Here is a 255,179-nt window from a genome sequence, read left to right as displayed (position 1 = left end):
TTCGCTGTATACTAATACGGGTGACAATAATAAATCAAATCAAATTTAATCCTCTTACCAGCGAATGTAAGAAAACGGTGCCCAACTCCCTCTCACTCAACCCCAACAATGAAGCTTCGGACCCAATACTGGAAGATCACCCTCTGCTGTCTCCTCTCCTCCCCACCCCCTCCACCCCTTCTCGCTTATCTCCAAGAATGGGTGCAATATGGGGCACCGTTTTGTGCTTTGGGCGACCTCAAAGTTACTTAAGGTCGGTTAGCTTCTGCAACAAACTACGCCCCGACACTTTAAAGCAAGGGCAATATACTGCAGGTGCTGGAAATCCGAAATGGAGACCAAAAATGCTGACAAATCTCAGCAGGTCTGGCAGCATCGGAGGAGAGAGAGGCTGAGTTAATGTGCCAGGTCCACGTGACTCTTTCTCAGCGTTAGGGAGACAGAAGAGGGGATGGAGCAGTCAAAGTTCATGGATCGGTAGGTGGGGACCCGGGAGAGATAGCAACAAAGGGCACAAGACAGGGTGCGGTAATGTTTAAGATTATTGCTAATAGTGGTTTCACGATAAAATATCAAAATGTGCCCATCCATTCCAAATTTCCCTCTCTTCACCTTTGAACATGAGTCGCTGCCACTGACCAAGCTTCCAGCTTGGCACATTCCGTTTTAAGGCACTTAAATGTTGGCATTCAGTCAGAAAAAATACCTTCCCCAGTTCCTTCATGGAGACAAAGCCGAAGTGATAAGTCACCCTGCCTTGGAGATGGCGATATTTGGGAGGAGGGATCAAGGCCAGGATTCTCCCAAAAAAATTCTCAGTGCCAAATTCATGTAAAAACGGGACTAAACCCTTCTGGTTTCTCAGCGGAATTTTCAAAGTGAATCTCCCACACTCTGTGAACTGCAGAGCGCCCTCGCGTAAATCTCGTGAGAAATCAGCGAGTGGGGTCTACTCCCGCTGGAGAAGCCGGCAGCGTTGTGTGGAGGGAGCCACTGCGCATGTGCCGATCTGTCAGCGCCGAGATGGGCTGGTCAGTGCAGCAACCCTGCATCATCGCTCCTCCGAAGCTCCCCACCCCCTGATACCTGGCCTTCTGGATGTCTCCAGCCCACCTCGATCACCCCGATCTCTCACCCCGCCCCTGGCAGTCCCGATAACTCTCCCACCCACTTATCACTTTGGCTTTGTCTCCATGAAGGAACTGGGGAAGGTATTTTTTCTGACTGAATACCAACATTTAAGTGCCTTAAAACAGAATGTGCCAAGCTGGAAGCTTGGTCAGTGGCAGTGACTCATGTTCAAAGGTGAAGAGAGGGAAATTGGCAGTGACTCATGTTCAAAGGTGAAGAGAGGGAAATTTGGAATGGATGAGCACATTTTGATATTTTATCGTGAAACCACTATTAGCAATAATCTTAAACACTACTGCACCCTGTCTTGTGCCCTTTGTTGCTATCTCTCCCGGGTCCCCACCTACCGATCCATGAACTTTGACTGCTCCATCCCCTCTTCTGTCTCCCTAACGCTGAGAAAGAGTCACGTGGACCTGGCACATTAACTCAGCCTCTCTCTCCTCCGACGCTGCCAGACCTGCTGAGATTTGCCAGCATTTTTGGCCATCCCTAATCAGCCTCTTCTCGCCCTCCCCCACTCATCCCAACAGCAGGGTGGCAGTACCCCCCACCACCACCACCCCCCGCCTACAGATCTCCCCTTCCCTATGGGCCCTGCCCTAGTATGCCCTGATGCCCAATGGGTAGTGTCACTTTGCCTCTTAGGCAGTACCAAGGTGCAAGGGGCACCCTCCCCCACTTACCCCCCCATCTCCTCGATGACCCCCTTTCACTCCAGAGGGTCGCTCCTGAGAGGTTTACAAGCAAAATTTTCTTTTACTTCACAGGTGATTGGGTCCGCCTTGTTGTCCAACAAGGGGGCATACACGCGGTGGGTCGTGCAAGGGCTGCTCTTGGATGTTGCTTCCAGATTTGCCTAATGCTTCATGTCGTTAGTGCACGCTTAAACTGGACCAACTGACGGGCAACACGACAGCCCAGTGACTATCACTGTTTGCTGTGCAGATACATGGATTTGGGCCGGTGTCTGTGGGAGTTTGCACATTCTCCCCGTGATTGCGTGGGTTTTCTCCGGGTGCTCCGGTTTCCTCCCACACCCCAAAAAACGTGCTCTTAGGCTGATTGGTGTAACAAATTGTCCCTAAATTAGTCTCCCCTCAATCTTCCCCAATAGGCGTAGACAAAGGTCATGGGTAGAGGAGGGCGCTCATAATGTTAAAATGGTGGCGCGGGCTCGTTGGGCCGAAGGGCCTGTTTCCCGGGCTGTGTTGTTCTTTGAGTCTCACCGGGAAGGGTGTTGAAACTGCCAGGCCCAAAGACATCAGTCCCGGACCTGCTAATAAGATTTTAATTGCGATTGCAATATTTAAATCAGCTCTATGCCAAGTTCCGGCACAGAGCTGGCAATGCCGAAAATCCGGACCTTGGAGAACACCGGAGGCCCCGGTGCTCAGTGAGAAACCTGCTAAACACCCTCCGCCAAGTCTCCAATTTTGCTGCGCTGGGAGAACCTAATGTTTGGAACCAAGGAAGACTGGCATTTGTACAGTACATTTCACAACACTGGGTGACTCAATAGACTTTAACTCCAATAAAGTCCTTTTTCAAGTGTAGTTACTGCAGGAACTGCTGCAGACTTCCACAAACAGCAATGTGCCAACAACCAGATGATCTGCTAATTAATGATACTGATTGAGGGAAACGCACCGGCTAGGGCACTCGGAATAACTCCTTTGCTCTCCGTCAAAATCATGTCAACCCAAGCAGGCGGATGGGCCTCAGTTTGAGACAACACCTCTGACAATGCAGTTGTCCCTCAGTACTGCACTAGAGAGTCAGCCCAGAGTTTTGTGCCCAAGCCCTGGACTGGGACCTGAACCCAGATATTCAGGGGCATGAATGCCACTGAACGAGCCTAGCTGACACAGCAGTAGAGGTAGGTGGGAAAGTGAAGGGGATTCAGGAGAGGATCGCAGGACACAAGGTCCGGTAGAGCATAGAGCATAGAAAAACTACAGCACAAACAGGCCCTTCGACCCACAAGTTGCGCTGATCAACGGCAGCCAATTCTACTCACCCACCACCCTCTGAGTGAAAAACCTACCCCTGACATCTCCTCTGTACCTGCTCCCCAGCACCTTAAACCTGTGTCCTCTCGTAGTGACCATTTCAGCCCTGGGAAATAGCCTCCAAGAATCCACCCTATCTATACCTCAATAGCCTCTGAGAATCCACCCGATATATACCACTCAACATCTTACAAACCTCTATCACCTCTCATCCTTCGTCTCTCCAGGGAGAAAAGATCGAGTTCCCTCAACCTATCCTCATAAGGCATGCCTCCCAATCCAGGCAACATCCTTGTAAATCTCCTCTGCACCCTCACAATAGCTTCCATATCTTTCTTGTAATGAGCTGACCAGAACTGAGCACAGTACTCCAAGTGGGGTCTGACTAGGGTCTTATAAAGCTGCAGCATTACCTCCCAACTCCTAAACTCAATCCCTCAATTGATGAAGGCCAGTACACCATACGCCTTCTTGACCACATCCTCTACCTGTGAGGACAATTTAAGAGTCCTATGGACCCAGACCCCAAGGTCCCCTTATCTAAGGAAAGATATCTTGGCATTGGAGGCAGTCCAGAGAAGGTTCACTAGGTTGATCCTGGGTATGGAGGGATTTTCTTATGACAAAATGTCAGTCTTGTACCCCTTGGAGTTTGGAAGAAATAGAGACGTACAGGATTCTCAGGGAGTTGACAGAATAAATGCTGAGAGATTGTTTCCTTGTGTGGGAGAGTCTTGAACCAGAGGGCATAATTTCAGAGTAAGGCATTACCCAGTTAAGGCGGAAATGTAAGAAATAGGAGCAGGAGTAGGCCATCTAGCCCTTCGAGCCTGCCCCGCCATTCAATAAGATCATGGCTGATCTGTCGTGGCTCAGTTCCACTTTCCCGCTTTCTCCCCATAACCCTTAATCCCCTTGTCTATCAGAAATCTATCTACCCGTGACTTAAATAGATTCAACGAGGCAGCCTCCACCACTTCAACGGGCAGACAATTCCAAAGATTCACCACCCTTTGAGTGAAGACGTTCCTCCTCAACTCCGATCTAAACTGCCCCCCCCTTATCTTGAGGCTGTGCCCTCTAGTCCTGCTATCCTTTCTAAGCGGGAAGAATCTCTCTACCTCTACCCTATCCATCCCTTTCATTATCTTATACGTCTCTATAAGATCCCCCCTCATCCTTCTAAACTCCAACGAGTACAGACTCAGTCTATTTAGTCTCTCTTCATAGTCCAACCCCCTCAACTCTGGTATCAGCCTAGTGAACCTCCTCTGCACTCCCTCCAAGGCCAAAATATCCTTGCGCAGGTGCGGCGACCAAAACTGCACACAGTACTCCAGCTGCGGCCTCACCAGTGCCCTGTACAGTTGCAGCAAGACCTCCCTGCTTTTATATTCTATCCCCCTCACTATAAAGACCAAATGTTAGTCTTTTGTTTAATTCATTCATTTGTGGGACATGGGCGTCACTAGCTGGCCAGCATTTTTTGGCCATCCCTAGTTGCCCGAGGACAGTTGAGAATGAACCACATTGTTGTGGTTCGGGAGTCACGTGAAGGCCAGACCAGGTAAGGACGGCAGATTTCTTTTCCTAAAGGACATTAGTGAACCAGATGGCTTTTTTCCAACAATTGACAGTGGTTTCATTGCCATCAGCAGATTCTTAATTCCAGGTTTATTTTTATTGAATTCAAATTCCACCCTCTGCCGTGCTGGAATTCGAGCCCTGGTCCCCAGAACATTATCTGAGTTTCTGGATTAATAGCCTAGCGATAATATCATCACCTCCCCAGTCAGCAAATAACGTAATTCTGAAGTTAGTGTGTGCCCAGTTAAAAGCCTAATTCCATCTCATTTAACAAGAAGTTGAATAAGGGCTTCATTCTGGGGATGTACGATAGCAAAGAGAAGTGTTAGAGTGGAAGACCGTCAGCTCATGATTGCAAAGATAGGTAGCGCTGTGAGTGAACCCCTTACAGTGCACACTGTAGAGGATCAGTCTATCTTCTGCTCATAGTGAACCCCTGACTCCTCATTTCAGTGAAGTAAGGAGGACAAACGCGGACAATTTTGCCGTCAATGTTCAAAAAGGTACATAAGCTTTCAGGAATGATATTCTGGGATAAAATTAATAGTCACTTTGGCTTGGGTGGATAATTAAGGAAAGCCAGTACAGATTTTTAAGGGCAATTTTTTGATGAGGTACTAGAGAGGATTGATGAGGGCAACGCAGTTGATGTGGTGCACGTAGACTCACAAGAAACGTTTGACAAAGGCTTGTCACTAAAGCTGAAGCCCATGGAATGAGGAGTAGTGGTAGCCTGGGTACGAAGTTAGCTGAGTGGGTGACTGGATATAGCTTTAGGAGCTAAAGGGATCAAGAAATTTGATTTATGGGCGGCATGCTGGCGCAGTGGTTAGCGCTGCTGCTTCACAGCTCCGGTAGACCCAGGTTCAATTCCCGGCTCGGGTCACTGTCTGTGCGGAGTTTGCATCTTCTCACCGTTTCTGCATGGGTTTCCTCCGGGTGCTCCGGTTTCCTCCTAGATGTGCGGGTTAAGTGGATTGGATATGCTAAAATGCCCCTTAGCATCAGTGAGACTAGCGAAGGCAAATGTATGGGGTGGAATTGTGGTCGGTGTAGAATCGATGAGCTGAATGGCCTCCTTCTGCACTGTACAATTCAAAGAGATGGGGAGGGAGGGATCAGGATATTGAATTTGATGATCAGTCATGATCAAAATGAATGGCAGAGCAGGGCCAAATGGCCTCTTGCTTCTAGTTTCAATGTTTGAAGTACAGAGTAGTTACAAATGATTGTTTTTCTGTTGGGAGGAAGGTGCGAGGTAGGGCTCCTCGAGGGTCAAAAACCACTTTGTATATATTAATGATTTAGATTTGGACATGCAGGTCGCAATGTCGAAATGTGCAGATGGCACAAAACTTGGAAGTATTGTCAAGTGTGAAAAGGATAGTGATCGACTTCAAGAGGGCATCAGCTGGTGGAATGGGTGAATGCATGGCAAACGAAATTTGATGCAGTGAAATGCTAAGTGATTCAATGTGTAAGTAAGAAGGAGGAAAGGCAATAACAAAATACAGGCTACAACTGAACGGAGAGACCCGGGGGGGGAGGTATATGTGCACAAATTATTAATGGTGATAGGAATTGTGGAGAAAGTGGTTAAAATGGCCATGATTCTGGATCTTACAGGTGGAGGCACAGTGAAGGAAGTTACGATTAAACTTTATAAGACACTAGTTCTGGTTTTTGTGTTCAACGGGATTTCATAATATATTAGGAAGGACGTGAAGGCTATGGGGATCGTGCAGTTAAGGTTTAGATGAATGGTTCCAGGGATAAGGGAGTTCCAGGGGTAAGGGACTACAAAGATAGACTGGAGTTGATCTCCTGAGTTAGAAGGAGGTTGATAGAAGTGTTGCCAGATAAGTTCACCATCACGAAGGGACAGAGTAGATGGGAAGATACTGTTCCCATTGACAAGGGGATGGAGAATCAGGGGATGCAGATTTGAGATGATTGGCAGAAAAGAACCTAAAGGGATCATAAGAATGCAGCAAGTGATCAGGATGTGGAACACACTGCCTGAATAGACGGTAAAGGAAGTTTTAATGATGATTTTCAAAGGAAATTGCGTAAGCTGATGAAGGTAAACATTAGTAGGGTTATGGAGAAAGGGAAGTGGGACCAGCAGGATTGCTCTTGCAGGGGGTCTCAATGGGCAGGGTGCCCACCCTCCTCCTGCACTGTAACCATGTACAATCCAGCCATTACTACAGCAATATCGGAGCCGTTAAAATGACAGAGAACCTTGGTTAGGCCATACACGGAACTGTGGGTTCTGTGGGACATAAGGAAACTAAAGATTGTTTTAAGCGTGTTAACCAGAACTGAGAAGATGCAAATATCAGAGGCTCTTTTCTATAGAAAGCAGAGATTGAGGTCTATAAAATGATGATGAGTTTTGGTATGGATGGATATGGAGAAACTGCCCCCTCTTGTTAATGACTGAGGGGGAAAATATAAACATTCAGCAGGTCAGGGGGTATTTATAGAGAGAAGAACATGGCTCATGGTTCAACCATTCTTCATGTGTAATGATAAAATAACCTGTGTAAAGGATTTAGGAAGAAGTTCTTTAAACAGAGTGCTGTGAATGTGTAAGCTGCTGGGAAAGGGTAAAGTAGATAGCACTACTATCTACTGTAGATAGTGGGTGCTGTAAAAACTCTTCAGAGGCTGAAGTCCCTTCACTAAAATCCCTTTATTTACAAGTCTGACACCAGCATACAGAGTGCTTTCCGTTCGCTGTCCGCACCAGGAGTTCCAGAGGAACTGACAGTCCCGGTTAAATACAGGGCAGGCGGGTCCCTGATCGGCCCATCAATGTGGCCCTCAATCAGGGAATCATCTTGTAACAGGTCCACTTCATTAAAATCATTACAGGTGCATTGAGGGTTGCGGCATAGGTGGGGAGGGAGGGCATAGAGAGATATGGGAGAAGAGCTGGAAGAGATAATTAGAGAAGGAGATTTTTACGGAGCATGCACAATAGACCAATTGGCCGGAAAGCCAGTTTGTACAGATGCTGCTGCAGTATAGCACACAGACCCTACCTGCAGCAGGCTTAGCTTGTTGGAGGTCCTTTGATGGCGGTGTACCTCAGAGATCAGTGTTGGGACCACAGTTGTTTACGATTTACATAGATGATTTGGGGACCAAATGTAGTGTGTCAAAATTCGCAGATAACACTAAGGTGAGCGGCAGAGCAAAGTGTGCAGAGGATGCTGGAAGTCTGCAAAGGAATATAGATAATCTAAGAGAGTGTGCGAGGATCTGGCAGATGGAGTACAGTGTTGGTAAATGTAAGGTCATCCGTTTTGGTAGGAATAACAGCAAATTGGACTATGATTTAAATGGTAAAAAATTGCAGTATGCTGCTGTGCAGAGGGACCTGGGTGTCCTTGTGCAGGAATCTCAAAGAGTTGGTTTGCAGTTGCAGCAGGTAATTAAGAAGGCAAATGGAATTTTGTCCTTCGTTGCTAGAGGGATAGAGTTTAAAAACAGCAAGGTTATGTTGCAGCTGCATAAGGTGCTGGTGAGGCCACTCCTGGAGTACTGTGTACAGTTTTGGTCTCCTTACTTGAGAAAGGATATACTGACACTGGAGGGGGAGCAGAGGAGATTCACTAGGTTGATTCCGGAGTTGAGAGGGTTGGCTTATGAGGAGAGACTGAGTAGACTGGAGCTATACTCATTGGAATTCAGAAGAATGAGGGGAGATCTTATAGGAAGATACAAGATTATGAAGGGAATAGGTAAAATAGAAGCAGGGAAGCTGTTTCCACTGGCGGGTGAAACTAGAACTCGGGGGCATGACCTCAAAATAAGGGGAAGCAGATTTAGGACTGAGTTGAGGAGGAAGTTCTTCACACAAAGAGTTGTGAATCTGTGGAATTCTCTGCCCAGTGAAGCAGTTGAGGCTACCTCATTGAATGTTTTTAAGGCAAGGATAGATAAATTTTTGAACAGTAAAGGAATGAAGGGTTATGGTGAGTGGGCGGGTGAGTGGAGCTGAGTCCACAAAAAGATCAGCCATGATCTTATGGCGGAGCAGGCTCGAGGGGCCAGATGGCCTACTCCTGTTCCTAGTTCTTATGTTCTTATTTGATACAATGCCTTACTTTTGAACTCTGAGCAACTGAGCAAGGCTTCTTTGACAGGGCTTTCCAAACTGCGACCTCTATCATCTAGAAGGACAAAGGCAGCAGATGCATGGAAACACCAACACATGCAAGCTCTCTCTCTCCCCTCTCCACCCCAAGGAACCACACCATGCTGATTTGGAACTATGGGCAGGATTTTCCGGCCTTGTTTGACCCAAAACCTGAAAATCCCACCCAAGGTCAATGGACCTTTCCATGGTCCGCCCCTCGCCCACTTCCCATGGCGGTCCGGAGGGTAAAATTCGCCCCACGTCACTGTTCCTTCATTGCCACTTGATCAAAATATTGGAACTCCCTCCTTAACAGCACTGTGTACCCGCACCACACGGACTGCAGCAGCTCACCCTTACCTTCTCAACGGCAATTAGGGATGGGCAGTAAAAATTCTGGCTTAACCAGGGATGTTCAAGTCCCATTAAATAATTTTTTTTAGAAAGAGTTCTACGTTTGAGTCCCAATCCAGGACCTGATGGCCATGGAAGGTACGTTCTGGACACAGCCAAACATCGCCAACCTGCAAATCCGCCCACCACACCTATGGTGGGCAATAAGAGTGGGAGGCACTCGTGGTCAGCCATGCGTACTGCTGAGTGGTGCCCCTACAAAACATAACCTCTGGATTCAGGCTAACACCTGCCGCAGGGAAAACAAGTTACAGAAAATAGACACAAGCCTGTGCTTTGTCTGCTTCACCTGTCTCTAGAAGAACTCTTGGAAACATCTGGGATCTTCCATAAAAATAATGGCTATTACAGTTCAAGGCACTCACAAAACTGAATCTTTCCAAGTTACCCTGGGGAACAACTGACTGGAGAACAAGACCTCTTCACCGCACAGGACATTCAACCGATGCTATACACTAGATACATCGATGGCATTTTCTTCCTTTGGCCTCATGGTGAACAATCACTGAAACAACTATATGATGACATCAACAAGTTCCACCCCACCATCAGAGTCACCATAGACTATTCCCCAGAATCAGTTGCATTCTTGGACACACGCATCTCCATCAAGGACGGTCACCTCAACACCTCACTGTACCGCAAGCCCACAGATAACCTCACGATGCTCCACTTCTCCAGTTTCCACCCTAAACAGGTTAAAGAAGCCATCCCCTACGGACAAGCCCTCCATATACACAGGATCTGCTCAGATCAGGAGGATCGCAACAGACACCTCCAGATGCTGAAAAACGCCCTCATAAGAACAGGATATGGCGCTCAACTCATCGATCGACAGTTCCGACGCACCACAGTGAAAAACCGCACTGACCTCCTCAGAAGACAAACACGGGACACGGTGGACAGAGTACCCTTCGTCGTCTAGTACTTCCCCGCAGCAGAGAAGCTACGACATCTTCTCCGGAGTCTTCAACATATCATTGAGGAAGACGAACATCTCGCCAAGTCCATCCCCACACCCCCACTTCTTGCCTTCAAACAACCGCACAACCTCAAACAGACCATTGTCCACAGCAAACTACCCAGCCTTCAGGAGAACAGAGACCACACAACCCTGCCACAGCAACCTCTGCAAGGCATGCTGGATCATCAACACGCATGCCATCATCTCGCACGAAAACACCATCCACCAGGTACTCAGTACATACTCTTGCAACTCGGCCAACATTGTCTACCTGATACGCTGCAGGAAAGGATGTCCCAAGATATGGTATATTGGGGAGACCATGCAGACGCTACGACAACGGATGAATGAACACCGCTTGGCAATCACCAGGCAAGACAGTTCTCTTCCTGTTGGGGAGCACTTCAGTGGTCACGGGCATTCGGCCTCTGATCTTCAGGTAAGCGTTCTCCAAGGCAGCCTTCATGACACACGACAGCACAGAGTCATTGAGCGGAGACTGATAACCAAGTTCCGCACACATGAAGATGACCTCAATCCTCAATCAGGACTTGGGTTCATGTTACACTATCTGTAACCCCCATGACTTGCCTGGACTTGCGAAATCTCACTAACTGTCCTTTCTGGAGACAATACACATCTCTTTAACCTGTTCTTAACGTTCTCTCCACTCACGTTGCCTGTACCTTTGAGATTTGATTACCTGTAAAGTCTCGCAATCCAACCATCATTTTATAAAGTGAGTTTGTGTCTTTACGTGTCCGGTTTGTGAACGGAACTCCCACTCACCTGATGAAGGAGTAGCGCTCTGAAAGCTAGAGGCATTTGCTACCAAATAAACCTGTTGGACTTTAACCCGGTGTTGTGAGACTCCTTACTGTGACAGACTAGAGAACGTGGCTGGATATGAATTTGCCTAAAGTAGGACAGGGGAGGGTGGTGAAATGAGTTTGCTGGGGTGTAGAAATGGAAAGATTGAAAAACTTAACGCAGTCTGCCTCTCAGCAGGTGCTGGCATCGTGGCAGGCACACTCTTCGTAGGATCAGGCCTGAGATGTGAAGACAATCATAAGGAACACTAAGTGCCAAATCATTTTCCCTACAAGCTGTGCAAGTGAGCAGCTGAGCAGCAACCCCAGAAGATGCTGCGACAAACAGGTTGACAGCAAGCGAGGGCATGTTAGGATCAAAGTCCTCCCTAACGGCTTGTTGGCACATTGATTACTGGTCAAAGTGGAACCGTCACACAAACGTACAGCTCCGACTTTGTTAATCTTGTACCTAAGCATCCTACGATGGGAAATCCTGGCACAATCACAATGGGCTCCACCTAAAATAACTTGGTGGCTGAAGATGGCCTGTAACAGATCTGTCACTGTATGACCCCCAGCACATGAGATAAGAAACAAACACTGAAAATAACAACAGTCATTGGAGGCGGCACAGTAGCACAGTGGGTTAGCACTGCTGCTTCACAGCTCTAGGGTCCTGGGTTCGATTCCCGGCTTGGGTCACTGTCTGTGTTGAGTTTGCACATTCTCCTCGTGTCTGCGCGGGTTTCCTCCGGGTACTCCGGTTTCCTCCCACTGTCCAAAGATGTGCGGGTTAGGTTGATTGGCCATGCTAAGAAATCGCCCCTTAGTGTCCAGGGATGCATAGGTTAGAGGGATTAGTGGATATGATATGGGGGTAGGGCCTGGGTGGGATTGTGTTCGGTGCAGACTCGATGGGCCGAAGGGCCTCTTCCTACACTGTGGGGTTCTATGATTCTATAAAGTTTCGTTTAATTATTAGTGTTACAAGTTGATTAACACTGCATTGAAGTCACTGTGAAAATCCTCCAGTCACCACACTCAGGTGCCTGTTTGGGTACACTGAGGGAGAATTTAGTGTAGCCAATGCCCCTAACCAGCATGTCTTTCAGACTGTGGGAGGAAACCGGAGTCCCTGGAGGAAACACATGCAGGCTTTGCACAGACAGTGACCCAAGCCAGGAATCGAACCCAGGTCCCTGGCGCTGTGAGGCTGCAATGCTAACCACTGCACTACCCAAAAGATGAGATTCTGGAATGGTGTTATCCATCTCACTCTCACCGAGGAAAAGGAAAATAACAAGGTCATACGGTGATAACACAAGGCCTGGCTTGTGATTTACTGATACCAATGGGAGTTCACATTGAGAAATCATGGGACTGTAACATGAGATTCTGTCCATTAAAGTGAAACAATTGAGCATTGCGATCTGTGGGCCTCTGACCTCGTAACCTCTGCTGCCCACAGGGAGCAGCAAGTTGGATAATCACCCCATCCGCTGGAAATATTTCTACAATTTTTTTTCAACTCCATCTTTCTCCGCAGAGTTCTCTTCCGAAGGTGCAGGAGCACACCAAGGAAAGTGGAGCGGTTGTACTTGGGGTTAGTGCAGTGCACAGTGGTGGTACATTCTGCAAGTGGACAAAACTAGTCATTGTGCAAGGCTTTCTATTCCCAAGAAAACATAAATCAGCCACGTGCAGGACTAGAGTCACTTGGAAGCCAAACCTGGCAGTGGAGGGTGGCAGATTCCTTTCCCTGAAGGATATTACTGAACCAGGCTGATGTTAACGACAATCCAACAGTTCATATTGTCTTGTTCGCACGTCACAAAATTATCAGATTTACTAAACTCATTTTCATGATTTTTCACATTCAAGCTTACAATCTGTGAATTTGCTCACTCAATATTGTACTTACCTAACTAATATACCCGTTACGGAGCATGTTCATTCCATCGTGACACAAACAATATCATTAACCAGAAAATTAACACTCAGATTTACTCAAATGTCTGAATTTTCTAAATACGTGCTGGTTTCCTCCGGCTTCCTCCCACTGCCCGAAAGACGTGCTGGTTGGATGCATTGGCCGCGCTGAATTTTCCCTCAGTGTCCCCAAACTATGGGCGTAGCACGGTGGCTAGCACTGCTGCCTGGGTTCGATTCCCGGCTTGGGTTACTGTCTGCGTGGGTTTCCTCCGGGTGCTCCGGTTTCTTCCCACAGTCTGAAAGACCTGCTGGTTAGGTGCTTTGACCCGAACAGGCGCCGGGGTGTAGCGACTAGGGGAATTTCACAGTTACTTCATTGCAATGTTAATGTAAGTCTTACTGGTGACAATAAATAAATGGGTGCACCGGAAATGTCCTAATACAGTGAAGTTTCCTTGATGTTCACCATTGTTAAATATCAATGTTATAATTGTAACTTCTCTTTTCCATATCACACAAAGAGCTCTGTTAGTCCATTTATTTCAACTTGACTCAACTCATCATGAATTATTTCAGAGTCATGTGAACACGTTCTTTGTGCTTCAAGAATTTTAGCTCCCTTTTAAACAGTATCTGAGTCTGTCCCTCACTCTCCAGAGAATGCTGGCCGCTATTTATTGTAACTCACAATTGTGGGAAGGATCCTGAACGCAGAACTTATAAGTCCTGCAGTACACAAATGGCAGTGATGTACACAATACTAATATTAACCCTTTCTGTACTATGCTGTATCAGTGGGAGTATAATTACTGTAGAGTTTGCGCATTCTCCCCGTGCTTGCGTGGGTTTTCTCCGGGTGCTCCGGTTTCCTCCCACACCCCAAAGATGTGCCGTTAGGCTGATTGGTGTCACAAATTGTCCCTAAATTAGTCTTCCCTCAATGTGGATGGCCATAAGCAATAGATAAGGGTCATGGGTGGAGGGGGGGACTGGTAATGTTAAAATGGCGGTGTGGGCTTGTTGGGCTGAAGGGCCTGTTTCCTGGGCTGTGAACCGTGTGCAGATGGGCGTAGGGTTGATAGGATTAAGGAAGTGAATGGGTGGCTCAGGGATTGGTGTGGGAGGAATGGGTTTGAATTTATGGGGCATTGGCACCAGTACTGGGGTAGGTGGGACCTGTTCAGGTGGGATGGGGTTGGTCTGAACCGTGCTGGGATCAGAGTGCTGGCTAATCGTGTAAAGAGGACTGTAGACAGGGCTTTAAACTAATTGGGGGGGGGGGGAGGGTGTGAGGGTAGGTGACATTACGGGGTCTAAAGTTAAGGAGACGGTACAGGTAAGGATAGAAGCCGAGGATGTCCCAATAATAGAGGGAGTAGGGGGCGTGAGTATAGTTGGTGGCGTTCCAGCAAATAAGGTCCAGGTGAAGGCTGGGATGAAGGTGCTTTATCTGAATGCGCGAAGCATTCGGAATAAAGTGGATGAGCTGGTGGCGCAGATCAACACAAATGGATATGATCTGGTGGCCATTACAGAGACGTGGCTGCAGGGTGACAGGGACTGGGAGCTGAATGTCCAGGGGTATCAAGTGTTTAGGAAGGATAGGCAGGAGGAAAGAGGGGGTGGCGTAGCTCTGCTGATTAAGGATAGCATCAAGGTGGTAGCAAGGGATGATATTGGAGCCAAGGAGCAGAGGGTGGAATCGTTGTGGGTGGAGATTAGGAACAGCAAAGGGAGGAAGACGCTGGTGGGTGTCGTCTATAGGCCCCCCAATAATGATCTGGAGGTGGGGTGGGCTGTTAACGCGCAAATAAGTGCGGCGTGCAGGAATGGGACGGCCGTAGTTATGGGGGATTTCAATCTGCATATTGATTGGTCGACCCATGTTGGACGCGGGGGGCTCGAGGAGGAGTTCTTGGAATGCTGCCGGGATAGTTTCCTGGAACAGTGTGTGTTGGAGCCGACAAGGGAGCGAGCTATCTTGGATCTGGTGCTATGTAATGAGGCGGGTAGAATTAGGGAACTTGCGGTGAAGGATCCTCTTGGGGAGAGTGATCATTGTATGGTGGAGTTTCTGGTGCAGATGGAGGAGGAGAAAGTGGGTTCCCGGACGCGCGTCCTTTGTTTGAACAGAGGGGAGTACGGTAGGATGAGAGAAAAATTGGCGAGTGTGGACTGGGGGAGTGCGTTGGAAGGTAGGTCTGCTGAGGAGCAGTGGAGGATCTTTAAGGAGATCTTTCTTGGTGCTCAGCAGAAATTTATTCCGATGGTCAAAAAGGACAGTAAGAGGAGAGGTAATCAGCCGTGGATAACGAAGGAGGTGAAGGAAAGTGTTAAATTAAAAGCGGAGGAATTTAGAGTAGCTAAGAGTAGTGGGCGAGAAGAGGACTGGGAGAGGTTTAAATGTCAACAAAGATTGACAAAGAAGTTGATAAAGAAGGGTAGGAGAAACTATGAAGCTGGGCTAGCGCTTAATATAAAAAAGGATAGCAAGAGTTTTTATAAATATATAAAAAGGAAGAGGCTGGCTAGGGTGAACGTTGGTCCCTTAGAGGATGAGAAGGGGGACTTAGTGGTAGGGGATGGGGATATGGCGGAGGTCTTGAATAACTTTTTTGTTTCGGTCTTCATGGAGGAGGACGTGAATAATTTGCCAGATGTTAGAGATGGAAAGGTGGTAGGACTGGAGGGTCTCGATGACATTACTGTTACTAGAGAGGCGGTGCTCGACAGACTGGAGGGGGCTGATTGTGGACAAGTCCCCAGGACCGGATGGAATGCATCCGAGGGTTCTGAAAGAAATGGTGGAGGTGATAGTGGATGCCTTGGTGGTTATTTTCCAGACGTCGCTGGATTCCGGGGAAGTGCCGGAAGATTGGAAAACGGCTAATGTTACGCCGTTGTTTAAGAAGGGTGCCAGGCAAAAGGCGGAGAATTATAGGCCTGTTAGTTTAACGCCTGTTGTAGGTAAAATGTTAGAATCCGTCATCAAGGAGGAAATAGCGAGGCATCTTGAAGGGAACTGCCTGATAGAGCAGACGCAGCACGGTTTCATTAAAGGGAAGTCGTGTCTGACAAATTTACTGGAGTTCTATGAGGATGTGTCTAGGGCGGTGGATAGAGGACAGCCGGTGGATGTGGTCTTTCTTGATTTTCAGAAGGCGTTTGACAAGGTACCTCACAAGAGGTTATTACAGAAGGTCGAGGGACATGGAGTTGGGGGTAGGGTGTTAGCGTGGATAGAGGATTGGTTGTCAAATAGGAGGCAGAGAGTGGGGGTCAATGGGTGCTATTTGGATTGGCGGATGGTGACTAGTGGAGTGCCCCAGGGGTTGGTGCTGGGGCCTCAGCTATTTACCATTTATATAGATGATCTGGAGGAGGGAACCGAGTGTAGGGTGTCGAAATTTGCTGATGACACCAAAATTGGCGGAAAGGCAAATTGTGCGGAGGGTGGTGAGAGTCTACAGAAGGATCTAGATAGGCTGGGCGAATGGGCCAGGAAATGGCAAATGGAATTTAATGTTGGCAAGTGCGAGGTGGTCCACTTTGGTAGGAAGAATGGTAGGAAGGACTATTACTTACGTGGAGAAAAACTGCAGCAGGAGACGGTGCAGAGGGACCTCGGGGCCCTTGTGCATGAGTCGCAAAAACCCAGCTTGCAGGTGCAGCAGGTGGTCAGGAAGGCGAATGGGATGCTGGCCTTCATAGCGAGGGGGATTGAATATAAAAGTAGGGAGGTCTTGCTGCGGCTGTATAGGGCATTGGTGAGGCCGCAGCTGGAGTACTGTGTGCAGTTTTGGGCGCCGTACTTACGCAAGGATATTTTAGCCTTGGAGGGAGTGCAGAGGAGGTTTACTAGGCTGATGCCAGAGTTGAGGGGGTTGAGCTATGAGGAGAGGCTGAATAGTTTAGGCTTGTACTCGTTAGAGTTTAGAAGAATGAGGGGAGATCTCATTGAGACGTATAAGATGATGAATGGGATGGATAGGATAGAGGTGGAGAGACTCTTCCCGCTCAGAAAGGACAGTAGGACTAGGGGGCACAGCCTCAAGATAAAGGGGGGGCGGTTTAGAACGGAGTTGAGGAGGAACTTCTTCACTCAAAGGGTGGTGAATCTCTGGAATTCTCTGCCCGTTGAAGTGGTGGAGGCTGCCTCGCTAAATATTTTTAAGACGCGGGTTGATGGGTTTTTGATAAGCGAGGGGATTAAGGGTTATGGGGAGAGGGCGGGAATGTGGAACTGAGCCACGACAGATCAGCCATGATCTTATTGAATGGCGGGGCAGGCTCGAAGGGCTAGATGGCCTACTCCTGCTCCTATTTCTTATGTTCTTATGTTCTTTGAAGCTTCCATTTGAACAGCTTCCAACTAAAGATATAAAATGGACGAGGTGGGGATTAAAAATCATTAATTCTTTTCCACCTTCTAAATATGTAGATTCTCTTACTCAGGCCTCCCAACACAGAAAGCATCGTTAAACAAGAAACATGTTACAGCTACTTCTCAACCCCTGGACTCAGATGACCTTGTTCCCAAGACAACCAGTACACTCATGCAAAACAGTACATTGAAAAAAAAATTGATCTCAGGTGGCTTTTAAATTGAGTGCACTTTTATCAAGGTTGAGGAGGGCTCAGTGATCTTCTGCGTGTAAATGTTTTAGGAATAATGCATTTGCTTCAAGGGTGTGTTTTTATACTTTAGCAAGTAAGCTGCTTTTTTCAAATAGACAGCTTAACACCACATCTCATTAAAATGCACCATCTGAAATTCTTTGAACTCAGGCAGAACGCAGGGCAGGTGCGTTGGCTGAGATTTAAAATCTCCGCATTTGGAGTACTGCGTCCAGTTCTGGTCGCCTTACTACCGGAAAGATGCGGAGGAGACCCTGGAGAGAGTGCAGAGGAGGTTTTACCAGGATGCTGCCTGGTATGGAAGGACTGGGTTATGAGGAAAGATTGGGCAAATTGGGGCTCTTTTCCTTAGAAAGACGGAGAATGAGGGAGGATCTAATAGAGGTGTATAAAATAATGAAGGGTTTAGATAGAGTAAACAGTGGCAGGCTTTTTCCTAGATTGGAGACAACTATCACAAGGGGCCATGGGCTTAAGGTGAGGGGGGAGAGGTATAATTTGGATGCTAGAGGGAGGTTTTTCCACACAGAGGGTCGTGGGGGTATGGAATGCACTGCCAAGCAAGATGGTGGAGGCAGGCATGCTGGACTTGTTTAAGGTTTACTTAGATAGGCACCTGAGCGAAATAGGGATGGAGGGTTATAGGAGACTGTTTTAAATAAGGATCAGAGCCTTGGGACGTCCCTGGAAATCAACTTACACGTGTTGATGTTTTTCTCTTTTACTCCACAGGTGCGTCGGTCCACCTTGTTGTCTAACGAGGGGCGTACACGCAGTGGGTCGTGCGTGGGCTGCTCTTGGATGTTTCTAGAGTAGCCTAGTACTTCGCATCGTTTGTGTACGCTTAAAACTGGATCAGCAGATGGGCACCACGACAGCTCAGTGACTATCACTGTGTGCTGTGCAGACACATGGATTTGGGCCGGTGTCTGTGGGAGTTTGTGCATTCTCCCCGTGCTTGCGTGGGTTTCCTCCGGGTGCTCCGGTTTCCTCCCACACCCCAAAGATGTGCTGTTAGGCTGATTGGTGTAACAAATTGTCCCTAAATTAGTCTCCCCTTAATCTGGTTTCCAATGGAGGTACCATAAGCATAGACATGGGTCAAGGGTGGAGAAGGGAAAGCACAATGTTAAGATGGTGGCGTGGGCTCGTTGGGCCAAAGGGCCTGTTTCCCGTGCTGTGTTGCTCTTTGTTCCTGTGCTTTTCAGTGGCCTGATTACAGTCACATCATTCGATGTAGAGGGGGAGGATTACCCGAGAAGAAGTCTATTCAGTTAACAAGCGTCATTCAGAAAATCCACAAAGGCATTTCCAACATTGATTGCTACACTTCCTTGTCCACCGGGAGGGAACAATAATCACGCTGCAGTTTTGATTTTCAATTCTATTGTGACCATATAAAACTATCATGCAGAGATGCCAGTGTTGGACTGGGGTGGGCACAGTAAGAAGTCTCAGAGCACCAGGTTAAAGTCCGACAGGTTTATTTGGTAGCACGAGCTTTCTGAGCACTGCTCCTTCTTCAGGTGAAGGAGCAGCTGATGAAGGAGCAGTGCTCCGAAAGCTCGTGATTCCAAATAAATCTGTTGGACGTGGGTGATGTGAGACTTCTTGTACATAAGCCATCAAACATGCCGAATTGTGCTGCCCTGCAAAAGAAACCAAAACAAAATCTTGGGAAATGTTGAGCAGGTTGATCACCAGCGCGGAGTGCTAACCACTGAAAAACTTGCTCAAAACTGGTTGTAACAACTCGTCCAACTGTTTGGCCAATTAATGCTGTGCAGCTCCACGTGCTATAAGATTGGCCTTAACAGCAACTTTGGAAGTAGGGCTGGAACCGTTTGCCCAGCAGGGGATTAGCGAAGTAAACGTCTGCGTGGGTTTCCTCCGGGTGCTCCGGTTTTCTCCCACAGTCTGAAAGACGTGCTGGTTAGGAGCATTGACCTGAACAGGCGCCGGAATGTGGTGGCGGGGGGAATTTCACAGTAACTTCATTGCAGTGTGAATGTAAACCTTACCTGTGACTAATAAATAAACTTTCAACTTTACATCAAGCCCAGGGCATCATTGAGGTTCTGTTGGCTGAATGAGAGGTGTGAAGAAGGTGTCAACTCAGTGAAGCTACAGGACTCAGTGCATACCAAATTGTTTCATCTGGTGAAATGTGGCCCACATACCAAACATCACACCTGGACTAAAATCCATATACCACATTATTCACTTGTCTGATAGGCAGAACAGCCTGATGGTTTGAAGGCAGTGCCCTGTTAGTGGGGAATACCACTCATGCCCAGTATATGACTGTTGGAAATGACCCGAGTCTATTTAGCAAAGTGGAATTGCCATACACCATGATAGATAGTATCCTTAAAGTGAAGATGGGACTTCATAGGATTGTGCGACGGTCACTTCTATCAATAATGTCACGGACAAATGCATTTGGCAGCAGATACCTTGGTGATAGCTTTTGCTTCCTCAAGAAACTGTTTTTCTCCATGCCAGAGAACAGAGTGTTCTAAGAAACAACTTATCTTTGTCATTCCGGTGCATAAGGTTAGATAGTCTGTCAGGGTTCTTTGTTGACTCTGCTGGAGCATTTAGTACAACTAAATGACTTGAATCATTGAATCCCTGCAGTGCAGAAGGAGGCCATTCGGTCCATCAAGTCTGCACCGACTACAATTCTACCCAATCCTATTCCTGTCACCCCATACATTTACTATGCTAATCCCCTGGTACTAGGGTCAATTTAGCACGGCCAATCAACCTAACCCACACATCTTTGGGCTGTGAGAGAAAACCAGAGCACCCAGAGAAACCCACGCAGACACTGGGAGAACGTGCAAACTCCACACAGACAGTGACCCGAGACCAGAATTGAACCAGGGTGCCTCGCACTGTGAGGCAGCAGTGCTAACCATTGTGCCACCATGCCTCCCACTTGTTAGTGCGTTATGATGGTTCAGCAGTCAGATGCAGGCCAGACCTAGTAGGAAGGGCAAATTTCCTTCCCAAAAGGATATTATTGAACCTGATGTGTTCATACAGTAATCCCATGGTTCCATGGACACTTCCACAAGACAAGCTTTTTATTGCAGATTTATTTCTGAATGATGAATCTTGGATTGCTAGTCCAGTTGCATTAACACAATGCTAGTTTCTGCAGTTCTATGTATGTACTGTACATGCATGCCATTAATTGTCTACAGTTGGTGCGACAACAGTAATTTCTCCCTCAATGTCAGTATAACGGAGTTATCAACTTCAGGAAGCCCCTGTCTACATCAATGGGATGAAATGGAAATGGTTACGACCTTCAAGTTTCTAGATCTCCAGATCATAAACTATTCTGGTCTCTCTACACCAACACTATAGTTAAGAAAGCCCACCAATGCCTCTACTTTCTCAGGAGGCTAAGGAAGTTTAGCATGTCCACTACGAGTCTCACCAATTTTTATCTGTGCACCATAGAAAGCATTCTTTCTGGTTTTATCACAGCTTGGTATGGCTCCAGCTCTGCCCAAGACCGTAAGGAACTACAAAGAGTCGTGAATGTAGCCCAATCCATCACACAAACCAGCCTCCCATCCACTGACTCTGTCTACACTTCCTGCTGCATTGGAAAAGCAGCATAATCAAGGACCTCATGCACTCCGGACATTCTCTCTTCCACCTTCTTCTGTCGAGAAAAGCATACAAAAGTCTGACTCAAGAACAGCTTCTTCCCTGCTGCCATCAGGGTCTATCATGTATAAACTGATCTTTCTCGACACTCTAGCTAGGACTGTAATATTAAATTCTTCGCCCTCTCCTCCCCTATACAGACTATCTTTTGTCTGTATAGCTCACAAGAAACAATACTTTTAATTGTATACTAATGCCGGTGACAATAATAAATCAAATTAATCATGCAAGGAGAAAGTGCCTTACTGAGAGGTTACATCTCTTTAGGCCTCAGGACAAAACTGAGGAGAAAATGTTTCACAAGAACCAAGTGTTAAATAACGCAGAGCAACTCCTTAAGAGTCTTCCACTTGCAAGCTGCAGAAAGTAATGTTGCAAGCCTGTTTCTCGTCCCGATGGCACGGTGATGTCAGTTAGATGCTTATTCATTACTCTTACACTTTTCATGTGGCTCAGAGATCTTTGCATCAACCTGCTACTCACGTCTGGCAGGTGACACCATCTTGATCGCCATCCAGATCTGGCTTGCCTCGTTGCACTTGGCAGACAAAAGGGTGAGAGGAAAAGGCTGTTACGTTCTCGTGTCCCATCTCATTGATTTGTGGATCTTACTAACAAGAACCTCGAGCACCTTTTCTCTAAGACATTGCTTCACAAAAATTTGCATCCGCAACATCTCAGTTCAGGCAGCTCGCTCGCTTTGTTAATAAATGGTTGTGCTGACTCATTTCATGATGTGGAGATGCCGGCGTTGGACTGGGGTAAACACAGTTAGATTAGGTGCAGGTTAGGTGGATTAGCTATGCAAAATTGCTCTGTCTGAGGCCAGAACTCTTCATTCACCTGACGAAGAGGGAAGCCTCGAAAGCTTGTGGGTTTACTATCAAATAAATCGGTTGGACTTAAACCTGGTGTTGTCAGACTTCTTACTGACTGATTTCACACAGTGGATCATTCACTTACCAGTTGCGTATTCCTTATACTGCATTCTAACTCGCTTGGATTCCATTCACCAAAACCACAGAGAAATAAACTTTGCAGCAACTTACGCAATAGCAACATTCTAAAAGAGACTTGCAGCCAATGAAGTATTTTTGAGACGGTCACTGCAATACAGGGAATGTGGCAGCTGATGTGCAGCCGAGAAATAGCAATGAAATAAATGACCAAATGACTTGTTTTAACGATGCTGACTGAGGTAGAAAAATATGAGTCAGGTCCCCCGGTGAACTCGGGTTTTGCTTTACAAATGAACCAGATAGGACAGACAGAACTTCAATTGGAAGGCCCAAACAAGACATCCCTGTGTTAGCCAGGCTTATAGCTCACTGAAGCTCACCTTGAGTCCACTGTCTTCTCACACGGGGGCAAGGGTGCTACCGCTCATCTAAGTTTGACACCTGCTATATTAACAACTAACAGAAGTCAAAACTGAGCCAGAGTAAGTATTTTCAGCTGACCCTCTATCTGGGGCGCTAAGGCTACCTTTGCAACACGCCTGGCTCATTATAAATGCTGATGCAAGATAACCACAGTCTCTAGCTGTCAGCAGTCGTGCTGCTAAATTAAGCATGTCTAGAAGCTGAACTGTGGAATAAAACACAAAATTGTTAAATAATCAAGACAGACCCTATTCTCTCCACACAAAGTTTCCAACAGCAATCCGGGAACAGTGAGCAGGAGCGCAGACTGCTTTTTCTCTCTCATGTTGCCGCTCAATGTAAATGCAACAGACGATTTGATTTATTATTGTCACATGTACTAAAATACAGTGAAAAGTATTGTTTCTTGCAGAGACAAAGCATACAGTAAATGGAAAAGGAAATGAGAGGTTGCAGAATGTAGTGTTACAATCATAGCTAGGATGTAGATCAACTTAATGCAAGGTAGGTCCATTCAAAAGTCTGATAACAGCATGGAAGTTGTTCTTGAGTCGGTTGGTACTTTTATATATTTTTCCCGACAGAAGAAGGTGGAAGAGAGAATGTCCGGGGTGTGTGGGATCCTTAATTGTGCTGGCTGCTTTTCCAAGGCAGTGAGAGTATAGACAGAGTCAATGGATGGGAGGCTGGTTTTGGGCTACATTCATAACCTTTTGTAGTTCCTTGTGGTCTTGGGCAGAGCAGGAGCCCACACCAAGCTGTGATCCAACCAGAAAGAATGCTTTCTATGGTGCATCTGTAAAAGTTGGTGAGAGTTGTAGACATGCCAAATTTCCTCAGTTTTCTGAGAAAATAGAGGGTGTTGGTGGGCTTTCTAACGATAGCGGCAATGGGGGATGGGGGGGTGGTTGTGGGGGGGAGGGGGGGTGCGGGGCGGTGTGGGGGGGGGCGGTGAGGAACCAGGACAAGTTGATGATCTGGACACCTAAAAAGCTCTTGACCATTTCCATGAGACTGACGTTAGCATTCCTGAATCAGTAACCTTGTGAAAAGTCTGACAACACCAGGTTTTAGTCCAACCTATTTATTTGATAATATACTCACAAGCTTGTGAGTATATTATCAACTAAATAGGTTGGACTAAAACCTGGTGTTGTCAGACTTTTCACTGCGTTTACGCCAGTCCAACGCCGGCATACCCACATCAGTAACCTTGGCCAGGAATTCCAGCTCTGTCCACTGCGGGAATCATTGTGGGCAATTCGAAAAAATGGTGGACCAGCAACAGGTTCTTCGACTTTGGGCGAGAATTTCCAGTCCCCGAGCTGGAATCGGAAAAGCCTGCTCTCCGTTTTTCTGCCCAGATTCTGTCGTATCTGCTCTATTTTTGGTTCTTATTTCGCACTTCCAGCATCTCCTGCTTATGGTAGACCCAAGTGGCTTTGGCCAGAGGTTGCCCTAGTGAATGACCCTATTGGATTCCTGCACAAGATCCTCTACCCTCACTGGAGCCAATGTTCAGCCAATTCGGTACAAAGTAAATTTTACTAAGCAGCAAAGTGAATTAAATGCTGAAAAGGCTAGGAGACCTGGCTGTGCACCAACCCACCTCATCAAGTTGTTGTGGTACTGAAATGCCAGCAGTAAACCATCAAGTTAGTTAATTTATTAGTCACAAGTAGGCTTACATTAACACTGCAATGAAGTTACTGTGAAAATCCTCTTGTTGCCACACTCTGGTGCCTCTGGGTACGAGGGAGAATTTAGCATGGCCAATGAACCTAACCAGCACGTCTTTCAGACAATGGAAGGGGGGCAGGGCACCCGGAGGAAACCCACGCAGACACAGGAGAATGTGCAAACTCCACACGGACAGTGACCCAAACTGGGAATTGAACTCTGGCACTGAGAAGCAGCAGTCCTAACCCCTGTGCCACCATGCTGCCCAATGCATACAGTTGCCCAGATGAGGGTGACACAGTGGTTATCTCTCAGCACCAGGGACCTGGGTTCAGTTCCGGCCTTGGCTGACTGTTTGAGTGGAGTATGTATGTTTTCCCCCTGTCTGCGTGGGTTTCATCCCACACCCTAAAGTTGTGCAGGTTAGGTGGATTGGCTATGCAAAAATTGCCCCTTAGTGTCAGGGGGATTAGCAGGGTAAATACGGCAGGTAATGGGGATAGGGCTGGATGGGATGGTTGTTGGTGGTGCAGTATCGATGGGTATCTCCTTCCACTCTTGTCAGGATTCTATATATCCAATTCGCAAAACAAAATGAACCTTAATTAGTCACTTACTGCTATATTGGCTTCCTGATGTGGAGATGCTGGTGTTGGACTGGGGTAAACACAGTAAGAAGTCTGACAACACCAGGTTTAAGTCCAACTGATTTATTTGATAGTAAACTCACAAGCTTTTGAGGTTTCCCTCTTCGTCAGATGAACGGAGAGTAGATCCATCTAACGAAGAGGGAAACCTCGAAAGCTAGTGAGTTTACTATCAAATAAATCGGTTGGGCTTAAACCTGGTGTTGTCAGACTTCTTACTATATTGGCTTCCTTACAGCAAAGGAATAAAATTGAGTCAGAATTCCTTATTTTGAGACTACTACTCAAAGTTGAGACACGGATGCAACAGCAGAATGCCAGAGGAGACAAAGTCAGTTGCCTTCAATATCGAAGCTGTATTTAAGAGTATGGCATAAAGAATGTGACCAAAACCAGTGGCTCCAGGGGCCAAGAGGCAAACCCTCCAATGGCTGGAGTTAACCTGGGAAAAGGACGATTGTTGTGGCTGGCAAAGTTCAAATCTAGCCTTTGTAGCCACATTACGTTAGGGGTTGGTCAGGGAGCTGAACTCAGCCGAACATCTTGAACGGTTTCCTCCATAACCTTCACTCGATCAAGCTAGCAGGAGGGTGGCTGTTCGCTGACAGCTCCATAGTACTCGCTCGGCAACATTCACAACACAATGAAACCTGTGCCTGCCTGAGAACACGGGGATAGGTGAAACTTTAACTCTGCTGTGTAAATATGAGTTGCGTTGAATCAACACTGCATGCTGTCCAAGGTCAAAATTGCTCTTCGGAAAATTAATTAAGGACCCCAACACCATATCCCGGACATACTCTCTTCCACCTTCTTCTGTTGGGAAAAAGATACAAAAGTCTGAAAACATTTACCAACTGATTCAGAACAGCTTCTTTCCTGCTGCCATCAGACTTTTGAATGGATCTACCTCACACTACGTAGATTTTTCTCTACACCCTAGCTATAACACTACATTCTGCACTCAATCGTAGGTACTGACCCCAAGAACAGGAATTTGTGGAATGTCGAAGAGATGGTTTTCTGGACCAGCTTGTGACAGAGTCTACAAGGGAACAGGCAATTCTGGATTTGGTGATGTGTAATGAGGCAGACTTGAACCATAGAACCTACAGTGCAGAAAGAGGCCCTTCGGCCCATCAAGTCTGCACCGAACACAATCCCACCTAGGCCCTATCCCCATATCCCTACATATTGGGGAACTTAAGGTGAAGGAACCGTTAGGGAACAGTGACCACAACATGATAGAATTTACCCTGTAGTTTGAGAAGCTGGAATCAGATGTAACAGTATTACAATTAAATAAAGGTAACTAGAAAGCCATGAGGGAGGAATTGGCCAGAGTTGATTGGAAAGGGAGCCTAGCAGGGGAGACAGTGGAACAGCAATGGTAGGAGTTTTTGAAAGTTATTCAACAGACACAACAGAAATTCATCCCAAGGAGGAGGAAACATACGAAGGGGAGGGCGAGGCATCCATGGTTGATAAGGGAAATCAAGGACAGCATAAAAACAAAAGAAAAAGCATACAAAGTGGCAAGGATTAGTAGGAAGCCAGAGGATTGGGAGGCCTTTAAAAACAAGCAGAGGACAACTGAAAAAGCAATATGCGGGGAGGGGGGGGGGGGGGGGGGTGGGTGGGGAGAAGATGAAATATGAGTGTAAGTAATATAAAAGATAGGAAGTTCTTTTTTTCAATATATAAAAGGTGAGAGGCATTGGACCACTGGAAAATGAGGTTAGAGAAGTAATAATAGGAAACAAAGCAATGGCAGAGGAACTGAATAGTTACTTTGTATCAGTCTTCATGATGGAAGACACCAATGGGATGTCAGAGTTCCAGGAGAGTCAGGGGGCAGGGGTTGAGCGTAGTGGCCATCACTAAGGAGAAGGTCGTGGGGAAACTGAAAGGTCTGAAGATGGATAAATCAGCTGGACTAGATGGACTACACCCCAGGGTTCTAAAAGAGACAGCTGAGGAAATTGTAGAGTCATTGGGAGGCAGGGAGGGTACCATAGGACTGGAAAATAACTAACGTAACGCTGCTATTTAAGAAGGGAGGGAGGCAGCAGACGGGAAATTATAGGCCAGTTAGCCTGACTTCGGTCATTGGCAAGATTTGAGAGTTCATTATTAAAGATGAGATTGCAGAGTACTTGGAAGTGTATGATAAAGTAGGACTGAGTCAGTACGGCTTTGTCAAGGGGAGGTCACGTCTGACAAATCCATTACAGTTCTGAGGTAACAAGGAAGTTATATAAAGGAGAACCAGTAGATGTGATTTATTTAGATTCCCAGAAGCCATTGACAAGGTGCTGTATAGGAGACTGTTAAGTGAGTGCCAATGGTGTTCAGGGCTGGTAAGGATAGAGGCACATTGTAGGTAAAAAAATACCTCCAAGACTGTTAGTGAGTCAAAGTACAGTAGCTTTTATTTCAAAACTCTGGTGTTTATTCCAGAGTTTTGGGAGAACTGGGAGAACTACCAGACTTCTCATAGAACACAAACGCAAGTGGACATTTATACATTATGAGCTCCAGCAGTAATCACAATTCAAAGTTCCAATTCCGCCCAGACCTCCTGGTCTTCGTTCCTTGGTCGTGATTCAGCCCCAGATTTAATCAGTAATCACAGTCCTGCAGTCACGACACAGGCTTCAATCTGCTCACGATTCAAAACCCCTCTGTAGCAGGACCGGCATCCCTGTCTTTGAAGTTACTTGTGCGATTGCGATGTCCCAGCAGGACTCTGACTGTTAAAAGCCGGTATTGCGATCTGCCATCAGTAGCTGTCAAAAGCCGGTATCGTAAACTACCATCTGTGTAATGATGTCCAACTAACACAAATAGGTAAGATTTGCAAAGTCTACAAAATAACAGCCGTATCAAACTGTCTTTATAAAAATGAGAGCTAAAGCATGTAAGACATGAACAAATAACCTTATATTAATGCCAGGAGCAGTATAAGCTAAAGGAGATCAGTCATGATGAAGGGTTATGTTTGTGACATATCCTAGGTACAAAATCCATTAACCCTTTCGATACTTCAAGGCAGAAGGCAGAGAGTGGGGATAATGGGGTGTCTTTCAGAATGGAAGCCGGTGACTAGTGGTGTGCCTCAGGGATCAGTGCTGGGATCACAACTTTTCACAATATACATCAACGATTTGGAAGAAGGAACTGAAGGCACTGTTGCTAAGTTTGCAGATGATACAAAGGTATGTAGAGGGACAGGTAGTATTGAGAAAGTGGGGGGCTGCAGGAGGATTTGGACAGGTTAGAAGAGTGGGCAAAGAAGTGGCAGATGGAATACAATGTAGAAAAATGTGGGGGTATGCACTTTAGGGGGAGGAATGGAACCATAGACTATTTTCTAAATGGGAAAATGTTTATGAAATCAGAAACAAAAAGGGACTTGGGAGTCATCGATCAAGATTCTCTGAAGGTTAATGTGCAGGTTCAGTTGACAGTTAGGAAGGCAAATGCAATACAAGCATTCTCGTTGAGATGGCTAGAATTCAAGAGCAGGGATGTACTTCTGAGGCTGGTATAAGGCTCTGGTCAGACCCAGTTTGGAGTATGTGAGCAGTTTTAGGCCCCATATCTAAGGAACAATGTGCTGGCCTCGGAAAGGGTCCAGAGGAGGTCACAAGAATGATCCCTGGAATGAAGAGCTTGTCGTATGAAGAATGGTTGAGGACTCTGGTCTGTAATCATTGGAGTTTAGAAGGATGAAGGGGGAATCGCCTGTCACTCCCAATATTCTTTGCACCTTGGTTCCCCAATTACCTCCTGTTTCTGACATCCCTGCAAAGTTGGTTTAAACCCTCCACAATAGCACTAGCAAATCACTCCACAAAGAACCCAGTCCCCACTCTGTTTAATTGCAACCCATCAGGTCTGATCTCCACCAGAATTGGCACCAGTGTCCAAAGCATCTAAAGCCCTCCCTTCTGTTTTATCTTCCAAGCCAACCATTCACCTGATCTGCCTATCTCATCACGTGCATATGGCATCAGGAATAATCTGCAATTTGACCTCTTGCTTGCTATTTTCCTACCAAGCACCTTAGAATGCAGGACCACATCCCTCTTTCTACCCATCTTGTTGATCACTACCGCCAGCTGTTCATCCTCGCTCCTTATGGTGCTCTCCAGTGAAATACTTGATCCTGGAACCAGTGAGCCAACGTATCATCCTGGATTCACGTAAGCAGACACAGGAACGTCTGTTTGTTCCCCTAACAATGGAATCTCCTTTAATATTGCTCTTCCAGGCTTCTGTGCCCCCCTGGACATGGACGTGGCTCTTGCTACACTGCTCAGCGCAATCGCTTTCATCAGTGTTCAGGACTTAATATTGGTTGGAGAGTGAGATGCACTTAAGGGACTTGCAAAATACCTGCCTATTTCTTCTTTACTGCTTGGTAGTCACCCATTCCCTCACTCCCCACGTATTTTAAGTTGCAGGCACATCTATAAATGTGTTGTTCACAAAATTCTCCATCTTGTGGGTGCACTACAGTGATGCCAGATGCTATTTGAGCTCCCCAAAATCACATGCTCAATCTGCTGAGGCGACAACACTTCCTGCACATATGGTTAGCCAGAACACAGGAAATGCCCTGGAGTTCCCACATGGAACAGATAATGCTCTCTAGAGTCAGAACCGCTCTGTCAATCCTCTAACTATTAGACAGTAAAATGCATTTCTCAAAAAATACTTACTAGCTATGCACTTCTTCTGTTATCACAAACATACGGAAGTTAATTGAAATGCTTTACTTCAGTAATATAAATAATAAAAAGTATTAGAGGAATTTGGAGAGTTCCAAGCCAATTTATTGCAAGATAATATGGTTTTTTCACTCTAATTCAAGAGTTGCAACATTCTCTGGCTGTCAGTCAATTCCACTTAAAGAGAAAACAAGACACTTAATCAAAAAGCACTTTTCATTCACAACTCTGTTTCCTAAAAGATAACAGATAGCTGTGCTGTAACAATTTATTTAGAAGTTGAATGCGAGTGTTTCTGGTTTATATTGTGCTGCTCACATGCCAGGTATGTTTTGGTACATTACTTTGATTTAACAACATACATGCAGGGAATGACTCCATTTCAGGTTCAGCTCACTGCAGCAAAGCAAAGCGAATTCCAAAGTTCTCTACATTTGACATTCTTTCATGGTGATGTGATGAATGTATCTACCGGCACAGTACCCGTTAATTTATCAAATTGGTCTGCTTGCATTGATTAAAAAAAAGAAACAATTTATAAATATTCATAAAATATTTATTTCCCAAGGGAGCTAAGGGAACAATTTTCTTTCATGCTATTACTTGTTTGTTACAAGCTGCAAAACTACTGCAACAATGAATTTTATTTTCATGCACTTAAGTGTGCAAAGCAAGAATTGAAACCCTTACAAATCAAGCGTTCTGTACATTCAAGTCTTCAATTACGCACTAAATTTGAACGACCAAAATCAAACGCCCTCCAGTCTGCACTCTGCTTCTGTAGTTTAACAAGCTGCAGATTAAGAACATTTTAAACGCTATCATCTCCTTACAGTTCCACCTTGAGAATTATAAAAAATACCATCTATTTTTGATCTGCAGAATTATACAGTACCATTTGCTGGGTGTGGCAGCTACAAATGTGAGTAGGAACTTTATTCCAAGATTTTCCAACAATTTCTAATTTTAATAATCTTTGTGAAACTGACTAGCCTATAAGTTTCCTTAATTAAAAAAAACTTGTGGCCTATTACATAACATCAACGAAGGATGTACACACAGATAAAAGCTAAAATTCACACAGACTGGCACTGAAACTCCATGTTGATGTAGCATTTTTCTAGTGGCACTTCTAGCTTTCACTGAAGGCTGATTTTTAATCTTACAAAGAAAAGGACTTACAGATGAACACCCAGTTTTATAGATACAGCATTGGCTTAAAATATACTTTAGTACCATTTTGAATTTTAATACCCTTCTTTCTGTTTGGTCTTGGTGCTTCGTATTAAACAATAAATTTCTCAAAGACAATTACAATAGAAATAAACTGAATGGTTTTCATGTGTGCCATTCTTATGGAATATCTTCTAAATAATTTCTACACATAGAGCAAAAGCTCATCGTTCATCTAAAGCTCCAGATGGTAAAGGGACAGGCAAAAATAAAGTCCTGGGTAGTTGAATATTTGACAAGATCACCACTATTCATCCAGGACCATCACAAGTCTACGGATTGAGGACAACAGCGGCCATTTACACATCGTGTGACGCAGTGCAGCGGTTACGTACACATATCCATACAGAGGACAACGGCCAACGAGGATGGAAATGCAGATAAGCTGTCTTCCATCATTCCCAGAAGTACACGCACCTACAGCAGTAATCAATCAGTACCAGTTTCATGTGACTAAGTCTCCACTACCATTTCCTGTCTGAGAGCCACTCGTTTGTGGCTGAGAAGGTGCAGACTCCACATCGGCATCTCTGAAAAAGTTCACGGCATCACCACTTACATTGATAAGGCACTGCGCCTGGAGGAAAGAAACAATGAGTAAAACATGGAATGCTGATATGGTATAGCCAAATAATCAGTCTACCAAATGACAGAACTTCAGAATTAGAACAAAGTACGGTACAGCAGAAGAACAGGACATCAGCCCCCAAACCTGTGCCGATTACGATGCCCCAATTTAACTAATGCCTTCTGCCCTTACTCTGCCAATATCCCTCTATTCCCGCTCTCGTGTACCTATTCAAATGCCTCTTAAATGTTGCTAATGTGCCTACTTCCACTTCTGGCAGTGTGTTCCAGGCATCCACTACTCTGAAAAACTTCCTCCGCACATCTCCCTTAAACTTTCCCCCTCTCACCTGGAACCTGTGCCCCCTTGTTATTGATACTTCCACCTTGGAAAAAGTCTCTGACTATCCACCCTATCTATGCCTCTCAATTTTGTAGCCCTCTATCAGATCTCCCCTCAGCCTCTGTGAAAATAATCCTAGTTTATTCAACCTCTCCTCATAGTCAACACCTTCAAGACCAGACAACATCCAGGTTAACTTTCTTTGCACTCTGTCCACAGCTTCCGCATCTTCCAGGTAGTATGGCAATCAAAACCAAAATCATTTTTTATAAATGATCTGGATGAGGATATAGCTGGGTGGATTAGTAAATTTGCTGATGACACCAAAGTCGGAGGTGTGGTAGATAGTGAGGAAGGGTGTCTTAGTCTACAGGGAGACTTGGTCAAGTTGCAGAGCTGGGCCGAGAGGTGGAGGATGGAGTTTAATGCGGAAAAGTGTGAGGTGATTCACTTTGGCAGGAATAATGGATGTGTAGAGTACAGGGCTAATGGTAGGACTCTGAATAGTGTGGATGAACAGAGGGATCTAGGTGTATGTGTACATAGATCCCTGAAAGTTGGGAATCAAGTAGATAGGGTTGTTAGGAAGGCATACGGTGTCTTGGCGTTTATTGGTAGGGGGATTGAATTTAAGAGCCGCAGCGTCATGTTTAAACTGTACAAAACTCTGGCGCGTCCGCACTTGGAGTATTGTGTGCAGTTCTGGTCCCCACATTATAGGAAGGATGTGGAGGCTTTGGAGAGGGTGCAGAGGAGGTTTACCAGGATGTTGCCTGGTATGGAGGGGAGGTCCTATGAGGAGAGACTGAGGGATTTGAGGTTGTTTTCATTAGAAAGAAGGCAGCTGCGAGGGGACCTTATTGAAACATATAAGATGATCAGAGGTTTGGATAGGGTGGACAGTGATAGCCTTTTTCCTCGGATGGAGAAAGCTAGCACGAGGGGGCATAGCTTTAAATTAAGGGGTGGTAGTTATAGGACGGATGTCAGGGGTAGGTTCTTTACCCAGAGGGTGGTGAGGGATTGGAATGCCCTGCCTGCTGCAGTTGTGGATGCGCCTAGTTTGGGGGTGTTTAAGAGATCCGTGGATAGGTTTATGGATGGAAAGGGTTTGGTTTAGGTTAGAGGGTCATTGTTTTTTAACTGGTCGGCGCAACATCATGGGCCGAAGGGCCTGTTCTGCGCTGTAATGTTCTATGTTCTAAAACTGCACATAACTGATGCTTTATTTTTAAAACTTAATGACAAATATTGCTTTGTTACAAAAAGGATCAGTCTTGACTTTTGCTGTCTTTGGAACTGCCACCTTAAACCTTGAGCTTTTGCTCTTCCTTTGATTATGCTCCATAAAACCAATTTATTTGATCACAGGAATCGGGGGAACCATTCAACCTCGAGTCATTATCGGATCATGACTAATCTGCACCTTAACCCCATCTACTTGCCATGGTTCTGGAAGAGTTCCAAATGTCCTCTCCCTTTTGTGGGCACGGCCTAGTCCTAATTTTAAGGCCCTCTTGTTCGGGGCTCTTGCTCTAGATGACACAGGGAGGAAGCACCAATCTTTTAATCGTCTTCAACACTTCAATCAGATCACCCTTTAATCTTCTATATTCTACGGAATGCAATCCTGGTCCAGACAACCTACTCATAATTTAACCCCTTTAGCCCTGATACAATTCTGCAATGGACTCTTTCCAAGGTCATTCCTTCCTGACATGCAGTGACCTGAACTGAATGCAGTATTTCAGATGGTGTCCCTAGCCAGAGCTTTGTACAGCTTTAACATAATTTGCATCCCTTTTGAGGTGAAGGCCATTAGTCTTTCATTAGCCTTTGAAATTATGTTCTGTGCCTACCCACTCAATGATGTCTAAACTTGGGACTCCAAAGACCTCCGCCTTCCCACAGTTTTTAGCTTTTAGCCATTCAGAAAATACTCTGCTTTATCTTTCAATTTAATGGGATGAATTTGAGTGGTCAGTCCCCTGTCTTATATCTCCAGTTAATCGGTGACCATTTTTGTCCACCAAGCTTTTGTGAAGCACCCGGGGTGTTTTAATATACTCGAGCTGTGGCAGGCAACCTGCACTGGGCACGTGGCCCATCACGGTTGTGACTGCAGCCTGCGAGACATTTGGTTGAGAGAATAAGAGTGGAGTTTGCGAGAGCGAAGCGGGAGATAAAAGGGTCCGAGAAAGAGCAAGAATGAGAGCGGAGCCAGGAGGACAAAAGAATGTGAATGAGAGGCTGAGGCCTGGAGATAAAAGAGTGCAGGAACGAGCAAAACTGAGAGCAGAGCAACAGGTAGTGAGTATTTTATTTGTTTTCCTCCTTTGTCAAATATTTTCAGAATTTATTGAAAACTGAAAAGTTTCCTTAGTTTTTGTTACAGCAGTAATAAAGGTTATTGGGAGCAATTGGGTTTATCAATACAAGTTTAAAGTTTATTGATTAGTGTCACAAGTAGACTTATATTAACACTGCAATGAAGTTATGTGAAAATCCCTTAGTCGGCACACTCCGATGCCCGTTCAGGTACACTGAGGGAGAATTTAGCACGTCCAATGCAACTAACCAGCACGTCATTCAGACTGTGGGAGGAAACCCCTGCAAACACAGGGAGAACATGCAGAGTCTGCACAGAAAGTGACCCAAGCTGGAAATCGAACCTGGATTCTTGGTGTTGTGAGCCAGCAGTGCTAACCACGAGGCCAGTGTGCCACAAAGGTATTGAAAATGGTAAATAAATATGAATAAAATAAATACTGCAGCATGTGTAATTAAGAGATGTTTAATGTTTAGTTGTGGCCAGTATGAGCTTTGATAAATAGAATGAATTGTAATAATAAATGTAAGGTGAGCTTACACGTAAATGTGAGGTGGCACAGTGATTAGCACTGCTGCCTCACAGCTCCAGGGACCCAGGTTCAATTCCAGTGTCGGGTCACTGTCTGTGTGGAGTTCGCACATCCCCTCTGAGTCTGCGCAGGTTTTCTCCGGGTGCTCTGGTTTCCTCCCACAATCCAAAGGCATGTGGATTAGGTTGATTGGCCATGCTAAATTGCCCTTGGTGTCAGGGGGATTAGCAAGGTAAATATGTGAGGTCACGGGAATGGGACCCAAGTGGGATTGTGGTCGGTGCAGACGTGATGGTTCGAATTGCCTCCTTCTTCACTGTAGGGATTCTATGAAATCAATGAGTTACAAAAAATGCTGCTTCTCAAATCCATTCCCATTTTCCTCAGAACTCCATGTTTGCATCTCGACAATCAGGGATTCTGCCCTTGTCACAGCATTGAAACAACTTTTAGTCAAGTTTCAAATTACATCCTATGCAGTTATAACAAAAACAGACTCTCCCTCCTTGACCTCCCTGTAGCCTGAGACATAGTTGACCGCACCTCTTCAATCTCTTTTCATAGCTGGCTGGGGTTGCTCTCACCTGGTTCCATTCTCACCTGTTTAACTGTCGTCACAAAATTGCTTGCAAATGGTTTCTCTTCCAGTTCCTCAACCATTACAAGTGGTGCCCTCTGTGGATCAATTCTTGACGCCATCCCTCGACAACATTATCCAAAAACACATGTATGCTGATGACCAGCCCTACCTCACCATCACCTCTCTCCATTCTTCAACAGTTGCTACACTAGTAGACTGTTTATCTGACATCTAGATGAATAGAAATTTTCTCCAATCAAATATTGGGAAACCTGTAGGCATGTTTCTTTGGGACCTGCTCCAAACTTAGCCCTATCCCTCTCCTTGCCAACTATGAGATTAAGCCAGTATGTTAATTTTTAGTGCCACATCTGATCCAGGGTTGAGTTTCTGACCTGTTAATGTTGACGTCACCAACACTGCTTATTACTACCTCTGTAACGTCACTAGACCTCACTCCTGAAACCTTCATACATGCCTGACCATTCTAACGCACTCCTGGCTGATCTTCCGTCCTCTACCCTCCATGTAACTGAGGTTATCCAAATCCCTGCCGCCTGTGTCTTAATTCACAGCAAAGCCCATCTCCCTTTACCCCTGTGCCCACTGACCTCCACTGACTCCTAGACAAGCAACATCTTGTCTTGATTTTAAAAGTCTTATCCTTGTTTCCAAGTCCCTCTATGGCCTTGTCCTTTCCTATTTTTGTAATCTCCTCCAGCCTTGTAACCTTCTAATTCTGACCTCATTCATTCTCAATTTTAATTGTTCCACCATCAATGGCCATCCTTTCAGCTGCCTAGACACAGGCTTTGGAATTCCCTCTCTCTATCTCTCTGTCTCTCAATCTCACTTTCATCCTTTAAGACGCCACTTAAAATCTACCTCAATGACAAAGCTTTTGGTTATCTGATATTGTCTTATATGGTTCAGTGTTATACTTTATTATGTAGAGTGCCTTGGCATGTTTCATTATGTTAAGAGGCATTGCACTAACAAGTTGTTGCTTTTGTTACATACCAAATAGGCCATTAAATTGGCTTAATTTACAGGACTCTTAATTCACGTCACATCAATTTTTTTTTGATTCAGTCATTACTGCTATTCTGGTATTAGGAATGGACTATGGAATGGTGTCTACTAATCCTTATTCCAAAACTGCTCACTATAAATTTAAAAAATGGAATTAAGTTAAAATCCTTTTAAGACAAACTGGTATCAAAGACAGTAATTTTTAAGCTTCTGTGGAGCAAAAGGTTCATTAAACATGTGGGCATAGTTTACAAAGGGCACTCCCCTGATCCCTGTGCAGCCTCGGCAGAAATCCTTTACAGGAGAGGGTGAACAGCTGTTCTCCAGGGGGGAAATGAACAACATTTCCTTACCCTGAATAGCATTCACTTCAGTCATGATTTACTTTTATGCATTTCACAATTCATCAGAAGAAAAGTTGAACATTGCTACAAAACAGGTGAATAACTTTTTTGAACTGGAGTACAGACCTGATTTTTGTTGGGGTTTTCCATAAACACGCACTGTTTCATGATGTAAGACACGACTGCATTCCCCCCCAAGGCAGCCACATGGGCCCGCACCATAGCAAACACTTCAGCGATGAATGCATGAAGGAATCCGCTAACGCCTCCCTCCTGCACAAAGCAAAACAATTCCACAATGTTTCTGTTCAGATCCTCAGTTTTGTTTCACATGTAGTACATTAGTCCCTCACTCAGTGAGACTGCTCACTGCCCAATTATCTGGTTCATTTTATTACCAATGGGTTTTTGTAAAACATGATTGAGATTTTAAGTGAAATTTCTGGATTTTAAAAGGAGTTCAGACTGATGGGCCGAATGGCCTTCTTCTGCACTGTAGGGATTTTTACGATTCTATGAAAGCACACTGGGACATCCTGAGGCTCAGAGCGTTCATCAAATCTCCCCACGGATGCAGAATAACATACTGCTTGTTCTTTTTGAACAATTCGCACTCATCCCCAACCTCTATGGAATAGCCAATATCACCACTGGATGAACATTTTGTGAATTTTTTTCAACCACCACAATTAGGAGCTGGATTTAATTCCCAAACTCATTTCACGCGAGTCAACATAGTCTGAGCCAAAATTAAGTGCACATCCCAAAGTAAAAGGCTAGGGTCATTCAGGCCCTCTCCAAAAGGCTCCTTCATTGTAATCTCGTATACTTTCCACTTTAACCAGTAAGAATTCGTTTGGATGACATAGTACAAATAGATCCATCACTCGACACAACTGTCCACAATTCATTTCACACTGAGTTTTGTTTTGGTATCTACATAGAGTCAGAGGTTTACAGCATGGAAACAGGCCCTTCCTTTCAACTTGTCCATGCCGCCCTTTATTTTTTAAAACCCCTAAGCTAATCCCAATTGCCCGCATTTGGCCCACATCCCTCTATACCCATCATAGCCATGTAACTATCTAAATGCTTTTTAAAAGACAAAATTGTACCTACCTCCACTACTACCTCCGGCAGCTTGTTCCAGGCACTCACCACCCTCTGTGAAAAAATTGCTGCTCTGGACAATTTTGTACATCTCCCCTCTCACCTTAAACCTACGCCCTCTAGTTTTAGACTCCTTTATATTTGGGAAAAGATATTGACTATCTAGCTGATCAGTGCCCCTCATTATTTTGTAGACCTCTATAAGATCACGTCTCAGCCTCCAATGCTCCAGAGAAAAAATCCAGCCTCTCCTTATAACTCAATCCATCAAGTCCCAGTAGCATCTTAGTAAATCTTTTCTTCACTCTTTCTGGTTTAATAATATCCTTTCTATAATAGGGTGACCAGAATTGCACACAGCATTTCAAGTGTGGCCTTACCAATGTCTCGTACAACTTCAACAAGACGTCCCAACTCCTGTATTCAATGTTCTGACTGATGAAACCAAGCATGCCAAATGCCTTCTTCACCACTCCGTCCACCTTTGACTCCACTTTCAAGGAGCTATGAACGTGGACCGCTAGATTTCTTTGTTCTGTAACTCTCCCCAGTGCTCCACCATTAACTGGGTAAGTCCTGCCCTGGTTCAGTCTACCAAAATGCATCACCTCGCATTTGTCTAAAACTCCATCTGCCATTCGTCAGCCCACTGGTCCAACTGATCAAGATCCCATTGTAATTAGCGATAGTTTTCTTCACTGTCCACTACGCCACCAAATTTGGTGTCACCTGCAAACTTACTAACAATGCCTCCTATATTCTTCAAAATATATTCATAAATTAATCAAAAAGAATAATAGTGCACATAGCAGCTCTCAAGAACGGAAGATTTTTTAAACTTCTAGACCTTGGGCACACGATCGTGTAGGATGTAGGTTTGTGGTTTCAGCCTTTCCCTGATTCCTAACCTCAAACATGCCTCCCAAGGAAGGAGGCAAAGAAAACTAAGAATTATTATTAATGGGCAGCACAATGGCACAGTAGTTAGCACTGTTGCCTCACAGCGCCAGGGACCCAGGTTCAATTACTGGCTTGGGTCATTGTCCGTCTGGAGTTTGTACATTCTCCCCTTGTTTGTGTGGGTTCCTCCAGGTGTTCCAGTTTCCTCCCAATCTGAAAGACATGCTGGTTGGGTGCACTAGCCTGAACTGGCGTTAGAGTGTGATGACGGGGGAACTTCATACCAACTTCACTGCAGTGTTAATGTAATATTTACTTGTCACTAATAAATAAACTTTACCTTTTTTACTTTATCTTAAACTAAAACCAGAAAATTCTGGATAAACTCAGCAGGTCTGGCAGCATCTGCGAAGAGAGGAACACAGACCTGTAGAAGGGTTAACGGACTCAAAATGTTACCTGTCTCTTTCCACGGACGCTGGCCGAGTTTTTCCAGCACTTTGGTTTTATTTCAGATTTCCAGCATCCAAAGTATTTTGTTTTTATTACGCTAAACTAATTGCATATATATTTTACATAGCATGTAGTATATATTAAAGACCTCAGCGTATCCTAAAGCACTTCACCTGCCATTGAGTTGCTTTGAAGTATAGTTGCTGCTATGGAGCATGTTGCAAATGAGTCAATTTGCACATAATAAAGTCCCTCAACAGCAGTGACACAAATGACCAGGTAATCTATTTTTTGCACAGGTTGAAGGATATATTCTTACTAGTCCACTGAAAGAGCAGACAGAATGCTTAATGGCTCACCTGAGAATCAGTACCTCTGATAATGCAGTACTTCCACAGTACTGCACAGGGGTGTCAGCACAGATTACATAATAAACCTCTAACCTGCACTTTTCACTTAGAGAGTTACCACACACTTTCAAGATAGAAATGCATCTTTAGAGCAGGAATGTTACCCACAGTTTGAATAAATTACTCAAAGGTCAAATGGGAATGAGTTTGAGGAAGGTATTATGATCAGTTTAGCTTAGTTGGTGGCATTCACAAGACACACGTTAGGGGTGAGTTAATATAGGCCATAACTAGCCATTTCAGCCTCTGCAGCATAATAGAACCAGAGACCACAACCTGCATTTGAAGAGTAAAATCAAACCAAATCAGTGGAAATAATGTTTCAGTGTGTGAGTGGTCAAACTATGAAATGAACATCTTAGGAAGAGAGTGGAAACAGCAGTGTCACATTCATATACAAAAAAGGTAAAGTTTATTTTGGATGTATTTTGGGATATAGTATTTAAGATTATGGGCGAATTTGGACCCATGGCTCCCAGAGCTTTACACCACAGAGGTTTATCATGATATGTCAGAGCTGAATGTGTCTGATGTGGGATATTGGTTGCTACGATTAATCATTAAATCTGTTCTTACATTATTTGCCTATCTGGATGGTAGAAAATAAATCACAGTACTTTTTCACCTAGTAACTTATTTCCTATCCAGGCCAACATTCAGGTGTGGTACTGACTGCCTACTGCATTAAGCAGCTCCGTACTGCAGGAGTGCTACACTGTCAGGTATAGCGTCCATTAAGTAAGACAGTTAAGTGAAGTTTTGTCTGCCCATTCAGGTGAAAAGGATCTCTCTGAAGTAAGCAACTTCTTTGGTACATTGGTTCAGTCTCTGAGGAATTGTGAATGGTACTAAACATTGTGCAATCCACAGCAAACATCCCTATTTCTGACCTTATGATACAACGAATAACAATGATGAAGAATTGACACTGGTTGGATTGAGGATACTATCTTGCACTCCTGCTGTGATGTCCTGGAGCTGAGATATTTGCTCTCCAACAAGCACAATCATCTTCCTTGGTGTTAGGAATGACTCCACATTCCCATTGACTAATGTTTTGTTAGGCATCCTAAGTGACACACAAGGTCACATGCCAACATTGACGACAAGGGTTTTCACTCTCATCTCACCTCTCGAATTCAGCTTGTGTGTCCATGTTGGGATTGAAGCTGTGATGAGATCAGGAGCCAAGTTCCTTTGGCATTATCCAAAATGAGCTGTGAGCAGGTTTTTGCTGAGTAAGCGCCACTTGATAACACTATCAACAACAGCTTCCAATGATACTGCCGATGATTGAGAGGAGACTCATGGGGTGATAGTTGGCCAGACTGGAAATTAGCAAATGTAACTCTATCATTCAAGAAAGGAAGAGGCAAACAGGGAACTACAGGCGAGTTAACCTGATATCAGCTGTCAGGAAAATGCTGCAGATTCTTACAATGAAAGTTTTAACAACTCAGTTAGAAAGTCAATACTATATTGAGATAAATTCGACACAGGGTTTTATGAAATGAGGGGAAGTTGTGTTTGGCAAATTTTTTGTAGACGTAACTATAGATTCAATCAAGCTTGTCCAACTGGCAGCCTTAGGGCTGTAGAAGCCCCTCTACATGGCACATGGGAGTCACCACTCAAAAACTGCTAATGCAGGCCAGTTGAGTTAACAATCAGTGAAGTATTTGCAAAGACGTGCTTCTACAGTCACATGCTGCTTCTTTCTCGCATTTGCTACTGATAAGCTCAGGAGCGAACCTGGGGAGCCAAGATGAAGCTTGGGGCCTGGGAAGTGGGCATGTGCGTGGGGGCAAGGCCAGGAATGTGGCTAGTGGAGTGTTGCAAAGGTCGGTGATGGGGCAGCAACTATTTATATTTAATGATTCAAACAATAAGAGCATGAGTAATTTATTGACGTTTGCATAAGATATAAAGGGAATGTAAGCTGTGATTGGGAAACAGCAAGGCTGTAAAGAGATAAAGAACAGGTTCAGTGAGTGGGTAATATGTGGCAGATGGAGTACAATGTAAAGGAATGTGAGCTGTGTTTATTAGAAAAGAACATTTTTAAAAAAGGGTACGAAACTTATAAATATTGGTGTTCAATGAGTTGGATGCATTCCTACAAGGAAACAATAAGTGAGCATGCAGGTACAGCAAGCAATTAGGAAGGTAAATGAGGTTGATGCTTATTGCAAGGTGATCAGAACAATAAGGAAATTCTGCTACAGTTACGTCAGTGAGAGAAATTAAACGGTGTGTTTGGAAATTGGGCCAAGAGAGATTGAGGTGAGGGTGTGATTGAGTAGATCAGTAATTATTGAAGCATTGTGGTGAACAAAAGGGCCAAAGTTGGGATTTGGGGATGCAACTGGAAGTGAATTGGGACAGTTTTTCCCCAGGGATTGATAGAAAAGGACATATGATTTGGAAGGGCAAGCAGGATATGGGTGGAGAGCGATACAACAAGATAATCAGAGATGGTCTTTTCTGTGATTGATATTATGGGAGTTAAGGGGTCAAATGGCTGGCAGGTTTGTGGTCATGATTCTGTTCCTTTTATCCTCTATTTTGAATCTATGCCCTCTAGTTCTTGATGTACTCTTTATCCTGTTCATACCACTGAGAATCTTGAATACCTTGATCAAGTGATCTCTTGGTCTTGCTTTCTTCAAGGAGAACAGCACCAATCTCAATGATCTATCCTCATAGTTACCGTTTCTTATCCCTGAAATCATTCTTCTCAAATTCCCATACACTGTCTCCAACACCTTCACATCTTTCCTCAAGAATGGCACCCAGAACTGGGCAAGGCAAGTGGTGGAAGGGATAGTCAGGCTAACAGGCTTCACTTTAGGGGAAGATGCCAGCATCCATCAGTCAGGTTTCCGTCAAGGCCATGATGTCAGTTAAAGTTTATTTATGAGCCACAAGTAGGTTTACATTAACACTACAATGAAGTTACTGTGAAATTCCCCTAGTCACTGCACTCTGACACCTGCTCGGGCCAATGTACCCGTCTTTCAGATTGGGAGGAAACCGAAGCACCCGGAGGAAGCCCACAGACACGGGGAGAATGCCTGTTCAGGTACACAGGGAGAATCTAGCAAGGCCAATCAACCTGACCAGCACAATTTTTGGATCGTTGGGGGGAAACCGGAACACCCAGAGGAAATCCACGCAAACGCGGGGAGAACATGCAAACTCCACACGTACAGTGACCCAAGCAGGGAATCGAACCTGGGTCCCTGGCGCTGTGAGGCAGAAGTGCTAACCACCGTGCCACCGCATCTCCCAATACAATCATTCAAAATAAGCTCATTGGTTGCAAGGGCTTGATTTGCAGGTGAACAAACATTCTGGAGGGGATGCGGAGAAGGTTGGTACGTGCTGGCAGAGTCCACAGGAACAGTCCCCAGCTGGCAGACTGGGTAAGAAAATCAGTGAAGGGAGCAGAACATGGCAAAATAGGACTGCTGCTCACAATGAACCAGTACCTAGTGCCTCAAATGATCTTCAGAGATGCTTAGTGAGGCTAGCAGAGAAGCCATAGGCTTATCTAAAAGTGAGCCAAGCCTGGTGACAGGCAGGTAAAGAGATTGAGAAATGCTAAAAAAAAAAACTGGGGTAGCAGTTTGGAAAGGCAGAGTGCTTGAGAGGTGAGGAGCGAGATACAAGCAATAGAACAGCAGATCCAAGACACAGCAGTAAATAGACTGATATCTAAAATGATTTGTGAAAAACCATACAAGGACCTTTCACATTGAAGCAGCAGGAAATGTTTTCACAAATTCAATAACATTTTGAAGGAACCATCTCTCTATCAGCCTAAAAATAGGAGATGCAAAATATTTTCTAGTGCAATTCTTCCTGTGTCTGCGTGGGTTTCTTCTGGGTGCTCCAGTTTCCCCCCACACCCCAAAGATGTGCAGGTTAGGATGACTGGCCATGCTAAATTGCTCCTCAGTGTCAGGGAGACCAGCAGCATAAATACATGGGATTAAGGGGATAGGGTCTGGGTGGGACTGTCGTCGGTGCAGACTCAATGGACCAAATTACCACCTCCTGCACTGTAGGGATTCTATGAATAGATGATGAATGCATAGCAATTCTACTTTTTCTTTCCAAGTGAGATAGCTGTTACTAACAAAAGAGAAAGAAATAAAAGCTCTATCCAACAATAGAGCAAATACAACAGAGCAGGGGAAGATGTCACATCCTGGGTGTGTATTTGGTAAATTACTGTGCATTTTTACAGAGGATGACAGCAATACCATTGTTGCAACTGATGAGGAAAACTACAGTTTTGTGTGTCTTTCAAGTACAAGTGCACATCTTCAGTGGTTTGTGTCACCTTGTATAATAAAAGCAGGTCAAAGAGTGGAAGAGTAAATTACCTGGGTTCAAGTCCAAACCAGATAATAAAAGCAGTTTCTATTGTCTGTAGACTGGATGATAAAAACAAAGCTCAGTTATTTTCCAAGATGAATCCTTCTAACATTTATTTATTAGAGTCACAAGAAGGTTTACATTAACACTGCTATGAAGTTACTGTGAATATCTCCTAATCGCCACACTCTGGTGCCTGCTCGGGTACACTGAGGGAGAATTTAGCGTGGCCAATGCACCCTAGCCGGCTTTTGGACTGTAGGCGGAAACTGGCGCACCAGAGGGAATCCACACAGACACAGGGAGAACATGCAGATTCTGCAAACAGTGACCCAAGACAGGAATCGAACCTTGGCCCCTGGTGCTGTGAAGCAGCAGTGTTAACCATTGTGCCACCATGATGTTCTGTTTTATGTCATTTTAGAAAGGATGACGCAAACTTAAAGTCAACAGTTTTTCTTAAATTGGTGTCAGGTAGGAAAGTAATAAACATAGCTATATGGAAATATTTTTTCTGATGGAGGAGTTGGGTAAGGTGAGCTGGGCATGCACTTTCTAGGAAGCTTTTAACTCCCATGCTTGGATATTGGTTTTTAGATTTGATTTTTCGACAGATGAATCAATTGGTAAGCTTCACATCCAATCTACTTTTCCAAAACTTAATATTTCAATCCTTGGGATACGAGTTCAATGGAATTGATGCAGTAGGCAATGCACACTGACATATGTCAGTCACTTCACAAAAAGCTATTCTCTAAATAATGTTCTGATATCACTGCAACACTTGAAAATATAATTGATTGGACAGCATCACAAAGGGTTCCTTTTTGTGAATTAATTAAACAAATCAGTGGTTAATATACTATCTATAAAGATGCAAACACTACCCACCTCATATCCTAAAGTCCACCTATATATCCACCTCATACGACACCTTACCTATGACTATAACACTATTTTGTACCCTTTCCTTTTCTTCTCCCTGGCGCACTCTATGAATAGTACGTTCATCTGTATAGTGCAACAAACAATACTTTTCATTGTATCCCAATACATGTGGCAATAAAAAAAAAATCAAAATCCATCAAATAAGAGTGAAGGGAAAAAGAAAGTCACCAGTAATTTTATGGAAAACTCCACAGTATGAATGTAAAACACAGTCCAAAGTCCAACCTTCTCACTATAATGCAATACAACATAAGAGACTTGAATTAATCTCTCCATACATCTCCCGCTCATTGATTTGCTGCTCACCTCGCGCAGCGACGTGGTTTCCCGAATGAAGAACATGTTGATGATTCCGAGATATTTGGCTATTTTGGCACCAGGAATGAAGGAGAGAGGGGTCATTTCCACAACAGTGACTGTGGAGGTTGTGCATGATATTGGTGAGCGATGGCGTGTATGGGCTTCAGCCAGTGGGCTCGCCTTATCAAGTGAAGCAACTACAATGGGTGGAAGAGAGACAGAAAAAAGGAGAATGCAATTAGTAGTGAAAGACCAATTTGTTTAGATGTTTATGTGCTTTTTTTGTCATTCTTTTTCAGAGCATATATTCAGCGTCTGAAGCTCAGTGATGGAGCAGGCATGAGCTACATTAAAGAGTAGGTGATCATGCAGAACATGCAAATAAAAGAGGCTTAAACAGCTGGAATGGGATTCTTTTTTGTAAAGAAAGTGGCATTCCGTTGAAAGGCTAATTTCTTCCCCCACAAGGGAATATTTTAATAGCGATGGCTGCATTGGCGGTACCTTAATACAAAAAGAAATTAAGGTAAACACTTCTTTGCTGAAGGGAAGTTTTGATCAAGAGTGTGAAAGATGTTACTTTAGCAGAATGCAGTATTTTCACAAGTTCGTCTCAAGGTTAAAGCTGTCCAAATGAAAGTTAACTAATTCCCGTTAAACATTCTCCGGACAAAGGTGCAGCTTTCACACTCAAATTGCGTGTGCCATTGATTTGCAATGCCATTACAGGGTAGGACAGTCCATCCTTCACCACTGGGGGATCATAGGCATGTCTCAGATTATTATCACCATGATAAACTGTAACTGGCGCCTACTTGTTTTAATTGATCCACGTCTTATGGTCTGAGCTTTCTGTTTAATGAACTCTATCCAGCTGCTGCATCTGTCTGCAAAGGAACTGTAATCAACTGAGGTGGCTAAAAACACACACAGAAAAGAAAAAGAAAAAAAAATGGATGATGTCTATTGCCTAGTGCAATGCTCCTCTGATGAACCAATCATCACTGCATTAAGGTTCTGAAAAAGAGAACAAAGACCCTTTTTTTTGGCTGAGTTAACAGACTGGTTTACTTACCTCTTTGTGCTGCAGGAGTAACTTGCTGCAAGCTGCCACTTTCTGTAATCCCTGAGAAAAATGTTTAATCAATGAATATTGAATAATCTTTATGCTACAGCATATCAAAGGATTAAGACATCTTATACAGCATGATGGCAAAGTGTGAGACCTTTATCGCTACCTCTGCAAGCCATCGGAAAATACAATCCTGAACTCTTGATACCAAAGAGTTCAAAATGAATTCAAAGGAAGTAATTCAATTGATTAGCTACAAGCGGTCAAGGAGAAAAATTGTGCACCATGTGGTTCAAATTAACATGCACTTCAAAACACGTTTCAAGCGATAAGACAGTGGGACCTTGTTTATTCACTAAATGCAGAGACTGAGTGAATAGTATTCCCTTTTCAGGGGTCATTTTAAGATTTACAGGTACATAACTTACACCACTGTTCAAAATGTTTGATCAACTCTATTGAAAGCACCTCTCAATGCATAAGTCACTTTTATTCAGTTACTCGTGATAAGGAAATGGACACCCTGAAGAGATCAGTGATAAATGGCACATATACTAATGTGCACTCGTGCTACCATTAATGCTAAATTTTTTTCATAATACATTCTCTCTCATGTAAATTTTCAAACCATATTACCAGAGTGCCATCTATAGGTAATCTCTGTTCTTTGTTTTGCACGGCAATAGCACAGTATCTTGTAAGGGGCATTACTCTAAATGAATGGGGGAAAAGGTGGCAGAGTGGTAATGTCACTGGACCAGTAATTCAGAGGCCCAGGGTAATGCTTTGGAACACTAATTGAAATCTCACCATGGCAGCTGGCAGAATTTGAATTCAATCAATGAATCTGGAATTAAAAAGCTGCTTCAATAGTGACCATGAAGCCATTGTTGATCGTCATAAATTGATTGCTCTTTGGGGAAGAGAATCTGCCATCCTTACCTGATCCAGTTGTGACTCCAGACTCACCAACAACGTGAATGACTTTTAAATGGCCTGGGAGGCCTTTCATCTGTATCAAACCACTATAAAGTCTGAAAAATGGAATGAAAGCGGACGGGCCACCTGGCACTGATCGAGGCACCAGAAATGACAACGGCCCAGCCCTATCAACACTATAAAATCCTCCACGAACATCTGGGGGTTTGTGCCAAAATTGGGATTGCTGCCCCCCCAGACTAGTTTAGCCAGAGCCTGACACTGTCATACTCACAGAACCATGCCTTACAGCTAATGTCCCAGACACCACCTTCACCATCTTTACGTACATCCTGACGCATCAATAGGATAAACCCACCAGAGGTTACGGCACAGTGGTACACAATCCAGAGGGCATTGCCTTGGGGGGTGCTCAACATAGACTCTGAAGCACATGAAATATCATGGCATCAGACAAAATATGGGCAAGGAAACCTCCTGCTAAATACAACCAACTGCCCTCCCTCAGCTGATAAATCAGCACTCCTCCGCATTGAACACTGCTTTGAGGAAGCACTGGAGGATAGCAAGGGCACAGAATATATCCTAGGTGGGGACTTCAATTTCCATCATTAGGAGTGGCTCAGTCATACCACTACTGACTGGGCTGGCTGTGTCCTAAAGAGCACAGCTGCTAGACTAGGCCTTAGGCAGCTGGTGAGAGCATCAACAAGACAGAAAAATCTACTTTGCCTTGTCCTCACCAATCTACCTGTCACAGATGTATCTGCCCATGATAGTATTGGTGATCGCACTGAGTCCTGTAGGGACACAGTCCTGCCTTCAGCTTGAGGATACCTTCAATCATGTTGTGTGTTGCAATCAGTGTGTTAAATGGGTCAGATTTCAAACAGATCCAGCATCAGGTACTGCGGCCATCATCGGCAGAACTGTATACAACCACAAACGGTAACCTCAACGCTGCTATCAAGCAGCACTCATTTGGCAACAAACTGAGTGTTCTCTGGCAGTCAGATTGACACAGACTGCATTCCACCACTCCCACCAAGCCAGGGGATGAATGCTGGTTCAATGGAGAATGCAGGAGGGCATGCCAAGAGCAGCACCAAGCAGATCTAAAATGAGGTGTCAGTTTGCTGAAGCTACAACACAGGACCATTTGAATGCCAAACAACATAAGCAGCAAGCAACAGACAGAGCTAAGCAATCCCACAACCAATGGATCAGATTTAAGATCTGCAGTTCTGTCACATCCAGCCGTGAATGGTGGTAGATAACTCACTGGAGGAGGAAGTTCCACAAATATCTCCATTCTCAAAGATGGAGGAGCCCAGCATACCATCGCAACAATCTTCAGCTAGGAGTGCAAAGTTGATGATCCATCTCAGCCTCCTTTGGAGGAACCCAGCATCACAGGTGTCAGGCTTCAGCCAATTCATTCATAATGAAATCAAGAAATGGCTATAGGCCCCTGACGAATTCCACAAATAGTACTGAAGATTTGTGTTCCTAGCCAAGTTGTTCCAGTACAGCTAAAACACTGGCATCTATTGGCAATGTAGATCCTGCCCAGAAGAAGCAGGACTATTCCAACCAGGCCGACTACCACCCAGTCTTCTCTCAAACATCAGCAAAGCGATGAAAGGGGTTACCAACAACGCTGTCAAGCAGCACCCATTTGGCAACAAACTGTTCACTGGCACTCAGATTGGGTTCTGCCAGCATCACTCAGCTCCTGTCCTCATTAGACGTTTGGTCCAAACTTAGATAAAAGAGTTGAACTCATGAGGTGAGAGTGCCTGCCCTTGAACTCAAGGCAGCATTTGACCAAGTTTGGTATCAAGGAGCCCTAGCAAAACTGGAGTCAATGGAAATCAGGGGGAAACTTGCTACCAGTTGGAGTCATACCTAGTACAAAGAAAGATGCCTGTGGTTGTTGGAGATCAATCTTCTGAGTCCCAGGACATCACTGTAGGAATTCCTTGGGGTAGGGCCCTAAGCCCAACCATTGTTATCTGTTTCATCAATGACTTTCTTTCCATCATAAGGCCAAAAGTGAGGATGTTTGCTGATGACTGCACAATACTCATGACTCCTGAGCTACCGAAGCAATTCTTGCTCATATTTATTAAGATCTAGGCAATATTCAGACTTGGGTGGTAAGTGGCAAGTAACATTCATAGAGTTGTGGAGCCATACAGCACAGAAACAGGCCCTTTGGGCCATCATGTCTATGCTGACCATTAAATACCAATCTATATTAATCCCATTTACCAGCACTTGGATCATAGCCTCATGCCACACAAGTGCCTTCTCCAACAAGAGAGAATCTAACCATCTAACATCAATGTCATTACCATTTCTGAATCCCCCACTATCACCATTCTGCGAGTTACCATTGACCAGAAGCTTAACTAGACTAACCATATAAATTACATAGCTTTAACAGTAGGTTAGAACTCGTGAATTCTGTGGAAAGTAACACACTTCCTGACTGCGTAAAGTCTGTCCTCCATCTACAAGGCACAAATCAACAGTGTGATGGAAAACTTCCAACTTGCTTGGATGAGTGCAATTCTAACAACATTCTAAAAGCTTAACACCATCCAGGACATAGAAACATAGAAAACAAAAGCAGTAATAGGCTATTTGGTCCTTTGAGCCTGCTCCACCATTCACTATGATCATAGATAATCATCCAATTCAATAGTCTGCTCCCACCTTTCCCCCATTTCTTTTCATCCATTTTGGCCCAGGAGCTATATGTAACTCGTTCCTGAAAATATAGCAAATGTTTTTGCTCGTGGCAGCAAATTCCACAGGCTCATCATTTTCTAGGTGAAGAAATTTCCCCTCATCTCAGTCCTAAATGGTTTACCCCTCATCCTTAAGCTGTGATTTCTGGTTTTGGACTCTCTTGCCATTGGGAACATCCTTCCTGCATCTACCCTGTCTAGTCCTGTTAAAATTTTATAGGTTCCTATGAAATTACCCTCACTTTTCGAAACTCCAGTGAAAATAATCCTAACTGACTCAATCCCGCCTCATTTGTCAGTCCTGCCATTCCAGGCATCAGTCTGATAAACCTTTTCTGGAGGAGGGAACCGAGTGTATGGTGTCAAAATTTGCTGATGACACCAAGATTGGTGGAACGGAGGGTGTGGAGAGTCTGCAGAAGGATCTAGATAGGCTGGGCGAATGGGCCAGGAAATGGCAAATGGAATTTAATGTTGGCAAGTGCGAGGTGGTCCACTTTGGTAGGAATAATGGTAGGAAGGATTATTACTTACATGGCGAAAAACTGCAGCAGGCGACGGTGCAGAGGGACCTCGGGGTCCTTGTGCATGAGTCGCAAAAACCCAGCCTGCAGGTGCAGCAGGTGGTCAGGAAGGCGAATGGGATGCTGGCCTTCATCGCGAGGGGGATTGAATATAAAAGTAGGGAGGTCTTGCTGCGGCTGTATAGGGCATTGGTGAGGCCGCAGCTGGAGTACTGTGTGCAGTTTTGGGCGCTGTACTTACGCAAGGATATTTTGGCCTTGGAGGGAGTGCAGAGGAGGTTTACTAGGCTGATGCCGGAGTTGAGGGGGTTGAGCTATGAGGAGAGGCTGAATAAACTAGGCTTGTACTTGTTAGAGTTTAGAAGAATAAGGAGAGATCTCATTGAGACGTATAAGATGATGAATGGGACAGATAGGATAGAGGTGGAGAGGCTCTTCCCGCTTAGAAAGGACAGTAGGACTAGGGGGCACAGCCTCAAGATAAAGGGGGGGCGGTTTAGAACGGAGTTGAGGAAGAGCTTCTTCACTCAAAGGGTGGTGAATCTCTGGAATTCTCTGCCCGTTGAAGTGGTGGAGGCTACCTCGCTAAACATTTTTAAGACGCAGGTTGATGGGTTTTTGATAAGAGAGGGGATTAAGGGTTATGGGGAGAAAGCGGAAATGTGGAACTGAGCCACGACAGATCAGCCATGATCTTATTGAATGGCGGGGCAGGCTCGAAGGGCTAGATGGCCTACTCCTGCTCCTATTTCTTATGTTCGCTACCCTCCCTTACCCAAAACATCCTTCCTTACATAAAGGGATCAAAACTGCACACAATATTCCAGGTGTGATCTCATCAAGGCCCTAATTGCAGCAAGATATCACTGCCCCTGTACTCAAATCTTCTTGCTAAGTCCAACATATCATTTGCCTTCTTCACAGCCTGCTGTACCCACAAGCTTACTTTCAGGTAACAAGGACACCTAGGTCTTGTTGAACTCTCGATTTATGATTACCTGCCTTCCTGTTTCTACTACTAAAGTGAATACCATCACATTTATCCACATTATGCTACATTTGCCATGCATTTGCCCACTCACTCAATTTGTTAAATTGCAATGAAGCATGTCTGCATCTTCCTCACAGCTCTCTGTCCATACCTAGATTTGTCTCATCTGTAAATTTGAAGATATTACATTTAGTTGCCTCATTTTAATCATTTATATTGTGAATAGCTGGGGTTCTAGCATCAATCTCTTCAGTACCCCACTAGTCACTACCTGCCATTTTTTTTACTGTCTGTGAACTAGTTTTCTGTCCATCTTATTATCTCAATCCCATGCGCTTTAATTTTACACACTAATCTTTTATGTGGGACTTTGTCGAAAGCCTTCCCAAAGTCCAAATAAACCACATCACTGGCTGCCCCTCATGAAGCCCAGTAGTTACATCTTTGAATTCCAGTAGATTTGTCAAGCATGATTTCTCTTTCTAAAATCCAAAGAATCCCTACAGTGCGGAAGGAGGCCATTCGGCACATCGAGTCTGCACCGACCACAATCTCATCCAGGCCCTATCCCTGTAACCCAACATATTCACCCTGCTAATCTCCTGACACTAGGGTCAATTTATCACGGCCAATCAATCTAACCCATGCATCTTTCGGACCCTGGGAGGAAACCGGAGTAGCCGGAGGAAACCCACGCAGACACGGAGAAAACATGCAAACTCCACGTAGACACTGACCCGAAGCCGGAATTGAACCTGAGTCCCTGCCGCTGTGAGGCAGCAGCTGTGCCACCATGCTGACTCTGTCCGATGTTACCACGGTTTTTCAAGTACTCTACTTCAAACTATTTGATAATGGATGTTAGCATTTTCCCCACTACTGATGTCAGGCTGACTGGTCTGTAATTCTGTTTTCTCTCTATCTCCCTAATTAAATACTGGAATTAGCTATCCTCCAATCCACAGGAACTGCTCCAAAGTGTACAGCATTTTGTTAGATGACCACAATGTATCCTCTACTTCTAGGGCCACTTACACTTTCCTTCACTATCACTGGGTCAAAACACTGGAACTGGCTTTCTAATAGCACTATGTGTATTGCTACAACACATGAACTGCACTGCTCAAGGCAGCTCACCACCATCTGCTCAAGTATTTAAGTACTCTGTATATTATCAAGCCCTGGGGATCTATTGGTCTTCAATCCCACCAATTTCCCCAACACCATTTCTCTAATAATACTGATCTGTTTCAGTTCCTTCCTCTCAATGAACTCTGTGTTCTCCATCCTTTCTGGTATCCTTCTTTGTGAAGACAGAACGAAAGTATATATTTAGTTAGTTAGCAGTTTCTTTGCTCCCCATTATAAATTCCCCAGTTTTCTGTTGGGACCTACATTTTTCTTCATCAGTCTTTTTCTCTCACATACCTACAGAAATTTTTACAGTCAGCTTTTAGGTTTCCTACAAACTCACTCTCGTACTCTATTTTCCCTTTTTAATCAATTCTTTGGTTCTCCTGTGCTAAATTCTAAACTGCTCATAATTCTCAGATCTGCTATTTTTCCCGGCTAATTTGTCTGACTCTTCCTTGGGTCTAATACAATCTCTATTTTCTCTTGTAAGCCATGGTCTAGCCATCTTTCTTTCCAGTTTTACTTTTGCGCCAGGCAGGATAAAGATTTATTGCAGTTCACCCATTGCTCTTTGAATGTTTGCCATTGCCTACCCACTGTCATTCCTTTAAATAGGATTCCCAGCCCATCGTATTTATCATAGGACAAATCAGTCTGCTTGCTTGGCACCCCATTCACCACCTTCAACATTCACTCCCTCCATTAGTGACACACAGTGACAACAGTGTGACAGCAGTGTGTACCATTCACAAGATGCACTGCAAGAGCACACCAAGGCTCCTTTGATGGCACCTTCCAAACACATCACCTCTACCACCTAGAAGGGATAAGGACAGCAGATGCAAGGCAGCACCACCACCACCTACAAATTCCGCTTCAAGTCACCCACCATCCTGACTTGGAACTACAGCTTCGTTCCTTCATTGTCACTGGGTCAAAATACTGGTGATGATGTGGAGATGCCGGCGTTGGACTGGGATAAAACAGAAAGAAATCCCACAACACCAGCTTAAAGTCCAAACAGGTTTATTTGTAGCAAAAGCCGCAAGCTTTCGGGACAGGCTGTCCCTTCGTCAGGTGGCTGGGAGTTCCTTCAGAATAAATAAACCTGTTTGGACTTTAAGCTGGTGTTGTGGGATTTCTTTCAAAATATTGGAACTAACTTTCTAATAGCACTATGGGTGCTCCTACAACACATGGACTACAGCACTCAAGGCAGCTCACCACCACCTACTCAAGGGCAGTTAGATGAGCAATAATGCTGGCCGAGCTAGTGACACCCACATCCTATGAAAGAAGAATACAAATAGGAAAACATATTCCACTATAAGTAATAATATGCTGCAGGTATTTTCACGGTTTATCAAAGTTTTCCCAATGATGCACATGGAGAACACAGCCATGAAGATTGGGTTTCTTAACTCATTTTGGATGGCTAGATAATTTCTGCAGTATGTGCAATTATGGAGTCAACCATTCCCAACAAGCAAAATGGTTCCATGGTTCAAACAGAACTATTTGATGTACATAAATTTAGAAAATGTCCAAGGATTGTGATTTGTGGAAAAATCTTCACATGGACTGGCTCGAAAAGAAATAAACGTTCCAAATTGGCATCATGTTAGAATCAAAATTTAGAACTGAAGGTTGCACACCCATTTACCTTAGAACATCGTATAAAGCTTCTTCTGTACAATTAAATGCATTTTAAATAAGGTAAGGTTTTCCTTCTTGGCTCCAAAACATACACCTTCTCACGAAGACTGGAATGGTAATAATCTATAGGTATCCTACGGGTAGTTTCAATTGCATTATCATTCACCAGATTAATCTATATTTAACTGTTGAGAGAGAAAACGTCTTTCTTTGCCTTCCCGCACTTGCAAAACTGATCTGCCGGGGCAAAACTCGAAAATAAACATTTACAGAGACTGGGGCTTGAACCGATGGCTTTTAACTGGTTTTCACCATTGTAGAAAGTAGCTACATTAAACAACAGTTTCTAATCGCGCTTTGAAGGGAAATGCAGTACTATAATGATGTATAAGCCTTTAACGTGCATTTCGGCAACAAAAATACGCCATTTAAATTTGCATTAAATCTCCTATGTGCAGTACACTGCCTTACCTGCGGTCTTGCTAGGCGAAAAGTGTAGAGCAGACTGATTAGATTGCGATTCCATGCAAAGTTCCAAAGTAAACTGGAGTTGGTCTTCATTCTCTAGAGAAGCTTGAGGCCAATGATCAAACCGAGACAATTAATTGAATTCAGCAAGATCTTTAAAGAACACAAAACTGTAATACTTACTGCTTAGTGTCTAGTTGAAAAAAAATCATAGAATGATATTGCACAGAAGGAACCCATTCTTGGTGCTCTCATTTCTGAAAGACCTAGCCAATTAGCCCCACTTCTATACCCTTTGCATGTTGCCCAGCAAGTTATTCTCCTTTCAAAAGGAATTGTGTAAAGACTTGGAAGTTACTACTAAATCTGCCCCAAACAACCTTTTAGGTAGTGTGTTCCAGATTATTACAATTCAGTGTGTTAAGACACTGCTCCTTGTCTTGCCTCTGGTTTTATAACCAATAACTTTAACCCATGTTGTCTGGGTTACCAACCCTTCTGCCACTGGAAACAATTTCTCCTTGTTCACTCCATCAAAATCCTTCATGGTTTTGAATAGCTCCATTAAATTTCTCCTTAACCTTCTCTGCTATAGAAAGGCAAACCCCTGCTTCCTTAGTCACTCCAGCTAACTGAAGTTCTGCATTCTTGGTATCATTCTTGCAAATCTCCTCCACATACCAAGGCCTTGAGGAACTTCTTGAAGAGTGGTGACTCAAATTTGGTACAAAACTCCAAAGTGGAGGCCTAGCCGCTTTTGTATTTTATTCATAAGGCCAAGGATTCCATATGCTTTTCCAATAGCTTTCTGAAGCTACATTTAAGGATTTGTGTATGCACAACCCCAGATCTTGTTGATACCTATTAAAATTGTACCACGTGATTTTTATTGCCTCTCTTTCCAAAATGCATCATTTCATAGTTTTGTGTTAAATTGCATCTGCCTGCTCATTTCACTAGTGTATCTTTGCCCTCCTGATACCTATCATTATCGTCTTTATTTTTGCTACATTTTCAAATTTCGTGTCACCTGCAGACTTTGAAATAATGCCTTGTATACCCAAATCCAGGTCAATAAGAGCAGTGGTCTTAACAAGGACCCTGGGAAGCACCACTGCACACTTTGGGAATAAATTAGACATTTCTTTGATGTCTTCCATTATATAAATACATAAATCCAAGCTGTGGACAATAAATTTTATATTGCACTCAGAATACAACATTCACCACAGAATGACTGAAATGCTCCATACACAATGTAAATGAAAACGTTACAATACCTCAAATACATTCCAGAAATTTTTCACATAGGAAGAACAAATTATGAGTCTATGTGCACCAGCAAACATACAGCAGAAAATCTGGGTCTCTGAACTACAGTTTGCTATAATAGTAGAAATAAATATAGGATAAATAAAGCAAGTTATCAGAATTCATAAACACTAACCTGCAAAGCTACCTGGAAAACTTGGAAATGGCAACTGATGTTAGCAGTTGTACAAAAGTCAGACTAGATTTTTCTTAATCAGGTTCCTCAATACTAAAATTAAAGGGGTACACTCCAAATTTAGCCATAAAATCAAAAATTAATAAACCTCGCTATTAGGAGGAGGAGATAGTAGAACTATGGGATTTGTACAGTGCAGGAGGTAGCTAATCAGCACATTGAGTCTGTACCAACTCAACAAAGGAGCATCTGAACGGGCCCAAAACCCTGCCTTATTCCTGAACACCCACCTTGGTTAATCTTCTTACCCTACACAGCTTTGGACATTAAGGGACAACTAACACAGCCAATCCACCTAACCTGCACATCTTTAGATTGTGGGAGGAAACCTAGTAGACATGGGGAGAATGTGCAAACTCCACAGTCAGTATCCAAGACTGGAATCAAATCAGAGTCCCTGGCATTGTGAGACAGCAGTGCTAACCTTGACTTCACAGGTCAGCATTTGCATGTAAATTGCTATTTTTCAACTTCCATCTGATGTGAGGACACTAAATTAAAGAATAAGCTATCCAAGCAACTTTTATGGCCCATTGGGCGCCAATATTCAGCTGTCAAGAGTTTTTGGATCGTGTTGAGAAATCGTTAGCTTGGAATCTGATTTTTTTTTTCTGTGACTTAGTAACTAATATTATTTCTTGACCATGAAATACCTCACCTTTCAGGATGGTCTTGTCTGTGGAAGCCTTAGAGATGTATTGCACTTGGTCTTTGTCATATGTTATTGCAACAGCAGTAACTGCCACCTACAAAAATAAATTAAATGTAAGTCACAGCTACAATCTAATTATGGAGGTTGGATCATTAAACACTGGTGTCAAGCGTACCTGGATTAATTCATCTTCCGGTAATGCAACGTTGAAATTCACATGACAAAGACAGCAAGGTATCATGGATCGTAATTTAAAATATAGGGTCTGAAAAATTAGAGAGAATACTTAATTGATCAGATAGTCAGAGGACACAAACCATGACATCATTTGCACACAGAACATACTGGAAACTGTAAAGCATCACCATATTGTTATAATGCCATAATTTCATAGAATCATAGAAACCCTACAGCGCAGAAAGAGGCCATTCAGCCCATCGAGACTGCACTGACCACAAACCCACCCATGTCCTACTCCCATATACCTACATGTTTTCCCCACTATTCTCTCTAACAGGACACTAAGGGGCAATTTTAGCATGGCCAATCAACCTAACCCGTACATCTTTGGACTGTGGGAGGAAACCGGATCACCCGGAGGAAACCCACGCAGACACAAAGAGAATGTGCAAACTCCACACAGACAGTGACCCAAACCGGGAATTGAACCCAGGTCCCTGGAGCTGTGAAGCAGCAGAGCTAACCACTGTGCTACCGTGCCACCCAATAGCACCACTATTTCACCCTGTCATGGCATAGCAATGAATCATGTTGCACCACACTGGGGAAGCCAATGAGTCTCCCAGCAAATCAAAATCAACAAGTCCGAATCCAGGTACAGTCTGGAGATTCCAACTCTGCTAGGTAGAAAATATGTGAATCTTCTGATATGTGGTGGGTCAGCTCAGTGCACAATAATCCACAATAATCCACTTTATGCATGATGCCAAGTTTTGCCCAATTTTCCACACAGTCAGCACCAATCAACTCTGATCCACATTGGACTTGACTTAACCAATTGTCACTAACTTAAAGGGGAAGTGGTAGAACCTGAGGAAGGACAATTGGGAGGAATATAGTGAGATACTGGAACAAAGTATTATAATGAAAATATCACAAAATATCACCATAGACTAGAATATAGTCATTTCAGAACAGCTACCTATAAAGCAGCAACCAAACCATTCTAAGGGGATACTGTCCTGTGTATATACCTTGCCTGGAAGGGAAGACTGTTTCCCTAAGCTTTCCAGTGATCCAGACATGGCAAACCATCTAAAGATGATAATCTCTCCACAGATGATGTCAGATCTGTTGGGTTCCGACAAATCCTCACCTAAAGGCAGCACCTCAATAAGCTCCTCAGTAAACTGGCCGGTGCCTCATAGGGATCACAGGCCAGGATCCTATGCAACTTTTAACTGCCCTTTGAAATGGTCTAGCAAGTCACTCAGTGCAAGGGTAATTAGGGCTGCATAACAAATGCTGCTTTTGCCAGCAATGTCCTTGTCCCATGAAAGAATTAACAGCCCCCCCCCCCCCCCCCCCCCCATTTAGGGATCCATAATGTTAATGATTTAGTTACAAAAGATTTCAGAGTTGAATGCTATTTATCCATCCTTTGCTACATTAGGGATTTAGAATCATAGAATCCGACAGTGCAGAAGGAGGCCATTTGGACCATCGAGTCTGTGCTGACCACAAACCCACCAAGGGCCTACACCTGTAACCCCATTCATTTACCCTAGCTAGTCCCCTTGACACCAAGGGGCAATTTAGCATGGCCAGTCCACCTAACTCACACATCTTTGGAAACTGGAGCACCCGGAGGAAACCCATGCAGGCACACGGAGAATGTGCAAACTCCTGACAGAGTGTGAGCCGAGGCCCTAATCGAACCTGCGCTGTGAGGCAGCAGTGCCAACCACTGTGCTGGTGCTGATTCCAAATGAACACCAAAAAGACGCAGTGTTACGACAACTTGGAGAATAAGTCTACAATGACTTCTGTATTCAACCCAATTAATGTGCATGTTAGTGCAAGAGCTTGCATTTATACAGCACCTTTAGCGGAGATAAACATGCTAAAGAGGTTCACTGAGGGCACAGGCTGACAAATAAGGACCTGAAGCCAAAGGAAGGGATTTTAGGAGAGGTGATTAAAAGCACGAACAAAAAGGTAGATTTCAAGGAGGGTCTTGTAAGAATGTGAAAGAGATGTAGAAACTGGGGAAAGAGCATTTCCGAACTTGTGCTGAGGACACAGCTGCCAATCGTGGGGAGAAGGGAAGGCGAAACACATGAGAGGCCAGAATTGAAAGGGGAAAGTTCAGGCAGAATTATTAAGCTCAACAGAGAAAATGAGGGGTATCTACTCATCTAAATAGTAAAAAAAATTTGTTTTGTCCTCACATCTTGAGAAAAATGCCCCAAAACGTCCAATGTCAAAGAAACTACACAGATACAAGTTGCAGCTGATGTTGTTTTTCCCCACATTATTTCAGTCTCTTACCTTCAGTAGATTTTCACAATGATCACTAAAAGCTTTATTAAGCCCATGTGATGTGAGACTAGTGACATTGTTTAAACGGAACACTCTCACTGACGTAAACATCTAAAACATAAAGGGAGAGGGGAAACCACAAGTTAGTCACAGTAGTAGGCACATTCCATTTCTAAATAACTCAAATCTAAATGATTGGTGCGTTCATAGATACTGTGTGCTCAAATCTCACTGCTTGAAATGCCCTCCTGAAACCGGCTACTCTCTTTCCTTTCGAACATTTGGAAGAGTCCATTATGAAAAAAACATAAATACTGAATGGCTATTTTCAAACACAAGAATTTAACAATTTCTGCTGGAATTGCAAAACAAGCACTGCAGCTACAAACTGACCTGAGCATTCCTGCCACCTTTTCAAAAACAAAAAAAAGACCTGAAACAAAACGCAAGGGGTGGAATTTTTCGGCAGTTCAACGCTGGTGGTATTCTCTGGTCCTGCTGCAGTGAACAGAGATTTGACAAATTCTTCATCCTTGCTTGCAGCAGTGGCGGAACGTGAACAGCTGGAAAATTCTGACCAAAATCTCAGAACTGCGTGTGTGGGTAGTGGGGGCTATAAAAAATTCTGCCTTATTTCAACAGTTCCAGTACTGTACCAAATGCAGATAAATGGCCTTTCTTTTCATAACATAAATGCGTAACATTGTTTACTTCAAACAAACAATACTCTAATTATTAAAAGAAAGTGACTTCAAATGGCATAATACAAGAGAGAACCATTTCAGGATTCGCTATACTTCTGTTTACACACGGCACTGTACTTCCAGTAAGTTTACTGCAACTTCAAAATATCTTAAAGCAATGTTCCGCAATTTCATATTAATTGCTTTAAAAAGCAGATATTTTTCTTTTTCAGGAATGCACAGACGGACAAGATCTAAAGAACTAAAGTGAGTCCAAGCAGCAGGTGGAGTTAGAGAAACCTATACAGTTTGCTTAACTGGGATGAGGGCATTCGAATTGTAAAGAGTTGAGAATCTTAACTAGGAAAGGGGGGGGGAAAAAAAGAGACGTGGCAGCATATTATGATGGGGTGGGCAGATGGCTAACCCTCTGGGAAGCATGGTCAACGTGGAGCTGACTCCCTCCACATCAACCCGCCCTGCAGCAATACACATTGCAGGTGGGCTAAATAGGCTGCCGTGCAACCTCTACCTCTCACTGAGGGGGAAGACCTCGCCCCGCAACCCCTCCCCTCCACCATCCCCCTTCCCCACTGGAGCTGGCAGCTAATCAGATCATTAACAAACTCAATTGATCCTCGATTAATCAAGTATGTCATATTATGGTTGGGGGGGGGGGGGGGGTTTTGGTGGTGGTGGTGGTGGTGAGCTCATGAGGTGGGCAGCAAGGTGAGGGGGTTGGCACCCACCTTGTTTTAACATCCCTTCCCGTTGAAAATATGCTCACAGGGCACGTAAGATCCAGCCCATGATGACAGATTTACCTCAGTCAGTCAAAGAGTAAAATGCCACTGAAGTACTGTCAAAGCAAAAAAATCCTGGTGCAATATTAACTTCTAATAAAAAAAATCCATATACCAAGTAATTTATGTGGACCACTTAGCTGAATTTAGCTGGTTAGCTGCCACTCAAATGCATAAAAGCTCACAAACTTTATTTCCCAGTTGTATATTACTGTATGTTGGCTTTTATTGACTTAATACCTCCACCAGCAGGAATGCAAGTTGGCTGACCAAACATTCTTCCAATGCAATGGGCATTTTCCTTCAAGGGTCGATAACTGACTACTCGCTTCATAATATCTGTACTTACATCTGTGTCGGCACAGACTTGATGGGCCGAAGAGTCTGCTCCTGCACTTTGTTCCTTTGCTGAATTATCAATACTTAAAAGAAAAAAGGCCATTTGGTGTCCCAAAGCCTCATTCTTCAGATTTTTATACAGACTGTATACCTGTAATCTTAGCATTCAAAAATATTTCTCCTACTCAGTGCAACGGAATTTTAAAAAGATGGATCATTTAATGTAACCGACCAAGGATGAGAAAGCTTCAGCATTGCCAGGTTTTGGTTAGATAATTTGCAGTCTGAACAAAGCTGCCACGTACAAATAAAGATGCAATCAACGAAATGGAGAATTTGGCACAAGGAGGAAACTGCAAAAACAGCTTTTGGTCAAATTAAGAATCATGGCGCAAATAAGTGTGGAAGTTGAGCATTACTTGAAAAGCAGTCTTCTCTGTGGGAAGTAATCTAGCCTTGTATTTTGTTCAACAATTCAGTTTCCGCATGCAACTGAATCAAGTCAAAGCCTTGCAGCAAACCAGGATGAGATCGCTCAAGAATAAATGCTAATTGCCAGTCCGAAGCTCATCATCAGCCATCATATCAAGACGACAGTTGTTCGTCAAAACATGCACATCAGTGCATTTTGCAAACAGGTCCAGAAGGAAAACGCTGGCACCCATATCGTGAGTGCATTGCACTGGAGCAGTAAAAATCTATTTTGTTTTCAAAACTCTACCCAGACTTACCTGCAAATCAGACGTCCAGTTGTTGATGCCTGGCATAATCTCCGTATTACAACTGTAAAAGCCTATAAACATGAAATGAATTATATAAGCCATGAGTCAGGAACATCAAGCACAAATCTAATTAACAGAGAGCTCCGCTCAGCAGAGACAGATACTTTTTATGCATACATCTGGGACAGTCAACTGCCCTTCAATTTCTGTCCATGTTGAATCAAAATATTAGGGAATGACACAGCACAGAAATCAGAAGATGATAAAGGGAAGTTTCTGTTTTTTAAATAACAACGTTAACTAATCCATTACATTGAAATCTTCCAAGGTTTTGGGCTTACCAGCTGGTGTGGGAGCATCTGTCAACAATGAGTGAATATCCTCAACAGCATCAGCATCATCAATCTGAAATACAGAGCAACACTATGATGGCCCTGACCTTGCTCAGTGGAATATAGCATAATGTTATTCAAAGCTTCATCTGGGCCAGTGGAACACCAACACCACTTCTCTCAATCCCTTCTAACTATCTCTAAACTAAGACTGTTTGCCCAACATCTTACATTGGATGAGCTGAAATTTTCACCAGTTAAATACTGAATTCTGAAAACATTGTTTTTGGACCTGCCACAAACTTCACTTCTGATTACCGACTCCCCCTCTCTTCCTGGCAAGAATCTGAGGCTGAACCAGATTGTTCACACTCTTCATACCTGGGCAGCGGCACGGTGACACAGTGGTTAGTACTGCTGCCTCACAGCAGCCAGGGGCCCAGGTTCAATTCCTGGCTTGGCTCACTGTCCGTGTGGAGTCTGCACGTTCTCCTTGTGTCTGTTTGGGTTTCCTTCGGGTGGTCTGGTTTCCTCCCACAGTCTAAAGATTTGCAGGTTCAGTTGACTGGCCATGATAAATTGACCTAGTGTCAGAGGATTAGCAGGGTAAATATGTGAGGTTACGGGAGTAGGGCTTGGGTGAGATTGTCATCAGTGCAAACTCAATGGGCCAAATGGCCTCCTCCTCACCGTAGGAATTTTATTCTCTTCTTGATGACACTTCAACCACACCACGACTAAGAATGCCCATTTTCACCACTGCAACATTGTGAAATTCCTCAGCTCATCTGCTGCTGAAACCCTCCTGTGTGCTTTTTTATCCTCTAAACTTAATGATTCAACATACTTCTGATCGTTGTCTCCCACATTCTATCCTTCATAGTTTGAAGGTGCCTAAATCACTGCGAACTGCATTCTAACTTGCACCAAGTTCTGATCAGCTACCATCCTGTGTTCACTATATCTCCAACAAGAGATGACCTAACCATCACGACTTGACATTCAATGACATTACTATGACTGAATCCCTCACTATCTGCATCCTGGGGATTACCAGTGATCAGAAACTGAACTGACTAGCCATGTAAATATTCTGGTGACAAGACAGGTCAAAGGCTGGAAATCCTGCAGCGAGTAACTCATCTCCTCAATCCGCAAAGTCTGTCCATCATCTACAGAGCACATTTCAACAGTGTGATGGAACACTCTCCACTTTCCTGGAGGAGTGCAGCACAAACAACACCCAAGCAGCTAAATACCACTCAGGACAAAGCAGGCCATTCCTTTGCAATGCATTCCATAAACACTCAATCCCTCCACCACTGACAAACGGCAGCAGTCTTTTTTCAAATTCTTTCTTGGGATGTGGGTGTTGCTGGCTGCAGCATAACTTATTGACTATCCTTAGTTACCCCTAAGGGGCATTTAAGAGTCAACCACATTGCTAAAGATCTGCAATCACATGTAGGCCAGATCAGGTAACGACAGCAGATTTCCTTCCGTGAAGGACATTAGTGAACCAGGTGGGTTTTTATTACAAATCAAAAATTGTTTCATGGTCATCATCAGGCTTTTAATTCCAGATTTTTATTCAATTCAAATGTCACCAAACGCTTTGGTGGGATTTGAACCCAGGTCCCCAGAGCATTATTCTGGGTCTCTGAAACACTGATCCAGTGGCAATACCACCCATATGCCATTGCAGTGTGTACCATGTACAAGATGCACTACATGAACTCTTCAGGGCTCCTTGGACAGCATCTCCCAATCTCACGATCGCTATCATTGAGAAGGTCAAGGGCAGCAGACACTTGGGAGTATCGCCACCTGCGGGTTCTCCACCAAGTCACTCACTGTCTTCTCTTGGACATATAGATCGCTGTTACTGGGTCAAAATCTGGGAACTTTCTTCTTAACAGCAATGTGGGTGTGGTTTCTTCTTAACAGCACCTAAGGGACTGCAGCTGTTGAAGAAGATGGCTCACCAGCATCTTCTCAAAAGCAACCAAGAATGGACAATACACAGTGGCCTAGCCAATGACCCCCAGTATATTTTAAAATGAACAAACAAAAACCTCCAACCCCACAATCCTTTGAGATACCCATGTGCCTTTAATCCCAGTGTCTTGAACAACCCTGATTTTAATAACTTCACCAGTGGTCCAAGCCTTCAGCTGCCATGGTGCTAAGCTCTAGAATTCCCTCCCTAGACCTCTTGGTCTCCCGACCATTTGTCCTTCTTCAGAGTACTTCGTAAACAGCCTGCCAAAGTTGAGAACATGATATAGAGGAGAAAGGCAGTGCTGATCTTTGCTCTTTTTGATCTATCTTCTTTAGCTAATGGGTGTTTTTATTTTGTCTCTAAAGTAGGAGACTGTAATTTCTCGTCACTTGGCAACGCAGAATTTGATTACTTCTGAAAAGAGACATATGTTGCCAAAGCTTTTGAGTACAAGACAAAGCTTCAGCAATATGCCTCGCTTTTAGCAATGGACTGCAGCTTGCTATTACATTACTGAATAACTAATTAACTAATCAAATAAATAAGTTTAGACAGACATGATGGGGCAGGTGGCACAACTTAACATGCAGGGGTTTGTGGAGAACATAACGATGCCATACAACCATAGCTTATGTAAGCATCCGCAGCTCAAGCAATTTTGCCTCAGAGTTGTTGAACTGGAATCTGAGGTGCAGACACAGGGATGCATTAGAGAGGAAGGGACTTATGGGGTACTTGTCATACATGTGGATAACAGCAAGAATTCAGGGTGGATGAGAAAACCGATCAAACTGCCATTGGATAGGTAGCCATTTAAGTAAGGGGACTGTAAAGGAATGTTGGAGTTATAGCAGACAGTATGGTCAAAGGAATAGATTCTTTTCGTCCGTTGCAATCATGACCAGGAGAACTAGGAGCAGGAGTAGGCCATCTAGCCCCTTGAGCCTGTTCCACCATTCAATAAAATCATGGCTGATCTTTTCATGGGCTCAGCTCCACTTACCTGCCTGCTCACCATAACCCTTAATTCCATTACTGTTCAAAAATCTATCTATCCCTGCATTAAAAACATTTAATGAGATAGCCTTAACTGCTTCACTGGGCAAGGAATTCCACAGATTCACAATCCTTTGGGTGAAGAAGTGCCCTGCCCCAGTAGCCTACCAGAGTAAAGACATGGCAGGGGAAGGATCCATTTATTTTGGTCATGGGGCAACTAGGAATCATGGACTGATGTGAGAGTATTCAGTGTTTGGGTCCAAATTGGAACAGGCTTCTGGATTGTTACCTCAGCCATTTGCCAATTGACATAGGGTCAAGCAGATTAGATATTTAAATGCATGATTGATCGAGTCATGTAGGAAGAAGGTGTTTTGAACACATGCGGCATGGGTGTTAGTGCTGGGGAAAAGGGAGCTGGTGGTTAGTATACGTTCCACTTAAACAAGGCAGGGAATCAGTGCCATCGTGAATCATGTAACTGGGGCTATGGAATCGGCTTTAAACTAAAAGTGAGGGGTAGTGGTTCAGATGAAGGGTGATTTAAAAATCTAACGAGAATGGTTGAGACAATGAAGAAAAGTTGAGACAATGAAGAAACGAGAGTAGAGAGACAGTAGCTTAGTGACCGTAACCATGATTGTTGTAAAAACCCATCTGGTTCACTAATGCCCTTTAGGGAAGGAAATCTACTGTCCTTACCTGGTCTGGCCTACTTATCACTCATAAACCCATAACGTGGTTGACTTATAACTGCTGTCAAGAGCAATTAGGGATAGGCACCAAATGCTGGCCTTGCTAGTGACTCCCACATCCCACGAACAAATGGAATGAATAGATTAAAGACAAGCAGAGAGGCCCAAGCTCAGAGACTTGTGGTGGCACAGTGGTCAGCACTGTTGCCTCATAGTGCCAGGGATCCAGGTTCGATTCCCGGTTTGGGTCACTATCTGTGTGAAGTTTGCACATTTTCCCCATGTCTGCATGGGTTTCCACCGGGTGCTCCAGTTTCCTCCCACAGTTCAAAAGACATGCTGGTTAGGTGCATTGGTCATGCTAAATTCTCCCTGTGTACCTGAACAGGCGCTGCAATGTGGCAACTAGGGGATTTTCACAGTAACTTCATTGCAGTGTTAATGCAAGCCTACTTGTGACTAACAAATAAACTTTAACTTTTAAGAAGCTGCAAAATGTTCAAAGGTGGACAATGGCAGAAATATTAATGCTGTTGGTAGACAGTAAGTTTCCAAGTCTTTTAGGAAGGGGTTAGCAATATCAGGTTTTGTAAATGCAAATTCTTTAATCTGACTATTTAATTCAAAGATAAAATGGGGTGGGGTGGGAGGTCCAGAAGATGGGTAATCAGCCTTCCTATCTGAATACAACACCCATGTGATTCATGTTTGACCTTTGGGAAGGGAAGGGAAAAGTTCGCACTATGCCATCATACTATTAGGTTATGTGGTTTTAGGATATCACTGAACCTGCCAGAAACAAGTCAGTCTGCAAGAATCTGAGAGCAAGAGATAGGGGCAAATGCTGACTCTATGGTTTACCATGTGAAACAGGGGTCGGAGATCATACTCACAGTGAACTGATCAGGTTTGTGTGAAGTTGCAGAGGATGCTGGAAAATTCACTTAGCTTGAGCTAAAAGGAAGGAATCTCGAATGTAACCTTCACAGTAAAAGTCATTTCTGGGATTAGAGGTTACCCAGTTGGGAAGGTGAAAAGGAAGCAGACCATGCGGAGCAGGGAATAACTGTGGACCGGTTCTGGGAGAACAAAGTGTCCATTCGCTTAAGGGACAGCATAATGCATAACTGTGGAAGGGAATTTTCCATTATTTTAAAGTTAACTGTGGAAAACATTTGGTATTTTAAAGTATAAGTTGCTTGTTTATGTGTAAGTGGTTAGTCAATGTTGTTTTTAATTTATTTGTTAGACTAAAGGTTTTAAAACATGAAAACTTGTCATATGATCCTTCCAGAGTGTTGCTGGAAATTCAAGTATCTTTTAGTTATTGGTCTCTATGGGGTTCGTAACAAATTTGATCAAGTGCTACACAAAAGATTAATATGCAAGAAAAGGGCTGGTAGAGTTGTGGGTAATATAGTAACATTGATACAGGATTGGTTAATGGACAGGAACAGAGAATTGAGATAAACAGGCATCTTCACTATATCAATCTACAACTTGTGTGGTGCTGCAAGGATCATTGCTGCAACCTCAACTGCTTACAATCTATATCAATGATTTAGATCAATAAACGAAGAGTGATGTACCTCCATTTGCTAATGATACAAAGCTAGGTGGGAATATAAGCTGTGAGAATAACATAAAGATGCTAAGTGAGTGGGCAAAGTGGCAGTTGGAGTATAATGCTTCATGGGGAATTGAGAAACTATCCGTTTTAATTGCAAAAAATAGAAAAGCAGAATATTTCTTAAGAGGCATGACACCTGTAAATGTTGATATTCAGAGAGATACTGGTACACTCGCAAAATAATAGTTAGCATGCAGTTACAGCAAGCAAGGGGTTTGGAGTGCAAGAAAGTCTGCTCCAATTGTAGAGGGCCTTGGTGACACCACACCTGGAGTACGGTGAACTCTTCTGCATAACAAAGGAAGAATATACTTGCCTGACAGACAGCAAAGGTATTGGTTCCTGAGATGAAGGGATTTGTCTTGTGCTGGACGGGTGAGTAAATTTGGGCCTATACTCTCTGGGCTTGGGAAGAGGTAATCGCATTAAAACACAAGATTCGCAATGGACTTGACAAAATAGACATTGAGAAGTTGTATCTCTTGCCTTGGAAATTATCACGACACAATCTAGGTTAAGGGGTTGCTCGTTTAGGACTGAGATAGAGAGAAATGTTTTCATTCAAAGGAATGCGAATCCTTGAAATTATCTACTCCACAGAGCTATGAACACTTTACTGTTGAGACTAGTTAAGACTGATATAGACAGATTTTTGGACTCTCAGGGAATAAAAGAAGATGGGAAGCAGAACTGAGGTGAAATATCAGCCATGATCGTACAGAATGGTAAAGCAGATTTGATGGGGACTACTCCTATCTGGTGTTCAATGGAATGTAGTGCAGTGGTATTAAGGTCTGGGCCTGGTGGAATATACAGCCGTGTTAATACAATCTTGATCTGGTGGAATATAGGCCAATGATATTAAAGTCTTGGCTTGGGAAAATATAGTGCAGTCCTGTTAAGATGCTGATCTGGTTCAGTGGAATATAATTCAATTTAAAACAAATCTTCAGATGTGTCTCTTCACACTCTGAACAAGAGGCACAGGGTGGCTAATTAATAAATATTTCCTTACCTCTAACACAAAGGCATCCTTTTTTCCATGTGAAAGATCCAGTTCTGAAACATCATCTGAACTTTCTGACTGGGACCTAAATAGCCTGGAACGCTGCCTTGTTTCTGGGATCGGGGATCCAAGCAGCTCCTCTAGGACCTCCTATTGTCAAAGGTGTATTGGACAGGAAATAAATATTGCTTATGAAAATATTTCACTATGCATTTCCTCTCCCATTCCATTAAAGCAGTGTTGTATTGCAGGCGTACAGTTTCAGGGGCTCTGGACACCCTCAAGTACCTCACATAAATAAATATGTAAGACTAGTCAGTGAATGGTATACCTGTTGCTGGAAGAATGGAAGGATCACCACCCAACTGGACCCTGGCTTGCTTGACACCCAAACCCATGGATTTCCATCAAGGTCACTGTTTAGTGTTCTCAAATGGGAACTTCAGTTGCTTTCCCATCTCTAGGCAGCTGTACTGATACCATCTGCACTTCCCCAGCCATAGAGCTTAGATGACTTCACATGAACTTTCGACCTTCCTGGTTTATATGGCTGTCCCGTTCAGTGTTAACCAAGCTTTATTGGGGCCGTATTACATGCAATTTTGAAATATGTTTAGGTTTATTGAATCTTAGCTGGTCACTTCAGAATTCTGCAGGATCATATTCATTTTTGCTCATTTCTAAATTGAGACAGAATTCTGCAAACTTTTCAAGATGCCTGGGAAAGCGCTGTGGACTGACTATTCCCCAATTAAAAACATTCTTCAATGGGTTTTGCCAACCTGTGGTTCTTGGGGTACTGAGCTAGATAGTGACAGGTGCAGTGAGCTGACATCCACTGAGACCTTTGCTAGTCAAGGTGTAATTATGTGCATAAATTGGAAAATGCTTACATCAGCTGTGTGATGTGTAACGTTACAGATAAAGAAAAGAAAAGCTACTTGAAAGTGGGTCTTGCACTATTTCCAATAACTAGTAGGACACAAATGTAGTCATTCCCATAGGCTGTGCTGGCACAAAAGGAAAATTGTACAGAATAAAGCAAAATCTATTGTATAACTGGTTCAATAATTAGGTCTCCAAAACGTCAAAGATTGTGTCATAAGAACATAAGAAATAGGAGCAGGAGTAGGCCATCTAGCCCTTTGAGCCTGCCCCGCCATTCAACAAGATCATGGCTGATCTGAAATGGATCAGTTCCACTTTCCTGCTTTCTCCCCATAACCTTAATTCCCTTGTCTAATCAGAAACCTATCTACCCGTGACTTAAATATATTCAGCGGGGTAGCCTCCACCACTTCAATGGGCAGAGAATTCCAGAGACTCACCACCCTTTGAGTGAAGAAGTTCCTGGAATAAACTTTTAAAACAAAAAGGCAAAACAATACTAACGTGATAAACTATTTCCGGACACAATCAGAAACCTCCTGTCACTAGTGTTCAATACTCTCGGAGACAAGATCTCCCAAGTGACATCAGATTCTGATAGGAAAACCCCAATTGCACTAGTACAGTCTCAAATTATTTCAAATGGGCGATGATCAATTTTAGCCAAGGGGGTATAACGTGAATCTTCTTTTTAAAAAATGATGTGCCAAGTGTGACCAGAAACTTGTCAGATCACAGAGCTGCATCTCCTTGGAGGAACATTTCTGGCTATATTTTCTACATAACTAGAAACACGTACACACAGAGTATAAGTTTTCTTTTTAACTACATGTCAGTCAGATTTGCATTCTACTGTTTACCAATCAACTTATTCTACTATGATAATATATCAAATGAAATATATTATTTCTGTACTTTCAACATGGCATTATTAAAACACACAGAAGGGATTATCCATGATCACCATCAAGACGTCAATATGTGTACATTTGTTTACTCTTCTTCCAAGCTCTTCCCGTTACTGTTAAGAATGTAGAGTGCCCATGTGTGGCATGCTCAAAATATTGCTCAGTGATCCTTAGAAACAGGAGTGGGCCACACTAAAAACCTACTCTGTCATTCAATTACATGATGCTGAGCTTTACCTTGTCTTCATTGATCAACCTTTGCACAATATATGCCATAATACCCATAAAAAACAAAAATCTATCACCCTCAGTCTAAAACACTTCAACTTACTTCCAGCATCATTGAGAGAGATCCAGTTTCTACAACTCCTTATAAGAAGAGGTCTTCTTCATTTAAGTGGTCCAGCGCTAACTGCATAACACTCAGTACTGTGGTCATGACTAACCAGACTGCAACAATCCATTCCAGAGCACACACTGCAGTCATCTTAGACATTTTTGGTCCTACTTTTTACTTCGCATATGATTTAAACTGAACTAAAATGTAATATTTTGACTGAAGTTTTAAATTTCTATCACTTCACTTCTCCCCTCTTTACTCCCTACATGGCAATCACTCTGCAAGGGTTCTCTCCTATTGTGTTGGGAGTGCAGGTCCACGTGCAGCAGTTTATGATCAAGGTTCATTCATTCTTCCATTACCACTGCCCATGTTGCTCCAGAACCAGCAAAATGATTCTAAGCAAGTGCTGTGATATACCAAGACACTTTCATTTTTGGTTCGCTGGAGGTCACATTGTCAATTATCTAAGATGCAGAACTTGAACTTGTAATCTTCGGGCCAGGAAGCTGTGGCCTTTAATGCTGCTTCATTATCCAGTCATTCCCATATTTCTGATTTTGAAGATTTCAAAGGTGCCCAATTTCAAGTTACAATGATGTATGAAAGTATAGACCTCAACCTTTGATTCGAAGTGAATTCATTTCACCATTACAGTTAAAGATTCTAGTGACAAAAGTTTCCAGTAACAAGATTACCCTTTCACAAATGGCTATGTAATTGTGTCTGGCACCAAGCCACCTTGCTAAAAATGAACAAGCCACCACAACCACTCCATCTTCTTCCACAAAGTCTATGCGTGTTTTCCTTTGGTTTTTACACCCTCTCACACAGACAGATGCTTGTACTTACGGGAGGGTTTATCTCGTAGATCTCCCTGTTCTTTATGATCATGTCATTAATCTTTTTCTGTATGTTTGATATATGTTGTTCATAAGAGGAGTCATTTGGAGTCTTTCCTGCAATCTGAATGCCACCTGGAGAGGGCAGTGCAGTCAGATATACCCCAGTTGCAGACTAGAACGAAAAGGGGGAGGGAAAAAAAACAAGAAAAATATTAAAATCAGAAAATATAACAACAGTTATAAAACAATTATAAATATGGAAGCAAGCACTTATAACGGAAAAGTTGATGGGCAGTGTGCACAGATTTTAAACTTAGTTATGCTAATATAAATTGAGAGTGCTTTTACATTGAAACTTCAGCAGTGAAATTGAAGAGTTCAGTCCTTTTATTCATGTTTGGACAAAGGCTGCAATGAGGTCAACAGCCAATTGGTCCTAGTAGAAAACAAGCTATCATTGTGGTCCACTCCAACCTTATGCACCATGTATCTTCCTTTTGTCTGCCTATGGCTGATAAAGCCTTTGGTGAATCTCTGGAATTCTCTGCCCGCTGAAGTGGTGGAGGCTGCCTCGCTAAATATTTTTAAGACGCGGGTTGATGGGTTTTTGATAAGTGGGGGTTATGGGGAGAGGGCGGGAATGTGGAACTGAGACACGACAGATCAGCCATGATCTTATTGAATGGTGGGGCAGGCTCGAAGGGCTATATGGCCTACTCCTGCTCCTATTTCTTATGTTCTTATCTTGCCCTACCCTTCTAGAACAGCAGACTCCCTGTCGTCACCTTTATCCCATCAGGCACCGCGTGAAGGCACCATCCTCTGCCACCTCCAGCCATCACATCTTACACTCCTCTTTCATCACTCCAAAGGCAAGTTCCCTCTCCAACATCCTAGTTCACACTTCTATCACTTGCAAAACTAACTTGACTTCCATGCAGGTGCAGGAGATGCTTAAGATGTGGTCTCTTCTCTATTAGGCAGATCAAATGAAGATTGGGTTGCCTTGCTGAATATGTCTTTTCATTCTGCAAACACGTCCATGAGCTACTGGTTACTTCCCATATTGATTCATTGTTCCACTCAGGCCTGGGTTACCTACTGGAATACTATTCAAATGACCAATTAACATATGCTCAAGGAATAGCATCTGGTAAAAGCCTCTGGACTCAACAATGAGGGGAACAATTTCTGGTCAAAATCACTGCTCCCATTTTTCCAGACAGTGGTTGCTGGTAATAATGCTGCTGTTGCCATTTATAGCTTCCACCTCATTTTGCCGTGCACCACCACTCTGTTTGTAATTTAGTCACTTCTGCCTTATACCCTATCACAGACTTTTCCTTTTTCTCTCCCTCCCTTTTCAAATTTCCCTGCCTTTGTTCTTGCTTAAAAATACAAACGTTTTCCATCAGGCAAAAGGTCCTTGGCTGGATGCTGATTTGCCTGCTGAATTTCCCTTATTATCGCTGTGTTCACAGGCTTTCATTAGCTCCTGGTCAGGAGGTCACCTTGACATTAAAGTTCTCTTCCCTGTCCTCAAAACTCTCCATGGTCTTGCCCCTCCTATCTCTTTAATCCCTTTCCAATCCAACAACTCTCAGATATCTGCCACCCTCCACTAATTCTGCATTCCCAGTTGCATCGCTGCACTGTTGGTGGCAGTGCCTTTGGGTGATTATAATGACTTTAATCATGTAATTGAGGTTGGCATGTCAGTATATGAACTCCAAATTGATGGGCCAATCAGGGAGCCTCTTGCTTTGTACTTGACCAGGCATGTCAGTTCCTCTGGGTCTCCTAGTGTAGACTGCGAACTGGAAGCCCTCTGTATGCTGGTGTCAGAAAGGGATTTTGGTGAAGGGACTTCTGCTTCCGTGGACTTATTACAGCCGTAAGCTCTGGAATTCCCCTTCCAAACATGTTCCGTCACCTCTCACAACCCCAAGCCTCTGCCCTCCCCCAGCTACCTTGCTTCCTCCTTTAAGATACTTCTTAAAATCTCTTTGATCAAACTTTTGCACATCTGACCTAATGTCTGAGGCTCAGTGTCATCCTCTTTATATAATGTCCCAGTGAAGTGCCGTGAGATGTTTCATTCTGCTGCATAAGTTATTTTCTATGTTTAAAATCTGCAACAACATTTAGCCTTTATATTTACCTCTCCTTTTTGAGCTCTTAATAAATAGAGATTATCTAGTCCTGTTTGCTTTGAACTTTCCCATAATAATAACTACTTTTTACCATCTGACAATGTGTCACAGAAATAGCTAACTGATTTTTACTTTAGTTTCTCAATTCCCTACAAGCATGGCCAAACTTAGGCATAAACACAATACATAAATGACTTGTAGGCATTCCTGGAATTAATATGTGTTAATGGAATATACCATATAGGGTGGCAGTGATTTGATTTCTTATTGTCACATGTATTAGCATCCAGTGAAAAGTATTGTTTCTTGTACACTATACAAACAAAGCATGCCGTACACAGAGAAGGAAACGAGAGAGTGCAGAATGTAGTGTTACAGGCATAGCTAGGGTCTAGAGAAAGATCAACTTAATGCAAGCTAGGTCAATTCAAAAGTGGCACAGTGGTTAGCATTGTTGCCTCGCAGTGCCAGAGACCCGGGTTTGATTCCTGTCTTGGGTCATGGTCTGCGTGGAGTTTGCACATTCTCCCTGTATCTGTGTGCGTTTTCTCTGGGTGCTCTGGTTTCCTCCCACAGTCCAAAGGACATGCTGATTAGGTGCACTGGCCATGCTAAATTCTCCCTCAATGTAGCCAAACAGACGTCAGAGTTTGGCGACTAGAGGATTTTCGCAGTAACTTTATTGCAGTATTAATGTAAGCCTACTTGTGACACTGATAAACTAAAAAAAAGCTATATTTGGATGTTTATCTGTGCTGGGGGTTTAACAAATGTAATTCAGCGAAATATTTACTCACCGCAAGGCCCATCAACATGTTTTCACCAACTGTAATCTGAATCCTTAGGCCAAAGAGTGCATTCATTCCTTTCAGTTTCAGTTTGTTCATCAGCTGGGTGTGAAGTTCATACTCCATAAATGGCAGCAGATTGCTTATTGCTGTGGCATTGGCTTCACCCTGAGTTTTCTTCTTTTGGCGACATAGCCTAGGTCACCAGGATAAGCAGATGTCAGTACAGCACTCAATGGCAAAACGTGGTCTCGCTGAAATGAATTAAACTCGAGGGCATTACCTAGCCTGAATTAAGCAGCCTTTTCCAGTTACTGCCGCTTCCAAGGGAGGTTCAATGGTGGTGAAGAGAACATCCGGAACCTTCTGCTTCCGACAAACATAACAATAGGTGAGGTGTGCAGGGAAAGGCATATTTAACTCATCATACGGAATGTGACAGAAACTGCAGCCCAGGGATGACGCATCATCCAACCTGGAAAAAAGAGATACAATCTAATGAAATCTTCAGCCAGAAAGTAAATGAACATTATTAATTTTTTATTTTTGCAAGTGTTTGGAAAACAGTACACAAGAGGCCTTTGAAAAGTTGAAACACTTGGCAATACGACTGTGCTTTTGCCCCTTTTAAAAAAAAACACCCTAATTTTGCTGCTAACTTCCTGCATTTTAAAAGAAAAGATTAACTGTTAACCTTATTCACCCATGTAAGAGGCATATCCATCTACAACAATCCATAAGAGTTAAACATATTTTTGTGCAAAACATTGTGTATACATCCAAAACAATTCTGTCATGGCAGTGTCAATGGAATTATATTCTGAAAGAAATTAGAACCCCAGATTGCTTTTTACAAATTATACAGTGTTCTAAACAGGTGAATATACTTGTTACTGTGGGATATTCAGAAACACAGGGGCTTAACCAAGCATTTATATTGGCTGCTTACATCAAAATCACGATTCTTTGCTGAGGTATTATTGAAATCACACTTGACTTTCCTGAGTCTTCAATCAAAATCACAAAAAACACAAGACATTTTCTCCAGTTACAAAGTGGAAAAATCAGCGAGCAGTATTAAGTATGGTTAGTATTTTAGAGTTACCTTGATGCAAGCTGTTAGGTAACAACAACAGCATTTCAATTTCTTGCCAAATCGATGCCAAATTTCAAACTTTGTTAGTAGAACGAAATGAATTGTTTGGACCTGCCCCCTTCACTGTAATAGTTTAACCTACCCTAATATAGAAGCACTATCCTGGCACTGAAGAAAAAAATCAAACTCTCCCTTCTCTGACCCTGTGGAAAAGAAGCTAGGCTGCCTTGACAACCTGTGTTCACTGCAGCCTTCCATACTGCAGTCTTGAAGCATCTTTGGATTCAGTACAGCCGCTGTGCCTGAAGCAGACAAGATACACACTTCCTCACTGTGGAAAATAAATTGACAGAAAATTATTAGGATGTTGAATCAAATAAAGCAAAGCAAAAAACGTACTCATTTTCTGATACAAAATAGTTGCAACATAGTTACACGTGCTTTATCCGAGAAGGGTACATATAAACATTTCTGGTAAAAAGTTGCGCAAAAATACCATTGAAGGCTATAAAGAGAAAGCTATCCATACTTAAGCTTGTACTGCAATCATCTACTACCCAATGGGCAATGTAATCTGACAGTGCCACCCTGCCTAAACATTGCCTGGGTGGCCCCTTTGCTGCAGCCTCTATCACTGCTCGCTCAAGTTCAAAGACTTAGAATGAACATAGCTAGCTGGTTTATCAGTCCATTGAATCCCATGCGAATATGACCGTGGTAAACTTACCCTCCTAATTTTTCCCCAGCCTGTCAGCCTTTGACTCAGCTGGCCATGCCATCCTTCCCCAGCATCTCTTCATCATCATCTGTACTTGACTGGTTCCATTCATAACTACCCAGTCAACAGCTAAAGAATCACCTGCAATGACTTCTCTTCACAGTCCTGCACCATTACTTTGAAGGGCTCACCCAAGGATCTATCACCTTCGGCCCTCTCCTACTTTTCACTGGCACGCAGCCACATCAGCCAAAAACAAAATCAGGTTTCATATGCACACTGATGACATCCAGCTCCATCTCGTCTACAACTCTCTTTTTCCCTGCACCCCTCCCCCGCCGCCACAGCACTTCCTCTGCCTTATCAGACTGCCCCACATCCAATGCAGAATGAGGAATTTTCCTGAACTCAACACTTTCTTATTTATCCACGAGATGTTGGTATTCCTGACAAAGCCAGTATATAATGCCCATCCTTCACCGCTCCAGAACCAATGTATTGTATGCAGTGCAGATATAAAGAACAAAGAAAATTACAGAATAGGAACAGGTCCTTTGGCCCGCTAAGCCTGCACCGACCATGCTGCCTGACTGAATTAAAGCCCCCGACTCTTCTGGGAATTGTATTCTTTGATCCCCATCCTGTTATGTATTTGTCATGATGCCTCTTAAAAGTCACTATCGTATCTGCTTCCACTACCTCCCCTGCCAGCAAGTTCCAGGCTCTGACCAAACTTACAGTGCTGTCAGGGAAGCAGATTCAAGATTTTGACCCAGCAACGGTGAAAGAACTGATATTTTTCCAACCATGCATCTGCTGCCCTACTGTTTCTGGGTGACAGAGGTCACAGATTTGGAAGGTGCTGCTGAAGGAGCATTGATGAGTTGCTTCTGTGATATATAGTGCTAGACAGTGCAGTGTTGAAGGGAGTGTCAAACTTTTGGAGTATTGTTAGAGCTGTACTCATCTAGAAAAGTGAACAGTATTCTTGTGCTTGGGAGTCAGAAGGTGAGTACTCACTTCAGAACATCTAGTTTTTGACCTAGCCTTTTGGCCAATGCATTTATATAGCTGGTCCAGCTAGGTTTGTGGCCAATGGTAAGTTCCAAAATTTTGACAGTGGGGAGGGATTCAGTGATGGTAATACCATTGAATGTCAAGGGGAGAGAAGTAATTCGTTCCTGCTGGAGATCTTTAGCACCTGGCATTTTTTTGGCATGAATGTTACTTGGCAATTCTCAGTTCACGCCTGAATGTTGTCCTGGTTCTGTTGCATCTGGAGACACACTATTTCATCTGAGTTGGAAATAGAACTGAATGGCTGTTCAATCATCAGCAAACATCCCCACCTCTGACCTTATATAGTCAATGCAGTGATGAAGACGATTGGGCCTGTAACAGCATTGGGAAGATCAAAGCTCTTGTCTTTGGTCCTTGTCACAACTACATTTCTTAGCCTTGTTTCCATCCCCTTTTCTGGTTGAATCTTGGATTGATATTTCATTCCCGCCTTGAGATGCTCTGCTGTGTTAAAGGAGCTACATAAATGCAAATTGATGTTAAGTAGTGCTTGGCACTATATGTCCTAACTTTTTGTGCCCCGTGGAGGTCTGCAGTCAGTACCATTTCCTCCGGGGTTAGCAAATAGTGTATTAGTTTCAGCTCCTTGCAAATGAATGACTGTTTGAAGTCCTATGTAGAATTATACCAAACTAGGTGATCAACGGACAGCACGCTCAAAATAACCCTCCCTAGAGGGTAACAGTAGCATAAAGGTTATTTACTACGCAATATCATACAGATTTTCTTTGTTAGGGAATCAAATGGAGGGGTAAAGAGTATTTTCTGCCTTCCCTTACCAAACTTCTCTCCTCCTTTAGCAGGCAACTATATTTGGAGCACCATGATAACATAGAGGTTAGCACTGCTGCCTCACAGCACCAGGGACTCGGGTACGATTGCTAGCTTGAGTCACTGTCTGTGCAGAGTCTGCATGTTCCCTCCGTGTCTGTGTGGGCTTCCTCCCACAGTTCAAAAGACTTGCTGGTCAGGTGTATTGGGCGTGCTAAATGTCCCTCTGTAACCCAAAGAGGCGCCAGTTTGGTGACTAGGGAATTTTTACAGTAACTTCATTGCAGTGTTAAGTAAGCCTACTTGTGACACTAATAAATAAACTTTATTATACGAAGCTATAATTGTAACAAGCCTGTCTTTTATTGCATATCAATGACATACATACTTGCATATACAACAACACAAACAGTTTCTATATTCAAATCTGACTCCAAACTTTAAATTGCAAAAATATTGGTTGTTGAGACAGTATTCACGATGGGTAGCAAAGTGCAAAAACTATACTGCAACATATTGCAAGGACCTGCACTATTAAACACTCACCAGATGCTGGTTGATTCACTGTATCCAATCACTGCATGGCATCCCAAAGCTTTTCCATGCGACTTGATTTCTTGTCGGATTTCTGCCCACCAAGCATCACGGGTTTCAGGCTCATCTAAGCAGGAGAAGCAAAAAAATTGTGGAGACGGAAAAATCAATACACCAGGAAAGTTCATTGAGGCACAAGGTATATCCACACAGATCCCTGAAGAAACCCATTTTTTCATGCTCTGATATTTTTGACAAGATTTTCAGATCTTTAAAATTTGAAAAGGTGGTGACCAGAACCAAGAACAAGATATTCTCCAAGAAGATATAGTTTGCTGATGATGGAACACAAAAAAATAAGATGGCATCACCAAAATATGGTCATAAAGATGCTGAATTGTCATTATACTCCAACTGATGTACTGGGAAAGGAAACCACTCAGTCTCGTATACATGGGCCTAAAGCCCCATAACACTATGGTTAATTCTCAACTGCTCTCTGACCAAGCAAACCATTCAGTTGTATCAAATAGCGCAGTTCAAGAAACTTCATCAACACATATTCAAGAAAACTTGGCGGTGGGAAATAAATGTCAGTGATGCCCACATCCGAAGTATGGTCTTTAAAAAAAATCTTGAAGCTTTTATTTAGACTATATTTCATTGTCACTGAGTTAAAATCCTGAAACACACTACCCAACAGCACTAAGAGACCACCTTCAACACACAGACCACAATGGTTCAAGAAGATGGCTCACCACCACCTTCTCAAAGACTATTAGGAACAGGCAATGTGTGCCGCCTTTGCCAGTGAATCCACACCCCATGAATGAATGAATAAAAAACTGTACTTCGTTAAATATCAGTAATCAAAAAGATACTTTGATGACAATGGAGTTAAGGCCATTCTGGCTACTGAAAATTACGAGCACAAATTTAGAATTAGATACCAGAAAGGCATACTGGGCAACATCTAAGGAACCAAAATCTTAACTGGTGTGAGATAGCATAATGGGCAGAATGGAGCAGAGAACTTTGGTGCTTTCAAAGTGAGTTAAATTTGGCAGCTGTGCTTCTTGCTGCCATGCTCAGCCATGATACAGAACATCTGGTTCCAAGAGGTCCTCCTTGTAGAGGTAAGGAGCACAAGATGCTTTCTTGCAGCTACAGAATGTCAGAAGACTCAGATGTTTCAAACTACTCTCTATAAAGAAAAGGTTCAGTACAAATTCCAGCATCAAACCAATAAAAAGAAAATGAAGTTGCAGCTACTTGGCGTCATGATAAATGACACCCAAAAATTGAAAATCATAATGGCCAGGTGAGTATTGCAAAGCAGGTATCACTGTTTGGTTCCACTTCATCTATAGTTAGCGAAAGAGCAGTGAACTTTGACAACATTTATATTAGCTCCTTGTTGATTTACAATGTATTTAGACAATTCAAAGTATGAAGAAACATTTAAACACATTTTTAAATCAATAAATATAAAGACCATCAGTGTTCAACCATACATAAGATTCCATTCCAAGGCACTGCATAGGATCAAAGCACTGGAAGCCATTTAGTTCACATGGTTCTTCAGTGGATTATCTCTGCCCTTTCATCTTCAACATTCCTGCGAGTGGAACCAATTTGTCCTTATCGACTCATTACCAAAGCAACGTAGAAAAAAATAAGAGTACTCCATTCGGACCTTCGAGCCTGCTTCGCCATTCAACACTATCATGGCTGATCCTCCATCTCGATGCCATCCTCTAATGCTCTCCCCATATCCCCTGACACATCAAGTTTAGAAATCCATTTCCTTCTTAAAAATATTCAGCGATTTGGCCTCCACTCCTTCTGAGAGAGAATGCCACAGGCAAATCTCCTTCTGAGTGAAGAAAGTTTTCCTCAACTCAATCCTAAATGGCCTACCTGTATCCTGAGACTGTGATCCCTTCATAGTATGAAAGTGCTTGATTTAAATTCCTCTTAACCGTTTTAACCCTAAGGAGTACGATTCCAACTTCTTTGGTCTCTTCACATCACCAATGTTGATTCTGCAAAAACCCTTCTGTACTCTATCCAAAGTTGAGACATCATTCTTAAAAATGGCACCCAGTCTTAGACACAAAATTTCAGCTAAGATTAACAAGTGATTAGTAACTGTTCAGCGTGATGTCCTTGCTTTGGCAATCCACCGGCTGAATTTTTCCAGTCCTGATAAGCTGGAAATGGAGGCAGGACATAGAGCAAAATGACTGCCAAGGTACAGGTCAGGACTCCCACCTCCATTTCCGCTCAATGCAGTTTTCTTAAGGGCTGGGAAGGGAGTGGGCTTGGCAACAGGCCGTGCTTATTAATGAGGTAAATCATTAAGCCAATCTTCAGCAAATTTTCAAATTTTTAGCAAGAAAGCCAGATTTTAGCAGCTGTCAGGAATTAAGCCAGCTCAGTGGAAGCAGCAACAGGGTTGGCTGTAAGCCCTATGTGACAAGTTGAGGTGACATTGAAGAAGCTGCCCATGACAAAGGGGTCCATTACATTAAAAAAAAATCACCTATTTAAAAGAAAGTTTGATAAGCAGACCTTGTCGTGGGCTCAGACCTTCCACTGCCCTTCAAAATGCTGGAAATTTTAACTCTTCCAATTTTTGTCCTGAAACACTACTGTGCAAACAGCAGACAAAATAACTGGTGTTGAAGCAGGTTACAATGTGGCTGCGTTTTGACTGACTCAGCTCCGTTCCCACGTTCTTGCCAGATCACTGGACATTAAACTTGCCACGTTTGACAATTAACACTCCAATTCAGTCAAAAGTGGAGCCACTCCCCATGTTGGCATAGGGGCTGATTTATAACCCAGAATTGAACTCAGTTCCCAACTCTCACCTCTAACGGAAAGATCTGGCCTGGCACATCTGTTTAGAAAGCTCATAATCCCATTTCATTTTTATAAAAAGGTTCTCAACTTACCTTGCCAGTTTTAAAGATTTGTGCATTGAATCCACAATCTATTCCTGCATTTCCTTTAAAACTGCACTATTTCATTCATATTGTTCTCCGTACTCTTCCTTTTAAGACGCATAAAGATTTTATACATTTGTATTAAACTGTATCTGCCGTCTCTGATATTTTGATGCCTGCTACTGCCCTTGTCATGGCTTATTATCCTTCAGATTTTTATGTCATCTGCAAACTTTGAAATCATATCCTGTATATCCAAGTTCAGGTTACTATAAATCAGTGGGTTCAATACTGACTCCTGCAAGACATCACCCGATGCAAAATATTAAACTCCATTTCAATTTGGATTTCATTTAGATTATGTTAAGATATCCGCAACAAGGCTCGAGTCTGTAACCTTTACTAGATACATAGAATTGGCAGCATGGACACCAACCATTTAGTCCCAACAGACCGCATGGTTGTTTATCTGCCACTCCCACTTACCTGACGAGGGAGCAGCACTCTGAAAGCTAGTGGCTTTTGCTACCAAATAAACCTGTTGGACTTTAAACTGGTGTTGTGAGACTTCTTACTGTGTTTACCCCAGTCCAATGGTGGCATTCCACATCATACCTGCCATATTAGCAGTCGTCCTAATCCCCAAGTACATGCCATCCTCGAATCAGGGAGGGCCGACATGTTCTAATCCCGTGTTCCTGCTCTATTTCTTTATTCCTTTACATTCTTTTCCTATAATTACCTATCTAACTTATTCTTAAACGTTACCATGTTTTCTGTTTTATTCGCTCATTGGTACCTCACCACCTTATGCAAAAGATATTGTATCTTTTGCATTTAATTTTATGTTTATATCTCTTTATTTTCAACTTCTCGACCAGTGTTTTGATTAATTCTGTCCCAAGCTGTCTTCACTTCGAGCTGCCAAATCTTGAACAAAATAGACCCAACAACCTTTTGTTTTACACAAAATACATTATCTACATGAGTTTAAATGTATTGCTTCCGAATTAGCATCAAATTTAACATTTGAACAGCCTGCAACTCCTACCAACACATGCTTCCGATAGCAGTGTTCCTGTTTTTTCCCTTTATAATCTTAGGATTTAACAAATTTGAAGAACATGAAATAAAACTACAGCAAATCAATCTTCTTAAACCTCAGCTTTAAGATACTTTATTTTATATGCAGATGATTTTGAAACTTGCAACTTGACATTTTATCAAGTACGTAAAAAGGTTATGGTTTCCAACAATCATAGCTTCAAAAGGATGTTGAATTATTGTACCAAAATATATTTTTACCTCCTTGTCCATCATCAGGTTAAAAGAAAGTTTCATACACAATTTTCACACAAAGCAGAACATTTAATATTAAATATTGGGTCATAAGGAACTTGCAATTAGCACGCTTTGCAACCTTAAAGCCTTCCAAAACACTTGAAGCTAGTTGAACATTTATCGAGAGACACCTCTTCAACTGTACACCACTACTCAGTATAGAATTCTGGTATCAACGCAGACTACGGGCTCAAGTTTCTACAGTGGGACTTGGGATGTTAGACAAGGTTCGTTGTTGTTATAACATTAAATACATCTCTAACTTATTTAAATAAATTGAAAATATATACAAACATGGCCGTGCAATTAATTTTATTCCACTCTGACATTTGTATTGGAATTATCCAAAATATAATTCATACATTTTTTGCTGTATGTAATTTAATCTTTTTCCCCCAAAAGGTCCTCTCATGATTTTAATTAAGAACTATTGATGATTTATTTTTAAAATCGCCAACTATTTAACTTGACAACCTTCAAATGGCGTTTTGAATTTGCCAACTGAAATGAACTGGAACTTGGAGATAAAGTAGTATGTTAAATAAAATTTAGTTATCAATTTTTAAAGGTTTTTTTCAAACATTATAATTTCTCCCAAATGTGCTTTACATGTGACTTGGTTAAAAAAACGAAATCGGCCTTCCTGCTCTCTGAGTTAAGTGCAATCATATGAAACGAAACTGTGGCATGTATTTGAATAGCTCTGGAAAGTTTTCTTATGCCCACATTCAAAATGAAGCCATGGCAGATAATCAATAAAGATAGGGCTACAGTAGAATTCAAAGAATGTTCGGCAACGTGAAAACTAAAGTTAATGCAAACAGCTAGAAGGGCAAGGAAGGCCAGTATGTTACTGCTAAATGGATTTTTCAGTATGTAGTGCAGTGAATGAAGTCATTGTAAAGAGAATGGTTGAGCATAAGATGATCCAAAAAAAACATAGAAAAGTAAAAAGATTGACGGCAATCCTCCTTGTATCAACAAGTCTGTTTTAACTAACGTATTAATACATGTTTATCCTTTTCCTGTGCAAACATTTGAAAATATTGAAAACATCAAGACTGGATGTTCAAAATTCTTGTACTTCAAAAAAACTACATGCAAATATATATATTAACTTTCTTCACAGAAATATTAGTATGCTTTGGTATTTATTAATGGATTCCTGAGTGCAGTTTATAATTTTAATAAGAAAGCCAGTGGTTTTGCAGGCTGGTGATTGCGAGCTCTCAATTGCAATGTGTAATGTTGCTAACAGAAAAATATCTAATCATATTTTGCAACTGATCAGTTTTATTCAAATTTAAGACATCTGTCAACTCATTATCTATGTGCAAATGCAGCCTTCCTAAGGCATTAGATTCCCATAAGAGCAAATGCAAGTTAAATTATGCAACTGTTTCAAAGATGTCCTCACACTTTTTTTTCCTTAGATAGCAGGCTGCAAAATTATCTAATAGTGAAGAGCAAAGAACATAGTGTATAAGAACACGAGAGAAAAGTCTTTGTTGCTGCGATGTAAACTACAGTTTTCAACAAATGCACAATTGTAAGATACTGAAAAGCAATTAAAAAGGTGCGCACTGCCACAAAAAAATGAAAAAGTGCAGATTTTAAGAAGTCTTCAGAAGCAGCAGCCTTTCCATAGTTCTAGCCATAAAGTTTTAAATGGGCATGCAATTAAAAATCCACACAAAGTAAGCTTGAAGCTGAAGAGATACTACTTTGGGTGCACAATGCTAAGCACCAAGCAAAGTTCAACAATACATAAGTCTTGATTACTATCAGCTGAAGCAAAAAAAAATGTAAAAATAAGAAAATAGCAATACAATAGAAACTCTCTTGGTGAACAATAGTCAAAAAATACTATGCATGTTGAAGCATGCTTCACTGAACGGGACAAAACAGACAGAAAACCATGGCAGCTCACTGAAATGGTTAAAGTAATGAACTTGACATTCTTGTAAAAGCATGGCGAATGTACGCAACATCAAAAAATTATTTTTTTTATATACACAATGTTAGCACAGTACTTGAAATACCCAAACCAGAATATCAGAAAATCACCTTTCATTTTTATTTCTTAAATATCATTTATAAGTTAATAATGAAATAATAAAAACATAAAAAAGAGGAATTATTTCAATGATGATTGGAGCATGAGAATCTACCCACATCTTCGCTCAAGGCTCACTCAAATCAAGTCCCACTTTGAACAAGCTTGAAGGAAATCATCTCAGTCAACAGTTCTCAAATTATTCTCATTCAGACAAAAACAGCCTAAGTAGGTCTAGCAAAAAACAACTCTTGCTCCTCGTTACTTGCCCATCTCTCCTCCTCCACTTTTATTTGTTTCTTCCATTCTGCTTTTTTCCCTCCACTATCTTTTAGTTCTCATTTGCCTCAATCTCATTGCGGATGGTGCTCTCTGTATTGTGACGGTGTGCACACTAAACAATCTGCCCACCATTTATTTCCTTTCAGCTGCTCTGTTCTACTGTTCGTCACAATCTCGGTTTCACCCTCTTACTTGCATTTGGGTATTCTGAAATATTGCTTAATATGCCCCAGTTCCTCCTCAGTCCCAATAGCAAATATAGACAACTTCACTGAGATGACTTTTAGTAGGAAGAATAAGGAGCCTATAGATTCCTTCAACAATTAAGAGCTTAAATGAAGAGCAAAAGGATCTCGGGGTACAGGTAACATAAATCACAAACTCATAGTACAGAAGCCATAAAAAACCAAACAGACTTTGGATTAATCCTCAGATGTACAGAATTGACAAGCAGAGAATTAGTGTTGAGCTTGTAAGGAACTCGGGTGAAATCACTCATTCAAGTACTGTGCACAGTTCAGATCTCCTAATAATTAAAAAGGAAACAGAGGCACCAGAGAAGGTGAAAATATTGAACAAGCTAGAGTCTGTTTATTTCAGAAAGAGATAGCTAGGTGGTAGAAGTCTCCTACCCTATCAAATCTTTACAAAATTTTATGATTTTTTTTACACTTATGGAAGAGTCTAAATTATGGGACATAAGTAAAAATACACAAATCCAATAGACGGTTCTTTACGTAGAGTGTGATGAGATTATAGAACTTGCTACCAAACAGAGAGTTAAGGGGAATAACAGATGGCATTTAAGGGGGAACCGGACAATATGAAGGAGTAAGGAAAGGAGGCTATGCTGATATGGTTAAATGAAGGTGTAAACGGAGCTCATGTGGAGCATAATGGCCTGTTTCTATGCTGCAGACCTCTTCCATGCTCTGCTTTCTTCCTCCTCCCCAGCTCTAATTTTCTACAATCAGCTCAATTCTACTCTCCAATTTCTATCATTCTACTTTTCCTTCTCCCCATGTAATCTTGGCTGCCATTCCTACTAGTGTGACTTTTAGTTTGGTGGGAGAGTACAAAATAGCGAACATAAACTTAAAATGACACTCAGATCAATGCGAGACAATGTGAAGAAATACTTCAAACAAAGGCCAGCAGAAATCTGGAACTTCCTCCAAAAAAACCCTTAGGCAAGGGGATTAAGGGTTATGGGGAGAAAGCGGGAAAGTGGAACTGAGCCACTTCAGATCAGCCATGATCTTATTGAATGGCGGGGCAGGCTTGAGGGGCTAGATGGCCTACTCCTGCTCCTATTTCTTATGTTCTTAAAATATGCTGAGATCAATTGAGAAAAGGAAAACTGAGATGAATATACTTTTTGCAAGGTAAGAGATATGGGCAAAGCCAGGTAAACAGAACAGAGGCACAGATTACCCATGGCCTAACTGAATGGTTGAACAAACTCAAGGGGCTGAGTGGCCTACTTGAGTTTCTATGGGAGTAGGTCACCTTTGAGCCTGTTTGCCATTCAACTAGGTTATAACTGATCTGCATCTTAACTCCACCTCCTGGCCTTTAAGCTTCCTACTCTTTATACAGACAAACCACGTCATCAGCTTTCCTATCTGATGCCCATACTCCTTTAGTCCAATTTCTATGTGAGGCATTTTTGCCTGAACAAAGATACATACAGGTACTACTGCACAAAGTTAGTGTGAAAATACAAGGACCCAAAAGTGTAGCGGGTCTTTCCGGCTCACTCAGACACAATGCCAAATAGTTGGCCGCAGAAATTGGGTGTATTACTGTGTTTCAGCCAAAGTGCTTTGAATTACAAAGCTATGGCAGCAATGGCAGGCAATTAGGTTTTTAAAAAAAACTAACTAAACCTGATCATTTCAAGCTGTGTGATTTGGTCAGAAGGAAAAACTGACGAAAGCAGATGCCCTAAGAAAAGAGAACTTTGCCACACAGTCGGTTAAGACCCTGGTCTTTCGCCTTTGGACCCTTAACTTAATCCTGCTCAGATCGTGGGGATGCATGTCTACTTACTATTTCTACGGGATCTGATACAACCAACAGTACATAATGCTCCTAATTCCCAAGAGCAATTGGTTTGGGACGAGGGATTAATATACTTGTTCCAAAGGTTCTGAGGTTGGGGGAAATCTTCTTTGCGGTGTAGTAGAGGGAGCATTGTCTCAACCTAGTTGCATTATAACTCACCCAAAAATGCTTGATACTGAAATGAGGAGTGACATTTTCCTTCATCTTAAAAAAAGCCCTCATCTTGATAAACATGTCCCAATTTTAAAAAGAGCCTAATGTGATCAGGATAGAAAGTTTGGAATTATTACAACTGCTCCATCTTAATATTAAACCTTCACAATGACAAATAAAGATGAAGACAAGATCCATCTAAATGGCTTATTGCAACACAGAATAAATGGGTCCTTTTGTTTTACTTTAATATATAGGAAGATAAATTAAATTATTAAACTGTTAGAGCAAATTGTTTTACTAATAATAAATATCATCCTGAACGATATTGGCGAGCTATGCCTCTATTTTATACAGGGAAGCTGACAGGCCAAATATACAACTGCAATTCAATAACAGAACTCCCTAAAGATTAGCAACAACGCTTAAGTAATAAATTTTAAACGTCACCTAACAGTGCTACTGCTCATAAACCATCAACAGTGGGTTCTGCTCATTAACTGATGCCAGCAGTCAATGCAGCACCTGCTTTAATACAGGGATAGCACTTCATTGAAGAAGAAAGTTTTCAATATTTTATAGACTGCTTTCATTATGGAGTCAAGCAGTTTCAGAATAGTTAAATATATTAGGTCGGATAATATTTGGGGATGCAGTTTGAAATGTCTGTTTGTAAGCACAAAATAACTTGCGTAAATTGCACCTTTTAGCAGTGTATAAGGCAACTAAAATGGTTAAAAGTGTAAAGCTAAGTTAAAAGCTAAGTATAATACAACTTTAGTTAGACAGTGGCTGGACTTTAGTGATTTAAAGTAATTAAATAAATTCTGCACATTAAAAAAATTATTTATTCCCTCAGAATAATTCTGACCTGTCCACTACAGAACATTTGGTTTGGTTATCGTTACTTTCACAAATGTTCAGTGCTTCAAAGCTCTGCAAATTATTTATTTTAGTTGATGATAAAGTTATAAAGCCATGGAAGGTTACTTCACTGAGCTGCCATAATTTCAGTCAGCAAGTGTAACGTTGAAGAAGTCATAAAATACCTGCATTGAAACTATTCCAGTCTAGCAGTTTGTATGATCTTGTGTTACCCATAATTCCGACAAAGGCTGAGTTCAAAACAGCAAGTTAGTAGATCAGTAATAGGAGCAGATCGAAGTAAGCAAGAGAGAGAGAGCACAACAAGGACAACACTACTCCACAGCAACTGGAAAGACACAGACAATAGAGTTAATAGAGGTTCATTCATCCAGAGAGTAAGGACCATGCGACTGCTATCTAGTACCAGCGTTAGCCATTATATCCGAATAAACTAGAAAAAGACAGGCTAAAAACTAGTTGCAAATATTATTAGCTGTTCATTGGGAGTGTACATTCACAGCTCTATTCATGTTCAATTTAAATTTATTGTCCGAAGACGTTAGTCCAGTAATTTGTCAGCCAAACACAAAATTAGTTAAATCACTTCTATCAAAGAGGGAGAAACTGGGACGGTCTATCCCTTAGGCTTTAATTATTTATACATTAAGGATGGATTTGAATAAACAAAATTCATAAAATGATAAGGACTTAAGACTATGTATAAACAAATCAACTTTATCTTTTCTACACAATGCGGCTGCTGTAAGGTTTTGTTCTCAATGCATTAAACCAGAAATATCAAAGTTTTATATCGCTCCCAATAAAAGCATTATTGCACTCAAGAGATAAGGTTTTCTCAAAAAAACATTCCAATAAAAAAGTATTGGTAGAAAAAGTTGTGGAAATCATTTAAAACATCATTTAAAATGCTATCAAATGTACACCTCAGCATGCAAATGTAAAGGCTCAGCTTGGTTTTCCACTGCTAAAATATAATTGAAGAAAGTTTTAACATGTTCAGGGAATAGCCTCCTAATACATGTGCAGGTATATCACCAGCTGAAGGCAGTTGAGTTTGCAGTGTAAATATATGCTGGCACTTCCCAAATCTGGAAATGCTCTTAGTTTTATTAAGATGTGAATTCAGAAATATTTTCCACAGACTTCCCTAGCCTAAAAGAAAATCAAGATTAATATTCCACAGGTAAACATTACCGTGAAAACAGCTGCATTGGTAGCCATTCGTAATGAAGTCAGGAATATGTCCCCTTTGGATACATATGAAGCTGAGTGATTCATCCCCCTAAATGAGGGTGGACTAAATCAATAAAAATTTTAATCCTGTGCATTGGCTCTTTCCAGTGCTTATTAACTAATTTAAATGTACCGGCAGATCAGTAGTAAATTTTATTTTGCACACATGCAAGCCCCCTCACAAAGTTTGCACCAAGCTCTTGTTTTCAGCAAATGAAGCCAAGCGTTCAATGGAAAAGAAATTACTTACAAATTTGATCAAACTTAAATCTTTATACGAAGTTTACAAGTACAGTTATGTTAATTGACACATAATCTGGAGATTTTGACGAATAATCAGTTTGTGAAATTGAATTCACTTGAAAAACTGAACTGGAAATAAAAAGCCACTACCAGTAAAAGTAACCAGGAAACTGTCAGATTGTTACAAAAATCCACCTGGTTCACTAATCTCCTTGGGGAAGGAACTTTGCTGTCCTTACCCGTTCTGAACGAGAAGTAAATCCAGTCGCACACCAATGTGACTGACTTTTAACTGCTATCTGAAGCTGTAACAAACCTCCACAAATGGAAATCCCTTATTATTCGCATGGTGGGAGCTTCTTTATTCATGGACTTTCAACAGTTCAAAATAAAAAGTCTCCCTATGGCCTTCTCATGAACAACTAACAATGGGCAAGACATGCCAGACTTGTCAATGAAACCCACATCCCAAGAATGAAGCTTTAAAAAAACTGATCACAGCAGTGGTCTGCTATTTATAGTTTTGAAACTTGACAATCTTCATGGTCAACCCAACCGTGGAAGAAACTAACTTTTTAATTTTTGTTCCTTATGAAGAAAAGTGATTGTTTATAAAGTGACGGTCATTGTTCCTGGTACACGACATTACAATATATGATCAAATGCCGTAGTTCCAAGATTCCTAATTTTGAAAGAGACTCAAAGATGGAAAAAAAAACTGTCAAATAATGTGAAAATTCAGAGAATTAAGTTAATGAGATGATACACTGCCTCTTAAACACATGACGAGCCCAGTGTACGCACGCAGGGATGGTCACCTTCAACATACCGAAGTATGTGATGAGAAAGACAAGATTTGTGTAGCTTAGTTGAAATGTGATTCAACATTTTTAGGTTGCTAAGACATCAAATTGGTATTACAATCCTCTAGTAGAAACGATCTTTAATCCAGTAAACCAACAACACCACATGGTGAAATCAGCAAGTCTGGCAGCATCAGTAAAGAGACAAACAGAGTTAACTTTCGTTGATAAGAAGTTCTGTAACCTGGAAAGTTAGTTGTTATTCTCTCTTCAGAGGCTGTCATACCAGCTGAATATTTCCAGTAGTTTAAGTTTATTATTTCACATTTCCAGGACCTACAATATTTTGCTTTTAAAGCATTAAAGTTACCTTTGGTACCAGTTATGAGCAATATTTCAATAAAAATATTTTAAAAGAAAAACCAGCCTGCAAATAAAATCACCATGTTAAATATTTCGGCATGAATTTTGCCAATATAAAACTGCTAACACTTACAGTCTGCCTGTAGGCCTCATTTGCATCCTCTTGTTTTTTGTGAATAATTTATATGGGAAGTCAACACTTTGAACATTTCATGCAATAACCCTTGAAGGGGTTGTGGCCTCTTCACTTCTCCCCAACAAAGTTACACAATCTGACAGATCCCACTTACCAGGGTTGTGGATTCGGTCCAACAACTTCACAGATCTCGCACTGACTACACCACCAACATGAACAAGAAACCCAGGTGGGAAAGTTGTAAGGGTGAAGAAGGGGAATTCCTATGCAGAGAGAAAAAGTTGAAATAGTAAACCTACTTGCAAAATGAAATATAATCGTCACACTTCCATGCAAAACCTGGTACATACAAACAAGTCAAAGCAATTAACAACTCTAACCAACTTCTAGGATTTGTTTCTAGCAGTGTAGAATTAAAAAGTAGTGAAGTTCTGTTAAAATCACAGAAGACCCTGGTCAGGTCACACTTAAAAAGCATTATGCGCAATTCTGTCTCCCGTCTACAAAAATGATTTAGAAATGCTGGAAAAGAACTGGAAAAAAATTATTCAGATGGTACCAAAAGTGAAAGATTAGAGTAATCAGGAAAGATTGAACAGTTTTTTTTAAAAGAATCATTCTTTGCAAAAGAGAAGACTTGGACATGATCTTAGAGGGTTTTAAAATTATGAACAGGTTGGACAGAGTAGATGTGAAGGGAATGCTTCTACTCGTGGGAAAATCCAAAAATTGGGGCCATAAGTTAAAGGTAATTACTTACACACCCAATAGAGAAATAAAGAGGAATATTCTTGCTCAGAGACTGGTCATTATGTGGAACTTGCTCCAATAGAAAATGGTTGATGGGAATAGCTTGGATGCTTTCATAACAAAAAAAAAAATAGGTGGGTAGGTGAGGTAGAAACAATAGATAGGGATGCTGAAAAGATGAGATAGAATGGAACACATGGAGTCCCTTCTTTGGTAGTATAACCATTAGCATGGACTAATTGGGCAGCATGACTGTTCCTATACCGTGTAATTCAATGTCCATCTCCAAATCAAAAATTAGCAGGGCTAAACAAATTTGAGAATTGGACTGCAGGTAATGCTTCAGCTGAACTGAGCACCTGTGAGACCACATCTGGAGTACAGTGTACAATATTGGTCACCTTGTTTGAGGAAAGATGTAAATGTGAAGACAGTATAGAGAAGCTTAACCAGATTAATGTCTAGAATGGGTGGGTCATCTTATGAGGAAAGGTTGGACAGGCTAAGCTTGCATCCACTGGAGTTTATCAGAGTAAGAGCCAACTCGATTGAAGCATACAAGATCCTGAAGGATCTTGACAGGATGGATGTGGAGAGGATGTTCTCCTGTGGTAGAATCGACAACTGGAAGTCTTGTTAAGAATAAGAGATCACCCATTTAAAATGGAGATGAGGCCTGTTTTTTTCATTCAGAGGTTCAGGAGTCTTTGGAACTCTCTTCCTGAAAAAACAATAGAAGCAGAGTCTCTGAATATTTTTTAAGCCAAGATAGATAGATGCTTGATGAGCACAGGGTGATAAGTTATCGGGGCTAGACAGGATTGAGGTTACTATCAGATCATCCATCAACATATTAAATGGCAGAGCCAGCTGGAGGAGTTGAGTGGCCTACTCCTTGTCTGTATGTTCAAATGAAACCGGAACGACATTTGATGGTTAAAAAGTGGTTACATTCAGTTCGATACTCATACAATAATTTTAAATTTGAGCCACATGGTTACATGAAGTAACCATTACAAAATACCTAATGCGCTGAGGAAATAAGCTTTGCAATACCAATTCCAAATATTTCAATTGTACAAAGCAAATTAGAAACTGGACAAAGAACCCTTTGGCAATCAACCACTGAATAGGGATATTAGAACATGTACACCTAAAATATTAATTGAGTCCTTTCCAAGCAGAATCCAATCGGAAATAAAATTACATCATGTTTATTTAAAACATATCTGATCAAGCAATTCAAATTACCTGGGATGAAAAAAAATTGGCATTAGCAAATAGACTACAGCAGAACATACTCTACATCAGCTGAAAAGGGAAAAAGTGGTGCACCAGTGTATTTATGTAACACACTGGGTTTTCACCAGCTGTTCCCAAGAATGGTGGGGCATGTTATTCATCACTATCTCCCACACACACAATGCATATGTTTTGATGGTCGAGCAACTGCTCGATACGTTTTCGTTCTAGAATATGGGGATTTATTATCAGTCAGCGGCAAAGTAACATGAGGTGAGGGATAAAAAAATTAGAGAGAGGTCTAAATTGGAGGAGTTACAAGATAATTCACATCTCTCTGAGAAAGAACAGTCTATGATTGTCAGTCCCCTCCTTTCAAAACAGATGTGTTGGAATTAGTACGCAAAGGCAAACTATTAGCAAAGCAAAAGAACAATTGCCAGGTCACATATGAAACCGGTTTGGTCCAAGATCACAGGCTCATTATCTGGCTCAGTAATTTGGAAGTAAATTAATGGTCTCTTGGGCAAATGCAGATTAATTAAGGAACACCAACAAAAAAATGTTACGGATAAATCGTAGTTTTTTGATGAAGCAATAGAGAGAGATGATGAGAGCAATGCTGTTGAACAATGCTGGTCCACATGAACTCCAAAAAGCATTTGACAAAGAGTCATACAACAGACTTGTAAGCAAAATTAGAGCTCCTGAAATTAAAAACGACAATAGAAACCTGAATACAAAATTGACTGAGTGACAGGAGATAGTAGTAAATGATCATTTTTTAGCAGGAGCTTCACAAGAATGATCCCAGGAATGAAGGGTTTGTCATTTGAGAAGTGGTCAAGGGGTTTGGGTCTGTACTCGATGGAATTTAGAAGGATCAAGGGGATCTAATTGAATATTGAGAGGTCTAGATACAGTGGACATGGAGAGGATGTTTCCATTAGTTGGAGAGATTAGAACTTGAGGCACAACCTCAGAGCGAAGGGGTGCTCCTTTAAAACTGAGATGAGGAGTTTCTTCAGCCAGAGGGTGGTGATTATGTTCTTATAGTGAGTCGGTATTAGGACTCTGGCTCTTCCTGGTATATATTAACGTCCTAGACTTTCGTGTGTTGGGCCCAATTTCAAAATCTGCAGATGACATGAAACTTGGAAGTATTGTGAACTGTGAGGATAGTGTAAAACTTCAAAAGGACAGAGATTGGTGGAATGGGTGGATAAGTGGCAGATGAAGTTTGATGCAGAGAAGTGGCATTCCATTTCTATTTAAAAAGACAGAAAAGTTATACATGAAGTCTCCAAATCTTGAGAAAAGTGTATGAAAAATGCCATGATTCTTCAAAAATGAAATCTGCACAGTAACCAAGTATAGACAGTCCCAAGTAAAAGCCACTCTGAATGCTTACCCTGTGCTCAAAAGCTGATTGTGTTTGCTGCCGATAGAGTGTTTTCAGTGGACCTCCATCTTTCCCACCGCTCCCACTTCCCATACCTAAAAGATTATCAGGCAGGTGCATTACGAGTGGAACACAATACGCAAACAGTAAATCAAGAAAATGAATCATCACAGAGCCATACTTTTCAACACCAAAGAGTCAAAGTGATTATCAAGAAAATTGACCAGTTTATTTTGCTTGAACAGGGGCTGGCTCTCAAAATGACAATACATCTATCTTTTCTGTATTCTACCTGTCTGTACCTTTTGATTCTTTTTTAATATTTCAGGTTACCAATCATTTTTTCAGGGATTTTTTCACCATCTTACTACTTCTTCATCTGCTCAGTATGTCCTGCCTTCTCTTTTTAACTGTTAAGTTTTATTTAATCTGAAACATCAAAATACACCTTCAACTGCATATCAATTACACTGTAACCTCTCCAGTTCAGAACGCCAAAATCCAGAAATGACAGAAGTCCCAGCCCCCACACCTCTCAAGACTCACTACTCACGACTGCAACAAACTGGTAGTGAGTGTCCAGAAAATGGGAAAAACAGTCGTAAGGCTGAATTATGAAAGGAGTGGCAAATTCAAACTTTTGTTATGTTTCTGCTTCTATCTCCCTGTCACACAGGAGAGGTGACAAGTATATTTAAAGAGTTCCAAACTTAAAATATTAGCTATTAGCCTGTTATGTTTGGATTTTTACTCAATACTGAGTTAAGAGCCACACTCACAAAAGTGCTTACTTAGAATCACTTCAAACAACTCGTATTATAATAAATTTACAACCCAATGCATTACCTACATTCTGCTTCTGTGTGTGAGGTTGTCTACCTGAATATTAAAATACACACGCAAAATCATCCTGAATCCCTACACACATTTATAGTGGAAGCTGTTCATGTAAATTTGGCACACTGCAACTACATTCAATCCCAGTGTATGGCATTACTGGTAGGAAGATGTAATTATGGTGTAAGAAATTCATAAATCTAGTTTCCACTGCAACTATGGCCATGGGAATTTAAATGAAAATATAAAAACATGGACACTTTAAAATGAGAACTGTGGATTCTGGTCCAACAGTCCCTCTAACCCTGTTTCACCCAAAATTAGACTTTGTCCTGACAAACTTTATGCAAAATCTGTATTTTTGTGTGCTGTTATTTTTGAAATGATTTTTTTCTACTGAAATCATTTTCTTTAATATCCACTTTCATAAATTAATTTTTAAATTGTAGCGATAAATAGAATTTAAAAGAAAAGCCTAGTTCTAAATGTTCTAGCTATGCCTTTGATAAGGAAACAGTGCAGACTTACCAATACTTCTGTATAGGCCTTTGATTCACATAAGCTAATTTTCTTTAGAGGAATAAACAGTACAAAGCAACAGTGCACACAATTTTATAACTCCTTTTCACAAGAGAAAAATGAGCTCATGCGAGGTTGTACTGAAGAAAGGACAATACAGAATTAAAACACACTACTTAAAAGTCATGAAAGGAAACATAGTTTTCAGGCGATCAGGCACAACTGGATCAACAGAAAGTGCATAATCAAATTAACAATTCACAAATGAATAAAGCACTAGACCGCACACAGCAACCCAGAACACTCAACAACACAGATATTTTATGAACTATGTAAATGTGATGAATGAATGAGGCGGTTCCCAGTAACCATGATTCTCTTCTTCATAACTTACCCCCCCACCCCATTTCAGCCCCATTGGAAATTTCTATGATACAAAACATTTAACTCGGGCAATACTGTAGGTAAGTTGTGAATTTATGGATCACTAGCAACTGTTAAGAGCAGAGCAAAAAAAAAGTTTAAATTTGTCATTTACAGAAATGTACATTAGTTTGATTTGTTTTTCTTGAAATAACGTCGCACTCATTTGCCAATTAAAGTCAGAACAATTTCCATTTTTGCATTTTTTTTCCTTAGTTCAGGCACAGCGTAGTCTCACTGTTTGCTTTAATGCAATGCAAGCACAAAAGTTTTAAGTACTGAGCAAACAGGTTTTGTAAAAATTAGTACTTTTGTTTACATTAATCAATCCTACCAGAGGCAGTTAGAAGCAACTCTTCATTGAAAGACACAGATTTCCTCAGACAGACTGGGCTCACATGGCCAGAGTGAGGAGGGGTAAGGCTGTGCAGAGCCGCCGAGCGAAGGAGCTGTGTACTTTTATGATGGGGGGAACTGGAGGAGAAAGGAGGGGAACTGGGGAAGAGGAAAATCCTAGGCCCCTCGGGGGAAGGTGCTGCTGTAGAAAGGTAGCAGAAAAATAGATGAAAAAGAAGTTGGAGATTCAGAAGATCACGTACAGAAGGTGAAGAGGATGCTGCATGGAAAGTCATATGAAAGCAAAACAAATTAGATATACATTTGGCAAAATGAACACATACACAAAATACACAAATAATCAATGAAAACTTTCAGAGGCTGATGCAATCAATTAAAAAACATCTTTCTGCATATTGACTTAAAATAAGGCACTGAGCATTTCCTATTTAATTTAAAAAAACTTAGACTTTTGGGTGTTTCAGCTAATTGTGAGCAAGAAACTGCCTATCAAAGGAAATATTAGCAGAAAGGTAGTGGGTACTGAGCATTTTCTATTTATCAAAAATGGTTACTACTTTGGGTGTTTTAGCTTATTTCAAGCAACATACCGTTGATCAGAGGTAACATTGGCAGAAAGGCTTCCTAGCAGTACTGAAAAAGCAAACTGATGTGAACTGGACACCCCCTCTCAATTAGATGCTTGCATAGTACACCTACCCATATGCAGATGATGACATTGCCCCCTAGTGGGTACACAAAATGAACCATCTTTCTCATGCACATTTCCCTCAGCTTTGCTCTGAGAAATACTTGTCAACTTGGTTTTCAGAAGTTGGGCTGTACTTGAGTATTTAGCATTCTCATTAAGTTATATGTTTAAAATTAAAAGCCTACTTTCTTATTCACAGCCTAATTATGGCATTTATTTAACTAGACATTTTTTTAAAAAATATGTGGCCATAAACAGGCTTGCAACTTAGTTAAAAGGACATGACTATCTAATTCACAATCAATGACAGCCTCTTCATACTCTAACAAATGCGTAGATACTTCAAACAAAACTGTTTCAAAATACAGTACAAAAACAAGGAAAGGCAGAAATTAAATTTGGTTCACAAATCTTCCTTCGAGAAAAAGGGTCTATTCTCACTGGGGGAAGAAAGGCTCCTGTTAAAGCAGAAATAGACAGGCCCAGATTTTGCAACTGCAGTAACAGCGAAATTGTCAGTGTTTGTCCTCGTTACAACCGTAAAACTTACACCAACTCTTGGCAGCCACACATGCACAGTTAAACACGGAAACCCAGAAGTTGCTGTCAGGGATTCTCTGTTCCTCACCATCGTGTGATGAAGTTTTCGCAAACAGACATCTTTACAATATCAGTCGAATTGGCACAAACCTCAGCTTCTACACTATTTGCCTCAGTGCAAAAATCCTTGAAAAATTACCTTGATGAATGAGATATAACTGAGTTAACAGCTTACTAAGTTTATGACTACTGCTGAACTGAGAATTACTTTTATGCTTGCGGAATATCAATGTCTCCATTGCAACAAAAACACAATTTTAAAAATGCTAAAAAAAATTAAAAATTTGCTTATGATAATTCAGCTTCTATGTTAATCCTACATTCGAGGGAGAAAAACATCAGCTCCATGTACTTGGACCAGAGCAGACACCAACAGCGCAAGCCTTAATCCTTAGAAGATAAAACCTGACAGCTGCAACCCTGGTATGGAATCAGGACCCAAAAGGAGATGATATGTGCACAGTCTAGTCTGCAAAGTCCACCTTTGTTTTTATTTTGTCACAGCATGTGGGCATCACTGGCTAGGCCAGCGTTCATTGTCCATCTCTAATTGCCCTCAACAAGGTGGTGATGAGATACCTTCTTGAATCTCTAGACCATGGGGTCTGGGTTCACTCACGTACATGATTTTGATTTATTGTCACATGTATTAGCATACAGTGAAAAGTATTGTTTCTTGCGCGCTATACAAAGCATACCGTTCATAGAGAAGGAAAGGAGAGGGTGCAAAATGTATTGTTCGTCCATCGTCATCAACGAGGACCTCGACACCATTAGTCATTTTGAGGCTGGTTGCGGTGTGTCCGAAGATGACTGATCAGGCCAATTCGGGCACGGAACGTCCTGGCACATACTGGACAGACTTGTGTAGACACTGTAGTTGTTGCGCTGGTGGCTCTGGACTTGCGCAGCTTGTGCTTAAGTTGTGCTTCAGCAATACACCTTGCTTCGTGAGCTTGACAGCCTTTGTGGATGAGGCAGCGCCAAGTAGGGCGGTTTTGTGCCAGCATTTCCCAGGTGGTCGTGTCAACGTCAAGCAACTTCAGGGAGGTCTTGAGTGCGTCTTTGAAACATTGCTTCTGCCCTTTATGTGAGTGTCTTCCAGCAAAGAGTTCCCCAAAAAGGAGCTGCTTGGGTATGCGCTCGTCTGACATACGGAAGACACGACCTGCCCAACAGGTCTGCACTCTCAGTGTGTGGACTGACGGTAGATTTGCTCTAGAGAGAAGCAGTGTCAGTGTCTGGTACTTTATCTTGCCAACGGATGCATAATATTCTGTGAAGACAAGTCATGTGGAAATGACTGAGCTGTTTTGCATGCCTTCGATACACAATCCAAGTTTCACAGGCATACAGGAGGGTAGTGAGTACCTCTGCGCTGTAGACCTTCAGTTTTGTTGGTGGGCTGATTCCTCGACATTCCCATACAGTGGAACGCAGTTTACCGAAAGCAGAAATTGCCTTTGCTATTCTGCAGTTAACTTCTGTATCAATAGTCACTGTTTGGGAGATGGTGCTGCCAAGATAAGTGAACTGGTCCTGTAGTTTCTGCCCTTTGATTATGATTATGGGTTCTGTGTACGATGCATGAGGAGCAGGCTGGTGCATGACTTCGATCTTTTTAACGTTGATGGTGCGTCCAAAGTTATCACAAGCTGTGGAAAATTTGTCCATACTGACTTGCATCTCTGGCTCTGAGCCAGAACTCTCCACTCACCTGATGAAGGGGAAAACCCCGAAAGCTTGTGGGTTTACTATCAAATAAACTGGTTGGACTTTAACCTGGTGTTGTGAGACTTCTTACTGTGTTTACCCCAGTCCAACGCCAGCATCTCCACGCCTGAGCCAGCATAAAGGACGCAGTCATCGGCAAAGAGGAAATCTCTCAGAACAGTCCCTTTCACTTTGGTGATAGCTTGAAGTCTCCTCAGGTTGAAGAGCTTCTCATCCACTCTGTACTGGAGGCTGATAGCAGCAACACTGCCCTGGAAGGCATCATTCAGCATGGCAGTAAACATCATGCTGAACAGTATGGATGCGAGCACACAGCCCTGTTTGATGCCACTGGTGACTGGGAATGCCTCAGAGGATTCTCCGCCATCCAGTAGTCTGGCCATCATGCCATCACGGAACTAGCGTACCATCTGAATGAATTTGGGAGGGCAGCCGAACTTTGACACGATCCTCCACAGACCTTGTCGGCTTACAATGTCGAAGGCTTTCACGAGGTCAACAAAGGTTGTGGAGAGCTCACGATTCTGCTCCTGACGTTTTTGCTGAAGTTGGCGTGCAGCAAAAATCATGTCAGTAGTCGCACGACCTTTGCGGAAGCCACACTGTAACTCTGGAAGCAGACCCAGCTCCAGATGAGTAACCAGACGATTTAGCAGGACTCTTTCAAGGATTTTTCCTGTGGCGGAGAGTAGCGAGATTCCTTGGTGGTTGTCGCATACTTGCTGATTGCCCTTCCTCTTGTAGAGGTGTACGACGGAAGCATCTTTAAGTTCTTGAGGAATGGATCCTTGCTGGAACAACTCGATGAGCTTCTCGATAAGTGCAGGACCAGCAGCTTTATTGATCTCTGTTCATATGGCATCTACCCGTGGGGCTTTGCCACTGGATAGCTGGCTGACAGCTTTCGTGACTTCGGCTACTACCGGTGGGTCATCCATGGCACTGTTGATATCAACCTGGGGAATCCTGTCTATTGCCTCATCATTAACAGATGACGGTCGGTTAAGGACGGCTTCAAAGTGTTCAGCCCATCGCTGCAGGATCTGAGCCCTCTCTGTAATGAGAGTTGTACCATCTGTACTCAGGAGGGGGGAACTCCCGAGAGATTGAGGTCCGTAGAGAGTGTTGAGGGCTTCATAGAACCGTTTCAAGTCATTTCTGTCAGCATATCTCTGTATTTCATCTGCCTTGGCGCTCAGCCAGGCATCCTGCATTTTACGCAGTTTATTCTGGACTGTGCTGTGAGCACTGGTAAAAACATTTTTCTTGACAGCTGAAGATGGGTCATTCTGACAGGCCCGATGAAGACGGTGCTTTTCAACAAGTAGAGCCTGTATCTCCTCATCATTCTCATTGAACCAATCATGCTGCTTGCGGGTAGAGGGCCCGAGCATCTTCAGTGCAGATGTATGGATAGCATCCCTGAAGCGTTCCCAGTCGTCCCCAGCGCTGCCTGCAAGGTGTAGGTCAGCAAGCTCCATTTCTTAGTCTTCAGCCAGTGCTGAAGCTATGCTGGGGTTCTTTAGCTTGGCTGCATTGATTCTTTTCATAACCTTGCCTCCTTGTGGTCGCCTCTCGGGTCTGATGCGGAGCCTCATTTTGGAGACAATGAGCCTGTGATCTATCCAGCAGTCAGCACCACACATGGCCTTGGTAACTCTGACATCCTGCCTGTCTTTTCTCCTGCCAATGACATAGTCGATAAGATGCCCATGCTTAGAGCGGGGGTGCATCCAGGAGGTCTTGTTACGAGTAGACAGATGAAAGGTTGTGTTGGTGATAAGGAGGTCGTGTGCTGCACAGGTCTTCAGTAAGAGTCGGCCATTAGTGTTACACTTGCCCACTCCATGCCTCCCAATGACTCCCTGCCAGATTGCAGAGTCACACCCAACTCTTGCATTGAAATCGCCAAGCAATTACAGTATACAAAGCATACCGTTCATACAGAAGGAAAGGAGAGGGTGCAAAATGTAGTGTTACGGTCAGAGCTAGGGTGCAGAGAAAAATCAACTTAATGCGAGTTATGTCCATTCAAAAGTCTGACAGCAGCAGGGAAGAAGCTGTTTTTGAGTTGGTTGGTACGTGACCTCAGATTTTTGTGTCTTTTTCTGGTGGAAGGTAGTGGAAGAGAGTATGTCCAGGGTGTGTGGGGTCCTTAATAATGCTGACTTTTTTGCTAAGGCAGTGACAAGTGTAGACAGAGTCAATGGGTGAGAGGTTGGTTTGCATGATGGATTGGCTATATTCACAACATCTTGTAGTTTCTTGCGGTCTTGGGCAGAGCAGGAGCTATACTAAGCTGTGACAGAAAAGAATGCTTTCTATTGCACATCTGTAAAAGTTAGTGAGACTCGTAGCCAACATACTAAATTTCCTTAGTCTTCTGAGAAAATAGGGGCGTTGATGGACTTTCTTACCTATAGTGTTAGAATGGGGCGGGGGCAGGGGCAGGAGGGAACCAGGACAGGTTGTTGATGATGTGCACACCTAAAAACTTGAAGTGCTCGACCCTTTCTACTTTGTCCCCATTGATGTAGACAGGACCATGTTCTCCTTTACACTTCCTGAAGTCGATGACAATCTCCTTCGTTTTGTTGACACTGAGGGAGGGATTATTGTCACTGCACCAGTTCACCAGATTCTCTATCTCATTCCTGCACTCTGTTCCATCATTGTTTGAGCTCCGAGCCACTATAGTGGTGTCGTCAGCAAACCTGAAAATCAAATTGGAGGGGAATTTGGCCACACAGTCATAGGCGTATAAGGAGTATAGTAGGGGGCTGAGAACACAGACTTGTGAAGCACTGGTGTTGAGGATGATCGTGGAGGAGGTGTTGTTGCCCATCCTTACTGATTGTGGAATCAGAACCCAAATGGATGATATGCCCACAATATGAAGGGAGACTCAGAATTTTGGTCATTACAGGGATGAAAAGCAATGGCTTCGGTCTTCCCAAAAGTCAGCTGGAAGACATTTCTGCTCATCCAATGCAGACAAGCAACTTCAGAACTGAGAAACAGTGGAGGGAACAAGGTGTAGTTTCTCCAAAAATGCAGTAGGGTGAGACACAAATGATTGTTAAAGTGTGCATGATATTGTGGAACCTAGTGGTTGATTTAGATAACATGGAAGGTGGTCAAATAATAGCCAGTGCTGAAAGTGGGAGATTGGTTTATCCAGTGTATGTTTCCAATTTTCAGCTTGGATTTGTATCAAAAGACTTCTGTATTGTTTCTTCAAGTTCCAGCCCTTTTTTTCACTGGAACTAACTGTCTCAGCTATCCACATATTTCTTTCAAATACAGGTCTCTCATCATTTAACAATTTCCTGGATTGAAACATTTTTTTGGCAAATTTTATTTTGTGCTTTGCCTCAACCCCTTTCTTTAACCTTAGAATTTTTAGTTCTAACCTAAACATTCGCCTGCCGTTACTCGTTGCATTTTATGGGTTCCCAGCATTTCTTTTGCTGGCCACAAGAAATTGAGGAAACAATCTAGAATAAGAGCTTTTAGATACAAAAGTTGATTAAACTGCTGCCTGAATTTCTCTGGTTGGATCATGAAGCATTAGCATCCACACAAAATATATCTGCATCATTACTAGCTATCTGCTGTATAAAGAAAATTCTAACATTCTAAATAAATGTTGTCAAATTTCATATTTGTGTACTTTAGTCTAAAGTATAAAACATCAGACCCAAAACACCAAATGTTAGAAGGATGATGTTCGTACATATGTCCACAGTCTTACGTAATGGATTTTATTTTAGTCCTACAATCCATGTTAAGACTGTGTAGCACCTCTCGAGCTCCAATTACATTAAGTAGTCTCGATGCCAGGCACTCACCTGCTGAAGGAGCAGTGCTCCGAAAGCTTATGCTATCAAATAAACCTATTGGACTTTAACCTGGTGTTGTGAGACTACATACTGTAGTCTGGGCCTACCCCAGTCCAACGCCGGCATCAGAGCTCCAATTAGTTAGCACCATCTCAAATATACCAACTGGCTCCCAAAGTGCATCAATTAGAAACAGTACTTCATAAAAAACAGGCTCCTATCAGCATAGTTTTTAAACTGCAACTTGAACATTACATGATCCGAATTAAAACAATTTTTAAAAATAAACATGCACCTGGAATGAACAGGGTGGACACAAAATACAACAGATCTAATACTTAAGTGCTCAGACCTTGGTATACCAAGTTACTGTCGACTTACTAAGAGGGCTGAAAAGCTTTTTAAAAACCCAAAGAGTATCAAATTCAATTTTTATTTTCTTGAAGGCAGACAATAGCTCAGCTTTTGTATTTTAAATGTGCACGTTTATAATAAAGAAATTTCCACAGCATCTGAATTCATTCATTGTAATTCAAAGACTTAAAAAAAACCTCGCCCTATTCAATTTTCTGCTCCTCATAGCTCAAAGAGAGGAATTAGGTTTTGACAAACAGAATGAAGTGTTTCAAGTGCAAAAAAAAACACAAATTTACAACAAAAAAAGAAGCGGGGTGGAGGTGCCTTACCAGTTTTAGGTGTCAAACTCAAGTCTGTGTCAGAAGAGGAGGACTGTCGACTGTAGGACTTGGAAGGTGAAAAGGAATAGGTTTGATTTTTCAGTGGGGTAGAGGGTCCAGATGAATGAGTAACAGGGTTGGGATCTTCACTGAAGGGAACCCTGCCAGAAGAAGCGGGAAACACATTCAGTAACCCTGTGCTAAGGATCTAAGCAATGATGGAATGATCCATATACAGGGGAGACAGCAGTTGCTTCTATGTGCAGGCTGGGGACGAGGCCAAAAGGCAAGGAACTGCTGTCCATACACTGAAGATTCTGGCGAGATATTCGCCCACATTTGTACATTACACACAGGAAACAGGTTAAAAATTCTGTAGCACAAATCAAACCATGTACTATAAACCGGAGCGAGATGATTGTGTAAATAAAACAACATGAAATATGACTTTTAAAATACAGAACGCATTTTAATTAGGTAACAAAAGAAAGCTCGAGGATGCGGAACTGAAACTCATGTTTCCTTATTCCGGAACACCAAATTAGTGCATCACAGCTAAAAATGAAAACAAAAAGATTTGGTAAGTAAAGCTTCTGCATGTTTTACTCAAGCCAACTAGAAATCAGAACTCCCACCAATTTCCTTTAGAAACCTTATGTTCAAATCGACTAAAATTTGACCAATATGTCTTGGTTCTGGAATTGGGCTATTGATTAAGCTAAGAAGGGGTTGATGATTTATGGTACCTTCCTACACTGCCTGCCTGGCTTTACTCACTGAACCCCTTTGCCTGTGGCCCGTCTCTCCCCAGCTCTCCAGCCTGTGCAGTCTCATACCAGTGTAGATGAGTGTAGGAACAGATACAGAGAAGTTCTGAGTTAGTCTCGAGCCTGTAGCAGTGTGAATTGGGCTGTTGTGAGTCGAGCGGCATCCATGGCTTGGCTGATGCACCAAAGGAGACCTGACAGAGAGAAGCAGGAGCCAGGAAAAAAAATACAGACGGTAGAACTGTAAATGTTAAAAAAAACAAATGCAAGGGAGTCAAGGTATTCAGCAAGTTTTGTCACTTATTGGCATATATACAACTAGGATTACCAGAAACCACAGAAAATATTTGCAGATATAACCAGCATGCACGTAGCAAAGTAGTTCAAAGGTGACATGAAAAGCCAGGGAGATTGACAGCAACATTCATGTTAACATACATTTAAATGAGCTTTAAGATCACAATATTGATTTTTAGATTATGCTCAAAGGTTGATAGAGCTTGCACAATTAAGTTAATTTTTAAAGCTTTGTTCCATACAATTTTCAAGCTTCTTACAATCAGCCATGCAAACATTACTGTTATGTTATTGTAAGTAACAGCAAAAGTTCTTCAGAGTTTTAGAATGATCGTATATTCAGAATTGCATTCTGTGGGGCAAAATTTAAAACATTTATTCTTGTTTCCGATGATATTTTGCTCATATACCGCTCCTCGGGTCCCACACATCATGGACAAGCTATGGGGACAGGCAACCTGCTTGGCTTTTTCTTCTAATATTGATGGGCTATCTGCTCAGACAGCTCAAGAACAACTGCCGTTGACACATTCGCCAAATTATTGAACATCAATCAATGAAAATACCTGCACTTTGGTGACAAAACTCAAAAGAGGTGAATTGATCTACGATTGTAAAGGAAATTGTGTAAAATAAGACAACTAATGATAACAGGTCTCCACTTCTCTTACAAATTGCGGGTTACATCAAATAACGTCATAATTATAAAATTTATTTTCTGCTTTCCAATTTATTTTAATTCACATTTTGCTGAATTACTTTAATTGACTTAACTGACACAAGGTTCAAAAGTTGCGCTTTCTCAACATATCCACAAGGTATTCTCTGGCAGATTTTGCACTGCTTTTCCAGACAGATGCACCAGAACGTCTAAAGTTGACTCATGCTCAGAGTCTTCTATCTACCATTAAGCAAACATTGCCACTTCAACTGATGCCTCCTTCTGACCACTTTTGCTACACAGACTGGATAATGCAGCCTGCCACACGCGCACCAACATAGAAACAGGAGTAAGCAATTTAGATCCTCTGAACAGAACCCGTTCCATTGAATGAGATTAGGATCGCTCTGCATCTCAGCTCCATATACTACATTTGCCTTATATCCATTTATTCCCAAGAACAAGAATTCATAAATCTCAGATTTAAAATTACACATCCAATTATATTGCTTTACAATGCCACCTATCTTTACGTCTTCAGTAAACTTGGATAGGTGGCTTTCTGTCTGTTTACTTAAATCATTAATAAATACAATAAATAGTTGAGGCCCATCACACATCTTTACATGATGTTACCAGTCACATTGTGCCAAACAGAATTCCTACCAATTATCCCCACCCTGTCTACTAACATGTAGTTAATTTCTTAATCAGGTCAATTCCATGAGCTTTGATGATTAGATACCAGTCCCCTTTGAGAAATGCCTTGTGGAAGTCCATATAAATATCAATAGACATCCCACCATCACCTCTTCAAAAAATTTGGTCAAGTTCATTGGGCATTGCCTGCTTTTTACTAATCCATGTTAGTTCTCTCTGACGCACTGAAAACTTTCAAGTTGTTGTCATCCCATCCTTAATTATAAACGCTAATAATTTCCTCACAACAGGTATCAAGCTAACCAGTCGATAACTACAATAGCTGTCTCATGTTTCTTAAGTACTGCAGTGGCATGCACAATTTCCCAAACTAAAGGAACGGTTCCCAAAGCGAGAGCTTCACAAGATTGTAGTACAGGCACCTTCAATGTTCTCACTTTCTTCAAAATTCTGGGGTAGAAATCATCTATTCCTAGGGATTTGTCAGTCTTTAGTGCCATTATTTTCTTCATTTTGTTTTGCTAACATTAATTTTGGCACGTCTCTGTCCATTGGATAGCTTCCTTGGGATGTCCAGTAACTCAAACAAATACTAACACATAATACTTATGTAACAGGCCCACCATTTCCAATGGCAAGTTTAAGTTTATTTATGAGTGTCACAAATAGGCTTGCATTAACTACAATTAAATTACTGTGAAAATCTCGAAATATCATCAATATCAGTTTCAAAGGGCTCACATTGCTGATCACCTTTCTTTCTTGGTCAGGAAATCGAGATATGAAAAATCAAGGAAATCCAATAATTGGGAATATGTTCTGCTAGTTGTATTTTTTAAAAAACATTTAAAAATGGAAAGTGGAAGAGACAATTTGGCTATGTTAGTGGAACTACTGTTTTTGATATGCTGATGAGCCTAGCTGGTAACAATGGAGAATAGAATGACATGGGTTCAAGGTTTAAAGGAGGTGAGATGTGAATTTCACAATTACATTCTGAAAGATGGGCTCACAAAATGAAGGTAAAGTGTGACTTCTGAAGAGGTTAGTTCAAATAAGGGACGATGAAAAGGTAAAACAGCCTATCAGGAGCCATTTCAACCTATGCAAGTGAGCTATTGTGAGAACTCAGCCCTCAGCAGGAAATGCTGTGAGAGTTCCCAGCAAGCTGTGTTTGTAGAAAAATGCCAAGTGTACTAACTATTACTGGATTTTACCTATAGCTCTTAAATCCCTATAGGGATGATTGGCTCAAGAAAGGGGACTAAAAGGGCTTTGGAATTGGAAAAATTTATGGATACAGAGTACAGCCATTGAGTTAGTTCAGTGCATTTCTTGTTAACTTTCTTTTTCAGTGCATTTCACAGTTTAATAAACATTTATTTTGTTTAAAATTGCCAAAATGACATCTGGAACTTATTTCTCTAGTTTTTTTTTACATCTTTCCTCATATTATATCAGTTTGTAAAAAATACAGTTCAGAGCAGGTATTTCAAGTTTCCCTTCTGTGATTTGGAATACTCTGGTGTTTAACATCAGTTGTACTCTTAACATCTCGAACAAAATTGCAAACAAAAAAGTGCTCATTTTGATATCCCTTTCATGGTCTCTTGTGCCTCTGTATCTCTTTGTCTTTCATTGCTGTTATCTGTTTCTCTCCCATTTGCCAGAATCTGTTTTTATTTACAATATTGTACTTTCTTTTAATTTTAGGCTGCCTCATCGTTAGTCACCAATGGCTGTTTTTTTAAAATTTTTTGTCAGAAGAGCTCGTGCCTTGTTGGGTTATAAACTCTGTACCACAAATACATTTTCAAACACCTCCCATTCATCTCCTAATTGTTCCATTTGCAGATTTGCTCAGTGTATTATGAATGGTCTGTGTCTCTTCACATCTTCTTTGGCCACTGAAGTATCCACTGAAGTAGCCAATGCTGTCCTGTTATTTAAGAAAGGTAGCAAGGATAACCTGGGTAATTATAAGCCAGTGAACAGGAAACTGTTGGAGAAGATTCTCAGGGAGAGGATCTATACACATTTGGAACTGAATGGTCATGTTAGCGACAGGCAGCATGGTTTTGTACGAGGAAGGTCACGTCTCACTAATTTAATTGAGTTTTTTGAGGAGGTGACAGAAATGATTGACAAGGGAAATGTTGTGGATGTTGTGTACATGGACTTTAGCAAAGCATTTAACAAGGTTCCTCATGGCAGACTGGTGCAAAGGATTAAACCTCATGGGATCAGATGTGAACCAGCTAGATGGATGAGAACTGGCTTGGCCATAGAAGACAGAAGGTAGTAGTGGAAGGGTGTTTTTCTGAACAGGGGTCTGTAACCATGGTGTTCCACAGGGATCAGTGCTGGGATTGCTGCTGTCTATAATATATGGGAGAAAACTTAGCTGGTCTGGTTAGCAAGTTTGCAGATAATACTAAGATTGGCAGAGTTGCAGATAGTGATGAAGATTGTCAGAGAATACAGAAGGATATAGATAGACTGGAAAATTGGGCAGAGAAAAAACAGATGAATTTAATCTGGATAAATACAAGGTGACGCATTTTGGTAGATTCAATTCAGGTGGGAGCTAGAAAATAAATGACAGAACAATCAGGAGCTTAGACACACAGAGATCTGGAAGTACAGGACTACAGATCCTTAAAAGTGGCAGCACAGATGGAAAAGGTCGTGAAGAAGGTACATGGCATGCTTGCCTTCATTGGATGCAGCATCGAGTATAAAAATTGGCAAATTACGTTATAGTTGTATAAAACGTTGGTTAGACCCCAATTGGAATAGTATCCAATTCTAATCACTACAGTACCAGAAGGACCTGGAAGTTTTGAAGTGAATGCAGAAAAGGTTTACCAGAATGTTGCCTGGTATGGAGGATATTAGCTATGAGGAGAGATTGAATAAACTGGGATTGTTCTCCCTGGAAAGACAGAGGCTGAGGGGCGACCTGATAGAAGTTTATAAAATGATGAGAGGTTTAGATAGGGTGAACAGTTGGAAGCTTTTTTCCAGCGCAGAAATGACAATTACAAGGAAGCTCAAATTCAAGATATGGGGGGAAAGTTCAGTGATGTACGGAGGAATTTTTCTTACTCAGAGGTGGTGGGGGCCTGGAATTCATTGCCAAGTGAGGTGGTTGAGTCATTTATGTTCACTACATTTAAGACTTTTCTTGATAGACATACAACAAACAAGGAATACAGGGAAATAAGTGGTTGGTTAGATAGGTAAACGTGTTTGGTGCCGGCTTGGAGAGCCAAAGGGCCTGTTCCTGTGTTGTACTGTTCTTTGTTCGTTAAAGTCAGCCTTATCAAACCTACAATCTTAGTAGCTGTTTCGCATTTATCCCTGTCAAACACTACATTGAAAGCAACCATATTATGTTAGATAAATCTTTATACATAATATAATGATTCACTGTTAGCTTTCAGGCAAGTGCTAGTCTGCTTATCCAAATTTATATACAAGTTAAAATCCACCAAAAAACAACACCACCCTTTCTACATTTGTTTGATCTTTGCATTCATACATTCTACCACTTAACAATTACTACCACGGAGCTAACCACAATTCCTGCAACTCTTAATTTTCTACTTCTTAGTTCTATCCATGAAGTTTCCAATGTCTACTTCTGCTTTGTCATTTACATTTTCTGTACAGCACATTCTAACCAGGAACATTCAATTTCTACCCCCGATGGCTTGGCAGCTATTGCTCAGCAATGGCTACAATGTCAAAACCTTCATTGTAAAATTGAAGCTGCAATTGAGTGAGTTCTTTAATACTCTGTGCATTTATATAAAGGATGCTTATCTGGGCCACACACATGACCTATCCTTCTGCTCTAATATTTTACTCATTCTCATTTTGCGTTCTCGGTTTAATTACTTTACTACTTCTCCCTTTACTTCCTTCTCTTGTGCTTTTTCCAAACTAATATTTATGCCATCTTTTCCATTTGAGCCCTTCTCCACTTACGAGTTCAACAATTACTGTAGTCAAGTATGGAAATGTAATCGGCAATATTTCAAAAGATACGGATGCTTCAATCTGGTGTATTTTAAGTTGTCAACCAAGCAACATACACTGGGGCATTCTAACGTCACGAACCATTATGAAATCGATAAAGGTGCTGCATAAACGTGCATCATTCTTTCCCTTTAATGATTTATAAAGTGGATTGTCCGTATGGGACTTTACTTCAGGAAGATTTATAAACAATGCATCTTATCAAAGGGTTCAAGTGTGGATAACTAATGCATGGTGTTACAATACATCTCTGGGAGCTTGGATTAAAACTGCACAAGATAAACTTTGTTCTCTACCAGCAGTAAGCTAATTTCAAATGTTTCATTCCTCACCTTTAGAATTGCAAATTTAATCAGATGGTAGAAATTAGATTCAAATGTTGGCACAGAGATCTGTTTATAATGTGTCTCCTGATACAAACACCATTGCTAATAGAGCTCATTTCATGACAGTAGCTTTTCAGGTCCCCTTTAGACTCTTCTACAACAAACTAAAATGCCGCTTAAGGAAAACGCAGTGCATAAATCTCCAGCAAGCATTAATCTCTTGAGAACAATTAGATCTGAATTCTTCAATAAAAAGCATGATAGAGTTGGTTGCTTTTCCAGTTTGAAGAAAACCATTATTCATACCGACCAAGTCTCATGATTTTTAAAAGCTGGAAGCAGAGAAGGATTATGCACAAATTCAAATCTAAGAAATGCACCAAAATCATGAAACCGTCTGCATTAATGGAAGAATTTGATTCCTGAAGTTTAGCTGTTGGCACAGTTATGCTTTTTAAATTTAACAAAAGGCAGGGTATCATAAAACTTAAGTGTGCAAGTCATACCTTTATGCACATTTTATACACAAATACAATTTGTGTACACAAGATTTATGCATGTAATTTAATGCACCCATGCATAGCTAGCACTACTCAAATGCAGGTCCATTATTGCTTCAAATTAAACAATGTTCAACAGTTTAAAGATTAGAGTTTAGAATGCGATTCATCTACAATGCTTGCAAAAACTAGATAACACCTTTTCATATTTTTGAATGCTGCTTGAACACTACATAAAATAGGAATGGCCACCACCCCATAGCAAGGGGAATTATCAAAGGCACTGGTAATATCTCTTGAAAAGAGAAAGATCAATAGGAAAAACGTTATATTGAATTAACAACACAGAAACAGATCATTCGGGCCTACTTTTCCATGCCTGTGTCCCCATCCAATTTCTTCTCACCCTTTCAACATATTTTTCTTCCTCACGTACTTGGCTTTCACACATACATTCAAAATACCTGTTGCCTACTGCGTTGCCTTAATGATACCCTGACACCAGAGTCATCCTGGCTACACAACTGACAGGTAAGGTCATCTGCATTCTAGCAATTTTTTTAAATCAGCAAGGGGATTAGAGCTTTCTGTTTGGCAGAGGCCAAATTGGAACTGCCCTAATCAAGGGAAATCACAACAATTGTGCCTGCCGTTTCAAATGAGCTATCAAGTCTGTCGGAAGTTGTATGCTGCATTAAAACAAACAGCCAACCTATGTTCAGGTAACTCCTTCCTTCAGGTTACTGGCAACACTAGAACAGCTCTAGAGAGCAGACACCCTAGATCCCTATCAGAATGGCAAGTTGAAGGTATTTTTTAACATAATAAAAGAAACATTTTCTTCCTCAGAAATTAAGAGAATATTTAGAAGTTACAATATTGCTTTTCCTTCTCCTGAAAGAGAATCTTGAGCTCAGGAACAACATTCTGACCAAGATAATGCCAAGAATTATTGAATTACAGCATTGCCATGGGCAATGAGGTAAATGCTCCAAAAGGCCTCACTTCAGGTAACAACAATGTGCCTGGCAATGACCTAGCCTGGCACCAGAACTGCAGTTCTACTGGAATTAACAGAATGACTATAGCCATTTCCACCAGGCTGACCACAATTGGAGACAACATTAGAGTGGCTGAAGACAGTTTGAATTAAGTAGTGAGGAAGAACATTACGAGAATGCCCTCACCAAATGCTTTACTTTTGTGAAGTTCAGATGCCAATTCAGGTCGTTTGGTGCTTCAACTTGGTCCTACGTTTATTGACATTTTTATCTATATCACGTCTGCCTTCCAATAGAATTTTCAAACTTCCTTGTCCACTACAAGTGACTCAAAACTTATTTTAAACTTCCAGGCCACCTTTTATTTTCTTAAGTACTCCCAGTTCTTTATAAGGTCAAAATTGAGCACAGTCTTAATTTGTGGCAGGTTTTTCCAGCATCTTTCCCTCATATTTGGACAGGACAAAAGAAGCAAGTCATCTCTTGATGGCTAAATATACACTAAACCCTAATGTACGCCTCTCTTATTCATGTTTTTTTGTTCTCCTTTCTCTCATTCACAAGGCTAAATTGTTCTTCTGAACTTCCACCAGCTCTATGCACTCAAATTGCTGGTGAGCTTGTCAAAGAAAGATTTGAGAACTGCACAAAAGTAAATGGGATATTCTAATAACCAGACCTTCCAAACACTGATTTGGTCATGTCCACTTGCCAAATTAACTGGCTTCAAAACAACAAATGTTGTGGATCTGTCACCAGGGCGTATTTGTGATACTTGTCATACATTTCCAAAACAAATTCCAGCATCATGTGATAGGCATGGGGCTGAGGCATCCTGCTTTAGATCAGATTGGGATAGTGAAGTAGGGCACATCGCAAAATATCAGCAATTCAACATTGAAAATTCAGAAAAACATGCCTTTCCCAACACCTGAAAATGAAAGACTTCAAATAACAACAAAGATTCAAAACAGAACAGTTGAACTTGCTCAAATGCCAACACAGCTAGCTTTGTTGCAAATTGTAAGGGGTAATGAACAGGTCAATCTGCTCCCTTACAGGCTGCTGTACAACAGCATCCAAAACCATGTAAACATTTAAGGGCAGTCATTTCTTAAAGATATTAAAGTGTCACCCTCATGAGGGAATGGCAATTCCTGTTTGGAAATGGATATTCAATATTTGAAATTTATTCCTTCCACCATCCACAAATCACCCAAGCTTCATCCAACATCGCTTCAAAACTAGTTTTCTAAATTTTCTACATTCAGCACAGCCAGATTTAATGCTTCAGGCTTTTTGCAACAAGTCATACCTTGGAAAGAGAAAATCTCAACATCAATGCTCCAATATAGTCGTAGAATTTCAAAAAATAGCACACATGTACAAAAGCTTAAATAGGGACAAAATATAGTGTGCACTGCAGCAACTAGAGAGTAACATGCAAAGTGAAACAAATAAAAATCCATTTAATATATGTTCAAATACCAAAACAAGTAGCATCCCATAGTGTGGTACTGCCAAAACATTGAACGTATTCGACGGCGATTAGATATAGCACTTGGGACGAAAGAGATCAAAGGTTATGGGGAGAAAGCAGGATTAAGCTACTGAGTTGGACAAACAGCCGTGATCATGATGAATGGCGGAGCAGGCTCGAAGGACCAAATGGCTCCTCCTCCTATCTTCTATGTCTACGTTTACCAGGTTCATGCAAGGTGCAGAATGTAATGATACATGATCTGAACTAAATTCCATTAAGAGTGAGGTTCATATTCATCCAGATGATTCTGGTTCTTTCTTATGGGAGACATAATGATCAAAATCACTGGCAGGAATTTGGAATTTAGGGAGACTTCAATGCTAGTTTACAGCTTTTTATTAAGACCAGAAAGATCCTAATTCGTCTACAGATCTATGCTAACTTGGATAATCCCCGCCAGTTGTAACAGACTGACCACAAGGGCCCTGGACAGAGAAGGGAAGGGAAAGTCAAAATGTCAATCTCTATCAAATCAAATAATTAACGTTCTTAATGGTTACCTCCCAAGTGTGAGTATCGATGTCTGGCAAGGGTAGGGCGAGGTGTAACTAACTGGTTTCTGCTCCATTGACTAGAAAATGTGATTCCTGCTGAGAACATGCATGCCCATGAGTATGCTGACATTAAGCAAGACCCAATGACATATGGACTACAATGCTTCCACCATGAATAGGCTGCCAGCAATTTATTACCTTTGCTCACAGATGAGCAAGGGAGTGAAGAGCAACCAGTGCACAGAATATTATACCCTAGCACAGATCAATATCGACCAGCAAAATTGAGAGAACATCTACCAGAAATTTGAGAGAGGATAAAAAGAATTGCAAAGGTACTTAACACTCGTACAGTTCTGATCTGATTATTCTGCTGAACAAGAGTGATTCTACAATTAATCTAAAATTTAACCATTTCATCATAATTCAAGGTCAAAATTAAAACCAGGAATGCCGGAGTACTAGGGCCTCTGCTACAAAGATTTGCTATGACAGCTTCACTAGTTGATCATCTCCAAGATTACACCCAATTGTCATCAAGGTCCGAATTTCATAGAATCCCTACAGTACAGAAAATTCGGCCCATCGAGTCTGCACCGACCACAATCCCACCCAGGCCCTAGCCCCACATCCCTACATATTTACCCAATAATTCCTCTAACCTATGCATCTCAGGACACCAAGGGCAATTTTAGCATGGCCAATAACCTAACCCGCACATCTTTGGACTGTGCACAGGAGGAAATCCATGCAGACACGAGGAGAACGTGCAAACTTCACACAGACAGTGACCCAAGCCGGGAAGTGAACCCAGGTCTCTGGAGCTGTGAAGCATCGGTGCTAACCACTGTGCTGCTGTGCCGCCCATTTCTATCACTAGCACGAAACACTTGTTTAAATGTAACATACTATATGCATAGAAAGATAGATATAGGATTTAATAAAGGTTCATGGATTTCTGGTTACACAGCTAAAATAATACATTCTAAGTTGTCATATATACCACAGAATCTCTACAGTGCAGGAGGAGGCCACTCGGCCCTTCCAGTCTGCACGAACTACCTGACAGAGCATCTCACCCAGAATCCCCCTGCACTTCCCACCGCCCCATCTCCAGAACCCCACACATTCATCCCACCAATCCCTCTAACCTACACATCCTGGGAGACCAAGGGGTAATTTAACATGGCCAATCAACCTAACCCACACATCTTTGGACTGTGGCAGGAAACTGGAGCGCCCAGAGGAAACTCACACAGACAAGCTGAGAATGTGCAGACTACACACAGACAAGCTGAGAATGTGCAGACTACACACAGACAAGCTGAGAATGTGCAGACTACACACAGACAAGCTGAGAATGTGCAGACTACACACAGACAAGCTGAGAATGTGCAGACTACACACAGACAAGCTGAGAATGTGCAGACTACACACAGACAAGCTGAGAATGTGCAGACTACACACAGACAAGCTGAGAATGTGCAGACTACACACAGACAAGCTGAGAATGTGCAGACTACACACAGACAGTCACCTAAAGCCAGAATCAAAACCAGGTTCCTGGTGCTGAGGGGCAGCAGAGCTAACCACTCTGCCACCCGTATCCAACTATTAAGTTACAAAACTAAGGACACATGGGAAAGTCAATGAACTAAAATGTATACATTCAGTTTTCATAACTATAATCATAGATTAAAAATACTGCACATAACAAGTTTCAAGGTCTGGGTGAGATGGCAGCATTGTTACATAATGATTTCAGGATTATTTATATTTTTGTGCTGTCAATTTATGCTTTAATGGACCTCCTGTGTTTCTCTGCATAAATTTGTTTTCTACATCATGCATTTGAAAGCCTGTCTTGACTGTATTAACAATAAATCTTTGGACTTAATAACGTTCAGATATCCTCAAAGCACATGTAGAACGGGTGTACGAATCGTGCATGCAACATAATACAAAGTAATAAAGAGACAGAGACATCATTGCAACCTTGTACTTACTCTTTCAGGTCTTTGGATGGGGAGCCACATGGAGGTAGAAGTGACGTTGCTGGGTTACTCAATTTATCGAGTGTACATGCAGTCCCAATAGCACGTACCACCAGCCCCGATTCACCTTCTAAGTCAAAACATTGTAGATAACCCACCACAGCATTGCCTCCCATCTCAAGTACCTTCAAGCCAATTTTTCGCTGCAGCTCCCCTGTTAAAAACAAATATTCATTGTCACTTAACATGATTTATATCAAGTGCACAAACTTTACTGTGTGGCCAAGGACCACAGCACATTGACCAAAATGAGATTACACTTCAGGCAGAGTAACTTTGAGAAACAGACTAAAAATAAGCAATTTTTTAAAGTTCAATTTGTGCAGGGATGTGCTAAATTAGATCATGATTTTTGTTCAGAATTTCTCCAATTAGTGAATACATGCAGTTTTGACGAAATTACAGAGCCAACTTTCCCAAATCCAAGCATGCTTTCTCAACAACATTAGCCACCCTGTTCCAAACATTTAAGACAAACCTCTTACGTTAAAATCATTTTTCATCCAAGCGCATTAGATTGTCTGATGAACTATAGGGCACACTTGGGGCCGGCACAGTGGCAAGCACTGCTGCCTCACAGCACCAGGGATCTGGGTTCAATTCCAGCCTTGCGCGACTGTGTGGAGTTACAGACGCTACCCGTGAGTGCATGTGTTTCCTCCCACAGTCCAAATATGTACGGATTAAGGTAATTGGCCATTCTCAATTGCTCTTTAGTATCAGGGATTAACAGGGTAAATACGTGGGATTACAGGGCTAGGGCCCTGGGTGGGGTCGGGGCAGGCTCAATGGCCGTTTCTGCACTGGATGGATTCAATTATTACAGTTACTGTGATCCAATATTTATTATGGCCAATCCACTGTTTTGAGGCAAGTTGCATTGTGGGTTATAAAACCAGAGTCATAGAGGTTCACAGCATGGAAACAGGCCCTTCAACCCAAACTGTCCATGCCGCCCCTTCTTTTTTAAACCCCTAAGCTAGTCCTAATTGCCAGCATTTGGCCCATATCCCTCTATACCCATCTTAGCCATGTAACTGTTTAAACGCTTTTTAAAAGACAAAGTTGTACCCACCTCTACTACTACCTCTGGCAGCTTGTTCCAGACACTCGCCACCCTCCATGTGAAAAAATTGTCCCACTGGAGTTTTTATCTCTCCCTTCTCACCTTAAACCTATGCCTTCTAGTTATAGACTTCTCTACTTTTGGGAAAAGCTATTGACGATTTAGCTGATCTGTGCCCCTCATTATTTTGTAGACCTCTACAAGATCACCCTTAAGCCCCTATGTTGCAGAGAAAAAAGTCCCAGTCTATCCAGCCTCTCCTTATAACTCAAACCATCAAGTCCTGATAGCATCCCAGTAAATCTTTCCTGCATTCTTTCTAGTTTAATAATATCCTTTCTATAATAGGGTGACCAGAGCTATACACAGTATTCCAAACGGGGCCTTACCAATGTCTTATACAACTTCAACAAGATGCCCCAACTCCTGTATTCAATATTCTGACCAACGAAACGAAGTATGCCGAATGCCTTCTTCACCACTCTGTCTAACTGTGATTCTACTTTCAAGGAGCTATGAAACCCGTGCCCATAGGTTGCTTTGTTCCACAACTCTCCCCAACACCTTACCACTGACTGAGTAAGTCCTGCCCTGGTTCGATTGACCAAAATGCATCACCTCACATTTATCTAAGTTAAACTCCATTTGCCATTCGTCAGCCCACTGGTCCAATTGACATGATAACAGCTGAAGGTTTATTTTAACATGAACACATATTGTGAATCAACATTTTGCCACAAGAAATACCAGCCATTGGAATTAAAATTTATTTATTTATGTGTCACAAGTGGGCTTACATTAATACTGTAATGAAGTTACTGTGAAAATTCCCTAGTCACCATACACTGGCACCTATCTGGGTACACTGAGGGAGAATTTAGCATTGCCAATGAACCTAACCAGCACATTTTGCGAATTGTGGGAAGAGACCAGAGCACCCGGAGTAAACTCTCAGACACGGGGAGAACGTGCAGACTCCACAAAGACAGTGATCCAAGCCAGGATTTGAACCCGGGTGCCTGGCACTGAGAGGCAGCAGTGCTGATAAAAAGCACTGTATCACCGTGCCACACATTTGATGAAACAAATACAACACATTTGATTTACTGGTGGAGGCAGGGCACAGTGACCAACATAACAGCAATTGTAATTTTAGCATTTGAAACGTTTGAAATGCTCATACTCTTGATGCTCAGTGAACAGAAGGTACTTTGCTGCAGGGTAACAATGGTTAAGTGAACATGTAAACGAGTCAGCCAATTAAAAATAAATTTCAAATTCTAGAAAAAAAATCAAATTAAAATAAAACACACAATGCTGAAATTACACAGCAGTTGTGATGAGAAACGATGAGTTCAATTCAAATATTTATTTATTAGTAGGCTTACATTAACACTGCAACAAAGTTACTATGAAAATCTCCTAGTCGCCACACTCCGGCGCCTGTTCAGATACACCGAGGATGAATTTAACATGGCCAATGCACCTAATCAGCACGTCTTTCAGACTGGGAGGAAACCGGAGCACCTGGAGGAAACCCATGCAGACACGGGGAGAATGTGCAGACTCCACACAGACAGAAACCCAAGCTGGGAATCAAACCCGTGTGCCTGGCGCTGTGAAGCACTAGTGCTAACCACTGTGCCACCATACCACCCCATTATCATTAAAAAGCTCTTCTTTCAGGGTTCTCAAAGGACACTATTAAATCTGTATGAAAATTTACAAACCTCTCAATTAAAAATTAGCCAATTGGATATTCCACCTAATAGATAGACAGATAGATAGATGCCCCAAGCTCCAATCACAGGATTTGATGAAATATAAACTCTCAACATAGTTCTGCATTGGAATATACTGCAAAACCAGCTCAGATTTGTGACATTTCAAACCACTGATTACTTCAATCTATATCTATTCTGGATCATAGCTTCTGTACCCGATACAAAACATCTCCCATCCCAAAAATCTCTGAACATGATGCATGCAGCATAGTGCAATCTAATTTCTGAACAACTGACACCCACATCATCAAACACAGTCAAAAGCAATCTAACTTTTTTTTTTACCTGACATCAGTGATATTAGTCTCTGTCTGGCTTCATTTGATGCCCTTGGTGTGCGTATCCTATCGATCCACTGGTACTCTGGGTCCTCATTTACTACCAATTCTTCAACAAAGCCGTGGATTGTCACTGCTTTATAGCACTTGGGAATGGAAGTAGCTGTGGAGAAAAAAATATACATCAGCTTACCCTGCAAAAAAAAGCAACAAAACGATTAGAAAGCAAGTTTAAAAATTCAGACCATAGTGATACTGTGATCTGAAAACTTAATTTTCCTGTCTGAGGTTTAAATCCAGGCTGTGCTGTAACCATTGTGATTTTATGAGTTTCTTTTCTCTGCTGATTGTGTGTGGGTCCTATGGAAAATATATTCTGGTCATCTTAAACTCAACCTTATTGGCTATTTGTCTATTGAGAAAAGGTTAATGGTTTGACAGCTTGACAGTGAACACCTTCAACAACAACATTGTGTGAGAAATGACAATATGAAAAATGCAGAATAAACTCAAGTTGTACAATATTGAGCGAGAGAAATGGGGGGGAGGGTACCCGACCTGAAAACACACAATGCTAAAATGAGAGCAGAAAGCAGAGATGTGTTTTATTCACCAGCAGAGACATCTATCACCTTTGTACAATCAAATGCTCAACAAAACTCTTAAAATGAAACATCAAGGTATCCCAAGACCATGTAAGCTTTACTAAGCTGACAATTTGAGAACCGCTAATGCATAATATGTACTCAAAATTTTAAAAACACTCACGGCTTAGGACAAAACTTACTACAGAAGAACTTGACTCCACATGAAGATTGTCTGAAGCGGTTTAAATCATTGAAGAGATCTACTTTCACCATGACATTAATTTCCCCTCTGATACCTGTTCGAAGAAATACTATTTGAATATGATAAAATTATAGAACCAGGCATGGAATCAAATAAAAGCTTACCTTTATAAATGGCTTTCCGGTTAACATGTACATGAGTGAGTGAAATGAACCACAACAACAAAGCTCAAACTTTCTCTAAACCTCAGCCTTGACCTTAAAATCTTATTTTACTATGGTGTACATATTCATTTTATTCAGCTTTCAGGTCATTTATTTTTCACCAGCTGAACTGCACAAAAAAGAACGCCACTTTACTTCATGGAGCTGATGCAAGGCAATGCCCTCCAAAAGATAAACTGTGCACATTATCATTCATTGATCAAACAATAAGCAGCACACATTATTGCAATATGCCCCTCAACTGTATATTGGTGATGTCAGAAATCTTGTTCTGTTACATATGGCACATCACACAGCAATTGTGATGCTATGTTGCCTTTAAGAAATGTATTTTTAAAATCATATTATCTGCTGTTTGTAAGCAGCTTTTGTTTCATTGTTGCCTACCTGTCTGTTTAGATGTCCTTTCACTGCTGCTTAAATGGGGTTTTATTTATTCTTAACCTGGGCCTAATGCCCTGGAGTTTTATGAGTTCATGACACTTTTTAAATGTTAAGGGGAAGAATGATTGACAGGTCAGGTGACAAGAGTTCTTTTACTTTGGTTTTGGCTTTTTTTTTAAGTTAGAAAGTATCTGAACTCCTGGCTAAGGCAGTGTGTGTCCCTCTCTCTCCCTGTTATTATAAATTCTGCTATACTGGGAGCAGTTTTGCTGGCCTTCCTGGAGTGAAACTTCTGCTACAACTGGTTTACTGGTTAAAAGCTTGAGGCCAGCAGTGGCCATATCTCTACCTCAAGATCTGCTGAAAGTTACAAGGCTGGGGAGTTAGCGCTTCAATTCTATTCAAAGGACTAATTCACAGCAGATACTGCTAAGCTGCAAAACCATGTGATCATTCTTATTTTCTGTGCGAACCCTGGGGCAGGTGTATGTTTGTAAGGAGGTTTGTAGTATTGGAACAATACATTTAGTTGTTAAGATTCAGACAATATCATTTTTTTCTTGTTTGTGATTGGTAATAAGTTATTGCATTCTTAAATAAACTTTGTTTGATAAAAGTTCGCTAGTAGGTCATTTGAATCATATTTGAAGTAAAACATCTCATGCTTACCCTAACCAAATTCAAATTGCAAAACTTATGGTCTAGGCCAACTTCACAAAACACCTTGGAGCTTTTGATTATAACACAATAGATCTTCATTCCTATAATGCAGGGGCTGAAAGAGTTAAATAATAAGACAAGAAGCATAGGCCAAGTTTGTACTCAATATTGTGGGATAATTGAGATGCACAAGATCATTAAAAGCCTTAACGGGATCGTTAGAAAACATGTATTGGCTCTGGTGGTGCAGTCCAAATCAACTGAATTTCACCCCTGAACAGCCAGCTCTAATTTTAAGGTTACATCAACCAAGCACATCTTCAACAGGAAGTCAGGAACTCCATCCCCTAAGAAGCTGCAAAAACTGGAGATCAACTGAATATTTCAAAACTGAGACTGGTAGGATTTTTGCTGAGGAAGGTTACTAAGGATTATTAGGGTCGTCTCCTTTTGTGGCAGAGGGGCCCCCAGGAGTTGGGAAATGCCAGTAAAGACAGGAAGAAGCTTTTAATTGGCTGCATAAGTGACTCAATTTGGTTCCAGGCAGCCACCTGTTTTCTACCCCGCTGTCACTGGCAAAACACCAAGTTGACAGGAAAGCTATCCACCCATTTTGCCAGTTTTCCTGCATCCCAGTCTATCCCTATAAAATTCCAGTCCAGAAATAGAGAGCTGCACAGATAGACTACTCATTTCACCGTTGATCAAGGTACATTTTTTTTGCAGCCTTCCTTCGCTCCCCCCCCCTATCCTTCAAATCTGATCTGGCCTTATTGATCTAAATTCTTTTTCAGTAACCACTTCCAGCAAAAAAATATAACAACAGTTCCTGGGTCAAAAAATAGGTTTGAAGCTCAGTTCTGGGACCGGCTTTATTTGTTGTGCGGGTTGGGGAGTTCAGAATGTGATTTTATAGTTATAACATAAATGATGTATTCACTGGGCTGAGATACAGATCACACTTAAATTCTTGCTGTGCCTAACGCAGTGATTAACACCGGTATCACTGACTATTGATTTTAGGTCCAGTTACCAAACAAAAAAATTTGATGACTTTCCGACATGATTGAAATTAGATAAATGTTTCTTTGGTCTTGTGCATTTCATGTGCAAGATTTCAGGAATCAATCTGAACTACATTTGTTTGGCACAGAAACCGTCATGATGCTGCACTCGTAAGTGGTAAAGCAGCTTAATATAAATCAGTGCCTGTAGCATTTTTCCATTCTTCTACCAGAATTTTTGCTGATTTATGGATTCAAGGACAGTAAGGTCAGCTTCGTTGCTGTACTAATACCAGTTATGTTATGCCAAATGGATGAATGTACTTTATATGACACATTCCAAGCTTTACAACATTAAAATAGCAACAACTTAAATGGTCAAAGCTTAAACTGAAATGATACTCATGGATGCTTACTGATGTGTTTTTATTCAGGTCTTCAGTAATTCCCCTTAATCACTTCCTTTTCCATTCCTTTCCAGTAAATATGAAATACTGAACATTTATCTTATGTCAGAGTGCAATATAAATGCAAATTATCACTGTGAGGGGGAATCTCAACTCATTGAAACATCATGGCCTCTACGTTTACAGGGAGGCGGGGAGGGTGCAGGGGAACTTGGGGAAACTTGTTAACACCGGGGCACAAAGGTCTTGCTGAATCTCACTGGGAAACTTCATGCTTTTTTTTTTCTTTTGCTGGATGTTCGGAAACCAGTCAAATTTGCCGGGTGAGAAAACAAGCAGCTACAGCTGGAGGAATCCTTGGGGATAAACCCTGGGCAGGAAATAAGCAAAGAGAATAAAAATCAAACTACAGGTTGGGGAGGTTGTTGACTGCAGCATTGGCTTGCGAGGCCACGTCAGGCAGAAGGAAGGTGAAGCCTCGCTTGAGAAGTGGTGGATGAGTTGGATATCACTCCTGCTTCTTCATGATCAAAGGAGTGCTGTAAAAGGTATTTATCTATCTGTTGGAACTGGCATCTCCTGCTGCATTTTGCTCTGGGTTTCCCCAAATCCTCAGAACCCACACAGCTGCTGTTAATTTTAAATCTCGTTCCAACTGCACCATGAAAGCTGGATTTGAATGTTAATAATGCCCTGCATCGCCAAGGCACCCTCATGACTCAAAACTGATTCCCATAAAAGACAGTTTTGGGGACAGATTCATCATATTTAGGGTTTGACCACATTTTCTGGCTACCTCTCATCCATCAGGTGGTTATTCTTAGCCAGGGAACAAAACATTACAGAAATTCCTCCACCAGTGAGCTTTTACATTTAGGTCTCAACTAATTATGGAAAAAAATGAGTTTATTGTAAATATTACAAAGGTACGTGGACCTTGTCCTGCTGCGTTCCTTTAAAGTTCTGTTTCAACATTGCAGAAGAAAGATAGCCAGCTGGTTCATTTCCCCTTTTATCTGCATTGTAATTTTGAAATTACTATGATGCTGAATAAATTTGCATGCAAATATGATTTAAAACAGAACACAGTGACTACGCCAGGTAACAAGTACCATCCACGGAGGCCAGATTTTCAACTCATGAGATTATATTCAGAACTTAGTGTATTTAAGTAGTACTGCACTATGTACCATATGTGTAGCAGCTTCTGATGAAAAAAGGTTAGCCTGTGATAGACAGGGTTAAAGTGGCCCTTACCAGAACAGCAGACGATCAATAGAAATAAGGTCATCACTTGTCAAAAACCATACTCACCATGAATAGTGTCATAGATTGGAAACCAGCCCGATAGAATGGCTGCAGCTTCATTGGATAACAAAGGATCAATATCAATGTATACTTTTCCAATAGCATCATTAGCACTGTACGTGTCATGATCCAGTACTGTGATCTGTAGTGGCTCATCTTGCAAGTCTTCATCATCAACCTGCAAGCACATTTGCAGTTAATTGAATTGACCAGGGAACAGGCATTTTACTGTTTCCTGTAATTAAACTCAGTTTTTACAGGCTGTAAATTTTGTTCTTTGCAATATTCATGAGGAATTGAGGTTTCAGTTAAATTTATAAGACGATAATGACACTAATTGTTTTCGTTCTCATAAGTGTACGCTTAGTAGTGCTTCTGTGACATTGCTCACCAGAAGTCTAGATCATGTAAAGAAAGGAGCATTACACCATGCAATGTTTTGTTTTGTTTGATTGCTACGATGAAGCTACACATCTTCAAAGCCACAAGGTAACTAGATGGATACGAGGGAGTTGGGGAGAGGGATGGCTCAACCCTAAAAAACCTGCAATCTTCCCCAACCCAACATATAAACATCTAGTAAGGTGTGCAGAGTCTTGGAGAAGCACAGCATCTCATTATTATATGTAAACAGTGCACAATTGGACCATTTTACTATGTCCAGTCTGTGGAATACTTAATACTACTTCTAAAAGTGAAGCATGACCAGGAAATGTAGTAACTTGCTTTTGTGATAAATTCAGCAACTGGGGATTGGAATTGAAAAGAGGGCTCAAGCAGCAGTAGGCAGGGACAACAGGGACAAGAATAAAACGGTGGTTGCAGGAGAAGGAGGCGTGCAAAAGGCAACCAGAGGAAATATCAGATTTCCTGTCCAATATTAATGGTGATGCCATGAAACATACATATAACCGGCTCATGAACATCATCATCAGGAATCCAGTTTTAGCATCAAGGTTTGCCAGGTCAAATAGCACAGCACAGATAAGCGAAAATGCTCGGCCAAAATGCCCCAAAACTTGGGCAAAGGTATGTATTTGATTAAGATATTCGAATCAGTTTAATTGCTGTGAAACTTCACAAGTAACACAATAAAAGGAAGAACTTGAACTTGAAGAATAAAGCAAAAAGTGGGGGGCAATTTGGCAGATGGAGTACAATGTGGTGAAACGCTAACTTGTCCACTTTGGCAGGAAGAATAGAAAAGCAATATACTCTTGAAATGCAGAGAGATTGCAAAACTCAGTAGGAGAGGAATTGGGAAGTCCTGCTACATGAAGGCAAATCGAATTGACATTTATTGCAAGGGGAATGGAATAAAAAAGTAGGGACCATTTTCTGCAGTTATACAGGTCCTCGGGGGAGAGCACATATGGAATCATATACAGCTTTGGTTCCTTATTTGAAAAAGGATACAATTCCATTAGAAACAGTTCAGAGAAGGTTTAATCAATTAATTCCTGGGGTGAGGGACTTATCTTATGAGGAAAGGCTGAACAGGTTCGGCCTGTATCCACTGGAGTTTAGAAGAATGAGAGGTGATCTTTCTGAAACATGAAGATTTTGAGAGGACCTGATGGGGTAGATACCTGGAAGATGTTGGGGAGATTAGAACTAGGAGACACCGCTTAAGAACTAGAGATCTCACTTTATGACAGAAATTAGATTTTTTTTTTCTCTGAGAGGCCCTTTGTCTGCGAAACTCTCTTCCCCAGAACGCAGGGGAGGCTGGGTCTTCTGAGTTTATTCCAAGGTAAAATGAGAGAGATTTTTGATGGAAAAAGGTGTTAATGTTTATTGGGGGCAGATAAGAAAGCAAAGTTGAGACCACAACCAGATTAGCCGAAACCTTATCAAATGGCAGAGCAAGCTCAAAGGGCTGAATGGCCTCCTCCTCCTAAATCCTACATTCGTAGTTATGTGACCAAAGTTAGTTGCTGACTTTGCCATGTTTGAAATGGTAGATCAAATTCCAAGCTCTCAGTATTTGTCACAGAGTCATAGTAGATAAAATGACACTTTGCTTCCAGGAATATAAAATACATTTCCCTCCATTCCCCCAGTGCCTATGTTCCCTCAACTCGGAATCAATCAATAATGGTAACAAAATGCAATTCATTTCTTTGGTCCCACAGCCATTGCACACAAAGTTTGACACAATGCATATTCATCCTTCCCAGTCAAACGTTACCTTGCTTTACCTTATGGTATGGTTTAAGCTGTTATGAATCTTACCTCAAATTTAAACCATTCTGAATTCCACTGGGGGTTGAGAGATTTAGGGAACACATCAGTCTTAAATGTTGTAGTACCAAATTTTACCTGCAAGAAACAAAGGTTGCAGAGAGCTTTATACATTTCTTTTTAATCCCGGCTCTCTTACATTTCCTCCTCCTTTAATCAGAGCAAAGGAAGATTTGGAGAACAGTCTTTTCCCTCAGCGTTAATTTTGCATTTGTTTGCAGGCGGAAACAACTTACAAATGACCTATTTGTGCATTTATATACAATTTTACACGACTTCAAAATGGCCTGAAGAGTTTCCTGGTCAGTAAACACTTCAGAAGTGCAGCAACTGTTGGAAAGCAGGAAATGCAGTCCTCAATCTGCTCACAGCAAGATTGTACAAACAAAAGGAAACCAAAAAATTTGCCTTTCCTCTGCTCTCAGCACTTCCCCCATTGTGTGTGCCAGGAGCCCAAGGTGACATTTGCATTAATCTCGTGCTTTATTGCACTCGAAACATCCCACGTGCTTCACAAAAACCATGATCAAACAAAATGTGAAGCTGAGCCACACACACAGATATTAAGGCCAAATGTTTAGTCAAAGATGATGGTTTCAAGGACGCCTATATATATTGTCCTTGGAGGGAGTGCAGAGGAGGTTCACTAGGCTGATAGTGGAGATGAGAGGGTTGACCTATGAAGAGAGACTAAATAGACTGGGTCTGTACTCGTTGGAGTTTAGAAGGATGAGGGGGTATCTTATAGAGACGTATAAGATAATGAAGGGGGTGGATAGGGTAGAGGTAGAGAGATTCTTCCCGCTTAGAAAGGATAGCAGGACAAGAGGACACAACCTCAAGATAAAGAGGGGGCAGTTGAGATCAGAGTTGAGGAGGAACTTCTTCACTCAAAGGGTGGTGAATCTCTGGAATTCTCTGCCCGTTGAAGTGGTGAAGGCTACCTCGCTAAATATATTTAAGTCACGGGTAGATAGGTTTCTGATAGACAGGGGAATTAAGGGTTATGGGGAGAAAGCGGAACTGATCCACTTCAGATCAGCCTTGATCTTATTGAATGGCGGGGCAGGGTCGAAGGGCTAGATGGCCTACTCTTGCTCCTATTTCTTATGTTCTTACGACAGCTAACCACTGTGTCAACTTGATTCGTGCTCTTAAGTGGCCTCTTGATAACTTTGCTTTTCTTCTTGTCCTCAACTTTGCTCCCTACACTTCTTGCAACTGATGCTTATCTATTGGCATCTCATGTATCTGAAGACAACGAAGACAGCAAATGCACCACATCAAGGATCACATCTGCACTGTTTGGTGCATTGATATACACCAATCACAATAAGAAACTTTATGTAATTTGTACAAACCTCTACAAATGCATCAGTTAGGTCACTGGCCCTGTCCATAACCGGCAGATGCCGGCCAGCCACAATCCTGACTTTCAGCTTCCCTGGCATCGTTAGTCTTTGCTAGAAAATAAAAGCAGATTAGTTAGCTGTATCTGAACAATATCCCATCAAGTACATGTCTAACTTCAAAACCTCCAAGAGGTGCTATGTAATCAGGGCACTAAAGCATAGATTTAGAAAACCTGAATCTTGCACTCAGTATTAAACCAACAGACAGTTCACAAACACACACACAACCACTGCACAGAATGAGGTCAATTACTCTAACTCCCAACAATGAAGAGACATCAGATTATCTAGTATTTCCTGTTTCAGTTTAAGTGAGCAGCTGAAGAGAGAAGTGGAACTAATGGCCAAAGTCAAAATTTCAGGTAGCAACCAAACAAAATGGCTTTTATTTTCTCAAAGAGCTACAGTGATGTTTATCCAGGGCTTTGTATCAGGCTGTGAGATGACATGCTAGGATCGAGAATGATAGCAAGGGTTCACCTGGATGCCTCAAAAACATACTGCAGCTGATCCCATGTTTTCTCTTGTTGCTTAAGGACAGCACATTAAGAAAAAGATGCAAGTATATTATATATGTGAAATGTATAGATTTGTAACTTTTTTAACAGTACCCATCATGAGATATTATGCCTACAACAAAATAATTATTAATAGAGAACAGATTTGTTTTACATTATCTTTATAATGACTAAATCTTTTTAAATAGCTTGAACATTTAGTGGGACACTAAATATGTCACTGCATTCATGTAAGTTCAGATACGTACAAATAAGCCAGGCTTTACATTCACTGGCTTGCCAAGAGAGGCAGTAGGGGAAGATCCTTGAAATTGCTGATATTATAAAAATAGTGTAGAACAGATTTGTTTTCTATTCATTACTAGTCAATCTGTTGGAAGCCTAAGTTTTTTTATGACAGGTAGTGTTAAAATCGTTATAAATGAGCATTTTGCATTATAATATACTTGCATCTTTTTCTGAGAGATGAATAAGAACTTGGAGAAATAACGCAGAGAGGTGTCTGAGAGGTGCTGCAGAATTTGACAGTTCCTAGATTGATTTTGAGCCAGGTAGATAAAAGTTTCTACAGAGCTGCAGGCTAAAGATTTATAAGCAAGCTATCATGCAATCATTATTAAATGGGCGACATGCGGTTAGCAGCTTTGAAGTTGGGAGTTAAGCAAATGTACTTGGTTTTCTGCTCTGAATAAAAGTCAACACATTAATACGTAAAATTATTTTGAAATATTTGATCCATCACTGTAGCTTTTGAACACTGCTTATATGGGATGAGCAAATGAACATGGATAAAAATGGATAACGAACATGAAAAACTGGATAAACCTGGAAAAAAAATCGTATAAACCTTGAAAAAAATTGTCTCATGCATTACTAATTTTTTTTAAAAATGCAACATGATAGCATAATTGGATAATTCAATTCATTTCACAGAAGCAACCTCAGAAGGGGCATGTCAACATAGCAATTTATAATAGTAAACATGAACAAAGGACGACCAAATGTGAGTTTTCTGAACAGACTAGAATTCTGATGTGCATGCCAAGTATTTAGCAAACAAAGCAGACACACAAGTTACAGGTGCACTGAGTTATTTCAGCTGGAAAGGTAGCTTACTTTCTGCACCTGTCCAAATTGTTATGTATTTATAAAATAGCTCAAGAAAATTCTAAGTATATATATTATTGCTGCTTGATCCTGCTTTGATTCAATATGGGGGGGGTCACATAAATGACTTACTGTTCTGACAGATATGGGAATTGGATGCGCTATATTAATAGCTCACAGAAACTTTAGTGGTTGCAGTTTGTAAGCTGTAAATCTCAAGGTTACACACATTACAAAAATCAAAAATGTTCACACTTCAGTTATTTAAAGGTACTAAATAACTACCACTCTGAATATGCGGCCTTTCCATTGCTGGCTTAATGCCAGTTTAGCTGTGAAGTCTCTAAGTGGCCTATATTAAGGACACTACATAACTGCAAATTGACAGTTGATATACAATACTGCTAGACTTTTAATAAAAGTGGCCATGGCTAAGTACAAACAAATGTGAAGTTTCAACAATCCTCTATTTTCAACTCCTTTACTAAATCATAAAATTCCTACAGAGTCCCTATAGCGCGGACAGGGGTTATTCGGCCTATTGAGTCTACATCAATGATGAACCATCATCATGGGCGGCACGGTAGCACAGTGGTTAGCACTGCTGCTTCACAGCTCCAGGGACTTAGGTTTGATTCCCAGCTTGGGTCACTGTCTGTGTGGAGTTTGCACATTCTCCTCGTGCCTGCATGGGTTTCTTCCCAAAGTCCAAAAATGTGCAGGTTAGGTTGATTTGCCATGTTAAAATTGCCCTTCGTATTCCGAAATGCGTAGGTTAGAGGGATTAGGGATAAATATGTAAGGGTATGGGGCCTAGGTGGGATTGTGGTCGGTGCAGACTCGATGGGCCGAATGGCCTCTTTCTGTGCTGTAGGGATTCTATCATTCTTTCGAGCTACAGCAACTTGGAACAAAAGGAACTCTTGTATTGCGCATGAATCACTATCCACACTTTCAATCTTACAGACTTTCAATCAACCTCTTCCACTCCAGCCTCTTATTTGATTGAAGTTGCAAAGCAGATATACATAAATACTTTAATTTCGTTCACCAAAAACTTTCATATGAATATTCTGCCCTGTATCAGTATAGCTAGTATTGCAAATGCGGAGTCTGCTTAATCTACTTTGAAATTAAGTTCAATCTACTTCAATCCACTCTGACATATTTCAGCACCAATCATTATTATTGCATAAACATGAATGAGAACTTGAAAGCAAGAACAAAGACAAAGACGGATCCTTTAAACCAAACCTACAGAATGAAGCCAAACACTTCAACAAGTTCCTGCATTTGATTCTAGTTCTAAAGAAAACAGCAGAGGACCAACTAAGATCTCATGGTTGTGTTGAAATTGGCAGCAGTAGTCTCAGGCTACTGAGAAAAAAAAGTTGAAGGACCTCATCATTAATCAATATCAAAAAAGTTCTAAAAAGCTAATGTACAGAGCGAAGGTGAGTCCCATGTTGGATGCTCTTCACACCCCGCTCCCCCCCCACCCCCCCAACGACATAGCACAGGCTAAACATTTAAAACCTTTAAATTCTGCTGAGCTACGATATCTGAGGGCAACCAGCCCCCACAAGACCATGAACCCTCTCAATTATACTCCAACAATGTTACTAGAATGAGCATTGCTTAATGACTATCGGCCGGTGGCTCTGGCATCCATCATTATGAGGTGCTTCGAAAGGTCAGTCATGGCAGGAATCAATTCCAGCTTCCTGGAGTACCTGCATCCACTACTGTTTGCCTACTGCCGCAACAGATCCACAGCAGATGCCACCTCCCTGGCCCTGTACTCAACCCTGGAACACAGAGATAACAAAGATACCTATGTCAGACTCCTATTTATTGACTACAGCTCAGCCTTCAACATCATTACTCTCATGAAACACATCTCCGAACTCTGGGGCCTAGGACTCAGCTCCTCCCTCTGTGACTGGATCATGAACTTCCTAACTCTCAGACCACAATCAGTAAGGATAGACAACAACACCTCCTCAGTGATCATCCTCAACACTGGTGCCCCACAAGGCTGTGTTCTCAGTCCCCTATATACTCCTCCCCAATGACTGTGTGGCCAAATTCCCTCCAATTCAATTTTCAAGTCAGCTGATGACACCATCGTAGTGGGTTGGACCTCAAACAATGACGAGACAAGAGTATAGGAATGAGATAGAGATTCTGGGGAACTGCTGAACCCCCACCCCCCATGCCGACACAATAGTTAAGAAAGCCCACCAACGCCTCTACTTTCTCAGAAGACGAAGGAAATTTAGCATGTCAGCTATGACTTTCACCAACTTTTACAGATGCATCATAGAAAGCAATCTTTCTGGTTGTATCACAGCTTGGTATGGCTCCTACTCTGCCCAGGATCACAAAAAAACTACAGAAGATCATGAATGCAGCCCAATCCATCACGCAAATCAGAGTCCCCCATTGACTGTCTACGCTTCTCACTGCCTCGGCAAAGCAGCCATCATAATTAAAAACCCACACACCCCAGACATTCTCTCTTCCACCCTTCTTCCGTTGGGAAAAATATGTAAAAGTCTGAGGTCATGCACCAACCAACTCAAGAACAGCTTCTCCCCTGCTGCCAGACTTTTGAATGGTCCCTTCTTGTATTAATTTGATCTTTATCCACACCCTAATAATGATTATAGCACTACATTCTGCATTCTCCTTTCCTTCTCTACGAATGGTATGCTTCGTCTGTATAGTGTACAAGAAACAATACTTTTCACTCTACGCTCATACGTGTAACAATAATAAATCAAATCAAAATCAAATCAACAATGGCAGGAAACTAGTTAGTTTTTCTTATATATATATTTTTATGTACCAATGGTTGTTTCTGCACAGTTTTGCAAAACACCAAACTAGTCAATCACCTCTAACAAAACATGCAACATGGCTTTGCTTGGGAATCTCTAAGGGGGCAGAATCTTAAAATTAGATCCAATTCATTCAGGAATGAAATCAGGAAGTATTCTTCCACAGAACGAGTAACTGAAATTTAGAATCTGCGTCCACTAAAAAATTAATGAATTATTATAAAAGTTTTGGTTAGGTTGTTAAGAGGGATCAAGCAGCATCCATGACTCAACTGAATGGTGCAGTAGGCTCAAGGAAATATGAATGGCTTTCTCCTGCTCCAAAGACCTATTATTGTCCAGATTGTATGAGCTGAGTGACAAACAATCTATAGAAATAATATTTCTTCATATAAATGTCTTTCACAACCACTGCATGTTCCAAAAACATGTTACAGTTTATTTATTAATCACAAGTAAGGCTTACATTAACACTGCAATGAAGTTACTGTGAAATTTACTGTGGTAATTCAGCCAATGAAGTACCTTTCAAGTCAGGTCACTATTGTAATGTTGTAATTGCAGCAACAAATTTGTACATAACATGCTGCCACAAAGAGCAATGTGATAAATGACCAGACAACTTATTTTAGTGGCTGACAGAGGAATAAATATTGGCTCGGACACTGCAAAGGTGCTGGGATTCTCAAGGTAGTACCACAGAACTAAAGCGCAAACAGGGTGCGCCTGAGACCTAAAAGAGGAATGGGAAAGAAAAGATGAAGGGAAAGTAATCCGAACAATGTAGGAAAAGTCAAGACTTTGCAACGTAGGGAAGGAACAGTACAGTGTTTAGCGATTAAAAATACAACCAAGCAGCAACAATGTGAATAAATTGGACCTCCTCTTTTCCCAACAGTATGGAGCCCATCACATTTCTAAGGAAGTGTGGAGTTTGCACCAGTTTCCTCCCACAGTCCAAAGATGTGCAGGGTAGGTTGACTGGCTATACTAAATTGCCCCTGTGTGTCAGGGGGAGATTGGCAGGGTAAATATGAGGGGGGGGGGGGGTGTTACAGGAATAGAGCTTGGGTGGGATTGTTCAGTGCAGAAACGATGGGCCAAATGGCCTCCTTCTGCACTGTAGGGATTCTAAATCATGTGGGATTTGGGCCATTAATTCTTGCTTCTCTCAGCCAGACCTGCTGAGTTTTGCCAGCATTTTCTGCTTTGAGTAGATGATCCAGAGGGTTTCCACAGTAACTTCACAGCCTACTTGTGACGCTAATAAATAAAATAAACGTTGTCACGTTAAGGGCAGGCAGGCAGGCAGGTTCCTGCCCACAGACTGGAGGGACAAGAAGGAAAGCCCTGCCTTTGTCTAGCTGAACCGCCTTCTCCATTAACCCCCCCTCCCCCGCAATGGCAGCAGAAGAATGAGTACGAACCAGGCCTCGGGATCCGGGCCGCGGCCCCCGGCACAGCTCAGAGGCCCGCCGTCCACCTCTTCACCCATAACCGGGGCCGGGGCCTCGACAGGCGCTAGGCCCCGCGCCTCATGGACAACCACTACCAGCGGCCCGGGCCCCTCACAGTCACCCCCCCCCCACTCCTTCCTCTCCCTCAGATTGAAATCCTTCCCCCCTCTCCCTCCCGCCCGCTCCAAAATAAACAGAAATTAATTTCGCGGAGCTCCGACGTCTCCAGCGCTCAGTGCTGGCGGGTTTACTTCCGGTGCCAGCTGCATTTTCACTTCCGGGTCAGACCCAGCCAGTGACCCCCTCGTCTGACCTCCCCCTCTCCCCAAGCATGGACGTAGACAATGAGAGTGTGCTGGGCAAACATAGCCTTCCCATTTGACCTCTCCCCAGAGGACTCTAAGTGGTGCTGTTGTGCTGATGCTTGGGTTTATTGATGTGACTTCACCTGGCACAGTGGTTAGCACTGCTGCCTCGCAACACCGGGGACTCGGGTTCGATTCCCGGCTTGGGGGTCACTGTCCGTGCGGAGTTTGCATGTTCTCCCTGTGTCTGCGTGGGTTTCCTCCCACAGTCCAAAGATGTACGGGTTTGGTTGATTAGCCATGCTAAATTGCCCCTTAATGTCCCAGGAGGTGTAAATTAGAGGGATTAGTAGAGCAAATATGGGGGGTTAAGGGGATAGGGCCTTGGTTGAATTGTTGTCATTGCAGACTCAATGGGCTGAATGGCCTCCTTTCTTCCCTGTAAGGTTTCAATGACTGGTTGACATGGGCTGGGACTGTTATCTTTCGATTTGATTTATTATTGTCACATGTATTAGCATACAAAGTGTTGTTTCTTGCGTGCTATACAGACAGAGCATACCGTTCATAGGGAAGGAAAGCAGAGAGTGCAGAATGTAGTGTTACAGTCATTGCTATGGCATAGAGAAAGATCAACTTAATGCGATGTAGGTCCATTCAAATGTCTGATGGCAGCAGGGAAGAAGCTGTTCTTGAGTTGGTTGGTACGTGACCTCAGACTTTTGTATCTTTTTCCCAATGGAAGAAGACAGAAGAGAGAATGCCCGGGTGCGTGGGGTCCTTGATTATGCTGGCTGCCTTGCCGAGGCAGTGGGAAGTGTAGACAGAGTCAATGGATGGGAGGCTGGTTTGCGTGATGGATTGGGCTACATTCATGAACTTATGTAGTTGGATGCATATCATTCTCCAAGCCAGCAATAGAGCAGATAAGCCCTGCCAAGACCAGAGTATTGAGGAACTGCTTTGTGAATTTCTCAATTTTTGATTTTCAGATGTTTTCACTAATGCCAGTCCAATGAATGGACAAAATGAGTCAATGCAGGTTCTGATAGATATCTTTCAGTGACTTACAAAATAAAACTGCATCATCATGACAAAAATGACAACCTCAGTCAGCGAGAAAAGGGATTCTGAATCATTAACATTGTGTTGTCACTTAGAAGAGAAGATTTAACCAGGTATAGTCGACAAAGCTGAAAAAGACTGGATCAGTATTTCTTAAACAAAGGCTTAAAGTTTAGATTTATGCTTATGTAGTTTTTAAAAACTTTGCTATTGTTTTATAACAACACAAGCAGTGTGTTTCAGAATTTCTAAAAGTGTCATGACATGTTGGTGTCACTCGCATTGGTGAGTTCTGCAGTTCATCCTGTCGCTGCTGCACATTGCACCCACACTCTGCCAATACTGGAATGGGTAAATGTTTTTGTGCTGAATGGGTTGCCAATTGAGCAATTTGTTTCTTTCTGGATAGTATTGAATTTCTTGAATTTTGTTGGAGCTGCACTCATCCAGGCAAATGGAAAGTATTCCATTGCATTCTTGATGTGTGCTTTGTAGATGATGGGCAGATTTTTAGGCAGTCAAGAGGTGAATCGCTTGCCACAGTCGCTGCTCTGCTCTTGTAGCCACAGCATTTATTTGGCTGACCCTGTTCAGTTTCTGGTCAATGGGGAGCATCCAGTATGTTAATAGTGAAAGATTTGATGTTGGTAATGCTGTTGAATGTCAAGAGGAGGCGGTTTCACCGTTTCTTGTTGAAGATGGCCATTGCTTGGTGCTTGTGTGATGCAAATGTGACTTGCAACTTATTAGCCCAAACCTGAATGTTAAACAAGTGCATACGGGCACAGACCTCTTCATAATCTGAAGAGTCAGAATGAAAATGATCAGTGCAAAAAGCAAACGTTACAATTTCAAACTGCCTGATAGAGCGAAAGTCGTTGATGAAGCATGGTTTGGCCTGGGACATATCCCTAAGGCACTCCTACAATGAACTCCTGAGGCTGAGATGATTGGAATCCAACTGTCACAACTGCCTTCTTTTGTGCTAGGCACGACTCCAGCCGGTAGAGAGCTTTCCTCTGATTCACATTGACTTCAATTTTGCTTGGGCTCTTTGATGCTACATTCAATCAATTGCTGCCTTGATTTGAAGGTTAGTTACTTTTACCACACCACCGGAATTCAGCTCATCATTCATATTTGGATAAAGACGATAATAAAATCAGAGTTCAATGGTCCTGTCCAAGGTGAGCAAGTTATTGTTGAATAAAGGCTGCTTGATAGTCACACTTTTTAATGAGCATTGAAATCTCCCAATGTACATTCTGTGTCCTTGTTACATCTGGTACTTTGTCCAAATGGTTAGGGAAGGTGGTAGGTTGTCATCAGCAAGAGTTTTCCTTATCTATCATTGAACCCCTAGAGTGCAGAAGGAGGCAATTTGGCCCATTGAGTCTGCACTGACTCTTACCTAGGCTTACTCTGTAGTCTATTTAGCTTGCTAATCCCCTCACCTATCTATCTTGTAACATTAAGGGCAATTTAGCATGGCCAATCCACCTAATGTGCACATCTTTGGTCTATGTCTGACCTGATGCCATGAAACTTCATGGGGTCTAGTGTTGACGTTGAGGACTTGCAGGACCACTCCCTTCTCATTGTGCGTGAATGTACTGCCACTTCTGAGTCTGTGCTGCCAATGGGACATGACATACTTGTTGGAAGGTGTGTCGTCTCATGAAGAAGTTTAGAGGCTTCCATGGGTGAAATATAACACATAATATATACATATGTATATAGGATACAGTGCTGACTAGGTGGTACCTTCATGCTGACTCCTATCAAACTTAACTCACTCTACTTCTCCCATGTGACTCTCTACATCAGGCTGGTCTAATCTTTTTGTAATTTTTTTCTATTCAAGAGGTCGATAAGCGAATTTGAGAAAAATGAAGTTTGGCACAATAAATAAATGAACAAGCAACTACAAAAGATCGCGCATGTAGCCCAATCTATCCACAAACCAATCTCCCATCCATAATTAAGTCTGTACTTCCTGCTGCCTCGACAAAGCAGCCAGCATAATTAAGGACCCACGCACCCCCGGCATTTTCTCTTCCACCTTCTTCTGTCAGATAAAAGTCTGAAGTCACGTACCAACTGACTCAAGAACAGCTTCTTCCCTGCTGCTGTCAGACTTTTGAATGAACCTACTTTGTATGAAGTTGATATTTCTCTACACCCGAGCGATGACTGTAGCACGACATTCTGCATTCTCTCATTTCCTGCTCTATGAATGGTATGTTTCCTCTGTACTATGCGCAAGAAACAATACTTTTCACTGTATACTAATACATGTGATAATAAATCAAATCAAATCGAAATGAATTTCAAAAAAAGTGAGAAAGATTGCAGAACAAAAGTACAGCAATGCCATAGCAATAAATTGTTTAGTTAGAAAACCACAAGTAATAAAAATCACCAGGGTGTTTAGCGGGTCACTATAGGTGGGTGGGTGTGTAGCAGAAATACAGTAAGGGAAATAGAAAAGAGGGAGTTTTTACAACAAAGGATAACGCCAGCGCAATAAATGAAAATTAGTTCACATTTCAGGGTCCAGAAAGGCAAAGTAGCGATGGTGCTTCCTTCAGGCAGAGACAGCAGCAAGCAAGTTCTTCAAACAAATGATGATGTAGCATGATGAAATTTCTGTGTTGGGCATGTGGTGATTAGAGACTTCTAAAAATTAAACAGGCTTCAAGGATTTGAGCAATGGTAGCTAGCTGCTTTGTTGAGTGAGGTGATCTGATGAGTTCTTTCTGGTTGGTGTTAAATTAGCAAGAGTGAGGATTTCTCAGTTTGCAGAGGAATAAAAAAATTTCAAAATGATCATCTGAGTCATGTCCCCTTGAGGACATGAAGGACCTTCTTTTTCCACTGTGCTTTCAAAAGCCTGGTGTCAGGGACTTGCTCTGATTTCAGGATTGATACTGTCCTGGCCATTTGCTTTCGAAAAGAGTTACCATCCATGTTGAGCATCTCATGTCAGGAAGTTATTTTCGGGAGCAGGCCATGGAGGATTTTGCAGGTTTTAAACGTGAATGATTGGTTGTGAAGGTGCTTTGGAACATCCTAATTTAAATGCAATAAAATTAGGAAATGATGGAAATACTTAGCAAGTCAGGCAGTCTCTTGTCAGGCAGCATTCTGATGTAAGTTTTATTCACATATATCTTACGCATTCCCAGTCATAATTGATCCACCATTGGAGTTGTGCCTTCCAGTCCCCAACTTCTGGAATTCCCTCCCTATGCATCTGTATTGTATTTTCCTCCCTTAAATCCTACCTCTAATATCTCCTCTGTGGCTTGGTGTCACGCTTTATTTTATGTTTTAATTCCTTAATGAGATATGGGTGTCACTGGCTGGTCCAGCATTTATTGCCCATCCCTAACTGCCCTTGAGAAGGTGGTGATGAGCTGCCTTCTTGGACTGCTACTGTGGTCCATGTGTTGTAGGAACACACATGGTGCTGTTACAAAGGGGTTTTAAGTTTTTTTATTATTGATTAATGTCACAAGTAGGCTTACATTAACAATACAATGAAGTTACTGTGAAAAGCCATTAGTTGCCATACGCTGGTGCCGGTTCAGGTACACTGAGGGAGAATTTAGCATGGCCAATGCACCTAACCAGCATGTCATTCAGACTGTGAGAGGAAACCAGAGCTTCTGGAGGAAACCCATGCAGATATGGAGAGAACATGCAGACTCCATATAGACAGTATCCCAAGCCAGGAATTGAAACCGGGTGTCTGGCGCTGTGAGGCAGCAGTGCTAACCATTGTGCCATCATACTCTCCTTGGGCGATTCAGGTTCTGATGAAGTCATCCAGACTTGAAACGTTAGCTTTGGTTTCTCTCCACAAATGCAGTCAGACCTGCTGAGATTTTCCAGCATTTTCTATTTTTCTTTCAGATTCCAGCAACTGCAGTAATTTATGTTTAGCAGGATTTGGGCTCCTGTGAGGTGTATAATTGAAGTGACTACATGAATACATGTTGTTGTTGTATGGATCTTTCTTCTGTCATAGAATCCTGGAATCCCTACAGTGCAGAAGGAGGCCATTAGACTCATCAAGTCTGCACCAGCTCTCTGACTATATCTCACCCAGACCTTCTCCCCCATCCGAATGCACACCAATTTACCACGGTTAATTGATCTAACTATACATCTTTGAAAATTGAGGGGCAAATTGGCATGGCCAGTCTGTTGTGGGAGGAAAACTTGTGTGTCCGGAGGAAACCCAGGCAGACACGAGGAGAATTTGCAAACTTCATACAGACAGTGACCTCAGTTTGGAATTGAACTCTGGTGCTGTGAGGCAGCAATGCCAACTACTGTGCCACCATGCAAGCTCTGATGAAGAGTCAGGCAGACTTCTATTCTTGCTGCACAGATGCTGTCAGACCTGCTGAGATTTTCCAACATTTTTCTGTTTCAGATTCCAGCATCTGCAGTAATTGGCTTTAAACAGGATTTTGGCTCCTATGAAGTGTTAATTTAAGTGGCTACATGAATACACGTTGTTGTTGTACATATCTCTCCCAATTAATTCAGCTGCATTGCATACCAAGGCCAGCTCCCTGAAGTTGCAACACGTCCCAAGGCCACGTGGCTCCTCTGACACTTTTCGGCGTCACGTGGGCAGGACGCCTCGCGTGACGTCAGGACGCGGACGACGACGACGCCGGGCCTGCTGGAAACGCGCATGCGCGGCGCCTGGAAGCTTCCAGCAGCCCGTCATCGAGTGGCACCGGCGGGGGAGTCGCGATGGCCAGTTACATCCACCTCCCCGCCCCAGTGCCCGCTGTCCCCAAGCTGCCCATCACTGTCCAGCAGCAGGACATGGAAGCGGGCTCCCGGCGCCTGATGAGAGAATTGAGGCCTCACTGGGACCCGGCTCAGGTTAAGCTGAAGGTAAGGCGGGGTGGGGGGGCGTGTCTGCGCCGATAGTGGCTCCAGTATGTGGCCCATTCCCCACTGTCCTGGGGCAGGACTGGGCTGGGCTCGGGAGGATGGGCCCAGAAGCTTCGTTTCTGCTTCTTACTCTCCAATACTCAGTACATAACTGCGTCATCTGCGGGCTGGGGGCTGGGAGTATGGAAACTGGGGCTGGCGGGGGGGGTATGGAAACTGGGGCTGGCGGGGGGGCGGGGGTATGGAAACTGGGGCTGGCGGGGGGGCGGGGGTATGGAAACTGGGGCTGGCGGGGGGGCGGGGGTATGGAAACTGGGGCTGGCGGGGGGGCGGGGGTATGGAAACTGGGGCTGGCGGGGGGGCGGGGGTATGGAAACTGGGGCTGGCGGGGGGGCGGGGGTATGGAAACTGGGGCTGGCGGGGGGGCGGGGGTATGGAAACTGGGGCTGGCGGGGGGGCGGGGGTATGGAAACTGGGGCTGGCGGGGGGGCGGGGGTATGGAAACTGGGGCTGGCGGGGGGGCGGGGGTATGGAAACTGGGGCTGGCGGGGGGGCGGGGGTATGGAAACTGGGGCTGGCGGGGGGGCGGGGGTATGGAAACTGGGGCTGGCGGGGGGGCGGGGGTATGGAAACTGGGGCTGGCGGGGGGGCGGGGGTATGGAAACTGGGGCTGGCGGGGGGGCGGGGGTATGGAAACTGGGGCTGGCGGGGGGGCGGGGGTATGGAAACTGGGGCTGGCGGGGGGGCGGGGGTATGGAAATTGGGGCTGGCGGGGGGGCGGGGGTATGGAAATTGGGGCTGGCGGGGGGGCGGGGGTATGGAAACTCGGGGGGGGGGCGGGGGTATGGAAACTCGGGGGGGGGGGCGGGGGTATGGAAAGTGGGGGGGGGGGGTATGGAAAGTGGGGGGGGGGGGTATGGAAAGTGGGGGGGGGGGGGTATGGAAAGTGGGGGGGGGGGCGGGGGTATGGAAAGTGGGGGGGGGGGGCGGGGGTATGGAAAGTGGGGGGGGGGGGCGGGGGTATGGAAAGTGGGGGGGGGGGGGCGGGGGTATGGAAAGTGGGGGGGGGGGGGGCGGGGGTATGGAAAGTGGGGGGGGGGGGGGCGGGGGTATGGAAAGTGGGGGGGGGGGGGGCGGGGGTATGGAAAGTGGGGGGGGGGGGGGCGGGGGTATGGAAAGTGGGGGGGGGGGGGGCGGGGGTATGGAAAGTGGGGGGGGGGGGGCGGGGGTATGGAAAGTGGGGGGGGGGGGGCGGGGGTATGGAAAGTGGGGGGGGGGGGGCGGGGGTATGGAAAGTGGGGGGGGGGGGGGCGGGGGTATGGAAAGTGGGGGGGGGGGGGGCGGGGGTATGGAAAGTGGGGGGGGGGGGGGCGGGGGTATGGAAAGTGGGGGGGGGGGGGCGGGGGTATGGAAAGTGGGGGGGGGGGGCGGGGGTATGGAAAGTGGGGGGGGGGGGGCGGGGGTATGGAAAGTGGGGGGGGGGGGGCGGGGGTATGGAAAGTGGGGGGGGGGGGGCGGGGGTATGGAAAGTGGGGGGGGGGGGGCGGGGGTATGGAAAGTGGGGGGGGGGGGCGGGGGTATGGAAAGTGGGGGGGGGGGGCGGGGGTATGGAAAGTGGGGGGGGGCGGGGGTATGGAAAGTGGGGGGGGGCGGGGGTATGGAAAGTGGGGGGGGGCGGGGGTATGGAAAGTGGGGGGGGGCGGGGGTATGGAAAGTGGGGGGGGGCGGGGGTATGGAAAGTGGGGGGGGGCGGGGGCGGGGGTATGGAAAGTGGGGGGGGCGGGGGTATGGAAAGTGGGGGGGGCGGGGGTATGGAAAGTGGGGGGGGCGGGGGTATGGAAAGTGGGGGGGGCGGGGGTATGGAAAGTGGGGGGGGCGGGGGTATGGAAAGTGGGGGGGGCGGGGGTATGGAAAGTGGGGGGGCGGGGGCGGTGATATGGAAACTGGGGGGGGCGGGGGTATGGAAAGTGGGGGGGCGGGGGCGGTGATATGGAAACTGGGGGGGGCGGGGGCGGGGGTATGGAAACTGGGGGGGCGGGGGCGGGGGTATGGAAACTGGGGCTGGGGGCTGGCCGGGGGTAAGCATCTGTCTCTGGTCTGCACTGCAAACTCTGATCCCTTGTCATTGATTCCCTCTCCCTGGCATGTCTCTGAGGTTGAATTAGACTGTTAACAACCTTAAAAGTTTTATCTGCAGTATCACTAACGTTATCTATTTCTAGCTCTTTGCCATTACGCATTTTTGTTCATTTTGATAAAACCCTCGTCCATCCCTCTGTTACCATAGACTTGTCTGTCCCATATCTGGCCAGTCTCCCATGTTTTACCCCCTCGAAGCTTGAGGTCAATGAGATTCTGCTGCTCATGTTCTGACTTTTTTCTTTCATGGATGGTCTGCATTGCTGACAAAGCGTGCATTTGTTACCTGTCCCTAATTGCCCCCGAACTGAGTGAATTGCTAGACCATTTCAGGGGCACTTACAAGTCAATGCATGTTGTATCAAGGCTCGGTCAGACATCAGTTCTGTACTTGCTGACCTGCATTGGCTCTTGATTTAGCAACACTTCAATCTTCTTTGTTTTAAAATACCTCAGTGGCCTTGCACCTCCTTACCTCTGACTCCCTCAACCCGTAGAACCTTTCTGTACTTCTCCAGTTCTAGCCTTGAATATCCAGGTTCTCCTGCTCTCTATCTCGCTTTTTGACCAAGCTTCTGGCCATTTAATATATCTTTAACCCTACATAGTCACATTCCTTTTAACCTTTTGAGAAGTGCCTCGGAATTTTTTTAACATCTGAAAGGTGCTACATGCAAATTATGATAGCTGAGTATGGAGGAGCCAATAGAACTAAGACACATTATTGTACGGTATCTTGGTTGCAGAATTATTGATTGTCTATCTTGGTTGCAGAATTATTGATTGTCTTCTCAGTCCTGGTCCAGCAGAGGATACCCATCATAGATCTTTAACAAAACAGAGCTGGAAAAAGCCAGTAAGTCTGGCTGTATCTGTCAGGAGAGAAAACATCAAGTCCGTTTGACTCTTTGGATCTTTCGCATCAAGGCAGATTTTCTAAACAAATGGATCATGGTTGACAAATCTGTCTGAATGGATCTAGTTGAGTTCTGGTGTCTGGCTATGAACCTGCTGGGTTGGATTTCTTTAGGCAAATTTGTATAAGAACAAAATATTTCTGAGTTATTGTTTTATTAAATTTAGGATTTTACTACGAACTATCCAGTAATTTGTAATAACAGAGTGGGTACTAGTTGCTAAAGCAGAGTAGACTTTGGAAGTCATCTACAGGAGGAGCTCCACTTTGTTTCCTTAATAGCCATTCTCGTGCTGTTTTGTTAAAAGTACTGAATGTAATCAGTTGCAGTCCAAATGCAGTTTGTTTTAGGATTTCTTGGCTTGGATTTCTTGGCCTGTTTTTTATCAAAGGATTTCAGACTTAAACTTTAGAAATTGTGTGCTCACAGGTTGGAACTAGACTGAAGCATTTAACTTTTGTCAGCCATTGAATATGAACTGGAAGAGTTTCTGAAGGCCTGATAACTCAGCTGAATGCTGCATGTTTGATTTAACTTATTATTGTCACATGTATTAGCATACAGTGAAAAGTATTGTTTCTTGAACGCTACACAAACAAAACATACCATGCATAGAAGGAAAGGAGTAAGTGCAGAATGTAGTATTACAGTCATAGCTGGAGTGCAGCAAAAGATTAATGTAAGAGATTGAATTAGAGCATCATTAGAGTTTAAAAGAGTTAGAATGAAGTTTTAGAAGCATAAAATGTAAGTTGGGCACAAATTGCAAAAAGTCATCACACTGCGCCATCTTGGAATTAATTGTATTTGTCTCCACTTTTAACAGTGGAGCTACTAGAATATGATCCAAATGGAGAATATCAACAGAGCAATGGCTTTTGAGTTATCTACCGAGTTAATAAAATTTTTTCTTGTTATAAGTCTTTATTTTGATCGCACAGGTATTCACCGATGGTATTACAAACAAGCTTGTTGCTTGTTATGTTGATGATTCGTTAGACGATGTTGTCTTGGTGAGGGTCTATGGTAACAAGACAGAGTTGTTTGTTGATCGTGAAAATGAGCTGAAGAGCTTTCACGTGCTGCATGCTCATGGCTGTGCACCACAACTTTATTGCACCTTTCAGAATGGGTTCTGCTATAAATTTATGCAAGGCTGTGCCTTGGATCCGGAACACGTCAGGAATCCATCTATTTTCAGGTACTTGCATTTCTTTTTTATCTTCCTTACTCAAAATAAAGAAAATAAATGTACAATTTTGTGTTTTTGCTGCGTTTATGGTTTAATTTGACAGACAGTTGGTGTACTTGGAACATTTCAGAGTTCAGTTTTAGGGCAGTTTTTTATTGGTTGAAGCTGTAGTTAAAGTAAGTTTGTGCGCATGTTGTAGTGTGTTCTTGCCTAGTGGCAGACATGTTTTGTGATTTTTGTCATTGTTATGAGATGCTTGAATACTGCAAGATCCAATTTAATTTTTTGGAGTGCATTTGAAGCACTGAATATCAGTTATGTCTTGATCTGGAAGTGAGTCATTATTTAAACTGTGCAAATTTAGTTAAATTTTTCCCATTTACAGTTAGAAAACTAATAATTATGTAGACAAATGCAACTGCTTCTTAAGATGGCAAGGAATGTTCAGTGGCATGCCCCCCTTCACTTCTTAACCGAAGAAAATAATCTTACAGGATATTTTTCTTTAAAAGGTCAGAGATCTTCACTTGCGGATTTATTTAGTTATACGTTTAGGGGGAAAAAAAGTAACTAATAAATGCTGAGAGGCACATTGAAGTTTTAGCTGTGAAGAGCTATTACTGTCTCCCTGTAATTTGAGTAGAAGAAACCTATACCTCAATGTTTCTACTTACTCTAAGGCCCCCTTAAGTGTAAAAACTGAGTTTTTAAATTCTTAAATATGGCTACTATGAATGGGTTACTCCACTCTTCTAAATATTTCTGTAAACAATTAAAAAGTGAATACAATCTACTGACTACTCTGCAATTTGGTTTAGAATTTTGTGTTGACCTCTTTTAAAAGTCACATTTCACAGAAGTTAGTTTGACAACAAGACATCTATTGCAAAGGTATCTAGATACATTGTAGTACTCTGGTTCTATAATGACACGGAAATTTAACTCTTCAAATGAAACAGTTCATTCTGATCTCCAAAATTGCTTTTTATGTCTTCGCCAAGTTAAACTGGAAGAGATTGAAGGGCTTTTTATTTTGTTGAAAACAGCACTGACTTTGCCATTTACCTTTAGAAATCACTTCAATGTTAACAATAGTGAGTGAATGCATTTTTAGGCTGCAAAATTGTGCAATGTTATTTATTAGTTTAATTTGATTCCACTTAAAATGTTATTGTATTCTGTGTCTCAGGCTTATAAGTAGACAGTTGGCAAAGATTCATTCAATTCATGCTCATAATGGCTGGATTCCCAAGCCAAATCTATGGTTGAAGCTGGAAAAATATTTCACTCTTCTTCCCACGGAGTTTGAAGATGAAGTCTTGCATGCAAGGTACAATTTATTCACTAACGTTCTGTTTTGTAATCTGTACAACACTATGCAAATAACCCAAGTTTTGCAACTTGAAGACGGCTTCCATGGATGTCTTCAGTGAGCAGAATGTGACTTTTTATGTGGCAATTGAGAAACAGCGTGTATCAGTGCTATCTCTGATCTTCCTGGAAATGGCTCTCTGATATTTGTGCTTCCCCAAATCTGCTGCCTTGTGTATCCCTGAATTCCATCATGTTATTGCAGCTACTTGGGCCCAAACCTCTGGAATTTCCTCCATAAACCTTAGTATCTCTCCTCAAAAGTTTTTGGTTACCTGTTCTAAACTCTTTGTGCCTTAATGTCAAAATTTGGCTGATAATGCTCCTATGAAGTGCTTTGGGGCATTTTACTATGTTAAAGATACTATATAAATACAAGTTGTTGCGCATGGGTTGCTACAATAGGTGAAAAGCACCAAATGATCTCATTACAGGCTAAAACAAGAAGTAAAGTTTTGTCTGTGTGTGACAGACGAAATTACAAAATACAAAAAATATAAAATCCTCGTTCTGATCCTTCATTGCTGTACAACAATATTTGGAATATTGTGTCCTGTATTAAACTTTTTAATGGAAGCATGCACTCGTGATCAGATTACACCTGGTTACCAGACCAAACAATTTAATCTGCATTCTTGCTGACAGCAATTCTCTGTTCTCATGAAGAAATATTGGTTCCACTTGATTTTTTACTTTTTGATGGGATGTGGGTGTCTTTGGCCTGGCCAGGCCAGCATTTGTTGTTGCTTCCAAATTGTCCCTGAACTGAGTGACTTCTAGGACATTTGAGGGCAGCTAAGAGTAAACCACATTACTGCTCTGAAGAAGACTCATGTGGACTTGTTTCTCTCTCCACAGATGTTGTCAGACCTGCTGAACTTTTCCAGCACTTTGTTTTTATTTCACATTACTGTGGATCTGGATTCACATGTAGGTCAGACAAGGTAATGACAGCAGATTTCCTTCTTGAAAGGACATGAGTGAACCAGATTTTTTTGACAATTCTTGATGGTTTCATGGTCTCATTGTTGAGATGACCTTTTCGATTTCAGTTTTATTAGTCAAACTTAAAGCCCACCAGCTGCTGTGGTGAGATTTGAATTGATATCCCTAACATGCTAGTTTGGGCCTCTGAATTACTAGCTCAGTGACATTACAGCAATGTCATCGTATACCCTAGTTAGCTCAAGTTAGTTCATGCTTATTCGCATCTCTAAGCAGAATTTGGAGGATGAAACTACAATCTTTGATCAGCATTTGAGCTGTAGAGAATTATGAAGCAGTTTCATTGTGTTGTTGGAAAGTATTTTAATATAAAAATTTGCTGTGGTCTATTAAAAATGTTTTTAAGTATTGACATATTAAAATGTTTATTAAACTGAGCATAACAATGAAACTAGTAAAAGTTCAAAGGTGTGTGATTTTTAGTGACTTCAAATCAGGTTACTCAGGCAGAGGATGTGACACTGAAACATTTTGTGATTACACCTATTTTCAACTGTATATACAATACTGCAGCAAATTATTACTCGACATCAATAAATATATTTAATTCAATCAATGAACATTTTTTAATTCTAGGGGAATAACTGTTATTTCTGATTGCATTGATCTTGGAAGATTCTGGGCCAAATTTGTAAACTAATGCAAAGCAGACAGGGCCACAATCTACTACTGGCAGGTAGCCAATTAATCTTTGTGATTTATTATTGTCACATGTATTAACATACAGTGAAAAGTATTGTTTCTTGTGCGCTACACAGACAAAATGTACTGTTCATAGAGAAGGAAAGGAGAGAGTGCAGAACGTAGTGTTACAGTTATAGCTAGGGTGTAGACAAAGGTCAGCTTAATGCAAGGTAAGTCCATTCAAGTGTCTGAAAGCAGCAGAGAAGAAGCTGTTCTTGAGTCAGTTGGTACACCACCTCAGACTTTTGAATCTTTTTTCCAAAGGAAGAAGGTGAAAGACAGCATGACCAGGATGCATTGTGTTCTTAGTTATGCTGGCTGCTTTGCCAGCGCAATCTGCTTAACTTGCCCTTGGCTGGAATTTTCCATTTGACCTCCCCCCTATTGAGACCATGTCCTAGCTGAGGAATAGAAGGGGCAGCAGGCTGGGAAAGTGGGTTGATGCAGTGCTTCATCTATCAATCACCCCTGTCAGTAGGCTGCTCCCTTCCCCTCCTCTCTGATGACTTTGTGGGTATGACCCCTACTTGTTTTATAACGTTTTTAAAACATCATCAGAAGGTACCCTCTCTTTCACATAACTATGTCAGTAGCTCTTACCTCTGATGCTGGGGAATGAAGGCCTCTGTGATTATATAAATTTTAGTGGAAGCATGAACATCCACTAAACTGTACCTGAAGCAGAAAATTAGTCCGAAATAATTGATGACTGGTAGTGAAATAACTTGGGGAAGAAACTAGAAGAAACCCATGAGCTTGGTCTTCAGCAACAACTTAAATTTATATAATACCTTTTAATACAATAAAATATCTCTGTCTTCACAGAAGCAATATAAAAACAGTATAAGAATGGGATTTAGTGCAAGTCAGGCCTGGCACCAGAATTTTCAATGACCTCAAGTTTACAGAGGGGAAAATGTGAGAGGCTAGCCTGTAGAAAATAGTCAAGTCAAGAAGGTTTCAGCGGTAGAATAGGTGAAGCAGGGCAGAATCTTTTATGAAAGGAGATCTAGGTCATCTTGCTTTGATTGCATATATGCAGTTAAAAGTTCATCTCAAGGTTAGTCATAATGTCAGGTTGCAAACAGTTTGATTCAACCTCAGACAAGGAGGGGGATAAAGTCTGTAGTACAGGAACACTGGAGATTGTGGTGGGACCAAAGACAATGGCTTCAATCTTTCCATTTTCAGTTGGAGGAAATTTTTGCTCATTAGTACCAGGTGACAGATAAGTGGTCTCCTGGTTAGATGTTGTCAGCGTATGTGGAAACTTTTTTTGATGTTACTGAGGGGTGACATGCAGATGATAAATGGGTGAGGCCAAGGAAAGCACCGTAGTAACTGCAGAAATGGAAAAAGGAACCACTGGTAATGCTCGAGCTACCATTTGATAAGAATGGAATCAATCAAGTTCCATACTGTCCAGCTGGCAACAGTGGAAAGACGTTGGAGGAGATGATGACCAACTACATCAAAGGTTGCAGATTGGTTGAAAAGGACAAAGGGAATAGTTTGCCTTTGTCACTGTCAATATGGTGACATTTGTGTCTTTGATAACTACTTTGATACTGGAGCAGAAATCTGATGTAAGGATTGAAAAATGGGCCTGAATTTAGGAATTTTGACACTAAAGATGTCCAGAACAGTAATAGAATAAAGTACAAAGCTCAAACACAGTTTGAATGAGAAATTTGTGATCAGGCTGTATGATTCTCTGATGAGATTGTACCTTGAATGATTCATCCGTGTCTGGTGATTAAGACAGAAGGAGACGTACAAGTACTAGAAGTAACATAAACAGGATATAACAAAACTTGGATTTTCAGCCTCATGGCCAATCTGCTGGAGCTAAACAAAATATAGTTTAAAGAATTGGAAATGGGTAGAAGCTAACTATTACCTAAAATTATGAAAATAGGATAAGGATACCTTTTTATTATTTCTTTGAGTATTTAGCAGGTGGATGAGGGCTGTAAAATGAAATGGCTTGTTGAGGCCTATTAAATACTCTGGCTGATATTTCCATCCAGTAACTTTATAATGGTGGTCGACCCACAACCAGTTGTTTAACACGCCACTGAAATTTTATGTTCCCTCCTGGAATAGAACTCCAAATAGCGTTGGAGATAAAGATACTATAGATGCTTAAGTTGCAGAAATGTTGAGACTGCAAAATCTATCTGGATGGCTAAATATAGATGGACTACTATGCTGTCTTTGCAGTCTTGCACAAGCTTTACTGAATTTCAGAACTCTCAATTTGTCAGGAAATCTGAGGTAATCTTTCATACACTTAAAAGAAAAAAAAATCAAGTGAAATCCATTGTAATGGTGTCTGTTTAAAAGTCTATGACATTGTTAAAGCAAATAATCTTTCATAATTCAAGATGGTATTCATAATTTTTAGCAATTTCTTCATAACTTTTAACATTGGCTGGTTTTGCAAAACAACTTTTTCTTTCCTGAGATTTGTTTTCAACTGAAGATTATGCTGGAAGTGATACTATTAGCTCTTCAAATATCTCATTGAAAATGAAAAACTACAAGTACTAGAAGGCTGGAAATATTCAGCAGCTCCTTGAGTATCTATAAATGGATCTATAAAGCAATTTACCTTTGCACATCCAATCATCCCTCTTTCTCATTTTATCTAGAATTGTACTTCATAAGTTCTGAGATGTGTACTGTCATGATTTCTTCCTTCCTGCCTCCAGCAGTTCCCCTACTCCTTTAATGTGGAGCTTTGAGCAACTTCTTAAAAGCATTGTCTGGATTAAAATTAGATTTTGAAGTTGGTTTTCCAGATAATAAAAACTTCCTTTACAACAGTAGAATTGCATTGTAGGTACATGCAACTGGGTTAATCTTTGACATCAATATCAGATTCACTCACCAAACTAAATGCTGCTGACAAGCAAATTGAGCAGCATACCAAGCAGCTAAAGTTAATCCAGATGAGTAATATTGCTGCAATGTACAAGTTAAACGATTGCATTGCAGGATACTTGTTTTGGAAGTTGGCAATCACTCACACTCAACATTATGAAGCTTATCTCGAGAAATAATCTTACTGGAGTAATAAAAGTTGACTGCTTAATGTCCTCTATCTGAGGAAAGCATCTTCTATTTATTGCTTCAATTTACTTAGGTGGTGGTTGACTTTTATGCAGAACTTGAACTGCATTTAAGAATGGTGGTAGCATATGAACATCTGTGATAAAGAGCCTGGTATTCTTAGAAGCCATATGATGTTTAGGGTCGAACTAAAGTAATAGAGGAGCACATTTTAAGTTTGTGGAAGCAATTTGAAAGCTGAGATCATAGAATTGTTACGGCATAGAAGAAGGCCATTTGGTTCATTGTGTCTACACCAGAGATGTAAAGCAAATTTCACTCTTAAGTAGTGAACATATTTCTAACTAAGACTGCATTTAAAATTACATCAGTGTAATTAATATTTTAAAACTGTAGAATGTGAAAAATTTTAGGAGCTGAAATCCATTGATCCTGGCTAAAGGAATTTTTTTGCATAATAAACTAAAACCCTGTTGATCACCTTTTGTGCTATAGATATCTGAATCAAAGTGAACGTGAGTACAGATGCATTGCTTAATTAGATATACAAAATGTGTGAAGTCTGGGGATGGGATTTTTTGGCTGCGCTCGCCCCAAAACTGGAGAATCCCGCCTGAGAACGGCCCTTGCGTGGTTCTTCTCCACTACAATTACTGTAGTAGGCAGAACAAGAGAATTTCCCAAAATGAATACAAAAATAGAATAAACTAGGGGTGTTCTGGTTGCTTTATATAAAATCTTGTTTAGACATCAGTTGGATTTGCTGTGTACAATCTGGTTTCCAGACTACAGGAAGAATAGTGTAAAACATCTAAGAGTGTAAAAGGCAATTATAAGGCTATTCACTAGAATTAAGAGGATGGTGAAATTGCAAAACTTGGTACCACATAGAGTGGTAAAGGCAAATAGCATAAATGCATTTAATGGGGAAGCTAGATAAATACAAGGGAGAAAGGAACAGCAGTACATGCTGATCAAGTGACATGAAATAGGATGGCATTAACTTTTGGGTCATATGGCCTCTTTCTGTTATGTTTGTGCCAATTTATATTAGATGCAACTAACAAAGATTGAGCAGCCTGGAGCTCTCATCTTCAAATTGTGAAAGGCTTCAAGCAGAGTAATATGCAGAACTTTTTCTACTTGTGGGCAATTGTGGAAAAGGGACTAATAAATCTCATGTCTAATAACAGACTACAAGGTTTTAGGAGAAATTGACAATGTGAAACTCTGCCACTTTTAAAAAAATTCCTTCACTGGGGGATTCAGTGATGGGAATGCTATTGAAAGTCGACTGGTGATGGTTAGATTCTCTTGGAGATGGTCATTTCCTGACATTTGTGCAACATAAATGTTACTTGCCATTTGTCAGCCTATGCCTGGATATTATCCAGGTTTTGCTGCATTTTAACATGGATTGCTTCAATATCTGAGGAGTCACAAATGGTGCTGAACGTTTTGCAATCATCAGTGACAATCCCCACTTTTGACCTCATGACAGAAGAAAGCAACTGAGGTGTTGGTCTTGGGACACTACCCTGAGAAGCCCCTACAGTGATATCCTGGAGCTGAGATGATTGACCTCAAACAACCATAGCCATCTCCATTTGTGCCAAGTATGACTCAGAACTGCAGGGAGTATTGTCTAATTCTTGTTGACTCCAGTTCTGTCCTTGATGTCACGTTTGGTCACATATGGCCTTGATGTCAAGGCCAATTACTCTTTTCTCATCTCTGAAATTGAGCTTTTTTGTTTGTCCGTTTTAATCAAGGTAATAAGGTCAGGAATTGAGTTGACCCTGGTGGTACCTAAACTGAGCATCAGTGAGCAGGTTATTGCTAAGCAAATGCTTTTTGACTCTTTCCATCACTTTACTGATGATGGGGTGGTAATTGCCTGGATTGGATTTGTCCTTGTGTACCTGAGTAGATGCCAGTATTGTAGCTGTACAGTTTGGCTAGGTATGTGTAAGCTCTGGGTGCCACATGGAATGAATCAAATTGGCTGAAGACTAACATCTGTGATGTTGAGAATGTGTAAGAGGCTGAGATAGATCATCCATTCAGCACTTCTGGCTAAAGATTGTAATAAATGCTTTTTCCTGTGCGTTTATGTGCTGGGCTCCCCCAAATATTGTGCAGCAAATCAGGACTGGGCAATGAATTGCACTACCTTTTAGATTTTCTGCAATTATTTTGTACTTGTGAAAAGAAAACACTGTCCATGGTCTATATTCCTATACCAAGTGGGAATTAAATGCATTATAAGATGCCATAATCTGGAACCTAGTTAGTTGATGTCTGCAATGTGAACTATAACATATCTAAATGTAAAAATACTGTTAACTGCTGGTCTTCTAATTTGATGTCAATTCTTGCAGATTCTTAACGGAGGTTCCTGCTCATCAGGAGCTTGAACAGGAATTGGCCTGGATGAAGAAACACCTTTCTAGTCTTGGCTCCCCAATAGTGCTCTGTCACAATGATTTGTTATGTAAAAATATTATCTACGATGAAAAAAAAGGTAAAGTTACAAAAGCAAAATGTGGTTTTAATCGGTCTATAAATTAAACAAATAGGAATGAGTTCAGTTGAAGTTTCTTATTTAAATGGCCCACCAGCAATTAAGTTGCCCCAATTTTATCTAAATTTTGTTGTTTTTGTTCTTTAAACTTCCAAAAGCAGAAAAATGGGTTTTATTAAAATTGTGATGAATCATTCTAACAGCATGATATGAACTATACTTTTTAATTCACCTGTTAAAATTGTAAATATATAATGTAATTGTAATTGGAACCTACTATTAATAGCTCATTATTGGTCCTCGAAGAAAATGTAAATATTGAAGCAAGTAATTATGCAAAGGATATTTTGCATGTTGAAATTAATGATGAAATAGAGGCAATATTATTTGTTCGAAGTACCTCTTCCTTTCTCAATTGTTAGAGCAGGGGAGTGATTAGATAGGTACAGTACCTGATTTTTTTTTTGTTTACTGCATTCCAGAGTGCACTATTTTGACTCTGTTCTTTTTAATTAATTTGGTGACATTAGGATATTTCCTAGAATAGCACCATACATATTTGTAGGAAGGCTGGTTTGGAGCTGTAGAAATATTTTCTACTAGCTGAGTATGTCCCAGCTGGCAAGTTTGGTTTTCTAGACTTGATATTTCCATGTAGGCTAGAATGTACAAGAACACGTCCTTGACCATGGAAACAAATGGAACTTCAAGAGAGATGCCATGCTATTCCTCAAGCAGCAGATTGGACTGGAGTGAAATTTCAGATGATGCTTGACAGTTAACTGTCAATCACCATAAACTGGTGCCTTCCCAGTCAGAACCCAAATGCCAACCAACATTCTCTTCTTGCACAGGGTACATTTGTTGATTGCCTTTGTAGAATGTTCTTGCAAATGTCCTGATGTGTGAAAGATGAAAAGCTTCAGCAAAGATTTTTTTCAGCAATACATCAGTAATTTTATTATACAGTGTGAAAGAAGGGACATAAGATATATGCATTGTCTCTGAATCTTCCCAATCTCAGAACTTTCCAAAAAGCCTCCAAAGAGGCAGAGACACTGTCTGCTTCCAACAGCAACAAAATCAAAACTAAAACTTGAAATTTTCTGTTGGACAAAAAAACTGTCTCCAGGCATCATGTGACCTGAAACTCACCCCAAAATCAAGCTCCACTCTGCAATGCCCAAAGAACCATAAAACCTCAGAACACTGCATTAGTCCAGATTAAAAATAAACATGATGTCCATTATATTGCTTCAATAACAATTAGAGGACACAAGTTAGAGGATGCTAACAACTTTCAGGATCTGCTAGAAACATCATGTAAAGGATGTGATTAAAATACATTTTGTAAAGGCAAAGTATCGTCAAATACCTCACTGTTAAATTTGGTATAGAAATAGGGTGTCTTCTGTTTTGAAGAACAGAAGGAATTCATTGCATTAATAACCATGGATATAAGAGGTTAGCTGTTACAGTGGCAAACTACTGGTCTCATTGCTGTGTATTTGGGTTTGTCAACCTAACGTCTGCAAATATTGAAACTTCATCTTTTAAAGTTTATTAGTCACAAGTAAGGCTTACGTTTAACACTGCAATGAAGTTACTGTGAAATTCCCCAAGTTGCCACACTCTGGTGCCTGTTCGGGTGCACTGGGGAAGAATATAGCATAGCTGATGCACCTAATCAACACATCTTTGCACATCTTTCAGAATGTGGAAGGAAATCCACACAGATAGTGACCCAAGCTAGGAACCGCACCCGGATCTGTTTATAGTGCTAACCACTGTCATCGTGCTGCTCAAAAGGTGAGATCCTTGTAGTGTTATCCATCTCAGCCTCATCAAGGGAAAGCATTGTGGTACAAAACAAGAAGGTCATATGGTGATAATGTAAGGACTGGCTTGTGATTCACTGATACCTATGGAAGTTCACATTGTGAAATCATGGGACTGTAACATGAGATTCTGTTTAAAGTGAAACAATTGAATACTGCAATACGTCTGGAGGAAACCCACACTGACATGACGAGGATGTGCAAATTCCACACAAACTGACCAGAGCTGGGAATCAAACCCAGTTATCTGGCGCAGTGAAGCAGCAGTGCTAACCACTGTGCTATCGTGTCATCTGCCTGACGTTAATGGGGAGCACGTCATGTTTTCTGCCAGCATCCTGGGTGAAATGCTTTGCAGAATTGTTGCTGGGATACGTTGCCTAAAGTGAATGCCACCTGTTGGCCAGTATGGTGCCTATTTGAAAGCTTGACATTCAGTCGCAGAACAGAATGGATTTAATTAAGTAACCACTGAGTGACATCCTTTTTTATATATGCTGGCTATGCCAGCATTCGTTGCCCATCTTTGATTTCCCTTGAGATGGTGTGCTGCTGCCTTGAACCACTACATTCCCTGTGGTGTACGTATATCCACAGGGCTGTTTGGGAAGGAGGTCCGGGATATTGGCTGTGATAGTGATGGAATGGCTATATTTCCAAGTCAGAATGGTGAGTGGCTTGGAGAGGAACTTCCAGGTGGTGGTGCTCCCAAGTTATTTGCTTCCCTTGTTCTCCTTGGTAGTGAGTTTGGAAGATGCTGATGAAGGAGCATTGGTGAGTTGTTGCATTGTATCTTGTACAGATGATACACTCTGCTGATACTGTTTTGGTAGTGGAAGCAGTGAATGTTTACGGATTGTTCTAATCAAGTGGGTTGCTTTGTCCTGGATGATGTCAAGCTTCAGTGTTGTCATCCAGGCAAAGGGGTAGATATTCCATCACACCCCTGACTTGCACCTTTTGTAGGCAGTGACCAGGCTTTCTGGAAGCAGGAGGTGAGTTACTCTCTGCAGAATTCCCAGCCTCTGACCTACTCTTCTAGCTACAGTATTTGTGGCTCATCCAGTTCAGTGGTAACCTCAGGTTGGTGCTAGTGGGGAATTCAGTGATGATACTGCCATTGAATGTCAAGGGGCAATGGTGAGATTCTCACTTGTTGGCCATTGCTTGGTACTTGTGTGGTTCCAGTGTCACTTGCCACTTGTCAGCCCAAGCCTCAACATTGTCCAGACCATGCTGCATTTGAACATGATTCAGTATCTCAGCAGTTGCCAGTGGTGATGAACATTGTGCAATCTTCAGTCAGCATCCCCACTTATGACCTTATGATGGAAGGAAGGTAATTGAAGCAGCTGAAGATGGTTGGGCCTAATACAGTATCTTTTGAAGTCCTGTAGTGATGATCTGAAACTGGGATGATTGACCTCCAACAACCACAACCATCTTCATTTGTGCTAGGTATGACTCAACCACTGGAAAGCTTGGGCTTTTCTTGTGCTGTTACATTGCTGATTTCAAGTAGGGCTTTTTTTGGGAGCTGTTGAGAGGAGATTCAACATATTTTCCATAAAGGAATAGGAAACTGAATTGACCTCCTCCTAGAGTTGGCTCAGAATAATATTGGCAGGCCATCATTGATGTGTGGTCAGGCAGACTGGGACGAGAAAAGATCGAAGTGTAATTATAAATTGTGCAGACTCCATATTTCAGTCGTCTTCTCAATTGGGCGGGGTGGTGGAGAACCCTGTTCTCTATTTGAGCCCTCCTTCAAAAATAATTCTACGCCCATCTGATTAGAGAAGTACTTCATAGCTTCCACTGCCCCTTCTCTGTGGTGAAATGAATGAGAAATTTTAGACAATGGCACTTCAATACCATCCTTTTTAATCCAAGCAGGCTTGAGGTGCTGCCTCCAGCACATCCTCCTTTGAATTGGCAGCAAGTGTGTTTGTTTTAATAAATAAATGAATCAGATTGACTTGAGTGCACTTACCATGTTACAAATGCTCTGAAACTGTGGCTCAAGTCCTATCCCTCACTCTCCTAGTTTAAGGGCTATATCTTTATTGTATTTCATCTACCTGTAAAATATAAATATGCAGGTGGATGACTGAAAGAGGATGAATCTCAGGGAAACTAAAAATGCAGAAAAACCTACTCAATTTCAAGTTTTCTTTTGTTTGAGAGATTTGTTGGGTTGTTATCATATTCCCTTTCTTGATCAAGGAACCAGATTTACACAGGAAACTTTATTTCAAGTACACATTTTCATAGTTCCTTGCAAGAAGCACTTTAATTTACAAGATGTATTCAGATTATTGTGATAAAGTAGGGAACCTGGAACCTCAAACATCTCCAGAAAGATTCTTGTCTTTGTATTTCCAGTGCCATCAAACTCCAGGCATTGAAACCCAGCTCTACATTTAATGTGAATTTGGTAGTAAAATGGCTGATTTTAAATTGTTGCATTTGAAACATTATTGTACAGAGGGAAATTTATTTTGTTGACTTTTCCTCTGAACAGCTGTTCATTGTTCAAATGCTTAAGGAAAACATTTCAATGGTTCAAATCAAATTTTGCCTTCTGAAAATTGCCAAATCTTCCTCATTTGCAGTATATTAGGTGTGCTGCCCAAGCTGTTGGGTTTATACTGTACTGATTTAGTGCATTGGCTGGAGCTTAATCACGCACTTGTTCACTCACACCCCCCCATGGGAGAGCAGTCAACTTGGTAAAAGTTCATCAATGCTTCATTGTGTTGTATGATCTAAGATTTTATGTCTATATTTCAGATACCTATTTACTGCTTATCAGTCCAGAGTAAACATCAGACTCTTCTAATTTTTTTCTAAAATGCATAATTTTTGTCTGTAGTTTTTTCAACTTGGACAGTTTACTTTTACATCTAAAACATTTTACTCCCTGTGCAAACAAACTATTTGTCAGTTGTAACATTTGGTTGTACAGCTGTAAATTTATAAAGTTTGCAAAAAGGTTTTATTTCTGTAGGTCAGCTCACTGAATTAAATGCCAGTACCAGGTAATGTTTAAACTTTTCTATTTTTTAAATAAGTTATATGCAATAAGATGCGTACTTGTGATGCAGTATCATAGCTAAGACCAGTAACAAGACTATTAATTATTTTTTGGATTGATGGTTGATGTTTACATGACAAGATAAAGGCCCCCATTTTGAATGAGGTCTATGGCTAGAATTCTCCAGCCTACCCACGCCTAGGATTCTCTGGTCCCACTGTAGTGAATGGTCTTTGGCTAAGTGCCAAATTTTCTGTTCTTGCTGGCAGCTGTGATGCCCATTCGACTTCAGAATCCTGACCTATACCAGATAAAGCCACACATTTGGTTTTAACAGCTACTGTTTTAGATCTAATGCTTTTTGTCATGAGATCTGCTTTAATTCTTAGCCCACCTATAAAATTTTAACAGGAATAGATGAGGTAGATGTGGAAAGGGTGGTGGGTGTTGGCTAGAACCCAGGATCATAGTCTAACAATATGGAGTAAACCTTTTAGGACTGAGATGAGAAGAAAATTCTTCAACCAGAGGGTGGTACGCCTCTGCAATTCGCTACCACAGAAAGGAGTTGAGGCCAAAACATTCTTCAAGGAGTTAGAGATATCCCTTGGTGAAGGGGATCAAAGGATATAGGGGAAAGGCATGGTCAGGCTTTTGGGTTGGATGATTGTAATGAATGGTGGAGCAGGCTTGAGGGTGGAATGGCCTACTCCCTATTTTCTGTTTCTAAGGCAAGCTTCAGTCTTTAGAAAGTAAGATGTTTTCACCATCAAATCTCTGACAATCCTTGTGTAACTTGAAGATCAGTCTGCTTTATGTTGACATGCAGAGGAAGGAGAAAAATCAGAAAAAATAGTGCATGTTAACGAACAAAAATAAGCTTTTCTGTTCTGCATTCTTCCAAATGGGAATACTAGTTTCTAATCTGTTCAGTTTTTTCACTTGGAATTTGGATCAAATCCAAGAAATTACAAAGAATGACAAGTTCAATTGTCTAGTTTCAGCTTTGCTTATATCTCAAGCTGATTTAAGCATTCAGTTTAAGGTTTTTCTAGTAGAGGAAATAATTTCCAAAAAATGATGTATTAGTTGATTTGAATTTGGGGAGATCATTTAAAAAGTTAATTGAACCCTGTCAGTTTATGTATTTCATGAGTGCCAAAATACCTTTAACTTTTCAACATGGCCATTCTGCAATTCATGAGTTTGACACTTCGTAGGCATGTGGATGTATAGTTGGCTCATCCTTTTACAGTTCTCCTTAAAAGCATAGGAAACTTGGCGAGAAACATCTTATTTAAGAAACTGCAGCTTTTCAGCCTGTTTGCAAAGTTCCTTTTAGAAACTTGGAAATAAGAATCACCTGGTGGGAAGAATATAAATTGTGTTGATTAAAAATGCATGGTTATGAACACTTATCAAGAGATTTGGTGAGCAGGTTACTGCAGTTCACCACTTTGTTAAGAGAGGTTGGGAATTTTTGTTATTCAACCCTCCAATGCTAATGAAGATGAGCTATCTCCAAACCTTTTATGCACTGGGTGATAATTATTTAATTTGTAAGTCTCTTGACATTTTAACAAACAAGTATATATTTGGAAACAACACACAACAGGAACCTGTGAAACACAGGTACAGTTATAATGTCAAACACATCAGGAATTTTATTGTGAATTTTTGAATGTTGAAGTAGTCAAGTTATCAGAGCACTTAGTATGCTGCAGTCTTTAATACAAGACACTGGTTATGGCTTCCTTTATATACAGCATGAAAAACCATTACATTTTACACAGTTGTGCAGTATTTTTAAGTGTGTGTGTGTGTAATTCAAACTCTTAAAACATTATATTTTAATCTAAAACATTATATTGCTATTGAAAATGGAATCTGCACAAAGTTTCTATTTGCCTAACAAGTTGAAGATTAAATATGCTTCCCACAGTGAAAATCTATTGATGATCTGTGGTTGCAGTACATTAGTGTTATGTTGTTCCCAGACTGCACTGAAGGATATGGAAGCTTTGTTTTTTTTTAATTCTCTGCTGGCTGTAAGATTCTGGGTTGTAAAAGTTGTAATTGAGTTGCCTAGTGGCTGTGGGTTTACAGATTGCCTCCAAATTGACAATCCCAACTATGAAACTTGACACTTCTGTAAAGGCTAGATGTTTTCTGAATTGAGGTAAGGGACAGTATTAGTCAAACCTGAGTTTTTTCTGCATCATTGTGTACCACCCTTGAACTGGATTTGCCTAATACCAATATCTAAAGTAGAAAACCCACCTTCTTCCAAAGATTCCTGGACAACATCTTGGTGAACACAATTTACTAAAAATACATTTTCATTCTAATTGGTTTGGAAGGTGAACTTATTGTGGAAGGACATAGTTAAATGTGAGAACTGCACTGAAACATACTCAGAGCAGCTCCTCCAGGAACTATGCTGTACTCAATTCACAGGGGAACTCTGCTACATTCCATGATTTTAGTGATTTTATCCATTTCACTTAAGTAATTTTGTTATAGATTAATTAATAAGTAGCTGATTCTGTTTGCTAAGTAATTTCCAAGCACACCCACTTTCATAATCGTTATGTCTTCGGTTACTATACTCCAATCTGTTTGAAATATTGGTTAAGCTGCAAATCAATTGATAAATCTCCTGGTGCAGCATCAATAGTCTAGGTGTCTTGGTCTTCCCTTTCTTCTTTTTCCTTAGACGGGAGAATTTGGCTTTTATTTTGGTATGGAATTATGATGGTGCAAGGTACAAAATCACTTCTAACCTCTTTGATTAAAAATAGTAAGTCAATACATGACAGCAGCAGTGATTAAATAGAATTACATAAACATAATTAATTTTGCAAGAACTATTAGCTCACCGTTTATACAATATGTTGTGCCCCTGCGACAAAGAGCAGCTCGGCGCAAGAACAGGCTCTTCAGCTCACCAAGTCTATGTCGACACTGATGTCCCTCTGATCTAATACTTTCTTGCCTCTGCATGGTCCGTATCTCTCTCTTCCCTGCCTATATATGCATCTATCCAGATGCCTCTTGAACATTGTTATAGAATCTGCTTCCACCACCTCCTCCGGCAGTGCGTTCTACACACCCACCACCCTTTGTGTGAAAAGCTTGCCCCTTGCATCTCTTTTTTTAACTTCCCTCTCTCTCTCTCAACCTATATCCCCTGAGTAATTGATCCTTCAACTCTGGGAAAAACACTGACTGCATTCTAAAATCCACTTTCTGCCAAATCATTTGTGTATATATTACAAGTAACAGAGATCCCAGCCCTGATCCTTGTGGAACACCACTTCTCACAGATCTCCAGTTAGAAAAGTATCCTTTCATTGCTACTGTCTACTTTCTATGCCCAAGCCAGTTTTGTATCTATCTAACCAGCTCACTTTGGATGCCATATGACTTCCTTCTGTATTAGCCTGGCATGAGGAGCCTTATCGAAGGCTTGGCACACTGTATTAATTTTGTACCAGCTAGTCTCGCGCCATCAGGCAGAAAGTGGTTTCCTTTAATGAGACAGTGACACAGAAAATATCAGTGGAAGCTTTGGAAGGAAGTGGTGAATGGTGCTAAGAAGGCAATGGAGAATTTCACATAGGGGAAATTCATATCAAGGGAAAAGGCATCTTCAGAGGTAAATTAAGGACATTAAAGGCAGTGAGTGACCACTGCATGACTGTGTTTAAAGCAGAACTGAAGACTGGGATGAAGACAGCTGCTGTTAGTATGAATCCTTGTTCAGGTTGTCTCTCAGGAGAGTCATCTCCATGTTTACTGGCATTGATTTGCATTCATCATGGCCATAAGGTTGCTGTTATTTAATGGACAAAGGCTCCAGTATTACAATTGCTTTAGAATTATTAATAGCCAGGAAATTAATTCAGAACAAACTCATCAATGTATGAAGCTTAAAATTTGTTTAAATTTACTAAAAGCCAGTATTGATAAAGTTGGGTGAAATTAATCAAAATCTAGGGACTGTAATTGAGAGTCACTGGTAAATAATAAATTCAGGGGAAACCTCTTCAGCAAACAGTTAGAATGCGAGACCTGGTGCCAGATGGAGTTGTTGAGGTGAAGAGAATAGATACCTTTCTCATAGAACAAATAAGAACATGAGGGAGAAAGGTTAGGTGCACAGTGGGAGGAAACGTGTGGCAATATCACATTGTGATCGTTTTCATTTGGCTGAACTGGTCTATGTAATGATGTGTAGCATTGCACAGCTCGCATTAAAACTTAAGTGGTGGGAATTGATTCTCTTTTTAAAGACATCTAGGAATTTGCCCGTTTATCGAATATTTAAATCCATACATCAATTATTTTGTGTTCTTAATAGGTCACGTGAGATTCATTGATTATGAATATGCAGGCTACAACTATCAGGCATTTGACATTGGGAACCACTTCAATGAATTTGCAGGTATGATTCCTAAAAATTCTGCTTGCACTTAAGTAATCCCAAATTGGGGTCCCTGAAACAAGACAGGCACATTTCAAAAATGCTGCCCACTTACTTTCTTCAGAAAGCGTGGGGTGTGAGAGGGGGGCATGGGGTGGGGTGTATCTGTGTGAAAAAGAGAAGTTTAAAGTTTGTGTTTACAGGTAGGCTTACATTAACACTACAATGAAGTCACTGAAAAGCAGCCCAGTTGTTACACTCCACCTGTTTGGGTACACTGAAGGAGAATTTAGCATGGCCAATGCACTGAACCAGCACATAAAATCGTAGAAACTCTACAGTGCAGAAAGAGGCCATTTGGCCCATTGAGTCTGCACCGACACAATCCCACCCAGGCCCTCTCCCATATTCCTACATATTTATCCGTTAATCCCTGTAACCTACGCATCTCAGGCTCCTTAGTGTCCCAAGGTGTGTAGGTTAGGGAAATTGGTGGGATAAAGACGGGCTATGGGGATAGGGCCTGTAAGGTGCTCTGTCGGAGAGTTGATGCAGACTTGATGGGACAAATGGCCTGCTTCTGCATGTAGGGATTCTATCAATCTATATAAGAAATGGATAAAATCCTCGAAGACTCAAATTATAATTGTCCAATTCATGAAGGTAATGTTTAGTTACAATTTAGAACTGAGCAACTGAACTATTGAAGATTGTATAAAGAAGTTAAAGGGGGAGGGATGTGGTAATTTAAGGTGATTGCCCCTTTAAGGGCAACATAGCAGAGTAAGATGCACCTGTATTCTGGAAGCAGTTGGGTCCCAGAATGGGTAATCATCCCAGGGGGTGGAGTCCTCTCTTGGGCAGAAAAACATGTGTGGACCTAGGTGCATAGACTGAACAATTCTTCTGAATAAATCCTTTTGGTTTTCACAAATTGAATCTCTGAAAGTGGGCAGCATGGTAGCACAGTGGTTAGCACGGATGCTTCACAGTGCCAGGGACCTGGGTTTTATTCCTGGCTTGGGTCACTGTCTGTATGGGGTTTGCACGTTCTCCTCGTGTTTGTGTGGGTTTCCTTCAGGTGCTCCGGTTGTGGAGAGAACATGCAAACTCCAGACAGACAGTGACCCAAGCTGGGAATCGAACCTGGGGTTCCCTGGTGTTGAGGCAGCAATGCTAACCACTATGCCACTGTGCTGTTCACGTGTGTGTTTGAAAAAGAGACGTATGGGGTATGTGTGTGTGAGGAGACATTACTGCTTGTAAGAGGGAGAAGTGTGTGCATGAGGGGGGCTTGTGTGTGAGAGGGGGAGATGGGTGGCTTTGAGTGCGAGAGGTGCATGCACAAGGGAGATATTTGCATCCTTTCCAGCATTGCATTTCCCATTAAAAGTGAAAATTCATAAGACTTCATTTTTTTCACAATTAAGTCTCTTATTCATTACCAGATTACTTCAAGTGGTTAATGCTAAGGGGTCATGGAAGGATAACATGGCCAGGGGTTAACATGAGGCCACACAGAATGTATTTGTGACTGTGTGCTTCATTCTCATTCCTATTACTAGCATAGATATAACTAGTTAAGACTTGTTTACATTTTATTTGTGTTCACACCTATTACATGGCATGGGGCTATGAACATGATAATGTTTGGGATCCCCTGATGCACTTGGGAGTCACTCGGGTTCCCACAGCCTGAAGTGTTTGGAAAACTTGGATGTAACCTATGGGTCAGTTGTCATGTGTTCACATGTATATTCTCATCTCCTTTTCTACCTTAGGTGTAAATGAAGTTGATTACAATTTGTATCCAAATAAAACTGTTCAGTTACAGTGGTTGAAATCCTATCTTGAAGCTTTAAATGAATATAAAGGACTTAGCACAGAAATAACTGATAAGGAAGTGGAAGTACTTTATTTTCAAGTTAATCTGTTTGCTCTGGTAAGTTTGTTGCTCAAATGTGGCAAGTAACCATCTTAAATGGTATTATGGATAATGTGATTAAGTTTATTCTTTAACATATTGAATGTATGCTGTTTGGAACTTTAGCACCCAATCATCCAATTTCACCCCCAATCACAGTCTTTGGCCCTTTCTGTTTGAGAATCTTGCCAAGTGCAAGTTGGGTGTCAGAATTACCTACATAACCACATTGACTACAGAATTATTTCACTGTAGCTGAGATACCTGAAAGACAGTAAAAAGTCTGACAACACCAGGTTTTGGTCCAACCGATTTATTTGATAATACTCACAAGCTTTCGCGGTTTCCCTCTTCGTCAGGTGAATGGAGAGTTCTCCATTCTCTCCATTCACCTGACGAAGAGGGAAACCTCGAAAGCTTGTGAGTATTATCAAATAAATCGGTTGGACTAAAACCTGGTGTTGTCAGACTTTTTACTGTGTTTACGCCAGTCCAACACTGGCATACGCACATCATACCTGAAAGAAACATGTTTGTGAAATTCTAAAAGGCACACTATTAACCAATTGACAGGTAAAGTAAAGCCACGATGGCCGTGCGGAGGGCAAAGTGGGAGGTGGTGGAGAGCCACGGAAGGGGCAATACCATCAAAAGGAAGGAGGTTGGGGAGCAGCCAGGAAAAGGACCATGCCATTGAGAGGGAGAAGGGGGGCATGCCATCAGAATGGAGGGAGTAGATCAGGGTGGGGATAGGTAGTGGATGCTGGGGAAGGAGCCACACCATCAAGGAGGAGGAAATCGGGTCAGGCTAAGGCCTACTGTGAGTAGAGGTGCTTTACCTTACTTGGCACTCCAGTGGCCTGCAGTCAGGTCTTAAGTGAAGAAGACTCCAACAAAACAAACACACAACAGTCCTTGCATGAGGTAAGTGCAAATTATGGGACTGAGAAATCTGGCATGTCCTGCTCAGCCAATGAATGCTGGTGTTCTGAATACAACAATCATTGGCAGAGTAGCCCGTCAGTCAGGATGCTGTGGATTGGTCATTATGCAAAGTAGTCATCCTGATCGACGGGCTGCTCGGTCAATGAGCCTGGACCCCCCCCCCAGCACAAACCCTGATGATGCCCCTTCTCTTAGGCTCTGGGTGTAGGCCAATGTGAGTAATGTGTAATAGACGTCTGTTAAGAGTAGATATTTTAATTTAGCATTTCTATGTATGTTTCATATGAAGTGAATAGATAAAAAGCAAGAATATTCATGTCAAATTGAATAGAATTTCTGATGACCTAATCACTTCAGCGCTGCATAAACTGAGATTAAATTGTCTTTAATCCACTAAAATATTAGTCTGATGCTTCTGTGAAATAAACTGATTTTTAAAATATTTAGTTCCTTTTCCTTGTTTAAATATCAGTCTTTATGATGGTAATTTCTTAAAACAGTGCAAAAAAGAAAAGGAATAATAGGACAAAACTGATGGCAGACCAAAGGAGTGGTGACCAAAATCTAGTTGAAGGGATGTCATTAAGAAAATTTTAAACGAGGAGAGGAGTTGGAGAAAGTGGAGTACTTGGGAAGCAATGATTGAGCCTCAGTGGCTCGAAGCACATTTACCAAAGGACAGTTTTGGTCCCCTTATCTAATGCAAGATATAGTGGCATTGGAGACAGTCCAGTGAAGGTTCACTAGGTTGATTCTGGTTTGGAGTGATTTTCTTATGAGGAGATGTTGAGTAGGTTGGGCCTATATTCATTTAGAAGAAGGAGGCAACCTTATTGAGACGTATAGAACTCTCAGGTGATGACAGGGTAGATGCTGAGAGAGTGGTTCTTTGTGGGAGAGACAAGGACCAAAAAGCATAATCTTATTGTGAGGGGTCACTTAATTAAGACAGATGAGGAGGAATTTCTTCTGAAGTTATTGAATCTGTGGAATTCTTTCCTGCAGAGGGCTGTAGAGGTTAGGTTCAGTATGTTCAAGACTGTGATTTTTGTTTGAAAGGAATGAAGAGTTATCAGTTTAATGCAGGGAAGTGCAGTTGAAGATTATCACAAGACATTAGTCATGATCTCATTGAATGCTGGAGCAGATTTGATGGGCCTATTGGCCTATTCCAAGTGTAAGGAAGTACACAGAAGGCCAGAGTCAGACAGACAGAAAGTTGAGGGGTTTGTTGAAAGGCTGGAGGAAAATAGAGATGGGAAGGGCTGAAACCATGAAGGATTTGAAACACGGTCAGAATTGAAATTGAGATGTTTCAGACAGTGAGCCACAAAATGTCAGGAAGAGCTTGGTGTCATCAATTGAAAGTAGACCCTTGATCTCGGAATAATGTGGCTAAGGAGATTCTGGTAGATATTGCTATGAGTAGATTCTTGGAGAGCTCCAGAAGTAACTTGGGGTTGGGAGGAAAAGCCAGTGATAAGTCCAAAGATGTGCAGGTGGATTGACCATGCTAAATTGCCCCTATTGTCCTAAAATGTGTAGATTAGGGGAATTAGTAGGATTAATACGTGGGTGGCCAGGGAGGGCCTGGGAAGATATTCCGAAGTGTTGGTGCAGACTGGGCCAAATGGTGGCCTCCTGCACTGTAGGAATTCCATGACACACACAACTGTAGAAAGTACAGAAGGAGGCCATTCAGTGATCTTGTCCATGCCAGCCCGAGGACACCCAGGTGTCCTTTCTAATCCCACTTTTCTGCACCCTGTATTTTACAGCGCTCAGTGGAGTTTAGGGTCTCTGCCTCCACCACGAATTCGCAGTGAATTCCAGATACCCACTGCCCTTTTCATAAAAAGATCTTCCTCATGTAGTCTGCACCTACTGCCATTCATCTATGCCCCTAGTTCTAGAGTTCTCCACCAATGGAAACAATTTTATCATGTCCATTCTATCTCTTCCTCTCATAATTTTGTACACCTCAATCAAATCACCCCTTCATAACAAGGTTATCATACAGAGAACAAAAAGTTACAGCACGGGAACAGGCCCTTCAGCCCTCAAAGCCTGCACCGACTATGTTGCCTGACTGAACTAAAACTCCCTACCTTTCCAGGGACTGTATCCCTCTATTCCCATTCTATTCGTGTGTTTGTCAAGACACCCCTTAAGTTACTATTGTATCTGCTTCCACACAATACATTGGCTAAAGATTGATAGTCTTATTTTGATTGTATGAATGTTGTTTGGACTAGGAATGCCTCAACCAGAACGTGCATTTACATAGCACCTTTAGGAGAGCACAGTCTGAAAATACAAAGGGCAGTTAGAATGGGCAATGAATGCTATTCTCATCAGAGATGCTCATATCCCATGACTAAGTATTTAAAAAATGCCCAATCGATTGACTTGATTAGAGTGCCAACATGCATGCTTTCTAACTAGTTTAAGGTGGAGACTAGGAGTGGCAATTCTATCTAACTTTCTTTCCTTTCCTTCCTTAATTTGAACCAATTATAGAAGTTTCATTGCAGACACAGCAATGAACAACTATCTGAGCACAAATTGGGAATTGAATCCAATACCACCTTTTTAGGAATGTCTTTGAAATATTCAAAGACTTGGGTGGGATTTTCTGGCCGCACTAGCCCCAAAATCAGAAAATCCAGCCCGAGGTCAATGGATCTTTGCGTGGTCCCATTACGATTCTCATGGCAGGCTGGATGAAAAAATTCCCTCGCCTGTCTCCATTCTGTTGGGAAGCCAGTTGGTTGGCCCTTTATTCTTAATGGTATCCCCTAGTTCTAGTCTCCCCCACAAGGGAACATATTCTCCACTCTGTCAAGCTACCTCAGGATCTTGTATGTTTCAGTAAGATCACCTTGCCATCTTCTAAACTCCAATGGATACAGATCTAACCTTTTCTCATAAGATAACCCCCTCTTTGTAGGAATCTGTCCAGTAAACCTTCTCTGAGCTGCTTCTAATGTGACTATGTCCTTTATTAAATAAGGGGACCAGTACTCTACATGTGGTTTCACTGTCCTTTGTATCTGCAGCTAAGCATTCCTAATTTTATGTTTCATTCCCTTTGCAGTAAAGAGCTTCCAGTTCTCTTTAATGACTTGCTAACTGCATTCCAATGCTCTTGTCTATGCCCCAGGGCACCCAGATCCCTCTGTAATCTCTCACCATTTAGATAATTTGCTGCTTTTCTATTCTTCCTGTCAAAATGAGCAAGTTCACAATTTCCCACGTGAAATGCTGTCTGCTACACTTTTGTTCACTCACTTAATGTATCTTTATCCCTTTGCAGATCCCTTGTTCTCTTCACAACTAACTTTCCTACCTATATTTTCTGACACAAAAATAGCAACTATTATTGGTCCTTCCATCCAAATCATTGATATCGATAGTAAGTAGTTGAGGTCCCAGCCCTGAATCCTGTGGCACTCCACTCATTACATCATGCCAACCCAAAAATTTCCATTTATGTTTACTTGTTCCTATTAACTAACTAATCTTCTATCCCTGCTAAGAAGTATCCCGACACCACAAGCTGTTATTTTATGTAGCAACCATTGATGTGGCACTTTGTCGAAGGCCTTTTGGAACTCTTAAGCACAGCAAGCCAACAAGTTCTCCCTTATCTACCTTGCTAGTTATTTCTTCACAGAACTCTGATAAATTTATCAAATACCATTTCCCTATCTCAAAAGCATGTTGACTCTGCCTGAGTACATTGAGATTTTCTCAGCGCTGAGTTATAAATTCCATCATAATCATTTCTAGTTTTTTCCCTGTGATCAATGTTAAATTAACTGGCATATCGGTTCCTGCTTTTTGTTTTCCACTAGTTTAAGATTACTGAGATTAACACAGTTTAAATGTATAATGCTCGTTTTAAAAAATAATTCAACTAATTAAATTATTTTTCTATTCTCTTCTGTTTGTCTAGGCTTCCCATTTCTTCTGGGGTCTTTGGGCATTGATTCAATCAAGATATTCAACAATTGACTTTGACTTTTTGGGGTAGGCTTTTAAGAGTTTTTAATTTTCTGTAAAATCCATAACTAACATCAGATGGTGATAGGATGGCAAAAAAACAATTTTTGTGTATATTCTTGTGGAACAATTTGTGTTGTGTAATGGAAACTCATTTACTCAAATTAAGATGGATAAAATTTGTTTCTTAATTTTTGCATTCCTGTGTCCTCAGTAAGTTTCTCCATAATAAAATCATGATTTTAAACTTTACGGAGTAAATTTTCCGATCCTGTCTGTTGCAAATCGGAAATTTTCTGATTCTGACGGGCAATTTAATGGACCATTAAAAGGTCTTTTTGACTTCCGAGCTGCTGGGTCTAGAAGATTCCGCCACTTTTACAATCCTTGACATTGAGTGACTGATTTTGTGCACTTGTCTTTTTTTTAATTGTTTGAGATGTGCTGAACTCCTTTAATGAGCTTTCAGCTCAGTTTCAGAAGCTTTGGTGCATTCCTCGTGTAGACGCCGGATCTCCTGATCCGAAGTTGCCTTTGTAGATTCTTGTCCCCACTCAGATGTGGCACCATTAGAACTCTCTCACATCCCACTTGTCTATAAAGCTTCCAGTCGCACTAGAAAATAAGAAATTGTACTACGTGTGCTCCAGTTAATTTTAGGTTTCAAATTGCCACTGGTGAATAACAGCGCATGCAGAATTGTATTGTTCTGCACAGTTAACTGGTTAATAATCATACATCCCTTTGAACTTTAAGCTTTCAGTAATAGTTTGTTTTTTTTCTCAACACAAGCTACCCTATGTTCCAAAACCAATTTGACAAAAGTTCTCAGTGACTGTTCCTTTGCATTCCTTATTTTTTCGTTCTTTCATGGGATGTGGGCGTCATTGGCGAGGCCAGCATTTGTTGTCCATTTCTCACCTATGAAGGTGGCGGTGAGGTGAATCCCTCATCTGTTTATGGATCATCTTTCTCTTTAATTTATCAAGTGAACAGAGTGAATGCCCTTCAGATTAAAAATCTACATCTGTGTTTCAGATGATGTTTTGCCCTGAAATGAATTGAATATGACACACTAGGTTTAATTTGTAGCTAGAAATGCTGTTTTCTGGATTTGATTAGAAGCTCTAAATCTATCCTGTGTGCTTTATGCTAAAATGTTAGCCGAATATTATCTGTTATTTATTCAGTAACTTGATTCAAAATTCTCATTCATTGAAATATGATCTAATTATTCTGACTGTCTAAATTCTCCTTGCTGTCTGTTCATTTGTCCTCTTGCTTTAAATTCACCTGTGTCACAATTGTTGTGTATATGTAACATAAATATGTAAAGTAAAATTTGTAGCGGAACATTATGTATATGTAGGATAGCAATACTTTTTTTTTTGAAGAGAGCTATAGAGTAGAACATTTTATTATTTACACACTTATTGAATATTACCCAATGAGATTTGTAGTGTTTAATTTATTTAACTTGGCTCAGGCTGATTTTGTTTAATTTGAATGTTTGCTATACCAGATAACCACAAGATGGCATTGTAAATTGCATACAGGCTGCTTTTTAAGCAAAATATATTTAGTACACATGAAATCTTTTCATCACACAGAAAATTACATTTTATCAAGTGGAGTAATCTTTATTGTCTCCCCTTCAGTGTTTTAAAACAAGCTTATTTACATTGGTAGCTCAAAGGTTAGGCTGCTTCCAATACAAGATTAAAATAGCTTGTGAATAGCTACATTGTGGAAGATTGCTTGCTGTGTTCAGTTCCTCCTAGGCAGGGTGGAAGGTAATTCCTGCTGTGCTGAGTTCCTCCTAAGATCAGGAACGTATCATGTAGAGCATTACAAGTGTTTAGCAATATCAGATGCAGCTGAACAAGTCCTTCCTCCTCCTCCCATCCAATTTTATTTTTCTCTAAAAACATTAAAAGGAGCAATTCCAGATTTAAGAATATTTTTCTATTAACAGTTCATGTAAAAGTTGTAATTTTCTTCCTTGTTCAGTTGGCTGTAATGAGGTGTAGAATGACACCAGTAACATGGGTTCAATAACCATACTGGCTGATAGTTCCTTGCTCTTTCACATCCTCTGTCTCATAGAATCCCTACAGTACGGTAGAGGCCATTTGGCCCATCAAGTTTGCACTAACTCTTAACAGATTATTTTACCAGGCCCTCCCCTGCTGTAACCCCACAACTGTTTAATCTATCTAACCTACACATCTTGGGACATTTAAGGGGCAATTTAGCATAGCCAGCCCACTTGACCTGCACAGCTTTGGAATGTGGGAGGAAACTGGAGCACTCAGAGGAAACCCGTGGATACTCAGCAGTCACCCAAGGCCAGAATTGAACTCGAGTCCCGGAGCTATGAGGCAGCAGTGCTAACCACTGTGCTCGCTCTCTTTCACCCTCGCTGTCTATCACGCTTGCTGCTGATGTCTATGGTCTTTCTAGGCTGTTGCTAATGACACTTGACAGAGCAGACAACACGCATGTGAGTCCCTGCTGGAAAGCAGTGATCAAACTCGACTCTAGAAGTCCAAGCAACCAAGTCTAATTGTTGTTAATCTGGTGTTAACATCAGCAACCTGAGGTATACATGAATTGATAGGAAAATACAGTGCAGCATCTAGGTGTGATCCTGGAGTCTCTTTTGAAAACTAATTGGACAGCACCTGAAGACAAAAGGCTAAACTTGCTCTCATTTTCCCCACTGCAACCAAGTTTAGGAAACATTGTCCCTCAGAATTTTCTTTGCTTTGTGACTGACTTTGTCTATATTTGTTATATGTAAAATAACATGAAAATAAATAGCATTGCACTTGAGTGCCAGTGTTCCATGTTTGTATGCACTGAAATCTTTTCAGTGCCCCTAATTAGTCTAATTCCAATATTTAGGCCAAATATAAAAAATATATTTTATCTATTTGAAAGATTCACCAATACCCCCGATAAACACACCATTCTCTCTCCATCATTGTTCCAAGATAGAAATTAGAACAGGGCTGTTTGCTGCTCTCTTCTTTGGGGCATTTAATTTGCATTAATCTCAAACATGGTTTCTTGGGTTAGGAGACGTCCTCTCCTCAGAGTTTCAGTCAGAGAACTGTTGCAGGACATGTGACAGTCCCCATAATTAGTGTCAAAGAAGAGCGCAAGGAGGAGAAAAGGAAACCTATTTGGCTGGAAAATTTATATTGAGAGAAGAAAATCAATCTCGATGTTTCAATTTTCTCCCATTACCTTAAAAAAAAGCGGTGTGTTGCATACTGCAAATTCTTTTTAAATATGCAACTTCTGTTTTTTTAAGTAATGGATATGACAGGAAAAAAAACAAGGATGTGACTTGCTGTCAATTTTATACAACACACAGGTTTTAATATAGTTGGAAACCAGTGTAGAGGTGTGAACAGTTTTAACTCTGCACTATCTTAATTACTCAGACTAGAAGAGAAAATTCTGTTTAAAGTTTCCTTTGGTATTTCATGTAATAGGAATGAGTTAAGATATCACTGCAAGGAGTGACAAATTTTGTAGAATTATGCATTGAAAAGTGCAGTTGCAGAAGGCAACCAAGTTAGTTGAGCATATTGACATGTATAGGAAGCGTGTGAAATACAGAGGAATGCTGCAGGGGAGCAGTAATTTTATGCATATGCTAATGAGGTGTGACAAGGACAAATTATTTATGTACTTTTTTGAATAATGTCTGTTCTGTTTTGTTCCTATAATAGAACTGGGTTTTTGAATGTAGTGACAGGGATTTGGATTGATTTGCTGGTAATTTATTTTATATTTCTAGCTCTTACTCCTAGTTCATGAATCAGTTAGTAAACTGGACTGACAAACATTTAAGTTTCTCGCACCCAATAATTAATAACCCATTCCCATTTTGTTTTTAAACCTGCATGCACATTGTGGATACATTTTATAAAAAAAAAGGGACTTGCCAGAAAAACCTGTTTTATGATGTATTCTCTGATGCTAAGCTATAAAATCACTTTGCAACATGAAATGTATTCAGCTCTTTGTCTTATAATTAGCATGCAAGTGTTGATTAAAATCTAAAGGGATGGGTAAAGAGATAGTGTCAGATCCCTTTTTAGTTTGACATTGTGACTTTCTGACTTTCTATTTAATGCATTTATATACTTGATTATTATGTTCACTCTATTTGCTTCTGTCTGTCTCTATTACATTACCATTGCTCCTGCTAGTAAGAAATCTTTCTCTAGGGAAGTATTACAGTGATGTTCAGCTTGCTGCCTTGAATTACTTTATTGAGAGTCTGAATGTCGGGGAAAAATTGGCTGTTCTGTAGAAATGGATTCGGGTGAAGCTGTTAGCGAATGGATTTCAGTGAGTTAAAGTTGTGCTACAAAGTGCTATTTCTGAAATGTCAGTAAATGTGGGTAAAAATAGTTTACAGTTTTTGTCTTGGTAGTCTCCTCACATTGGCTATTGGCCAACAGTATTGTAATGTTACATTTATGAATAAAGCTTTATAATATACAACCTACATAGGATTGCATAGGATACAGAAGCAAACCATTCGGCCTACCCATTCATGCTGGTATTCATTCTCCAGTTGAGCTGCCTCCCATCTTTTTGTATTTAAATCTGTCATTATAACCACTATTCCCTTCTCCCTCCTTGCTGAAATATTGTTTTGCTTTATCTTTCTTTACATGTTCAGATGTGGTTCTCGAAGTGTGGTATAAACAAAGTTTGATAAAGGTTTTGCAAAACTTGCCTGTTTCACTATTTTACCCTAGAGCTTGGTTTGTTTTTTAAATGGCCTTGCTAATCTGTGATGCAACTTAAAGTTATAAATACATCAATTACTTTGTTCCTGTACTGAACCTAGACTTGTGCCTATCCTTACTGCCATATGTACTACCGTACATTTGTGTTGAGCTTTATTTGCCAAATATTTGTCCATTCTGCTAGGTTATTAATGTCCTCCTGTAACTTGTTGCAGTCCCTTTCAATATTGACAATCCTCGTACAATTTGTCATAAAAACACTAGATATTTAATGTTGTTCCGAATACAGTCCTCCTTGGTTTGAGTTATTTGCATTTTCTCCCCAGCAATGATGGAACATTTTTCTCAATGCAGTACTTGATATTGTGTCACACATTAGAATTGGGAATTATCTCTCTTGTGCAACCTATGAAGCCATGTCTTAATTAGTTTGTTACCATACAGCCTTCGAAGACATCCCTTAATTAGCTTGCATTACCATAATTACTTTAAGTTAAATTTGCAAGTATAGTTAGATACAATATATGTTTGGCTTCTTTCTCCCAGTTGTATGGTCAGAAACATATAAACTTGAAATTAACTTAGCTATTGGCTAATATAAGTAAAGAGTGTAATTAAGGTGGTGGTGTTTTCTTGCAACTTTTTACCAAATTAGAAGATAAATGAGCCAGTGCAAATGTGCACTATATAGGAAGTACCAGATGAAAGATTGCACAGCACAAGTGATCCAGGTGCAGTTGTGTTGAATTGGCAGGTTCACTACAGCATAGCCCTACATGGTCTCATCTTTCTCAATGACATTGACCAAATCAGAGGATAATTTTATCCCACTTTCTGATCAGAAAACCAGACAACGATAAAACCACTTATTATTCTATAATAAATCAGTATAGCGCACGACACTTGATGGGGAATTCAACTTCCTCTTTTGCAGACTACGTTCCTTTTGAAGAAACCACGACTGTCGATCAGGCTTGGAGTTTCTGCAAACATTATAGTAGGAACTATAGAAGTACTTGAGATGCATTCAAGCATGAAGGAAAGGATGCAGGAAGCCTGAGTAACACTTGAGCATCTTTCAAATTATTGCACCATAAAATTGACAAAGAGCAAAGGTTTCAGCTTGCTTGGAAGCCTTAAGCTTCAGATCAAAGCTGTGTGAATACATAGGGGCTGAATGCGCAGTTATGCAGAGTGGAACGGGGAGGGTGGTGGGGGGGCATGGCGGATAAAGTTACCTGGCCACTTCTGAATTTTCACAGCTGACAGGCAGGAATGAGGATGTTGATCACAAAGCTACCCAAATTCTCAATGCTAAGAGTGATCTTCATGGCCAAGTGATTAAGGCTATGGACTAAAAATCTATTGGGCATTCCCCGCACAGGTTCAAATCCTGCTGACTACATAATTCACAATTAAGTTTCATCACATCAACTTTTGGGTGGCACAGTGGTTAGCATTGCTGCCTTTCAGTGCCGGGGACCTGGGTTCGATTCCCGGCTTGGGTTACTGTCTGTGTGGAGTTTGCACATTCTCCCTGTGTCTGCATGGGTTTCCTCCAGGTGCTCCCACAGTCCAAAGATGTGAGGGTTAGGTGGATTGGCCATGCTAAATTGTCCCTTAGTGTCAGGGGAAGACTATCTAACGTAAATGCGTGAGTTATGGGGATAGGGCCTGGGTTGGCTTGTGGTGGTGCAGACTTGATAGGCTGAATGGACTCCTTCTGCACTGTAGGAATTCTATGATTCAGTCTGCTGGGGCTGGACCAGGCAGTCCAGCCATAAGACCCCCATCATAGGGGAGAGTGGCAAGGTCAGCCCCTTGCTCTGAGCCCATGCAGCCTCTTTGACTCCTGAGGTACCCTTCCTCTGCAGCCTGGCAGTGGCAAGGGACAAATAGCTACTATGCCTACCTCCTTGAGCCCCCCCTGCACAGCCCAAGGCACCAAGCCAGGATGTCAGTGCCATGATGCCATGGTTCCCCTTTATCTATCTCTCTAAAGATTTTGTATCATAACATGAAGACCAATTCAAAGTATATATTTAATGGTACTACTGTTTTCTTTTGTGATTTTTACCTGTCTTTGCCTCGAATGAGACCACCTTTCTTTATTCATCTCTTCTAATTTTCAAGCCTATGGAAATGTTTACAACTTGCTTTGATGTCTGTTGTTCTACTATATATTCCTTGGCATGCTAAATTCTGTGTACCTTAACAGACGCTGAGTGAGGCAGTTAGGGATTTTCACAGTGCCTTCATTGCATTGTTAATGTAAACCTATTGTAAAGTAAAATTTATTTATTAGTCACAACTAGGCTTACATTAACATTCAAGTGCCTGTTTGGGTACACTGAAGGCGAATTTAGCGTGGCCAATGCTCCTAACCATGAACTGTGGGAGGAATCCCATACAGACGAGGGGAGAATGTGCAGACTCCGCACAGACAGTAACCCAAGCTGGGAATTGAATCCAGCTGCAAGGCTACAGTTCTAATCACTGTGCCACCATGCTGCCTCTTGTGACGCTAATAAATAAAATTCAACATTTTTTTTCTTGCTAATTTCTTGGTCACACTGAATTCTAAAATCACGCCAGTCATCAGGTTTACTACTCTTGGCAATATTATAAGCCTCTTCCTTCGATCTCATACCACCTTTAATTTTATTTTGTTAGTTTTAGTTGTATTGCTTTTTTGTGGCTTTGTGCCTTAATTTGCAAACATTTCTTTCTGTTAATTCTTTAAGTGCTTATCAAATGCTTTAACGGAAGTTTATATTAAACTGTTCTCTGCATTCTTCTCTGTTCTTAAAATATTCCTTCACATTACTTAAAGCTAACCCACCATTCAGAAATTCGCGTCAACTATCTCTGGCTCATTCTAAGCATTGATTTGTTTGATCGTTGACTATAGTCCTTAGTTGTTTTCTTACTCTTAATGTGAGGCTAAATGATTGATATTGCCTTCATGAGCTTTTTGTGCCATTTTGAGCAGAGCTGTACAGAATCATCTGGCGCAGTTCATGTTCCTAACAAATTTGTTCAGTCCCTCTGTTTCTACCTCATTGGCCACTTTTAGTAATGTGGGCTGATATATGCCATCTGGTTCTGAAAACTTGTACATTTAAAATGAAACCTGACGCATCTCGTATTTTTTTTCCAGGTATGCAGTTGTACGATTCTGCCAATATTTCAAAATGAAGCCTGAAGTCATGAACCTGAAACTCCCTGAATGACAGAAGTTTATCCATCACTGAAAGAATGTGAAGCAGACTGAATGAATTGGAAAATACTATTGAAAAGTCAGGTGCTTCATGGTTTCTAGAATTAACACAACTAAAAATGTGGCTTATGGCACACTTTCATAACTTGGTATGAAATGTACCATTTAATTATTCTAGAAGATAATTTTGGTGATTTTTAATTCTACATTTCTAGTAGGAACTACTTACAATAGACTAAAAGTTCTAATGGTTTCTCAGTGAGTGTTCTCCATTTACACTACCATTGCTAATGATTGTGCTGAGGCAAAATCATGAAACAATTTTACACACTTCCAGAGTTGTTGTGGAAGTTTTCACCAATCATGTCTTGGATAAAAACCCTGTTCCCATGCTGCACGTGGATTCTTTTCAGCAATAAGCATTGTGACATGTGAAGTTATGGAGGGGGGAAATAGTGTTGGAATTTCTAAAGCTTGAAAAGTGACCAAGGCGTGTGAAGAGATATCTGCTCGCACGGGGCCTGACTTTTGGGCTGATGGTCCAGTACTCACTTATAGTTCCTTCAGTCACTTGAGGATGCTTCTAGCATTCTACTGGCTGCTGAGGCAGTAGGTGGGCTTCATGACCCGTCAAGGTTTGGATAGAGGATACACATCAAGAACAGAGCATTGGCATACACCAATGCCATTACTGGAAACAGGTGAAGTAGCATCTGTGAAGAGAGAAATAAAGTCACTGTTTCAGGTTGATTATCTTTAATCGGAACTAAAATGAATGCAAATTTGTGATGTTCTGTTTGCACTGTTGTCCTCATTTCCCTTGCTACTTTTTCCAAGTCTGTCTCATTCTTAACTCATAATTTTTTTAACCTACATTTGTCCCTGAATTTTGATTTTAAAACTCTTTTAGAACCATTTTACTGCAACTTTGGTCTTTTATGCATTCCCCATTTTTTTCACCCCACCATTGACACCCAACGATAATTATGAACTTAAAACCCAATTGAATTCCCCAATTGTGGGGGAAAAACATCTTACTTGCTGGAAATGCAAGAAGATATTCAAACCAGTAAATTACAGATTTAGTGCTGGGGGTTGGTGGGCGGGGAGGGGGGGTGGAGGGGAGGTGCTTCAGAGCATTCTATAGAGAAGGGTAAAATTACTGACAACTGGATGTCCACATCTGAGCTAAAACAGATAACATTTTGTATGTTAGCAACTACCGGAGTCTTAATTCCTGTAGTTGGTTTTCCCAGAACTTGTGTTTTTATAGGTTTGGATGGATACATAATTACTACGAAATGTTTACAAGTAAAGAATAAACACTCGGAGTAAGCACAGGTTCATAATATGTTTGCAGAACGTTAAACTCGAGTAGATGTGAAATCTAAATGTTTTGCTCCGTTTGAAAACGTATAGTATTGCATTGAAACAAACCAATAGGAATTGTGTTTTTCAGTGGACTTTACGAGTCATGTCATTTCTCCTCTGGTTTTCATCCAATTTTAACCTATTTCTTGAAGCTTGTATATTGAAATGAACAATAGCAGCATTTGTGAACTTGTACGTTTTCATGTAAAGTTCAGTATTTTGTTACACAATGTCAGCTTTGACACTTAAGTAAATTGTGCTTAAAAGCTGCTACATCCCTAAATTTTTCCAGTTTTCAGAAGTTAATTTGTATTTTCTGTTTTTATTGCCCTTTTTAACAGTTCAGTTTGAAATTGAACTCGCAATTGAATGCAATAGCTGCTTTAAAAAAAAATCAACGTTGCACCTAGCTAATGTATACATCCAAATATTGGGTTTAAAGGAATGTATCTACCACAATGTACACTTTTGTGTAGGTAACTATCCTCTATCAAATTTTGTGCCTGTGCAGACTTCAATTTCAGTTTCAGGAGAGAAATGACCACGAATGCCAACATCTTTCCTGACATTACTGCTGCAAAATGCAGGCCATTATTAATTGAAAGTAGCTGGAAATACTAATTTCTTCGATCCATACAGCAGCTACAGTTCTAATAAAGGACCATCAGTTGCCTTAAGACCATCATCTGTTAGTGAATGTTTTAGATTGGGTTCTTTAATGTAAGTGTTGTATTAATAACATACTTTGGAAAAATACTTCCTGGTGCTACGTAGATACAAATCTCATCATTTTGTTTAAAGCAATACTTTGTAAATGACTAAACTTCAGGGTATTGAGATTAAATGGCTGGTACAATATATTAAAATGTAATCCAAACAATTTATTTCTATTTAAATAGCCTTTTCTTTCATAATGTATAATTTCAGGTGTGAAACAGCAATGGGAACAGTTTGGATTAGCTTGTGTCAGCCCTGAAAAAGGGACCTTTTTTGAATTATTAGTTTCTGATTTGATAGTTGCCTAATGCTTGCACGTAAATGTCAGGAACGAATTGAATTAAGTATCTCACCTAAATTTGTTGAAGGTTTTTTACATTATTCTTACTGATAATGAACTGTTACAAGCTAAGCTGTGAGATGTTGGGTCTCAGCCAAACCCACGCTGAGACCCAACTGATGAACAGGATGTAAAGTTAACTTAGTTTCCTAAAAATTAGGTATTGTTGAAGCAAAACCAAATACCATTTTGTATGCTTGCAAACTAACTGAATCTAATTCCTGTAGTTTTCCATGAACCTGTGGTTTTCTTTTTGTGGGTGGGTACTGAATTACTGTAGTGATATCTTTTTTAAAGACTGCTACAGATGCAGAATAAACAATTGTGAAGTAAACATAGATTCATAATTTCTTTGCAAAATATTATACTTCGAGTAAATGAAATCTAAATGGTTTCTCCTGGTTGAAAGTATGGTCTTGCTTTTAAACAAAGCAATAAAAATGCAATTTGCCAATTCGGTAGTCTTAATTCAGAAGTCATGTCATTTTTTTTATATACAATTTTAACCTGTTGTGCAAATCTTGTATGAACAATTGTGTTGGTGAAATTGTAAAATTTTGTGAAGCTTAGTGTCTCATTGCACAATGGTCAGCCTTGACCACATTTTCCTAAGACTTAAGTAAATCTTGTCTGAAACCTATTACATTGCTAACTATTTCCAGTTCTGAAAGGTTAACTGAGTTCCTTTTATATTTCCAGTATTTTCTGTTTGTCTTGCCATTTTTAACAGTTTGGTCTAAATCTGAACTGGCAATTCAGTGCAAAAAGAAAAAATCAGCATCGTACCTAGCCAATATATTTATTCAAACCGAAAGAGAGAATGCTGGAAAATCTCAGCAGGTCTGGCAGCATCCGCAAAGAGAGAAAATAGCTGACGTTTTATATCCAAATGAGCCTTTGTTGAAGGGTCATCTGCGCTCGAAATGGCAGCTCTTTTCTCTCCTTGAAGACGTGCTAGATTTTCCAGCATTTTCTCTCGGTTTCTGATTCCAGCATCTGCGGTAATTTGCTTTTGCACACATTCAAATATTTGGTTTTAAAGAATGTAGTATCTATCAAAATCTACATTTTTGTGCAGATAACTCTTCTATCAAATTCAATGTCCTCATTTAAAAGAAAATGTTAGTTAAGAACTTTTGCAAATGTATGTATCTGTGACCAATTATTTTATTTAATGAGAATCAATCTGTTGGAGACTACATAATACATCAGTGAATGTTAACTTGAGTGATGGTGAGAACATGTTCCATCACATTAAAATTGGAAGATCTGATTTTTGTGGCCTAAAGTGTTGAAGTTAACCATCAAAAATGAAGCTATGTAATTTTTCCTAAGGTGGTCTCAAAATATATTATACATTTCTCATTTCTGTGAATGTCATGTAAACATTGCTGTATTGATTTGTCACCCTGCAAGATACTTTGTGCATCAATCTGCTGCAACTATGAAAAATGGAGTGTAGTTACGCTGTGGCAAAGGCAGCTGTCAAAAAGGTGTTTTAAACCAGCATTGCTTTACAAGTGTCACATAACAGAATTTAGAATTTAAAATAAAATCATAATTGCAGCACAGTTCAAGGCTATAAAATCATACAGCACAGATGGACCTTCAGTCCATCATGCCTGTGCCAGCTCTTTGAAGCTATCGAATTAGCCCCACTTGAGGCGTTTTCCTCGAAGCCCTACAAATGTTTCTATTTGACTCTTTTTTTTCCAAAGTTACTACATCCATCACCCTGTCAGGCAGTGTATTCCAGATCCTAACTTGTGAAAAAAAACAACTCCCCTCTGGTTTTTTTTTGGTCAAGTCTTGAGCAGCCATAACTAAAATTTGCATTAAGCATGTACTAATGGAAAGTATGAAGCAGGTGCTTATCCAACTTTGATTCTGAGAGTGCATTTGGACATGAGCTTATTTTGACTGAAATGACTTTTTGTTTATGTACACTGGAAATCATTGCTTTTGTAGTAACTACAATGTGAGAAATCGATTACTAAAAGTGACTACATTTAATTTATAAAGAAAGTTATGCCTACATGAAAAATGTAAATTTGTAAATAAAATTGTCATCATGCACTTGCTATCAATGGTCCAATTTCTGTTGCTGTTTTCTGACATTAGGTATATTATAGTAGCGAGCATAGGATCTGAACTCAGGTCCATGCTCGCATGTAAAATCCCATTCAGTGGGCCAGCTGAGGTGGAGGAACAATGCCTTAAACGCTGCCTGTAAAATCTAACATTCACTTTGATCGTTCAGGGAATGAAACCAGTTTTGCTTATCGTAGAAACCTTTTTAGAATCATAGAAATTTACACATTGGCACAAGACCATTCGGCTCATTGGATCCATGCTGGCTGACAAGGTGCCATCAGTCTAATCCCACTCTCCAGCCCTTGGCTCTTAAATGTGTAAAAGTAAAGTTGTCATATGCCAGATGACCATAGGCTGGTGGTGATTTAACCTGAGGATTGCCACACCTCAGGCAAGGGACCAGGTCAAGAAGGCAGAGCCTTCGTGAATAACCTCAACCAGTCAGAAATTGAACCCATGCTGCTGTCATTACTCTGAATCACTCACCAGCCGGTTAGCCAACACTGTAGAGTAATGCACTTCAGCTACTTGTCCAGCTTCTACCATCCTTGCAAGCAATGAGTTTCAGATTACTGTTATTCTTTGGGTGAAATAATTGCACCTCTAATCTCAATCATCCTACCCCTTCTAACTATGGACTCCTCAACCATGGTGAATAGGACCTTCATACCACCTTAAAACCTTTTTAGCTTCAATTTGATCTCTCTCAGCGTGTGTTCTGAAGAATAATCTTTCTTCATAACTAATTCTCCAGTCTTGACGACATTCGCCGAAATCTATGTACCGTCTAGTTCAATATTTTTCTTGTGGTAACCAGAACTGTATACAGTAATCCTAACCAATGTTATACTGTTGCAACATAACCACCCTACTTTTCTATGCCTCAGCTAATAAATGCAACTATCCCATATGCCTTATTGACTATCTTATCTATCTGTCCAGCCACCCTCAGGGATATGTGGACATGCACCCAAAGATCTTTCTGTTCCTCTTTGTCAGTATCCTACTGTGTATGCCTATGCTTTGTTAGCTTTTTCCCAAATGCATTTCCTCACATTTGCATTATTTCAATGTCATTAATGCCACCTGGCTAGTCCAGTGACATTTTACTAGTCTACAGCTTTCTTCCTATCCACCACAGCCAATTGTTGTATCATCTGCAAATTATTAATCATAACCCCTACATTCAAATCTAACAATGAAAAATACTGTAAAAAAGCAAGGGACCTCATACTGAGTTTTGCAAGATCCAACTGGAAACTGCCCATCAGTTACAACCCCTATCAGCAATTCTTTCCTGTCTCTGAGCCAATGACTGATCCCACTTGCCATTTTGCCTTGTATCTCATAGGCTTTTACTTTGACCAACCTGCCATGTGGGACGATTTCAAAAACCTTACTAAAATCTATATGGACTGCATTGAGTGCAGTACTCTCATCAGCTCTTCTTGCATCCTCAAATTCAATATTACTCAAATGTTATCTCCTATAACAAATCCATGCTGATCTTGATTAATCCATGTCTTGATGAAGTTTATCCTATTACTCAGAATTATCTCCAATAATTTTCCTACACTGTGATTAGGCTAATTGGCCTGCAATCGCTCATCTATTCCTCTCCCTATTTTAAATAGTACCATGGTAGAATCCAATTCTCTACACCAGATGTAAAGAGAAAGAAGATGGGAAAACGATGATTAAAGCCTCTTGCTTCTCTTAACACCCAAGGAGATATTTCTTTAATGTCTTATTTTTCTTTTCCCATTCTTTTATTCTCTCTATAGACTGCCATTAGCAACCTTTTTCTGTTGGTTTTGTAGCTATGACTCCCCTTTCATTCCCTCACCCAACAGTATAAATATCTCCCACTTTCTGTGCCTTTTAGCTTTGACAAAGGGTCACCTTGACTCAACGTCGGCTCTTTTCTGTCCTTACAGATGCTGAGATTTTAGAGCTTTTTCTCTTTTGTTGAGATATTTCATGTGGGCTTTGTGACTTATCCACTTTCAAGGAAGTTAAACTCCTTTAATACAGTATTTTCACTAATTTAATCCAGTGTTTCACACGTGTCCCTAATTGCAATGTCTGCATCTCCTCTTCTTTCCAAACTGTGTTGTCCACCTTCACATTCTTATCCTAATGATTGCTAATGGACCCTACTCTAATATCTCCTGCTCTTTTTGTGTTCATTTAAAAATAAAGTTTGGGATTTCCTTGCTGATAATTTTTGATGTGCTCTCTTTGCTGCTTCAACTTATTTTTAAAATTTGCCTCTATGCTTGTTATGAGCTAGGTTTTCTGTAGTATATACCCAGTAGTGTGATTGCCCTGTTTTATGATCATCAGTTCAACCCATATGGCTTCGTTTGATCAGCTATAATTGTTTCCTAATCAATGTTGTGATTTTCTGCACCCTCCCCCACTCTTTTTTAAATCTCTCTTTAACTCATCTGAAAACATTTTAACCAGGAATGTTGTGCTGCTATTCCTGCCCTCCTTTGAGCCATATCTCAGTGATAGCTATAATATCATACTCCCACGTTTCAATCTGTGCTCTCAGCTCATCTGCTTTATTCCTGAGACTTCATGCATTGAACTATATACCATTTAGCACTGCCAAACTCCTTTGTTGTGTATTTTCTAGCTTTTTTCCCCTCTGCCTTCCAAACATGTTTGCTAATTTTTTTGCTTCCATTTCCAACTTCTCTCTGAATCGACTCTCCTCTTACCATTCCCTGGCTAAGTAGCTTAAATCCTCCCCACAGCACTAACAAAACACTCTGCCCTGTCAAGGGGCAACATATCCAGCTTGTATAGGCCCCATCTCCCCCAGAATCAGTCTCAGTGGCCTATATATCTAAAGTCCTCTCCCTGTGCTATTTGTCCAGTTACACATTCAACAGTGCTATCCTCCTATTCTGTACTGACTACCACATGGGACCAGGAGTAATTCTGAGATGACTATATTTTTGGGATCTTGCTTTGCAATCTGCCCCCTTCCCCCACCTCCCCATCTCCCCACCGAATTCCCTGCAGCTGCTCAGTCACATCATTGACCTTGGCAGCAGTGAGGCACCATACCATCCCAGAATCATAACTGTGGCCACAGGAGTGTCTGCAGGTTCCCTTCACCATCAAATCCTATTGATCCTGAAAATAGTTTGACTTTTTCACACCCTATAAAGCAGTTATAGAAGCTTGCTCTTGAATGTTGTCCACCATTCTTTTAAGGTAGTGATATGGTAAAGTGGTCCTAATTGCACCACAAAAAACCTGATGATGGGAATGTCAAAATATGGCTCTCTAAGATTCGCAACTCCTACTGAAACAGACAGCTGTTGTAGCTTGTACAAACATCGCTGCATATTCTGGCAAAGGCATGCTGTTTAGCATTGCTGTGTGTTTGTGCTTCTAATGAATGGTGTGATGTTCTTATTGTAAGGAGTTATAGAGGAGGTAGTCACATCACTAGGGCTAGTTGCAATTTAACCGATCATTTCTAGTAGAAAAGAAATAACTGTGTGCGTAAACCACCTCTTCAATCATTCCAAAAGAGCTTGCATTTAGTCGCTGTTTGTAGAGTCTTACTGTTTGCAAATTTTCTGCCGCATTCACTTGCACAATTAAATAACTTCGAACTGGAATTGGCTTCTATAGATAAATGTCCAAGGAAACAATCTTGCTTTCATGTTGAGACTTTGTCTTCAGGACATCCTAATGTGTTTCGCAGCTGATTAAGTATTTCTGAAGTGTAGCTGCAATGTAATCTAATGTGACTGTGGCAGCCAATTTTCATAGAGCAATAAATGTTAATAAGAGCATTAGTTAACAAGGTATTGCACAACGCTTCTGGATGTGTTTCAAAAGTCCTTTTCAATTCTGTGGCAGTAAGTGGACAATAAAATATGATGTACCTTTTTAAGTTGCACTGGAGATTCTCGACAATCACTTGTTTACTCCCAATCTGTTGTTGGAAGAAGGTGTTAGGTCAAGTGTTATCCATCAAAATGCCATGGAGTCTCATTAATAAGTGGTAGCTGGCAAATAAGTGGCAAACAGCCTCTTAATGATTCTATGATAATCATTCCTATCGCAATCTTCATCTCCTAAGCCAAGGTAATGTCCTGCATTCAACCCGGACCAGTCCAGCATTTTTTTTAGCTGAAGAACCAATCTTGGTGACTTTGGAGGCTTTCTAGTGAAACATTTGGGGAAAATTGCTCCATAATTACCACTTGGGATTGCAATCCTTAGTCAATTAAGCACCAGTAAGTGCTGGAGTAAGTGTTATCTCTTTATGTGGCCCGTAGACTAAAGAAAAAGGAGAGCTTTTGCATTTTTTTTCAAAAGGATCCAGTATTTAACTCAATCTTAGAATGGTTGCATTACAGAAGGAGGCCATTCTGCCCCTCATGTTGGTTTTCTGCAAGTGTAACTCAGCGATTGAAGACGGCAGCTCACCACCAAAACTCAAGGGCAACTAGGGATGGGCAATAAATGCTGGCCAGCCAGCGATGCCCCTGTCCTATGAATGAATTTTAAAACATCTCACTGTCCTGCTTTTCCCCCATAGCCCTGAAAATCTTTTTGGATGATTACCCAAATCCCTTTTGAAAGCACCACGCTCTCGAATAGTGCATTCCAAATCCTAAATGTATGTTGCGCATAAAAAGCTTTTCCTCACGTTGCCTCTGGTTCTTTTACCAATGACTTTAAGTCGGTGTCCTTTGATCTTCAACATTTCCACTAATGGGAACATATGCATCCCATTTAGTCTATCCAGAGGCCACCCCGCACCGCCACCCCCCCCCCCCCCCCCCCCCGCCCAACAAACCCCCCTCAATGATTTTACCGCCTCTTAAATCTCCTCTCACAGTCAGTCCTTCTCCAAGGTTTTCTTCACTGATCTGCTCACCACCAAAGTCTCTTGTTTAATATGGCACAGTGGTTAGCATTGCTACCTCAGCGCTAGGCACCTGAGTTCAATTCTGGCCTTGGGTGATAATGTGGAGTTTGTGTCTTCTCCCTGTGTCTGCGTGGGTTTCATCCGGGTGCTCCAGTTTCCTCCCACAGTCCAAGGATGGGTGGGATAGGTGGATTGGCCATGCTAAATTTCCCAAGTGCATAGGTGCTTAGTGTCCAAGGTGCATAGGTTAGAGGGGAATTAGTGGGGTAAATATGTGGGGTTACGGGGATAGGCCCTGGATGGAATGCTCCATCAGAGAGTTAGTGCAGACTCAATGGTCGAATGGCCTGCTTCAATTATATGGTTACCTGCACTCAGTCCTTGTCCTTCGCATGCTTCCTCAAGTGTGGTACCCAGCATTGGACAAAAGGTTCCAGCTGAGGCCAAGACAGAGTTCTTTAAAGGTTCATCGTAACTTACTTGCTTTTATATTCCATGCCTCTATTTCTAAGTGCTCTATTCTCTACTTCCACGACCTGTTCTTCTACTTTCAACAATGTGAATGCATATATCCATGTCCCACTGCTCCTGCACCCCCTTACAATTATATCTTTTATTTGCCTCTCATCATTCTTCACATCACTATGTGTCACCCACTTATGTCTTTTCAGAGTCCATCCCTCCCTCAGTTGCAACGCTTTCAAATTTTGTGTCATGCAGATTTTGAACTTGTGCCCTATACACCTAATAGCAAGAAGCAGCTGTTCAAACACTGACTCACAGGGAACCCCACTCTATATCTTCCTCCAGTCCAAAACTCAATCATTCACTGTTTCCTGTCACTCGGCAAACTTTACATCTGTGCTGCCACTGTTCCTCATACCATGGCCTTCAAGTGTGCTGACAAGCCTGTTGTGTGGCGCTTTATCAAATGTCTTTTGGTAGTCAATGTACGCCACATCAACCATATTACCGTCATCAGTACCTCACCTCATCAAATTACTCAATCAAATTAGTTAAACACCATTTGTCTTTAAACAAATCCTTGCTGGTTTTGCTGAGTAAATCTAGGTTTGTCCAAGATGTTGTTAATTTTGTCCCAGATTATCATTTCTAAAAGCATTAACTGAAGTTAAACTGACTCGTTGCTGGTCTTATCCTTGCACGCGTTTTTGAACCAGGGTGTAACGTTAGCAATTCTTCAGTCCTTTGGTAGCACCTTAGGAGGATTATGATGAGTGTCTCTGTGATTTCCACCCTTACTTCCCATAGTATCTTAGGATGCCTCTGATTTGATTTGCCTTGATGACTTATAAGCTTGAGTGTAGGCAGCCTTTCTCATATCTCTTCTTTGTTAACCGTTAGCCATCTAATTCACCTCCTCCTTCACTGGCTTCATGTTCTTCCTTGGTAAAGTTAAATGCAAAGTGCTAATTTAGAGCCTTTGGCCCCATTCATTAACCCACTTCTTCAATGTGATTTACTTTCATTACCACCCTTTTACTGTTTATGAGAAGACTTTGTGGATTCCCTTTTATGCCAGCTATCAGTTCTTTCTCATACTCTCTTTTTGCAGTTCTTATTCTTTTTCCCACTTAGCTTAGGGCTTGGATAAGATGCTCTTTTGGAGAGTCAGTGTAGACTCAGTGAGCCAAGTAACCTCTTCCGACAGCGTGGGGATTCTATGATTTGCAAGGTGCTGTTGAAGGAGCCTTAGTGAATTGCTGCAGGTGCATCTTGTAGACAATACTGGCCGCTGCCACTATGCATTGGCGGCAGAGGGAATGAATTTTAAGTTGTGTCAATAAAGCAATCCGCTTTGTCCTGGATGGTGTCAAACTTCTTGAGTGTGGTTGGAGCTGCACCCATCCAGCAAGTAGAGATGATTCTGTCACACTCCCGACTTGAAAGTGGTGGAGGGACTTCAGGGAGTCAGGAGGTGCAGAATCCCCAACCTCATTCTTGGTCTTAAAGCTACAGTATTGATATGGCTGGTCCAGTTCAGTTTCTGATCAGTTAGTTAACCTCCAGTATGTTGATAATTGCAGATTCAATGATAGTAATTCTATTGAATGTCAAAAGGAGATGGTTGGGTTCTTTCTTGTTGGAGGTGGTCATTGTTACTGGCGAATATTACTTGTCCCTTATCAGCGTAAGCCTGAATGTTGTCCAGGTCTCTGCATCTTCTGTGCCTGAGGAATTGTGAATGATACGTACACTGACCATTAATGACGAGCAATTGCCATCTTCAAGGATAAACATTCCAAGCACTCCTGGTCAATCAGCAGCATCAGAGCTGCCATTTAACTCAGTCCCAGGTCATCACTGAAGGAGTTCCTCTGGCCGATGCCCAATCATCTTTGGCTGCTTCATCAATGGCCATCTTTCCACCGTAAGATCAGAAATGGGAACATTCACTGATGGTTGCAGTGTTTAATAATTTGCAACTGTTTGGACACTGAAGCAGTCCATAACCTTGTCCATGTGGAGCAAAACCTGGACATTATCACTGGGCTGATATGTGGCAAGTAACACTCAGACCAAACAAGTGCCAGGCAATGACCATCACCAAGAGAGAGTGTAACCATCTGCCCTTGACAGCATTACTGAATCATCTGACATTAACATCTTGGGGCAGGTGGTGGTGGTGGTGGTGGTGGGGCGGGGTCGGGGGTGCAACCAGTGCCTAGAAAGCTAACAGGACCAGCTTTATAAATATTGTGACCAAACAAACAGGTCAGAGGTTGAGAGTTCTGCAGTGTCTAAGCCACATCTTGTCTTTCTGAAGCTGTCCCACCACCTGCCAGTCAAAATCAGGAGTGTGATGGAACACTTGCCACTTGTCTGGGTGAGTGCAGCTCAAGAAGCCCTATGCCATCCTGGACAAAGCATCTCCTACCCTTAAACCTCACTCCCTCCACCAGTGATGCACAGTGGGGGTCGTGTGAACCTTCTTAGACAGCGTCTCCCAAACCCACATCCACTACCATCTTCAAGGACACATAATAGGAATAGCACCTCCTCTAAGCTCCCCTCTTCTCTCACTGTGTGCCACTGGTGGAAGGAGGATGTTTAAGGCAGCAAATGCTTTGTCCTGAATGGTGTTGGGCTTTTTGAGTGTTGTTGGAGCTGCACTCCAAGTCACCTTGACTTAGAAATATATCATTATTTCTTTGTCATTGCTTGATCTAAATCCTGGAACTCCCTCCCTAATAGCACTTGTGAGTGTACCTACACTGCATAGATTGCAGCAGTTCAAGAAGCACCACCACCTTCACAGTATCATTGGATCTCTACAGGAGACCGTTTGGCCCATCGAGTTTGCACTGACCAGGCCCTGTCCCCTACCCTATCCCCATAACCCCACACACTTCTCATGACTAATCCATCTACTATCTTGGGACAGTAAGGAACAATTTAGCATGGCCAATCCACCCATCTTCGGACTGCGGGAGGAAACCGGAGCACCCGGAGGAAACCCACGCAGGCACGGGGAGAATGTGCAAGCTCCACACAGACAGTGACCCAAGCTGGGAATTGAACCCGGGTCCCTGGCGCTGTGCGGCAGCAGTGCTAACCACTGTGCCACCCTCAAGGGTAATTAGGGATGGGCAATAATTACTGGCCTCGCTAATGATGCCCATATCTCATGGATTAATGTAAAAAATGTATTTTCGTTCCACGCTGGTACTTTTTCATACAAGGTAGCTGGAGTGGAACTAATGAATTGATGAACTGATTGGTAAATCAGCTTTAAAACGCAGTTGAAGCGGAACGTCATTTGATAAATTCTAACAAAATGGATACACTTAGATTCCCTGCAAATGAAAAAAGATGTCTCAAAGATCTCAGGAAGCTGTTTATCTGGAGTTACACACAAAATAAATTGCAGATAATAAGACTATTAACTTTGCGGTGTTTATCCCTGCATGTTTTTCGAAGCACTTAGTGTAACAAAGGAATGTAATCACAGTGGCGGTCCCAGTATTAGCTTCATCTTTAGAATGGGATCTCATTGCAGGCGAAAGCAGTAACTGCTCAATTTCCACATTGAGAATGAAGGATCTGGGTGTATATTCATCTTGATTAGCATTGCCAACCTAATTACTGCAAGAGGAAACAATAATTAGCTGGAGTCTCACTCATTAATCATCACATGCTTGTTTCAGACTATTTTCATCTGATAAATGAACAAGGTGTATATTTTAATACAAAGTAGTCCCTACATAATTGTACACCGTTTGCAAACAGGAAACTTCAGATCACTTGAGCATTGGGTTTCAAAACAAGTTCTGAAGCTTCTCTACAACTCAGTTAGCCGGCTCTTGTCACGAGGTGCGTTTGTCCTGCTTTGCAACGCAGGGGAAGTGACTAACGTCAGGCAGAAGAGTCTAAAGTTGGGTACTTTTTGTTTGGTGACTTTTAAACTGGCCAGTCAGTGTGTTCACAAGGCCATTCAGGTACAGCCTTGCAGTTGTTAGCACTGGCCAGCAGGTGTCCCCAGTCATTGCCATTCTGATCCTGAAGGCACTGCCGATTTTTCACTTGACAATAAAACGGATTAATGTGAAAACTTTCTCTCAGTTTTCTACGCAAAATTGCAAATAGTTCTCAACGCTGACGGGGCAAAGGGCTTTGCAAGAATTATTTATCTTGGCTGCAATAGGCAGCCGCTGGCACTATTCTGTGTGGCCTCTGCACATTCTCCCCGTATCTGCGTGGGTTTCCTCTGGGTGCTCCGGTTTCCTCCCACAGGCAGGAAGACGTCCTGGTTAGGTGCATTGGCTGTGCTAAATTCTCCCTCAGTGTACCCGAACAGGCGCCTAGAGGATTTTCACAGTAACTTCATTGCAGTGTAAATGTGACACTAATAAACTCATGAAATAAATTATAATGAACACAGCTCCTTAATACAGTGCGAGCCAGAATTTGGAGTATATGATCTTGGCAGTGGCGGATTAACTAGTAGGCTGGGTAGGCTTAAGCCTAGGGGTCCAGAAGAGAGTGGGGGGGCCCGAAAGCAAAAAAAAAAATTGGTTTAATCCCTTTAAGGGTGAATAAATTTTCATAACTCAGACCGTGGGTGAATTAATATAACAAATACCTATAAATAGAGGAGCTTCACCCCTGGACTTGTACGACGTGCAAATAAACAGGACAGCGATATATGTTATCTAATGTCACTTAACGTTCAAAGGGGTGGGGCGGGCTTGTAGGGCCAAAGGGCCTGTGTCCTGTGCTGCGTTGTTCTTTATCGCTTTATTCTATTCAACAAAGGGTGGGGCAAGGTACAGGGGGGCCTTTCTAAAGCTCAGCCTAGGGGTCTGGGTCGTAGTTAATCCGCCACTGGAACTCGGAAAGGGGAGTAGGCCATTCAGCTCTTCCCCCCATAACTCTTGACTCTTTCGTCAAAGGAAAATCTGCCCAACTCAGCCTTGAATATATTCAATGGTCCAGCCTCCCCTGCTCTCTAAGGAAGGGAGTGCCACAGACAACCCCGCACCCCCCCCCCCCCACCTCCTCCTCCTCTGAGAGAGACAGGACTCTGCACAGCTCAGTCTTATAGGGGAGACCTCCGATTCTTAAAGTGTGCCTCTTATTTCCAGTCTCCCCACCCCGCCATTTCCCCCTCCCCCATCAAATTAGCTTCCTGGTACCCACTGTAGCTGGAGTAACGTGTATGGCGTATCTGAGAAAGGATGTCTTGCTATACAGCGAAGGTTTACCAAGCTGATTCCTGGGATAACAGGACTGTCAGGTGAGGAGGTACTAAAGTATGTTGGGATTTTATTCCTTAGGGTTTAGAAGAGTGAGAGGGGATCTCATAAAAACTTATAAAATTCTAACAGGGTGGACTCAGAAAGGATGTTCCCAGTGGTGGGGAGGCGGGGTCCAGAACTAGGAGTCGTAGTTTGAGGATGAAGTGTAAACCTTTTAGAACTGAGATGAGGAGAAATTTCTTCACCCAGAGGGTGGTGAATGTGTGGAATTAACTCCCACAGAAAGTAGTTGAGGCTAAAATGTTGTGTGATTTCAAGAAGAAATTAGATTTAGCCCTTGGGGGTAAAGAGATATGGGGGAAATCAGAATATTGAATTTGATAATCAGCCATCATCATAATCAAGGGTGGAATAGGCTCCAGGGTAGAATGGCCTATTCCTGCTTCTAGTTTGTATGTTTCTATGTATCAAGCCCCCTTAGGATTTTCTACGGCCGGAATTTTCCTGGCTGTTCACACTGCTGCAAACGAGGACGGAGCATTTGGCGCTCAGCCAAATCTTCATTCACGGCGGCGGGACTGTAAAACCCTACCGGTGTGAATGGCCGGAAAATACCGGGCGATGTTTCCACATGATCGCTTCTCATTGCTCCAAACCCCGACGGACTCCTGTGGCTAGATGACTACAGCTCACAAATGCTCCAGTTCAGAGTTACGCGCGATGGGTCAGCTATGGAAATACAATGTGTTGTTTGATGAAAAGTTGCCATTCTTTTGTCGGGAGGAACAATCATTTTTTTTTTCCTGAGATAACTTTCCTCATCACCGCGTCAGCCTACATTCACAGTGGTTCCATTTTGGTCTGAGTGATTTGTGATGTGGCGTTTAGTATCTCAATGTGACATTGTCTTGCCCCCGAGGGACCCCAGTGAGAGGAGATATTGTCACTGCCACAGGATTGTAATTTTACAGCTCCAGTCACTGGAGGGTAGGATGGATTTCCCTCGTACAATCAGAAGACCTGAGTTCAGATCTTGCCTCCCATGTCCGAAACGAGTACTTCCGACGTGTTGTCACTGGGGCGGTTATGTCAGAAACTCATCGTTGAGTTCTGCAGAGTAAGATCCCACAAACAGCCATGCAATAGTGACCAGGTTGTCCGCAGGTTTAGTGACGTCAGTTGAAGGTTAACTATTGGCCAGGGCATGGGGAGAACTCATCGGCTCCCCGGCCAATCATGTTGCAGGATCTTTTAGGCCCCTCCTTGAGGGCAGAGATGACTCATTCATTATCCACATGATAAGGGATGGACTCATTAATTACCCACGTGAGGGGTTTTAGGCTAAATCCGACACACCATACAGAATATAATGTACCCTGCCATGGGGCATTTGGTGGTGGGGCATTTAACCAGGCAGGAGGGTGAGTACCCACAGAACCATAGAAAAATTACAGCACTGAGGGAGGCCATTCAGCCCATCTCGTCCATGCTAGCCCGAGAAACGCAGGTGCCCTTTCTAACCCCACGTTCCTGCCCCCGACTCATAGCCCTGCAGCTTACAGCGAGGCACCCACTTTGGCTTTGCTGCCAACTTTCCCCCACCCCCAACACCCCCGTCCCATCCTCCACCATCTCGCACCTGGGATCCAGCGAGCGTGACATGCTCCAGGTGGGCGTGGTACCAGCAGCAGCCATCATCTCCCTGGTGGCACGGTCATTCAATAGAGCAGTGGGTTTCTGCTTTGCTGGCTGCATTCAGAGCACTCGGAAGAAACCTACGCAGGCATGGGGAGAACATGCAGACACCCAAGACTGAAATGGAACCCAGGTCCCTGGTCCACAGGGCAGAAGGATGAAGCTTGGGTGACGCAAGAGACATCTATCAGCACAGATGGGCTTGCAGGATGTGGTTGCTGTTGGCAGGTCATTTATACATACATTGAACAGGACTGAGGCTACCACTGTAATAGTTTGTCGGCCTGTTTTCTTCATGCACCTCTCCCTTATCCAAGGCGGTCTCTGAATCATCTGTGGTGTAGGCTTCAACAGCTGCCCTGTCCCTTGTTGTGAACCTTGTCCCCGTCCCTGGTCGCACTTGCGAGGAGGGGTTAGAAAATGTTGGCCACTAACTCTGTTTCTCTCTCCACAGATACTGCCAGACCCGCTGAGTTCCTCCAGCAATTTCTGGCTTCCTGCATCTGCAGCATTTTATTGAAGTGTCCACCTTCTCTGGTCAAAGCAGTGTCCAAGAAACACCTCAACGAAGCTTCAGATCACTGAGAACTGGAATAGAGCTGGGTATGTAGAGAAATATAAACTCCATCCACAGCGGAGACGCAGCCTGGGAGAAAGTCTTGTTCATAAATTCTAGAATAGACAGCAAACCTGACCAAGTAAGGGTTAGTAGATGGAGTACTTAAACTCATATTTTACTGTACGTCCAAGAATATTAGTCTTTGTGCACCAGAGTCCTTGAGTAATTTGAATCTCCTGACCCACTTACCAGGGAGGAACAGCTGGAGGGCCTCCATGTTGCCTTCCTTACAGATTTTAACCTTGAGAGTGTCTCCTCAGAGAGGGCAGTAAATGTGAGTGAAGAGACTCAGCCACTCTATATCACTGGGAGGGGTTGGGGGGCAGCATGATGGGCATCAACTCCAGTTGCCCTAGGGTCTAGTTGCTGGGGTATTTGGAGTGGAGTTTGAACCTAACCCTTTGGAACCTGCAGTGGGGGCTCCCTCGCCCCCCTCGAGCCAGTGGTCACTCTGTCCAGCTGGAGAAGCGAACCCAGGGTTCAGACACTGTCTCCAAATGGGCAAAGCTCGATGGGTGTCTTACGGTCTCCGCCCAGCAATGTCCGGCCTTCGGATAGACCTTAAGGGTTTGGGGGTGAAATGGTTACCTGCCCACCAGCAGTGAAAAGCCGATTAGACCCACTGAAGGGCCCACAGTGACCGGATCTGCAATTGGCCAGGTGGACCTCCTGTAGTAACCCAAACCCTCTGATCGAATGGCCTCCTAGCAGCCGAACGTGGCCAAATAACTAGTGAAACCCCGATAACTAATAAACGGTTACAGCTGCCCCTCACCCCGCCTCCCCCCTTGTCCCTGCCCCCTCCACCCACCAAAGACACTGTGCTCTGACCATCTTTCACTTTAGAATGTTTGAAAGTTGCCATCTCTCACTTACTTCCCGCTCTGACATCTGGGCTGCCCATTCTTCACTCCAAGCCACTCACTGTCCTGATTTGGAAATATATCGGCCGTTCCTTCGCAGCCGCTGGGTCAAAATCCCGGGATTCCCTCCCTGACGGCATTGTGGGTCAACCCACAGCACATGGGCCGCAGCGATTCAAGAAGGCAGCTCACCCCCACCTTCTCGAGGGGCAACTAGGGATGGGCAATAAATACTGGCCCAGCCAGCGATGCCCATGCCCCACAAATGAATAGAAAAATCCCCGAGCTGGGGGGCTTCCTATTGGGCTTCCAATACTGGGAGCCCATCTGCCATCTTGACTGAGCATGCCGACTGGCTACTAGTTGGCCTGGCTTACAATAATCATGGCGCGTTGGCAACCTTCAAGGTTTGGACCCAAGCACGATCCCAACATCAGCATCCTGAGCCCCAGAACAAACACCTCACCCCGTATTCTACTCACTGGTGCTCCCAAGGGCAAGGCTTGAAGCTGAGCAGCGCCATCATTACAAAGATGGTGATACATTAGCTTTGGCGAAAGGAACAACGTCTCGGGAAGTCAAATCCAGAAAGAATACGGGGCGGTGAGACTCCAGTGCCTTGCGCCAGGCAACACGTGCCTTAGTCTCGATGAACGCACCAATCAGTGTCAGTTGGTGCAGGACAGGAGCAAGAAAAATGGAGAAAGGAAATAAATAGGCCAAAAAGAAAATAAATAGTCCAAGCAGATTCAGAAGAATATCTGACATGACCATAGGAATATGAATGCTTCTCAAAAGAAAATTTCCTGATTCACTGCAAAAATAGATGTTAAGCTTGATATGGATAGATATTGTAACATTAATTCATGAACTTAAATTGAAAAAATATTCTTCCAATAGTCACCAAATAAAAGACATAATTGTCAAAAGACGTCATTGGCGCTAATCCATTGCTGGATGTTATGTTTTGACTTTTGAAGTCTTCTTATAGGTCTATTGCGCTCATAAATCAATTCTCTCAGGTGCCATTTTGCTGGAAGAGTTGGCATGAAGAAACGAGAAGAATCTTTTCTTTTGCTACCGAATGACAGCTGAGGGTTGGGCTCTGGAATCTTCTTGTTGGGGGAAGTGCTGTTAAAGGCATGTTGTGGCACACTTGTGTTTGATTCCACTCAGGGTGTGGGAGAAAGTGCCTTAGCACTTTGATCAAACACTGCTGGGAGTGTCTCAATTCTTTGAAATGTTACCATTGACTTAGGTAACCATACTTCAAGGGAAATATATCACAAAGCCAGAGAGAAGAAAGGAACAATTGCCTTTATGTAAAGCCTTTCACAACCTAGGGTTGTTCCAAAGCACTGAACTCAATGATATCACATTGAAAAGATCATTTCTAATGGACCTTCTCATTAACTCTTTGCAAAATGAAAGGAGGTCTCTTAATGCTTGGAAGTAGTTTCTCCAACATTTTCCAAAGTGAAAATTTTGGAAGTAGTTGATAATTAGCCTTGCTACCTCCTGTTGTTTAAATCTATGGCTTGGCAGTGGACATAATGAGGAGTAGCGTTAGTTGGCCTTTTGCAAAGATCTACATTTAGGTGCTGTATGTATATGCACATTGGTAGTTGTTGGATTGCTCTGATGGTCCAATAACAGCAATGACTGAAGCTTGTTCTGTTGTGGCCCTGGTGAGAAGATGGTTCCAGTTGGACCTCTTCTCTGCCTCATTGAGGTGATCGGCCATTCTGAGGTTGGTATCCCTGCCACGTGAGATGCCAATTGCTGAGGCTGCCCCGTGGAGATAAGCTGCGGAACCTGAGGGCACCCACCCATGGCTGAACATGTCAGAGCAGCTCCTTGGGGCTGGATTTTACATTGAGGGCAGGCTCCCCACACCCCAGTGTAAATGTCAGGGATGAGTACGCCTCCGTTTGGTCAGCTTGCCCCATCTTTCATTTGTCGCCCTTGAATTAGTCCGAGGCAGGGCTTCTGTCTATCTCCAGAAAGACTTCCACCTCATAGTCAGTCGGAGACCAGTAGCTCTGTACACTGACAACACTGCAGGAGCATTGGCCTCTGCTGATACTGCAGGTAGGCCAAGGAGCTGGCCTCCAGGAATGGGCCTGGGCGTTCAGGTAAGTCTGCAATCTCCCTGGACACAAGCTGACAGGCTCCAGCACAGGGAGAAGGGGCCATGTTGAACAGGGCAGAGAGAGGGTGGTGGACGTGGGGAAGCAAAACTCAGGGAAGTGACCCCTGATTGCCACAGTGGACCCGAATTGGAGGCAACTTGTCTTTCACTGACCAGAAGCCAGCAGGGTTAAACCTGCCAGGCTACACGTTGGGCGTAGGCCTCTCCCAGTGCCAGTTCTAAAGGTTTGGCAGTGCAATGAGGACCTTAATTGGACATTGACTGTAGACTTAGGGGACTCAATTTGACGATGGGTGGGCGACCTACCCAATGCCACCCTTGTCACTGTAAAATCATGGATGAACTGGCACTGGATCTGCCTCTGATAGCTTGATGCCCTAATTTACCTATTTTCCCATCCACAGGAGGCTCTTAAAATTTAGCACTTGGTGGCCACTTGCATTATCACCTTGTGATGGGCGCATACCAGCTGCACAATAAAGGTGTGGAAACCCTTCCAACTGATAAACATGCCTAGCTGTTCTGATGGTGTCTACATTACCACATGGCTGCAGTCTGTGACCCACTTGGCCTCTGCGTATCCTAGGAGGAAAACTTACTTGCGCAAGTAAGGCATTCAGAACATAAGAAATAGGAGCAGGAGTAGGCCATCTAGCCCTTCGAGCCTGCCCCGCCGTTCAATAAGATCACGGCTGATCTGAAGTGGATCAGTTCCACTTTCCCGATCTCTCCCCATAACCCTTAATTCCCCTGTCTATCAAAAACCTATCTACCCGTGACTTAAATATGGAACTGAGCCACGACAGATCAGCCATGATCTTATTGAATGGTGGGGCAGGCTCGAAGGGCTAGATGGCCTACTCCTGCTCCTATTTCTTATGTTCTTAAGTTCTTATATTCAGCGAGGTAGCCTCCACCACTTCAACAGGCAGAGAATTCCAGAGATTCACCACCCTTTGAGTGAAGAAGTTCCTCCTCAACTCCGTTCTAAACTGCACCCTCCTTATCTTGAGGCTGTGCCCTCTAGTCCTGCTATCCTTTCTAAACAGGAAGAATCTCTCTACCTCTACCCTATCCATCCCCTTCATTATCTTATACGTCTCTATAAGATCCCCCCTCATCCTTCCAAACTCCAACGAGTACAGACCCAGTCTATTCCGTCTCTCTTCATAGTCCGACTCCCTCATCTCCGGTATCAGCCTAGTTGATTGTTGAGTAGGCTGCTGCCCATGGTGGGGCATAGATTGCATGATCCTACAGATATTCCCAGTTATCCCGGGAAGGACCAGGGCACAATGACACTGAGGACTGTGGTCACCCAGAAAGCCATAGGAATTGAATGGTCCCCTGCTCCTCTTGGGCCAATATCCTGTAACAGGCTGTATTACCAATCCCTGTGGTAATGAATTCCACAGGCTCACCACTTCTTGGGGGAAGAAATATCTCCCCACCTCCATCCCAAACCTGGATCCTCAGACTGACCCCTGGTTTTGGATGCCCCCACCATTGGGAATACCCTCTCTGTATCGACCCTATCTAGTCCTGTTAGAATTTTGTAAGTCTCTGTGAGATCTCCCCTCTTTCGCCCGAACTCCAGCGAAAACAATCCTAACCTCGTCAATCTCCCCTCGTACATCAGTCCCGCCATCCCCGGAAACAGCCTGGTAAACCTTCGCTACACTCCCTCCAGAGCAACAACATCCTTCCTCAGAAAAGGATTCCGTGTCTGGGGTATGGAGTCAGTGTCTGGGGTAACACAGTCTGTGTCTGGGGTATGGAGTCAGTGTCTGGGGTAACACAGTCTGTGTCTGGGGTATGGAGTCAGTGTCTGGGGTAACACAGTCTGTGTCTGGGGTATGGAGTCAGTGTCTGGGGTAACACAGTCTGTGTCTGGGGTATGGAGTCAGTATCTGGGGTAACACAGTCTGTGTCTGGGGTATGGAGTCAGTGTCTGGGGTAACACAGTCTGTGTCTGGGGTATGGAGTCAGTGTCTGGGGTAACACAGTCTGTGTCTGGGGTATGGAGTCAGTGTCTGGGGTAACACGGTCTGTGCCTGGGGTATGGAGTCAGTGTCTGGGGTAACACAGTCTGTGTCTGGGGTATGGAGTCAGTGTCTGGGGTAACACAGTCTGTGTCTGGGGTATGGAGTCAGTGTCTGGGGTAACACGGTCTGTGCCTGGGATTCAGAGTCTGTGTCTGGGATATGGAGACTGTGTCTGTGGTACGGAGTCAGTGTCTGGGGTATGGAGTCTAGTGTCTGTGGTATGGAGTCTGTGTCTGGGGTATGGAGTCTAGCGTCTCGGGTACAGAGTTGTGTCTGGGTTATGGGGTCTGTGTCTGGGGTATGGGGTCTGTGTCTGGGTTATGGGGTCTGTGTCTGGGGTATGGGGTCAGTGTCTGGGGTATGGGGCCTGTGTCTGGGGTATGGGGTCAGTGTCTGGGGTATGGGGACTGTGTCTGGCGTATGGGGTCTGTGTCTGGGGTATGGGGTCTGTGTCTGGGGTATGGGGTCTGTGTCTGGGGTATGGGGTCTGTGTCTGGGGTATGGGGCCTGTGTCTGGGGTATGGGGTCAGTGTCTGGGGTATGGGGACTGTGTCTGGCGTATGGGGTCTGTGTCTGGGGTATGGGGTCTGTGTCTGGGGTATGGGGTCTGTGTCTGGGGTATGGGGTCAGTGTCTGGGGTATGGGGACTGTGTCTGGCGTATGGGGTCTGTGTCTGGGGTACAGACTCTGTGTCTGGGGTATGGGGTCTGTGTCTGGGGTACAGACTCTGTGTCTGGGGTATGGGGTCTGTGTCTGGGGTATGGGGACTGTGTCTGGGGTACAGGGTCTGTGTCTGGGGTACGGGGTCTGTGTCTGGGTTATGGGGTCTGTGTCTGGGGTATGGGGTCTGTGTCTGGGGTACAGGGTCTGTGTCTGGGGTGGGGTCTGTGTCTGGGGTACAGACTCTGTGTCTGGGGTACAGACTCTGTGTCTGGGGTATGGGGTCTGTGTCTGAGGTATGGGGTCTGTGTCTGGGGTATGGGGTCTGTGTCTGGGGTATGGGGTCTGTGTCTGGGGTATGGGGTCTGTGTCTGGGGTATGGGGTTTGTGTCTGGGGTATGGGGTCTGTGTCTGGGGTATGGGGTCTGTGTCTGGGGTACAGACTCTGTGTCTGGGGTATGGGGTCTGTGTCTGAGGTATGGGGTCTGTGTCTGAGGTATGGGGTCTGTGTCTGGGGTACAGACTCTGTGTCTGGGGTATGGGGTCTGTGTCTGAGGTATGGGGTCTGTGTCTGGGGTATGGGGTCTGTGTCTGGGGTATGGGGTCTGTGTCTGGGGTACAGACTCTGTGTCTGGAGTATGGGGTCTGTGTCTGGGGTATGGGGTCTGTGTCTGGGGTACAGACTCTGTGTCTGGGGCAGAAAGCGATTGCTTCGATCTACGCTCTGTCCTGCTGGAAGGGGCCCTATTGGATACACAGCCCCAGGGCAGCTCTGCAGAGGGATGGATGAGTGAAGAGGCAGAGAGACAGAGTTTGAGTGTTTACATTCGGAAAGTGACTGCCTTCCTTTTGGGTGGCTCAGTGTTTAACACTACTGCCTCACATTGCCTGGGACCTGGGTTTGATTCCCAGCTTGGGTCACTGTCTGTGCGGGGTCTGCATGTTATCCCCATGTCTGCGTGGGTTTCCTCCGGGTGCTCTGGTTTCCTCCCACAGTCCAAAAGACGTGTTGGTGAGGGTGCATTGGCCGTGCTAAATTCTCCCTCAGTGTACCCGAACGGGTGCTGGAGTGTGGCGGCTAGGGGATTTTCACAGTAAGTTCCTTGCAGTGTTAATGTGACAATAATAAATAAACTTTAAATATTAAAAATGGTATCCCCAGGGAGTTTGTCTCTGCTGTAAAGGTCCAGTCTCTCATGTTTATGGTGCAAATGATGCTTACACCTTCCTCAACCCCTTACAAGAAGGGAAGCTTTGAGTCGCTTTGCAGCCCGTCTGTCTGTACGCTACTGACAGTCAAATTCTTTTTGTTCTTCTCTTTCATTATGTAGCATTGCTTTGTGCTTTCAAGTGACAAGTTCATAGTAAAGTGCGCTTAACATCCTTTTGTAGAAACGGAAACACTATTCTTGCTTTAATAGTCCACATGACCTTTTGTACCTTTCAGACTTTGCAATAGATAGAGTCTTTATTCTTTGAAGATGAATCAGATGGGAACAAATTATCCTAACTTCACAGACACAATTATCATTTGCCGCGATTTTGCAACTTCCACCCAGCGCTCAAACCAATTTGCATGTGGTATTCTATATTAGATTAAGTCTGTGTCAACCCTCTTTGTGCCACTCATATTTAAACTGGGCATTGTAAATGGGCATGAGGTGCATGGGAACACCATGGTCGCTGCCACCTCCAAGTTCCCCTCTAAATCACACCCCATTCTGACTTGGGAGCTTATTGCCAACCCATCATTGTCACAAGGTCAGAGTTCGCAACCCCTGACCTAAATAGCCCCTCCACCAAATGGCCTTGTCCAGGAGAAGACTCAGAGCCACAGTAAAGGCTGTTCATTAAATGCCAGTCTTACAACACTGCCCAAACTCTGTAAATGATTTTTTTAAAAACGTTGAGGAAGGCAAAGAGAATCATCTTTTCTTATTCATTCATGGAACATAGACGTCGCTGGCTGGGTCAGCATTTATTACCCATCCTTAGTTGCCCGAGGACAGTTGAGAGTCAACCACGTTGCTGTGTCTCTGGAATCACATATAGACCATACCGGGTAAAGTGAAGTTTATTTATTAGTAGGCTTACATTAACACTGCAGTGAAGTTACTGTGAAATTCCCCTAGTCGTCACACTCCAGCACCTGTTCGGGTACATTAAAGGAGAATTTTGCATGGCCAATGCAGTTAACCAGCATGTCTTTTGGAGGAAACCGGAGCACCCGGAGGAAACCCACACAGACATGGGGAGGATGTGCAAACTCCACACAGACAGTGACCCAAGCCTTAAATCAAACCTAGGTCCCTGGCGCTGTGAGGCCGCAGTGCTAACCATTATACCACTGTACCAGGACACCAGACTTCCTTTCCTGAAGGATGTTAGTGAACCAGATGGGTTTTCTCAACAATCGACAATGGTTTCATGGTCACGAGTAGATTCTTAATAGGTCGCCTTCTTTTTAATTTGCTGTGGCAGGATTCAAACCTGGATCCCCAGAACTTTAGCTGAGTTTCTAGATTAACAGCCTAGTGATAATACCACGAGGTCATTGCCTCCCCATAGAGTGGCACGGTGGCACAGTGTTTAGAACTGCTGCCTCACAGTGCCAGACACGCAGGTTTCGATTCCAGCCCTGGGTCACTGTCTGCGTGGAGTTGTACTTCCTCCCCGTGTCTGCATGGGTTTCCTTCGTGTTTTCTCCCACAGTCCAAAGATGTGCGGGTTAGATGGATTGACCATGGTAGATGTGTAGGGCTACGGGGAGAGGGTCTGGGTAAGATACTCTGTCAGAGAGTTTGTGCCAATTCGATGGGCCAAATGGCCTCCTTCTGCAATGTAGGAATTCTAGAGAGTCGTATGGTAGCTCTGTAATGATGGCCGATACCCCGGAAACCTTTCAATACTTGTAGAAGTACCAACTGACAACACTATAGGGGCTACCATTGACTAGAAACTGAGCAGGACTAGCCATATAAAGACAGTGACCACAGGATTAGCTCAGAGACTAAGAATCCTGTGGTGAATAACTCACCTCCTGACTCTTCAAAGTCTGTCCACCACCCAAAAGGCACAAGTCAAGAGTGTGATGGAGTTCTCCCAACTTGCCTGGTTCAGTGCAATTCCTACAACATTCAGGAAGTTCAGTGCCATCCAGTACAAAGCAGCCCGCTTGATTGGCACCCCATCCACACACATTCACTCCCTCCACCTCCGAGACATACCAGCAGCTGAATGTACCATTGACAAGATGCACTGCAGGAACTCACTATGGTTCCTTCGACAGCACCTTCCGACCCCATGATGTTCTTGAAGGACAAAGGGCAGCAGATTCCTGGGAACACCACCACCTGAAAGTTCCCCTCCAAACCAATCCTGGCTGGGAAATATATCGTCATTCCTTCACCGTCACTGGGTGGAAATCCTGCACCTCCCTTCCTAACAGCACCATGGGGACAGCAGCCATTCAAGAAGGCAGCTCACCACCACCTTCTCAAGAACAACTAGGGATGGGCAATAAATCCTGTCCTAACCAGCAATGTCCACATCGCACAAACAAACAAAAAATGAAGTAAATCAAAGCAATAACGTATAGGATTTTAGTTAGGCCACATTTGGAATATTGCGGACAGTTCTGGTCATAACACTGCCAGAAGGAGAGGATACAGGAGAGGTTTACCAGGATGTTGCCTGGTTTAGAGGGCATTAGCTCTGAGGAGAGATTGGACAAACTTGGTTTGTTTTCGCTTGAAAGTTGGAGGGTGAGGGGTGACCTGAGCATGGATAGAATGGGTAGCTTCAGTCTTTTTCCCAGGGTAGAAATGTCAATTACTAGGGAGCATAGGTTTAAAGCAAAAGGGGGAAAGTTTAAAGGAGATGTTTTTGACACAGACGGTAAGTGCTTGGAATGCCAGAGGAGATGGTAGAAACAGGTACAATATCAAGGTGTAAGAAGCATCTTGACAGCTACCTGAATAGGCATGGAATGGAGGGATACGGACCACGGAGATGCAAAAGGTTTAATTTAGACAGGCATCATGAGTTGGTGCAGGCTTGGTGGGCCGAAGGGCCTGTTCCAGTGCTGTACAGTTCTTTGTTTCCTTGTTTTTCTTTGTGGGTGGCACAGTGGGTTATCACCGCTGCCTCACAGCGCCAGGGACCCGGGTTTGATTCCAGCCTTGGGTCACTGTCTGTGTGGATTTTGCACATCCCCCCCCGTGTCTGCGTGGGTTTCTTCCGGGTGCTCCAGTTTCCTCCCACAGTCGAAAGATGTGCGGGTTAGGTGGATTGGCCGTGCTAAATTGCCCTGACAGTATTAGGGGGATTAGCAGGGTAAATACTTAAGGATTTGTTGTCAGTGCAGTTTTGATGGGCTGTGTGGCCTCAATGTTTGTTTCATTTTGAAAGCATGCAAAGATAAGTTCATACCCTGTTGAAAGCCATGCGCTTTGAGGTTTCCATTATGAATTACTGTGTCCACCTTTAGTGTGTGTAAACTTGACAAGCTGTGATTACATCCTCCTTCTCAGAGGTGGCGCTACAAGTCTAGTTACCGTACGGCAAGATGGACAGTTCCTATTATAATGCAGGAAAAGTTGACAGCAAGTCCATGCCGCTGCACAATTTTACAGATTATGGATACAACTGAAGGGTGTTTGGTGGCACAGCTGATGCCACGTCATTCGCTGACTATGGCTTCCTGAGTACATCCTGCAGTTGCTCAATGGCAGGCTTCATGCCAAGAAATGGTTCTAACCTGGCACTGAATAAAGTTCACTGACATTTCACATCGAGCCTCAACTCCCACCTAGTTAAACATTCACATGCATTAGGTGACATTTCCCAGACGCAATCCATCCGATTAACCTTTTGTTGCGCGGACAATTGCACGTGGGATGCCCAACCAGCTGAAAACACCTCCTGGGGCAGGCTGGAGTGGGGGTCTGAACATCCTGACTCAGAGACCAGGCTGCTGCCCACAGCAGGAACTGATGGATTCCTGTCCTGTCTTTTAGAGATCAGGGACTGAATCTGTGGACCTGCTGATGTCAGGAACAGGGGCGGAAGGGGCCTGAAGCGATGACACACACCTCTCTAACCTATGCCTAATGCTACCCCCGCTCACATTGTCTGCATCTTTAAGACAGGTTAGCTGCAAAGACTTGCATTCTAATCAATGTTCTGTAAGCTGTGTGTGACCTTACATGCCCCTCTCTGAGCAGAACCTTCCACACACCTGACCAAGGAACAGGGTTTCCAAAAGCTTGCGGGATTACTATCAAATAAACTGGTTGGACTTTAACCTGGTGTTGTGAGAATCATAGAGCCCTACAGTGCAGAAAACGGTCCATCGAGTCTGCACCCACCACAATCCCACCCAGACCCTAGCCCCATATCCCTACATAATTTACCCGCTAATCTAAGCATCCTAGTACACTGAGGGGCAATTCTAGCACGACCAATCAACCTAACCCCGCACACCTTTTGGACTGTGGGAGGAAACCGGAGCACCCGGAGGAAACCCACGCAGACACGGGGAGAATGTGCAAACTCCACACAGACAGTGACCCGAGCCGGGAATCGAATCGAAGGAACCTTCCACACACCTGACGAAGGAACAGTGTTTCCGAAAGCTCGTGAGATTACTATCAAATAAACTGGTTGGACTCTAACCTGGTGTTGTGAGACTTCTTACTGTGGGTAGAGGTGTAGCCAGAGGCATCTCTACAGAAGGGCTTCTCCCTGCCTCTGCCGCCTCCACTGCCGCTCCCCCACCCCCCCCAAATTTCCAGCTGGCTGCTTTTTGCTTTTTTTAAAATTAATGTTTTTGAAAGCGAGGGCACTTTCTTGTTAGCAAACCCTCTCAACTATTTACCTGATAGAAGGATGGCACGGTGGCACAATGCTTAGCATTGCTGCCCCACAGCTCCAGGAGCCCGTGTTCCATTCCAGCCTCGGATCACTGTCTGTACAGGGTTTGCATGTTCTCCCCGTGTCTGCGTGGGTTTCCTCCTGGTGTGCTCCGATTTCCTCCCACAGTCCAAAGATGTTCGGATTAGGTGGATCGGCCATGCTAAATTGCGCCTTGGCGTCAGGGGGGATTAGAAGGGTAGATGCGTGGGGTTATGAGGTTAGGGCCTGAGTGGGATTGTTGTTGGTACAGGCTCAGCAGACTGAATGGCCTCCTTCTGCACTGTAGGGGTTCTATGATTCCATAGAAATATAGAAACTAGAAGCAGGAGCAGGCCATTTGGCCCTTAGAACCTACTGTGCCACTCATTTTGATCATGGCTGATGATCAAATTTCAATATCTCATGCTGGGTGAGGCTGAAGGGTCCCAGATTGCCACACCAGCTTGGAGAACTGCCCACTGCTTTGAGTTAATGAGGGAAAATGTCCCCATACCAATTAAGATCTCACACCGTGACAATTTTGACTTCAATCAGTTTTCTCCCGGAGTTGGTTTCAAAGCCACTCTAATTCCCATCTCTGAGAGGAGGATATCGGCCCGAGTCACAGTCCCTCTGCTCCGTGGGGATGGAAACGTGCCTCTTCTGACTCTGAGGTAAGAATGTTACCAACTAATCCAAAGTCTCACTCCAATCATATGTTAGACAAAAGAAATGAAGGGACCCCCAAAATGTTTACCTTTATACCAATAGTAAATTGACCGAAACCAGAGGAAAATGGTTTAAGCATCACTCTATCCACCTCTCCAGTGTCTGACAAAAGACTCAAAATATTGGCTCTATTATCTCTCCACAGATGCTGCCAGACCTGCTGAGATTTTCCAGCATTTTTTGCTTTTGTGTCAGATTCCAGCATCCGTATGGAATCTGTGCCTGGGATACAGACTCTGTGTCTGGGTTACCGGGTCTGTGTCTGAGGTATGGAGTCTGTGTCTGGGATATGGAGTCTGTGTCTGGGGTACAAAGTCTGTGTCTAAGAGTCTGTGCCTGGGGTAAGGAATCTGTGTCTGGGGTATGAGCCTGTGTCTGGGGTATGGAGTCTATGTATGGGGTTTGGAGTCCATGTCTGAGTTAGTGTCTGGGGTATGGAATCTGTGCCTGGAGTAAGGAGCCGGTGTCTAGGGTATGAGTCTGTGTCTGGGTTACAGAATTTGTGTCTGGGTTATGAAGTCTGCGTCTCGGGGTTGCAGAGCCTGTGTCTGGGATATGGAGTCAGGGGTACAGAGTCTGTGCCTGCGTTAAATAGTGTGTGTCTATCTTGTATCTTTATCTTTAGTGTTTTTGACGATAGTCCATCGTATTTGCGACAATCAGGAGAACTCCCATGGAAATTAATGCCACCAAAGTTTATACATTTGTTCTCAGTATATGGGCATCTCTGACAATGTTGACATCAAGCCTTAGGTGCCCAGAGAGAATTGCTAGGCCACTTAACCAACCACCATGGTGTGGGACCCAAATTAGATCTACATTGGTTCAGGTAAGGATATTATTGAACCAGTTGGAGAATCTGATAACAGCTTTGTGATCACTTTTATTGAGCTGAGATTTCTTTTCTCAGATTTTTTTAACTGAACTTAAATTCCCAAATGACAATTCTTTTTAGTTGTTTTTGAGATGTGAACATTGCTGGCAAGGTGCTTAATCAGAGAGTCCATCTTTGAAGCAGTTTGGATATAACTGTTTGCTGGGCATTTTTGGAGTGCAGTAGTGTTAACCATATTACTGTAGGTCTGGAGTTAAGTGTAACCCAGAATAGTTTCTTCCCCTGTAGGACGTTAGTGAGCTAAATGGGATTTTATGACAATCTGATATTTCATGGTCACCATAATTCCAGATTTATTAATTTGTTTCAGTTAAACAAAATCAGTGATAGCCATTCTCTGGTTCATCCTTCAGGGAAATGCCTTGACCAATCAGCGTCACGGTGCCTTGTTTAAATTTTCAGACAGTGCTTGGCAGTTAACCTTCAGTCACCATTAACTGGTGCATTCTCTATTGCAACATTTCTACTGATCAGAGTCCACTTGCCAACCAATCAACACCCTCTTCTCATACACTACATAGTCTCAGTATACAGCATATCATTTTCCTTGACATTGGTATGTTCTGATGAGTGCAAGATGAAAAGCTTCGACAAAATGGCTTTTTCAGCAGTAATCAAGCTCTGTTCTACCAGATGACTAGTTCTTAGTTAATTGAGTTGAAAATCACCATCTACCATGGTGGGATTTGAACCCGTGTTTCCGAAGCATTAGACTAGGTTTCTGCATTACTAGACCAGTAAAATGACCATGATGGCAATGTACCCTAAATCTGTGCAGAGATTTTTAACTCAGATTTTCTGGACTGTCAACCCAGAATGGTCACATATATCCATTAGTCATTGACATCCTTTTATCCATGTAAGGTGATGGACATGTAGCGATTCCATCAGTGATGAGATAGCTTCATATGGTTGACTTTTGCCGATGGTTGAAAAGACCAATCCATTGGAAGTAGGTTCTGCTACAACCCACAGTGATTTCAGGAAGCCTAGTGGGGAACGTGACCTTGACTAAAACAACAGGGATGAATTGGAAATGGCCAAGAGCTTCAAGTTTTTAGTTGTCCAGATCACCAACAACTTGCCCTGGTCGCTCTACACTAAATCTATAGTTAAGAAAGCCCACCAACAGTTTTACTTTCTCAGGAGGCTAAGGAAATTTTTCCATTACGACTCTCACCAACTTTTACAGATGCACCATAGAAAGCATTCTTCCTGGTTGTACCACAGTTCGGTATGGGCTCCTGCTCTGCCCAAGATTGCAAAGAACTACAATGGGTTGTGAATGTAAGGCAATCCAGCCTCCCATCCATTGACTCACTGTTGTCTCGGAAAAGCAGCCAGTATAATCAAGGACCCCATGCATCCCGAACATACTCTCTTCCACCTTCTTCCATCCCGAAAAAGATACAAAAGATTGAGATTTCACGCATCAACCGACTCAAGAACAACTTCTTCCCTGTTTCCATCAGCTTATACCAAGCTGATCTTTCTTTACACCCCAGCTATGACTGTAACATTACATTCTGCACCCTCTCCTTTTCCTTCCCCCTATGCACTCTATGAACTGTGTTCTTTGTTTGTATGGTGTGCAAGAAACAATGCTTTTCACTGTATTCCCAATATTTGTGACAATAATAAATCAAATTTTATCATCTGTGATGTGGTTATGAGATGTCACCATGGGTTGTTGTTTTTGGTGTTGGAACCTGTTGCTAAGTCGCGATAGACACTGGTTGTCCTGGTGGTGTCTGCCTGCCTGCAGGGAATGTCATCATTTCCTTCTGCCCCTCCCAGGTCTGCGATTCGATATTTAGGGGACTTCACAAAGTTTAAAATTTAAAGTTTACTTATTGTCACAAGTAGGCATTTTGTCAAAGCTTTTCATCTTGCACTCATCAGAACATACCAATGTCAAGGAAAATAATATTTTGTATACTGAAACTATGTAGTGTATGAGAAGAGGGTGCTGATTGGTTGGCAAGTGGACTCCGATCAGTAGAAGTGTTGCAATAGAGAATGCACCAGTTAATGGTGACTGAAGGTTAACTGCCAAGGACTGTCTGCAATGAAGTTACTGTGAAAATGCCCTAGTCACCACACTCCGGTGCCTGTTTGGGTACACTGAAGGAGCATTTAGCATGGTCAATGTACCTAACCAGCACACCATTTTCAGACTGTGGGAGGAAACCAGAGCACCTGGAGAAAACCCACACAGTCACGGGGAGAACATGCAGACTCTGCACAGCTCCCTGGTGATTGATAATTAACTCACCGGGTGGCGTTCATATACCAAACCCTGTATAAAGCAGGACTCTGAGTGGATCCATTATTGTACTGTCCCGATTGGGACCTGTTTGTGTTCACTACAGGCTTGTGGTTAGTGTTTTACTTTATTTTATGGAATAAAGTACTGTTTCAGAACTAGAGGGCACAGCCTCAAAATAAGGGGGGGGGGCAGTTTAGAATGGAGTTGAGGAGGAACTTCTTCACTCAAAGGGTGGTGAGTCTCTGGAATTCTCTGCCCATTCAAGTGGTGGAGGCTGCCTCGCTAAATATATTTAAGTCACGGGTAGATAGGTTTCTGATAGACAGGGGAATTAAGGGTTATGTGGAGAAAGCGGGAAAGTGGAACTGATTCACTTCAGATCAGCCATGATCTTACTGAATGGCGGGGCAGGCTCGAAGGGCTAGATGGCCGACTCCTGCTCCTATTTCTTATGTTCTTATTTGTAGCTGACATCTGGAGTTATTATAGCACCACTCCCCCAGCCCCCCCAACAATCAGAGACTTTTGGGACAATGGTCCAGATTTCTATCATCCTTTGGGTGAAAGAATAGATCCTGATTTCAATTTTGGACGGCTTGGCTCAGATTTTTAAGATTGAGACTACTTTGCTTTGGATTTGCCCACCAGAGGAAATAATATCTTTATATCAGCCCTAGCTATCAAATCTTTGCATCATTTTAAACACCTCTACCTTCTAAACTCAAGGGGGGTGCATATTAATTTATTCAACGAAGCCTCATAATTTAACCCATTAAGCCCTGACTCTTGAACTGCGTGTTTCCACTGATGTTTTGCATCTTATTTGTAAACTATTGACTGACAGATAGTTTCGGATTAAGCATAAACAAAGATGTACCCTGACGACTCAAGCTGTAGATGTTGAGAGTACATTTTAGTTAATCTATGTTGACAGCCAAGTGATTTTAAATACTTTTTTTGGTTCTTCTTTATTGACTAATACGCTTTTTTGACAGTTAAGTGTAAACATGAAAGATGTTAATAACAGAAGCAAATATTAAGGACTTTGTAAACCAATCACTGTCAGACCGAAAATTGTACTCTCGGTGTTAAGGGTAATTTCAGCAGCGCTAATACCTTCACAAATATTTCCAGTGAAGTTTAACACTGATAAATGTTCCCTGCCAGCAAACTCAGAGCATTAAGTTAACCAATTGCCAATGGCCCAATTCAATAACTCTGCATTTTATGATGTGCTCTTGGCATTTGGGTGCCACTCATGAGCTTGCCATATGTTACCCAGCCTCGGTGATCTCCTTTGGTGATGGAACTTCAGTGGGCGGCGCGATAGTTCAGTGCTTAACACTGCTGTCTCGCAGTATCAGGGACCCGGGTTCAGTTCCGGCTCCGGGTCACTGTGTGTCCAGAGTCTGCACATTCTCCTCGTGTCTGTGTGGGTTTCCTCCGAGTGCCCTGATTTCCTCCCACACTCCAAAGATGTGCGGGTTAGGTTGATTGGCCGTGCTAAATTAGTGTCAGGAGTATTAACAGGGTGAATATGTGGGCATGGGGCCTGAGTGGAATTGTCACTGGTGCAGATTAAATGGGCCAAGTGACCTCCCTCAGCACTGTAGGATTGCAGTGTATAATGGTGCTGGATAGTAGGATTGCAGTGTATAATGGTGCTGGATAGTAGGATTGCAGTGTATAATGGTGCTGGATAGTAGGATTGCAGTGTATAATGGTGCTAGATAGTAGGATTGCAGTGTATAATGGTGCTGGATAGTAGGATTGCAGTGTATAATGGTGCTGGATAGTAGGATTGCAGTGTATAATGGTGCTGGATAGTAGGATTGCAGTGTATAATGGTGCTGGATAGTAGGATTGCAGTGTATAATGGTGCTGGATAGTAGGATTGCAGTGTATAATGGTGCTAGATAGTAGGATTGCAGTGTATAATGGTGCTAGATAGTAGGATTGCAGTGTATAATGGTGCTGGATGGTAGGATTGCAGTGTATAATGGTGCTGGATAGTAGGATTGCAGTGTATAATGGTGCTGGATAGTAGGATTGCAGTGTATAATGGTGCTGGATAGTAGGATTGCAGTGTATAATGGTGCTGGATAGTAGGATTGCAGTGTATAATGGTGCTGGATAGTAGGATTGCAGTGTATAATGGTGCTAGATAGTAGGATTGCAGTGTATAATGGTGCTGGATAGTAGGATTGCAGTGTATAATGGTGCTGGATAGTAGGATTGCAGTGTATAATGGTGCTGGATAGTAGGATTGCAGTGTATAATGGTGCTGGATAGTAGGATTGCAGTGTATAATGGTGCTGGATAGTAGGATTGCAGTGTATAATGGTGCTGGATAGTAGGATTGCAGTGTATAATGGTGCTGGATAGTAGGATTGCAGTGTATAATGGTGCTGGATAGTAGGATTGCAGTGTATAATGGTGCTGGATAGTGCGTTCCAAGGCACTGACCCAGCATAGTATCGGTGATAAGGCTGGCGTGAGGCTGGTTGGGACCATGAAGGTGATCCCAACCATAAGACAGGAGCAGAAGTAGGCCATTCAGCCCATCAAGTCTGCTCCACCACTCAATGAGATCGTATCTGATGTGATAATCCCCAACTTTACTCTCCTGCCTTATCCCCTTAATCCTCGATTCCCTTGCTGATAAAGAATCAGTCTCTCTCAGTCTTGGCACACTCACAGCAATGCTACGCCTGTCCTTTTCAAAGGCAGAGGTCACAAGGGATGACAGGAAGATTCCAATTTTTGAAATCGCCTGCATCGTAAATCAGTTCTAGTTCAATCCTATTACCACCAACAGACTGCAGTTGGTACATTTAATAGATCTTTTTTTAGAACGTGGTGGAACCTGTGATGTAAACCTCACATCGTGCGTTATGATGGATTTTGAAGAAATGCAAATCCACTTGCGGTTGATTCAATGTACACAACAAACCAATTTCCATTACATTTCACAGCGTTGAGGGAGCCTCGTGTAGACCGTCGCAGTAAGTGCAATGCTTTAACTGAGACAAGTGAAGACACCTTTTGTACTGAGCATATGTGAAGGCAGGGCCCAAGGCTAAAAGGGCGTTCATTGTATATGTGACAGAAAACAAATTCCAGAAACTCAAAAGCTGCACTGAGCTGGTGGGAGAGACAAAAAGCTTCAGGCTGCTTTCCTCATCTGAAGCTGGAATAAAGGGCAGAGGCAGCAAGAGAAAATTCAACGGATCAAAATCAAGACCATTCGGCTAAACAAATAGTTAACATGGGCCAAACGTCAATCTTTAATCTCTGATTGAGAGGTTGCGGCTAACTAAAGATATGAGGGGATATGGGGCAAAGGTGGGTTAATAGATTTAGATCAACCAAGTTCTCATTTACTGACCAAATAGGCTCGAGTGGCTATATAACCCCACCCCCCCCACTCCTGTAATAGTGTAATGAAACCTTACAGATAAGTAATGATCCATTGGTATGTTTTCAAATGTAGAACTGTGTTCATCTTGACTTTTGGGGATGTCAGAACTGGAGGAGGCCATTCAAACTCTCAGGCCCGCTCCACCAATCAATTAGATCATTTCAAATCAGTTGGCGATTATACATCTCTCCCAACTTCCGTTTCTGTTCTATTCCAGAGAGAGTAAAATCGGGAGAAGTATATACAATGGAAGGCTGAATCGATATCGCCTCTTTGACACAATCGCCCAGAGTCAAAATGGCTGCCATAAAACGTCAGCCATTTTATTGTTTCCCAGTCATTCAGTGGGTAAGAACAAAGAACAGTACAGCACAGGAAACAGGCCCTTCGGCCCGCCAAGCCTGTGCCGCTCATTGGTCCAACTAGACCATTTGTTTGTATCCCTCCATTCCCAGGAGGGAATGGTTTGGCGCACCAGTCAGGAAAAGCCCAGCTTGGAACTCTGACTTCCACCTCCTCCTTCTCCTTAGGCAGTCCCTCACAGTCAAGGATGACAGACCCCAACTCAGGTTCAATGGGTTCTGAGATAGCTGATAACTCCCCCCACTCCCCTACCAGCCCACCCAGAGGCAGACTGTCCCCATCTTGGCAGGCTAGCCCCCCCATCACCCCCCCCCCCACCCACGGGAGGCAGACCCCCTCGCTCCCCAGCAGATCCTCCTCTCCCCCAACATACCAACCCCCCCAACCACAGCCCGCCCTGATCACTAGCCTCCTCCAGCCCCCACTGATCCCTATGCAAAGTGGCAGCGAGACCCCCCCCCTCCCCTCCCAACCCCACTAATTGTCCCTAGGCCTCAACCCCCAGCATACCCCACCACTAAGCCCTGCCCCTTTGGCACTGCCCTTTGTCTGATGGACGGTGCCAAGGTGCCCCCTGGACATGGACATTTTGCCCCTTGGGCAGTGCCAGGGTGCCTTTGCCCAGGAAGCATCCCCCGGTGCCTGACTGTCTGGGGGGTGGGGGGGGGGTCCCAGTTGTCCCTCCTTCACTCCAGCAGGGTCTCCCGCTAGTTCCCTAAACGTGGGGAGCAAGTCTGAACTGTGCCTGAGTGAAATTGTACTGACGGGGTGGGCGATGCTATCGGGACAATTCAGTGCTGGGCCCAGTAATCACATTAAAATAAGATTAAAAACTGATGTAAATCACTTACCTGCTGTTCCCGCTGGTTTTCAGCGCTGTCCCAACTGCACCAGATATCTGGCACTCAAGAGATGTGCGTGTATCAGGAACCACACGCAATTCTCCTGGCCTGCTGTGATGTGGGATGGGAGAATCATAAGAACATAAGAACATAAGAAATAGGAGCAGGAGTAGGCCATCTGGCCCTTCGAGCCTGCCCCGCCATTCAATAAGATCATGGCTGATCTGTCGTGGCTCAGTTCCACTTTCCCGCCCTCTCCCCATAACCCTTAATCCCCTCTCTTATCAAAAACCCATCAACCCACGTCTTAAAAATATTTAGCGAGGCAGCCTCCACCACTTCAACGGGCAGAGAATTCCAGAGATTCACCACCCTTTGAGTGAAGAAGTTCCTCCTCAACTCCGTTCTGAACCGCCCCCCCTCTATCTTGAGGCTGTGCCCCCTAGTCCTACTGTCTTTTTTGAGCGGGAAGAGTCTTTCCACCTCTATCCTATCCATCCCATTCATCATCTTATACGTCTCAATGAGATCTCCCCTAATTCTTCTAAACTCTAACGAGTACAAGCCTAGTTTATTCAGCCTCTCCTCATAGCTCAACCCCCTCAACTCCGGTATCAGCCTAGTAAACCTCCTCTGCACTCCCTCCAAGGCCAAAATATCCTTGCGCAGGTGCGGCGCCCAAAACTGCACACAGTACTCCAGCTGCGGCCTCACCAATGCCCTATACAGCTGCAGCAAGACCTCCCTACTTTTATATTCAATCCCCCTCGCTATGAAGGCCAGCATCCCATTCGCCTTCCTGACCACCTGCTGCACCTGCAGGCTGGGTTTTTGCGACTCATGCACAAGGACCCCGAGGTCCCTCTGCACCGTCGCCTGCTGCAGTTTTTCGCCACGTAAGTAATAGTCCTTCCTACCATTCTTCCTACCAAAGTGGACCACCTCACACTTGCCAACATTAAATTCCATTTGCCATTTCCTGGCCCATTCGCCCAGCCTATCTAGATCCTTCTGCAGACTCTCCACACCCTCCGCACAATTTGCCTTTCCCCCAATCTTGGTGTCATCAGCAAATTTCGACACCCTACACTCGGTTCCCTCCTCCAGATCATCTATATAAATGGTAAGTAGCTGAGGCCCCAGCACCGACCCCTGGGGCACCCCACTAGTCACCAACCGCCAATCCGAATAGCACCCATTGACCCCCACTCTCTGCCTCCTATTTGACAACCAATCCTCTATCCACGCTAACACCCTACCCCCAACTCCATGTCCTCTGACCTTCTGCAGTAACCTCTTGTGAGGTACCTTATCAAACGCCTTCTGAAAATCCAGAAAGACCACATCCACCGGCTCTCCTCTATCCACCGCCCTAGACACATCCTCATAGAACTCCAGTAAATTTGTCAGACACGACTTCCCTTTAATGAAACCGTGTTGCGTCTGCCCTATCAAGCAATTCCCTTCAAGATGCCTCGCAATTTCCTCCTTAATGACGGATTCTAACATTTTACCTACCACAGACGTTAAACTAACCGGCCTGTAATTCCCCGCCTTTTGCCTGGCACCCTTCTTAAACAACGGCGTAACATTAGCCGTTTTCCAATCCTCCGGCACTTCCCCGGAATCCAGCGACGTCTGGAAAATAACCACCAAGGCATCCACTATCACCTCCGCCATTTCTTTCAGAACCCTCGGATGCATTCCATCCGGTCCTGGGGACTTGTCCACAATCACCCCCAGTGATTCTATCTGATGATATAAAGGACTCTACGACACTGTTCTGCGAGGCGAAGGAGTTCTCCCAGGTACCTGATATTTATCCCTCAACAAATATCATCTTTAACTAGGTTAACAGTATATATTTGTACAGCATCATAATATTTTGCAACAATGGTTTCAGAAGAAAACTTGACACTGAGTCAGATAGTAGGACTGGTGACCATGAGATAGGCCCATGGAGCAGATGAGAGGCGGAGGATGGAAAGCTCCATTGACCTTGGCAGGATTTTATGGTTTTGGGATGAGCAAGGCCATAAAATCCCGCCCATTATTTTCATGGAGCATCGTAAAGAGGAAAGAGTGAGACGTAGCAAGGTGGACGGTCTCAAGGAGAGAATTATTGGGCCAAGACAGTGGAAGCAAGGCGGAATGAAAACAAACTTCGGGATTCCCAGGAAGCTGGAAGTGGAGGAGACCGGAGATCTGAGAAGGTTGTTGGCTCGGTGGAGGTTACAGAGTTTCGGGGGGAAACTATATAGACACAAACATATATAGACACAAACTCAATTACAAGACAATGGATGGAGTGCGGGTCTTAACAGGTAATCAAGTTTTTTACAGGTACAAACAATGCGTGTTTTGCAAGCCCAGGCAAGTCATGGGGGTTACAGATAGTATGACATGAACCCAAGATCCCGGTTGAGGCTATCCTCATGCGTGCAGAACTTGGCTATCAGTTTCTGCTCGGTGACTCTGCGCTGTCGTATATCTTGTAGGCTGCCTTGGAGAACATTCACCCGAAGATCAGACTGAGGTGTTCCCCAACAGGAAGAGAACCCTCCTGCCTGGGTGATTGTCGAGTGGCGTTCATTCATCCATTGCAAAGATTAAAATACCCGTCACGTGATTAACATATCTGTCATATTGTAGAGACCTGGATCAACTCAAGTTTAAATAATTTCTTTCTAATATGGTGGCACAATGTTTAGCACTGCTGCCTCACAGCACCAGGGATCTAGATTCGACTCCCGGCTCGGGTCACTGTCTGTGTGGAGTTTGCACATTCTCCCCGTGTCCGCGTGGGTTTCCTCCGGGTGCTCTGGTTTCCTCCCACAGTCTGAAAGATGTGCTGGTTAGGTGCATTGATCTGCACAGGCGCCGGAGTGTGGTGACTAGGGGAATTTCACAGTAACTTCATTGCAATGTTAATGTAAGCCTTATTTGTGACCAACAAATAAATTAACTAATAAATAAAATAAACCTTGGTGCCATCATCTGAAAGCAAGACATGTTCCACATGCCTAATGAAGGCACCCCCAGGTCTGCCTCACCATCACCCCCTCTCACTCTCTCTCTCCCTCACCATCACCCCTCTCTCTCTCTCTCTCTCTGCCTCACCATCACCCCCTCTCTCTCTCTCTCTGCCTCACCATCACCCCTCTCTCTCTCTCTCTCTCTGCCTCACCATCACCCCCTCTCACTCTCTCTCTCTCTGCCTCACCATCACCCCTCTCTCTCTCTCTCTCTCTGCCTCACCATCACCCCCCTCTCACTCTCTCTCTCTGCCTCACCATCACCCCCTCCTCACTCACTCTCTCTCTGCCTCACCATCACCCCCTCTCACTCTCTCTCTCTGCCTCACCATCACCCCCCTCTCACTCTCTCTCTCTGCCTCACCATCACCCCTCTCTCTCTCTCTCTCTCTGCCTCACCATCACCCCTCTCTCTCTCTCTCTCTCTGCCTCACCATCACCCCTCTCTCTCTCTCTCTGCCTCACCATCACCCCTCTCTCTCTCTCTCTGCCTCACCATCACCCCTCTCACTCTCTCTCTCTCTCTGCCTCACCATCACCCCTCTCCCTCTCTCTCTCTCTGCCTCATCATCACCCCTCTCACTCACTCTCTCTCTGCCTCACCATCACCCCTCTCCCTCTCTCTCTCTCTGCCTCACCACCACCCCTCTCTCTCTCTCTCTCTGCCTCATCATCACCCCTCTCACTCTCTCTCTCTCTGCCTCACCATCACCCCTCTCACTCTCTCACTCTCTGCCGTCTCAAGATTGGCATCAAATTCCATGCTGTGGCTAACACCAAACCCTGACTGGAGAGGTTGGAGCAGGAATGGCAGAAGAGGGAGGCTTGTGGGATCTTGCTGTGCGCGCGCCCTCCGCTATATTTTCTATTTTGCGGCAGCGACTACGTTTCAAAAAAAAAAGGAAAGTGCTTAATAGGCTGCAAAGTGTTTTGGAAAGACCTGAGGTGGTGCCGTATAAATTCAAACCCGTTCTTTATTGAGAGAAAGCGAGTGAGTGGGTAAAAGAGAATCAAATTGATGTGGAAATAAAGATGGTAAGGGAGATAATAGGAGAAAACGAGCTTGGTAACACAAGTGCCTGTGAAGTGCTCACATCTCTTCATTTTAAAGTAAAATCGCGTTGTAGAGACCTAATCTTGTTTCGGATTACTCTTCCTGCCGTCTGAGTGGTGTCAATGCGATAATATCATTTTCAGCATCATGATTTGTGGATAGGGGAACCGTCACAGGGCAGCCCAGGGAAAGGAAGACTCCTCTAAAGCTACCAGAGGCCTAAGGGTTAAAAATGCCGAGTCGGTAATTCAGGGAATCTGTTCCTTTGATGGGATTGCTGCCTTGTAACTCACTGACAGCAGTACAATGTCCATTGAGTGCTGTATATCATTAGTTATGTATATATGATAACAAGGAGGCGCTCTCAAGGTACGGTTCTCTTTGTTTTATCACGTGACAGGTAGATTATGTTCTTTGTAAATGACTGCTAGTTACTGGGTTTTCTTACATTGCAGCAGTGCACTGTAAAAACAATGTTGACTGCTAGCGTATCAATCTCATTGTCTACACAAGTGATGTGTGTACGAAGAGACCCGGAGGTGTAATTGATATGTAAATTATATTAACTGCTTTGGTGTTAAAGAGACACTTATGTCAGGTGTGGTTGTAGCTATAGAATCCCAAAGAGTCACTAAACATGACAAGATAGGTTAATATTCTTCAATTTTATTGAGAAATTCATTTAAGTACTGCTTGTGCACAATGATGCTGTTATCTATGTAACACGGTCAAAGATCATTGCACTGAACACGCGGCACTTTACAAGAACTGCTGTAACTGGTTGTCCTGTGGGACGTGTAGTGTAAAAAGCTGCCTATTAGATAGATGGAAGCTCCTTCAATATTAAATTGTCAAATGCCAGAACAGTCAGTTTAATAAAACTGAACGCATTATCAAACATTTGACAGGGTTCCCAGTTTTCTGCTGGATTAAGATATGTGATGATCTATCTTTGACGATGCAGCATCCTGTTTAAAGATTTTTAGCGACTTCTCCCGGATGGCAACGCTGTCCACTCTGTGCCACTAGAATAGTGAGAAGTCTCACAATACCAGGTTATTTCCAACCAATTTATTTGATAGTAAACTCACAAGCTTTCGGGGTTTGTCCCTTCGTCACCTGACGAAGGGACAAACCCCGAAAGCTTGTGAGTTTACTATCAAATAAATTGGTTGGAAATAACCTGGTGTTGTGAGACTTACTGTGTTTACCCCAGTCCAACGCCGGGATCTCCACATCATGAGCGCTAGCATAGCAGCAGGGCAGCAGTTGCTAACTTGATGAAGCAGCTCACAAACCTGGGAGTGAGGTCAGACCCGGTTTATTTGGGCTCCAGTCTAGTTTGGACTAGGCCTCCTGCTGGACAGGCCTTTCAAATGACCCCAAATAATAAATCCAATGCCGAATCATTGAACGTATTCAAGAGGTGACTGGATATAGAACACAAGAACATAAGAAATAGGAGCAGGAGTAGGCCATCTAGCCCTTCGAGCCTGCCCCGCCATTCAATAAGATCATGGCTGATCTGTCGTGACTCAGTTCCACATTCCCCCCCTCTCCCCATAACCCTTAATCCCCTCTCTTATCAAAAACCCGTCAACCCGCGTCTTAAAAATATTCAGCGAGGCAGCCTCCACCACTTCAACGGGCAGAGAATTCCAGAGATTCACCACCCTTTGAGTGAAGAAGTTCCTCCTCAACTCCGTTCTAAACCGCCCCCCCCTTTATCCTGAGGCTGTGCCCCCTAGTCCTACTGTCCTTTCTGAGCGGGAAGAGTCTCTCCACCTCTATCCTATCCATCCCATTCATCATCTTATACGTCTCAATGAGACCTCCCCTCATTCTTCTAAACTCTAATGAGTACAAGCCTAGTTTATTCAGCCTCTCCTCATAGCTCAACCCCCTCAACTCCGGTATCAGCCTAGTAAACCTCGCTATGAAGGGGATTGAATATAAAAGTAGGGAGGTCTTGCTGCAGCTGTATAGGGCATTGGTGAGGCCGCAGCTGGAGTAGTAAGGGCGTGGAATGCCCTGCCTGCAGCAGTTGTGGACTCGCCAACTTTAAGAGTGTTCAAATGGTTAATGGATAGGCATATGGATAACATGGGAATAGTTTAGGTTAGAGGGTCATTAGATTGGTTCCACTGGTCGGTGCAACATCGAGGGCCGAAGGGTCTGTACTGCGCTGGAATGCTCTATGTTTTAACAAAGAGACATCTGGACTCGAAATGTGAGCTCTTTTCTCTTCTTACAGATGTTGCCAGACCAGCTGAGATTTTCCAGCATTTTCCCTTTTGGAAGGAAGAAGCTGTTCTTGAATTGGTTGGTATGTGATCTCAGACCTTTGTACCTTTTTCCCAACGGAAGAAGGCGGAAGACAGTATGTCCGGAGGTGCTTTTCTGCATCAACAGGAAGTGTAGACGGAGTCAATGTATGGGATCAGTTACGTGATTCATTCACAACCCTTTCTAGTTTTTTTGCGGTCAGAGCAGGAGCTGTGACACAACCAATTTTTGTGTTGCATTTGTGAAAATGTACAAAAATGATAGCACTATTTCTTTGGGTAGTTACAATTGCTGTTCTGAAGTTAAGACAATAGGTTCCTCCCAGGGGATGTCGAGGTCTTAGGGAAGGACCTCACAGGGAGAAGTATTGGAAACTACTGCCCTGGCGAGTTCAACCAGACCCGCTTAGTGACAGCCAATAGAGCTTTGTTCCTGTTCAGTGAATCAGTCAGCAGTTCCACCCTCACGCTACATTATAGCCATGAATAGCAGCCACTTCCAGAGGGAAGGCTCCAGTTACCATATTCAGTGATCCACAATATATTAGTGTAACCTATGATATTAATGTAGGCAGTTAGTCAGATTTGGATAGGAAATATCATCTAATGCAGAGAGGTGAGTAATTCTAGGTAATGTTATAAAGCCCTTATGAATCTGTAATCCACTCAAGGGATGGGAACTTTCCAAAATTCATTATGTTAAATATTCATATTGACTATTAAAATGTTTAAAGAGTTGATACTTGAAAAGTTCCCTATTTCCCAAGTGGGTCCTTCTAGTTGACAACTTGTTGCCAGGGTTACTCGGAATATGAAGATCATGCTCTGTTTTCATGCAGGTAATTTTCCCCACTGATTGGTCACAAGGGATGACCTGATTTTCAATCCTTGCACGGCAGTTTTTGATTAATGGATTTGAAATTCCTATCCTTTCTAACGCGCTGCGCATTTAAAATTGATTACTCTCTTGAGGGAAGAAGGAAGCGGGCCTTCTGGGGGTCAAGGTGGCCCCCAGGATGACATACCTGGAGATGGGAGCTCAGGTGAAGTCACCCACGGTTCATTCTTTCCTCCAGAGGGTTGGCACGTAATCTGAGCGATATTTCAGGGTAATACTGAGGGACAGTTGCAATGTCGGAGGCACCATCTTTTTTTAAATGAGGTGTTAACTGTCTGCCCTCTCAGGAGGATTCAAGGATCTCATGACAGTATACAATATTACCCATGATGCCTTACCCATGACACAGGAGTCCATTATACATTATTACCCATGATGCATTACCCATGACACAGGAGTCCATTATACATTACTACCCATGATGCCTTACCCATGACACAGGAGTCCATTATACATTATTACCCATGATGCATTACCCATGACACAGGAGTCCATTATACATTATTACCCACGATGCATTACCCATGACACAGGAGTCCATTATACAATATTACCCATGATGCATTACCCATGACACAGGAGTCCATTATACATTATTACCCATGATGCATTACCCATGACACAGGAGTCCATTATACAATATTACCCATGATGCATTACCCATGACACAGGAGTCCATTATACATTATTACCCATGATGCATTACCCATGACACAGGAGTCCATTATACAATATTACCCATGATGCATTACCCATGACACAGGAGTCCATTATACATTACTACCCATGATGCATTACCCATGACACAGGAGTCCATTATACATTATTACCCATGATGCATTACCCATGACACAGGAGTCCATTATACATTATTACCCATGATGCATTACCCATGACACAGGAGTCCATTATACAATATTACCCATGATGCATTACCCATGACACAGGAGTCCATTATACATTATTACCCATGATGCATTACCCATGACACAGGAGTCCATTATACATTACTACCCATGATGCATTACCCATGACACAGGAGTCCATTATACATTACTACCCATGATGCATTACCCATGACACAGGAGTCCATTATACATTATTACCCATGATGCATTACCCATGACACAGGAGTCCATTACCCATGATACAGTAGTCCTGTCAGTGCTCTGCTTAACCCTCAAACAATGGCCCAGGTCTTCTAGTCTCCGGGCTATTGGAGACCTGGCTTTACCCCATGAGGTGCGCATCGGGACCCCATGGAAGTCTGGATCTCCTTGAGAATCACCCGGGAACTTTGAACTTCCAGTGGGCACTTTCTTTGCTGCTTAGGCCCCTGCGCAAACATCTCCGACTCGGAGTTTGAGTAAGAAACTTCAGACAATTTTGTGGTAGTTACCCCAGCAACTGACAGTTAGAAGAATCCAAGTCTAGCTGCTGGGTAACTGCAGAACTGACCCCCCCCCTCCCTCCCCAATCACTCACACTGACCCTCAACTTCCCCCTTAATGCCCTGACTCGCTCCTGACCCACCACTGAGTACAACTATCACTCTGTGACCAGCCCTGCCCACCCTCACCACCAGACTAACCCTTCCTGTCTAACCTGACAATCCTCCAATCCACTTGCCACAATACCCACCTATCACCCAACCTACCTAAATTTAACCTTTATTTATTATTGTCACAAATAGGCTTACATTAACACTGCAACTAAGTTACTGTGAAAATCTCCTAGTTGCATTGAGGAAGAATTTAGCATAGCCAAAGCAGTTAACCAGCACATCTTTTGGACAGTGGGAGGAAATCCACACAGACCCGGGCAGAATGTGCAGACACTGCACAGACAGTGACCCAAATCGGGAATTAAACCCAGCGCCTTGCGCTGTGACGCAGCAGTGCTAACTGTGCCACCGTGTTGCGCGTACCTGACACATCAGCTGCATGCCACCCACCACTCTACCCATCTACAAACCCACCCACCTACCACCCTACCTCACCAGATTACCACACCAGCCTGCTAGTGTATCCACTTACCCAACTACCCACCCTGCCAATTCACTCATTCACCATTCACTAAATGAACCTACTCGCCGAATCACTCACTCACTAACATTCGCAACGGACTTACCACACAACAGCTAGTTTCCAGTCTCCCTCCTGACCCTATAGTGCTGCGGTGGGGTTCTCAGGTGGACGCTGTATTCCACATTCCTGGAGAAGCTGGGCTCGGAAGACATGGAACAGCAGTATCGGGGCGGGAAGGGTTTGAGTGGACTGGCAAACCGACAACACATACGAACAGGAGTAGGATTAGGCCATTGAGCCCTTCGAGCCTGCTCCTCCATTCAATAACAGCTTTTTTTCCATTCATTCGGGGGATGTGGGCGTGTGCTGCTGGCTGCTCTGTTTGCGGCCTCAACCTCACATTCTCACCTTACCCGGTAGCCTTTCAATCAAGAATTGTTAATCAAGAATCTACCTAGCTCTGCCTTCAAAGACGCTGCTTCCATTGTCTTTTGAGGGAGAGAGTTCCAAAGACTCACAGCCCTCTGAGTGAAAAATACTCTCCCTATCTCCATCTTAAATAGGCAGCATCTTATTCCTAAACATTGACCCCTGGTCTCCCACAAGAGGAAACATCCTCTCCACATTTGGACTGTCAAGACCCCTCAGAACCAAATTGTCTCTTACTGTTCTAAAGCCCAGTGGATACAAACCTAGCCTGTCCAACCTCTCCTTATAAGACAACCTGCCCATTCCAGGTATTACCCTAGTAAACTTTCTCTGAACTGCTTCCAGCAGATTTATATCCTTCCTTAAGTAAGGAGACCTATACTGTACACAATACTTTGGATGAGGTCTCACCAGTGCCCTGTGCATCTGAAGCATAACATTTTTACTTTTGTAATCAGTTCCCCTCATAACGAATGACAACATTCTATTAGCTTTCCTAATTATTTGCTGTAACTGTATACTAACCTTCTGTAATTCATCCATTAGGACACCCAGATCCCTCTGCACCTCAGAGTTCTGCAATCTCTCAATATTTAGATAATATGCATACTGTTGAATTGTACTGGGAGAAATTGTACTGGTATTGGTGGCTTTTTGGAAACAACATTTACTATATATAACATGCCAAAGAAAAATCATGTTGTACAAGTTATGTGGTACTCACCTATGGGTTATCAAATACTAAAAAAAATTAGACTAGAATTTGAAGGGAATTGGATGATTCCATAAGGCGAAATAAAGTCCATTCACCTGATCCCATCTGGCCTCCAGATTGATTGTAAGATCAGTTTGAAGTCATACAATCCCTATAATGCAGAAGCAGGCCATTCAGCCCATTGAGTCTGCACCAACCAACCAGGACTTGATGGATTGAGTTATAAGGAGAGGCTGAATAGACTGGGACTTTTTTCTCTGGAGCATAGGAGGCTGAGGGGTGACCTTATGGAGGTCTATAAAATAATGAGGGGCACAGACAAGGTAGATAGTCAACATCTTTTCCCAAAGGTAGGGGAGTCTAAAACTAGAGGCACAGGTTTAAGGTGAGGGGCAGAGATACAAAAGTGTCCAGAGGCACAATTTTTTCATGCAGAGGGTGGTGAGTATCTGGGACAAGCTACCAGAGTAGTAGAGGCGGGTACAATTTCATCTTTTAAAAAGCATTTAGATAGTTGTATGAGCATGATGGGTATAGAGGGATATGGGCCAAATCAGGGCAATTGGGATTAGTTTAGCGGTTGTTTAAAGAAAAGAGTGGCTTGGACAAGTTGGGTTGAAGGGCCTGTTTCCATGCTGTTCTTATGTTCTTATCCCAGTAGCCCCACTTATTTACCTTGTTAGTTCCGCTGACATGAATAAGTGGGCCAATCAGCCTATACCGCACACGTTTTGAATGAAAACCGGAGCACCCGGAGGAAACCCACGCAGACATGGGGAGAATGTGCAGACGCCACACAGACAGCCCCAAGCTGGGAATCGAATCCAGGTGCTGTGAGGCAGCAGTGCTAACCGCTGTGCCAGCTGCGCTGCCCTTATAGGAAATCATGTTGAACAACTCCAGCCCATGTGCCCCCTCAGTAGACCGACCGTGGCTTAATATTCCTGCCACTAGGTTGGCATTTCAATTCAGAGAGATGCCAGGGAATGCCAGTGCAGGAAACACAAGGTTGCTTTCGTGGGGGACGTGCTTAGATTTGGAGTGTTGAGGCTTCAGAAGGTTGACCACGCGTCCAGTCCTGCCTGGGTTGAACCCAGGAGCGTTAGGTGAAACAGCACATCATCTGGGAAAGGCTGCGCTCCCCAGCACTTAAAACCATGAGCACGAACACAGATTTGGAGCTGCGTGATAGCGCCGGTTTTGCATCTCTCCCAGCCTCTACTTGGCTGCAAAGTGACTGCTAACTTCCTGCACGCTTTTGCATTTAAATTCAGAGTGTAGCACAAACTCCCTCGGCAGTCAACTGTTTTATTAGAGAGAGAAAAAAAAACACTTATATAATTAAAAAAAAACTTCACATTCCAGCTGGGACGTAGGATCTTTGGATCAGCCTCCGTCCATCCGGACAACTGGAGTGGGGCGCACCGAAAGTGAATTTAGTGCATCTGTCATGATACCACATACTGCCTGGTAAATAGAATCAGACTGCAGGTAGGTAGCAACCATCAGCTGCTTACTGCTGTGCCTACCCACATACACAGGGGCAACCCTGGTGAAGTAGCAGGAGTGCAGCGCTTCTTGTTAGAACTGTTTCCTCGGTGGGGAAAATAAACCTGTTCTGTGTTTCCATTTGTTAGATGCTTGGTAATAATCATCTTTCTGCTCCCGTCGCCTGCAGTACGGAGGCGTGCAGCAACCTCTTTAGATTTTCCCTGCTGATTTCCAACCCCACCAGGACTTCAGGGGTGCTGGCACGACAGGTCACCGTCTCATTGACAGGTGGCATGTGAGAGAAATAGTCGTGCTTTGTGACCTGCGGATATAAACACATATGTGGTGCTGTAAGATGACTGGTGAAACAAAAAAAATACATTCTGCGTGAGCTCGGAATGAATCAGCTAAACATTGCCACGCCGTTAGCTCAGGCTCCCTTTCCCACAACCCTTGTCGAGTTCCCCACACCTCAGAAAGGAGGCTTTCTCAGCCCAGCCCAGATGTGGCAAAGTGGAATTTGCGTTCTGCACCTGCCCACCAACCTCTGGGCAACAGGAGGTAAAAGCAAACGACAGGGAGCAAGCACAGAGCTGGCCAAGAAAACCCAAAAGACGCGCTGGTTAGGTGCATTGGCCGGTGCTAAGTTCTCCCTCAGTGTACCCGAACAGGCGCCGGAGTGTGGTGACTAGGGGATTTTCACCGTAACCTCATTGCAGCGTTAACGTAAGCCTACTTGGGTGGCACAGTGGTTAGCACTGCTGCTTCACAGCTCCAGCGACCTGGGTTCGATTCTCGGCTCGGGTCACTGTTTGTGTGGAGTTTGTACATTCTCCTCGTGTCTGCGTGGGTTTCCTCCGGGTTCTCCAGTTTCCTCCAAAGACGTGCAGGTTAGGTTGATTGGCCATGCTAAAATTACCTCTTATTGTCCTGAGGTGTGTAGGTTAGAGGGATTAGTGAGTAAAATATGTAGGGATATGGGGCTGGGACATGGTTGGGATTGTGGCCGGTGCAGACTCGATGGGCTGAATGGCCTCTTTCTGTATTGTGGGGTTTCTACGATTTGGTTAGCACTGCTGCCTGACAGCTCCAGGACCCAGGTTCAATTCCCGGCTTGGGTCACTGTCCATGTGGAGTCTGCATGTTCTCCCTGTGTCAGCGTGGGTTTCCTCCGGGTGCTCCGATTTTCTCCCACAGTCCAAAGAGGTGCGGGTTAGGTGCATTCATGTTAAATTCTCCCTCTGCACACCCAAACAGGTGCCGTAGCGTGGCGACTAGGGGATTTTCACAGTAACTTCATTACAGTATGAATGTAAGCCTACTTGTGACTAATAAATAAACTTTACCAGCAGATTTCCTTCCCTATGGGGCATTGGTGAACCAAATGGGTTTTTTCTGATAGTGACTTTTATGGTCATCAGTAGATTTTTAATTCCGGTTATTTTTTATTGAATTGAAATTCTACCCTCTGCCGTGGCGAGATTCGAACACAGGTCCCCAGAACGTTAGCTGAGTTTCTAGATTAATAATCTAGCAAAAATACCACTCGGCCATCGCTTCCCCCATATTGAAGCTTTATAATAATGTTTAACCCAAGTATTAGAAATTTTGTTGCCAGCATAAGTTCAGGGCCGATCGTGGTTCAAATATTTACATTTGCTAGATTAACAGAAGTGATATTGTTCAGCGTAAATAAACTGATAGTCCATATAGTCTGTTCCTGCAAGACAATAAGATCAATGCACACTTTATCTGCATTTATAAATCAGTGTCTAACTGCTGCAGTGAATACAGTCTCACAACCTCAACACTTTCATTCTTTTTAGCGAAAGAGTAGAGGAATATTGTTCTTTTTCTTCTTCTCTGAGCAGTAGAACATAGGACACTACAGCACAAACAGGCCCTTCGGCCCACAAGTTGTGCCAATCATATCCATACCTACCAGGCCTATCTATACCCAATCCCATTAAATCCCATGTACTCATCCAGAAGTCTCTTAAAAAACCCCAGCGCGTTCGTCTCTACAGCCATCGACGGCAGCCGATTCCACTCACTCACCACCCTCTGAGTGGAAAACTTACCCCTGACATCTCCTCTCTAAGTACAGTGAGAGCAAGGAGCCAAATTTCAATCAATCGGTCTACAGCTTTGATGGATGTTTCATGGCTATCGATTATAGGCTTTAAAAGAACTTAAAGGGTGTGGCCCCTTTAAGGGGGCGATCTCTGAGCGTCACATGATTGGGCTGGACTCAATGGAGTGTCAAGGCGGGAAACTGAGCCAATCGGGTGTAAGGCCATATATTCCAGGTCAGTTGGAGCCAGGGTGGAGGGGACATTAGTCACATGTTCAGTTCTGTCACACCCTTGTTTGTTAATAACTATTTATTATTGGTAATAAACCCTTTAATAATTTGAGCCATAATAAGTTGCCTTCAACCTCAACACTCAACAATGTACTCTCAAACTGGAGAATAAAAGCGATCTAAGATGATTCCAGTTAAAGTAAAGCTTTAATGTTCGTTTATTAGTCACAAGTAGGCTCACATTAACACTGTAATGAAGATATGTGAACATCCCCAAGTCGCCACACTCCGGCATCTGTTTGGGTACACTGAAGGATAATTTAGCGTGGCCAATGCACCTAACCCAAACATCTTTGGAGTGTGGGGGGAAACCGGAGCACCTGAGGAAACCCACGCAGACACGGGGAGAATGTGCAGACTCCGCACAGACAGTGACCCAAGCTGGGAATCGAACCAAGGTCGTAGGTAGAAGGAGGATTGGAATGAGGCACTCACTGAGTGTTAAAATGGGCGGCGCAGGCTTGTAGGGCCAAAGGGCCTGTTTCCTGTGCTGTGTCGTTCTTTGTTCTTTGTCCCTGGCACTCTGAGGTAGCAGTGCTAACCACCATGCCACTGTGCCAACCCAACCAGGCCATGTGTTGAAACTGCCCAGTTGGTGTGAAACTCTTACAAGTCCAGCTAAGCAGCAGGAGGCAGCTGAAGAAGCAGCCTCACAAATTTGATTGAATTATTTGAGGAAGTGACAAGAAGGATTGATGTGGGTAGTGCAGTGGATGCTGTGTACATGGATTTTAGCAAGGCGTTTGACAAATCCCCATGGTCAAAAATATAAAAGTACAGGGTAATTTGGCAAACTAGATCAAAAGTTGGCTCAGAAACAAAGGATGATGGTCAATGGATGCCCTTGCGAGTGGGAAGCTGTTTCAAATGATGTTCCACAGGCTTGGTGTTGGGGCGCTGACTGTTTGTGTTATATATTAATGATTTGGATGTGAATGTGGGGGGGCACGATTGGGAAATTCGCAGATGACACGAAGAATTGGCTGAGTCATGGATAGCTCAGAGGATAACTACAATCTCCAAAATGATATCGATGGGTTGGTGGAGTGGGCGATGAAGTTGTAGATGGATTTTGATATCGAGAAGTGTGAGGTAATGGAGTTAGACAGGTCAAACAGTTGTGGGGAATACACAGTAAATAAGAATATGCAAAGAAGGGTAGATGACGTGAGAGAGCATGGTGTACAAGTACACAGGTCCCTAAAGGCAGCAGTTCAAGTAGACAGGGTTGTAAAGAAGGCATATGGGATGCTATCCTTTGCTGGCAGAGGTATAGAGTATAAAAGTGAAGATCGGAATTGCATAAAACACTGTTGAGGCCACAACTGGAGTGTTGTGGGCAGTTCTGGTCACCGTATTACAGGAAGGATGTAATTACTCTAGAGGGAGCGCAGAGGGGATTTACAAGAATATTGCGAAGGCTTGTGTAGCTATGAGGAGAAACTGGGGGTTATTTACTTTGGGGACATAGAAAGCTGAGAGCTGACTTGATAGAGGTGTACAAAATTATAAAGGGAGGAGATAGAGTGGATAGAATCAATGATTTTCCCTTCCCACTGTTTTCTAGAACCAGGGACATAGCTTCAAGCTAAGTGGAAAAGGGTGTATGAGAAAAGTTTTTTTACGCTGAGGGTGGTGGGTGTCTGGAGTTCGCTGCCCAAGTTGGCGTTGGAGGCAGAGACCCTAAACTATTCTTAAAAAGTGCCTGGATTTGTAAACTGTAGGGCTAGGGGGCGGGTGCAGGAAGCTGAGATTAGAAAGGGCATCTGGGTGCCCATCGAGCTAGCATGGACAAGATGGGCCAAATGGCCTCCTCCTGTGCTGTAATTTTTCGATGGTTCTAAGAACGTTGGTTAGCCCAAACACGTGTGCCCATTTGAGCATGTTGCCACCAGAATGTCTTAACGTGACTCAATAGGATTCTTCCTAGGACTTCAAGGATCGCAGAACTGGATTTGCCTTTCCTGGAAAAGAGATGTAAAGTGGAGGGGACATTGTTGAAAAACTGAGAAGGAGCAAATGACTGGGGTACAGGGAAGTTGTTTAGTTCGGATTGCAGATCCAGAGAAAGAAAACATTGGTCAGTTTTCACAAAATGGAAGGAAGCTTCTCTCCACGGAATGAGAATATATAGGGAGCAAAGATGCAGCTGTACCAGCTCTCATTGTGTGAGTGACCTCCTTAATGAGGCAATGGTTAGAACTGGGATTAATCTTTACTGACAACTCTGGGGTTATTTTATGAAGCTTTTACTCCCACTGCGCAGTCTTAATGGAAAAATGGATGACAACATTTGTTCTATAGTCTTACTATCTTTGATCTGCGCTGCTATCTAATTAGCAGTACAAGTGACTGAATACTGCATGGAATGGAATATGATACGTGCTGCGTTGTTGCAATTATGGGGATTTTAAGCCTTACAGATGGTCAATGGACAATGTAACTCTGGATGGGCGTGCTGGTGTTTAATGAGAGAGTTGTGTGTCTGCCACGGCTCAGTTGGCAGCGCTCTCGCCTCTTGCCTAGAGCAGGCTGGCACTCCTGTACGGAGGGAGTGCTGGACTGTTGGCGGAGCTGTATTTCAAATGAGACCTTCAACTGAAGGCATGCCTGCTTTTTCGGATAGAAAAACCCTGTGCTGCTACTGGGAAGGGGGGCAGTGGAGTGTTCCCTGGTGCCTGGGCCAGGATTTATCCCATAACCAACACCACAAAAACAGATTGTCTGATCACTAATACAGTGTCGTTTGTGGGAGTTTGATGCCGGCTGCCAATTTTCTTACATTACGACGACATGTCAAAAGTATTTGAATGACTGTAAAACCCTTAGCAACACCCTGCAGTCTTGAAAGGCATGAATAATGCCAGTCTTTCTTCCTCCTTCACTCTAATTTACCTTGCAGAGAGGGCAAACTGAAGAAACATCTCTCAGTAGTAAATGTAGATCAGGTAAGGTCCATATTAGGTTGGTTTATGGACGTATTGAGCTTGTTCTGTTCAGACTTCCTTATTAATTGAAATTTTAAAGATCCCCTCCTACACTTCTGCACCAGCCACTTCCCAGAATTTATTGAACTGCTTTCCCTGATAATCTAACTTCCTTTCGGATGAAGACTTGTCCATCTTGAGTTGATGAGGTGACTGTGGCTTGAAGTGTGTAAGCAATCATGGACTTAGGGTGAGGGGGGAGAAGTACAACACAGATATTAGAGGGAGGTTTTTCACACAGAGGGTAGTGGGGGTATGGAATGCTCTGCCAAGTAAGGTGGTGGAGGCAAACACGCTAGAGTCCTTTAAGAGTAACTTAGACAGGCACATGAGTGGGTTGGAGATGGGTGGATATAGGAGATTGTTTTAAATAAGGGTCAGTAGCATTGGGGTGTCCCTGGTAAGGTAAATGGATATGGTACAATAATAACGTTTTTTCTCTTTTCATTCACAGGTTTTAAGTCAGTCCGCCTTGTTGTCCAACGAGGGGCATACACGCGATGGGTCGTACTTGGGCTGCTCTTGGATGTTCGAGATTGGCCTAGTGCTTCATGTTATTAGTGTGTGCTTAAACTGGACCAGATACTGGGCAAGACGACAGCTCAGTGACTATCACTGTTTGCTGTGCAGACACATGGATTTGGGCCGGTGTCTGTGGGAGTTTGCGCATTCTCCCCGTGCTTGCGCGGGTTTTCTCCGGGTGCTCCGGTTTCCTCCCACACCCCAAAGATGTGCTGTTAGGCTGATTGGCAGGAATAAATTGTCCCTAAGTCAGTTTCCCTCAATCTGGATGGCCATAAAACAATAGATAAGGGTCATGGGTGGAGGGGGGGGACTGGTGGTGTTGAGATGGCGGCGCGGGCTCGTTGGGCCGAAGGGTCTGTTTCCCGGGCTGTTTTTGTTCTTTGTTAATGGCAGTGAGGCTGCCCGACTGGGTGGCAGCAATTCCAGGCCAGGGGTCTCCGCAGTGGACTGTTGATTAGGGGATAGTTTGATTTGAGTTTCAGTTCTGCGTTGCAGTCCAATGAACTCCTGGGGTGGGACCTCCTGCCCCCTCCCCACACACACACACACACACATACACACACACACGGCATGTTATCCCGTGGTGAAGGCAACTTGCCATTGGCCGCCAGCTGGAACTTCCAGTCCCGTCAGTGTCTACAGCACTTTGCATGTCTCGCCTGTTCTGTCACTGCCGTCTGACAGCCCCCTCCGGCAGGACTGGAAGATCCCACTGCTGGAAAGCCATGTCATTGTCTCTCGTGCTGCCTAACCCACTAAGGATAGCTCAACCATTTCATTTTGCTTTCAGTGTCAGTCTTGCCTCAGTGGTCACATTCTCACCTCTAAGTCCGAAAGTTGTGTTTAAAGCCTCACTCCAGGCCATTCCCTCTGTCGTTACCGCCGTTAGTGGAGTTTTGAACGGCTTGTCACATTTTACCACCCGCTTCCTGCTGTGGTGACAAGGTTGTAAACATCCACTCACAGGGTGGAATTTAATAAGAAGAGGTCTTCTCCCAAGGGCGGGACAGGAAGTAAGCACCACCTCCACATGAAGTAGTCTCACAACTCCAGGTTAAAGTCCAACAGGTTTATTTGGTAGCATGAGCTTTTGGAGCGCCGCTCCTTCACCAAAGTTCTTGCTGCCAAGCAAACCTGTTGGATTTTAACCTGGTGTTGTGAGACTATTTACTGTGTCCAACCCCAGTCCAACACCCACATCTCCACATTTAACACAGAAAAGTGTGAGATGATCCACTTTGGTAAGAGTAACAGGACTACAGAATATAGGGCTAATGGAAGGACTCATAGTAGTGTTGACGAGCAGAGGGACCTCGGGGTACATGCACATAGCTCCCTGAAAGTTGGCACCCAGGTTGATAAGGTTGTTAAGAAGGCGTACGGTGTGTTGGCTTTTATTGGTAGAGGGATTGAATTTCGGAGCCGTGAGATCATGTTACAACTGTACAAAACTCTGGTGCGGCCGCACTTGGAGTATTGCGTACAGTTCTGGTCGCCGCATTATAAGAAAGATGTGGAAGCATTGGAAAGGGTGCAGAGGAAGTTTGCCAGGATGTTGCCTGGTATGGTGGGAAGGTCTTATGAGGAAAGGCTGAGGGTCTTGAGGTTATTTTCATTAGAGAGAAGAAGGTTACGAGGTGACCTAATTGAGGCATACAAGATGATCAGAGGGTTAGATAGAGTGAGAGCCTTTTTCCTCGGATGGTGATGGCTAACACAAGGGGACAAAGCTTTAAATTGAGGGGTGATAATTATAGGACGGATGTCAGAGGTAGGTTCTTTACTCAGAGGGTAGTAAGGTCGTGGAATGCCCTGCCTGCAGCAGTTGTGGACTCGCCAACTTTAAGGGTGTTCAAATGGTCAGTGGATAGGCATATGGATAACATTGGAATAGTTTAGGTTAGAGGGTCATTAGATTGGTTCCACTGGTGGATGCAACATCGAGGGCCGAAGGTCCTGTACTGCGCTGTAATGTTCTATGTTCTACATCATGATTTCCACATGAGTATCAGGAGCCTCCACGTGTTGACAAATGCTTCCTTGAGCCTGATGATGTAGGCCCCAGGTCGACGTCGACCCAGTGGGAATAATAATCCATGATATAACAAAGGTTTCGTCTTTGAAGACCGAAAGGATGAAACTCAGTTGCTCCTATGGTCAGGATGGGAATGAGGATATCATCAGTGGCACCTTGTGATCTTGTCTATGGATAGTGCAAGTTGTTGTTCGTCCATCGTCATCAATGAGGACCTTGACACCATTAGTCATTTTGAGGCTGGTTGCAATGTGTCCGAAGATGACAGGACACTGATGATGATGTTGAAACTAGTGTTTGATTTGGATTAAAATGAGGGAGAGTTGCACAGCGTCAGCCTCACTCTCTCTTCCCAATTCCCATCCAGATCCAGTGGCAAGACAAGAGTCAAGATGGCTGGAGGTGGGACTAGACACAGTGGATGACCAGGACATCTTCTGTCTCTTGTCCTGCTCTTCACGTTCCACGACACTTGCAGAGACCGCCTTCTTGACGGTTGGACCTTCCATTGGTCTCCTCTGCTCAATCCGCTGGACTCTGTCTTCACATGCTTGGGATGGACATCTCCTTATCTCACCGAGGGTTGAGACCCATCGGCTACCTTCACCTGGTTTAGCTGGCTTGTCGAGGCCGTTGCCCGGGGAGTGGCCACTATTGCATGCAAACAGCTACGGGGAGCTACAGGTGAGAGCTGAGTGCCAGGTGGGGACAAAGGATGGACAAACCACCCTGAAAGGACGCGACACGTTCCCCCACCAAAGGTACTACCCCTCCCTGACACCCCATACACACCCATAGTGCAAGTAGGACAATTTACCAACTTTGGAGACTGAGTGGTAGGGTCTAGCTCTGTACCAGGTGCCTGTGGTGTAACCGTTAGAGAATACTTAGCATGAGGATCCTGGGAATGACATTCCGGTTATTGTAGATTAAGAAGTCATCCATGAGGCTAAGGTGGGAATGCTGTTTGAAGTACTGCTTCAGAATAGAATTGTTCGGAATACAAACAGACCATCCAGTAGTTCAGCATTGCCATATCTTGGCACACTTGGCATCTGCTCAAATTGCTTCTGGTTTCTCTGTGGTCTCCAGAAGGGACCTCACAGACAAGGACACAGAGAACTCCACCTCCTCAGTGAAGTGTATGCCATTGTGTGCAGGAGTGTAGGACAAAGGATCAGGTACGGTCTGGTCCTTACCCTGGACGTATTCTGTACTGGCAGCAAACCTCACAAGTTGTAACAGAAATTTTTGAATGCAGAGTGGCAACTTGGCCAAATTTTTGGTGCTAAGCATAATAATTATTGGCTTATGATCAAAGTGGATTGAAAATTTGAATCCCAGGATGTGATCCAAAAACTTCTCACAGGTCCATGTGCCAAGGCCTCCTTTTCAGAGACAGCATTCCATTGCTCTATGCCTATCAGTGCCCTGGAATCACAATATATTGGCCTGTGAGAGTTGCCTTGCTGTAATTGGACCAATACAGCCCTTAGACCAATGGACAATGTGTCATCCATGATCATGGTGAGGAGATTTGGTTCGCAGTGAGCCAGCATTTCCAGAACATGAATATGTCCTTGACTGTGGCGATACTGTGCCTTTAAGGAATGTATTTGTGTCATATGCCTTGTGAAGAAGATGCTAAGATTCAATTTGGTCAAAATGGCACCGATTTGTCTGCGACTGGCAGCCCACACGCTGAGAATACAGAAGGATAATCGCTCCTAATTATTGGGATGTTTGTCTCATTCTGCGTTAATGTAGTTTTGTTATTTTTAGGTTGTCCCCTGGTGTTTCAGAGTAGGGTTTAATTAGGCTGATTGACATGTGTGTCCTGTGTTAATGGGAGGAGCTAGGCTTACAGAGAAACAACCTGGCTGTTGCTGTTTGAATTTGAAAAGAGTAGCAGTTCTTTCTCTCTCCCTCTCTCTCTGGAAATGGAAACCTACTAGAAAATAGGTATCTCTCTTCGGAGATCAGCAAAAGGCAAGAAACGTTTCCTTTCTCTCTCTCTCTCTGGAGGCTGCTGTTTGAGAGTCAGAAGACAGGTGTGTCTCTGTTTCTCCATACATATTAGTGTCACAAGTAATGCTTATATTAACACTGCAATGAAGCTACTGTGAAGTTCCCCTAATTGCCACACTCCTGCACTTGTTTGGGTACACTGAGGGAGAATTTAGCATGGTCAATGCACCTAACCAAGTGCGGGAGGAAACCCATGCAGACACGAGGAGAACATGCAGTCTCCACAAAGACAGTGACCCAAGCCAGGAGTCGAACCTGGGTCCCTGGTGCTGTGAAGCGGCAGTGCTAACCACTTGCGCCACCGTGCTGCCCACTTTGTTGTCACTGACATAAAAATTAGGCAGAAAATGCTGCCAAAGCACAACTGGTTCATCAACAGCTGAAAAGGTTTGAGGTGTGCGTTCTTTGCATTCCGTAAACCAATAAAGACTCAATTGTTGCCGGCCAGATTTTAAAACACTGTAAAAGATAGCTGCTTGGATCTGTGATCTATAGCAGAGATATGTTATCTCCCTGGTGACTGCCTCATATGTGTCACCTTACGAATTCCATAGACCCATAACTTACTGCCTCAGCCAGTGAGTTATGAAGGACTTTCCCATGGAGGAGAGCAACAAGGAAGCATATCAAATGTTTGTTATTCTTTCATTCTACGGCACTCAATTATTTTTAGCAAGGTGACGGTGCCTGAAGCAAAATAACAGAACGTTGCAGTCTGCCAGCAGCTAGTAACTGAGATTTAACCTGATTATTGGTTTGATTTTGAACATTGTTACACTTGCTCCTGCAATAACAAACGCATTCTGCTGACCTGCTGAAGTGCAGGGAAGGGATAACGCTAAAGACATTGATCTTCAGAAATGTTAAGAGACGATATAACTCATGGAAACGTGTAAGCAACACAACATTTCTCTTGGCGATATCCAAATGTACAACTTGGGCATTTTCTTCTATTTATTCTTAGGAAATAGGCGTCACTGTCTGGCCAGCATTTATTGCCCATTCCTTGTTGCCCGGGGACAGCTGAGGGTCAGTCGCATGGCTGTGGCTCAGGAGTTATACGTAGGACAGAGCAGGTAAGGACAGCAGATTTCCTTCCCTAAAGGACATTAGTGAACCAGATGGATTTTTACAGTAATGGACAATGGCTTCATGGTCATCATTAGGAAATCGTCCCGTCTGGTCCACATGTGACTCCAGAACCACAGCAATGTGGTTGAATCTCAACTGCACTTGGGCAACTAGGGATAGGCAGTAAAAGCTAGCCATGGATGGCCATGTCCCACAAATGAATAATATTGAAATATTCTTGAGGAGCTGGTGGTGAGCTGCCTTTTTGAGCCAATCCCTCTGGTGTTGCTACACCCATAGCTCATTGTTCTCTGGAGCAGTGTACTGGTGGCTGGTAAGTGTAAACAACGAGTGTACTGTTTTTTTTAAATTGCATTGCTGGGTTGTGGGTTTTTTTTCCCTTTGTGCTTTCCATAGTGGGTCCTAGGCACAAGGGCTGTTGGGAAGGGAGTGAGGGAGTATAAAAACAAGGCCACAATAGACAGTGGGCAGTGGAGTGAGGCAGGTGCTGAGTGAGTACTGTAGGGGCTTGGGGCTTGGGGCTTGGGGCTTGGGGCTTGGGGCTTGGGGCTTGGGGCTTGGGGCTTGGGGCTTGGGGCTTGGGGCTTGGGGCTTGGGGCTTCGGGCTTCTCTGGAGAGTCCACATCTGCACCAAATGTCTGGAATTGCAGTGTTTGAGGGCCTGGGTTAGGCAACTGGAGTTGAGGCTGGAGGATTTATTTTTAGTGAGGGGAAAATGAGGCTCTAATGAATAGGAACCAGATTCAAGAGGGGATCCCAGAGCCAAGGAGGGGGGATGGGTGGGTTACAGTTAGGAAAGGGAAAAAAGAAGAGGAGTAATGTTCCAAAGACTACCCCAGGGGTGGTCTCAAGATAGCAGGGGTAAGGTGCCAACTGAGGTGGAAAGGGCATGAGGGGAAGAGGAAAATGCCTCAGAGGGAAGGAAGGGGGTTGGATGTGAGATAGTGGTGGGAGATGGGAGGGTTAGAGGAATTGATAGGTGGTTCTGTGGGCAAAAGTGGGACTCCAGGATGGTGGTCTGCCTCCCTGGAGCAGGGGTACAGGATGTGTCAGAGGGTAGAGGGAATCTTGAAGGGACCCAGGCTGATGTAATTATACATGTAGGAGAGAAGGACATAGGAAGGAAGAGTAGGGGGGAAGTATGTATGCAGTTCAGGGAGTTGGGAGCCAGGCTGAAGTGTAGGGCCTCCAGGGTGGTGATCTCTGGGCTGCTGCCAGTGCCCAGTAATAGCAGGGATAAAAATAATAAGATCCTGCAGCTGAATGTGTGGCTGAGGGATTGGTGCAGGACAGAGGGTTTTAGTTTTGTTGACCATTGGGAAGCCTTTGCAAAGGAAGGGCACATGTATAAGAGGGATAGGGAACACTTAAATGGGAAGGGGACACATATTTTAGCTGGGAGATTGGCTGGAGTGTTTAGGCAGGGTTTAAACTAGTATGGAGGGGGTGGGGAGGAGAGACAGCTCAGGCACTGGGAGTGAGTTGGAGGTCAGGGTAAGTCTAGATGATAGGAAAATCCCCCAGGAGAAGAAGGATCCAAGAGGGCCTGAGGGTCTTAGGTGCATCTGTTTTAATGCGAGGAGTGTGACGGGAAAGTCGGATGAGCTTAGGGCCTTGATGTTCGCGAGGAATTTAGATGTGGTGGCAGTGACAGGTGGTTAAGAGGGGCAGGACTGGCAGCTAAATGTTCCAGGGTATAAGTGTTTTAGGTGTGATAGGGGAGGGTTGAAAAGAGGAGGGGGAGTGGGGCTCTTAGTTAGGGAGCAGATCACAGCGGTGCAGAGGGAGGATAACATGGAGGGGTTGGAAATTGAGTCTCTGTGGGTGGAGTTGAGGAATAGGAAGGGGGCCATTACTATGCTAGGAGTGTACTATAGGCTGCCTGATAGCCCATGGGCAGTGGAAGAGGGTATATGTAGGGACATTTTGGATAAGTGTAGGAAGAACAGGGTTGTTGTAGTGGGAGATTTTAATCTCCCTGGGGTGGATTGGAAGGTGCATAGAGCTGGGGGGGTCTGATGGGGAGGAATTCGTAAGATGTGTATTGGAAGGATCCTTGCAACAGTATGTAGATAGCCCGACTAGAGAGGGGGCTATACTGGATTTAGTTCTGGGAAATGAGCCGGGTCAGGTGGTTGAGGTTGCGGTAGGCGAACATGTGACTAATAGTGACCACAACTCCGTCTACTTTAGGATACGAATGGAAAAAGATGAGAGCTGTCCTAAGGGGAGGGTGCTAAATTGGGGGAAGGCTAGATACAGCCGGATTAGGCACGAGCTTAGGGATACAGACTGGGATAGGCTGTTGGAAGGCAAGACCACATTAGGCATGTGGGAGTCTTTCAAGGGAAAACTGCAAAGGGTGCAGGAAAGGCATGTGCCGGTTAGGAGAAAGGATGGGGAAGGTAGGATTAGAGAGCCGTGGATTACTAGGGATATAGAAGACCTGGTTCGGAAGAAACGAGAGGTGTATGTCAGGTCTAAGCAGCTGGGAACGGAGAGAGCGTTGGAGGAATACAGAGTAGGAGGGATCTCAAACGGGGAGTTTGGAGAGCAAAGAGGGGGCATGAGATGGCTTTGGTAGGTAGGGTTAAGGAGAATCCAAAGGCGTTTTACTCCTATCTTAAGAACAAAAGGGTGGCTAGGGGTAAAATCAGTCCTCTCAGGGACAGACGTGGGGAATTGTGCTTAGAGGCAGAGGGAATGGGGGAGATCCTGAATGAATACTTTGCGTCGGTATTCATGAAGGAGAGGGGCTTGATGTCTGGTACGGTCATTGAGGGAGCGGTAGACCGATTGAAAGATCTATTGATTACGAGGGAAGAAGTGTTAGGGCTTTTAGCTGGCACTAAAACCGATAAATTTCTGGGGCCCGATTGCATTTATCCTAGGCTGCTTAGGGAGGTGAGAGATGAGATTGCTGGGCCTCTGACGCGAATCTTTGTCTCTTCTTTGGATACGGGTGAGGTCCTAGAGGACTGGAGGATAGCGAACGTGGTACTGTTGTTTAAAAAGGGTAGGAGGGATAACCCAGGTAACTATAGGCCGGTGAGCTTAACGTCAGTGGTACGTAAGTTGATGGAGAGGATTCTTGGGGATAGGATGTATGCGCACTTGGAGCATTGCGATCTGATTAAGGATACGCAGCAGGGCTTTGTCAAGGGGAAGTCTTGCCTTACAAATCTGGTAGAATTCTTTGAGGAGGTGACAATAACGGTTGATGAAGGATGAGCCGTTGATGTTGTCTATATGGATTTCAGTAAGGCGTTTGACAAAGTCCCTCATGGTAGGTTGGTACAGAAGATTAAAGCTCATGGGATATGTGGTCAGGTATCTAGATGGGTAGAGAACTGGCTTGCAAAGAGGAGTCAGTAGTAGTGGAGGGGTCTTTTTCTAGCTGGAGGTCTGTCACTAGTGGTGTGCTGCAGGGCTCGGTACTGGGACCTCTTCTCTTTGTAGTGTATATAAATGATTTGGAAGAGGGAGCAGGTGGTGTGATCAGCAAATTTGCTGATGACACTAAGATGGCTGGATTGGCGGGCAGTGAGGAGCAGTGTCTGGCAATACAGCAGGATATTGATAGGCTGGTTGCTTGGGCAGATACATGGCAAATGGAGTTTAATCTGGATAAATGTGAGGTGATGCATTTTGGCTGGAATAATGTAGGGGGGAGTTATATGGTAAAGGGGAAGCCTGTAAGGTGTATAGAATCGCAACAAGACCTGGGGGTGCAAGTGCACAAGTCTTCGAAGGTGGCAGTGCAAGTGGAGAGTGGTGAAGAAAGCCTATGGTATGTTAGCCTTTATAGGAAGGGGTATAGAATATAAGAGCTGGAGTCTAATGTTGCAGTTGTATAGAACGTTGGTTAGGCCGCATTTAGAGTAAGGTGACCAGAACTGGACGTAGTACTACCAGAAGGATGTGGAGAGAGTGCAGAGGAGGTTTACCAGGATATTGCCTGGTATGGAAGGACTGGGGTATGAGGAAAGATTGAAGAAATTGGGGCTCCTTTCCCTTGGAAGACACCAACTGAGAGGGGGATCTAATAGAGGTATATAAGATTATGAAGGGTATAGATAGAGTAAAGAGGTAAGCTATTTCCTATAATAGAGACATGTAGGACAAGGGGCCATGGACTTAAGGTGAGGGGGGAGAGGTACAACACAGATATTAGAGGGAGGTTTTTCACACAGAGGGTAGTGGGGGTATGGAATGCTCTGCCAAGTAAGGTGGTGGAGGCAAACATGCTAGAGTCATTTAAGAGTAACTTAGGCACATGACTGGGTTGGAGATGGGTGGATATAGGAGATTGTTTTAAATAAGGGTTGTTAGCATTGGGGCATCCCTGGTAATGTAAATGGATATGGTATGATGTTTTATCTCCTTTCATTCACAGGTTTTAAGTCGGTCCACCTTGTGTCCAATGAGGGGCATACACACGATGGGTCATACTGGGGCTGCCCTTGGTTGTTCGAGATTGGCCTAGTGCTTGTCATTAGTGTGTGCTTAAACTAGACAAGATACTGGGCAGGACGACAGCTCTGACTATCGCTGATTGCTGTGCAGACACATGGATTTGGCCCAGTGTCTGTGGGAGTTTGCGCATTCTCCCCGTGCTTGCGTGGGTTTTCTCCAGGTGCTCTGGTTATCTCCCACACCCCAAAGATGTGCTGTTAGGCTGATTGGCAGGAATAAATTGTCCCTAAATCAGTTTCCCTCAATTTGGATGGCCATAAAACATTAGACAGGGGTTGTGGGTGGAGAGGGGGACTGGTGGTGTTGAGATGGCGGTGTGGGCTCGTTGGGCCGAAGGGCCTGTTTCCCAGGCGTTCTTTGTTCTATCAGCAGAGGGTTCCCTGCTGGCCTGCGCTCATGGCCTCTTTCTACACTGTAGGGAGTCTATTTGGCCCATCCAATCTGTACAGACACTCTGACAGAGCATTGCAACCTGGTTCACCCCGACCGTCTCCCTGCGAATTAACCCCACCAATCCTCCCTAACCAAACATCTTGGGACACTAAGGAGCAATTTAACATGGCCAATCCACCTAATCTACACACCTTAGGACTGTGGGAGGAAACTGGAACACCTGGAGGAAACACACACAAACATAGGGAGAACGTGCAAACTCCACACAGACAGTGACCCAAGGCTGGAATTGAATCCAGAACCCTGGCACTGAGACAGCAGTGCTAACCATTGTGCCACTGTGTTACCCATATATTTAGTGCTGACTGTTGAATCAGGTAGCTCAAAGAAGCCATTTGCTTCAGATTGTCTGTTAGCTTTCTAAAAGAGCTATCCACTGTCATTGCTTCATATCCTGCAGAGTTTTTCATTGAGTACTGTATACTCCATTGATGTGTAATCTGCTTCCACTATCCTTTCAGACAGTGCTTTCTGAATCTTAATGATATGCTGTGTTTTTAAAAAAAAAACTATATTCTTCTCACCTCCACACTGCCCACGCCTCTGCAATTCCTTTCGTCAATTATTTTAGATCTGTGCCCTCTGATCACAAGCATTCAGCATGAGCACATACTGTGCACAATATGCGAGACATTCCCTCCTATTACAGCCAAATATCAGAATGAACAGCCTAACACTATCACCTTTCTGGGTCTTCCCATGTTGTAGGGCATCATTGATTAAAAAAAATAAAAATCTGGGTATCATGTTATTGTTTTGCCTAAGTTATCAAAAGCTGCCAACATAATTAATTAAGGAACCCATATACCCCAGGCATTCTTACTCCCACCTTCTTCAGACGGGAAAAAGATACAAAATTCTGAGGGCACGTATCAGCTGACTCTAGAACTGCTTCTTTCCTGCTGCCATCAGACTTTTGAATGGACCTACCTCGCACTAAGTGGACCTTTCTCTTCACTTTAGCTATTACTATACTTCTACATTCTGCACTCCCTTGCTTCCTTTTCTATGTACAATATGCTTTGTCTGCAAAGTGCACAAGGAACAATACTTCTTCACTGCATCCCCATGTGTGTGACGATAATAAATCAAATCAAAACTTCCTGATTTTGGGCACTGTGACTCAGCCAATGGTACCACCTCCATCTCACAATCTGTATCCTGTGGGATATGTATAACTCCATGAGGTACTCCCAAATCCTGAGATGCAGGGTGCTGCGTTGCCGATGTCTGGTTCTGAACCACTCGCAGTGCTAGCAAGCTGATCTTACCTCTAACAATCGAAAAGGAATGAAAACAGAGGAAACAGGCAGCTATGTCAGATCTCCAAGGTGCCCTGAAGCACTTCATTCTCAATCAGTTATTTCAAAGTAGAAGTCTTTATTGTCTGCAGCTGACTGCACCCAATGGGATTCAGTAAGCAACAGATGAGACACCAGCAACACCCCTAGAATATATGTTTTTAAATGTTACTTGTACAAGTGTTCACCCTAACCCCATCCCGTGTTGACACCGATGCGTGAGCACCAATCTCAAGATGTAACTCATTCTCAGAGCATTGAATTGAAAATTGATCCTAAAAGGTTCACATCCCCAAGGCGTATCCACTTAGTTTTATGGAATGTCAGAAGGAATACTCCATGAAGAATTGTAATAGGGATCTAGAGGAGTACACAGCTTGTAGGAAGGAACTTAAGGAAATTCGGAGAGCCAGAAGGGGTCATGAGAAGGCCTTGGCAGGTAAAATTAAGCAAAGCCCTAAGGCGTTCTACAAATACGTGAAGAGTAAAAGGAGATGTGAAAGAATAGGACCTATAAAATGTGACGGTAGGAAGGAACTGGTAGAAATAGCAGAGGTGCTTAATGAATACTTTGGTATTCACAGTGGAAAAAGATCTGGGTGGTTGTAGTGCAGGCTTGCAGTGCACTGAAAAGCTTGAGTGTGTGGACGTTGAGAGAGGATGTGTTGGAGCTTTTGAATAGCATCAAGATAGATAAGTCACCAGGACCGGATGGGATGTACCCCAGGTTACTGTGGGAGGCGAGGGAAGAGATTGCAAAGCTTCTGGCGATGATCTTTGTGCCATCGATGGAGACGGGAGAGGTTCTGGAGGATTGCGGATGTGGTTCCTATATTCAAAAAAGGAATAGAGGTAGCCCAGGAAATTATCGACCGGTGAGTCTATCCTCAGTAGTTGGTAAGTTGATGGAAAAGATCCTGAGACAGGATTTTTGAACATTTAAAGAAGTATAGTATGATCAAAAGTAGTCAGTGTAGCTTTGTCAAAGGCAGATCATGCCTTATGAGCCTGGTTGAGTTTCTTGAAAATATGACTAAACACATTGACAAAGGGAAGCAATGGATGTGGTTTATATGGACTTCAGCTAGGCGTTTGATAAGGTCCCCCATGCAAGGCTTATTGAGAAAGTGAGGGGGCATGGGATCCAAGGGGACGTTGCTTTATGAATCCAGAACTGGCTTGCCCACAGAAGGCAGAGTAGATGGGTCTTTTTCTGCATGGAGGTTGGTCACCAGTGGAGTGCCCCAGGGATCTGTTCTGAGACCCTTGCTGTTTGTGATTTTTATAAATGACCTGGATGAGGAAGTGGAGGGGTGGGTTGGTAAGTTTGCCGATGACACAAAGGTTGGTGGTATTGTGGATAGTCTGGAGGGATGTCAGAAGTTGCAGCGTGACATAGATAGGATTCAAGACTGGGCGGAGAAGTGGCAGATGAACTTCAACCCAGATAAATGTGTAGTGTACATTTTGGCAGGTCCAATGGGATGAAGGAATATAATATTAAGGGTAAGACTCTTAGCAGTGTAGAGGATCAGAAGGATCTTGGGGTCCAGGTTCATAGGACTCTCAAATTGGCTTCGCAGGTAGAGGATGTGGTTCAGAAGGCATATGGTGTACTGGCCTTCATCAATCGAGGAACTGAGTTTAGGAGTTGGGAGATAATGCTGCAGCTGTATAAGACCCTTCTCACACCCCACTTGGAGTGTTCTGCTCAGTTCTGGTCGCCTCATTACAGGAAGGATGTGGAAGCCATTGAAAGGGTGCAGAGGAGATTTACAAGGATGTTGCCTGGATTGGGTGGCATGCTTTTATGAGGATAGGTTGAGAGAGCTCTGTCTTTTCTCCTTGGAGAGACGAAGGTTGAGAGGCAACCTGATAGAGGTTTATAAGATGTTGAGGGGTATAGATAGGGTGGATTCTCAGGCTATTTCCCAGGGCTGAAATGGTCGCTACGAGAGAACACAGGTTTAAGGTGTTGGGGAGTAGGTACAGAGGAGATGTCAGGGGTAAGTTTTTCACTCAGAGGGTGGTGAGTGAGTGGAATCGGCTGCCGTTGGTGGTGGAGGCAAATTCGATAGGGTCTTTTAAGAGACTTCTAGATGAGTACATGGGACTTAATAGGATTGAGGGTTATAGGTAAGCCTAGTAGGTAGGGATATCATGGGCGCAACTTGTGGGCTGAAGGGCCTGTTCATGCTGTAGTTTTTCTCTGATTCTATGTAATAGCTTGGGAAGTGTTATGTACATGGGCATGGTCCCTTTAAGATGACAGGTCAGGTGATCCAGGGATGTGGGATGACCTGCCCAGGACAGTGCTCCTACAGCCACTCGAGAGCTGGAGCGTGAAGAGTACAGTTCTTCAATCAACCTCAATTGTTCATGCGGCTTCCCTTTCCAAGTGACTTGTTTGGAATTACCTCTCCAGTGGTCTCAGACTTAACTGGAAGAGTGGCACCCACCAAGCGAAGTGAGTAAAGAACTGTTTATTAACAGGAGTAACAAGATACGGACTCCAGACCGTGCCGGAGAGCTCGTACTCAGCCCCGGCATTCACGCACTTTGGCTCAGTTGGCCAAACAGGTGACATCACCCTGTGAACTCTGACCCCTTAAAGGGGCACACTACCACACAAACCTTCTAGTTGTGATTGCTTAGTAAAGCTCTGCTAAGCAGATCTTTGCAGGATCACGGGAAATAGGAACAGAAGTGTGCAAATTCAGACCTTTGAGAGTGCGCCACCATTTAATCAGATCATAATGATCTCTCCCTGGTCCACCACCTGTTCACCATACCTCCAATCCCTATTTTTACATTAAAAATATATCTATCTTCCTCTTGTAACTATTTAACGACTCAGGCTCCACTGCGCTGTGGGACAGCGGGTTCCACAAGTTCACCACCCTCTCCGAGAAGTGGTTAGTCCTCCTCTCGGTTTTAAATCTCTCGGCCTGTACCTGGGACATCCTGTTTGAGATTGCCCCGTGGATGTGAACAGGCGTCCAGTGTCGAATCAACTGAATGAAGTAAATAAAGCATCAGGTTAAGCTGTTGTTCCATAACAATCCTTTTGATCCCACTTGGCATTCACTGACCTGTCCATTGTCAGACATATCAGGAAGATGAGGAATTGCATTTACCCGGCAACTTTCATGGTCTCAGCGTGTCGCAAGGTGCTTTGAAGTCAGTGATATACGTTTGAAGTGTAGGCTGTCATGTTGGAATTTACACACTACGCTATCCTACCAACTGCAACACACGGTCTGTTTCTAGTGTTGTTGGTTGAGGTGTAAGTATCGACCCGAACATCAAGGGGAACTCCACTGTTCTTCTTTGAAATGAAACTCTGACCTCCCATTCCCACCGTCCATTTCCACCCCCTGCCTCAGCTTAGCTGTTGCTCGAACCCTCATCCATGCCTTCATCACCGCTAGGTTCAATCATTCCAACTCACTCCTGGATCTCCAGCAACTAGAGATCCCCCAAAACTCTGTGCCTTGTGCGCCAGCTCACGGCGTGTCCTGTTCCCCATCACCCCCTGTGCTCACTGTTGGTTCCTGTTCAAGTAATGTCTTGATTTGGAAATTCTGATCTCATCACTCTGTAGCTTTGCGCTTCTCCATCCCTGGCGTCCATTCCATCCCTACGAGAGATATCTGTGCTCCTCTAACTCTGGCTTTCTGTGCATTCCCAATTGTAACTGCTCCACTATGCTTTTGATTTGCTGGGAACCTGTGGAATTTTGCTCCCTACACCTCTCTCTCATTTTGCTCCTGTAAAATATTCTGAAAAGCGCACCTCCCGAACTAAGCTTTCAGGTTCAATTCGCAGCTTGGGTCACTGTCTATTTGCACGTTCTCCCCATGTCTGCGTGGGTTTTCTCCAGTTTCTTCCCACAGTCAGAAAGACATGCTGGTTAGGTGCATTGGCCATGCTAAATTCTCCCTCAGTGTACCTGGAGAGGTGCCAGAGTGTGGTGACTAGGGGATTTTCACAATAACTTCATTGCAGTGTTAATGTGACACTAACAAATAAATTTGAAGCTTTAATATGGTACGCCGTCATTGCTTGTTCTATAATGTTCCTGTTCCATCACTTACAAAACGATTAGACAGGGTAGATTCAGGAAGAATGTTCCCAATGGTGGGGGTGTCCAGAGCTAGGGGGTCATAGTTTGAGGAGACAGGATAATTGAGGCGAGGAGAAATTCCCTCACCCAGAGGGTGAGGAATGTGTGGAATTCACTACTACAGAATATAGCTGAGGCCAAAACTTTGTGTGATTTCAAGAAGCAATTAGATATATCAACATCTTTAATGCCCACTTGAGAGACCCCTGGTTGAATAAAAGAGCGGCTCAGACACTTTAGCAGCCTCCCAGTGTCTCACTGGATTGCCAGCTGAGATCTTGTGACCAAGTCGCTGGAGTGAGGTTTGGACACACAACCTTCCTTCACAGAGGCAAGCGTTCCCACTGAGCCACGACTGGATAAGAAAAGTCAGAGCAACAGCATTACTGGGACTTCAGTGGGCCCAAGGTGATAGGCTGGAAGGCTGTGGAATCGGTGTGTCAAGCGGGGTCCTGGGGGGGAAGGGTGTTACGCTGGTAGCCAGTATGATTTCTACACACACTCGTTCTAGCGGGGAGCTTTACTCAAAGGGATAGCAGTGACTCGGTGTCCATTGACCCTGGCTGATCAGCCAAATTGAATAGTTGAAAGTCCAATTGAAGGTTATTTGTCAGTGGCAGAGCTGCCCCACCCTTCGGCCCTGTGGATGCCAGCTACATATGGACGGGGTAGGGGGGGTTCTCGTGATCCCAAAGAAACATCTGGAAGTGTTTCCCTCCTGACCGGTGGGGGCTATAGCTCTCAGTTACCGAATTTCTGAAATTTGAACGACAGTTTTGAGGCTGCCTCTATGTTCTCTGACATTCCTCGGCAGTGCCCACCTCTCACAGTGGCACTGCTGAGAGGCCGGAACAGCTGGTCCTCCAATTTAGTTGGGTGGTGGGCCAATTGAGGTGCTGCCTCTGTGGGAATCGCTGATGCCATCCCACTGCCTGCTCATGTGAGCTTGACACTCTCAGACGCTCCCTTCTGGTGATGTGTTATTCGGGTGGTATTCGGATTGGCGGATGGTGACTAGTGGGGTGCCCCAGGGGTCGGTGCTGGGGCCTCAGCTTTTTACCATTTATATAGATGATCTGGGGGAGGGAACCGAGTGTAGGGTGTCGAAATTTGCTGATGACACCAAGATTGGGGGAACGGCAAATTGTGCGGAGGGTGTGGAGAGTCTGCAGAAGGATCTAGATAGGCTGGGCGAATGGGCCAGGAAATGGCAAATGGAATTTAATGTTGGCAAGTGTGAGGTGGTCCACTTTGGTAGGAATAATGGTAGGAAGGACTATTACTTACGTGGAGAAAAACTGCAGCAGGCGACGGTGCAGAGGGACCTCGGGATCCTTGTGCATGAGTCGCAAAAACCCAGTCTGCAGGTGCAGCAGGTGGTCAGGAAGGCGAATGGGATGCTGGCCTTCATAGCGAGGGGGATTGAATATAAAAGTAGGGAGGTCTTGCTGCAGCTGTATAGGGCATTGGTGAGGCCGCAGCTGGAGTACTGTGTGCAGTTTTGGGCGCCGCACCTGCGCAAAGATATTTTGGCCTTGGAGGGAGTGCAGAGGAGGTTTACTAGGCTGATACCGGAGTTGAGGGGGTTGAGCTATGAGGAGACGCTGAATAAACTAGGCTTGTACTCGTTAGAGTTTAGAAGAATGAGGGGAGATCTCATTGAGACGTATAAGATGATGAATGGGATGGATAGGATAGAGGTGGAGAGACTCTTCCCGCTCAAAAAAGACAGTAAGACTAGGGGGCACAGCCTCAAGATAAAGGGGGGGCGGTTTAGAACGGAGTTGAGGAGGAACTTCTTCACTCAAAGGGTGGTGAATCTCTGGAATTCTCTGCCTGTTGAAGTGGTGGAGGCTGCCTCGCTAAATATATTTAAGACGCGGGTTGATGGGTTTTTGATAAGCGAGGGAATTAAGGGTTATGGGGAGAGGGCAGGAAAGTGGAACTGAGCAGCGACAGATCAGCCATGATCTTATTGAATGGCGGGGCAGGCTCGAAGGGCTAGATGGCCTACTCCTGCTCCTATTTCTTATGTTCTTATGTTTCCTGCCATTCACCGCGTAAGCCACTGGGTTAAGTAGCCATTTGTTAGTTTCTCACTGCAGCAGAGCTCATTTCAAGTCCAAATCTCGTGCAAAAGCCTTGTGAAACCTGCCTCTTATGGGGCAAAGACCGTGGGCACAAACTTACTAGCCTTTCATGCCACACTCCTGCTGCAGCAAGGGCAGGGAGAACTTGGCAGCCAGCCAGATCTCCGTTTATTGCAGCAGGAAGGGAAAATCCTGCCAGCTTGAATGGCCTTAACATTCCAGCCTGTAACATTGGAAATGCTGTTGAATAGAATGCGTATGGGGCTGGAATTTTACACTGCAGGAACTGGCGCGCGATGGATCTGATCTCACACAGGAAAATGCAGGGTGTGCACCCTGACAGTATTACGCCATCATCCCATATTACAGCCGGCGGGTGTGCTCCCTAAATCGGAAGCATTCAGATGCATTAGAGTACTTTCTTCAATGGATTCAGAAGTATTGAAATTAAGATTTTAAGATGTCAATTTCCCCCTGAGATTTAAAACTTACTTTGATTCAGAGTGCAGTCATCTGTCGAGTTGATCATTGCTCCATTACTTCAAAAGCCTTTAGTGTATTCAATCTAACAACATGTTCAGCCTTTTGAAGCTCTTCAAAAGGATCTAACATACTCAGCTTTAGAGGCTTTGATTTGGATTCCCATTGCGAATGCTTGGCTGAGTTCTAAGACCCACCAATGAATTCAGTCCAGCAGGGATTGTTAGAGCAGTCAAGGAGAATCTGAGCTTTGACTGACAGTTTTATGCGTAGTTGATCGGATTAACTTTCTCAAGAGGAGTTTGAATGGAAGTATATTTGACTGACGGTTTTATAAGCTCCTAAGAAGATTAACATTTTTGAAGAGGATTTTGAGCGTTTCTGACAGTTTCATGAACATTTCAAAGACTTCCAAATGTTATTAAAGAGTTCAGGAATCCTTTCCTAAGGGATACTTGATTTATATGGCTGGGAGAATGGAAGTAACATGAGGTTTTGGAAGGGTTATGGATGGGGCAAGGAGATATGAGGGCATGGGGGAATAAAGGGATTTTGGCTTGGAGAATGCATGGGGCATAATATAAGGGGGCATAGGGAATTTTAAATGATTAGTTCAAGGTATGTGGAGTTTGCCGGCTAAGCTAGCATTTATTGCCCATCTCTAATTGCCCCCAAGAAGGTGGTGGGCCTTCTTTAACCACTGCAGTACTTGTGATGCCCACACCACTGTTTGGGCGAGAGTTTCAGGATTTTGACCCAGTGACAGTGAAGGAATGGCAATATATTTCCAAGTCAGGATTCTGAGTGGGTTGGAGGAGAAATTGTGTGTGAGATGCTGCTTCCATGTAAATGTTGTCCTTAACCTTCTTTTTGATAGAGGCCTTGGGCTTGGAATGTGTGCAGGTACAGAGAGATATGAAAGGCATTGTGTGTGGTGGGGGGAATGGGGGGATATAAGGGGGCATGGAAATTGAGTGGGTGAAGGCGTAAGGGCTACACATACATTATAAATGGCCAAATGTGTGCCAGTGAACAGAGGCAGGCTTCCTAACCTGCTTTGCTAACCTTGCTATCCACCCACTTCTGTTCCCACTTGGGCCTACTTACGCAGGTGAAAGCCTCAATTGTAGCCTGCCCTCATCTCCCCACACTGAAAATGGTGTGAGTGGGTACATCAACACAGGAGGAGGGATTGCAATGTTGGGCAATGGCCCAATCTGTGATTCTCACTCAAGGGTGAAAATCTAGGCCCGTGTCTTGAAGATTTAAATTACTTCAGTATCCACATCCTTCTGCAGGTCAGAGTGTCAGATTTCCATTACTAGTTTCCTCAACTGTCTGGCTCCAATTATAAAATCGTGCACCAGTGTTTTACTGTGGACGTAGCAACACTTCCGCTTACATCTGTTGGACGTGCTCAATGAACTAGGATATGGAGAGGGGGGGAATGGTTCACAGCACAAGTGGAACTCTGGCACATCAGAGCTTTTCCAACTCAAATAGTTATGACTCGTGGAGCTAATCTTGCTGAACGAGATTCCTACTCAGCCGGGATTCATAAAACAAATAGTGAGATTATTTTAAAACGTGAACTCATGGAAGTGCACAAAGATGTTCACTATCTTGACACGGCCCCAAAGATTTTATAGACAGGGAGGTAAACTGCTGCCAATGCTGGAGCTCCTGAATTAAAATCAGAAAGTACTGGGTGGCACGGTGGCACAGTCGTTAGGACCTGGGTTCAATTCCAGCCTTGGGTCACTGTCTGTATGGAGCTTGCACATTCTCCCCATATCTGCGTGGGTTTTCTCCCACAGCCCAAAGAGGTGTGGTTCAGTTGATTGGCCGTGCTAAATTGACCTGAGTGTCTGGGGAATAGCAGATGGGGGATGTGGGGTTACGGGAGTAGGGCCTGGATGGGATTGTGATCGGTAGAGACTCAATGGGTGGAGTGGCCTCCTCCCGGACTGTAGGGATTCTATGATTCATGAAAATCTCAGCATGTCTGACAGCATCTGGGGAGACAGGAAGGGTGTCAAGTTGTTTTGTGTCTCACACGAGGAGATCTGGTGGCTTGTGTCGTTGAACAAAGACTGACTATTGCAGTTCGAATTCTCTTCCAGCCCCTAGTGGCATGTTAAGGCAGACATTTGTCTGTTTCCATAGCTAGTAATCCCCGGGACAGGTTGTTAGACAGTTGCCAGGGGCTTATAGCATGAAGGAGTGGCACTCCACATCAAGAAGGGTGACCAGGGGGTCTCTCTTGCCCTTATCGCCACCCATTGGCGCATTTGGAAGGATTTTACAGGTTGCCATTCAACATGATTGGCCACATTATAAACATACATTCCTTGGTCATCAAGTCCTGGGGTGGGTCTTGGACAGGGAGATTTTGGTTCAGAGGCAGAGCCATTACACACTGCGCCCCAGGACATCCACGAGCTGCTTATTGGTTTATTTATTAGCGTCACAAAGAGGCTTGCATTAAGTTTGCAATAAATTTATTGTGAAAATCCCCTAGTCGCCACACTCTGGCGCCTGTTCAGATATACTAAAGGAGAATTCAGCATGGCCAACGCACTTAACCAGCACATCTTCCGGACTGTGGGAAGAAACCGGAGCACCCGGAGGAAACCCCTGCAGACATGGGGAGAATGTGCACACTCCGCGTAGACAGGGACCCAAGCCAGGAATCGAACCCGGCTCTCTGGCGCTATGAGGCAGCAGCGCCAATCACTGTGCCACCGTGATACAAAGTCAAATATATCTCTCAGGTACAGCCTTGCCTACGTATAGCCCTCATGCTGGTTTGTACCAAATTTACTACTGTACTCAGTGCATTATCACGTGACTCTCTACATCATCATGTGGGCGGGTGCGGGGTCCTCTAGTTCCAATTTAACCCTTGCTCTGCTGCGCAGTCTCAACACTGCAAGAAACTGAATTGCGTCAGTGTTTGCTTTGTTGTACCCACGATGAGGGGAACCAGCCAAAAGCCTTTCAGTGGAGCCAGGAAATTCCGGCAATGGATGATGCTGGAAAGTCCCATCCATAGCTGGAACGTTGCGGCCATTCATACTGCCGGGGTTAGCAGTGAACGGAGATTTAGCTGGGTGCCAAATTTGCTGTAGTGGGAGCTTGGCAGGAATGGCCGGTAAGGTCACGGCCCTCAATGTTTTGTGTCCAATGCGACTCTTCTTCAGAAGTTTCAAAATAAATCATGATGGATTCGAAACTCTGGCTGGGGCTTTCTGGCTCCGCTCACCCCAAGAGGAGTGGACATTTGCGTGGTCCCTGTCCTCTCTGCTACGGTTCCTCTAGTGAGCAGGATGGAAAACTTCTGCCCGTTAACTGTCTCCCCCAACCTGCGGAGATTTTCCAGCACTTTCCAACAAGGGGGCATACACGCGGTGGGTCGTGTGAGGGCTGCTCTTGGATGTTGCTTCGAGAGTTGCCCAGTGCTTCACGTCATTAGTGGACGCTTAAACTGGACCAACTGACGGACAACACGACAGCTCAGTGACTATCGCTGTCTGCTGTGCAGATACAGGGACACGGGTCGGATCTCCGACTTGGGTCGGTGTCCGTGGGAGTTTGCACATTCTCCCCATGCTTGTGTGGGTTTTCTCCGGGTGCTCCGGTTTCCTCCCACACCCCAAAAACCTGCTCTTCGGCTGATTGGTGTTAACAAATTGTCCCTAAATTGGATCTCCCTTAGTCTGGCGCACATATAGTTCTCTAAATTTGTACCCCTTTATTGTGGAGTCCCTGAGATGTAGACAAAAGTCGTAGGTAGAAGGAGGATTGGTCTGAGGCACTCACTGAGTGTTAAAATGGGCGGCGTGGGCTTGTAGGGCCAAAGGGCCTGTTTCCTGTGCTGTGTTGTTCTTTGTTCTGCTCATATTATAGCCGATTAAGTGCTTTTTGGTGTATGAGTGCTGCCATAATTTTGGGGAACATGAAAAACGCAGGGAACTCTGCTAATAGCAATTCAGATTTTCCAATGGCAATAATGATTGGATTGAATCGAGTGGATTGTTTAAGGAAAGTAAGATTGCAAAGCCAACGTGCACACACTTGTATTGACTAGTCTGTTTTCTAGGCAAAAGTAATCTTTCTACACAGTAAATTGG

The 255,179-nt window shown here is 43.1% G+C and overlaps 2 protein-coding genes across 2 annotated transcripts; one reads left to right on the top strand and one right to left on the bottom strand.

Moving 5' to 3' along the window:
• Positions 1-27,528: 27,528 nt before the first annotated feature.
• Positions 27,529-134,313, bottom strand: c2cd5 (C2 calcium dependent domain containing 5). Its single transcript, XM_080207204.1, has 28 exons — positions 134,162-134,313; positions 128,216-128,317; positions 126,846-126,932; positions 124,617-124,788; positions 120,622-120,717; positions 119,842-119,997; positions 116,659-116,860; positions 104,369-104,520; positions 96,793-96,996; positions 94,689-94,774; positions 91,440-91,548; positions 78,782-78,896; positions 75,809-75,997; positions 74,854-75,045; positions 74,580-74,766; positions 71,637-71,801; positions 68,658-68,798; positions 62,326-62,389; positions 61,994-62,055; positions 59,447-59,548; positions 57,111-57,200; positions 56,942-57,029; positions 54,780-54,881; positions 46,312-46,362; positions 46,052-46,153; positions 45,243-45,433; positions 36,859-37,005; positions 27,529-31,582 (listed from the first exon to the last, which is right to left on the bottom strand). The coding sequence occupies exons 2-28, from the start codon at positions 128,303-128,305 to the stop codon at positions 31,451-31,453; spliced, it is 3,474 nt and encodes a 1,157-aa protein (XP_080063330.1). The 5' UTR covers positions 128,306-128,317; positions 134,162-134,313; the 3' UTR covers positions 27,529-31,450.
• A 5,976-nt stretch (positions 134,314-140,289) lies between these two features.
• On the top strand, positions 140,290-178,645 carry etnk1 (ethanolamine kinase 1). Its single transcript, XM_080207203.1, has 8 exons — positions 140,290-140,481; positions 144,479-144,738; positions 145,919-146,059; positions 153,246-153,388; positions 162,627-162,710; positions 164,471-164,631; positions 169,517-169,590; positions 177,499-178,645. The coding sequence occupies exons 1-8, from the start codon at positions 140,335-140,337 to the stop codon at positions 177,569-177,571; spliced, it is 1,083 nt and encodes a 360-aa protein (XP_080063329.1). The 5' UTR covers positions 140,290-140,334; the 3' UTR covers positions 177,572-178,645.
• Positions 178,646-255,179: the final 76,534 nt, after the last annotated feature.

The sequence above is a fragment of the Carcharhinus amblyrhynchos genome, chromosome 19, assembly GCF_965287045.1.
Source record: "Carcharhinus amblyrhynchos chromosome 19, sCarAmb.v2.hapA, whole genome shotgun sequence".
Classification (NCBI taxonomy): domain Eukaryota; kingdom Metazoa; phylum Chordata; class Chondrichthyes; order Carcharhiniformes; family Carcharhinidae; genus Carcharhinus; species Carcharhinus amblyrhynchos.
Note: the sequence above shows the minus strand (reverse complement) of the source record. Positions and strands in the feature narration are given on the sequence as shown.

Excerpts from the sequence above, each read along its gene's own strand:
- c2cd5 (XM_080207204.1), bottom strand. The coding sequence starts at position 128,305 with ATGCCAGGGAAGCTGAAAGTCAGGATTGTGGCTGGCCGGCATCTGCCG. Across the intron at positions 62,056-62,325 it reads AGATGCTCCCACACCAGCTG|GCTTTTACAGTTGTAATACG; the intron begins GTAAGCCCAAAA and ends TCATGTTTATAG. Across the intron at positions 45,434-46,051 it reads ACGTGGATCAATTAAAACAA|TTGCTTCACTTGATAAGGCG; the intron begins GTAGGCGCCAGT and ends CACCCATTGTAG.
- etnk1 (XM_080207203.1), top strand. The coding sequence starts at position 140,335 with ATGGCCAGTTACATCCACCTCCCCGCCCCAGTGCCCGCTGTCCCCAAG. Across the intron at positions 144,739-145,918 it reads AGGAATCCATCTATTTTCAG|GCTTATAAGTAGACAGTTGG; the intron begins GTACTTGCATTT and ends TCTGTGTCTCAG. Across the intron at positions 169,591-177,498 it reads ATTGACTTTGACTTTTTGGG|GTATGCAGTTGTACGATTCT; the intron begins GTAGGCTTTTAA and ends TTTTTTTTCCAG.